Here is a 243,793-nt window from a genome sequence, read left to right on the forward strand (position 1 = left end):
TCATCTAGAACGACCCAATTTATTGAATGTATGTAAGGGAGCACTTTTGTTCCTTGTTTAACATGTCTATATTACTTCCATGTTCTCACAGGAGAATGAGAAACTGCAGAGCAATATTTTATTTCTACTAATAAAAGACAAATATAAATGTTATTAAATTCTTCAGATAATTCAAACTTACAGTTTATTTCTAAAACAAAAAAAAATAATTTCAAAATATTCAACAAAATCTCAGGATTTAGAGAAGGTGGACAAATATCCTTCCCTTCTTTAAATTGTCCCAGGACAAGACATTTAGAAATCTTACATAACCAATATGACAGAATTAATTTTACAGTGGTGAATGATGTGCAAGCAGGACATCTCATGATGCTGCACACCAAAACTCTCTGACTTACCTTATAATCAGGTGTTCTTCATCATGTCAGTGCTTTGTAGCACTTAAAGTTCTTCACCAGATTATTTAGTTTTATTGACAACATTCAGAGTTTCACCTACTCCTGAAGTTTTATGTGTCTCTTGCTTACAACTTCCTTTCAAGTTCTAAAGAAGATAGGTTTTTAGAGTTTTACAGCATGAAATTCAGAACTATCCATTGAAACTGTTTTTTGTTTGTTTTTATGTGTTTTTTTTTAAGCAAATGCTATTTTTTATTACTGAAGCATCAGTTTTCAAGGGCTCTTGTCCAGCAGGAGAAATTCATGAGTAATTAGTATTTATCATAGTATGTCATCTTGTTATTTGTTTTAAAATATAGCTCACAATAATATGAGGAACAGTAACAGATCACTGAAATAGAAAAATATGAGTAAGACCTCTATAAAAAAGGTACAGAGCACTGAGGAGCCTTTCTTTTTTAAAATGTTTTGTCATTGCTTGCTTTATAAAGAAATTGTTCTGCCAGAGGATCTCTACATTACAGATAAAAAGATCCATTGAATCATTAGATCAAATTAAATTTAATTTTATATGAAGAGAGTGGGACCGATAATCTGCTTAGACAGTCAGATGTGGAAAGAGTAAGAGACAGCCAAGGACTGAAGAATACCAGCTGCTAAATTCACCAGAGTTCTACATGTATGAGCATGTACGGCTCTGAAGGAAAATAATAATAATAATAATAAAAATAAATAAATAAACATTTCTTTTTCACATTCTCTTACTAGGTCTTTCCCATAACTACCATTCTCCTTTTCTGTCAAATCTAATCAGAGGCACTACACGCTGACTTTGCACAGTCACTTAGAATGTTACTACTTCTAGCATGTCTGAAAACCTGTGAGGACACAGAAGAGAACAGATGAGAAGATTGATGGGAACTCTCAGGCAAGTAGGAAAATATCTTCAAATATTTCAGGTAGACATATTTCAAGCCTGAAGATTCACTTGGAAGTCTTGGCACTTGATAGCAAACAATACCTGCTTCCTATGTTCTACACAGGTCTCTCTTCTTATCCCACTTCCTCATGTCCTAAATCAAGCAAATAAGCATGGCAATTATTACTGCAACAAAAAGGAAGTCTCCCTCTCAAGTAAAAACAACAAGAACAACAAAAAAACATACACTACACATATTCATCATGCTCTATTATGCAACATACATTAGCTCTCTGGGTTGTACTTAGATGTTTTCAACAGCACAGGCAACAATCAGTGCACTCAAACTGGGAAAAAAATAAAAATAAAAAATAAAATCTGTTCGTGTCTTCACTTCCCTAAGGCAAAGAAACTAATATGTAGCACAGCCAGCAGAGACCCTGAGAGACAGAGCTTGTCAAGATAACAGTCTGAAGTTGGTAGGTAAGATCTTTCTTCAGTTCAGGATCTTTCTCTGCAGAAATAGTATCAAAGAAATTACCACAAGCAAGGCTGAAACTGTCCAAAATACTCTGTCTTATCCATCATCAGTTGTCAAACCCTAAAAGGGAACCTTGTTCCTGGACTATTTCCCAAATTTTAGTCTTTTCACATGATTGTACAGATAAGTTCTCTAAGTACTCATTAACAGTTATTAGAAAAAAAATCCAGGAAGAACCCTAGAAACAGACACCTAGCTGTAGTCATGCTTACTCTCATATTGCATGAAGCATAACTCATGCACACAAGCTTTTACTCTTCAGAAGATTTCTACAGTACAGGTTTTAAGCCCTCTATTAACTACTTTTGAATAACAACACATCACCTATACTCCCATGAAGGGAACCTCTGTTCAGCTCTTTCTGTCATGATGATGATGATGAAAAAGTCATCCCTTTCTTACTATACTAGCTGTTACTGAATAAAGAAAGGCCCTTTAGGCTCTCAGCTAGCACAGAGCTTCCAACAGATTCCTTTGAAAGTTTCAGCCCAGGACCTGACAGGAAGAAAAAGAAAGCAAAGTTCAAGCTGTTGCAATGAAAGGATCTTACTTTCCTGCTGTATAGACCAGGAAACAGCTCCTTATGAAGAAACTGTTCTTCAAAGTAACTGAGGGATATTTAGGGCAACTGGAAAGACAGAAAAGCTGTCTCCTAACTACAGGCTTCTTAACCTTCTGGAAAGAAAGTACAGTTGCAACAACAGGTTAAAACCAGGAAGAGTGAGAGCAAGGGTACCTTTCATCAGGTGAAAGAACTGAAGAGGAAACAAGGCTCTGCTCTATGCAGGGTGGTGTGATCAAGTCAGGCAGCTCACAGGCTAATTAAATGAACGAAGGTGCACTCTAAGCCCATCCTTCACATTTTTTTCTTTCTTTCTTTTGGGTCGTAGTCAAAAATTAGCTTTTCTTTTGCTTGCTACGAAAAGGAGGTAAGGAATGTACAGTAGTTTGTGAAATTTCGTAGCAAGCAGTTTACTAGCTTTGTACACATGCTGAAATCACTTTAAGCTGGTTATCTGCTCATTTGCTGGTTTGCAGAATTTGCATGTGCAAAAAGAGCTACTGTTCCTATCTTGTAATAGGATCTGTACGGTGGACTCTCTTGCAAAGCATCTTATTAAAAGCTAATTTCTGTGTAAGCAGATCTTTTTGCCTGAATAGGCTTCACGGTCATAAACTGTGCAAAGGAATAAGCATCTGTAAATAAAGTACGTTGGAAGCTCCTCTGGAAAATTCAGAAGACCTGTAAACTGTCCAAGCCAATTATCACTTGTTTACTTCTTCACAAAGTAGCAGAGGATGTTAAATTCAGTACAAGCATGTACTGATCTCTGCAGTTTCTCAATGATACCAAGGGGCTCAGATTCAGCCCCACATTGTTTAACAAGAACACCTGATTTGAAGCAATTAAATTCAGGATAGCCACAGGGATTCTAAAAATCCTAATGGCTAACAGTATATTTATATTAAGTTGTATAGGTAAATATTTCTGGCTCATAAAGACAGAATGAAGGCTTATACATTCAACCTTGTAGGCAATCAAATGTATAAGTTACATTACTGTTGCTTGTGAATGTAAAAAAAAAAAAAAAAAAAAAAACTACAGAAACAAAGATCAACATGAAAAATTGTAAACATTTTCTGCTCTTGTTTTTTTCAGTCACCTTATACCATTAGTTCTTTTTGTGGCTTCCACAGAAAAAGAAATGACATAATGGCAAATACAATAATATTAATTAAGATTACAAGGGTAACTGAGAGAAAACTGCAAAGCACTAGTAAGGGAGAAAATGGGATAGGGTCTTAACCCTAAAGGGATTAAGAAATAAAACTCATAAATTGAATGAATTAGAAATGTCTGAAACTGTATCTAGAAAACCAAGCAGGGAGAAGCAGAGATATCTGGAGCTGAACAAAAAAGACATCGCAGTCAGACAAGTTGCTGGTGTTGTCAATGGAGCTAGAAGCCTATTCTATCCTAATTCTTGTATTAATTTACCTTTCACTATATTAAACTCATATCTTATTTAAATGCTCTGAATTGGGCCTCTTTAATCATCTTGGCATCTAAACGGTTTCAAAAGTAGACAAAGAAACACATGACATAATAGCAAGAAAAGGAAGCGAACATCACAAAATATTCCCAATCCACAGACACCAGTAGAGGTCATACTTCCCATAAACCTATCAGAGAAATAAAACAAATTCAGATAAAAAGATATATCTCCTTACTGAGAAAGCTGAGCTACAGGAAAGGAGGAGAAACAACAATTAGCTATTTCTTTACATTATATGTTACTGGCTTTATTTAAAAATTTACAGTTTCATAAGAGTGTCATCTCTCAGTTTTATTGAATTATTTCCTTCTAGAAAGAACTTGTGATTTTTACATGATAGAAGGTATTTCTTCAAAAAGATTCTTAGCAAAAAAAATTAACTTCAGAACCCATTACATATGTAAATATGGATAGAAATTTAAAATTTATCCAAAATAGAATTAAATTTGTCTCTTCAAAGAACTGGAAAAGAAGTAAGTTCTAAATTGTTAGTGCCAGTGTTCATGAAATAATATTATTTGATACCACTGTCAAACATTTCACATCCTTCATAAAATTCATATGACTAATGCAGCATACCAGATGAAATTGTGCTAGATTACAGATCACAGCTGACAGTTATTTACTTAAATATTTTTCAAGAGAGCAAGGCTTAACCAACCCTCAGCAAGTGCAGTGTATGTACTATTGAACGGTCTTGTGGCAAAAAGTATGAACTAATAAAAGATGCTTAGGAAAGCTGAAGAGTTGAGATCATATTTCCCATGCATTGGTAAATTATGGGGCAGCACCCTGGGAACTGGAGTTGTCACTTGATGAAATGTTGCATTGCAGAATTTTTGAAGATGACTCTAATAATGAAAGAACATATGTTAAAATGAAGGGTACTATGGATTCAGACAAACACCAGAGAGAGAAAATATAAAAACATACCAAAATAAATAATCAAGAGTTAAAAGCTTTTTCACTTAAAGGCATCATTTAAATTTATGTGAGTGCAACACAAATTGATTTTAGGGTAGCTCTGTTCTCTTCATTGAAGTTGTTACTGAAGAAAAGACAAAAGTAAAAGAAGTACGATCCACTTTCTGACAGAACAGGAAGGAAAAGAGAGATGCCTTTTTGAGATCCAAAACCAGAATGGGTACTGAAGGGAACAATGAATCAAACTGAGCAAAACCAGTGCACACTATGAAACCCTGGAGATACTTGAGGTCTGCTGGAGTCAGTCACATCAGTTGGAGTCAGTTGGTGCAAAAACTATGGCATGAGGGACACAGATCTTTTTCTGAAGGACAAGTCACTCTTTAGTTAGATGTTAAAGTCACCATTTTCATTACTGGGGATTAGTGTCATGCCTTGAATCAGAATGTGATATTCTGCATGGGTACATGGCCTTAACCATATGACTCAACATTTAGATACTGTTCCCCTGTGTTTCCTCAGTTATATGTATTTTTATAGTGAATGGACACTAAAGAATATAAACTAGTCTACATAGACTGGTCCTACAGCACCTCTAAAAAATTTATATATTTTTTTTTCATCTAATCTCCAACTGTACTTCGTAGCTAAACTGGAAAAAACCTGTAGCCCACTACAGACTTTAACATGCTGGCATGTGCTGGAATCTCTTCATGCACATCTGGAGAGGTGGATGAAACTTATACTTACTGAGTGCAAACTTACTGGGATGCCACTCGCTCCCTAATGTTATGCATTTTTCATAAGCAGAAGCATTTTTAAATGACCACCAGCACAGCAGTCAGAATAATTTATTCTACTTTTAAGAAAAGAATGGCTTTTAAAATTTAAGTTAAAAGTTAGAAATAATTTTATAGTAAAGCCCTAAAGAACAATTAGCATGTTCTTAAAGAAGAATGGGCAGATATATTTCTTAAACAGCTGACACACATTTCCTCAGAGGTATTTCTGCTGTGCAAGGGCAGTAATTTGATGCCACTTTAAAAAAGCGTTATGTTAAACACAAACTAATGAATGCATCTTTACGTCAAGTAGATAAACCTTAATATACTTCATTTTTATGCAAAAATCACAATGAGTATCTGGAGGTTCATAATTTCCTCTGATGCATAAAATTGTGAAAGTAGTGTCTCAAATCTGATTTCATAAAGAAAAAAAAAGCAGCTGCCACTGTGCAGGATCTTGGCAAATCTCATATACAGGAGGAATTTCTCTTAGTTATGTATTATCTGCATTGCTATCTGCATGTACATATGTACACATATGAAAACTTACTTTTATCCGTTACTGAGAACACTAACTGCATGAGAGTTGGGAACTGTCAAATTACAAGCCAGTTTTATCAATCCAGATTAAATTAATCTTTAAATGATAAAATTTTTAATTGTTTCAGGTAGCCTCATTTTCTGAAGCTTTCAGCTAATGCTGGAACTGTTGTGGTTTTTTTGTTGGTGGTGGTGGGTTTCGTTGTTGTTGTTTTTGTCTTTTTTTCTGGAAGCCAAATAAATAAATATATAGATTTCTTTATAGTAACTTGTGAGTCTATTTACAATTGGCTGGAAAAAAGTGGAAAATGTGGTCAGAAAAATGTAGAAATTATAAAAGAAGATTAAAAACCTGTTATAACATTTATCTGGCATTTATTCATATATTTTGAGATATCTTTCATAATACCGAAATATATTCTGTAAAAGTACATTCTGGTCTTCTCAAAATAATTTCATTCAAGTTTTTATGAAAGGGAATTCAGTGTTGCCATAAGATAAATCCCCAGAATAGAGATTCTTACATGTTTAAGTAACATTTGGTTTTATTATTAAAGCTAAATGGTAATAAATGATGTATGGAATATTTACATAAAGAGAATATTGAGAATATTAACATTGACAAAGTTCCTTATAGCACACTTTGTTTCAGTTAAAACATCTTTCTACTAAAAAAAAAAAAATAATAATAATAAAATGATAAATAAATAAATAAAAAGCTCTACATATGGGAAGTTCAAAAAGAAATATTCTGCTTGTGAACTGCTACAGATCCTAAGCTACCAGAGCAAGTTAAGCAAACAGATCTCTCTGGTTTTATACACTGTATTCTATATATTATGTAACATAGGTTCAAATTATATGCTGAATTACCAGTTCTGGAACTCCACTTAGCTCAAGTGATTTCTTTAGAAAACAAAGATAAATGCCAAGATCAGGGCAGTTATGTATATAGGAAGGTGCAAGTTTGCCGTGTACACAGGTAAGTGCAGCTCTGCCTCCTTCCCTTGTGTGGGCAGTCTTAGCCCCAGCTCTCCCACAGCAGGCAGCATGGGAGGATTCCCAGGCACAAAGGGACACTTTCTGCTTTCCACCATTGCCCTTTATGTTCAGGAATTATGCAAAGTAGAAAAAAAAATAGTTTTTCATGACAAAATGCAGAGTAATACAAAATTGGTAAGCTGTCTCTGAACCATGACTCAGGACATCAGAGGGGGTCTATGAAAAAAACTTACCAAAAGTCATTCCAAATGCTGAAGTAGCCCTTACCAAAAGTCATTCCAAATGCTGAAGTAGCCTCAAAAATGTGAAAAAAAAAAAAAAAAGCATTATTGAGGACTCCGTGGTATACAAGTGGACAAGCAGGGACAAGCACTTTTTTGCAATAATTAGTAGACACAACAAACTGCTGTATCCACTTGGTATCAGGGCTCTCATAAAAACCCAGTGACTGCCAGCAATAGCTCACTCAGTGTCAAACCATGTCAATATCTCCAAAGTGGAGTGAATTTGCTGCTCCTTTGCAACAAGAAGTTTCACTGTAAAAAAAGCATTAATATTTCTATATACCTGCTGCTGGGTTGGTGCCAAGGGGCATAGAATTATATAGTGAGAACATTCTTGAATTAAAATATACCAAAGGAAAGTAAAACATCTTCATCCACTAAAAGCATACAGCTACTTCAGGCAAAATGGAATAAAAACATATGCTTAAAAATCTTTTAAGCTACAGTCTCTTTAATCTCACTCCTGCTCAAACTGTGAATATAAAATACAGGAAATTATTCTTCCATGTTCCTCTGTATAGAATTTGTTACTCATTTGTTATCATATTCATTTTTCTTTATCCTTCTTAGTAGAATTTTGATGAGGAAAAGAAAATACATACAAAGGCATTAGAGAAGGAACACAGTTAGGAGTGTCATGGTTTTTTATCCTGCTGGGCAGCTGAACTGCACCACAACTGCTCTCTCACTCCCCCCCCTCAAAGGAAGAGGGGGAGATAAGGACAGAGAGATTGCTTGTCAATTATCGTCATGGGCAAAACCGACTCAGCATAGGGAGAGTAATATAAGTTATTGCCTCTCACTAGCAGACTGGAACAACAAGAAACTAAAAGCAAACTGAAAATACCTCCCCCCCCATTCATCCTTTTCTACATCCTTCCCCTGAGCAGCACAGGGGAACAGGGAATGGGGGCTGTGGTCAGTCCATGACTCTCTCTCCACCGCTCCTTCATCTTTGCTCTCTTCCCCTGTTCCAGCGTGGCCTCCCAGCATCACTCCCTGGCTCAGCTCTGGCCAGCAGCAGGTCCCTTTTGGAGCTGGCTGGAGCTGGCTCTGATCTGACATGGGGCAGCTGCTGGGCTCTGCTCACAGAGGCCACTCCTGCAGCCCCCAGCTACTAAGCCCTTGCCATGTAAACCCAATACAAGGAGTAACAGAGAAAAAAAGGATTTACAGATAGAGGTTCCAAACACGGTCAGGGTTCACTTGTACTCCTGAATTTTATAAACATAAAATAAGGGGTAGTCTTGAAAAACTTCTAATGCATAGAGATAATTGGATTAAAGGTGACAGAATATAAGTATTGTCATAGTTTTCCAGGTGGGAAACAAACTCAAAATCACACCAGAATTTTGCATCTGAGTTACAATATAACACCAAATCCCAGTGACTCCACATAAAATGGAACATTCAAGTAAATGCCAGGAGAAATGCCTTTTTTGTCTATAGGAAAAAATCTCTTCTTAGGATTTTGCAGTTTGTTTAAATATGTTTGCATTATACAGCTCACAGATGGGCATGTTCTATGAGGAAAACACTTTTATAAAATGTATATTTTGCCAGAGGTGATATAAAATTCTCCTCTCAATCACAGGTGATGCAAATTCTAAGCACTATAAACCACAGTGACTCTCCAGTAATATCACAATGCTGAGATCATTTAAAGAAAACAAAGCCTTGTCTTACAACAGATATATGTGGTTAGATATTGATCATGTCATCTTCATGTACAATAACACAGTCTCAGATTTTATTTTAATAACCCTGCAATAGCAGCAAATCATCATATCTTTCAATAAATGACCTTTTCCTTCAATTACAGCATTTCTTTGAGGTTATTTCCACATTTTTCAAAAGCAAACCAAGTTAAATATTACAGATGGCATAGTAAGGCTATTTTTCATTCTTTTTTAAGAACTTTGTATCTTCTTTATATTTCTATATTCCATTAGCCTGATCATTTTCTTCAGCAGTAATTGGGATGACTGGATTCTCCTATAAAACAATATGAACGATATATTTCCCTCAAAAATACTGAAATATTCCCTGTGAATAACTTAGCGGGGTAAGAAATAATTTAAACAGCTGGGCCAGAAGAATTATGCTAATAAGAATGAGATCAACAGTGTAACATTTTCATGGTTTGATTACTTATGTCAAATGGTGCATCACAGGTTATATGAACCTTCCTAGTACAACATCAAACATACATTGATTAGACAATTAGTAGGCGTAAATCACAGGCTTCAATTCAAGTTTGTACTCAGTAACTCCAATTAGCAAAGATCAAGTTTGTAGCAGCTACCTAACTTGTAGCTGAAGAAATAGAATATGCAATCTTCTCCTATGTTGGTGACAGACCAGAGCTTATTATTTACACAAGCCAGCACCAAAAATATTCCAAGTTGCTACCCTTTAGATAACAAAAGAGAAAGGGAAGAATAAAAATAAAAATATATTTTTTTAAAAAGGTGAAAAAAGATTGCAAACAATGATTGTGTGCATGCTGATATTCAATCATACATTTGAGTCATATATTTATGGTTATTTTGATGATAGTTTGGTCTTTCCTACTACATCAAAATGAGAAAGATAGTCGCACAATGTAATACAACAACACAGAGGAATATGATTTTTATGGAAGAAACTGCAGAGGTGTAAAGATAGCTATATGCTTAGATTTATCACAAGGACCTGGGAGGACTTCCATCCTCCCTGTGCAAATTCTCACTAGTGCCTTCCTGATATCTTCCTGGTATACTTTTTAGTGACATGCTTTAATGGTTGACTTGGTCAAAGATTGGACTAGATGATCTTGGAGATCTTTTCCAACCTAAATGATTCTATGGTTCTATAATTCAATCATTCCCTCTGAAATCTTCAAAACCACGGAGATGCTTCACATAACAGCAGCCAGAATTGCTGGCATCTTCCTAGCCGTTCCTGCACTAGAGACCCAAAGTTACAATGCATTCAGTGCATGGGTATGGCCCAACAGGAGAGAGATGCTTCTTTTTCTCATGGCCATCAGGGCTGCCTCTCTCCCAGTGACTTTGGGAAATGTGTGCTGGTTTTTGCTGCAAACTTTCCTAAGGTTCTTTTTTCAGCCCTTCAGTTAACAGCAATATGTCACTATAAGTCTTGTACACATCATCTCCAAAATCACATAGGAAAAAAAAAAAAAAAAAAGCTCTAAAGAAAGTAGCTTACAGTGAAATAAAGAATATTACTGAACCACAATTTCCTGTTAGAAAGAAGCAATTTTATCAACAAAAAAATTCAACTGAAAGTTAGAATATGGTGCATGAGTTACACAGAGAGAATACATCCTAATTAGCAATTGGTGGACTACATTTTGAAAATTGCAGAGCCATTACTGTAATCCTAATAAGGAGAAATAGCATAAATAGCCTTTTTTGTTTTGCACTTTACAAAATATGAGTATAAATTTTCATCTTATTAGGAAATTGTCCTGTATAGCATCACATCCTCTCAAAGTTAATTCTCAGTCTGTATCTCCCACACAAGGGCTGTGTGAGGTATGAAAAAGACCCTGGGTTTTCAGATTAGATTTTCAATGGCTAAGAATCAATATGAAAATTAGAAAGTCTATTTGCTAACCCAATCCACATTCTTTTGTCAGAAGCTTGCAAGTCAACCAATGTCCTAAATTGGATTTTGTTTAAATTAGATCTATAAAATTGGATTTTAAGGAAATCAAAAAAGATAAACCTTTATTGGTTTAAGCTGGATCATTTTCTTTTCAGATACACAAAGCTGAAACATTATTTCTTGAAAGAGGAAATGTTAGATGCATGATTATTGTATTGTGCTGTGACTTAAAGTGTAAACTAATTGCATAACGCTATACGTTTAACCATTACCACTTTTTAAGCTGACAGTAGTACAACCTAAACAATATTTCAAGATTTATAATAAAATGACATATTGTTCCTGTGTTCTAAATCAAAAAGTTTAAAATACGCCAATATAAACCATAATTCACGAATCTTACCTTATTTAGGAGTAAATCCTCTGCCTAGTTCAACACCTCGGTAGAAATCAGCACAATGTGCTCAGTAACAAATCCCTTCACAAGTAACATCCACATGCAAATATTTAAAAAGCAGATGATCTCAGCTCCCAGCTCGCTCTGTTTCCCAGATAGTCTTTTATTCTTTTCCCTCCAAAATTAAGCTGCATGAAGTTTTCTGAGATGAGATTTAAAAAATATTCCCATTCTTTATTTGGACACCTTCAAGCAAAACCTTTTCATACTTTCACATGCCCAAGACAGTAAGTAACTTTTTTCTGGTTGATATAGAATTTTTTTATATAAAGCATAGCAGATCTGACATGACATCTCCTGTCAAAAACAGGCAACAAACACTCACCAGAAGTAGCCAATAACTGATGGTTGTACCATATTCCAGAAAGCTAACTTTCAGGTCCCCTCGCTGAGCGATACTGATCAGGCATTTGATTTAGTTCTTCCTTCAAAAAGATGAACACTGTAAAATTTGATTATTTCAGGGTGTACCTTTTTTTTCCATAGCTTATTTTTGAGACAGAACTTTTTCTCATATTGGGAGATTTTTTTTTTTTTGTCAAAATTGATTACCTCTTTTTAAAAGCCTAGTTGACAATATATAAATAATCTTGAAAACTAAACACAATTATAAAATACACAATTAGTTCTAATGTCTTTCACTTTTTTCTGATGTCTCCTGGATGTCTGAGGTAGACTCATTCCCCTTCTATTCCCAGCAGAATGTCCATGAATATGCTAAGAATGGCCTGAATTATATTCCCAGGCAGTATAGTTACAAGAAGTGGTTATATACAGAATAATATAGTCACGTGATAGTATCTCTCACAATTATACTCAAAGATGGCCCCACTTCTATTCAGAAGCTTAGGCATAGAAACGGCTACATTATCATAAAATACAATGGCAGAGTTTGGTAGACTTGTTTAGTGAGACCAGAAACAGTGCTTTTTAGTATTTACACACACTGACATTATCCCAGAAAGGAATCTGAAACAGTGTATAAAAGGAAACAATCACAGCATCCATAGCTAACATTATTCAGTTTTATCAGAGTTACTATTTATACAATGCGCAGAAGGAATAACCATGAATCTAGCATAATAGAAATGTATTTAATGTTTCTCATAATGTATGTAATTTTACTAATGCACATTTAGCAGGCTGTTACAGCAGAAACTACCTTGAAGAACAAAGCATACTAATTCAGGTATGGAATAAAAATGTTAATCAAGAGACCGTAATGAGGAGGAAGGAAACAAATGACCTAATCCTCACATTGCCCTGGGGGGTCTCGGTGTGCAGTCACAGAAAAGACAAGACAGGTTAAGAGCAGGTGACCGAGCAAGAAAGCAGTTTTCCCAGTTCTGGCCATGTGGTGCTAGAGGAGCTCTTGTAGACGCTAATTATTAGCTTATAATAAAAACTACTTGAGGTGGTAGAATAGAGTTCATTTTTTCAGTGTGAGCAGCCTGCTTTTTATTTTATCTCTTTGTATAACATTGTTTTGATGTTGGAAATCCCTTTTTAAAAAAAAAGATAAATAAAATGTACTCCTTAACACTTCTCTTGTGATAAAGCTAGTTTCTGAGTGATCTGACAGCCAGCAAAGCATTGTGTCAGTAAAGAACTCATCACCACAGTATTATTCCCTAGGTACCAGAGAGCAGCAGGCTCCTGACAAGTGCCTGAGCTGACTTCAGGACTGGCAATCCGTGAGTCTTCGAGGGCAGTGCCAGCCCAGAGCACAGGGTAGTGCGGGTTGTTGGACAGAGGGTCCAGTGGGACTGCTCAGGTCAGAGGAGAAGCTGCAGAACCCAGAGGAGCTGGTGACTGCACTAGAACGTTACTCTTTCTCCTGAACTCATAAAAGCTTTAGTGCTTGTAGCTCTACCAGAATAAACCTGTAATGTCGAAGCCCAGCAAGAATTCTACTTAACAAGCAAATGCATTTTGTGAGGAGTTAATGGAGATGAACTTCAGCCTGTTATAGATTATCCTCTCCTAGTATTAAGAGATCAAAACTGAGCTGAGAAATTCCTACCTTTTCTTTCATCCTTTTTAACATACATACTGCAGCCAAGCCCTCCTGCTTTGTTCTCTCCTTGATCCTCCAGGCTCAATTTACCTGCCATTAACGTACCATTTCTACTTACGGCTGACAAATACCAATCAAGGCAAAGGTTTGACACAAAAGTCTGCAAGTGTTTTGCCATTTAAAATACTATACTGCAAAATGTTTAAAACCTATGAAGAAATACATATCTCAGTGAAACACTTGTTTCAAGTCTTCTGTTCAGCCATGTCTTCCCCATTTCCTGAAATAGATTTGCCTGGATTTATGGTAATAAAACCTAATCCAAGGCAGTATAGATTCATAGAAATCCTGGTGTGCAACTGAAGTAGTTTCCTTCCTGTGTATCAATGTTTGGTTCAAGATGCCCACAAACTGGTTGGGTATCCTTCCCAATACGACAATGAAATCATGACGTGAGATGGCTATTCACCTCAATGCTCAAAATCACTTCTGGGCAAAGGAAGTTCTTATTATGTTTTATAAACTAGACACTAGCTGTGACTATAAAAACTGTGGTTCCAGTGTTTGTGGCCCTATTTTACTTTCAGAACCATATACTGCACATAAATATAGTTTGCAAAATAGAAATACCGAGATCAAATACTGGGAAGTTTAAAAGTAGGAAATGATAATGAAAGACTGGTACAAAACTGAAAATAAGGGATTGTGCAACCAATATGACAGACAAGAGATTGTGAAAAACAATATTTTCTACAGTCTAGTGGCTGAAACACATGTGAACACAAGAATGATATCTCTCAAAATTACCAGAAGCCACCACCAAACATAATTACAAATCTTACAAACCTGGCTCAAAGCCAAGTCTTCCCCATCACCATTGTATTCACCACCTCTCTCTGGCAGGTTACAGAGATTTATCTTTTGGAGCTAGCTCACGTGTACCATGTACATAATGTGGAGGAGTAATTTAGTTTGAAATACTTCTCATTGCATTCCTTAGGCTCTGCAAACAGAGCCATAATATGTCTGTAGGCTTTTGACTATCCCTAAGGTAGAAGGAGATCATATGCAGTGTGCTATTCCCATTCCACGAGCCCTCAAATGGAGCACTTTGGAGCAAATACTTTTGTCATTGACTATTTTCCTAAACATGGTGTAAGCAAGCAAATAGATTTAACGTTCAGGATAAGAAAGATAGATGACTTCATTGCAGTTCACAATATCCTTTTCCATAGGGCAAGTTACATTTCCAGAAACTAAAACACAGATTTATTATTTATTATTTTTTATTTATTATTTATTTTTATTTTTATAAAAATAAAAATATTTATTTTATTTTATTTATTTTTATTTATTTATTTATTTACTATTTATTTATTATTTTGTTTTATTGTCTTGGCAGAAAGTGTCAAAGAACTGTTGAAGCAATTAGAAAACTAGGCAATTAGAAAATCTCTAATGACACACATATTTCTGCAGTTCTTGTATACACTTTACAAATCACATTTTGTGAATACCAAAACAAGTATACAAGCACTTTAATGATGGTTTATTAAGGATGTTTATTAAATATCATATTTAAAACATTTCTTTTTTAACAAACTCAAAAAATGTATTACATATTAATGAAATCACAGAATTATCATTTGAAGAATTACACAGAAAACACAGATGTTATGCTGCTTACAAGCTCACAAAATACAAGAAGTCTGAAAACTTAGCTTCTGAATTTGAATTCGATTTATTTCTAGAGATCACAGAATCACAGAATGATTGAGGTTGGAAGGGACCTCTGGAGGTCATCTAGTCCAATGAGTAAATAAGGTGTCTGATAACTGTATGGCGTTTAATACTACAATCTTTTATATTTTTTATTTAAGACCAATTGTAAGTAGTTCAGTACTGTCCAAAATCACCACTGTGTTTCTTTCCTTACTACATAAAGCATATTAAGTATCATAGAGACCAACAGAGGGCAGCTATTCGTATCACATAGATGCAGTTATATAAGTTATATAAGTTTACATATAAGTATATATAAGTTATATCATTAAGCTCAGTATGTTGTCAAAGAGAAAGAAGTTCTTCTAAAAGATGATTCAGAGCAGGAGTTTTACTTAGGTTCTTCAAAAGAAGGGTACTCAGGGTACTGAGCGAACTGGCGGAGGAGCTGGCCAAGCCGCTTTCCATCATTTATCGGCAGTCCTGGCTATCAGGGGAGGTCCCAGTCGACTGGCGGATAGCAAATGTGACGCCCATCTACAAGAAGGGTTGGAGGGTAAACCCGGGGAACTATAGGCCTGTTAGTTTGACGTCAGTGCCAGGGAAGCTCATGGAGCAGATTATCTTGAGTGTCATCACGCAGCACTTGCAGGGCAACCAGGCGATCAGGCCCAGTCAGCATGGGTTTATGAAAGGTAGGTCCTGCTTGACGAACCTGATCTCCTTCTATGACCAAGTGACGCACTTGGTGGATGAGGGGAAGGCTATGGATGTGATCTACCTTGACTTCAGTAAGGCTTTTGACAGCGTTTCCCACAACATTCTCCTCAAGAAACTAGCTGCTCGTGGCTTGGACTGGCGTACGCTTTGTTGGGTTAAAAACTGGCTGGATGGCTGGGCCCAAAGAGTTGTGGTGAATGGAGCCAAATCCAGTTGGAGGCCGGTTACTAGTGGAGTCCCCCAGGGCTCAGTGCTGGGGCCGGTCCTCTTTAATATCTTTATCAATGACCTGGATGAGGGGATCGAGTGCACCCTCAGTAAGTTTGCAGATGACACCAAGTTAGGTGCGTGTGTCGATCTGCTCAAGGGAAGGAAGGCTCTGCAGGAGGATCTGGATAGGCTGAGGTCAACTGCATGAAGTTCAACAAGGCCAAGTGCCGGGTCCTGCATCTGGGGTGTAACAACCCCAAGCAGCACTACAGGCTGGGAGATGAGTGGTTGGAAAGCTGCCTGGCAGAGAAGGACCTGGGAATACTGGTTGATAGGCAGCTGAATATGAGCCAGCAGTGTGCTCAGGTGGCCAAGAAGGCCAACAGTATCCTGGCCTGTATAAGAAGCAGTGTGGCCAGCAGGTCTAGGGAGGTGATTGTCCCCCTGTACTCGGCTCTGGTGAGGCCGCACCTCGAGTACTGTGTTCAGTTTTGGGCCCCTCGCTACAAGAAGGACATGGAGGTGCTTGAGAGAGTCCAGAGAAGGGCAACGAAGCTGGGGAGGGGTCTGGAGAACAAGTCTTACGAGGAGCGGCTGAGGGAGCTGGGGTTGTTCAGCCTGGAGAAGAGGAGGCTCAGGGGAGACCTCATCGCTCTCTACAGGTACCTTAAAGGAGGCTGTAGAGAGGTGGGGGTTGGTCTATTCTCCCATGTGCCTGGTGACAGGACATGGGGGAATGGGCTAAAGTTGCACCAGGGGAGGTTTAGGTTGTATGTTAGGAAGAACTTCTTTACTGAAAGGGTTGTTAGGCATTGGAATGGACTGCCCAGGGAGGTGGTTGAGTCACCATCCCTGGAGGTCTTTAAAAGACGTTTAGATGTAGCCCTTAGTGATATGGTTTAGTGTAGGACTTGTTATTGTTAGGACAGAGGTTGGAATGATCTTGGAGGTCTCTTCCAACCTAGACGATTCTGTGATTCTGTGAAAATTCATTCTCTTGTTCATAGGCAATAGAAGTGTCCTGTGGAGATGGGACTTCTAACTTAAGACCTAAACTTTCAAAGCTAACATCAGGTAAGACAAATAACTCATTCTCCTACTTCCAAAATGATATAAGACTGTCATTTTTTATCATATAATTTCATATTACTTTTGTCAATATATTTCAGTTTCAAGGAATAATGAAGACTAGAGCAGCAATAAAAGAATAATGTATTTAGTTTCCTTTGTCTCAGAATAAAATAGCCATTCCAGTGGTTCAGTAATATCCACAGACATAACTTAGAGAGATGATAACACATAACCAGATCATAGAATCAGAGAATAATTTAGGTTGAACAGGGGCTTTGGTTATCAGCTGGTCCTGCTTACTTTCAAAGACCAAGTTAGATCAAGTTGTTCAGGGCCATGTCAAGCCAAGTTTTGACTATCCAAGGCTGGAAGCTTAACAGCCTCTCTGAACAACATATTCCAATTTTTGATCATCCTTATGTCCTCATGATGAAAAAATTTTCCATGTATCTAATCAGAATTAGTATTCCAGTAGTTATTCAGTCTTGCCATCCAGTAGGAGTCTCAGTTTTTTTTCTGCCAACTTACTTTCCAGTCAGTTGGTTGTACAGGTTGTACCTGTACAGATACACAGGATCAGTCTGTCCCAGCAGTAGGATTTTTTCTTTCTCTCAGTTCTTTCTCAACAAAATTTGGCCCATTATCTACTTACTTGAACTAATAATCAGTTCTCTGAATGCTTTTCCCACTTGTCCACTCAGACAAAGAAGATTTTTCTTTTCTCCTGAACAGATGGTGAGTACTTCACTAACTGCTCATTATAATCTGAAAGTAAACATTGGCTGGGGATCAGACAAGTTCTCAGTATAACCTCTGAGGCATCTGGCTGATTGAACCATTATAAAGACAATTAAATACTTAGAATGTTAAATTAGTAAAACATACCTAGTGTAATAAGGAGTGTATTGAGCATGAATAAATACAACCTGCTTCTCTACCTATAGAGATAATTCTAGCCTAATGAAAGCTCAAGAAATCTGTAAAAACATTCTCCACGTATTTTTCCCAATTCAGGGCAGCTCTCAAGCAAGAAAACCTGAAAATAAATTATTACTCCTGTATACAATGTGCAGATTGTTTTTAGAGCTGTGTATGATCACAGAGTCAATGACAGAGAAAGAAATATTGAAGCAAAGAGCTATTTGTGATGCTTCATAAGTGCTATTGAGACTATGACTGGGAACTTACAAAAAACATTTATCACCCGTTGTTATAACTAACGTGTAAGTTTCCTTAGATGAGACATCTGTGTGCAGAGTTGCCCCATTATGTGATGTAGATCTCTTCGAGACCAGAAAAAAAAAATGTTTACAGACTTTGTATGCACTTATTTAGAATGTGTGAGCTGCCAGTTGTAGACATTGTATAAAATGTATGCACATTATTACAGAACTCAACCCCTTCTCTTGCAGGGAGTATAACATGTTATAATGGCAGGCTTGAAGAAGAGTTTTAAACAAGATCATTTCTTTCTCATGTCCTCTCTCTCTTCAAAAAGTGAAAAGTGAGTTAAAGCTTCGTTGAATTTATTAATGCAGTGTTGGTGTTCTCTCAGTTTACTTGAATGTTTAAGATGCCACTGTCTCTGCTTTTTCAGTTTGTCATGATAAGAACAGATGTTCCTTCCTAATTTTCAATTTTAAACTGAATCTGATTAGATTAAATACTTCAACAAAACAATTAAATAGTCAGCATACATTATTCTGATATTTAATCTTCAGAGTTTGTTCTGTTTTCATTGCCATGTTGCATGTCTGTATGATTAATTCACCCTGTTAGAAAATATTCAAGTATTCATGAAAATTCAGCTTAATTTTACTTCCCCTATTTTAAGAATAATTGATATACTAAAATGAAAATATTATCCCATTAACTACTTCGTTCATATTTGGTTTTATTAAATCGACTAATAAATATGACTAATATTTTCATTAAAAATATGTTGCTATATGAACCTTTATATTCACACTTCAGAAGTTCCTTAGCTTTTCCATGTATTTACTATGAAATTGGTAAGAATTAAAAGGGTGATAAATAACAAGAATGACATGAAACTTTTGCAGAGCCACCTAGATTACCTGGCTAGCAGAATATAGTAAAATATGAAAAATCAGCAGTGCCAAATACCAGACCATAAAGTCAGGAATAAAAAGTATATGGTTAAGACCAAATGTGAACCTTTTAAATTTTTTCGCCTGAAAATAATCCCTGTCTCATCAATTTTTATAGCCTTCATTCTAAAAATCAAGGCATACCATCCCCTCTTTGCTTGTCCAGCCAGAGACAACCAGTGAAGCAGCAGAGAATTCAACTTTGTTGAGAGTTAACTTCAAAGTGTAAAGATATTTCCAAAACAGAAATGCCTTATTGTCATCCAAGAAAAGTAAATATAGTACAGAGTCACGGTTAATGTTCTATGGCAGTAATTCCATCGTTAGCACTATTTTCACTACCTTTTAGCTTTGAAAAGATCCCTGTTGGGCTGAGATTTCTCATACTTAGTCCCAGCCCAAAAGGTTATTTTAAACTTTAAATTAAAATGTTAACAAAATTGAGTAACTAACTGAATTTTTGCACTATGAAAAATGTTCTCATTTCTAATCTGCTAAAACTGTTGTTACAACTCAGAATAATTTGTTTTGCTTCCTACACTGACATGAATTTGACTACTGACCAAAGCTTTTCAGCACAGACTGACTTCCATTTAGTTTGTACGTATGCTGAGAACCCTGTAAGCTGTATAATAGCTGGTCAGTACATATTAGCCTGGGACAGAATAGCTGTCAACGACACTTCTAGTAACTGCTCTCTGACCTTTTGGCCTTAGAGTCAATCCAGGTGATATATTTTGGGTGAGAGAAGGGGACAAAGTTCCCCTTCGTCAGGCTACAGAAAGTAACAGATCCAAGCTGAAAACAGGAGTGTCTGAATCATGACTTTTCTATAAAAGCAACCAGTCCTACACTTATTTTGTATGCAGTGGTGCTGTGGCAACAGCAGAAAATAGAGGACAGTGACATCATACTTCCCCCAGGTGAAAAAACACTTGCTGATGACTGGAGAGAACATGAGTGCTTTACACCTGCCCAGCCATGCTGTGTCCCAACATAATTTCACTATTAAGCATTTTATAAGACTTCCTAGACTGGTCATCTGCTTCTTTTTACAAAACTATTTGTCAGATTCATAAATATAAAGTTCACCCAGTGGATGACAGAGACCATCATTCTCCAAGCAAGAATAAGTTTTAAATAGCTCAAGGCACCTTTCAGAAAGATTTCCAAACAAAGAGATAAAGAATCTACCACAGCTTGTACCAATTATTCCAACAGTTCATAAGTCTTCCTAGAGAAAATGACATGTTAACCTGAATTTGCATAGGTTTCACTACAAGTCATTAGATAATGCTATGCCTGTATCTGATACATAGCTCTCCACTATCCGAAATCTGGTTGCTATGAAAGTACTTTCAGATGCTAATCAGACATTTTGAAACATCTCTCTTAAATGAAATAGATTGAACTTCTTTAACCAGGCATGCACAGACACATCAAAACACATAGTGTTTGACACATAGGTTGAATTCAGATAATTTCTCTGCAGCCAATGAGATTACAAATTAAATTGAAAAGAAAATACTTAAAAAAAAAAAAAAGAGAGAGAGAGAGAGTTTTCCTTAACTGAGTCACTTTTAATTGAATTATCTTTTCTATTTTTTTAAATAAAAATTGAATTTCAGGTATAAATAGCAACCAGTGGAGATGTTTTTTATTTAAAATCCATTCTAAGATGACCACTTGACTTCAGAAAAGGAGATGGTATCACTTCTAAGCCTAGCAACGGCATGAAAGGAGCTTACAATCAATTTTATTATATGAAGGAGTGGGGGGAAGAGAAAGCATTGAGTATGGAACACTATAAAGCACAGTCCTTGGGGCAGGAGTAAATGAAAACAGGATTTTAAATGTAATCAGGAGTCAAAGATAGGGTGATCATTAAGATGAGCACAAGTATTTTAAAATTTTCTATGAAATATGGAATTAACTATGCAGTGGAATAGCTTCTCTGTTGTATGAAAAGTACTCAAAGCTGAATTAAAGCAAGGACTCAGATATATAGTCAGTAACTCATATTTCTTATCCCAACCCATGTTAAATATTTATTGTAGTCAAGGGGATATTATGTTCATAACATTTACTTAGTATGAAATAACATTTTTTTTAATCTCTCATTTTATGATGCAGCATAAAAAATACTCTGCCCTGATTAAAGTAGAGTAGGGTGTATTTTTACGCGATTATTTTAAAGATTGCAGATATATTTTTGTCTCAACTGCATGACATTTTTAATGACTCATTTCCCTGCTAGACAGCTACCAGACACCCCCACCTGCATCTACTTAATTCACTGGAAATGGTTAGTGGCTAAAAGTAATAATAAAATCTTTTTTTGCATTCTTTCTCACAAGGATGTTCAAGAATGATAGAGACTGTCACAGAACAGCATCACATATTTCTGGCCTTTGGCAATGAACCTGGAAGATGAGACTGTCAAATAAAATAAACACATGGAAAAAAAAAAAAAACTTGGAAAAAAAATAAAGTGGAAGGTTTGGTGTTTGGATAGCTTCATTTACTAGCTGAAACAAAAGATTTTCATGGAACACTAAAGCGGGGAACAAACTTGAAAAACTGGTACAGGCACCTCTTCTGTACCATAATGTTTGTTCATTCCAAAGTACATCAGACAGTTGTTAAAAGCTGGAATATCCTGCTTTTATTCATATTCCACCACAGGTAAATTCACATATCTCTAATCCAAAGGTGGATGAATAAATTTATAAACTGCAGTTTTGCATTAGTGATGATCAGGACCTGTAAGCTGACAGAATGCAAGACTACATTTAGGTACAGATGTGACAGAAAGGTAAAGAAAGCTCACTTGATTCCAACGAATGTGCTGACTTTGCTATCTATGAGTCTTCAAGACTAGGAAGATGAAGGCAAGAGAAGCATATAAATACAATAAGAAATACTACAGCTATGAAATGTGAGACTCAGCAGTACTAAACATCATTATCAGAACGTAATCATAACACTCATAAAGAATGCATAACCTTTAAGAAAGCATGGAATAGTTTTTCAAGAGTTATTTGGATGTCTATAAAATAATCCAGCATTCTAAATTTAAATTAACATCCTCAAATTACATTAATAATGACACACCCATAATTTACACTTACATTTAGGGAGTGAAAGCCCTGCCCCATTTCACATAAACATAAGATTAAAGTTTTTGTTGTTTAAAGAAGCTATGAAAATACAAAGAAATCATTATAATCACATTACAGCATGGAAGGCATTAAAATTAGCTGAGCCACAAATCAGTATTTGGATGATTTGATCATTGTAGGAGAATGATAACAAGAGTGGTTGCAAATCTGAAAGAAATTGAAAGAAAATAGGGCTTAAAATTAACAACACTAAAAACGAATAAAAGGCAATAAACCATCAAGAAAATTTGGGTTATCCAGTGTATGTCTGGCAAGGAATGAAGGAGGAAAGCATTTAATATTCAACAGAGCAAGACCCTGAAAGAATTACTGATCATTATTTGTACAAAATGTTTAGGACTTCAAGATGCTAACTCCACATTAATAATAAAAAAAAGACAACCACCTCAGGAAGAATATTAGTTGATCTAAGCAGCCTTCTTTATCTCTTATCTTAGAGAGATAATAGACTGTAACAAACTTATCCCTTCTTTTCCCAAACCTGAGCTTTTCTGTTTATTTTGATATGAATTGTGTGTTTATCAGAAGGTTTTCTACTAAATGCAACTCACAGATAACAATGCAACTTGAAGATGAGGATGCAGAAGTGATTAGCACATCATGGCTTCTGGTCTTATAAATATACTGCAGAAATTTTTGGCTTTCATTCACATAAAAAAGTGCTTATAAACCATTCCTAATACACTGAGTCCCCTGATGTCAAAGATCAAAGACTCATTAAAATATATTAAATTACATCTGCAGAATGAGTTATTAGAATGCTATTTGTGCATGCACAGTGCTGGAAAATGAACGCTTCCTTAATGTATCATCATTCTGTCTCTCATTTAGCAAACTCAGCATTTACAAAGCCAAAGAACTTCACATTATCAAATAACATTATAGTTCTACCAGGTCTCTCTTAAGGTTAAATATACACTCAGGGGTCACCTACTATGTTTTAATGTAATGATTTTTTTATTTAACTTTACTACCATGAAATAGAAAGCACTGAAAATACAGACACTAATTCCCAGATCTTCTGTCTCAGAAAAGGTTCTTTTCAAACTACACTTATGCAGCCAAAAGCCTCATTTGATTATCTATTAATTTTCTCCAAATCACAACAAACCATTCATTTTTTACTTACGGTATGTTATTTTTGCAGAGTCAAAGTCCTGCTGACCAACATTTCCGTCGGGCAAATTGTCAAATTACTATAAGGTAATTACCATAACAGTATACATAATATCCATTTAAAATTAAAATAAAATGCCATTTTTCATTCTAACAAAAAGAAAATATGGACTTCAAAGTGCACATTTAAAAGGACATATACCTGTTTTATATATATATATATCTGTTGATATAACTGAAGTACATCTCTTCAGTCCTTTGACCCTCAAGATGAACATACACGTTGAATTGTAAAGTCCACTACAAAATTTCTTATAAAACTAAAAATTCACAGAAATGTTGAAGTTAACTTCAGCAGTTCTACTAAGTTTTTTTTAGGATGGCTTGATAAAATGGAATAGTTAGGACCCAAGTTTTTTGACTACTGTTCATATCAAATGCACACTGTTTCACACTGGGCTCTTTCAGTTTTACATATCATCATTACACATCATCAGGGCAAATTAGGGTCTCAGTTAAGCTTGAAAGTTTGTAATAACCCTAGCTAAGATATTCAGAGTTTAAAATAAATGGGCAACCTTGAGTAGCAGATGAAGCAAGAAATAGAAAAATTATTATGATATACCTGAATAATCCCATCTTGTGTAGTATCATTAGATGGGTTTGCTCATTTGCTGTGTGAAAGCAGCTAGCAAAAAGCAGCCACCTTCAGGACAAGCCCTTAATGGAGAAGCATCTTTGTTTTCTTCCTATGTACTCATGGTTCCTTCATATAAGAGACTACTCATTTACCCAATCTAACATTCAGCCACCAGTGCCTTCTGTCCCCCATCTATATGTTCTGGCTCTGCCTTTCCACCTAGGTTCCAGCCTTCCATCCCATCTTCTCTCTAGACTCGTTCTCACAGTATTTCTAAACCTTGTCTTACCCAATAAATTCTTACGGATATGTTTCTATGTACTTTCAGTGACTTCACCTTATTTATACTGTTTACTTATTTTGGTGAAATATAATGGTAGTAAGTTGCTTTCTTCACAAACACTACTGCTTGTAGGAGGCAGAGAAAATGGAGATGAAAAGTGAGTGTGACTATCAGTAAGTGCCAGAAGCTACTATGGTTAGCAATAGCTGTATCTTCCCTGGTAATTTATTATCAGGATCTGTAAGGCAAGTAGCAGCACAGCTCCCAGCGCTCCAGGCACTTGGCAAGCCAGCACTGGCTTCCAGTATAAACTGAATTTCCAAATAGAGAAATAAATTGCATGTTATTCAGTAATATTTAATATTTCATATCTGTTATCATAGGCTTATCATTGTACACAATGCATACATTTTTATCTCCACCATCTTTCTTTCCTTTTGAGGACTATTCCATGATAATGCTATGCTTCGAGTTAGAGCTTGTTTTTGTCATTAGTGTCAGTACGTCACCCGCCTGATGACTAGTGTGTAGATTGTCCCAGAGTGAATAACTGCAGCTTAAGCGCTTTCACCTGTGATAGACATTTTTTCACTAGGCAACTTAGGCTGTGTCTCTGTGATAGTGTAACATGCTCTCTGATTCAAAAAAACATGTTAGACATTGCCGTGACCACACAAAACCCATTCTGACTCATGCAAACCCTGAGATCAATATTAAGTTCTTGTTCCTTGGAAATATCAGGCCAAGTCCTAAGAAAAAAGTCTTAACATTTCAGATTGTTTTGTGCAGATGTAAAAACCAGCAAGGGCTCAAGCGCTAATCATGCTTTGCTCATGTAAAAATCACTAAGGAAAATAGCTGCTGTCCTGCTGTTTCTCACAGACAGATGACTAACTGTTTGCAAACAGCAGGCCCCCTGGCTCCACAGTCCCACTCTCCCCAGCCTTCTGCTGCATGGACCTGCACAAACAGTGATTTACAATTCTTATAAATTCTGTTCTCCAGATACAGGCCATTAAATGAATTTCAAACAACACAACTTCACACCAGTTTCAGTTTACTTTTAATGGGCTTGTTACTTATAAATACTTACATAACTAATACCTTTTTGAAAGACTATGGGGAAAATTTATCATCAATTTACAGCAGAAAAAACGAAGAAATTACTAGTGGTAGGATATTACTTCCCATGAGAATGAGCTCTCAAATAATAAGATAAAAAAATTAAGTGCATATCCTGCCTGAGCCTGATCACAGAATCATATGCCATAATTTAAAGGTATGTCCATACAGCCAAAGAGGTCTTTAAAAGTTTTGAACCTGCCCCAGAACTATGTGGAAGTAGTTCTTGTCAACACCTGATTAGCTATTTTTCATCTCTACTGACTACAGAAAACATTGAGTAGGCATGTGTTGGCAGGCATTAGTAGAATGGAGCACTTTAAAACTATTTGCTGTGCCCTGGTCAGGCTGACTCATTCTAGCAAGGTAGCCTCCCAGTGAAATTCAACAAGGAAATTTCGCATGGAAATAAATGTATATGAGATCTTGGTCCTGTGTCCAAAATGCAGTGAGAAAAATAAATTTTATAAATGTTGTAAAATATTTTTACATCAATATGAGTAAGGTTTTTATTTTTCATCTGCCAAAATCCGTCATTCATAGCTCATATGGAATAAATTTAAGGACCTAGTAAAGCTAGGAGATTGGCCGTGAAATATTTTTCCTCTTTAATTCATATGTTAGAGTCAAAACCATAAAGGAGGCATATAGAACTGTTATAACATGTAGCTCCCAGTAAGCTCAAGCAGCACGGCAGCTGTAAAACTGCAGAAAGCAGACTTCCCTGCGTATAGACAGAGGGAAGACAGACTTCATGTAAAACATTATGAGCAAGTGACTCCCTGAGTCAGAGTCCACAAAAGTTACAGTGATTTGAAACTTAGCCTGTTTCTGAGGCTTGGTTCAGTGTTCAAAATGAATACAAAGGCTAATAGAAAATCCTCAAAAGTTTTCAATACAAATTATTCATTTTCTGTTCCTTATGAAAGGACATTTTTATACCTCAAGTATTTTAACAAGCCTTCTAGAAATAACAGTAAGTCAGCAAACTGCAGTTCTAGTTTTATTTTTTAGGACTTCAATGGAGCTAGAGTTTTCAAACCAACACAAGCAGCTTTCTACCAGAAGGAATCGGAAAATGCAGCTTATCTTTTTGGAAAAATGAAGAGTAATCTGAAGGCACCATGTAGCTGGATTTACACCTTTGTTGTTTCCATCCATAAGAAAAACATGGTTTTTTTCCTTCCTATATGATTTATAGTCAATTCATTGTCTTCATGGATCACTAAAAACTGCAATAGTATTTGGTGTATGTTTTGTTATATCTCAAATACTCTGACAATTTTGAGGATTCATTCTTAGGATGTCAAAATAAATACAGTTTTAGGTAGATTGGTTTTTTTAGTTGTCTTTTTTAAAAAAATCAGTCAGTCCCAAATGGACATAAGTTAAAATTTTACGTTATCTCCACTGCAATGATAATCCATAAGAACCGAGCTTAATATTATCATAAAATAAATCCACTTATTTTTTAAATTTCAAAAATGATTTATCTTCAGAGCCAATTCTGCATTCCCAAATTTCCAGCAATTATTCTGTCCCTTAAGTCCTTAATCAGTTGGATTTAATATTGTAGACATTGTCTGGTAATATTTAATAAACGTGTGTAAGCATTCTATCCATATTTTATTTAATATAAAGGAAAAGAAAAGGCAAAATCATGATGAGCATTCTCTTCACAAAGACGGGGGGGGGGGGGGGGGGGGGACACGACTATTTGCAAGTCTGCAAGTAGAATACCAGATTGTTTTGGAAAGTGTGTTGAAACATATCCACATATATGAGGATAACTGTTGAAGAAATGTACTGGATGACAGGAAGAAAATCAAACACCATTCAGGAAAAATGCAAGCTCCTGAAGGAAATACAAACAAATGAACAGCATCTGAGACTCTCTGTATTTGTTAAGCTCGCTCCCCAAAAAGCATTTAAGGGAATTAGCAGCTATTAAATATAGAGCTGTGCATTATTAATATACTCCTTGGTTAACATTTGGAAGGCATGTTTAAGATAGGATATACATCATAAGTGCTAATTATTCAGTATGATATAAAAACCCTTATCTTTCTGAAAAAAAAAAAAAGAAAAAAAAAAAAAAACATGAACCAAGCAGTGGTTTTAAGAGCAGCAATGTTCCCAGATTATAAACAAAAACGATTCAAAGAAAATGAGTTCGTTCATCAGAGCCTAGCCAAGTTAGTATAAGAGATGCAACTCCAGCTCATGAATCAATCCTGTGAAAATTTGTAGTCTTATGATATTGAATTCTGCACCGGTTCTTAAAAAAAGAGTCAATAAGAATAGAGTGGAAATTAATCATAGTTTATCAATAAACATTTTAGTATTCTTAAGAGAGCTCCTTACTGTTGTGTGAAACCTGCAAACTGGGCTATGTTCCACTTAATTTGGCATCAGATGGAACATTGGAAAAATATGGAAAATTCAAGATTGGCTAAGACTCCAACAGAGACTCTGCATCAGAAGAAACTGTGTATTTCCATGTTTATTACTGTCAACCATGATAGAAAAAAACAAAATTGTCTCTGTGGTTTTAACTTAAAAAATATAAAAATTAAAAATTGAAGCTAACGGTTGGGATATTGAGGTAAAACTCTTGCAAATATAAGAAAACATGCAATAAACATTTTACGAAGGCCTGTAATGTCTACTTCACGTATTTCAAAGAACTCACACGGGCCATGGCCATATGGATGGGGAGGAAAACCTCAAGGAATATAGTAGGCACCATGGAAACTAGTGCATATGAGCATACCAACATACTTGAAAACAAGAAATTATCTGGCTTTGAACTTACAATAAAGCAGAGAAAGTAATAAATATATCTACAAAGAAATGTGCCAGGGTAAATCACTGCTAGTACAAGTTGCATTTGCAGCTCTTTAAAATCAGGAGAGTCAGACAAGTCACAGAATAAACCCATCCCTGTGCATCAGAGCTTCCTCACACACAACTCTCTTTGGTCCTAGCGAGCTAACTGGAGTAAACAGGGCTCTGGGATTTGACTGGGTGTGAATCCTCCCTGTATATTAATGAACAGAAAACCAGCTGGAGGTTTGGGAGATTCTTCTATTACTTGCAAACCAAGAGGATTGGGAAAGCAGAGATCCCTGGCACGGCTATGGCAACAGGGTAAGTGTGACTGACTGAGGAAAGAGACTGAGCAAAGATTAAATTACAGAAAGCTAGGAAAAGGGCATGGGAAAGGCAGGCTGATAATACCCTACCAGGATAACTGGACTCAGACTGCTGTTGAAAAATACAGACAGAAAAGCAAGGCTGTAGGCAAAGCACCGGGCCAACTAAACAAGACTAGCTGTGGAAGGAATTAAGGACATCTGGTGGGAGAAGGGATGAAGTTAAAGATGTGGGAGAGCAGGATCACATTCAGATTAAACTTGCTGAGCAGTTTTGTATTCAGGAGGCCCGAAGCATGAAAGCAATAGGATTTAGATTGGAAGAAAATACTAAACTACTCTGAGCTTCATGGATGGAAACAAATGCAGAGCCCATCCTTTCCAGATTTCATTCTATTCCCAGGGTTGGAAAGAACCTCAAATCCCTGAACTTCACCATTCCTTTGTGGATATAGCACATTTCTCAGAACATTTCTCAGCAACCCAGTACACAATTTTGTAGTGAATGACAACCTAAATCCGAGGACCAATCTTAAATGCTAGTAATTCAGCAGTAATTTACTATTTAGTAGGTTATACAGAAAGGTTATACTGAAAGGGACACTGCAAAAATTGGAGTACAACACCTAAATATTCTCCTCCCTCCCACACTCATGGAATAGACATAGGAATTATGGTACTTCACTTACACGATCACGTATTGTCCCACCTCACTGAATACATAAGCGAAATCAGCAGCTAGTTATTATTTTTCTTTATGCCTGTGAGCTCAACATATTGTTCTATGCATCTACTGCTCTGAAATCAGGGTAATTCATTTTCATTTTCCTTTTTTTTTTTTTTCCTAGAATTATCATCTTTATTTCTCAAAATATTTTTGAGCTTCTCAAAAATATTAATATTTTAAATACCCATGTGAACTTAACAGGTGGATTATTGCTGTTTGATTGTTTTTAACCTTGGGCTAGAAGAGTCAAAAACATCCAATCATTTTACATTTTTTAACTCACTCTTTGCACAGAATTACAGTATATATCCATCCCCCTTTGGAGGAAAAACAACACACTTCCATTTTAGAACTAAGCAGACTCAGAGAAAAATCAGTACAAAGCATTTTATCATTTCTTAGGCAGAACAGAACAAAGTTTTTCAGCCTCTCTCAGTCCTTACTTTACATTACGTTCAAGTGATAGAGTGTGAAGATTATGTCACAGAGGTAGCAACAGAAGATATGGCAAGACACGAGGTGCCACATTTGGCATGTCAAGATAGACTTAGAAAGCAGGATTTGATTGCTTTATGGGACAGGATAAGGAACAAAGGAAAGAGGGATAGGCAGCAATTCTGCTTCAGCAGTTTTTAACCTTGTCAACAGCAAATATGTTCCAGGTGAAGACTTGTACACAACACAACAATAATCCATTAATTCTCTCTCTCTCTTTCTCCTTCAGGTAGGATTTTGAGCAGAACAAGAGTCTAACTCCATATATTTTAAAAATCATCCCAGCTTTAAGGGAACTGAAGATATACCACAAAAAAAAAATCCACTTCAAGCAAAAATCAAAATAGTAGGAACCAATAATCCTGCAGAACTTTCCGTCAGAGTAAGCCTAAATTGAAAAGATACATTAGGAAAGATTAAGACAGACTCATTGATTTCAACAAGCTTTGGATAAATCCAAATAAGGACAATGTGGATAAGATGTAAAGATCTTTAAAAAACAGATAATCCAAACTGAACAAATTAAGTAAAAATTGAGGAATTCAATTCTCAATTTAGAAAGCAAACCTGTGGTAATTTTCAGTTTGAGTTTAGGCTGAATTATTTTTCATGATGGGTACTATCTGATTTTATCTGAGTATCTAGTATATTTTGTCACTGTCTAGATTAACGGTATAAATACAGATTACCTTGCCAGAAAAGTCACTTTAATGAAAATTAAAATTTAAATTCTTAATTGAACCCCAGCATCAAAATCATGTTGTACAAAAGCCAGAAACTTCCCTTGGAAGTATCATAAAACAAATATTTGTATAGTATACTTCCTGTGCTCTTTCTGAGGTGGAAGTCAAGCCAATACCAAAACCTGACAGACATCTCCTCTTGAGTTCACTTGAGTTAGGAACAAGATCTTAAAAAGTGATTCTACATCCTTTCAGGTGAAGGGGTTATTAAATAGAGAGGATGGCTCCTTTTCTTGTAGCTAGGATTAAAGAAGTGTTTCTCTGCAGGGTTCCAAATAGAGTGTCAAATTATTGTTTCTTTGTAAGATTTCTTGTTGGTAATCACCTCACTGTATAAAACTAAATTATCACAGAAAAAAAAAAAAAAAAGTCTTATTATTTTGGTATACAGGGAGCTACAGATAAACGTAAAAAGTACATCACTGTTTGCCCTCCTTACACGAGCATCACTGAATACAGCAACAGGACAGTTCTTAGACACAAACAGAAGTATAGATATCAAGATGTACAATGCAAACAGGAATCAAATATATATCTGCAGATACACTGTGACCAAAAAAAAAAAAAAGAGAGAGAGAGTAAAATGAAATAAAACACAAAACACAAAAAAAAAGCATCACAGGAAAATATTTTGAACCACAAGCAATATATTTATTTTTATAGTCAAAAAATTGAGGCAATGTGCGCCAAGAAAGCACTCTTACTCTCTTTTCTCCTCTTAATGTAGCTACTGGTTCAGGTACCAGATAACATTCAACAAAAGCTTCTCTGCCCACATTATCAATATTGCATATACACAACCCATAATTTTGCTCATTAACATGATATCCCAGCTCTCTGAATCAAAGTCACATTTATGCCTCATTGAATATAATCTTAATTACTGCTAAATACTAGGATGCTATCAACATGTACATAAGCTGCATCTGGTGCAAAATTGGAGGAATTTATTGAGTTTTCATTCAAAATTTTGTGTTTATATTTTAATATTTATATTTCATCAAGGGTTGAAAAGTAGAAACTAATATTTTCCCATATAATTTTTATTAGAATACAAATTATTTTGTATTCTGTGTGACTTATACCAGGTCTGTGGCAGGAGAGGGCTTCAGGGGAATTCAAGTGCTGATGGCTGTGCTAAGAAACTGTGCTGATAAAAGGGACAATAGTCTTTTCTTCACCATAACTCAACCTGGCAAAACAAAGCCAGAGCAAAGCAAAAAAAATAATAATAATAATACTAGAAATGCTACACAGAAGACAACAATGTCGGGAATCATCAATGTTCACAGTCTCTTAAAAGCACTGAGTCTGCATCTTTTACAGCCATGCACTTTCTGTACATCCATAGTCACCACATGAGAAAGAGGAAAATTCTTTTTCACAATTATCATTTAATCTTTGTGCAGGTATTATGACCACCTACTTTATAGTCTGAATAGCTATATATGTAAGCATTTTTGGTGACCAATTGCTTTTCAGTATCACTTTTTCATTACTTCAGTGTCACTATTTCTGTATGTGATTACAATACCTTAATTCAGAACAGTGTAGAATGAACACATAAAAATCGGATGAAATTTAGGTTTGGAAATATGGCTGATGTTTGATCATTAAGGTCTTTTAGCTGGGTGTGTTAAAGTGAAGAAAATAAAATTAAATTCACTACTCCTTTTCCTCACTATGAAAAAATTGACAATACTCGTTTACTCACAGTATTTGTGGCACACCTAATTATTTCAGTGCATTTGGCAAATAAGAAATGCTAGTCAATCTAGATTTTGCATTATAGTCCATTGTTTAATGATGGCTTGGGAAAGAGTATGAAAAATAAAATGGTATGTCAATATCTGCCACTACTTACAAGAAATATTGTTAGAATTGGGGAATTTGAACTTCCTTAAGGTATTATAAATTCTGAGATGGAGATTTTTAACTGCAATATCTGTTGTCTATATGCAAGTACATTTGATTAGACCTATAATCAATAAGTATAAACTGATAATTACCCATTAGGCTAACTGAAATATTAAAAATAAAAGTTGTAATGGAAGACTAATAAAATACATGTAAATATTTATTCACATCATTTATGACCTGCAGACACTTTGCATTCAAATATATGTAGCTAGTGTTAGATACGAACACAGCACATTTACAGGCGGATGCAGTGACCATATGAGTAACAGAATTGTTAGTATAGCTCTATGCAAGTCAAGGGCAAATATGCCACCAGGTCAGAAGGATTTGTCCCTCTGATGAATAGTACAATACTCTGATGTTAGCAACTCACTTCTAAGTAATGACACATTTAATTAAAAGCTGTAGAATAGATAGAAAAAAAATAATTTAGAAAATAACACAGGAAATCAGTATTCTGCCCATGATATGAAAATATAAACAAGTACCTTTCTCCTTATCATTAACCTTCCCATTTTCTTGGGCTCATATTTCATAAAAGAAGTACATGCATGCTGCAAAAAGCAACATCAAAACTGAAAGCATGCATTGGTTATGCCTGCATACTATCCATGAAAACATCTACTGTGTTTATGTAGAGAGTCACATAGGCACACTAATCAAGCTGTCTTCTGTTGTACAACGTTTGTGAGTTTTCCATCTCACTGCTACCAATCAATTACCCACAGCAATGGAAAGAAAGTCTTCCAATTTAAATGCAAGCAGCAGACTAAGCTTCTTCCCATATTACAAGTAAATTGATTCATTAAAAACTTCAGGAAGACCTTTCCTGGGTTTTATACTTAGGCCATCAAAAAGTACATAAGTCTCAAAGGAATTGTCTTTTCCCTCTCCTTATATATATACTCCTGATTCCAAATACTATATTTTTTTATGAGCTTTTGATTTTGAGTCACTGCATTGTCATTGACGTTTTGTTTGACTGCTGAGGGGATGGCCTATGCTGAAGTTCAGCCTTCTTTAACTCCAGAAAACACCCTGTAGTATTGCCACTGACCTAGCCCTCACTCTTCAAATGCTATTCAACAGAATTGCTATGTACCAGTTGAGGCAACAGCTGCTTATCCTGTCTGGCAGCTGCTTCCATAATGCTAAAACAATTATCCAGTTTGTCACTGGATGTAAAAAGCAAGAACATTTGTTGTTGCTTTAACTATTGGATTAAATAGTTCTAAAAATATATATAAAAGTAAAATAAAAAATAAAAATAAAAAGTTAAGTTCTCTAAGCAATGTTGCACTTTCTGCAGAGCCTTGTATACTGACAGCGGAGCTCAGACCTGATAGCCCTCTCTAGAAGATTGCCACCAGTCTGCCAGCAGGGAGTGTGCTCATGATGGCAGGTCAACCAGGTGGTAAAGAAATACTCAAAGTTTTCTGACTGTAGAATAAATCAAAGTACATATGTGCTTACATTGTGCTTTACAGCACAATGGTAAACACGATCGTAAACTCCAGTTTCTAAAAGGACATTCAGAAACTGGAAAAGAAGATGATGGGGAATGTAGCTGAAACTGGAGTCCATTAAAATGACTATTAAAGTAAATTCCAGTAATCACTTCAGTAATCACTTCAATATGTCTTCTTAAGACTTGATGAAATGCACAGGGAGAAAAAAAAAAAAAAAGTTTTATCTTAGTGCTGGCTAAACACTCTTCATCTCAATTTTAAACATAACCAGAGAAGTATAAAATGAAAATGGTACTTGATGGTCCAAAGGTCTTTAGATCCAGACTTCTTTTGAAGTTCTGGGAATTGTAAAGGCACAGAAAAATGGCAGATTTCCCTGAAGTCAGAGGGAGAATATGTTACTTCCTACATTTCAGTTTGGAATCACAACAATTTGTCAAACTGAAGCTGGACAGGAAAAAGAAAATGCTTATGCTGAATGTGGCAAACAGTTGACATCATTATTACATTTGGAAACAAATGCTATTGGAATTTGAATGAGAAGGAGAATGCAAGTTCTCAATTTTATACACCTCATCGGAGCTACACACAGTGCCAGCATCAGCACATTGCCTCTGTACACCATTAGTTTTTATTAATTACGTACTGACATGTGCCCTATGTCATTACCAGATTCAGGCACCATGCCAGCACACAGGGAGACTGATTCAATAGCGACTCAGATGGAGACATTCCCATACACCAAGTCATCACAGATGCATTTATTTGGGAAAGTCTAATAACTGATGGAAAGAACTGCTGGTACAAAGAGAAGAGAGAGGCTGTTTGTGCAGTTGGTAATTCATTCCTCAGAAATCAATAAAGAAAATAATAATAATAATAAAAATAAAAATGAATTTAAATATGTCTGACAATTTGCTATTTGATTTGACTGAAATTGGAAAAAAGTGATTTTTTTCTTCCACCAGAACTAGTGTCTTACAACCACATCCATACTATATGGTAGTGCCACTACAATGATTTGTGCAACAATTTGACACAAAGACATTCCTACAACTTGCATATTTGTCTTCTAGAAACTTTCACTCCTTGTATTATTTTCCTCTATACCATTTTAAAAAATTAATATGGACTCTGTTATAGAAGCCAAAATATTCTGTAGTCACACAGCTTATAATTGTGGTGGTTTTACTCGGGTGGGCGGCCAAGCTCCACCACAATCGCTCTCTCACTCCCCATCCTCAAAGAGGAATGGGAAGAAAATACGATGAAAAGGGCTCAAGGGTTGAGATAAGGACGAGGAGATTGCGCGGTAATTATTGTGACGGGCAAAACAGACTCAGCATAGGGAGATAGTAAGATTTATTGCTAATTACTAACAAGCTAGAGAAGTGAGAAACAAAGGAAAGAAACCAAAAGCACCTTCCCCCCATCCACCCTCTTCCACCTCCTCCCCCTGAGCAGTGCAGGGGAACGGGGGAATGGGGGTTATGGTCAGTCTATAGCGCTGCTTCTCCGCCGCTCCTTCTCGGTCACTCTCGCCCCCTGTGCTGTGGGGTCCCTCCCACGGGATGCAGTCCTTGCTGAACTGATCCGGTGTGGGCTGCCCACAGGCAGCAGCTCTTCAAGAACTGCTCCAGATATGGGTCCGTACCACGGGGTCCATCCCTCAGGAGCAAACTGCTCCAACCTGGGTCCCCCACGGGCAGCAGCTCCTGCCACGTCACCTGCTCCTGCGTGGTCTCCTCTCCACGGGCTACAGGTCTGGCCCAGAATCTGCTCCGGCAGGGGTCCTCCATAAGCCGCAGCTTCCGTCGGTGCAGGTCCACCTGCTCCACCTTGGTCTCCTCCACAGCCTGCAGCGTGGAACCCTGCTCCACCGTGGTACTCCATGGGCTGCAGGGGGACAGCCTGCTTCACCATGGTCCTCACCACAGGCCGCAGGGGACTTCTGCTCCGGTGCCTGGAGCACCTCTCCCCCTCCTTCTTCACTGACCTTGGCGCCTGCAAGGCTGTTCCTCACTCCTCTCACTCTCCCAGCTGCTGTGTGTGGCACAGCATTTTGTTGTTTTTTTTCCCTGTCTTAAATATGCTCTCACAGATGTGCAAAACAACATCACTTATTGGCTCAGCTCTGGTCAGCAGTGGGGCCCTTACCTAACATGGGGCAGCTTCTAGATCCTTCTCACAGAAGCCACCCCTATGGCCCCCTGCTACCAAAACCTTGCCACATAAACCCACTACAATAATGAAGCAAAGAATTAGCTTATAATTCTCAAAGCATCACTGTGCCACAACGTAGTCATTAAAGTTTTGTGGTTTTATTTTAAATCATACCTGTATTCAAATAATTTTGTTGTTACATTATACCTAGTGGTATTGCTGTTTTCTCAGAGGCCAAGACCTCTTGTCTGAAGACAATTCTCATAAGTCCTATAGCTGAAACTGAAAGAGCTCATGCTCTTTCCTTTAGAGCTTTTAGACTTCACAGTAGTACTGTTCTCTTTACATGTGTCTTCCTGTTTCTGTTTCCAAAGAAAAGAGTTAACCTGACTATCTGGAAAAAAATGAATAGTCTTTGGCTTTTTCTCTTGCACAGGGTACTTGGCTCTTTCCTCAGTTTCATTTTCTGCCATAACCTCTAATGAATTTTCTTGGACCAAAAGAGAGTTCAGTTGTTCTGTTAAGTACTCCTACATTTCCAGTAAACTCGTATCTGTTCACCCCTGCACTGAACTTCACTCTTTGTGATTGCCTCTTATCCGCTGCCAGACCCTCTTATCAACTTGAAGATGCTGTAGCTTCCTTCACAGCTCCTTCCTGCCTCTAGACACAGCTTCTGGTGTGATCAGACTCCTCCTGCCCCTTTTGATACTCTCCTTATTAAAAAATCATTTAAACAATGGCAGAAGTCATGCTGACAGTGAAAGATGAAAGAGAAGTATCCGATAGCTGGAAGCAGGGTCAGGCAAGAATTGTTTCTCTAATGCTTTAATTGGGTCCTTCCCCAGCAACCACAAGTCCTCAGTCCTTACCAACACAGCAACCAAAGGAACTCTATGAAAAGTTGTCTTGTATTTATCTGGGAATTATTTTAGCTTTATGAATTACATTTCTAGGTCCTTAGTCTATAGCCTGCATCCCTTACAATAAAACACTGTTTTTATTAAAAACTTAAGCTGTCAAGTCTATTTTTTGATCATTTTTTTCCACTGTTCCTTAGTTATAATAGTGTTCTGTAAACTGTTTTCAAAAAATATTCCACGCCATAGCATAGAAGTGCAAGTATTGGAATAAGTTCTTGTAAAGATGTGGATACTCATAAATTCCTGCAATTTCTTGTAAAGGTAAAATCTGACCAAATGCAGACACCTTCTCAGTACCCTGCAAGTCTTCCATGTGAGATCTGAATGTCATCCTCTCCTGATGATTTCCATGCATATTTCACATCACTTCTTTCAAGCACATTATATATCCATGAGTTATTTCCTAATCACATAATAAGCTTATATTGCTAGGCTGGTTTGAGTATAAAAATGACTTGTATCATTTAAATGACTATATAATTCCAAAAAGTATCCTGGTTGGAAATTACCCCATGAACCTTACACATAAAGGAAATATTTATTCCTCTGATTTTATACCCTGAACAATGGAAAATGTGAAATCCATTGCTATTATTTGATTTGTAATGTGTTTTCTTTACTCTGCTATTTTAAGCTACCACCACATGATGTATAAACTAAAATAAATGCAGTCATCACAACATTAGAATAAAAGCCCAAAAAGTAGTTATGTTTTTGCACTTACAGTATAGAAGGCCTGCAAACTTCACAAGCACACAGCATCTAAGGAGCTACAAAAGTGAAAGTACTACAGAATTTATTTCAAACTTTGTTGCCACACAGTGCCCAGTTTTCTACATAAGATGAAGTCAGCTTGATAAATCATTGTTTGGTACAATATTGCCATTACCTGTTGTTCTTTGAGGATAACTTGACTTCTGTAAAGGGGTCAGGTCAGTTATATTTTGTCTGAAAGTACTTGTACTCAGCAGGCAGAAGACTTTGATTTTGTTTGTCTTTTGTAGTTTCAAAAACAGATGCTTTTTTTCCTGAGCAAAAAAGCTATGGGGCCCTGAGTGTTACTGTTGCTATCTTTACACTACCTTTAATGATCAGCTTGACAGAGCTGCTCTGAGGCTCTATCTATCCATTCTTAATGCTATGTTGTTGTACTTGCTGAATTCTTCTGCTCAGTTTGAATTACTGCAAGTTTGTTCTTAATGCAATTTTAAAAATGCAGCTTTTAACTGAAGATTATTTTTTACACAACATCACTGATGCTTTGTATCCCTTTCTTATCTATTCAGAAGGTTCTGAAAGCTTCCTTGGCATCACTGGGTAACTCTCACTTTAGCCTTTCAGATTCCAGGGGCAGATTTCCTCAACAGCTCCTGCAACTATTTTAATTTCAGCTGAAATGAAACACTGCAAATGGTAATATTTTGCCCTTGAATGAGCCTGTGATGAGTATCACTTATTGTAGGTGGATGATCCCAAACTGAAAATTGCATAGCTTAGGTTAGGCCTGAAGGGAATGCTAAAGGGCAGTACCTTGGCATTTTTTTGTCACGATACTGCCAAATCCAGCATTAAGACTCCTGTTCAGTGTTTTGATTAAAGGAGATTGTACGTTTAGGAGCTTAGGAGTTATTTTGTTAATTTGTTTGGTTTTGCATTCTCTCTGGTCCTTTCAGCCCCAAGTACAGGCACTGTGACTGTGTGCAGACACTGGCAGTGGCCATTACAAAGAGGCACTGCTATTACTTTGTTGTTTGTCTGACAGTGCTGTGGTAACCATTATAGTCACCATGAATTTGTTCTGACCACATTCTGCCACCAGAACTACTATTCCATTTCCTTTCACCTGAGAAATAACTATATTTTATTTCTATTCTTATTTTCTCTCTCTCTCTCTTTCTCTCTCTTTTACTCTCTCTCTCTTAAGAGAAGCAAGGAAGTAGCTTTGTTTTGCTTGGTATTTGAGGAAGATGAAAGACTCTACTCCCAAACCATCAGCACTTCCCTGTCACAGATGTAATCATCATCTCTGCTACTGCTGTTCTCTAGTCTTTTTTGCTCACTCTCTCCTCATATCAAGTTCGCTCCCCACAAACATATTTAACTCTCAGATACCTCCCCAAACTCACCAGAAATAATACTACATGCTCTGCAAAGCTGTCTCAGTTCCCATAACACAGCACTCACAGAAGATCTTATTTACAATACAGCACGAACCAGCAAAAGGTCTTCACTACCTAGTCCCTTCTGCTGCTTGGAACAAAAATGAAAACTTTAGTTATCCAAAAGTAATGAATATGCCCCAATTCTTTTTTACAATTTCATATTTTTAGAATGTGAAAACCTTCAGTCAAGCCTAAATTTTGGTATCCTTCTTAAGACTCACCACCATCACACTGCTTTTGAATGGGCTTCTCATAGATTTTGATCTTTGTCAAACTGGCTAAGCAAATCAGCTCCATGTAAATATTGCTTTGCCTACAGAATATTTTGAGTAGCTCAAGAGACAGGATGAAATTTGGCTAAAAACGAAAACCTATGGAAGAAAGAACAGTTATGGTAGCTGCCAGTGAACTCCTCACTATATCGGCTCTCTCAAAAAGCGAAAGATTCTGAAAGGAGGCTGTTGATTTAGTCTTTAAACTGACATTTCTGTGCAAAGACTATGTTTTTTGTGCAACAGCTAATTATGTACGGAAGAGAAAAAGAGCTAGATGTTCTGCACAGATGAACAGATGTCAGTCATCCTCTTGCACACACTAACTTGTTAAACTCAAAGCACCAGTGATCTGACCACTATTTGAACAGAAGTTTCAGAAACAGAACTACAGACCTCAGCATTTCTTAAGGAGAAAAAGAACTTAAATGCTTTGGGAGAAAGGAAAACCTGCTGGAGAACATAGAGCAAGTATTCCCCCTAATGGACAAACCGCTAACTTTCCACAGACTCCTTTTTTGGCTTAAAATACAAGTCAGTATGATGACAGGGAATCTTGGTGTTCTTTTTGGTGCATAAGGAGTAGTATTAGTCTTACTGGGTAACAGCCCTAGTTAAGGGCTTCTGGAAATAGGAGTTACTAAAATCAAAGGGAATTGACTATAGAATACATGAGAAGGGGGGGGGGGGGGGAATGTGGAATGTTCTAGATGTCACACTCAGAGGAAAAAAAAAGGAGAGAAAAAAGAAAATATATGATGTCTAAATAAAGAATTGACTGTGGCAACGTATTAGGCCTTCTCTCCCAGCTCCTAGTATGTATTACTAAAGTCAGTGGAGAACTTGGTACGATTCCACTTAATATAACCTAAAATGTCCTAATCCTGCACGGAGTAAGGTAAGGGCAAGCCCACACCTGCAGCATGTTCAGTTCTGCAGCCATGTCAGATTGCTACCAGCCTTCTGTTCATCCCAAACAACAGATCTAAAAAACTAGAATCCAGATAAGATGCCCAGAGTTTAAGTTGTAAATCTTATCAAATGGAGAAAAAAAAAATAAAAATCTTTTTTTGTGCATTAGTTTCGTATTCTGTTTACATGTAGCTCTTTGTTTTTAACTCTCTTCTTAATAATATTATTGAAAAGTCATAGCCAAGCCACTGATTGCTTTGGAGAAAAAAACATTTCATACTTCATGTTCACAAGCCATTTGCTAAGGTACTTATGTAAAATGTCTTGAAGACTGTCTATTAAAGTTTTAAACTACATTTCTTGGAACCAATTATACCTACAAAATAATTCCCATTAGTAATATCAGGCTCACGTGTCACCATGTAAGGTCAATTCACATGAGAATGTTAAAAGAACTGCATCTATCAAAGTACCAAAGTAGCGTCAGAATAAAACAGGTTTCTAAACATAGTTCCCTTAAAAAACTGCAAATTTTAGGCACTGTTCATCTTGGTCTTTCACCTAGTACAGTTACAGTCCATTAAGATAGCACAAACTGTGATATGAAGCAAAAATATTGTCCCAGTGCCAAAAAATCTGCTTCATTCAGTAAGGCATCCTTTATGTTTGGGGGAAATAACATTTACTAAACATATATACCTCTTTCTCTGTCATTTCTATGTAGGGAAAAAAAAAAAGAAAAGAAAAAAAAGAAAAAAAGACTTTTTTTTTTCAATTTAAAAACAGCTATTTGAAGGGATTATTTTTTTCTTCCCAAGAATAATAAACTTAATTCCTTTGAATAAGAGAGGAAGGGCAATGGGAAACCAGCTGATATAATGACCATGAGATCATGTCTTATTCACACGTTCAAAAACATGTAAAAGCAATAAAAAACTATGCTTTACTGATCAAAATATAAAAACTATGACTTTAATAACTTACACTGCAAGTATCAAGCTTACTCCTTAAAATCTAATGATATGACTAACAGATGTGCCATTTTCTCCCTAGCCTTACTCTTTACTTTAAAATATAAAAAATATATATATAAACAAAATTTTCCAAGGTTCTCATACTTGGCAGAAACATGCTACTCAGGGTATGTCTTTTCACCAGAATATTAACAACATTTCAAAGGAGTACATATAAACCAGGGCAACTCTTTAGTCTGCATAGCTATGGAAGGACCTGTTTAGTCAGAGATATTAAGAGTCCTAGGAGACACAAATTTATTTGTCTTATTCCCCGCGTACTTGCCATTGATGCCAAGCCTGGCAGACAACAGCTGCTGTTGAATCCCCTAACAGTTCCCTATTAACTGCTTCTGAAGAAAATTATACTTTGACTTTGTTTCTTCCTAGATCAGTTACAGGGATTGATGTAAGCTGCGAAGCCAAACAGATGGAGTTGCAGTAATGGCCACGCAGACAAATCACAGCTAGTGGCACAGTGTGGTGGCCTGTGCACATTTACATTCCACATGCAAAATTTCAACAATGCCTGCAGGCAGGTATTCAGTAATATTTAGATATATCTCCAGGGAAATGATAATTTAGTATGAGATAGGTTGATTTTAAAATCTTTAACTCAAGCACACCTCTTAATCTTATTTACTTTTGGATCCTGATTCAGATTCACTGCATGGGCCCAGATATGATAGTATTTTCTTCTTGGATGTTTATACAAGGAATATTATACTCTGATGTTTCTTCTCATTGCTGAAAGGAAGAACCTGAGAAACTTAAGTAGGGAACCTATAAAATCATCAGAATCCAATTTCTGCCATTCATAGGACTTCTCAATAGTGGGGTAAGTGTAGGAAGACAAAAATAAACTGCCTTTGTCGGATTGTAATTCTTCCATGGGTACATAGTCATTAAGATTCTTCTGCAACAATACTGACAAAATAACATCAGAAACATAAAGAAGAAATCATACTAAATGTCTATGAAAAGACAAAACAACATTAAAGAAACACAGGAAAAATCAGAGGGAAATCAGAGCAATTATTATGCTATGCTGTTTTGCTCTGACATAAAAAAAAATGTTCCTAATAAATGTGATAGTTTACAAATGATCATAATATTCACATTTATATTCTAATTTAGCCTTGTTATTTTGCAGATTAAAAAGACTGAAATAGTAGAACAGCAGAAAGTCAGGTTTCTCTAGAAGCATGAATTCATCATCCGGTATTATGCTTAGAGATTATTATCTGATTGCATGATTCAAGGCAAAAGTTGCTTTATTTGCCCCATGAATTTTACCTGAAATCGACTAATTTAATTTGAGGCAAAACTAAGAGACAAGACCCCTATATTGGCCTTTGAAGTCCATACTCACAGCAGGAGGCTGTAGAGACATCCCACCTGATGTGTTGAGGTGGCCAGGAAAGTGACATTTGCCCCTGTAGTACCTGACAATTGAACTTTGAGGTCTTCAGTGTTGGTCCTATTTTGCTGATCCCACCTCTTAGTCTTTGAGGTGCCTTTTTATCCTTTCAAATCATTGTGACCTGTGGCCTTTTGTACTCTCTAATTCTATCCAGGCAGACCATTCAGTTTTCCTGGTGAGTCAGTTCCTGACCCGACTCAGAGATAACTGCTCATTTTGTCCTTGCTCTGCAGCTGTCTGAAATTCAATGTTACATTATTTACCCTATGGCCTGCTACATGTTAAATCAGCAATTCAATAAATATGCTTATGCTAAACCCATAAAACCATAAGGCAGCAACCAAAGTGCTGATTTAGCAGCTCAGCTAGTCTCTGTCTTGCCACTAGAAATGCTAAATATATCTGTGCTAAGTAGGCAGTTCAGTTAGTTAGTGGGCCATCTCAACTCAAGAGTTACTTTATCTTAGCGTTGATCCACAACCACCTGCTGCCTTTAGATTTCCCCTTACAAATGCACAACTTTGTAGATACTAAGAACCTAAACAGTAGGCTAAGCATGGCCTCAGTTGGAAGTGCTTCTTACTTATTGTGTTTTCTAAATCCTATTTCATGAAAACACAAACATAGAAGCTGCACGGATGGACTTGATGATCCTATGGGTCTTTTCCAACCTATGTTTCTATACTCTTGAAGACAGTTAATTTTGCATTGAATGGGATGAAATGTCTATAACTCTTAGATCAGGATTATAGACAAGAGCATGTAATAAATGTATATGCAGTCATTTTAATTCTTCTGAATATGAACAGAAAAGAAATGGGCATCCAGCAGGAAGAGCAAGAGCATTGGCAGCAGTAACTGCAGGAAGACTAGCTACAAGAAGTAAAAGAGCAGGAGAAGCAAAGGGGATGGGAAGGGATTGGGAATTCTGGGAGAAGAGGAGAGTAGGTATGCATGCATAAGTTTCCCAAAAGGCCACTTAGGAGTATATGTGGCAAATATTGAGGCCAACATAACCAGCAAGTCATTTTCTAAGGTCCTTTTGAAGGGGAAAAAAAAAAAAAGAAAAAAAAAAAAAGGAGAATCTTAAATTCAAATAGTAAAGAACCATTTTGTCTGGTAGATTATTTAAAACAATAAAAGAGAATACAAGGGAGTGAAGTCAGGAGGCAAGAAATGTTTTACATGATGCTGGTTAACACCATTTTTCACAACAATAATAAATAAGAATTAGTACTATTTTCACAACAATAATAATAATTAGAATTATTTTATGCTTTATCCAGAATTACATCAGAATCTTATCTTTCCAGTGAGTCTGCATTTATTTTGCTTGCAGGATATGGACTCCAAAGGTGCAAACTGTAAAAGCTCAAAGTAGTCAAAATATGCTTGAATACTGTAATTATTAATAATAACTAGGTTGTTACACCAGGCCATTTCTTAAGATGTTTTAACACACCACGTTGAGATATGAGCTACCAGATCTGAGGACAGTTACTTCACTATAAACCATATTGTATGTTTTATTAGTAGTACATTAAATCTTTTTCTTTGTTTGCCACTCTGAAAATAATGCGTCCACCCAGGAAAAACCCCTGCCAAGGAATGTGTTGGGCCTATCTGGCAGGGCTCAGACAGCAGGGGGCTGCAGGGTGCCAAGTGTGTGGGAGGAGGCCATGCCCTACCCGGTGCTGGTCCCACCATTTCCACACAGCTCTGGAACAGATGGGAAGACCTCATTGCGTGCCAGACTTCCACTATTGGGGAGCACATGGTGCCTCTGCTCAAATGGATTTAAGAAAGGGTGGCAGGAGACAGGTGAGAGGAGAAAGGGAGAATGTGTAAATTGCTATGTGAAGATAAGTGTCTGGAGAAAGGAGAAGTAGAGGAAAACAAGAAGCAAGGAGCAGCAGAAGGAAATCATTATGCACTGGCCCCAGTTTCCTGCACTGCCCAGTACCTCACCAAAGAGATCGGTACAGACTGACTGTTACCTGTTGTGAAAAGAAGGGGAGCTGAGCGACTATAAAGGCAAAGAAGAGGCAAAGAGACTGAAGTTGAGCCCTGGGAAGCTGGAGGAAAGGTGTTTCCTTAAGTGTCTTTTTAATTGTTCATGTCTACTTTTTTCTTCAGAACTTGACTCAGTAATTAGAAGTTTACCTAAATTGGCAACAACTAAATTAAATGAAATTCCCTGAGTCAAGACAGTTTTTCCTGCAACAAGGAGTCAAGCAATTTTTGTGGGAACACTCGATCTGTTGAGGAGAGGCAAAATGTCAGAAATACTGAGAAATTCTGATAGCTTAGCTGGCTCCCTCTCTCTAAAGTAGACCTTTCTGCCAGAATAGCTGCATCAGCTGATTTTCTTGAGCTATTCCATCTGTGTTTTTCCATTTGCACAGGCCTGCCGTATGTTTCCCCTCCTACTCACTTTGGCATCACATTCCCAGTGGCACTTGAACCTAATGGGCAGCTTTGGAAGGTTTAAATTGCCAATATGATCAGTTCCACCATTGCCTTTACTTACACTCCGGAGTACATTATTAGTATATAAACATCAGCAACCAGCCCATTAGGTTTTACTTAGCTAATGAACAATTATTTATTATTTACCTTCTTTTCTCTACTCTCTACATCTTTATTAAATTTGCCTAAAATTGTGTATGCATTCCAAGAACTGATTTTGTAGCTCTGAAAAGTAAAAATACCAAGGCAGCAAAAATATTATAGTTGAATATACAATTTAATATTCATTTTGGTATGAAGGCAGAATTGATTTGTCATGTTTGTTATTCCACAAGCAAGCTTACAATTTAAATTGCAACAATGATATATCTACCAACTGAAGTAATACTCATCTGAAAATAATCATCTCTTTCTACTGACTCCCACTTCTGAGCGTATCTGTCATACCTTCCAGTGTAGTAAAAGTACTTAAGCCCTGGAAATGACAGAATTTAAATGTAAAGCCAGTGAAGTAGGTTTGGGTGTCTCACTCCAGGGGCAGATTTAAAGTTCCTCTCTGGAACTCAAAGCTTCCCACACTTTCTTGAAGCAGTCTATTTTCTGGTTGTACTTTCTAAGCCATTGCACCTCTTTTATTCCTGAGTGAAATGCCTTTTAATGCTTCTTTGTCTTCAGAGAAAAATGTTCTTTTCTCTATGAAACTGATATCTCTTCCTTGCTGAGTCCATATAAATTGAACTCAGCTGGAGCTAAGCATCAGCTGGTCTAGCACTCATGAACACTAAGTAAAAAGAGTGAGTTTATTAGCAGTCTTGTTTCTAGATGTTTGGTAAGAGATGTCATTACTTCATTTGCCTAACATTTCTTCCTCCACTTTCTGCATTGCTCAAGCTTTAAATGCAGTTAAAAAAAAAAAAAAAAAGTACTTTAAAAATAAGAATATCTGACCAGACTGACAAAGCAGTAATGCTCTGTGTTGTATGCCCCCCTTATAAACAAGCATTTTGTTTCATCTGGCAGTCTGTATTTCGGGCAGTAGAGGGAGTCTTCTATTCAGTGCAGCCACATTCAGTTCCATTGATTTACTTCGAAGCTTGATGTTTGAGGGATAGCTGATTCAAAGGTCAAGGCCAGCACACCAAAAAAAGGATATCAAGCAGAATGTTTTCTCTTTCTTTTTATTCAGGGAGGATGGAGAACTAAGATCTTTTGCCATCTAATTGTCAGTAATGTTTTCTTCCAAAAAGAAAAATGTTAATCCACCCTTATCTTTCCTCATCTCAGCATTGGTTTGCGAAGGCCTTGAATGTTTTCAACAAGAGGTAGTAAAGATTTGGCTGCAGAAGACAGGATTTTTTTTTCAGGACATGAAACAGAAAGTCTTGCAAATAATGGCAATTTCCCCCCAACTCTTTGCACTGTTGCCTCTATCTATGTACCGTTGCCATTAGTATTGAGAGAGCCATTGTTCATTGTAAGAAAATATAAAAGAACATCATTATAAGTTCAGATTTCTACAGTGGCTTTCTGGAGGGGTTTTGATCAATGCAGAAGGACTGCCTGAAAAGAGAAACATTTTCCAAGAGAATGTATTACACAGAAAGAGAATGCCCTGACACTGAAAGAAAATAAAAGGGGGGCAGGGGGGAGAGAGAAAAAATAATGTACCTACCAGTAGGCTAGACAAAGGGCACAGGTCGAGGCCTTTTCTTTGAAAGCACTGATTAATGTGAGGTCCTGTTACCTGCTATAATCATCGTTTTGTTCAGAGTGAAAGGTTTCCTACATTCCTAATTTGTCTTAGGGATAGTAAAAGAGAAAAAACTGTCTACCTCGGTCTAAGGGTGAGACAGTTTCATTTTGCGTTCAGTTCAAAGTGCTGGATACAAAGGATGCAGGTTGTTGTACAAATGCTAACTGAGTGATTCCCTGGAAAAGCAGCCCCTGCTGCACACATCACTCAACTATTTATCTTGATGAGAAGGGGAATTTAGATTGTTTCTTAAATAAGACGTCACTGCAGCAAAGTTAGCAAGAACTGTTGAATCCTAATAGGGAAAAATCTGCATTTATATGCACATGTATACTCTCATATTAAGGAGAGACTAGATATTTGCATAAATTATGTCTCTGTAAATGATTTTTCACTGTGAAGTGTAAAATGCACTGGCAATTCCTGTTTTCCTAAGAGAGTTAACCTGTGTATATGAGGGTTCTAATGCTGTTTCCACTGAATCCCATAAGAGATCTCCAATTGATCAAAATTGGACTTACACAAACATTTCAGGGGGAGGGAAGGCAGTTCAGCACCTCTCTCTAATGACAGAAAATGATGAGTCACTGACTCTAGAGGTGTGTGTCTAGAATGGGAAACTTTGGAGCAAACAATATCACCATCATAATGACTTTCCCCACAAGCAGCAGACATTCTGTCCCAGACCTTAGTTTGGTTCAATAAAAGTGTGATGTCACATGTCGTACAACCTTGTTTCTGAAGACTGTGCCCAAAAATGGGAACACAGCTTTTGCTATTGTCACATTATTTTGTCAAGCAACTAAATGCTGGAATTCAGAGATGCCATGGAGTAATTGACCTCTGTGCTGTAATGAAGCACAGAAATTACATTACTCACAAAGCATGTACACCATCTACCACCTGATGCAAGCATACAGCAAAAAATATAAACTTTTCCAAAAAAAAAACACTTTTTTGGTTTAACACTACAAGAAGAGTCAAGAAGAGATATGGTTTTGGATACAGTTCACAGGATGTGGGACGGTTCATCCCTGAAATTGGTATTGCCAGGAATGGAAGGGAAATGTGAAAGTCCCTTCAAAAATCTATGTCAGATAACAGGGAAAAGGCAAGGCAAGGCAAGGCGGGAGGGAGGGAGGGAGGGAGGGAGGGAGGGAAGGAAGGAAGGAAGGAAGGAAGGAAGGAAGGAAAGAAGGAAAAGAAAGAAAGAAAGAGAAAGAAAGAAAGAAAGAAAGAAAGAAAGAAAGAAAGAAAGAAAGAAAGAAAGAAAGAAAGAAAGAGAAAGAAAGAAACTTCCACCTCCATCCCTACCTATCCTAGTAAAAGCCATGAGCACCATTATTAATTGGAGAGTTGTGTAACCTTTTGACTGCAAACTAGCAATCCAAGCAAATTGCAAAAGAGTCAGAGACCTGAAACATAAGCAAATATGGAGCAAGTATATTTTGGAACTTTGTCTCACAGTCAACATCATGATTATGCACTCCTTGAGCAAGTGTTTTCTAGCCATTCTGTACTTCTGACTGTGAGCAGTATTGATCACACAAGGAACAAGCTCAATATTTTATAGTAATGGTAAATATCAAAATTCACAGAGGCCAAGCCACCACCAAACACCACTGATACAAAGTACTATGCAAACTGGATTCTAGAGACAGTCCTTGTGCCTCACCTTACACTTTTAAGGTACCAATTAAGGTAAGGTTGCTAACTATTTATTGATTTGATAAGTCAAGTGAAGTACTGCTGATGTCTTATACAATGGTTCAACTTTTCCTTTTGCACTTTAAAACCAACCTATAAGGTGTGGGCAGCCATTCTTGAGTATGAATTGAGCTTTTAAGCTAAACTGGGATTTTAAAAAGTGTCTTTGCCTTTTACACTCAATACTTAGCCACAATTTGGTGCTTTGGATATTCTCAAAAGTATATATATATATTTATAACAGTGACATATAGTAAAGATCGAATGAAATTTGCCCTTTAAGTCCAATTTTGCTAAACTTAGAACATTTGAGGAAATGCCTCATGGCATTCCACCTATATGCCTCAGGATGGGTATTTTCATAATACTTAAGCTCCATCAGTTAAAACCATCCAACAATGTTAATATGACAATGTTTTCTTTCTCTATCACTCTCTCTCTCTCTCTACATATATGCACATATATATACATTTAAATGTATGTCTCCAAGATTAAATATATATGACATTTGTTCAGATATTCCGCCATTCTTCTACTTTGAAACAAACACTACAAACTTGTATGGAAGACCCCTTATGTCATGCAGATATTTCTGGTCATTTCATTGAAAATTTACCCATACTCTGCAAGACAAGGGAAATCATTTTAGTTGTCCACAGCACAAGCTTGTTAGCAATAAACCACTTCAGGCAGTACCAGAAAGTTATGCAAAAGAGCTAAATCAGTCAGCTTACATACACCAAAGTAGCACTAAATCAGCTAACTATCCTATTCTTGCTGTCTATGAAATGAAGAGAAATGAAAAATGAGACTGAGGAGGTGAAACAGAGGTGTCCACTGTACAAAGTAGAGATGCAGATTTTGTTGTTTTTTTTGTTGTTGTCGTGGTTGTCTTTTTCTTTGTTTTACATTTGTGATCTAATGTCAAAATATTGCAATTCAATTACTCTTTTTAAAATTAACTACAGGGCTACAGTAAGTTAGATAAAGATTGCCTATGCATTACTGATACAGATAGCAAACATGAAACATTATTTTATGCATCCTGTGAATTATATCCATCTTTTGTTGATTCTAAGTTCATGCACGAACTTTTCATTCAATCAAATAAATTATTTTCTAATAAGAGCTATATGCTACCTTTAGGTAAATCAATTTAATTTATTGATTTATATTAATTTGTAGTGTACTATATGATAGGAAAACAGACATCAATCCCTTGATTTATTAGGTGTGTCGTATCCTTTACTAGCCCTGATGTAAGATATTTCCTCAAGATGTGTAGACAGCTCCCGACTTTTAAGGGGAAGACACCATTCAACAAGGCAAGATCGAGTCACAAGAATGTGACTACAGCTATCTGCAAACCTAAATACCATTTTCTTTCCTTTCATTTTCACTGAAGCTTTGAAGTAAATACGAAAGGAGCCAGAACTGAGAAAATTACCTGAGGACTGAAACATTTTTGACATAAGTCGCAAATGCAGTTCAAGTCTTTTATATTTTTTCTTCGTTGTTCTAGTTTTGTTTCATCTCAGAATGTGAATGACAGTAGTGATGATGGAAAGATTGGACAGCTGGCCTCAGTTCCCCGTGTGGGATACAGATAGAAACACTGCGAGATGCCCTCTTTCAGGAGCCTCAGAGGCTGTGGGCAGAAACATTTAACTATTTCTTGCTGAAGGAATTGTGCAACAGGAAAGATTCCATTTCATCTCCACTTCTTCAGCAGGTCCTGTACACTAAAAGATTTCCTCTCTAAGTGGAAAGGCTGTAATTTCAAACCCATATGCAACTAACATGCTGAATTTGCTGTGCTAGCATTAAAAATTCTCAAATCTCCTTACTGCCGTAAGGCCCAGCAAGAAGTTGCTGAGCAATCCCTACTTTGATCCACCCACCAAACACAGAAGAAAGCACAAGTTCTTAAAATATTTTTAAATATAACCAATGTCCTATCTAGGACAATGTAGCATGAAATCTGACTTAGAAGTCAAAGTAGTTACCTATTCCAAGTATCGTCCTCTGGAAGACAGTTTAACTACTTCTGCCCTTCTCTATCCAACTGATGGCTGCCCCTATTAAACTACATTACTAGCCTGTGCTTTGCATTTTCAAGTTTCAATTATAATACATCATGTGTCACAAGGGGTAGGGATAAGGGATGGTACCAAGCCTGTACCCTTATATTCTCTGCCTTGGTACCTTATACGTTGTAGACTGAGGTCTACAAAGCACAAGAAGCCAATTTATATTTCCCACTACTGAAAGATCAAATCTCAGGCAGGTAACTGTAGGTACATTTTGACTTCCTCTGTGTCACTTGAAGAATAAGAACTTTCAAAAAAAAATACATCAACCATGATTTGTTATGATTCAGATACAAATGTTAGTAAATCGTTGTGACGTTGCTTTCATCTGCCTCCCTTTTTTAATGTTGCTTCTGAAGCTGAAAGGACAGGTGCATTGTACTCAGCATCATGGTGTGATAGCAAACAAGATCCAGAGCATGTGAACAGATACTGTAAGCCACCAATGACAGACAGAAACTTAAAAGGAAATGGGATAAGAAAAATCTTTACTAGCTCACGGAGGCCTCTTACACAGTTGACATCTAAGAGCCAGACTCATACACTTTGATAAAGTGAAGAAAGCAAGAAAGCAACCTGTATTTTTCATTTCTTCATGATGCCAACACCTGACATGGCAAGCATTCTGAGATTGTGATCAGGTCTATTCTCAAGGAGAGTACTAATCATACGTCAAAAGAGGTGTGACTTTTTTTTTTTTTTTTTGCAAATACGTTCAGGTAATTAAACATATACACGCTTGCCACTGATACTTCATCAATATGGTGTATGTGCAATGTGTTCTTATTTATTTCTAATTACCATTACACCTGTGATCTCCTAGAAACCTTTACCCAGCAACAATACAAATGCAGAAGTCTCTACAGAAGAGTAGGGACAATGACTGACAGCAGATCAGTAAAATTCCAGACTAGAGGACTTCATTGTCCCAGGAAGGAAGAGATCTTTATTACTTGAAGAATCAGATTAGGGTAAATAGCAAGAAGAAAAGCACATGAACACCATAAGTCAGGCCCAAAGGCTGAAAGAGAATACAGGCAAAATCTGCATGCTCTAGCATCTTAAGGCATACACCTAAGACTTTCATAAGAAGTCTAAAATTGAAGCTAAACATTGTCTTAGGAGTTGTTTACCATCTGGTCTAAAAAATAAAGCTGTTTACCTATGCTATGAATTTTAGAGGTTTTTTGATTTATTAAATTGACAACACAATAGGTTCACTGGTGCCTGTCAAGCCATATATCATTAAATTTACTTAGAAAGCAAGATACAGAAAAATATAGCCTTATACAGCCATATAGCAACTTCTACTATAACAGAGCAGAGCCAATTCCAAAGCGTTCCTCTACAGTAAGCGGTCTTAATTTTTTATGTATTAAAATAGTAAGTTTTAAGTTCAAATGTGTCTCCAGAGAGATCAGATAAGGAATAAAAAACAATTAATGAAGGACCTTCCCTGTCATTTCTGTCTTAACCTAACACCATTACAATAGATCTTATTCAATGTGGATCTATTCCAGACAGCTGTAACTGCTCTAAATCCATAAATATTTTGTGCAGAATAAAATACTTAAATTAGAGGTTATCTATCCTTGAAGATTTCTATAAATAAATGGCAATCTACTATGAAACCCTGATAATTTTCTCAAATATAAATATTCAGTCCAGCTTTTAATGCCGCATACACATTAAAAATACTTATATTAGCAGTCACCTTGAGCAGATTTACATTTCTCCAATTTTTGCATTCAGTTTTTGCAGTTAACATTTTAGTGGAGATTAAGTCACTAAGAAACCTGTTCTTTCACTTCTGTCTTTCAATTCAGTTCAAACTTATCTGGCAATAAATTCAACTTATTTTTGTTTACTTCATTACTGTGTACAGGTCTACTCCCCATTCCTCATGCCGCCAGATACTAAGTCATCTTAGCTGCCTGCTTTAGTGGACTTGATTTCACTTCATAGTTTTATTTTCTGCCTTATCATATTATTCCTATAATTCAGTGTTGATTATTATGATATAAAGTTTAGAAACAAAATATTTCACTAAAGCAGACTGAGAAATAGATAATGTTATATTCCCGATCTAATGCAATTTTTAAATTATGTGTATTATCCATTTATTGATGGTTCACAATAGAGGACCGCAGCAAATATAGGTAAGTCATTATTCACTCATGAACAGCTCAACACTTCTTACGGAAGTTGTGCTATATGAGTGACAGATATGCATTTTATCAGCTAAGGCTCATCTGCCCAATACCTTCTATACCACATATGGTCAATTTTACAAAGTTTGTGTCTGTTTGCTTTCCTTGTCTGGGTTGAACCTCACTGCTTGTTATTAACAGCATCAACATGACAAAATAAGTGAGCCATTGCCTTCCTTTAGGTGTTAACAATTCATTTGATAAGGAAGAACATGCTGAATCCCTATGTTAACATGAGCAGGTGCTGAAGAAGGCTGAAATGCCTAATCATAACTGCCAGTACAGACAAAAAGAAATTAAGCAGACTATTTGCTGTGGCCAGAGGGAATAATTTTTTCAATTCTCAGTGTATTTGCTTTTTTCCTAGTCATGCCAAAACACTGTTTGTGTAGTCAGGCAGGCCATTAAAGCTAAAATACTGAAGTTGGTAACACAATAAAGTTAAATAATTGCAGCCTGTAGTCTTTTTCTGAGTTATTTGAAAGATGACTATTGTAAGATAGATTTGCTTCTGGTAAGTGATATATTTTAATGGGTTTGCCATAGAACAGATGGGCCTGGCTGGCACAAAGTTACAATAAGTGGCAGTGGAGTGTATGGTAAATAACTTCAACAGGGGCAACTCAGGGCAGTCAGATCAATTAAACAAGGCCCTGTTAAACCTTTTCAGACTCAAATTAGCATTGCTGGCACTGCCATTAGAATTTGCAGTTAAATGTCAGATCTGCTACTACTTTCATGCCCAAAGCACTGAATGTGAATTTAAACATTCATGGACTTGCTCAATTAGTAGCTCTAATTTAAAAATAAACACCTGGCCTCCAACCTCTTGCTTCAACTGGTGTGCTCCAGCTCAAGAGTTGCTGTTAAGCTGACTCTACATTTCCGAGAATTAAAGCACCTTTATTATAATGGATATCCCTTATTTGAAACCTGAAGTTTACTGAATAAGAATTTACTTAAAACAGATTAGTGTATTTATCAAGCAAAGTCATTTTACAACTTTTGCTGTTACTTCCTTTTCAGCTTTTGCCAGTCTCCTTTCAGTCCTTCACCAGAAGTTGGAAGCTGCTTTCTGCAGTGCCCATGGATGTGTATTCCTGCTGCTGTCCTCGTGACTGTACATACCAATCAGGCAATACCTTACATCATCTCACTGATTTATCTGAAAAAAAGGTTTCAAACACCCTTTAACTGCAAGTGGGAGGTGACAGGCATGAACAGCTTAAAGCAGGGAGAAGAGCAGGACTATTCATTTCAACAGCAGCCTGAAATTTTCCAGCTGAAGATGTATCTCAAGGTGCAGATATAAATTTACAGTTTTACACCAAGTCAAACATAAGTGCTGACCTCTAAAATTATGTCTCATGTTTTTACACTCCTGAACTATTGCTTCTTGAAACACATTTAATAAACACAATGAAAATCTTATTTAGATCATAACTATCAAAAGTTAAAAAATGATTTCTCTTAAAGGTGAAATTTGAATTTTATGTTTAAAAAGAGGTTTCAAAAATGTTGTGTTTACATTTGAACTACAAACAAATCGAGAAGACAATTGGGCATGCAGAGATTCCTAAAGAAAAAATATCCAGTTGAGTTCATTAGTATACATCATCCCAGTTTTGTCTGGATGTCAGCTGTATGGCCATATAAATCAATTTTTTTATTCTAAGTGTCTTATTTCATGACAGCTGACCGCATTCTCCTGTCTTCAATGCACACTGTAAGTGCTGTTGACTTACATCTATGTGGAATGGGTAGATGACCTACTAACCTCTTCCCTTGGCTTGCATGCTTAATAGGAAGTTGAGCTACAATTGAGGAACAATATAAATTTACTCATTGATTGAATAAATATTGTCATCTCAGAAGAATTCCAAATATAACTGTTGTGGTTTAACCCGGCTGGCAGCTAAACACCACACAGCCGTTCGCTCACCCTCCCCCCTCCCTCTCTGGGATGGGGGAGAGAAACAGGAAAGTGAAGCCTGTGAGTTGAGATAAAGACAGTTTATTAAGACAGGAAAATAATAATAATAATAATAATAGTACTAATAATAATAATGTGTACGAAACAAGTGATGCACAATGCAATTGCTCACCACCCGCTGACCGATGCCCAGCCTATTCCCGAGCAGCCGGCCCCCCCACCCCGGCCAGCCACCCCTATATATTGTTTAGCATGACGTCAGATGGTATGGAATACCCCTTTGGCCAGTTTGGGTCAGCTGTCCTGGGTCTGTCCCCTCCCAGCTCTTGCTGCACCCCCAGCCTGCCTGCTGGCAGGACAGAGCGAGAAGCTGAAAAGTCCTTGGCCTGGTGTAAACACTGCTCTGCAACAATTAAAACATCAGCATGTTATCAGCGCTCTTCTCATCCTAATCCAAAATATAGCACCCTACCAGCTACTAGGAGGAAAATTAACTCTGTCCTAACTGAAACTAGGACAATAACCTGGAAGGTTGGTCTGTTTTAAAAATTCAAGCTGTGTTTCTGAAGAAAAATAAGAAGCAGATCTGGCTTTGGAAATGTGCTAAAAGGCAGTCATGCTATTAGGAGTACTGCACTATATGACAGGGTATGTTATATTGACTACTGATTTCCCTCTTTCTGAAGTGAAATTAATTTAACTCTAGCTTCAAATCTGCAAAATGAGCCTCTTACATCTTAGAACCAAAGTACAAGCATTGAAGAACAGAGGTCCTTTCAGTGACTTGTATTGCCATACCTACATTAAATTCTATTTTAAGAGTTGTCAACAGAAAAATATCACCTTTTTCTCACTCTGCTGATTTGTAGTAGTTCAGAAAAAGAGAAACATATCCATCTGTAATTTATTTATTAATTTCACTGTCATGATAGGGAAGCCTGAAAATGGATGAGTACATATCGGATTGAAGGAACAAGTTTTTATTTGGAGCTTCCTAATAATTCCTGTATATAAGTAGTAAAATCTTTTGGCCCTGATTTACTGAATACTACCCCAAGAAATCACTGCAAATAAGATCAAGTCTTTATGAAAGACATTTACTATAAAACCTGCTTATCATTCTTTTCCCCATTTATAATTTTCTTGCGTTCCCATGTTCATATGCATACAAGTATATTTGATAAGGAAAAAAGTATGACTTTTAAATATATTATATTATTGGCTAATTCTTCAGCAAGTTGTACAAGAACAAGAAATGCTATTACAGAAGTAACAGAAATGAAAATTTCATGAACTTTAAATATATGCAGAGAGAGAAATCAAAGCACAGAAAATCCACTGAACAGGGAATGTATTGAGTTTTGATGACTTCCAAAAGGATATGTGATTTTAAAGGTTTAGAAAAATCTGAAAGAAAAAAAAAAAGTGACTGCAATCAGATAAATATCTTTATAATATAGTACAGTATAATGGGGAATTCTGGCACACACACACACCAAAAAAAATTTACTTTAGAAAAGTTGAATCTGGACATAAACTAATAGAAAACATGCCAAGAAATTTGTCTAGCATCAGAAAACTAGTCATATTAGGAGTCCCATAAAGCAAACATTTTGCAATTCTGCACCTACAAAATCTGCCTTGGATAGAAGAAAACAGAATAAACATGAGCATACATGAGCATGGTGAAGACAGCTGCACATTCACTGGGGTGAAAGCAAATAGTATGAAAAAGAAATGGAAAGGTGTGAATTGCCTCATTCATCTAATATGATAACTCAGAAACCTATCAGTAATCATCTAAAGCTATCATCCTGAAACCTTATATAAAGCTCAATACCATTTACAAAACTCTCCTTGCAAAAAAAAAAAAAGCAGCCTGAATATATATATTAAAAAAAAAAAAAACTATTTTCGGTATTATTTTAACAGAATTCTAGGTTTGATTAACTCATTTTTACATCCTAAATGCTAGATAGAAATCTTCCATGTGTTTTTTTTTTCCAAGCTTTCAAAATCTTATAACTGTTATAACTAAATTCTTGTCAGATAAAACTTGACAACTTAGAATGAGGGCACAAGGTAAAACAAGCAGAAATCAAGCTAAATAGTACAAAGACTACTCTAAAGATGTTGTTTTTCATATTTCATTTTTTAATCTCCATTTTCCCCTATTTTTGTGAAATTGATGTAAAATGCCCAGATTTGTTATAGCACAGTTACATCCATGGGCTTAAGCATAGAACTAAATCTATGCAGAAAAAATATGTATACTTTTTCTTACCATTCACCAGTGTTAACTCTAGAACGTTAATATCAATACTAATCTGGGTTTTGCCCTTCAAGATATGTCTTAAAATAATGCTGTATAAATAAAAGCAAGATTTATAATGCCATTGAGCATCATAGCCAGTGAATATTGTTGTAAGAAATGCAGGATTTCTATAAAGTTCTGGCTTTAAATCTTGGAGAGAATTATTTTATCTTCAGAAGGTTGCAATAAATTGGCATTTTGTTCATTTTAGCACAGTAAATTTAACATTGCAGGGAATTATAAACAGCTAAAGAGGGACTGAGCATACCTAATAGGTTCATTAAGTCTGAAGTGCTGAAACTTGTTATTTCAAAGAATCAACAAAAGCAAGGTTCTGAGAAGGACACTTTGCCAGTAATTGGCCAAACAAAATTATCTGGCATGACAGGAAATCAGCATCTGGCAAAAAGCCAACTTCTAAAGCTTTCATCAGCTGTTTTAATCAGCAAAGATTATTATTCTAACTTTAAGAAGCTTATGTGATTTATCTTCATAGGTTTGACAAAAGAAAGTCAGCAGTCATTTTGGAGAGAGGCACTGCTATTGTCTTCTGGGATCTTTTAGACCATCGGGAAGTAGTACAATATACATGATATACTGTGTAATCCTTATGTTCCTGATTGTATGAGCTTCAACAGAAAAGCTCTATGTGATGATGCCCACATACCTAAGTGTGAAATCAGACATAATGCAGTACCAGTGCTCCTCATTCTTTTCACCATAACATAATTACATGTTACGGAAATGTATAAGAATCTAAGACTAAAAAAGATAGTCTTAGAGAGGTAACCACCTGAGAGAGGTAACAATAAAGTCATTCATGATGGTGATAACGGACTGGTTACTACTGACTCACAGGAAGCCTTCCCTTGTATTCTCAAGGCAAACAGCAGTCTCCAGAGTAAATAATAATTTCCCAGGAATACTAGATTTTCTATAATACGCATAGTACATTTTACAAAGAAAAAAGCAAGCGAAAATGAGTGAAAAGAAAGTACCCCACTTAAAGCCTGTCTCATTATCAGATTTAGAGTCCTACAATATTACATTTTGATAGCAGTGAGCTGCATGGAAAGAGCCTATATTGACTTAACAGGAGTCATGACTTCTCCCTGGGCAATCTCTTTCTGAGCCATTAAACCCAGTCCAGAAATTTCCAGCAATTTAGAGGATGAATGTGTCCAAATTCATATGCAAACAACCCTAATGATTTAGGAGTGTAGTCTGAAGGACAGATGTTTCAGAGAAATGCTGATATTGAACAGGACCATTTCAAGGCCTCTGTTTTGGTAAGACTTTGGGGATCCTTGGTAAAACAGGCTATATCGATACAAAATATTGGAAGCAGACTAATTCTGAGGTGGTTTTCATTTTGCTTGTTTGTTGGTTTTTGTTTGTTTGTTTGATTTGGTTTTTTTTTTTTTTGGTTGGTTGGTTGGTTGGTTGGTTTGGTTTGTTTTTAATGATAGAGATTTAACACCATCTGATAACCATTTTGACTTAAAATTTGTAATAATTGATTCACATAAAATATTGACCCAATATCTTAGAGCACACAGAGCATGGATAAATAAACACTTTTTATCTAGAAGATGGATGCTTTGGCCTTCCATATTAACCATCCTTCTGCCAAAAGCTTATTACCACATTAAATGCAGACAGAGACCACAAATGGTCTTCGATTTTTGTCATGAAAAGTCCACCACCTACACCATTTACCAAGTAGGCAACTAAGAAGATGTCTTTTCATGCTATTCACTTACTACTAAAAGGAGTTGTAGGTGCAGAAATTTTCTAAGCCTTTTAACACCTTGCCAAGAGATATATTTATGTTGCTAAGTACTGACAAGTTTCTTGTCCTTTTTGTCCCTGCACATGAAAGGGGCATGGTAAGCAGTGGTATAAGAGTTAAAGCTGTATTAATAAATAGCAGAATTAGGAAATTGCTGAAACTAGCTAAAAGGGACTTATTTTTTTCACTCCTTCTTCCATCAAATATTACACTTTCTTCATAGATATTTCTTAAGTAATTATTTTTCCTAAAGAGGGTACTGGTTTCACACATCAAAAAAAAAAAAAAAAAAAGTTACCATTACCAGTTACTGTTTTATAAAACATGAACTTTCATGGAACTACATTTTTCTTTCTCTCACTAGACCACAACTGTTTTTCTTGCATGGGTCTACAGGCAGAAGACTGATAATTTTATTCTCAGGACAAGATTTACAACTTCTAATGAGACAACTTGTGAATTAACAAAGAAATGCTAAACTCTGAAGAACCACTGTACTGCAGAGGAAAGTTCCTGTGGGAACACATTTATAAGAAAAAAAAAAAGTCTTATGGTATTTCTGTTAGCTTTAACTCCTTCCCCCATTGTTATATAATATGTTTTGATAAATGTATGGAACAAAAACCATAGACACAACTTTCAAGAACTTTTTAAAGGTATTAAACAAATGACCATGGCAAGCCATCTGGCCATTCCCCCATCCTTCCTACAGGCCTACCAATAAAAGGCAGACTTTAGTAGTAACCTCCCTTAAGGTCCAGATCTACCAGTACTGGGAACACCCCACCCTCCCTGAAAGCCTAGAAAGCAGACATCGTGCCCTGCCAGATCAAATAGCCAACTGAATGCCAGAGCAGAGGACCGCACAAAGAGCAGCCTGTCAACACCCCATCCCTTTTAAGCAGAAGTGTCTGCAGATAAAACCCCTCTGTCACTCATAACTGAGGAAACAGCACAGTTAAAATAAGAAATCACATCAGCCCATTGAGACTCAGGTTGTTTAAAAGAGTAACAGGAGGACCAGAAACAGCATAACTGGGGCTGCATGATACTCAGAGGATGCTCTGAAGTTTGGAGTGAACTTTTACTCCCTGCATTGACTGACTGTTTGGCATCTCCAAGTCTTCTTTTCAGCTTCACTCCACACCTTTTCATCTTCTCTTATTCTACTATGACTATTTCCCTCCACTGCATATTCAATTGTTTCCATTTATTTTACCTCATTACAACTTTATTTACTCCCCACCAAAAACAAATTTACTCCAAGCTGTTTCCTACCATCATACTTTTCCTTCTGTTCATTCATTAGCACTCTTTCTAACTGTCTCAAACTGAGTAAATCTTAATTAAGACTACAAATTCCTTGAAATTGAGATTGCCATTCCTCATTTTACTTTTGGCAGGTGCCTGCCAGAAGAAGTATAAAAATAATGCTGGAAAAGTCATAATAAGAACAAGGCATTATGGGCTTACATTTAATAACAAGCTTTATCTTCAAGTATTACAAAATTACCAGTTTAGCCCATATGTGACAAAACAGTGAGCAAGCAGAAACTCTAAAAAGCAGTCTCAAAAATGAATCATTAAACGGCCTGAAGTATTTTGAGGTGCCTCTTTCACAGCCAATACAAAGATGTGGTAGCATGTAACGTATATCCTCTCTATCTGGCAGGGCCCTGAGTGCTCATCCTCTCCAGAGAGGTTTGGCTGCTGCAGCCCAGGGGCTGTGCACCCAAGGGCTGCCCAGTCCCGCTGGTGGCCATGGGCAGAGGTATGGGCACTGGGCCGTGGGCATTGCAGTGAGACTGCAGCCAGGCCATTTCTGTGCCTTAGTAACAGCAGTCTTGGAGCTGACAGTAAGCTTTAGTTGCAAGCTCAAAGCACAAACAAAAATGTACTCAAAGAGGTACAGACTCTCTTCCATGGAAAAGCTGGAAAAAACTGATGGGTATCAAGGGCCATTCTCTCAAAAGTAGGTTCAAAAATGTCAGATAGAAAGCTTCAACAAACAGATCTCCAACCTACAAATGTGAAGGCCATTGTTATTCCATGGTCTTGCATTAAGGGAAAATTGAGGTAGGCTAAGGAGGGATTGTCCTTTCGCTGTATTGCTCTAAACGTATTTGCTCTTCAATCTCACTTTCCACGTCTCTGTTTTTCCACCTCTTTCAGAAAAGCTGAAAAATAATGACTATGACTAGATGTTCCCTGGATCTGAATCTATATGTATACCAATCTCAATGTCTGAAATACTAGGTATGAGTTACCTGTTCTTATGAAGGTTTTTAAATGCCAAGTCCAAAAAGCCAGAACAAAAGATACTCTAAATAGATCTCTAAATTGTGTTATTCTCTGGTTTGAGCTCTGTGATTTGAAGACGTAATTTTATTTATTCTCTCTCCAATTTGGTATGTAGCTAACCTATTCATTTCCGGAAGGCCCTATTGCTTTCAGGCAGCACAGACAAGTACAATCTGTAAAGAAATGTGAACAAATATCCCGGTCCTAATACTGAGATGTATTAACCTGTTCCTGCTATCTACATGCTGAAGCATACAGCCTGAGATGATCCATTTGTTGCAACCTCCTGGCACCAGTGTGGAAGCCCCATTGCAATGTCCTGCAGCAGTTCGGAAGTTGGCAGGGGGGTTCAGCAGCCATCCATGATCTTCACATCCTGCCCCAAACAGATCTTTGCCTTTTGTGTTTTTATAGACCCATTGGTCACTCAGGAGCACTCACTCCTTTGTAACTCATGGGCGGCATCTCCAATAACAGGTGGTCTCTTATTGACTGTCTGCCGTTGTTTCTGTGGCTCTTTTGATCATTTCTCGGTGATAATGTTTGGACTTTTGAAAAAAACACCATCCAGACAGAAGCTGATATTATACATATTGTTATTCAAAAACATCTCACACAGGCAGCAGAAACAAACAGCATTTGTGCTGAAAGGTAAACAAACACACATCAAATACAAATATTCAGAATTAATGTGTATTAAAATCACTGCTCTATTGAAACATTCATAATTCAACAAATGTTATTTATTACTTAGGATCCTTTGCATAGCATGCAACAGAACATTTTATGCTTATTACAATCATTGTTTGCATTCTTTGCATTCACATATGTACTAGATCTCTCACCAGAAAAAAAGGAAAAGAATTTACGACGGTCTCTATTCGGAGGAATTTACAACATAAGAGTATTGTAAATTTGAAGAAATGATGCAGCATAAAAGACTGCTGAGGTAAACTGTAAGAGAATCACACAGTTTTGCAGTAAATATCATCATCATAGTTCCATCAGATTTTATAGCACAATGAGACTAGGTGTGATTAACATGGGTTTAGATGTTTGAATTGGACCTATTTTATACTCATGAAAACAACTCTGTATGCAAGAAAAACAGTTTAAAAAGAAACAGTGCATAAAAATGTGTCCACATCAACAGGCAGGAAACGAAAAGTTAAGTATTACAGTTCATCTCAACTTGTTTGGTTTTATAAATGCTTAGTGTGGATAATGTCAATACTATATGTCTGTTATAGAATTCCTATATATACATCTCAGGAAACATGGAAAAAAAAAAAAAAAAGGAATATAAACTTGTGAATTCTATTTCTAAACCTTTTGGGTTAGCCAGTGAAACAAAAACAAACAAACAAAAACTTTTAATGAGGAGACATGCCAGTCACATTTAAATCTAGCATAAAACTGAACAGAAATTGTTAACAATTTACAGAATCTTTGTCATAATCAATTAATGTTTCATGATGAATATTTTTCTGAAAAACTCACTACAGCTTTAAACTTCAGTTTCAAATTACAGGTGAAAACTCCTGGGGAAAAAAAATAATAATAAGACAACTGAGTAGGAATAGCCCTCAGCATTTTTAACACAAGTATTATGGCTACCATAAAGTTTGGCTGATTCATAGACATGGAGAGCAAAACAATGGCAAACTTTCCTAGATCTGTGGTGGATGGCAGAGGTAAAAATCAGGAGCCCTCCCTTGAATTCTCTTATTACTTCAATTTAGTGCAGTTACTGTTATGTAGTGCGTAGTGGTCATTCACAATCACTTTATGTCACCTTCTACTACAACTGGCGGGAAGCTCAAAATAGATTTATGAACTAATAATATATTTCTGTCCCCCCAGAATACTGGGCTTCCATTTAACATGAGAGTTAAAATAACATAACCTTAATTCAATTAATATTTAACATTTTTTTAATTACATAATACCTCGAACTAAGTCATTCAAATGTGCTAATGTGCTGTTAATGTCTGCTGTTTAACAGAAAGTAATTTGCTTGAGGTAGTTGGAGATGAAAGAGTGCAAATTCACATACAAAGAAATATAATTTATATTTTTAGCATATTAAAATTTGAAAAGTTTTCTAATATACCCCAATGTATTACACCTTGTTTTCATTACACTCACATCTGATCTCTCACAACCATAATCATCTAGGATTACTATTAAACATGCACGTGTTTTGAAAGGAGGGTAATCTTACTTCAGTTTGAAGTAGATAGGGCTAGACATTAAAGTCTGCATGAATAGTCCATTTCCTATTAAGACTCATGCAAGCTACCTGTCCTCCGAGGCTCTGATTTTGCAGCTGTCATCTTTCCCAGAGTTTGGGCAATGAAGGAATCTTTTGTTCTACTGAAAAGTGGTGCATTGTTCCCTGCTCAGGTGCCCAGAACAAAAAGTATAAGGCAATATAATGAGCTTCTCTCCAGACTGGCTTAATGCTTTTTTCTTTATGGCAGATTTTTCACTGAATGAAACTTTCCTTGTTCACGCTAAGAAAAATTGCCACTTCTGTTATATTTACAATCTTGTGATACATTATAAAGACTTCAAAATATATTGAAATGGCAATTACTCTTTAATCCAAAAATAATATTTTACAGACATGGTTATAACAGTAAATTAAATGTTTTTATTTTGCTTGAGTTTTCCCCACACTTTATTTCAACAATAAACAGGTTATACCTAGACATTTCTAAAATGCTATTCATCCGCTTTTGCTTATTCTGGTTGCTAACCTGAAATCCTGACCCCATGAGATTTTTTTGGTTTATTCCCCCTGAATTGCTAGGGGAATGTTCTTCAAAGTTATTTTTGCCTATTTTACATACTTTTTAATATACCTAGTGACAGAAAGGGGTTTTCTCACCACCTCTAAGTCCCATTAAGTTCATGATACAAAAAGAATTACAAAGGTCAAGTGATTGGCTGTGGAATAAATTCCCTGTGAAATGCACTGTCTGATTTTTTTTATTCTCAGGTACGTATTCAGCTCTCTTCAAGAAGACTTTGTGCAGCAGAACCCTCTAGTGAGAGGGAGAGATTTCTCTTCCCTGAGGACTAACTTTCTTCTTTCTCAAGGGGGAGAACATTTCAAAGCACAGGTGCAGTAGGCAAATAAATGAGCTATATCAAGGCGGTGAGAACCTGTTAACTCATGCAAAAACTGACAGTGATCCTGCATTAGCATTTCTGTTTGGATCAGGAACGTACTTTCAGTGCAAATCTCCTAAACCTCCTCAGTTTACATGCTTTGGTTTGTATCAGAGTTGTCTCAGACCACACAAAATGGATCCCTCTAGATGAAACTAAAGCAGGAGATGTAAAGCAGAAGAGGGGCCAGACTAGAGCTAGTCTGAAAATAAAATCTCCAAAACATGTATAGCATGGATTATAAATCCTCTTCATGAATCGGTCTGAAAGAAATTTCCACATCTGTTCTTACTATGCATCACTACTTGTCAATACAGACATAGTGTCAGAACAAACAGGCCTTAGTAGGCCATGGGTACTTGTAGGGCAGCAGAGGGTGTTGTACAGCATTTGGTGAATCTCAAAAAGTTGTTGAACTGGCTAAAGCCAATCCTGGAAGCAAAAACCTGTCAAAGATGCACTTCACATTTATTTCTGTTCTATCTGTCTGTCACTTCCTACTGAAAGAATCAGCTATTCTTCCAATCGTAGTTAAAAGAGGCTCTTCTAAAGAAAGCTCTGGGGTAACTACAAAGCAAAAGTCTAGGCACAAACACCTCAAAGCCCCGCCTGACCTGGGGTCTGATCATAAAAGGATTGCTATGGGATGGCTGTGCTGACCTGAAACACAGCTCTCTAAAGTCTAGGGATAGATTCCATGCTGCAGGAATGAAGGCTGAAGGAATACAGTGTGCAAATGAGAGCTCCACCCATAAAGCAAGGTATGAAGTATTCAGACTGATGCTTCAGTGTTCTGAAGTACTCAGACTGATGCTGCCTACATTTTGCCAGAAACAACATAAGAAAGGAACAGCTTATGGTCCAAAAGTGGCTTAGAGCTCTTTATCTCATTTCCACACTACTGAGTTCCACTTATACAGGTGTGTATGCTCTGAATTAAAGGATAGCGTGCAAAAGCACTTATGCTGTAAATTCTGGTTAAATATAACCTACCAGTTGGGGTCCTAAATATGAAGGAGGGTTAAATAAATCATGTTTAAAAATATATATTCTGAATAAAATATTAAGCTCTTTCTTTATCAGGAGGATATGGTGAGGTGTTCTTAAAGGCTATTACATGCATTCCTTCCTTAGCTGCAGATTGACCATAAGGTCTCTTCATCACTGCTTTGCACATTTTGTACCAGAAGATGGTATAATGAATGGTGTATGTAAAGGTCATCAGATATTTAAGCCCAGAGTTTACTCCTAACAGTATTTAATATTTGATAGAAGTTCATTCTGACAAGTTAGAGTGGCTGTAAAATGTGGTTACCATGAATGCACCAGTGAAAGATGCTTTCTGAATGTATAATAATATATTTACTGCAAATATAGATAAAACTTATGAAACCTCCACAATTCTGTGAAGTGAGAAATGTTTTTCATATCTGCTATATTGATTTAAAAAGCTTAGAAACTCAGTAGTTATTCAAAACCATGCTTAGGAATCCTCTGTAGTACATTTCAATAACATACAGTATCAGTGAAGAACCTAATGTGTTATCCTACTGTTATCTTGTACTTACAGGTATAAGCTTTTTGATTGCAGAATATCTTCTCCATCCTTTTACTGTCCTTTTCTCAAAAACTGATTACCTACCCATGCAAACCACAGCACATTTTTCCTGCTTGGACACTGTGGTTTTGCCCCAGCTTGCAAAATTGTTAGATTTCCTCACTTTTGATGTCTGACATGCAGGTAGTCAAAAGGTTTGCTATACAAATTATTTGATTTATCCTTTAACATACACAGTACTAACTAACCCATGTAATTAATTTCCACATTACACAATTTAGATTGTGAATTTAGTGAGGCTTATTAAAATACTGGAAATATAGACCTAGCCACAGTCATGCATCAGATGGGTTGATGGGGAAAAAATTCTCTGCCAGCTTCACAAAATATCAGTCATCTGCTAATAGAATTTAGGAGAAAACTTCCAGTAACCGCAGGCTTTTTTGTAATCCTACCTGATAGCGTTTCTTTTGTAAACCACCATCCGAATGGATGATCAGCTGCTAATCAAAGAAATGTCTTTCCTGACTGTATTAATCTGTTACATATCTGCAAAGTGAAAAGCAGACTGGTTCTTCAGTTCAGTACAGTTTATCCACTATAAATCTAGTGAATACAACGTAGAAAAACAAATTTGTCTTTCACTGATTAGAATCAGCAGACTAACATGTATGCTCTAAGGACTGCTGAATAAATCAAGTCTGTGATGTTAGGTATGAAAGAAGTAATCTTTTTTCTTGCAGTTCTGGCTGCCACTGTGTGCAGTTTCAGGCTATGTGTAATCCAATATAATGGCCACCAGAAGGGGCATCTTTGCTCCTCATTTCTGCCTCCACTTGTGTGCTCTGGCCCGTTCCTTTGCATTAATGACTGTGTGGCCGGCTCTCAGTTCAACCAACTGATCTGACAGAAAACTACCCCACTGAAAAATAAATAAATTATTAAAAAAAAGAAAAAGAAAAAGAAAAAAGATTGTTTTGCTGTCAGATTAGCAAACTGAACAAATTCATCCTATGAACATATGACTCCAATAAAGCTTTTGGTATTAATACAGACAGCAAATTTGAAAGTTGTGAACTACTGCATTATAGAATAAATGGTAAGGTAATATAAGAAAATGTTTTTAAAACCATCTTTACTTCAACTAGTGATGAATGCAAGATTTGCTTTTGACATTTGCTATGTTGCTTGTAATATCTTTTCGTAAGTAAGGCACTGTTGACTGCAACGTTTGAAAGAAAACTGTTCATCAAATCCATTAATTTTTCCAATAAATTTAATGACTGCTCAATACACACAGAAAAGTAGTTTATGTAAAATTCACAGTTAATTGAAAAACACCACAGTTTATTGTTACAAGACTGAGAGTGGGTATCTCTGTATTTTTCCTTAAAATTTTGTATTACTCTAGTCTTTCAACAATTGAATGTTCAAAATATGGGTTCAAAATTTGCATTTGTAAAATAGAGACATGTTTCCAAACAAATTTCTTAGCTTGCTTTTTATCTCTTGACAAGTTGAAATTAATTTTCAGTGCTGTACATTATTTATTCATTATTTTCGTTAATATTTTAGGGAGAGTGTTGAGACATTGCCTTAAATTTAACTCATAGTCAAAGAAACTGCTGTTTGCATGCGTAGTTCTGTTATTGAAATTGCTTCACTGTTGTTCTGCAAAGGTTTGGATTACACATGACTAACTTTGTTCAGGTAGACACAAATGCAAGCTTTCAATATGAAATCAAGTACAACAGGAATGAGATGAGAAATATATTGCGCATACCAAATCTATACCTGGCTTAGTTCTTTTGCAAGCATCCACATATATTTGCTTCTAAATCACTGTTGAAAGACAGTTTTCCAAGGACAATTAGTACTCTTTAAGAACACTTCAGCAAAACGACCAGAACTGGGGCATGCACCACACTGAATTTCTAATTTTAGCAACTTACTTTTTAAGCTCATAGATTTCGCACAGAAATTTATTCTTGTACAGTAACTACTGCAAGTGACACCGCCCACCCCCAGTACTCAGTAACAATTAAAGGACACTAATGTCTGTGCAAACATTCAGCTATTTAACTATTTATCTGCAGCAGTCAAATACACTGAAAAAGTTACTCCTGTGACAGTCTAGGCAACTGTGAGACACAGGTGCATATTTATTTTAAAAAGCAAATAGATAACATGCACTGCAAACAGATTAAATGGATTCTCTTTATGAGGCACAATATGAAGGGAATTGGACAGCAAGTCAGCTGTAAAATTTGCTCCATTACACGCACCACCTAAACACATTTCCATTATGGCCTGTGACTTTTTTTCACCCCTCACACTAAAACTCAATTTTATGTGATGGAGATTTTAAGTACTCTGTGCTTACATTACCCGACATTGCAATATATTGTTTGTACTTTCAAATTTTTAATAACCTTACTGCTACCTCTTTGCTCCACAATTTTTAGCTCACATCTTTCGTGCTTGGTGGAGTACTTCTTCCAGTAACATCCTTTTGTGATTCATCCTTATAGTTTAATGTGTCACTCAATGAAATGTGACAAGATGGTTACAAAACAATTGATGGTCAAGATTAATTACTTAAGAATATTAATTTCCACTAGCAAATATGCATATTTTATTATGAAAATACATTTTTTCAATTATTTTTTTTCTCTACTGAGGAAAATTGTTCTAAAGATACTTATTTATACTTATTTAGAACTATAAAACCAAATACCTATAGATGTTAGAACATCTGTCATAGTAGGTATATATATATAATTTTACAAATAATATGGAGAGAAAGTGACAACTTTGGCCTGCATTATTTGTCATTTTTGCCTATAAAGTTAAAAACAGAGAAAGCAGACACATTTGAACATGACTGGGTATGCTCTGTGGGAATGCCACTTCCATTAGATTACTCCTATATCCTTAGAAGCTTTAAATTATAAAAAGATGTGGTAAGTTAAATATTAGTTTAATCTTGGTTTATAGAATAAAGTTGTCACATTTCAGCCAACAAAAGATGTAAAAATGACAGAAAGGCTGTTTTCAGGCTATCCTGACCACATTTTCCAGTGTTATCCCAGATAATTTGTGCTAAATCTGTTGTTTGAGCATATTTCTGTTTAGAACACAGGGCAAAAGCATGTTCCGCTTATCTCTGGCACAGCCACATGAACATTAGCTTGTATTTTGCAATCTGCAAATGACACTATTTGGCCTATAGGCTAAAAGGTTCAGGAACATTCAGAGTTATATGCATCAATCTCTGTTCCTTGAACTATAAGAGAAAGCCTTCATATGAAAAGCTCCCTTCCCACATTCAGTACTGCGGGGACACAAGGTGTTCTGACCACTTTGTCTCTTCTATTCCTTTCACTAAATCTCCTGGCTTAATCATTCACCTTATTTGATTCTTCAACTTGCATAAGCAATCACTTGTCTATGAGAAGCAGCTTACAAGAAAGGGAAATGCTGCTGAAAAGCTTATCATCTGGCTAAGCTTTAGTATTTCAGACCACCTTTCAGACTCTGTTACTTTGAAGAGAAATATATGTAAATCTACTGAAGATTTACAATTGTCAGTGGAAGAGTTTTGAGGTTAACAAGTTTTTCTGTAACCCTATCAGCTTGTATTTTGCCTCCATCCCAAATGTTGGCAGGTAAATTTTGTGCATCTCAACAGTTTGCATGCTAGGGCTTTAGCTTAAGCTTCTGTATTTTCTAAATGCTAACCATCCTTCTTTGATCTCTGTGAGGCCCTGTCAGGTAGAACTTCTGTTAAATCCTTGAATTTCTTTGGTCTCAGTTTGGCTTCACAATAATAACCCCAGTAACTGTGTACACCCATCCCCTGCATTTTATTGTTTTCAGAGAAATACCTGGAGAGTTAAAGGTCAAACGGGTGGAGGTAAAAGGTAGCTGAACATATAGAATACTTCTACTGTGTAATTTAACACTTGCCACAGACAAAATGTTTAGACTTTTTGCAAAATACAAAGATGTAAAAACAGCCTTCACTCACAAACACTTTAAAAGTTGTATCACTTTTATTACTCTAGTAATATAAAGAAGTAAATTTTGCTTCAGTTCTCTAAGCTCAGGAAAGTCTCTAGAGGAACCAACAGAGTAACTCATTATAACAATTTGGGAATTGTCAACAGAAATCTCCAACTCCGTTCTTTGTGCAGTAAGTTTGCAGATGCAAGACAGCATTAAAAGTTAATTTATTAATTTTTAAATTATGGTACACAATGCACTGTATTATTGCCATCAGACACTAATTTTCCCCTCAAGTTATACAGGGTCATCTCATTCTCTCTGTTTTTTCATGGTTTGTTTATATATATTATTGCCACATGGATAAGTATTTTTAGTCAGTTTTCTGCAATATATTTCTGCTTACCTGGAGATCTGGCATCATGTTCCATTTCAGTAAAAATCGATGGGAGCTTTCCCAGAAAAAGGTGAAGGTGAATGGGGATGTATGCATTTCATGTGCTGATCTTTCACTTCACTAGGAAACAACTAGGGCTTATAGAACCTAACAAAAGACAAGTGATACCTGTGTTATCCCAGATCAAAAGGAATACCATTTGCATGTTGTGATCTAAGTCAGGTTTACTTTCATTTCCTTCCTGAGTAAAATTATTCATCCAACTGTGATATTTTACTGATATTTACATGAAATTTTCAAACACTTAAATGAACGTAGTCTCTATAATAGTTACAAATCAGAAAATGTTTTGCAAACTAAGGTTTTAACTGTTGAATGTAAGCATGTGTATGTCTTTATTTGTCTCTACAGACATAAAGCACAGCAGGGCAAAAAATGCTGAGAACTGTAGCGTCTACCCATAGTGGTCTCTCCTAGGCGAGTAAAAAAACAGACCATGAACGTCCTGCTTTTCAGCTGCGATGACGCACCCCAGGAAAGCAGAGGCAATGGCATCTTAGTGCCTTTGCTTCTACCAGTCCCGAGCTGTCAAACTGCCCATTTGCTTGGAACACCTCCAGCAACTCGACACAGTGGAGATGCAGGGGTTTCCTATCTGTGCCCTTTACCATAACCGTCAGACAGAGAGCAGCTTTCATTATCAATGCTAATACTTTTCTTTCACCTTACAGTGAAGAAAATGGCCCCTGGTGGGTCTCTTGGCTGCCATAAAGCCCTGTTTGTGTTTCCCCAGCAAGCAAGCACAGCCATATAGGTTTTACAGCAGGAAAAAGACTAGAATATTGTTACATGGGTTTGCTGATGTCACTTGATCTGACTAGCCACCACAGCACCAGTCAGCTAGCTATATTACTGAAAGAAATTTCTTGTTTACTGACTCCAAAAGAGCATGGAGGCCTCAGCAGAGCACATAGAGCCCGTAATGCAGTAGAAAGGTCACCAAGCTTCATACACATGTATGTCTTCATAAATGTGTATGTGTGTGTGTGTGCACAGTTTCTCTTCTCCCAGGTACCTGAGGAGGTGGCAGAGCGGTGTTATCACAAGCCCTGCCAGGGGCACAGCACAGCCCAACTGCTGCCTCAGGGCTGGGGAGCTGGGCCCATCATGGGGCCAGGCCACCATGGCAGGGCCTCACAGCCTAGGCCCATCCCACCACCCCAACTAGGCCAGGCTGGGACAAGCCAGGCAGGGCTCTGGGTTATACACAGTGATATATGATAATATTTTTTTCTCTCTTTTCAGTTAACATGGACTTTTTATGTTGTTAATCATATGTATTTCTAAGCATCTGTCTTAGTGATCAATCTTAAACCAGACTGCCCAGACCTGACATGAAGGCAGCCTTCAAGAAATATTCATTCTGGTGAGAGAACAAACATAATGCTTCATTTATACTGATATGAATATTTATACAGACATGAATTATTTTTTTTTAATTTATCAGTGTGATATGGTGTTATTACATCTTTCTATGCCTGTTATTCAGTTGGGGAAATAAAGAGCTCAGTCTCTGCTAAGATATCATTAACTTAACAGAAGGCCTAGAAGCTGGTGACAGGAGGAGGGGGAATGGGCTAAAGTTGCACCAGGGGAGGTTTAGGTTGGATATTAGGAAGAACTTCTTTACTGAAAGGGTTGTTAGGCATTGGAATAGGCTGCCCAGGGAAGTGGTTCAGTCACCATCGCTGGAGGTCTTTAAAAGACGTTTAGATTTAGAGCTTAGTGATATGGTTTAGTGGAGGACTTGTTAGTGCTAGGTCAGAGGTTGGACTCTGTGATCTTGGAGGTCTCTTCCAACCTAGATGATTCTGTGATTCTGTGATTTTTCACGAGCCATCAGTTATCTCATCTTTTTAAAACGTGCTGCAGTTCTCTATATGTCCTCCAGGTGTAGCATTTTCACAGTTCATAAGCTGTATCTGTCGCCGCTGAAACCCTACCCACACTATAGTTAAACAACGATGCTAACTTGCATCCAAACAGTCCCAGTGACTTCAAAAGATGTGTGGAGGGTTTGTATCAATATGGTACCTGGCTCCATGTCTATAAATAAACCACTAATTTCAGAGTAAAATCCTAGAAAATTAATAATAATAATAATAATAATAATAACCTGCGTGGTATCTTTTTTTAACTTCAGAAAAATTATTTATCAAAGCAACCTCATCAGAGTACATTAATAGAACTTATACTACTCTTCTGAATGTATTGCTCATTCTAACTTTTTTAAAGTAATAATGTAGTGGCTTTCCTAATAATATATTTAAAACTAGTTTACAAATGTAAAGAATATCCTATCTGAGAACCTCAAAATTCATCCTGATTTTGACAATCATCATCTCACAATATGTTAGGGTGATCAGAATAACCTTGTTTTACAGAGAGAGGAAATGAATCATATAGGTTGAGGAACGTATTTTTCTCAGGTGTCCTCTAGTGTCATGTAACTGGGAGTTTGGATACCTAAATAAGAACCCTGCATACTGTTCTGTTTCTCTAATTTGATGCATATGCAGGGAACACTTTGCTAAATCAGACATCTTTAAACATGCATTTTTTCTAGTTAGTTCTTGTGGGGGGAGAAGTGTAAACCTCTTTTTTCTACTGAAGATGTGAATCTCTAGATAGAAAATCTAGTATGACCATATACTAACATTTGCATTTCCCAGTTACCCTCTTGAGTTTGAATCCTGTCTCCAATTAAACTAATATTCACTATTTGTACAGTCATAATGATCCTTTTATTCCAAGAATTTTCATGTGGTTCTTATACTTGTTCATGAGTATCAGAAAGGACTGATAATCATAATACAGACCTAATACCACCACTGCTACAAATGGAACAAAGCTGGATAATAACCAAATTGAAGAAAAGTCATTGGTGAAATTCTCTGTAAATAACATTCTGATTCTTGTAAAGGAGACTAATCAGAGCTCACACTGCATAGATACTCATCCGCCCACAAATACTTGGCTGATCACACCAAAGAACACTCATAATTTAATGTATGAGAAAGAACCACACATTTACAAAACTATAATGGAGCAATTTTATGACTTTTCCATTGTAATATTACATCTGTAATACTGTAGCACAAAATCAGATATTGTTCTGGGAATGTCCAGTCAGAGCTAGTAAATTACTGTGTATAAACAAATGGTAAATAAAGTTTTATGCTTTGGGCAAGTTTGTTTTGGTCTGTTTTATTTTTTTTTAAGTGGAGTGAAATCCAAGAAGCTTGAGAAACTTTTAAATTAGAATTTTTGGGGTGTGAATTTGGTGTATTAATTTTGTAGATGTTTTACCTCCTTTCCCCTTGGGTCTGTTCTGTAGTGGGATGTAAAGGAAAACAAACCGGCTAACGGGGCTAACGTTTCTATTCTTCTAGCATGAAGAATGGCCTTGTGCTGTGCAGAAACTCTTGCAAGTGGAAAGTGGAGCTGTCTGGGAAAAGAAAGGGGCTGTATTTGAAACCTGTTTATCTGATAAAGGATAGAGAGGGCAGCTAAGAGTCAGGCAGCCATTCCCCATCAAGGAACCGCAGGTTCCCTGTGGAAGATACTGGCAGCTCTGCAGCTCACCTTACAACAGCCAGGAACCAAAGGGAGTGTTTCAAGGGCCCTGATACTATTATTGATTCCTGATGGTTGCTATTTTGCATTTTTTTACAGATATTCCTACACTGTATAAACAAGCGATCAGCTTGAACCAACTGGAGCCAACAGTAGCTGTATAAAAATGAGTATTGATAACATCAAAATAGGTAAAGCAACTTGTCTATTGTCTTTGTTTGCCAAAACACAACTAGAGCATAGATCTGTCTGGGTTGGGAAAGTATTGAGCTAAAAGTGAGCTAAACTTCAGCATAAACATACAGATCCACATTCTTCATCCAGGTTGAATCTTTATGTACATGCTGGGGTGGGGCATGCTGCCATTCATCCTGGAACTATGATTCCACAAATGTCCAAGTCAGGCGCTGTTAAGACTATACTGCAGCTCCTGTCTGGGACAATACGTATGTTTTCTTTTATGAAATTCAGAAACCAGGTAGTGTATCTCATCTGAAGTTAGTGTGACCGCTTAAAACAATGATAAACACATAAAACAATGTACTCAGAACTTACAACAGATGAGTTTCTAGTAGAAGAGAATTCACAGCTGTTGCTCTGACGTATAATGGATAATTGTATTGCCTGTTGCTCACAGCTAAGCCTGAAAACAAAAAAAAAAATTCCCAGTTTTCTCCAATTTTCAATTCCTTTTATATAACTATATGCATGTATTTTCTACTGAAGGAGGACATGCCAAAAATATTTGTTCAATGAATACACTTTCAGTTGGTTTTAGAAAAACATTGAAAGAAAAAGTTAACTTTATTTTTCAAGAGAATTTACATTAGACTCTGTAACATGTATAGAAGTCATATAAATTGATTTTAATGACCTTTTATTCTCATTATAGTGTAAATATTCATGCTTTTAATGAATGAATTTCATACCAGAAAAGCATGAATATAGTATACTAATGATGATACCAAGTGAAAAATGATAGACATACAAAATAGATAGATAGATAGATAGATACAAAACTCTTGTCTTGCTTGACTGAGTCAAGAAAGCAGTTAAATACTATCTCTGAGTGGCACTGATGTCTAAACAGGTGTATTCCACTCTAGGTAGAAAGGCATCAAAACCGATTTTACTTAAGTTGATACAACCTCTGTTTAGAGACAGGGTCAAGTGTTTTTCTTCAATGATTTCAGGCTTAATAAGCTGTCTTTTTCTTAATGACCTCTGGAAACTCTACCAAGAACCAGCAGTTCCACATTATAACATCTCTGGTTTACTTAAAGCCTGAACACTGTGCAGATAGCTGCAGTAATGGCTATCTCAGCTGACCTGCCAGTAACCCCTGTTTTGACCTGTAGGAATCACCCTCTCTGTAGAGGGCAAGAAGTTATTTCAATCCATCTGCTCCAATGGAAAAGTTTTAGGTAGAAAACATTTCTAAGCCTCGCCTGTGTTTTTACAAGCTGTGTTTCCCTGAAGATTTAATTCTGCAACTAGAAGCAATCTAGGTTACCCTTCCCTTAGGAAAAAAAAAAGTGTAATAATTCAAGCCGTCTAACTTGAAAATTTATTTTTTCAATTGCCAGAAGTAGGGATTACTTCAACTGAGATGTTTGCTATTCTTTCCCACAGAGGCCAACTAATTCAGCAGCTCTGGAAATCTTGTATGCTACCATTTGCACTGCTGTTTGCAGCATTGCAGCATTCATTGTCACTATATTATTAAAAGCTGTATAAACATCTTTTTACAAAAGACAGAGTATTCCTTACTGCTGTCAAGAACATTCCCATTTTCAACAGTGTCTTTTTAATCAAAACAAATTCATAGCAGTCAAGACCAATAACGATATTAAGGGCTAAACAGGTACAAAGCTACTATAAAGTTTTCATAGCGTTTACAGCCTATTTCCAAAAGCGGTTATATTCCTAAGTACTTTTGTGGATCTGGCATCATTCCTTCTTCAGCAAGATGGCAAAGTCTGCCCTAAAACAAATACACTTACATGCTCTTGCTGAGACTGGATTGATTGTAGTGGGGCAAGAACTGCAAAGGGACTGTTTTCAAAGTCAAATTTGAAGCACAGTGCACCTGGCCCATAAGAGTTTGGCTTCTGAGGCTCAAAGGTGCCTCACTCAAAAGACAAACACATTTAAGATAGTAGTACCTTTTCAGAGCATACCATACAATATGCTATTTCTATGTTGCTGAATAGTCTCTTTTCAAAACTAGATTGTCTGCGAAACTGTAATAAGAAAATTTGTTCCATTGTTAGACAGTTATCAATTTTTATATTGGAATACATTGGACAGCAGAGCACAGTATAACCCGAGATGAAACTGAGTTCTACTGCAGTATAATAAACATATTATTATCATGTTTTCTCAGCGCAAAATATATCTTCAGTAAATCATTTCTTTCTCATTTAAGTAGCATCTTGTAAAATACATATTTAAAAAAAAAGATCATAAGAAACAATACCAGTAAATATGTTATTACATCTCATGACAGCTAACAATACGATATTTTTAGAAAATAATGTGATATGCAAGCAATAAATTAATATATTAATCCCATATTTTGCTGGGTAAATATGCTTGCTCTTGGAATTATTGAAAAATAATTAGTTATTTAAAAATAAATTAAAGCTCATTAATATTTACTTAATAAGTGTTATGATAGTATCTTGGCAAAACATGATTGCTCTGTGGTTTTTGTTTCTTGGCATTATTCGTTTGGGCAATGGGAAGGAAGGAGCAGTTGAATGTAAGGCACCTCCACAGTTAGTACGCATACATACTTATAAAGGAAGTGGATCTCTTCTGCACTAAAAACATGATAGTTGACAAAGTGTAGGACAACTAATTGACCTCTTTTTTACCCCAGGAATAAAGAACTAGCACATTCATTAACTAACATAACATAAATCAAGTCTGAGATTCTGTTTTTCTCCTTTTCTCAAGATTCAGAGGGACTTAGGAGACCTTTTCTATTACTTCAAAAGTAGGCCATCACTGAAGTGACCATGGCTTATGTCTTTCTTGCCCTTATCCTGACTTATTATTAATATGATTAATATTTCCCCATATTTCCCACTTTGTGGCTTTGACTTTTTTTCAGTGCTTTTAGTAATAATTTTAATTGACAATCTTTGTAAAGCATTTAATAGAAAAAAAAATTAGGATAATAAAATCTTTAAATCTGTCTGGTTTTCCCCTAATCTCTGTAGTCACTAGGAAGTGCGAGGGCCTAGGCATTTTCAGATACTTTGAGAGATCTAGATTCATTTATCTTTATTATCAAGTCAGCAACTACAGCTTGCTATTTTTCTCTCTCCAGAGACTTTTTGGAAAATTTTATTCCTTTGTTATATATACTTCTGGTCCTTTTTGCAGTTCGGACCTGAGCGTAGTCCATGCTTTAACCTGTTCTGTTTTATAAGTGGTTCTCTACAACTATCACATTGCTCTGTCAAGCTAACGAGAAATTAGTTCTGCCTTGTTACCACACTACAAAATCTCTGAATTGCACTGCCCAAATCACATCAGTCTTCATTAAAATCTTACATATAAATTTAAGTAATGAATTGAAGACAGGAATTTTCATCTAACCAACCTGGTGCATCACAAAGCATGTGAAATTATGTAGGTGCATTGGTACATATGTTATTTAGTGAAACAAAATTTACAAAGCAGCTTGCCCAATAAAACAAGTTATTACTTTGTTGGGTTTTTCTTCAATCTTTTGGACAAAATATACCATAGTATATATAGTTTAATTTTTTTAATATAAAATTATTGGTTTTGATTTCTCCTAACGGTTACGTAGCAGCAGGCTATGTGCTCTTACTTGGATAAGAATTCTTCAGATAACACAACATGCCATGCCATTGCTGATTTGAATAGAACATCAATACAAGTGGTATTTCATCCAGTGAATGTGACATTCCAGAATGCGAATGTGAATAATATGAGTAAATTCCTGCTTTGAAGTCAGCGGTAATTTCCAATAGACCTAAGCAAAGGCCACATTTCATCTTCAATGAGTTCTACAATCTGTCTCTAAATCATAGAATTATAGAATGGTTTGTGTTGGAAGGGACCTCAACATCATCTAATTCCCTGTCCCCTGCCATGGGCAGGGACATCCCTTCCTAAATATCATTGTAAAATCTAAAAGTAAATAATTGACAAGTCAGGTTAAGACAGAATGACTTGACAACTGTGAAAATCATCAGAAATTCATATATCTGAGTGGATTTCTGTTTGATATTGGTTAATATTTAAACTGAAATAAAATAAATGTGATCTCAACCATTATGAGAAAACAGACTAGACATGGGGAGAGAGCTTATATCACAAAAAAAATATGCATACCTTTTAAACTAGATAATCCTGTCCTCAGTCAAGGTTATCCCCTCCCATGCAGATTTTCTAATGTTTAATAAGTGATTACACCATAACTTATAAATGTTCAAAAAAATCAGTATGTATGGTAGCATCTCTCTCACTTCCTATCCACTTCTTTCTTATCTCTCTCTCCCTCTCCCCAACTCTGTCCCTCCTTTCTCCTTTCAGTATGACTTGTCTTATATCTATGAAAAATATAGATTATTTTTTTCTGTAGGAGAAGAATTAATGTAGCCTCTCTCTCTTCTGTCTGGTAACCTATTTTCATGAAATTTCATAGATCTTTTACACCTCTATCCTAGTGTTAAATTTACTCTGCAAATTGTTTTTTTCTGTTTGAAAGATACTAAGGTCTTCCAATGCTCTCAATCATATTTACCCACAAAATGCATACCTGTGTTGTGTTTGCTGTCATTCCTTAACAAAGCAGGCTGAAGAACAAATTGGATGATATTTTTTGATGTTATCATTTTATGTGGATATGTAAATCTCATTGAAATGCCACAAAGAAATCCCAAGGTTTTATTGGGTGGGGTGTTTTTCATGTATAATAAAACAACTGCCAAGAATAATCTGAAGTGGTCAACCACAAAAACCACTAGTCAGATATTAACAAAGTAAAGTTAAATAACTTACGCCTCTGTCTTTGGAACTGACAATACAAGAATACAGATGCTTATTCTATGAGGTCTGAAAAATTAACACTGTAAACTTATTGTATTGGGTCCTCCATGAAACACACAGATTCTTAATCCCAATGACTGTTCCCCCATTCTCGTTTTTTTTTTTCCTGCACTTCCTTCAGATGTTTGAGTGATTGTACTCTACCAGCAGAGATTCTTCAGAAAATTCACTAAATTCACCACCGAGCTTCATAACAGCGGGGACATAACTTTAGGTGATAATGGTACTATAAGGTGATATTTAGGCACTTAGCATCATATGAATTCAGAACAACTCAAGAGTTCATCCTTGGAAAAAAAGTCTGAAAGTATGATTATGAGCTTTGAAATTCACAACTGATTCTGTGTCCATGGTAATTTATGAGTTTTCAGTGTTCTTTGATCAGATGCTTTTAGCTGTGCATACACAGCAAATGTTAAAATTAAAAGTTAAATACACAATTTCAGTTTTTTTCAAGGATGAAATACACTACAGATAGATGGTTTCCACTCTTGAAACCTGCCATGCCTCTCTGAGGAAGCAAACGTATGTTACTGAATAGTAGAACTGGGGCTGACATTAGAAGCATAAATTACAGTTACACATATAAGTTTTCATGCATACATATCAAATAGCTAACAGATACAGTATGTGCGAGTGAGCATGTGTGTGTGTTACAGTGAGAAGAAAATATTGACTGGGAAAATTAAATGTTATATAATTTCACAGTATTTGATAAAGAGGTCATCATGTGTTTTATAATTGCAAGCACATTGAATATATTTATTATCTAGCTGTAGGAAATTTATAAACAGAAACTGAGTATTGATTGAAAGTTATTTGCTTTGCATTGGATATTACTATAAAAACATAAAACTGGAAGCAGAGTCCTGTACAACAGAAGTAAATGGAAAAATATCCGTTTTATTTGGGTCAAAATTTCATCCTACTTGAGATAAATGTCCATATTTAAGGACATAAACAGTGTCTACTGGACTGAAATATATGAAAAGATTTAAAAGATATAAGAACCAGAAACTGTTATTACACCACATCACTCAGGTGTGCATAAACAAAATATTGCTTTTCAAACTACACTTCAAAGTTCCCTGTTTTCTGCCATATTGATTATTTTGGAAGTTTATTTAAAAGTCTAGGATAAAGGCAGAAGCAAATTCTGTAGCTCTAGGGTCTTTTTAGCTGCTTGCTGGAGTCTTATTGTAGGGCAAATACGCTCCAGGTGCTTCTGTTCTGCTCTCCGTCTACTCTCTGTTCCCAGAATGTGACTGAAGTGAGTAGCAGCATTTAAAGTCTTTAACCTTTAGATAGTCCTAAAAGCATTCCACATCCTCCTGAATATCACATAAGCCAATGTGGTGTTATACACACTAGACCCATAGCCACATCTGATTTCCAGCATGCAGAGCCTTACTTGGAGGCTTTGATAGACTGTTAGAAATGACAAGGAAAACAATATAAGTGCTGCACATAGATTAGCAGATCATTATTAGCCCTTTGCACACTAAAAGCTGAAACCTCCTTGATCCTGGACTATAAAAAGCCTTCTGAAGCATTTTGAGCTTCTCTTTGATTCTTGGCCCAAGCTTTAATTTTCTCACAGTGCTGAAGCTCTGGGTTTCATTAGGGATATCATCTCAAATTCCTTTGTGCCTCTACTTGTTTGGAAGTGTTACTTCCACCCTCTTCTATGAATTCTTCTCCAACCATGTCAAAAGTTAAATGATGATATCAAAAGGCTTCAATGTCTGTTAATGATCGTTGTTTATTTTTTTGCATCTAATACAACTTGGTCTTATTTTTCCTTTGTAATATAACAAAACCTATCATAAAATAAGGGATTTGTTATCACATTGTTGTCAATTTTTTTCCCAGATTCTATATTTTGCTGCATTTTCAGCTGATAAGTTTGGATTTAAAGCTACTTTATACATTTTACAGACTTCCATTTGTCTTTCCAAGTATGAACTGCTTGTGGAAGATTTCAGCCAAAACAGCACAGCCTCTTCTGCGACTGAGATTCTGGGACTTACCAGTCTTAAAAATTCTTCCACTGGGAAGCTTCATATTTGCATTTTCAAGAGCAGAAATTGAAAACTAGTTTAGGCAGTAGCCCTGATGTGAGGTGCACCATACTCTGTGTCTGAAAAATTCACCTTATTGCAGGAGATTTTCAAAGAATTCTGTCTGCATGTGCTCAGTCAAGATTTCCATGATTCCACCTGTTGTGAGCATACTGGTGCCCAAAGACGCAAGGACAGAATAGGACTTCTTTATGATTGCTCTAGCTAATTGCTTAATTATGTGATACAAGACCCTGGAGCTGAAAGAAAAAATATTGATTTCTCCTATCCTCAAGTGTCTTCCAGCTGGCTCCCATACAGTGAAAAAAAAAAAAAGAGGAAATCACCTATCTTGAGTGCAGAAGAGCGACAAGCATGGAAAGACAGGTTGCAAGTTTGAGAGCATTTGCAGAAAGAGAAAATTGAGGAATGAGTTCCAGAGATAGGGATATACAGGGGCCATAGAAGTAAGGAAAACAGTAAGGTCTGGAGTTCAGAGAAGATTCAGAGGAGCCGGTGGGCTGGGAATGACACATGTGGAGGAGGAACATGGGGGAAAACTCATGGAGTAGATAGGGGACCTAGGTGGTTAATTAAAGACAATCATGGGGAAAAAGCAAGAAAACAAAAAAAAAAATAGGTATTTTATTATAAACATATATTTTTGTTATAAAAACAGGGAAAGGGACAAAAAAGAGAAAAAAAAGAAAAAAAAGTAAGCAGTACAGGGCCAGAAGATGACAGGGAAAGGCTCAGGAACAGCAGTGTAGGAAAAGAACATAGTGAACAGGATGAAAAGAACATAGTGAACATGATAAAAAGAAATGTTGGATAACTATTATTCACCCTGTAAACCAGAGGTCTCATGGAAGAAAAACTGTATGTTTTCTTCCAAATAACACAGTTATTTGACTGATGTCAAGAAAAAATGCATGTTGCACCTGAGTGTGCAAAAAATTAAACAGTACTTCATTACATTCTTCATAATTAACCAAAAGTATATTCTTTCAGAATATATACAAGCAAAGTTAAGCTTTATTTATGTTGAAAATAAGAAAAAGGAGAATTTGTATTCTCTAACCAAATCCAGAACTGGCTGTAATTCTCATCACCTTTACTAGCTTTCTTGTTTCCATCACCTTTACTAGCTTTCTTGTTTCAGTAGCATGAGGCATACAACTTCTGTGCATAGGAGACAAACTCCCCATCCTAGAAACAAGCCAGGTAGCTTTCTTTCTTGTGAGGCACCTACTGGTTCAGACAACCCAACTGCTGTTGTAACTCAATGAGAATATGAGTGCCGTTTTAGGACTCCACCAACTGAAACAGAAATGTTGCTTCCTTTGTGACACAGAAGGCTGGAGCATTCAAGTTCATTCTCTCAGGTTTATTCCTTTGAAAGTGTGAATGGATATACTTCTCCTGAGAGACTTTATGAACCAGGTGTCACATGTCTCTGTCCTTCTAACTGTAAGCCAAACTGGACATTTGCTATGTTCCTGCAAGTAATGTTAATTACATACAGCCAGCTGTATGCTGTAGCTAATTTGACAGAATTGAATGATGTTTCTACATCTGAACCAAGTAAAACTGGCTTTAATAAGATAGTTTTGTAGGGTATGGATTTGATATTGATGACCATGAAGCCAGTACTTTGTCAGGAAGGCAGAAAATTCATTGACTGTCGTAGTAGCTCATCTGAGGCTTTGGATTCTTACAGTTGCATTCTTCTTGTAAGCTGGTTCAAAATAATTTCGGGGGGGGGGGGGCGGAATTTGAAACAAATCCTTTCTGCTGCTTTCACATCATTAATCCTTTAGGTATCATGTAGTTTTTTCCTATTTATCCACCTCTTTCATTCTTTTAATTAATTCCTTCTGTATGACTTATAGCCATAAATTGTAATATCTAAGATGTATAACATCATGGCTATACATGAAGAACAGTGGCTGTCTTTTGCAAAGCCAGAAAACTGAGATTTCTCATTTAGAGAAATGTAGTCTGAAGCAAAGCTACATACATATGAAGAAGCACACTTCTTATAGTATGTTCTTATTATCAGCCCTGTTTAACAGAAATTGCTCTTGCTTGAATTTCACATTCTTTACTGATCTTGCTTCTAGGCAATCTATACCATGGAAAAACACTTGACCACATTGAGTGTCCCCTTATTAACTTAGGTTCAAAATGACCAAAAATAGATTAATCCAACTCAGATTTCATATAAAAAAAAAAAAAAAACTCTTTCCAGATTACTATCTACCAGATCACAGAAGACATCAAAAATATGGGGATGTACAAAATTTATATTCAAAGATTTTTAGAGCAGGATGGATGGGTAAAGGGTGAGGGGGTCTCATGTGGAAATATTCACAGGTAGTTTATGCTTTGTATTGAGTACTTGTACAAAAAGAATTACATTCACTGTGTTTGAAAGATGTATGCTTTACTGATCCCGAGAACAAACTGTAGCAACCATCTTCATTTTTTAAGCACAGTAACTGAAAGCCTTTATCTGTTTTGGTTTTTGGTGTGATTTTTTTTTTCTCATCACTAATGGCATCACTAATGGCATAAAATTTGCATGCAGGGTGAATAAAGTTCTTGTAGAGTTTATGACTGATTTCAGAATGTCACCGAGGTAAGTGGTAGGAAAAAAAGTAGTCTGAGAGTTAGGGGATGATAAACATACATTTTAGTACCTCTAAGAGTCTTCATAAGTGTGAACATCCACCATTATTTGAAATTTGCTTTTTATTAAATCAATGCATTTGCCAATATTTTCTTGAATAAATTATATTTAAAAATACATTATTATTATTATTATTATATTTTAATACATTTACTTATTGTTTTCCTACATGGATAAGCTGTGTGTTGCATTGGTACCTCTTAGATCACTTTAGGATCTGCAAAAGTTATGCCTTTATTTCCTTTTATTTTCCAATACTGAATTTCCTATTATTTTCAAATGCAGAATTTTCTCCAGTCTTTAAACTTGGAACGTGCTTCATCTTACTTGTTTCTCAGCTTCAGCAATTCAGAAAATAATCCTAAATACATTCAATCAGATAAGTTTAACAAAATATTTTTAGACCTTTTTCGAACAAAAGAATCTTTTTAAAAGTTAGATTGGTAGTATAATAGAAATTAAAATAGTGATTGCTATCAACACCCAGATCGGGGCTACTCTAGCAATAAGGTAAAACAGTACTCCCCTTTTGGCACCTGAGTTCAAGCTCAAAATTTTTCTAATGCACTTTACTGAAAGTTAATGAAGTCGTTCCGTGTCAGTCATGTTGAGACATGAAAGTGATTCAAAGCACAACATTTGCAACTTTCAGTTTAGGTTTCACAGGGCAATAAAACAGTCTGCTAATAGAGAACAATTGTTAAACTTGTCTGATTATCTGAGGAGAGGGAGGATTCCCAAATGGACTCCAAGAGCAGACATTATATTGGCAGCTGGTTAGCATTACCAAAATGAATAATGAACTACCAGTGACATCTGGGCGGGTTCTAGGCAGGCTCTGATGTATCGAGATAATTTCTCTGTTTTAAAGTGAGATCCTTTCAATGTCATTGACCTGATGATAAAATGCATCTTCGCTTAAAGTGCGAAGTATTGTTATGAAAACACAGATTATAGTAATGACTAAAAAGATTTAAACAGGGAAATGAATCATAAATAAAACTTATTCTCTTCCCATGTCCAAGCCTAGTATTTGGATGATGAGATAATGCAGTAAACATCAGAAGAAAATGACAGAAACTCAAATTGAACCCCTCTCAGTTATTTGAGCTTATGACACAGCTAATAAAACCTTCCATATATACAGTAACTTTTGGTGTGATGATTTGTCAAGACTATAGAATTGGTTTCAAGTAACAAATTAATTGCTTTATAGATTTCCAGTAAGGTACGTGACATGGTTTTCTGTTCAGCTTAGTGGCACAGTGAGGGAAATAGAGAATTTGACCTTGCATAAGCATATGTTACTGTGCTTTGCAATACCAGCTTAAAAAAATGCTTATGCCACAAATTTTTGGCCTATTATTGCCAAACATGGCAGTATTTTTGGAATGTTGTCTTTGTATACGTTTAAAACAGCATTTGACAAGTTAAAAAGAAGGCAAAACCAGTTTGTGTGGAAGAGCTTCAAAACCACGTGTTGTTATATTATTACAAGCATGACATGAATATTCAAGCAGGGGAATGTACCGGGGTGCTTAAGAACAGAATACCTGGTAGCAAAATATCTTCTTGCTGATAAAATATAGGAAACTGTAGTTATTGCTTAACACTTTGCAAAGCTGTTGGTGTATGTCTAATGTCAAAGCGAACCAGCTATCTGGAATTCACTAAGAAAAAGGAGGATTTCCTAGTCATCACAGAGGTAGAATGACAACTTAACTCCAAATGTCTGGGACAGAAAGTGAACCAGTTGTTAGCTTTTCTTATTGCTATGTTACCCAGGCACACCAGATTGCTCTCCTGAAAACCCTTTTCCACCAACAAGCTGATAATTGCAATGCAAGTAAGAAGAAGAAAAAAAAAAAAAAAAACATGGAAATCGGTTTGGCTGCAAATGGAAGAGTTTGGGTTTTGATTTGTTTGTTTGCTTTGACAATTCTCATTATCAGAGTAGTTCAATCTTGGACAAGTCCCTGAAGGAAGGTAAACATGTCTTAAACTTACTCTTAGTTTCTGCGCTGCATGGTCTCCACGCAAAATAAAGTCATGAGTAGCAGTTCAAAATTAGTTTCACAAAAAAGTGAAATATGCTGTTAGTAGGAAGGGACTAAATCAGCAGCTGCCTAAGTCCCACAACTATTCAAAAGTCCTTCAGTTGTACTTTCTTCTTCACAACAGATAGAGCAGAAGGAGGCAGTGGTAGGCTTCTGTATGTCTTAAAAGTTGCTCAGGTGGGAAAAAGAAATTACTGTGCAGGTTCTGTTGGCGCTGAAGGCATACAACCTCTGCAGGTCTAAGGGAACAAGATTTGCATATATTTATAAAATGTTTTTTTGCGTATGGGAAGGATTTTAAAGTTAGATGAGCTGTTTGTATCTTTTAATGTTTGTTCCTTAATAACATATTTAATTGAATTAAAATTATTTCTCAAAGCAGAAGTATTCTCTATTTTGCCAGCACTTCTATTAGATTTTCAGCCAATTTTAGATATTTTTTTTATCAATTCAGAAATTTACTGTATGCATTAAACATTTATACTTTGGTTGTTACATATTTTTTCTCATTATTTATCAGTAATTGCACATTTATTTAAATGTCAGCTTGCTGTTCTTTACCTCTTAGTGTAAGGGAAGAACTACAATAATATAAACTATCAAGTTAAAAAAACCCTCCACCTCTTAGATTGACAGGCATAGCTGTGCTAGCCTTTTTAAACTTAAGACTTACTAAGAAATAAATTCTGTTTTATCCTATTCAGCCAAAACAACAAAGCAAGGGGGGTTTTCCTGCAGATTTAATGTAAAAGTCCCCAGATGACAAACACAAAGCCTAGATATCAAACAGGATGAAAATGCTGATGTTCAACACCTGCACTGTGTGAGGGCCAAGAAGTAAGCTGAAGGGTTTGCTAACCAACACACCTGCTTGAGAGTGTAGTTTTTAACCCTTTCTTCTTCCTTCTTAAATGCCTCACTTAAAATAGGGGAGGATTCTAACAGAATGATGCAATCGAACAAGATGTTAAAGCCCAGTTTTGAAGTAGAAACTACATCCTGCCTTCTCGTCCAGATCTACCACGTGAATATTTTATTATATTAAAAGGCTATTTAACCTGATAGACTTTTAGTGATACTAGAAAGGATTAATCACAGCTACAAAATTATGGAAATAAATCATATGAGTTGTGTGGAACTATTTTCTATGCCTGTCAAAATGCTTGTGTTAACATGTTATTGTATCTGACCAGACATTTGCTGCTAAAAAAATGAGCGGTCTAATCTTTCTCCCTGCTTTTCAGAGGGCAGCTGTGACATGGTTAAAGGACATCTAGCCACAGCTGATCCAAGGTATGTGCTAGGAATGTTTTTGCAGTCCATGATCACTGAGTCTTCACTCTGAAGTGCATGGGGTCTATGTGTCACAAAAGCGTGAACAGGGGCCCATACTGTAGCAGTTCTTCCATACCATTATTCTTCAGTCCTTCAAAAAGAAGAATATTTGAAATTTTTCTTCCTGACATAATCAATACTAGAAATTAAAGTGACTTTATTAGGTCTTCAATCACTTTTAACATAATCCACACAAGTTAATTGCCATTGTAGTTAAAAGCAGCTTGGCTGTCTGGCTGAAAACCAATGTAACTGAGTTTACATGTAATTTTAAGTAAATGTTCCCTTCTGCTTCTTTCACTTTTCCATGTAGAAACCATATTCTAGTGTCTTCCATTATTGCTTGAAAAGTTCTAAATAAATTCAAAACCAATAAATTTATGTACTAGAGTAAAATGAGATAATGCATACATGGAAGACTTCTGCTTCATACAGCAGAAAGTGCAGTTGAGGTGGAGATTGTGGACTCAACTCAGTACAGCTATGGCTGTGTAAACCATGCGTTTTACCCACATCTCAGCTATACCAGGGTAGGATCACATCAATAAAGCAGCAGCAGGAGCTGTGACTTTGTCAGCAAGATGATTAACAGAAATTGTTCAGTTTTAAAAATAGGTGATCCCATTTAATACCTAATACCAGCAACTTGATTTGAATGTGAGGCTTATTTGCATTTTTTTCATCTTCGCCTCCATATTAGAAAAAAAATCCACAGAACTACTCAGCGGGAGTTCTTAAACTTCATTCTTATGACACTTCAGTTAGCTGAAGAGCTGGCTATAATTTAAGGTAATCTATTTTTAAAGCCTGGACCCCAGAAAGGAATAAATTAAGCAATAAATAGCCCAATGATCAGTTGTCATCACTTGATATGGCACAGGAAGCAACTCAGAGAAAGCCCTAAATACAGAGGGTTTCTTAAGAGCAATTTGAGAAAGGCTGACTGTTCAGAAAAGAAGTGATATGGATGAAGAGGATCATGGGTTTCATTAGGATCTCTTTAAGAATGTTCAAAAGTGATAGGAAACGGAGGCTGGACTCCCATGTGGTTGTTATTACATGACTTAGATTTGTATATTCTTGTACTAGTTACAATAACTAGGAGAATTTTAAGATGTTCTGCAAAACCATTATTAGCCAACTTCAAATTCATATTTCTCCTCCATAAAATCAGTGTGCACAATGCTGGGGTCTGGAAAGGGTCTCCTGAGGCTACATTAGCTGATGGAGCTATGATGCAAGAACCTAATTCCTTTGAAAGGGTAGCAGACAGAAACCATGTACTTACAAGACAAGCCAGTGCAGTCAAGGAACTAAATGTTCATAGTTAAATCTCCCTCAAGGATAACTCTAGAGCAGACAGGCAATCTAGCACATCAGGACTCAAACCAGGAATGCTGCTTGGAGTCCCCTCAAAAAGAAGGAGTTTATGAGGGCTTTAGCAGCCAACCTATTTTCAAGCAAAACATAGGCAAAGGTGTGAATTTAAGAAATCTGGAGAGATGCTTGTAAGATGGTGACTTCACCCCTCCTTTCTTCCAGAGTGTATTTGGGTTACTTGGTAGAAATTCCTGAAATGTTTTCAAGGTGGACAAATCAAAGAATGTTTTTCATGCTTAGTGTTTGCAGAGGCAAGGACATGCACAATTTTAATGTTTGTTACCTGCCCAAATTTATATAATTGTATCCCCAAACATTCAGCAACATCTGTGTGGAAACAAAGAAATGGCAAACAATATTTCTTTTGGCTTGCCACCTCCTATAGCCCATCCTTCTAACCTCCATTTGAACTTTTGCAGTAGTTAAAATGGAGATTGACTCTTTAAACAGAGCTAAAAAGGGCTGACAGCGTTGGAATAAAGGTTTGACCACACTAATAGGTTTTAGTGTCTGATACTTTTGATAATCTGGCCCTGAGTGTCATGGGTCTCTCTGAGTGGATTCCATCTGTCCCATAAAGTTATGCATTGAAACATAACGCAGCCCTTTGATCTTCCCTCTGCAGAGATCCTCATGTTCCATAAAATCAACAAGATGCTCTCATTCACTGAAAAGCCAGATCTCGGACTTGTTGATTGGTGAGACTCTAATACTTGTTAGCATATGTGCCTTTTCCCCCTTTGTTTATGTCAAGTTTCACTGACCCCAACAACAGTGGTGAATATCAAAGTGTTTATTATTACAACACAAGCAACTAACATTTTGGCCATGTTAGCTTAATACCAACTTAGACTGTAAAATAAATATTGATGGCTACACTCTGAAGTAAAAATACACTGTAGTGAATTAGAAGAAATATCAGTAATGTTATTTGTTTGCCTTTAGTCAGGTGTTTTAACATCTGTAGGCATTCTTCATGATGGAGTTTGTTCAACAAACAAGATGACTAATAGGGTTACTTCAGATTAGTATTGCTGTAGTAGGAAGCAGGCTAAGAGTAGGGTGTTTTTTTAATGCAAGTAGATATTTAGAAATAATAGCAGGTTTTTGGCTTTGCTGTCAAGACTGAAAGCCCACTTGCCGGTTGTTTGGCTACACAAGATATCAGCGCTCAGACCTTCAGCTACTCGTGATACACCTGAAAAGGAGCACAGGCTCTCTCCTCACCAAGTGCACATCCACAGAAACAGTCCCCAGTGCAGTGGGGATCTTTCATGGCTGGGACTCTCAGTCCTGCACCCGGCACTGCCACCGAGCTACTTTGGAGCTCTGTAAGACCCCCAGAGTCACCAGTATGGGGGAAATCCAAACAGGGCTGAATCCCAGCTGGCCAACAACAATTCCCAGAAAACGAAGTACTGTGAGCCCTGGGGGGATCCCCTAATCTTGTCTCAGCATCCACGCAGCAGAGCTGCAGTGTCTGAGTACTTTCGTGCAGACAGATGTAGGGTAGGATTTTCCCTTAGTGACTTATCAAGTTTGTTCAAGAACTACATTGCATAGCTACAAATAGACTCCAGGTGCCTCTACTCCCTATGCCTTCATCCCCAAAACTCATTTAGGTCCTTAGGTGCACTACGTTATGAAAACAGCATTTGGCATTGTAAACACTGTCTAGGACTATCTGACATCCAGGAAAAAATAAATCTGTTATAACATGTGAAATGAAATTTAATTTATTTTATTCGTCTTGCCTTTGGAGGAAACTTTATTAACTACATTTTTTTTAGCTCAGTGTTTTATTTAAATAGCACCTGTAAGAGATGAGCTTTTTTTCCAGTCACTTACCATATCATCTGTTAATTATTAGTATAATTCTATTCATTCTATAATGCTATATTCCTATTATTATAAATGTCATTAATATTGAAGTTGTATCCTGTATTGTACCATCTGCTTCCAAAAACATGACAAAACAGTGAAAGGTTTTCATGTAATTTACAGTTACCTCATTAGATGGCAGTGTAACATTCAAAACAGAAGTTAAACGATTTTTATGGTTTTTTGATCCTTAGGCCAGCTGTGAATCAATACAGCTCCAGATAAAAGTTTGGAACTAGTTTAATATGTTGTCCCCAGCAGCAAGAACATTTGCAATGCTGGAGATTATTAGAGGATCATGTTTCATATATCATAGATTTGAGAGTTAAACAGAGGTGTTTATGCCTGCTTTACAGTACTGTTTCCTACACTAAAATCTGGTTTGTGCTGCTCCATAGTGCAGACTTGCTGTCCTACTTTTCAGATGATGTTCTTTTTCTAGAACTGATAGCATATCTGCAGAATTTTTTTCTTAACTAATTCCTTTACATGTCTTTTTTCCAATAACTATCTATTAAAGAGGAAGATGGAGCATTAAAATAGAAAAACATGTCTGCATTAAGGGACACTAAAACTAAGAAAGGTAACGGTAAACAGTTGTTATGACCAGTAGTGAAGTAAATCAAATATATTAATAAATTTCTATTTAAGCCTCATAGTCTGCTCAATTGACAATTTTGAGTTTATCAATGCAGCCATTCCTGTAATGGATTTTTAAGACTGTCCAATGGTAAGCTGCTGGTTCTGAAGAATAATCTTGTCTTGTAATTCAGTGGTTGTTCTCACATTAATAATATACTATTTAATGAATCAGTAGGGTTTCAGTATTGCTAGAGGAAACTGATAATAAAGGACCACACTAGTTCCCCTTTGCCATTTCTTTGGGGTCAGCTGTTCTGATAACATCAGAACTTGTATTGGGAAAAAAATCATTCCCAATTAAAAAATATTCTACATCTCTCACTGTCTTCACTGTTACTGAAGTATTGTTTTGTTTTTATTATACTTTTCAAGGTTACAGAACTAATACTGCAGGTGCCTGATAAGAGCCAGCATCCTCTTTAATATTGTACTGTCCTTCAGTGTACAGAAGTCTCAGACAATGTGTTAAAGTGGACTGCTTTCATCTCCCAATATTCCTTGAGGGATTTCTATCTTTCAAATGGTGCCTGATGTGACAAGCATTTTAAGAAGATTGGGTTCTTTAAAATTCCATCTATTCTTCTGGAAAGGCATGTTATCAAAATGCCATGTCTGTTACTGGCATTTACCCTGAAGGCTTGGAAAGCATCTCTATGAAAGGTGGCTTTCTAAGGCTACAGTGGATGTTTTGCAAAACCCTACTTCAGGCTAGTGGTTATTTATGCATAATATCAGAGCTGACTGGACTTTCCCATCAGTGTCAAATTAGCATGTTTTCCTTTTTTTAATCCCCAGTGTTATACACTGGTATAAGCATATCACAGATTTTGCCACAAGTTTGTGTCTTGGATAGAAATGTCTTATTGGTTCCCTGTCTTGGTTTTTGCTGTATTGAAAATAACATCATTATTCGCCTCCCTATTTTTTCCTTTCAAACTTCATTAAGAATATAGGATTCTCTTAATTTAATTTTCTGCTTCACCTGATCTGAAAATTACTCAGTTCCAGGAAATTGGAAACCTGCAAACCAACATTATCATTGGGCTCTTGGGAGCAGGAAGTCTACACATAATGTGGTGGGGTGACATAAGTCTGCAATAAATAAAAGGAAAGAACACAGGCAAAACAAGAAAACAGTTACCTTGGCAATGATAATACATGTAAAAAAAAATACCATTTTCCAACCTTTTCCTGTGTTTTTCCATCTACATAGCACAAAATTGTTCTGGTTTGTTTTGTTTTTCTCATGATAGCTTTAATATAGCAAGCAGAAATGTAACCTTTTAGTGAGGTCTTTAAAAATGAAATTTGGGATTATTATTATCATACTAACAATAAGATATTACAGATCGTGTTTTATGAGTTTTTAAGATGCATCATAGGTGGCTGGAGTTCCCAGTGCACCTGAAGCACTAATGGCTCTGCGGTATGTGTCCGATCATGCCTTTATGTCAAAGTACCTTCAGGCAAAATTTGTCTTCTCGTTGGGCACAATCAGATATTAACTCAGATTTGAAACATAATATTATCATAACCACATTTACTAATACATCAATGTTTCAAATTATAAAGAAAAAAAAGAATCTTTTCTGAAAGTACTAGAAAAACATTCATGTGCTAGAGACAACAAAGAGATTTAGGAAATTTTAGAAGTGTAAAGTGTAAACATTAAAAACTACAGAGGTAAATCTGAGATCTAAGTACATAGATAATATTACATTTTTTCTATGAGTAAATATCTCAGAACAGGACAGAAGAGATAGTACAAAGTATTTAGATTTTTGTATCATCAGTCATTGGTGAACAAAAAAAATGTTACTATCAAACTATAGTTTGATCAGTATTTCCCATGAAATAAATTCATGCTCCCCATATAGTTTGTAGAGGATGAGAAAAACACCAGTATGTTTGCCAGTAACCACCCTCATTTGACTATTTAGCTGGGAAGTAAAATAGAGAACGCTCAGGGGTATGAAAACCTGTACCACAAAAGGCCTTGGGTGCTGTAGTTCAGAGAAAATGGAAAGTGGTGTGTAATTTTACTGAATGTTTTTGAAAGAAAAAAGCTCATCTGCCTTTTAAGGACAGACAGCCAATGAGATTTGCTTCAAAGCAGACAGTTTCTGATCCTGCTTCCCAGCAATATAACCAAGGGCTAAATGCTAGTCAAGCAGTTTGATCTCAGGCTGCTGCTGCCGCCCCCAGCTGCACGCACACACACACCTTTGCTCCGTGCAGAGCAGTGCACTGTCTGCATTGCATGCCCTCTCTCCTGCACCAGCCTCAGCTGCATCTCTTTGCACAGGATTGCCCCAGTGGTAGTGCTGCAGGCTAAGAGAGCCACTTCGGGCAAGGGGGCTGGCACGTCCCATGGAGGCAAGGCAGTGGTTTCCTTGGGAGCAGCAAGAGATGCCTCTGCAAAAGCAGGGACAGCAATTCAAAATCCAGAGGTGCCTCTGACACGAAGCACTACAGAATATAAGCATCTGTAGCAAAACCGTCAGCAGAAAAAAGCATAGTTTGTGCAAAGGAAAAAAGGGAGATGGAGCCAAATTGTCAGGGGACTTGGGACTGGGAATTGGTCAGAATATGTTAAAGCCGTCCTGTTATTCTCAGTGCTCTGGATCGCTGCTTAACTCTGTCTCAGGAAGAGAGAAGCAGAAATGTTAGCCAATTACGTAACTGATTAGCTAAGTATTCCTATATATTTCCAACAAATGTGAAAGAAATGAGTTTCCCTGTAAGCTGCATATATCTACTTCTGCATGGTAGCATGAAAAATAAATCTTATCCCTTGTAAGTCTGTAACAAAATACACTAATTTTTAATAATATTACACAGTTATGGATTTTATATAGAAAAGAACACCAGCCAATTTCCCTCTCTTTTTAATGTATGTGCAGGAAAACTTGGTGGGGGGAAAAAAAAAAAGTTCAAATAAACCCAAAGATCAAAAATATCTATCTTTTGATTACTTTTTCTTTACAATCAGATCTCTTCTGCTGATTTGTATAGGTTACCTAGGAGAAACAATGTACAAAAGCCTGTCTTCAGATCTCTGATAGGAAATCCCCACTGCAGCAATAAATATTATATCTGCGGCAGGCAATTGGCAAGCTACCTTGATCATGATAGTCCCTGGCTGACAATCACACAAAAGTGAGACCAGAAAGTATATCTTAAATGTTTCAGCACTTGGATTTTCCTAACTACTCCTTTCAAGTTCTTTATGAACAACTTGTATATAGATCAAAACATGCTAATTTCATCATTGCTGGCCAGCATCATAAAAGAATCATGTGAAAACACATGGGCACACCAACTTTTTAAGCAACCAAATTTTTCATAGACTATTGAAGTTTCTTCATGAGATAAAAGAGCTTTGCTGTTTTGAAACAATAGTACCTCTTTTTTAGTATGAAAACATGTGAGAGTGCTATATGTCATTCATCATCTGTCACCTTTTCATTTAAAATACTGTCAAGGAGCTGCCTAAAAATATAAAGATAGCAAGGGCTAGTATACCGCAAGGCCAACATTGGTTTCATTTTTGACCCTGAATGCAGTGCTTAATTTCCCAAAGTAACAAAGACAAAATAAATAAATAAATAAATAATCAGCAATACCTGGTTATGAGATATAACTTACTTTGCTCTCTTGCAACAGGCTTTTAAGGAGCATTGATGAGCTGCAAAGGATCACCTCTCAGAGATGCTCAAGGATAGGAAATGCATCATTAAGAGTGGCCAAAAGAAGGTGAGAGGAGGTAAGAGCTTTAAGAAAAGATAGACTCACCATATGAAATATTGCCAGTAAAGTAGATAGAATGGCTAAGGTGAACTCTGCTAATAACCTATAATTAGAAGAATTGAACTTGTCAAGGTCTATAAGTCATGAATAAACCATAGAGAAATATGTATATATTCTATGTTATTCTTGTTTGCTTAGCACCATCGTCAGAACAGCTGAGAACACTCTACATAGTTAAGATTAGCAGACACATTCCTAGATAAAATAATTTACCTCCTCATTGCGGTAAACTTCAGGAGTTAAATGAGGTTATAAGCCACAAAACCACAACCATTACACAAAGTCAGGTATCTTGGACTCAGTTTCTAGTAACAAATCAAATGCTGTGTGGTGCTTGCAGTGGTATTTGAATACAGCCACGAGACGTATTTAGAGACAGACACTTTCATAGTGCACCTTACAGTGTTCAGCATTCACAAAGTACAAAACTCACTTCAGGAAACTTTATTATTTTGAAATATATACACATGGCACTGTGACCTAAAAGAGAAAGTGTGAGAAACTACTATACCACACAGGGTTTATGGTTTAGTGTTTGGCAATTTCTAGTTTAAGTATGAAGGTAATTGCAAAGAATTAAGAGCATTTGTTGACCATTTTGTGACTGCTAAGTACTGGATTCTAGCTCACCATGAAGTTTGGACAAAGCAGCCTTACTAACTCCTTAATCAAAGAAGCATTAGACTGTAGCAAAAATAGGAAATCTTCCATGATATGGAATTCTTCCATAATAGAAATTCTTGAAAAAACAGGTATCCCTACACTAAATCATATAGGGCAGCTCAAGCAGTTTTCATACAAAAGAAGAAGCTTCAGATCTGTCTGTTAAGAACTGCAGTTCTGAACTTTTGACAAGAGGGCCAGCAACACAGCATAACTCTGTAGAACCACATCAGTGAGTTTCTTGGATAGGAGGAGCTATCATCTGACATTTCAAAAATGAAAACCAGCTCTAAATTGTATCTGGAATATAGTAGGCCACAAGCACACACCCATATTTAGTGTTGTGAAATTCACAAATTGTGAAAATCATCTCAGAGTGTGCAAAAGTCCTACAAATAATAGTCCCTTTCTATCAATTTCACCTCCATTTTGTTCATGCCAAGCTCCAGCCAACTGTCTTGCATCCATATTTCTTCCAGAAAAGAAATTATATTTTCCTGCTCCAGCAAAATAGAAGACAGAATTAACATTATTGGGATATTGATAACTCAATAGCTAATATTATTTCATGATCCTACCCAGAAGCTTCAGCGCAATCAGGGGTCAACTGTTAAAATCTTAGAAGTAAGCAGTTTCCTATCACTTCTGATATCTCAGCCATGTATAGATGAAACTACTTTATGGCAAGTCCACCCACCTGGAGACCCTTGGTCATGTCAATGGTACCATATAGCAACTTGAATTAGAGATGGCTGGAAGATCTTGTGTGAATAATAAAAACATGAACCTGCTACTTGAAGGACTCAGCTGATGAAATTGTTATTTCCAGGAACAGAAGAAACACCCGTAAGTAATTTGAAAAGCATGTTTTGCAAACATATCCTAATGTAGACCTCTGTATATAGAGATGCCATTTGGGAGGCAAATGCAAGTTAACTTGGTGTCTATTCATACATTAAGTAAAATTCATGACTTGAAAGTAATTCATGAAAGCAATATTATGTGGCCTGTGATATTTTAAGTGTGAAGAAATCGTGATTCATTTTTCCTATAATTACACAAAATATGTAAGCAAAGACTTTACAACAGGAAGCTTTTCATTAACCTCATTTTCAAAAGACTGACCTTCTAACACTCTTACTCCTTTCCCTATGAATTGTATTCACTAAAGATTTACTATAAAAAGAGAGCAGTACCAATTGCATTTTGGATATGGTCAAAATACAGACAGCAACTGTCTCTACTGTTTTAATTCTCTATTTTGTCTTTCCCCTGAACTTCCAGAATGATTCTAGTATCTGATCACGTTAGAGATGAAATAGGTATTTTGGCAAGCTGCCAACCAATTTCTGTTTGAAACTTAATCTCTCTCCAAATGGCAATAGACGTAACTGTTTGACCTCTTCTTTTTTTTTCTTCTTTTTTTATTTTTCTTTTTACTATTATTTCTTATTTTTTATTATTATTTTATTTTATTTATTATTATTATTTCTTTTTTTTTCTTATTTGTGCACAACTTACCAAAACAATGCCATGGTTAAATACATTCCACCCAAGAAGTTTTTACACCTTTCTGTTCTCTGTCTGTGAATCTCTGACTGATAAGAATCCATACAGCGTAACAAAAAAGTGCTGGGGGAAAAAAAAAAAAAGAAAAAAAAAGTGCTGTCAAAACTTAATTAAAACTAATGTCATAATCCAAATTTTCCTAATTAACAACTTGATGGCATATAACAACTTCAGAATGTGTTCTCTCTAGCAATATATTGCCTTGTACTGAGAGAAGTACATATACATCCAGATGTACCCCAACAACTACAGCTTCACCTCAACAGTTGAATATACTACTGCAAAGGAAATTGTTTTAAGAGAAATGTCTGATAAAATGCAGGTCAATACAGACATCCAGGAAGGCTGCAATTCCACCACCCTCAATTTCATGGAATGTTCCCTTCACTTTTCTACCTCATCCAAGTTAAGGACCCAGGGGAGAAATGACTTCAGGTCCTAATCCTAGCTGGGGTTCTGCAATGAATGCTGAGAATAAACACTTCTCTAATTCTTACTCTCTTCCCCATGCAGTGGAGACACGGTACTATCTGATCTTGTACAGCCATTGTTACATTCATATAACCTGAGTCTTCAAATGGTTGCACTACAAAATAAATAAATAAATAAATAAAAACATCCAATTAATTACATCAGTGAAGTTAATGGTTTTCCTCACATGAAAAGCAAAAAAAAAAGCAACTGAAAAGAAGATTTCTAAAAGGCCTTCTTACTGCTAGCATCTCTCTGCAGTATGGAGCAAGATGAGCAAAACTTAAGCATATTCTCAGTATTTATGACACAGGCTTGGTCCAGTATATTAAGGCAATACTGAAGATGCATTTACAGTGCCTAAAACTGCCTTGCCTCAGTTTAGTTCATCACTGTACAGAAAAAGGAGTAAGGAAAATGTAATGGCTTGTAGTTGTGTAACTAAAGCCACAGTAGGTATGATTGCATAAACTCAAAAAAAGAATAAATAAAAAAAAATAAAACTCACAACCATAGCCGCTGTTAAAGATCTATGTTTAGGTAAAACTTTACAAAGTCACTCAAGGAAGATTGGATAGCTATGAAAAATGAGTTGACAAAGCACATTAAGAAACAGAAATAGCTAGCAATAAAAGCTATATTGAAAATACAGTTGTTAAATGACTCCCTCATATTGGAAAGTAAATTCTGCAAAAACCGGGAGTGCTATCAGGGTGCATGGCCATAGCAATGATTTGAACTTTCAGACAGAGTCAGTGAAGCTGGCTGTCACACCCGAGCATGAAAGGTAGCACCAATAAGCTTATGGCAGAAAACATGACGATACAGACTTGTCCAAACTTCTCCATGCAAAGACAAATGGTTCAGACCCATGACAGCACTATGTGCCTTTTAGACAAGCTGTCCACTTTTTCTAATTATAGCAGCTCATCTGATAAAAAACACCCATTTCCAGAGGCACTTGGGTTCTCCTATATCCTAGCTAGAAGACTACCACAAAAGCTTTAATGACTGTTAAAAATTCTCAATTCAAAAACAAAATTCAAAACAAAAAACAAATAAATACTATGAGCAAAATGAAGTGGAAAATGCAATACTTTTCTTCAGTGGAAATACACCAGAACAGCAAAGGGAAGTTGTGACAGCTTTCCAGTGCTCTAAAGGTTTTGTACTGTCATTTGTCACCACAGTGCCTGCTGCATTATGCTTTGTTCAAAGATTATTGACGTATATCTCACACTGGAGTGGGGCAAGCAAATGACAAGCATATTTCACCGTTCTTCTTCTTCATCCATGTACTGTCTAGGTGGTTGGATCCAGTAGATGGTTTGATTAACAGTAAACTGCTAATCCAAAGAAAAATAATTATTTTACTGGTTTGAGTTAAACACTGAGTATGTTTGCCAGAAATGCATGGGACTATGTCCTGTGCAGCAGCTGCTGGTTTCTTACAATTTACATGGAATAAATTATTTTTTAACATACAGGGGAAAAAAATTTAGCTATTTAAAGCATATACTTATGTCTTTACTTATTGGTCTATTATTGCTGTTATGGGACTCATTGTCACCCATGAAATCGTTATTTTATGGTAAATTGAAATGCATTACAACATTACTCTAGTAAATTGTACAGCAGATCTTCCATTGCCTGTTTTTCTGAAAATTTTAACAAATCCTTTCACTTTAATAAGCTACATATTGCTAGTCACAAAGCACTGAAACATCTTTTTGTGTGTGTGTGTGCCTGCAATCAAATTCTATTTGGCAGAAAGTAAAATGATTTTGTCCAGAGTCTCTCAGTAATCTATGCTCATCCACTTCTCGTTATAGACTGGAAGTCCTGGTATAGCGATGGCATTAGCATGTGTGTTATGTTCTGGAAAATGCTTTTCATTAATACCTTGATTTGATATAAATGATGCAGGTGCAGTACTTAACCATATATGCTTCCACAAAACTGAACACAAATGAGTTATCTTGACCTGGAGCCCACTGGGAGAGCTGGCAGCAGAAAGGTGAGAGCACCTCCAGCAGCACATGCAAATTGCTGCCCTCTCCTGGTCCACCTTTCCTCCCACCAGTCCTTTCCCCAGACCTTTTTCCTGAGGTGGTGGCAATTATCCAACAACAAGCTTCAGCAGGGCTAGGGCTAAACCATACAGGGCCTGTTGTTAACCCTTGGTATTTTTATGGAGAATGGAGTCAGTCAATATTCAGAGGAGTCTGTGCTTTGTAACTGACAGTCCTGAATTAAATCAGTGTAAACCAAATTGGTGTGATCTACCTGTCATATAGCTATAACTAGCATAGAGCCCTAGCTCATCTTTATGCTGACAGTATTCACACAAAAACTGCTGCACAAATTATTCCCTAAAGGAGAAATTAAGATTAAAAAGTCATTTCCTTAGGCTCCTATGTAGTCAGTGGAGAAACAGCCTTTACTCACTTGAAGTTTTCCATTCAGCAATATCAGAAACTCCTTATTCCAATACTGTTTCCCTTAAACATACCGATACATAGTTAAAACATCTTATACAGTGATGATAATCCTACATGAAAATTTGATGTAATGCAGAGAATTCTAGTCATTTAGGTATTTGTGTTTTAGTAAAGACAGTACGAGTCACTTAAAAAAAAATCAAGCATGATGAGATCTCAATCAAGACTGCAAGAGCTAATATTGCTTGTCCTTTCAAGGTAACTGTAATACATTCTTCATAATTGTTTCATGTTTGCAATGTTACATATAATGTGCAAAGAGACACTTTAAAAATGACAGTAAACCCAATAAAGTAAAATCATTTTTAATTCCCTTTTTAAATGTGCATTTGAATTCAATACAGTTCTGTAAGGCACTCTCATAGGTCAAGAAACCAAAACATTCTTTCCAAAATAAGGATAGTCATGAGGCAATGGTATGTGCACACAATATAACCTTTTCTGTGACTGATAGACAATGAAATCTGAATATCCAGGCTTTGGATGCACTGCAATGTAATGTCATTGCTGTATCATGATACTACTCGAAGTAAATATTGGCACTGTAAATGATCTCTCATTGGGTTTAGGGGCTTGTATTCTCTTCATATCCCAGTAAAAAATAAACTCTTTAATAAATAAATATATAAAATAAATATATGCTATCTGGAGATGTATAAATAGGTCCATCCTGAATAAAAGTTCCAGCTCCAACCATGATGCGTTGACATCTAAGGTCCATCACTGAAGTGAAGCCACTAAAACTTCATACACAGTTCTCAGGATTTTTTTCTTTTTTAAAAAAACTATTTTACAGTTTATTTCTTTCTATTTCTCCCAGCTGTTGTTGGATCCATATGATGTAGGTACTTTTTTGGTAATTTATGGACCCTAAGTAATCCAGATGAAATTGCCAAGAGTTTGTTATTTTTAAGAAAGTCACACTCCAACTTCTCTCTTGTCACTGGCTACCACACAGTTCGGCAGGTTTGAAGGAGGCTGGTCCACCCTCAGCTTTAAGGCTTTGTCTCCTAAATCCAAACTTTGGAAATTAGAGGTTTGGCCATCACAAAGTAGCTTCTTCAAATCCGGTACCCATGTTCCTCACGCTGGTATTGCCATGAATAAAGGGGCAAGATCAAACAGATCTGGTGTGGTTTTCTTTCCAAACTTCCCTCCTTCCTCAGCTGTATCCTAACACATCTTTGTACAGTTCTGGAACTCTTTCGGGATCCACAGGGCGGGGCAGGAAATGTGTGAATTTCTGGTGTCTCTTGGACCTTGCCCCATCTCTGGGAGTACCGTCTTTGTTAAGTGCTACAAAGTACCGCCGCCCCGAATCTCCATGTTTGTACACATTGGACGAGTAAGTGTTGTACCAGTTTTCCTCAAACTGTTCCCTGAAGATGCACTCAGGAGTTAGTTTCTCCTACAGAAAGAAACAGCAAAGAAAAATAAGTCAAGTTGTTGCTAGATATCTGAACACACTGTTGAAAAAATGATAAAAATAAACAAAATGCCATAGGCTTTGTGCTGCCTTACTGTTCATATAATTTTTAACAAAACAAACCCAAGAAGAGTATGTAGACCCAACCTGGAGTTTGGCAGGCTAATTTATCCCTTTTTCTTCTAAAACCTGGACATGTATATACAAAATTTCAGATTTAAACACGCATTAGATAACTCCGTCTCTAAGAAGTCATTACTAGTCTAGTTCAAGTGCCAGCAGTATGCCAGCAGGTCACCATTTCATATTTGTTCAAAACACTGACTGTCACCCCATTTAAAGCCTTTACAATATTTCTAGGCCAAAACCCATTATGGATTCAGATGATTAATGAAGAAAGTCACAAATTATAACATACACTTTTCTGCTTTTTTAGAGAAGGTATTAATCGCTTACAGGTAAGCAATAAATCAGTCAGTACTAGAAGCAATAGAAACAGAAGTGATGAAGAGGCATTAACTGGAGAGACACAGTAACTTCTCTCTAAATGTTTTAAGACTTTGAAGGAGAAGAGTCTGAGACCCTTAATGGTACTGGAAAACTCAAAGCTTATATTTTGCAGTCATATGTTGAAGTTATTCAACATATACAAATCAACTGTAATGAGTACAAGCTTAATTTCATTCTTAAGCACAAGCATTCCAGTGCTGGGGTCGCCAGGTACTGACAATACTTTTGCATCATTCCGATTTTTCATATAAGAATGGTACCTAACTGTGACACATGGTGCTATCCTCTTTTTCCCAGCTTTTGTAAGTTTGCTTTTACATTAAAAACTGGTACCTGGAAGCACCCTCTGCTGATCTGTAAAGGAGCATTATCTACATAAAATAAGTCAGGGTACTATATTAATAGTTGTTTACCTGTTCCATAGCTATCCTTTCAAGTTTTTTCCACTTGCATTACATGTTTTTGATGATAGAGTATACACTATGATACAGTTGCAGTATTCATGAAAAGCAAATTAGATTCTAGGCAACCTAAATGCTTTCTGAATGGCTAGTTTAATTAGCTATTTTTGTCTTAATTTAAGAGGAATGTTTCTCTTCAGTTCTCTGCATCTAGGATAGAGAAACTTTTGCCATCAAATCTTTAGTATCCAAGGCTACATTGTACACTTTAAGAATTCATTGTTTATTTCAACAGGAAAAGATGTCAGCGTTTTAAAAGTTAAGACTGCCTCAGCTATACGCTAGAGGTGTTTGCACAGTGCTAATAAGTGAATCAAAACATCAACATGTACAAGCTGACATGAAAGTAGTACTTACAGAGCCATAGAGTTCTCCCTTCTCATTCATTCCAAGGTAAAGGCCACTGTCCACACCTCTTATACTGACAAGTCCCACTGCCACACTGATGAATTCAAGGATACCTGATATACAAAGGAAAAAAAAGAAGACAATAAGAGGTTGTTTTAATTCAACTAGTGTGATAAAAATCAATAAAAACATTCAAAATGTAGTTGAAAGCAAGTGGAAAATGTATATATAAAAATATGGCCTACTTTTTCTGAAATTTCAAATACTGTATGGAAACATATATAACATTTTCACAGGAAAGCAGCCTGAGATGCTCACCTAGGTATAAGAATCCTACTTTATTTAAAGAAAGCCTTTTATATATATATATATATACAATTGCTTTGATGATGAAAGGTTTTTATTCATCACTCAGGCTAAAACCTTCAGTACTATGCAGTTGCAATCTGTAATGATTAGACGCTATTTGCCAAGCTGCCTGCTCAAACATTGGAAGATAGGTTTGGATTACCTGAAAATATACTTTACTTTTGCTATAGTATTATCTTAAAAAAACACTTCCATTATTAGGTAGTTTGAATAGAAATCAAAGTACTGATGGGAATTTTATATAACAGAATCTACCCACAGGAAAAAAAAAGTATTTGCCAGACATCTTATCTAGCCCATTGGCCCACACATCTTGACACAACTTGCTATCTTCAGTGCAGGCTTTTTATGTGCACGAAATATGCCGGTTATTTGCTAATGCTTGGATTATAGAATTATTTATCTTACATTTGCCCGAAATGGGATATATGTTAATAATTTAAAATATTTAGCAGACGATGCTCTGTTTGAAGCCTGCAGTTTGGCAAGCATATGCCAGCCTATTTAACCAATTGATATGCACAGGTTATAGTACATATAAAACATGAAAGAAAGGGAATGTGTGAAGCGGCTTTTTGGAAGTTGTTAACAATGTAAACAGAGCCTCAAAAGAAGCTGGTCTAGAATCATACCCAGGATTTTGCTGTGCAACAGCAAAACCACAAAACAGTAAAAGAAACTCAATCTAAGGAAAGTGGTTTTAAATAGCGTATTTGGTTTTTACTGTGTCCTTTTGTCTATTTGCTGTATTTATGACTACTCTTTTTCATTCGGGACCAATTTTCACTGCAAGGCAGACAGATTGTCTGGACTATCCAGTAATTTCAAGTGTTTTGATTTTTAATTGAGCTTTGGCAGGTTTCTTAGTTATCTCACCAAGCAGCAAAGAGTATAAATCCTTTACAAAGAGCGGTCATTAAAAACTCTATTGCATGTAAATCAAGCTAGCGTTCCAGTTCCTAAAGCACAAAGCCCCAGAAAAAGAGGTGGAGGCATTTTGTCTTTCTGGTATCATTTTCAAAGCCGCTCTTTTCAAGCCTATAATAAGCAGGTGATTCAACCCACAAAGCAACCACATCAGACAGACCTGCAGAGAGCGGTGGTAGAATAAAGGAAGAACATTTCTAAAAAGCCCAGAGAATGTTTGATCTGGGGCTAACTTTTTTTTTCTTCTTTTTAAGCAAAGATTTATTTCGTGTTTACACGCTGTCGGAAATCTCCCTTCTGAGAAGAACTCTGTTGACTACCGCTCTCCTACTTCTGAAAACATCCCCGTGCTATAAAGGCAATTACGAGCCCTTCCAGCGGGCTGTTTTGGCTGCGGGGAGGGCGATAGGAAGCACTTTAATCACCTTTTTACGACTGCTAAATCAATACCCACCGCAACTCGCACGGAGCTGACAGCGGCAGGTTTGTTCGGAGGCGCAGCTCCTACAGCTGCAGTTTAGGATTCACTCTGCTGTCGGGTGAAGCATGCACGCTTCGGGGCTGCCTTCCCCTCGTTTCGGGTTATTGATGGGTCCCCTCAGCTCCAACTTTTTGTCCCGTTTAAAAACAAAGCACCCGAAGGCGGCCGAGCCCCCGAGCGCTCAGCTCAGCCCGCTTTCCACCCGCCCCTCCGAGGGTATGCTCAGCGCTCCCTGCCCCCGGTGCCCGTCTCAGGCACCTGGCCCGACCCCCGCTCCCTCTCCCCGGCTCCTACCGAAGAGGCTGTGGTCCTGGCGGGTGCCGCGCACGCTGCCGTCGGGCAGGATCTGCAGGTGGAAGCCGGTGCGGCAGTAGAGCTGCCGCCGCCTCAGGATGCCCTGCAAGTGCGCCAGGTCCGCGGCCGCCGCCGCCGCCGCCGCCGCCGCTGCCGCCCCTCCGCCGCCCGCCCGCTCCGCCGCCGCCGCCCGCCGCTCTCCCAGCAGCGCCGGGCGCTCCCCGGCGGGCGGCAGCAAGAAGTGGGCGCCCACCGGCTGCCCCAGGCCGTCCAGGCCGCCCAGGAAGGGCCCCACGTCGGCCAGCGGAGCCATGGGGCAGCGGGGCCAGAGGGTCGCGGGCCGGCGGAGGAACGGGCGGCGGCTGCCGGGCATGTGGGGGGGCGCGGCGGGGCCGGGCTGGGCCGAGCCGCTGCGAGCCAGGCGGCGGGGTGGCGGCGGCGCGGCCCCGCGCCGGTATATATAGCCCGCGGGCCCCCTGACATATGCTAATGGCGGCTGCGGCGGGGAGGCCGCGTTTGAAATTGTAAACCCCGAGCCCCGCGCATCGCACCTCCAGCCCGGCCCGGCCCGGCCCGCCCGGCGGGGAGCGGGGAGCGGGGAGCGGCGGCACGGGCACGGGCACGGCAACGGGCACGGGCAGGGCAAGGGCGGCCCCCGGGCGGGCACGCACAGATGCAGCCGCACACACACACGTACATGCATATGTACATATACACACATATATATACATGTGTACACACACACACATACACATGTACACACATATATACATATGTATGCACATACATACAGACACATCAAACATGCACACATACAGATATACACACACATATACACACATATACACACACATTTACATACACACATACACACACGTATATGTACACACACACACATACATGCACACACATATAAACATGCACACACATATAAACATGCACAGGTGCCTTTGCTGCTGGTCGACAGTGCCCAACCCAGGGCCAGGACCTGGGCAAGGACCAGGAATCAGGACTAGGACTCGGAATCAGGACCTGGACCAGGACCGGGACCACAGCCAGGACCAGGACCGGGACCACAACTGGGACTGGAATCAGGATCAGGAACAGGACCAGGACCAGGATTATCAGGACCAGGAACAGGACTGGGACCAGAACTGGGACCAGGATCAGGACCAGGACCAGGACCACAACCAGAATCAGGACCAGGACCTAAACCAGGACCACAACCAGGACCCAGACCGGGATCAGGACCAGGACCAGGACTAGGACCAGGACCAGGACCAGGACCAGGACCAGGACCAGGATCAGGATCGGGACCAGGACCAGGACCAGGACCAGGACCACAACTGGAATCAGGACCAGGACCAGGACCACAATCGGAATCAGGACTGGGATCAGGACCAGAATCAGGATCAGGACTAGGATCAGGATCAGGACCAGGACCGGGACCAGAACCAGGATCAGGACCGGGATCAGGACCAGAACCAGGTCTGGGTCCACAGCGGGGCCCGTGTGGGAGCTGCTGGAGCATTACGTGGACAGGTGCAAGGAGAGGCAGGAGGGAAGAAGGAGAAAGGGCGTTACCTGAGGGTTAGACCTGCCCAGACACACATGAAAGAAAAAAAACACAAAGATCTGACAGCTTTGCTCCCTGTTTCTGAAACGCTAATAAAATGTACATGCATTACCCTTTCCTTTTATCACTTCAGTTACAAGGAGGGGAATTTTTAAAGAAATTGGCATAGTCAGGGAGGTGTTTTCCCCTCTGCAAATTCTCCCTCAGATTTAATTTATCATTAACATGACATGAAACTGATCTATGGCGTTTGTATATCGGTCTTAAAAACATAAATGGGCAGGCGTGTGGTTTGTGATAAATATTTTCAAAGCTTGCACCCATGAAGAAACAGAGAGCAAGAGATGGCCCATCTAGTCCACCTTCCGTGGGGTTTTGCAACAGGACCGTTATCAAAGTCTGCGAGTGCCACAAATTAACGATAATGTCATATCCCAAAAGCTCCCTGTTATCTTTTCTATGATGTGTTAAAAAATGTGGGACCTTGTTGTCCTGTTTCAGCTGAGCATATGCATTTTTCAACACAAAAGCAGAATGGTTCACACAGGCAAATTTATTTGCAGAACACATTAATTACTAGCAGTGATAAAGCAATGGTGTATTAAAACTAAGAACTCAACTTCTGCCTTTTGTGCTGCTTTTTCTATCATATCTAAAGAATTTTAGGGCTCAAACTGCACGGTTCATCTTAGCGTTCAAGATGCGCAATGCAGTTCCTTGCCAATATTAAAACAAGGTTTTAAAGTACGAAACGCAAAGATCTTTTGCAGTTAACTCTCTCAGAAGTTTGAGAGAATTGCTTGGCGGTCTAAGGTTTCATTTAAACAAAAAAGTTGTAGAGAATCATGAAAGATTAGTTCTCCAGTCTTGCTCCATGGTCTTTTCAGTCACCGTCTAAATCTGGGAGATCAAATGGATTTGACTGCTTAGCTTTATTTGCTGTGGAGAGTATAGGGCTAATTAATTGGCAGGTGCTTTAAAGCAGGTAATGCTACACCTTTTCATCATTGCAGTCCTAAGTACTGCCCCTGCGTGCACCTGAATTATAAAAAGGCTGCTTTAAAGCAAGTGATTTACTGTGGAAGGATTTAAAACTGAAAAAACTAACGCTAAATACAATGATCAGATAAATCACCTCAGAAGAGAGCACGGGCAGACCTGCTCTGAAGGCAGTTACAGATAGATGTTATATTATTTTACCTTTCAGATAACAGGAGCCTGTCATGTGGTGGGACCCAAAAATGCACCATAATCGAGATTTCAAAGCACATCTGTGTAAACATTATCACATCAGTGTAAAACATCAACCAATGAGCTTTCTCTTTGAACCAAATCTACTTAATTGCAGTGCTAAATCAAAGAAATAGATCAAAGTTGAATAATCTATATGGCACCTATTTCTCAAGTAGCCTGTACGCTGATTACTCAAATATACCTGAAACGTTTGAAACACGCATCAAGCACTTTTATTGACGTGACGTGTAGGTCAAGATCAAACTGTAATTAGTTCATCACAGCTGCTAAGTTGCAGGACAAGCACTCGGATGGTACAACTGAAAAACAGTAACAACAGTAAAAACAGTAAACAACTAAAAAAAAGATGCCCTGTTACGGAAAACGTTCCCGGGTCCCAGCAGTACTCCCCAAGCCCTACCAAGCAGAGGGCTCTTCTGGTTAGATGGCACCCAATGGAGGAGGGTTTTTCTGAAAACAATATCCTCTGCCGTCATCCACTGGAAGACCCTTATGGCTAAATCTTTCCTGTTATATAGTGGAAACATTTTCTGTAGAGTGGAATATATAACGCCGATCTGTTCCGAGTGGAGTCTTTAATGTCTGGGCACTGAACCGGTTACGCTGTTTTATAAAGTACGAGAAAAGAAGCAAAAAGATAAGAAATTTTTTTGTTGTTTGCACTAGTCATGTGACAGGAAAAGATAACACTGGAGATTTTTTTATGCACCTTCTGAGACTATACCATGGGAAGTTAAATAATTTTGAAGAGTGTTTTTACAAGAGTGCATTATTGAACTGAAAGTATACAGTGCAATCTAATCAACGTTATGTATACTTCCTAGAGACTGCACTTTCAGCGTCGTTGAACAAATACATATGTGGTCAAGTTTTTATTTCCATAGCGAGTAGCTGGGGCTTCCATAGACAATATAATTACTGTACGTTGCCTAAGAATAGCATATTGTCACAGGAAAAAACTAGTGGCTATCAAGGAGAAAGCAACGCACCAAAATCTTTGATATGCATATATATGCATAGAGAGAGAGAGTTCTATGTATCTATCAGGTTGGTCAGAAAACCTTGTAAAACTTTATGTCCTGCAATGTATTGTGCCATTATTAATTTCAGAACACCTTTACAGAAGTGCCGTGCCAGCCATAAAATTGTTTTTGTATTATAAAATAACATTTAACAGAACAAAGGGGCAGGTGGGTCATGAATACACAAGAAAGCAAACACTGGGTGGAACAAAAACCACTGAGTAGAACATGAAGAAATTTGTCCAGCTGGAGACATCTGTGTATCATGGTCATTTCCAAATTATTCCTAGTCTGGGACCAGAAAACATGGTTGGCTGATTTCAACAAGAAGAGCAGAACAGGATGAAGCTACAGTGAGAGCATTATGGAGTACTGCAAGTCTGAGTGAAGTAAGGTGTACTCTTATACAGGATTTACTAGGAAAAAAAAAAAAAGAATAAGATAACTTTCAAGGCTGCATGTGCAAATAGGGTCATAATTTGATGATGTAAAACCTTTAAAATGCAATATGCATGGACTTAAAATACATCCAGAACCTTCTCTTCTGAACTGCTGTAGTTACAGGTATGTATGCATGTATACATATATATATGTGTGTAAGTATATCTATGTTTAATGAAAAAACCCAGAGGAGGTAAAAGTAATGCTGAAAAAAAGTCATTTTCCTACAGAAATTAAGTTCTACCTTTCTGGCACCTTCATTTTTTTGTTTGTTTGTTTCTTGAGTGAAAACAGAAATTCTTGGAGCTCTTTAAGATTCATGATTTTATTGCCCGTGTTTTTGTGGGTAAACTCTCGTATAAGTGGAATGAGATAGAGAAGTTATGCAGTGAGCTACCTAGGTAGCGAGGAACCTTTACATCCAGTTACATTCATATAGAATGGACCTTTTCCATATATATCAGTATCCAAATGTCTTGTTTGACAACTTTCATATTAGTTCTCTAAGCAGATATCTAAATAAAAAGCACATAGATTTACTTAAATTAGATGGTTTCTGAACCTGTGCACATAGGATTATGTGCACAGACAGCTTACAGTTTTTGACTTACTGCACAAATAAATTGTGCTCTTGTTCTTAAGCAAACACTTCACCAGGGAAGTTCTAACATACCCAGACATAAGTAGTTACAGATGTGTATTAGTTTTTCTGAAGTAAAAAAAAAAAAAAAAAAAAAAAAGATTAGCCTAAAGGTGTTATTGAAAAGTCATTAAATTGTGGCTAATCAATTTCAGGGAAACAATGTGATCAGGGAGATAACTCATGGTTCTTGTCTACAGTTTTAAGTGACTGATCAGGCATTCAGCAAACAGATTTACTTAGGGATGCTACGCAGACCAAAAGATTTCTTTTCCAGTAAAATGGAAAAAACAAGACTATTTTTAAAAGGTAATTCCATTGCTGAATGATGTCTCCTAATAAGGCAGCTAGAACTGAAGAGATCCAAGAGCCACGTTCTACAAAACTTTCCAAATTGAATGCTTAGTCATGCAACTGCCGAAAAAATACTTGAGTAGACAACTTGCTAGACATCTAGGTGTCAATATTGTCTTGACACCTAAATACTGTCCTTTTATCATTTAGTACAGAGATGTAGTTCAGATCTGGAGACGAGCCTTTCACTGTGTAAACACACATACACTTATAAACAAAGCCGTAATCATTTTAAAAAAATACTTTTTAATATATGGGAATAATGAAGTCAACACAATTACTGTAGTGGCTAATGAATTGGCTTACAGTATTCTAAAATATCAAAAGAAATGCAGTGACTATCATTCACCCCAAATACTGGCCTTTCCAGACCTATTTTGGAGGTAAATCAACTTTGGACATACATACAGTTGTACGAACTGTCAGATTGCCTGTTGTCAAATATAGCCGCAATTCTCCCTTGACAGAATATGGTAACTACTGAACATTTTCTTAGAAATTGAAAATGTATAAATGCCTTAAATGTATTTAAATGTTTAGTTTATGTATTTCCTGAAACGTGCAAATACAATTACGTAACACATTCACATCTTGTTCATAGTAACGTACAAAGCCAGCAAAGATTTAGGGGAAAAAAAAAAAAAAGCTGAAACTCTGGAAGAACATACTTATAACAATTAAAGGACAAAGAAAATGAGGCTGCCTGACCATTGCAAAAAATGCCATAGGGCGTGCAGTGAATTGAAATGTCTGTATGCAGCTTACAAAATTTCAATGCAGCGTAGGAGGCAATGCAGGTTGCACTGTGGAGAATGATGCATCATGAAATGCTTGACAAGGTCATGCGCCATCAGCACCAGCTAGGGACAAAAGTACATGCTTATTATTAAGAACTGTTCTTTAATACTTGGTTATGCTTGGGGGCTGATTGTGGCCAAGAAAATTTGTCAGAGGTGAGGCTGCAGACATGGCAAGTGTATGTGGTTTCCTTCGGGGGCTGATGAGAAGGCCTCAAAACACGAAGTTATAAAAGGGTAGGAGAAACTGAAGTCTGAGGTCACTTTGAAAGGATCAGTACAAATGCTTGAAAAGGTTGTGGGAGAATCCCACTTTTCTGAGGAGAACCTGAGGTATAGAGAGAGTTATTGGAGGGAGAGGTCAGATAGTTTCTAGCCTACTGGTATTTAGGGAATTAAGTAATTAAATTGGGTCCCAACTAAAAAATGTAGTAAACACTCGAAGGAAAGGAACATTACATGGCTCAGTCAATGTTAAATGACAGCACTACTCTTTGATGGTTAGTCGCTTAGCTCCCTGCTTCACATTTCACTTGCAGAAACTGTTCCTCTTGTAATCAAGTGTCTCCTATGGACACTTAACAGCACAGTTCCAAAAATTATGGAATGTCAGCTTCCAATAAATTTAAAAAACAATGACTTGATACACTAAATGTGTCAGAGGCAACACTGTTTAATTCAAGTTCATCTGAAACAAGCCTCACATTTTTAGTTTCGGCAGGCTGCAGACCTTTGTTTAGCTGGTATGCCCCAAGAGTGTCCAACGTTTTAAATGGATCAGGACATTAGTAGGTTTTAAGGGACTGATGGACTCACAGCAATCTTTATTTTAGTAAGGATAACTAAGGTCAGTGGATGTTCTTGACTCAGCAGTAAAAGTGAACAATTTTGATGCTGTTGTCAAGTCTAGGCTTCATACTTATGACGCAAATGAGGTATAATTGGAAGCTCTTTCTTCTCTGAAGCTAGTGCTTCCAGGTTTCTGCAAAGACATATTGCTGGGTCATGAAGGAAGGCCTCAGAAGCATAATGACAAAAACGAAAAGGTAGGCTCTGGAGCATTGCTAGCCAGTCAAGAGAAGGGATTGTCCTGCTCTCCTCTGGTGCAGTCTTACCTTGAGTACTGTGTGGTTTTGGGCACCACAATGTAAGGACATTCAACTATTAGAGAGTGTCCAAAGGAGGGCTACAAAGATGGTGAAGGGTCTAGAGGACAAGACGTATGATGAGTGGCTGAGGTCCCTCGGTTTGTTCAGCCCAGAGCAGAGCAGGCTGAGGGGAGGCCTCTTGGCGGCCTGCAGCTCCCTCACGAGGGGAGCGGAGGGGCAGGCGCTGAGCTCTGCTCTCTGGGGACAGCGACAGGACCCGAGGGAACGGCATGGAGCTGGGACAGGGGAGGGTCAGGCTGGGGGTTAGGGAAAGGTTCTGCACCCAGAGGGTGGTCGGGCACTGGGACAGGCTCCCCAAAGCAGTGGTCACAGTACTGAGCCTGTGAGAGTTCAAGAAGCATTTGGACACCGCTGTCAGACTCATGGTCTGATTTTGGGTCCTTGTGGGTCCCTTCCAGCTGGGGATATTCTGTGATTCCATGACTCTACACCACAATGCTCACGAATAAGCTCAGTCCCCACTCAGGGCGGTTTCTACACACCACCCTGCCGCTTCGCCCTGAGCAGCCCGGCTCTGGGCTCCCGCCCGCTCACAGCCCACCACGGGCACAAAACCCTGCGGCTGACCAGGGCCGCCCCTCGTGCCCCCCTCGCTACGCCCACAGCGGTCGGACTGCCAGGGGCAGTCAGTACCGACGGGGGGACGGCGGGGCGTAGTCGTGCCGCTTCCCCACCCCTTCCCCGCTTCTCGCGAGCTTTCCCCTTCTCCCCCTCGGGGGCTCCGTGCGCCCGTCAGCGGGGCGGAGCCGCGGCCATGGCCGCCCTGCGCACCCTCCTGCGGTGGCGCCGTCGCTTGTGCCCCGCGCCCGGCGCCCAGCCCGGCCGGCGGCTGTGGGCCGGCGGCGGGGCCGGGACGAGGCGGGGGCGGCGGGAGCTGGGCTGGGCGGCGGCGGCGGCGGCGGCTGGAGCGGCTGTCGCCGGCTACGCGGGGCACCGGCTGTCCGAGCGGCGGCGGGAGCCCCCCCGGGAGCCGGCAGCCGCCGAGGCGGGCGGAGCCCGGGCGCTGCTCCCCATCCCGGTGGCGGCCGCCGCCAAGGAGACGGTAGGTTGGGAGCCGGGCCGCTGCCCGCCGCGGCAGGAGCCCGTCCCGGAGCGAAGGGGATGGAGAAGAGGGGGATGTATAGGGAGGGGGGCTGCCCTGCCCTGCCCTGCCTCCCCCGGGGGTGTCCCATTCCTGAGCACAGCCAGCGCCCGGAGGCTCCTGCTGCGAACGACCTGCGTCTTCGGAGCTCTTAAACACCTTCTTTTTTTCCTTTTATAAAATATTGTTCTGTAAGGTGAACCGCTGCCGGTAGCACGAAACCTGCAAGGTTTGCGCAGAACTTTGGTGCTTGCCGCCGATAAGAAACGCGGCGGTGGGACTGATGCGGCAGGTGCGGTGGCTGGCCGGCCACGGGTGGCTAGGAAGAGTTGGCATCCCCTTGGAAACTGAAGTTTCCCCCCACAGGGAGAAAATCCTGCGCGTTGCTGTGCTTAGCATATGGTGGTGATGTCTGTCTGTTTTTTCATTAAAAAACTATGGGTTTGTTAAAATGTCAAGAGCCGTGGTTAGGTGGTTTGGCAGGCTGATGGCTTCTAAGGCTGAAAATCAGTGGTGCAATTGGCCCGCTTCCTTTACATCGAGTTTAACTTATGTGTGGGCACGGGCTCTGCATTTTTGCAGTGGAGGCCTTAGGCTCAGTTATGAACGCTGGTAGCACTTTTGCCTTCGTTATTAGCCAAAAGGCAGTCTCTGTAGGCAACATCATGTACGAAGGGAAAGGGAGCCAGGTACTGTTGATTCCTCATCTACTCATTATCTTGAGTATGGTACCAGGGCACAGATAACCTAAGAAACTCTTTCAGCCTTTCATGCCATTTTGATTGGACAGAACTTTACATCATTTGACTTACCCAGTCTTAATTCTGGGACTTCTTTTGAAGGAAACATGGCTGCTGCAACCTTGAAAAGTCAATAAATTTAGTGTGACTTGGAATGATGAATTTTTACATGCATAACTTCCAAAGTGTTGAGGTTGCAGAGTGTAGAGCTTAGATGTCAGAACTAAGGTTAGATTTGAACCAATATAAAATAACATGTAAAATAAAATGTGTCTACTTTCTATACACAGAATATTTTTGAATGCTGTAGAGTCGAACACCAGGGAGGGAAAAAAAAAAGAAAGAAAAAATAAACATGCTTATTTTTGTGCACCTGTGAGAAAAGAGGTTGTAATTATTTCGGGTTTCAATTGGGTTAACGATAAAATCTGAAGGAGTAAGTTGAAATGTGTCCACTCAGCTTGTGCAGCCAGACTAAATGCACAGACTGATATATTGACTTTGTGTTCCATCTTTTATTTTGAATGAGAGTTCTCACTGATTTCAAGTTGCAGATGTTAGTGGTCAGCGTTCGGGGGACAAAACATCCTTTCAATTCTGTCCCGCCTACCCATCCTCCCAAAATGAGGATCAAATAGGTGTGAAAGTTTTGGTTTGAATGAATGTATTATTGTGCTTTTTCTGTCATTGGCTGTTGCCCTGCAGAAGGGTTCGTGTGGCAACAGAGGAATGCCATCGTTTGATACTGGGTCTAGCTGTTCAGCTACCAAGAGTAGTTTGACCGTGAGCTTGGTCAGTGATCTGTGCACCACTTATGATTGCCCTCGAGTTGTGCCTGCTCTTTCATTACAGGCTTCTAAAATACCTCCGTGAATAAAATACCATGAATGTTATTCATCGTATTGTGCAATGGTAGTGTGTTGCTGATAATCTTCCTTCCAGCAGGATGCCCTTCCCAGATGCTTTTTACTTGGATTTTGGAAGATTTTTTTGGAAGATGCTTTACTTGGATTTTACTTGGTTTGAAGTAAGAGGCAGCTGGTGTCTCTGCTCTTGCTTCCTGGTGCTATAGTGAACTACAGTAGCTGCTAGAAGGAATTGCACTGCATGATTTTTGTCTTATCTCTGGGGCTTCATGTAGCAGATGGAAATGAGTATTCCATCCAAAAAAATGAGTATTTTTGGATGAAGGTTTTCATAGGCTCACAACTTACTTATTAGAACAACCCCTCAAAAGAGAACAGTCCTGACATCGAAGTGCTTACCCCTTGCAAAACCTGAAATCCTGTCCTCAAAACATGGAACTGATGGAGATTCTTAACAAATTTAAACATTCTAGTGTGTGCAACACAAAATCCATCTCTTCCCATGTATTGGTTCCATTCAAAAAAATTGATTCTGAAATATTAATTGGCAATGGAAAAAATAGTTTTTAACGGTTAGTGCACTGTCAACTTGTAAGTGAAGACAGTATCACAATGTATTCAAATATTAAAGTACTTAAATATTAAAAATGGTCAAGAGAATTCAAGATAGATATGGATGAGGCAGTCGTAGCTAGTCCTTAATTCCCACATTTTCTTTACTTCTTGAGGTGGCTTTTTGTGGAAGTGTAATAGGCAGAACAGCCTTGTTTCATCTAGGCAGCTCCAGTAGGTGGCAGAATAGGTTTCTGGTCCCCGTAGATACTGAAAAAGATGTCTCTGTGGTTTTTTTTAAACCTACTTTATTGTGACTTTCCAAGAACGACTTGCAGGCCAACTGTTTCCAGGTAACATTCACATGGCCTGTGAGAGTTGTGCTTGGCCCAGGTAGTATCACTGCAGGTTGTTTTTCTTCAGGTTCTACCACTGAGTGCAAACAATGCTTGGGAGTAGTAGAGGAATATTTAGGAATATGATGGTATCATGCCCACATTGGTAATTAGTTGCTTTGTCCTACTCCTGGTGTCTAGTATTTACTGGTATGGAACCAATCTTAAGAGAGTTTTGGGATTGCAGGCCTAACACTGAAGATTATGTGGATATTGATGGGGGTACTTCCCCATTCCTGGCCAGTTCAGAAATGAGGTGCATCATTTGAGGGTAACTGGAAAAAAAAAAGTCTCCTGGAGAAAGAGAGTGTCAGAATGGGCTGCAGATCTTTCTGTTCTATGGAATGCTTACAGAATGAAACCTGGTGAGACACAGATTTGTGAATTTATGTACAGCCACATAAGAAGTTGCTCTTTGCTAGAAGTCAGATAAATTCTGATACATGTCACCAACGTGGGGCGAATTATGTGGCAAACAGTTTTGCTGTTGAATTTGTTAGCAAAGTCTGCAAAGCCTTCCACTTAATTTCCAGGTCACTTCCACGTAATGTTTCAGAATCAAGTAAAATTCTGCACCCAGACTTGCTGGTATCATGCCTGACGGTTTTGGTAAGGACTGGGAGTAGCTCCTTTGTGGGTCTAGGAGATGCTTATGCAGAATACAAAACTCCTTGAAACAACAGTTATTTTGATATAGATTCTCTGTACTGAAAAACTGAGAATGGTATTGACCCCAAAAGAGCCCTTATCCTGGAGATTTCAAACAACGTTCTGTTCATGAAGTATTTACCTTGTCAGGACAGCTGTGTATCGTGCTTTTTCAGCACAGTATAGCAGTGCTAGAAGAAAATAATGCGGTATCAGAAGATCTGACTTCCAGTTCCTTGCTTCCATATTCCTTACTTCCGGTGTCATTTCTGCAGCTTATTAAATTTTTCTTGGAAATACCGATGATGACATATTTAGCACTCCAAAGAGATCTCTTCTGTAATCGTATTGTCATTGTGTAGAGGTAGTGAACTCCAGGTCCTTATGTTCAGACGTTTTTATGAATAGCTGCTGAGAATCGCTTCCTTCAGAGGTGACTTAGGAATTAAAAGGGAAGTTGAGGAGACACAGACACAGAATATTTACTTATCATGTTTCTTGAAGGCACGTTCCTTTCCAGGAGAAGGAAGCTGCATGCTTTGGATGTTTCTAGAGGGTTTTTTCCTACAACCTCAGCAGTACCATGAAACTCTCTCTTTCTCCTTGTGAAAATACTCAAAAGGTCAAGTTTATTTGTAGCAGCACATTTCTGAGAGGATTACATCATATATTTCCAACTCCGTGAAATGAAGAGTTTAACTCCAAAAAGTAAGGCAAATGCCCCTAGAGAGTAGGCTCTTCTGCCTGCTCAAAGAGGATGCTGCTTGAAGAGATGCATAAAGGATCATTTTCACAAGGATCACTTGTAGTTAACCGTTTTCCATATGCCTTGTGCATTTCATGTAGCAGGTCAATTGCCAAATGTAGGAAAGTGGTTTGTGTGTTGGCTGATAACATCTGATGCTCTTCACTGTGTAACCACCCTGCGAGGGATAGTGCTTGCCAGCCAGCTGTAGCAGAGCCTTGTTGAAGGAATAGGAACATTTTCCTCTCAGCATTACTTCTGTGTTCCTCAGGGTGATAAAAAGGGATACATGCTTGGGATAGACAGATCCAGCATGTTTCAGTCTCGCACACAGCGAACCATATGGACATGTATAGCAGGGTATACATGCAGACTGAGTCTTCTGGAAGAACTGCTAAAGTTCAAGTAATCTGCGTGTCAAACTTATGTAAGACGGACTGTTGGAGAATATGTCAGTGTAATATTTATTTTGGAGGATTTCTGGAATAGCTGTGCTTATAGATAAACATTGTTACCCCAAGAATTTCCTGTAACGGAATTGTATTTGAACAGGGCCCTTTTTACAGCATTTTAAACACATTCCAGCTTCCTATGCTTGTAAATATTTTAATATAATATTGTCCTTACCTCAGAGAAAAGAGATCAACTAACAAAATTGTTGGCTGTGCTACATCTAAGTAGTTGCTAGAAATATAACTTCACTAAGCATCAAAACAATTTTGTCTGTTTTGGGATTTTCCCCACACTGGGTATTTGACGTTTAACCTTTTGGCCACCCAGCATGAAAACAAAATTGTGCTACTTTTATCTACATGGGAGCATATTAAATAAGCCTGAAGTCAAATATAAGTGAAGGAAGTAAGGAGCAGCATTGCTTTGAAAACCTTTTTATTTTAATAATTTGCACAGATTCTCATTGATGGAAGACAGATTACTTTGCAAGCAAAAATTCAAAGAAACTCACTCACTTGAAATAAATTAAAGATTAAACTACTGTAACATAACATATTTTTGACTGCAAGCAAAAGGTACTTTTAGTAGCAAATGTTGGCTTCTTTAACTAAAATAGTCTCACCTTTATGTCAGTTGGGAAAAGCAAAAGAACACTGATTTGACTTGGAACACAACAAACGCGTGTTTTTTATGATACTGTTGGAGCCATTCACTTCATATACGTGTACACACAGTGTGTATGTTTTTTCATGTTTTGTAAAATATTTTGCATTAGTTTAGATATTCGTAGGATCTGAAAGTTGAAGCATCGTTATGGGTTTTGATAATAGATTCTTTTGGATTACTTCTGCTTGTAGGCACCAGTTTTTCTAATTTTCAAATAAAAATCCTGTCTTTGGCATTTAAGCTTGTCTCTATGGGAAAAATAGATCCTTGGCCACAGAATAAAACTTCAGAATTACTGACTTAACGTTCTATGACTAACAACTTGGCAAAGGACGTTTCTTCTCTGTTTTATAAGAGGACGAGTAGCGATTTCATGTTTTATCTTTTGCACCTTACTTCTACTGACCCTGAGCAGTATCATTACCATTTATTGATATTTTCAAATAATTTGAGGTCATAACTACTGCAGTTTTAATTACCTTGATGTCACTGTGTGAGCTTGTGTCCTGTGTTAGGCCATCTTAAGGCAGTGTAGAGTTACTGCATGGATTTCACTATAACCATCCAGGTTAATTCACATTATACCAAATTCAGACATCATATCAGTGAGGTAAGAGAGCCAGTAAGACAAATATGGGACTAGAAATGGAGATGAAACCATGCCTTAAGGCAGTTGGAGTAATACATAGAAATCTTTGGTGAGAGCACTGGACCTTTGGGGCTGTTTGACTTGGCTGTGCTGGCAGACACAGCATGTGAGCTATGAATACAAAATGGGAGTGAGTTTGGGACAGTAATTTTGCTTGATAGACAGCCTAAATTTCCTTCAGTTAAGTTTTTGCTGTGATTTAAGGGAGATAATACAGGGGGGTATCACTCTGAAAGAGATGCTGCATGGAATGCGTTCAGAGCTGACTGACTTAAAAATGCTGAGCGACCTTAACAAAGATGCACTGGAGTTAGAAAGGGGAAGGGCAGAAGGATGAGAGGCACAAACTGTTTACAACTCTTAGTGCTTAGGCTTTTGTGGGAACAGGGAGAAGGTAAGACATGGTTTGTGAGAGCTGCTGAGCCTCAGTCTCCCCCCTTGGCGTCTACTTGATCAGTTGTGAGGTGGCAGGATGGGAATTATGGCCATCACCTGGATTCTTGGTGTCAGCCACTTTTTTCCAGCGAGTTCAGTGAAGTAGATTGCTATACGCGTACAGATAAACAGGAACTAACCTGCTACGCCTAAAATTAAGATAATACTGCTACCGGGAGGTTCGTGACATTCTGCTCGAAGGGAATTACCATGTCCAGTTTTCAAAAGAACCATAACATGATGCGAGATCATTGTAGTTTGTAGGTAGGATTGCCCAGAGGATTAGTAAACAGAAGCATTAAAAAAAATCTCCCCTCTTTTGTTTGTCAAAGAGATGTACTTTCATGAAAGTTTTTTTTTGAAGATTGTTGGTAATTACAGAGAGATTTAGTCTGGATAAGCTCATGAAACTTCAAATAGAAATTGGAACCGTACCGAATGCTATTCACTCCCTCACTAACAGTACCTTTCCTGAGGTATTCAGTATCTACTCTCTGTGTCTCGTTCCTGCGTCCATCGGATTTGATACTAGTGCTGTTACAACAAGATTGCCTAACCTGGGCGAAAATATCAAATAAATCAATTGAGAGCAAATCACGGTGTCACAGAAAATTCTCATACTTGCCTCACTGCATTATAATCTGCTAAAGTTGGGGAGAATATATTGAGGAGACATTGTAATTACAGGTTGAGAATTCCTTAAGTGAATGCCTGTAAAGATATGGGGTTGAGGTAACATTTTAGGATGTCTTGACTTTTTAATTAGCATATTAAGTAGTTCCTAACAATTACAGATTCAATGCAAGTAAGTTTCATGAATTAATAAGCAGTAATAGAAGAAGAAAAGCTTTCAACAGGAAATCAGGAAAAAAATAATATTATTCCCATAGATGGTTTTACTTGGCAGTTTACTAATGCTTGTGCCTAGAATCTTCTGCAGCCAAACCCTGCCTAGACACTTGGACGCTTGATAGGTGAGTCCAGTGATCTGACACTCGTAAGTTAAGCCCTGTATACATTTGTTTGAGTTCATGTTAAATCAGTAGCATAAACAGCTTGTTCTGATTCTTTCAGGTGAAACCACAAAGTTCATAATAAAGTGGTATTTTTATTCCTTAGACTAAAATTATGCTTAAACCTGTAATTTCCCCACCGTGCTAACCTGAAGTAGGTACAGGTTTCTGCTGGAAGAGGTGAAACTTTCTTTTCCGTAAGCTGCAAATTCCTGCGGCCTAGGTTTTGGAACAAATACTGTGCTTTGGGGATAGATCCAGGATTTTATCTGGCTAAGAAATAACACCACAAAAACAAAAAATTTTCAGATCAGTGCTCTTATCCAGTTTGACACTTAGCAAATAGAGCATTTAAGTGCCAGACTAAGGGCGTGCAGGGTATTGAGAGGTATGGCTCTTAGTGGTGGCCAGCAGTATTTATATTGGATTACACTGACTTTTAGCCAGAGTGTAAAATACTGGCACTGATATTTAGCCAAAGGGGAAATGTGGACTGGTGAAAGTGAAGTGGAAACTAAGATTTTGGAGACCGGAGTACTGGCATGAATTAAGTCTAAGCATGTCTTAAAAATTCCATGTTTACAATATGTTGTTTTATATTAGTGTAGGGTACTTAAGGTAATGTTAAGATATGCCTGAGAATTTTGCAAATGCTTTTTTAAGTGTCTTGAGGGAAATCCTAAGCAGCAGTACCTGAGATGGTATGAGTTTCTTGAGAACAAAGAAACTCAACATGCTCTCCAAATCTTAACAGTCAAGGTGAGATGATATTTCTTGAATGATATATTACCTACAGATTCTTCTGATTATGCATGATTGATTACAATTGATTACACATACTGTGCATGTAATATGGCCTTGAAGCAGTTTCTTTCCTGAAAGTTGACTTTGCAGAGGTACTGCTATATTACTCATGCTTACAACCTGTGTTTATTCGAAAGCATGCTTGTAACGGTGATAAAATAACATATGTATCAAAAAAAAAAAGATAGATTATTAAACTTCAAATACAAAGATAATCAGTTATGTCACTACAAGCTCTACCAAAACAATTGTGTTGTGTAAATCCCACATGAAGGCATAGCTTGAATGCCACTGGACTGTAGAAGGATCACTAAGACTATATTCTAACAGCAGTAACACATAAATATTTTGGCTTGAATATGGATATGTCAGAAGAGAATTCATCTTTTTTTTTTTTTTTTCCCCTCCAGGGAGACCTTAGAGGCTTTGCAGTACCTAAAGGGCAGCCTTCAAGAAAGCTGGGGAGGGACTCCTTGTCAGGGGGTGTAGTGATAGGGCAGGGGGTAACAGCTTTAAACTAGAAGGGATTTGGATTCAATATAAGGAAGAAATTCTTTACTCAGAGGGTGGTGAGGCACTGACACAGGTTGCCCAGAGAAGCTGTGGATTCCCCATCCCTGGAAGTACTCAAGCCCAGGTTGGATGGGGGTTTGGGCAACGTGATGTAGTGGGAGGTGTCCCTGCTCATGACAGGGGGTTGGAACTGGATGGTCTTTAAGGTCCCTTCCAAACCAATCCTGTGATTATATGAGTGTGTCATTCTAAAAAGAGTTTGTAGGTCTGGTTGTTAGAATATTTTTTATTGGTCACATTTAACTGAGTAATCATTTGAAAAAGATAAAACATGGAAGACTGATTCTCAGTCAGAAGTATAGAATATTTGTATATAGAGCAGTCTACTAAAAATTAAATGAATGTATAAGCAATTCTATTACAATTAATTTCTGTGACAGTTTTTTGCCATTGAAACTAAATTTGATTCCCTTTTCCTTCTCCCCCTGTAGACACAATAATTTCAGAGGGACTAGAGACAGTCCAGGAAGAGAACTATGTGCTCAGTAGTCTTTTTTTTCCTTCTAGAAGGCAGGTTAAAATGTCCTAGGTAAAATATCCAAGTACTAAGACTCCTATATATGAAATGGATTTAGGTATATCCTTTCTTTTCCTTTTATGAAGCAGTCTGGATTTTATCTTTTTCATCTCTGAAAACACGTTCAAGAAACATGCAGTTTCTTCAAGTTATTGATTCCACGGAGGAGTTTGCCTGGCTTTGAGGTTAAAAAAAAAAAAAAAAGTTTTCAGTTAGTAGTAGTATATCTTCTGTTTTAAGCTTTGACAGTATAAAATAAAGATATAACAATTTAGAATATTTACAGCTTTGTATTACTAAGTTTAAAAATAGTGGGATGATGAACATAACAGAATTGGCCAATATCTATAAACCTCTCATGGGTTGTATGAACTCCATGCCATATAATACTTCTGTAGCTCTGGAGGAGTAATTCTGTTCTTATTCTGTTCCCTGAGTATGATAGCTTTGATTGCAGTAGATACTTGAAATAGCAATAATCATAGAAGGTTTGTGTTGTGTAAATGGTGTTATAGAGGTGTTTTGCCTATTACTATCAACAGCTGCATACTACATGAAAAAGCAATTAAAAAAAAAGTTTTCAATTTTCTTCTGGAAATGTCAGACAACTGAAATAATTTTAACAGAGTCATTTAAAGTCTGACTGCTCCAGTTACACTGACTTCTTTGAGTTAAAATTGTCCTCCTTTCTCTGACTCATGAGCCTAACTTCTCCTCCCCCCCCTCGAGCTTGAGTAGTGTCAACAATTTCAGTGCACGAAGATTTATTGTTAAAATTGTAGAAGACTGAAAATGATAGCAGTGAAATCCTGATTTCAACTCTTACTGTACAAAAATATTTGGTTGGATTTGACTTTATGAATTATCACCTTTACATTTCCAGTTTCTATATAGTGAATGGCAGTGGCAATTGTAAAACAATACTTTTTGTACGTTAAAATTATTTCCTTCTGTCTTCCAAGGTTACAGAAAGCAGATCAGACCTTGAAGATTTGCACCCTTATGCGACACCTCGGGAGCAACGGTTTCGTAGGTTTGCCAGTTTAGAATTTGAAGGACAGCTGTATATGACTCCATATGACTTCATTCAGGCTGTCACAAATGATGAACCCAAATGTAAGCAGGATTTTTATATTGCTAAAATTACTTGGGAAATGATGGTGGTTTATGTTATTTTTCCTTTTAGTTTTGATTGCTACTGTTGTTTCTGATTGTGGTGAAAAGATGCTGAACTTTCCAGAATTTTATTTTTAATGGTATCCAAATGCATGCAGACGGCATCCTGATTTCTACTAGATTGTAAACATCTGTATACTTTTTTTTTTTGATTCCCTCAGAAAACGTTAGATAAACATTCTTACCTTAGACGTCACACACAGCTTAATGGGCATGAAACACAAATTCATGTTTACCTTTTGCATTGACACAGTTACAGTTCTGATTTCTTTCCAAGCAGACCAGTATTGCTATAAAACTCTTACCTCCTTCTCTGTGTACTTTCTGTGTAAATAGGCAGGCAAGAATCCAGTATTCTAAATAATTTAGGATAGCATTGGTTTGCAATTTTTGCAATCTTAAATTGTCATCTGGTATCATTTTTGTTGGGGAGGGGGGTTGTTTTTTGTTGTTTGGTTGGTTTTGCTCTACAGAGATTCTATAACCATGTCATGGTTTTCTAAAGAACATACTTTGAGCAGGAGTTTCAGTCCTTCCAGGAATCTACTTTCTAGCACTGCGTGTTAATTAAGTTGATGAAAAATAAACTAACAACTTCATTTCACTTTTTCTAAAATTTTTGCTTTAAATATCAAAGAGTGACCAAACAGTAAGTGAATTGCTGCTCCAATATGACTTCGTGGCCCTCATGTTTGCAGGGCATTGGTAGCAGCACACAACTGAGAAATGAAAGCATCTCTGCTCAGATGTGACATGTATAATACCTTACCGTAGACTTCAGGAAGAAAGATCTATACCACAAAGCTAATATAGCGAGCAGTCAAAAGCAGGTAAAACAGTCAAGGAGAGTTTAAAGGTCTCTGCAGTTTTTTCCCCATTGTTAGGTTAACTGTAGTGAAACAAAGAGGAAAGAAACCAGCCATGGCACATCCATGATCAAAACTTCCATAGCATTTGAATAAAGATGTAATCTCGTAACAGTGAAGACAGAAGATAGAGCTTAGGTAGTGAAAACTTGCAAAACTTTGAAGCACTTAGCAGGAAGCAAATCTTCATTCCCTTTTTTGCTCTCCATTTGAAACAGAGAAAGCAGATTCCTTATCACAAAAAAATTAATATAATTACGCATGAGCACGTTGGATCTACTTTCTTTACCCGGATCTCCAGGTCATCCTTTTTTTTTTTTTTGTCACTGTGAAAGTGGGTTTCAGCAGCTTTTCCATTGGCAGTGCATCCCATAGCATAGTCATGTATATCTATGGAGTATTTGTGTCATTTACTGGCCATCAGTTAAATAATCCACGTTGTTTTAAATTCATTTTACGATGTTTTGACTAGTCTGTCTACATTACATATGTGGTACACCTGTAAGACTTTTCCATGTTAATTAAATTTAGGTTTCTTCCTCCTTCACTGCAAGTATTCAGATGTTTAAAAAATAAAAGTATTAAGCTTACAAGGATATTCTGTTCATCTCATGTCAAAAGAGAAGAGATCAGGAACTCAAACAATGCAGAACCCTTCTGAGTTGAGTGTAAAAAACCTTGCTTGTATCAAAATCCTTCCCATGTATCCAGTTGATACTCAGTTGATCTCAGAGACTGAAGGCAAAACTAACCTGCATGCCTTTAAGTTTTATACGCTAGTTTTATAGATTACATGACTAAGATAATTATTTGAAGGGATGGTGTAGGAGGCTGCAACTAAGTAGAAGTGGATGACTTCATTATGGTGGAAGTCATCTATGATATTTAGGCAGAACTGGGCTGACTTCTTGGACAGAAGGCTGACAAATAGGAAGTAATAAATGAAGTAAATGACATGTACTTATTACCATTTCCAGCTTCTGATCTTTGAATGTTTAGTTGTTATCTTTATACTGCTTTGTCAGTTTGCACATCTTAATTATCTGTCTTCTTATGCTCTCCTAAAGGAAGTAAGTTTAAATAAAGTATTTTTCTGAATAAAATAATACCTGCTAGAAATATTTTGTAATTTTGGATCATTTTAGTTTTGTTTGAAACTATAAATAGCAGGGTCCGTGCAGGCCAACATACCACAGTGTCTATATTTTGCATAAAAGAACATATGCTTAATTTTTTTTTATGGATGAAGACTATAAAGGCCTTGAATATTGTCAGAAAGCAAAACCACCCTTTGAAGAGTAATAATAGTAGCTCTTTGTGTCTGCTTTATAGAAAAGCTAATGATACTAGACCTGAATGAGATTTTTGATGGAGTGAATGCGTCTATTGTGATTGATTTACTTTGGAAATCTTGTAAACCCTACAAAAGTCAAGAGGGTGTTCACTTCCTTTTTTTGATTAAACACTAACTAATATGGTAAGAGTATATTTTTCTTTTATAAAATGTAACTTTTGACTCCAGGCAGCTGGAGTCAAATATGAAATAAATGGTATAATTAACTTTCTCCTGCTGCCTTTAAGGTGAAGGCTTTCATTTGGGAAAATATATCTTAATAGTTATGCTTGATACGTTTTTACCATCTGAATATGTGTTTATATGTTCAGAAAGTCAATTAAAAGAAGAGGAAATACTTTGTTTTGCTAAAAAGCTCTTAAAAACTTCAGCTTAATACTGAGCTGTAAGAAGTATGTATATAGACAGAAAACTTCACTTGCTTGTCTAGAAGGATAAATCTATATCTAACATGAGAAATTATCTGACTGGAAAGCTAGATATAATTATTCCCCATTTTTTGTGGTAGGCATAAACATACAGCAATTTATGTGGTAAAGGAGGTTGTTTTAGCATTTTGAGACAAAGCTTTAATTGACATTAAATAATTAAACTGAAAAGTATATGAAAAAGTTGACTCACATAACGATGTTGCGTGATGTAACCCCACCATATTTGCAGTGGGATTTGCAGACACTCTTAGTGCTATTGCTGAGGCGTAGAACTAAAATATCAGTCAGTGTCATAGCACGAACCAGTGAGAGACCACAGTGAGTAGCTTTTGTGTCCTGGTTGTTACTTAATGAAGCATGGACACCACCATGAGAAAGGGTTTTCTAGTACCAGAGGGTGTTTTGCTCTATAAAAATTAGCCTTTACTAACCAAGAAGATAAGTATTTGACCACATAATCAATTTCTTGTACCCTTGCAAATTCTGATATTTGCAGTACTTTATCTTAATACTGAATGTGTGCAAAGGTTTGTCTTGAGAGGGTGGTGATGAACATCAAGTTCTGAATTCTTAGGTGGTTGTAGACAACTGTTGTCAAATGCCAGTATCATCTGCTCCTGAATTCTTTCATTTTAAGGCTTCAGGAAGAAAGCATCTGTTCAGTCTTATTCATTATGAGTTTTCAGGTTTAATGAGCAATTTCAGTTCTGAACTCTTCAGCTTTTGTTAAAATTGCTTACAAAAAATTAGCTCAACAGAGGCTCTAAAAGGGGGCATGAATCTAATCACAGAATCATCTAGGTTGGAAGAGACCTCCAAGATCACCTAGTCCAACCTCTGACCTAACACTAACAAGTCCTCCACTAAACCGTATCACTAAGCTGTACATCTAAATGTCTTTTAAAGACCTCCAGGGATGCTGACTCAACCACCTCCCTGGGCAGTCCATTCCAATGCCTAATGACCCTTTCAGTAAAGAAGTTCTTCCTAAGTAAAGAAGTTCTTAGGAATGGCTGAAAGGAGTCCTAGCTTCTGATGTTGTTTCAAGGATTTTCTATGTATTTGCTTTCAAATATATGGCTAGTGAACTGAAGCAGGGGCCAGAATCTAGGTTTCCTTTACAGTCGAAATTCTAATACTGCTGCTGCTAAATGATGGTTCAGACTATTCATTGATACTGTAAGTTAACACAAATGCTCACTATTTCCAGTTTAATACTTTAATGATGTGTTTAGGAGATAGAATATATTTTCTCATGCTAAAGTGGAGTTTGATTAAAAATTGTAAGTCTGAATTGAAAGTTAGGAGTCTAGGTATGTGTTTATCTTATTATTAGAAAAAATAGTTTAAGAGAATTTTTTTGAACCAGGCTGAGGACTTATCTCATTAATAAAGTAGGGAAAATACTTTTTGTTTGGCTAGAAAATAGGGATTGTGGATGTAGTATAATTTTAATGACACCATATTGACATAACTAAATTTGGTATATTCATAACTTTGTTTTCTGTTGCAGGTGCTAAAAAGTGGCGATCCCTTTCAAAGCAGGTGGGTAATAGTTCCTGGGCTGGAATAATTCCTATAACCATATGTTTTGCTACAACTGCCTTTTTTCATGATGTAAACTTGTAGTTGCAGAAGAAAGCTTTTCATCCTTATAAAAAAAAATGCATAAATTTTAATTTCTTCTTTTTTGTCACTTCAGACTGATTTGAATACAGAATCTCAAACATACTTGAGCAGCTGTGCCTGTTACGTTGCATTTACTGACTTTCTCGAACCTCTGTCAGTTCCTTCCTCAGCCTGTATCTGAGTTTCTTTAGTGGCTAAGTGTAACAGCTGCCTGAAATACTCATGCCACTCTACCTTTTGTGATGTTGAAGTACCTCTCACATTTTAGTTTTTTTATATTTGTACAACTGCAAGAAGGCTGTTTCAGTGTCCGTGTATTGAGAGCAAAGTACATTTGTATTCATGGGTGAAGTTTGCTTTAGTTTAGGTTGAGTATTTTAAAAGAACAATTTCCTAGAGCTTGTATCAAAACCTCACTGAAATCCAGGGGGGACTCATCCTTGGCTTCAGTGAACATGTGCAATGGTGAGTAATTTCAGCAACAATATGTTATATGTAACTCTCCAATTCTGCAAGCACTTAGTATTCATGCAGATTATTTCTTGGATGAGCAATTCTTGTATTAATCATGTATGCAAAATTTATGTATTTGTTTGAGTAATTACAAAGTCATTGTGATAAACTGAAGTTAAATTAAGTGGTAGATTTGCATGGAGTTCCTTTCTTGTCTTTCATGTTGATTTCCTAGCATTTACTCATAATCAGAGAACATCTTCATTTAAATATCTAAATATATTCTTCAGTATTTTTCAAATCTTATTTTTTAGGAATTGAATCAGATCCTTATGGAGACGCCACCAGTTTGGAAAGGATCATCCAAACTTTTCCGTAATCTTAATGAGAAAGGTGAGGGATAAGAACTCATTTTCCTGAACCAAATTGTCATATGTATTAATTTATTGTGGCTGAAGTAATGTCGTACTTAAATCTTTCAGAAAATGTAATCAAGTTTAAAAAAAAAAAAAATTTGTTGCTTTCTACATTTTAAAGAATACAGAAGTTCCCTTTAGTCTCTGCAGTGTTTTAATTGTGACATCTTCCAGCTAATATTCTTAAGTGAACTGGTAATTTAGTATATGTTAAACTGATGTTTCACTGTTTCACGTTCAGTTTCTTCCAATGAAAACTCATTTGTAGAACTGTTGTCAGTTCGGACAACAGAACTTATATGGAATGTTCTAAAAAAGATGCAAAATGTCTTTACTTTTTTTTAATTGGTACAGTGATGTGATTATGTAGACAGTGATGGTCCCTGATATAATTGAATAAATGTTTTCTTCACAACAGAAAGAGTTTCAGAAATTCTGTTTTATCCCTTTAAAGCGAGCAGACCAAGCTATTTTTGAGCCTTTACAACTTTATTGGTAAAGGAAGAGCCACGGTCCAGGTCTTTTTTTTTTTTTTTTTCCCTCTTTAATATTCTGTATCACTTAAAAAAAAAAAATGAAAAAAAGAATCTGCTAGCTTGTGTACCAAAATGCAAAAGCTACTTATGGTAAATAACCCCCATATTCTTTTGCTTATTTTCAGAATAGTAAAGGACTGATGGAACTTTAAAAATATTTCTAAAAGCAGCCACAAGTAGTTGCTATAAAATAAAGACACTTTTTGGATCTTTAAAATAATCATGCTAACAAAAAAACTCAAATCAAATGTGTGCACTTATTTGATGAGTCTAATTCAACTACAGCTTAAATTTATTAAACAAGTAAGTAAACCACTATTTTTAGAGGAGGGTCCCAAGCTCAAATCTCTAGCGTGTTCTAGAGATTTGAATCTCTTGAATCTTGAATTGTAAACTGCACTTAGATTTTTTTGCCCTGAGTCTGCAGTCAGTACTTCAGGGAGAAGCAGAAACTGGCACATTTTTGCATTGTATTTCCTTGCTCTTGGCTGACAGTTGTATAGTCAGAACATCTGACTATTCACCTTCAGAATCTGTTAAATCAGTACGTTATCAGTTTATAAAAATGTATTTAGATATTGCTTACTAAGTCTGTAATAAGATGTCTCCAAAACAGACAGTCTTGATTCAACAATATTTTACTCCAGTCTTCTGTTAGTGAAATTCTACAGAATCTAATAGAAGTTAAGAGGACTCAAAACTGGTGTAATAAACTGGTAACACTGGTAATAAACTTCAGCACTTTCATAGCTTTTCGGTACACTTTACAAAACAAGTGAGTTCTGCTATCACGTTTTGTAGATAATATAAGAATAGATGATGGGAAAGGGAATAGAAATGAATGGGAATAGAATTCAAGTCTCCTTCATTCTCATTTAGTATATGATATGAACACTTCAAGATTATTTTACTCATATTCTTTAAAACATGCACATTTTAGTATGAAGCAAGTACCAAAGTCAGTATATTTTGCCATAGATAAACTACACAGGTTTATGCCAGCCAGCTTTAGGTCTTAGTTTTTTGTGTTTTACCCTCAAGTGACCTCCACCTCTTCTTTCTGATCTTGGTATAAGCTTTTCTTTCAATTCAGTTGAAAGTACAGAGCCTCTCTCCCATAACACTCAGAGCAATCAACCAGAACTATCTGTCTACAGCTACAATATACCAGCACAAACAAAAGGAGAGAATGCTTTCAAGGCCTTTTATATTGCTGTCTTCATACCTGTGGTGGACTGTTTGACAATTGCACTTCCTTCCTCCGTTCTACAACAAAGAAGGTGTCATCAAACAAACAAAAATTCATTTTTTACATTTATTGACGGGCTATTAAAGAATGTTTTACATCACCGAATGAGAACCTTTGAGGTATCTGATTTCTTGATAGCTGCTTGTCCAAACAGACTCAAGTAGGCATTTGTCAAAGAACTTCTGCAAGGTGCTGTGTAAATTCAAGCCACACATTGATTCACATCTTTGTGTTACTGGAGAATGCAGCTGAAGAAGTACCTAAGTTGATTTTTACAACTGTTCTTAAAAGCAGGGAATCTTCACCTCAAAGCTGGAAAAATGACAAAGTCTTCATGAATATTATTTCAGGACAGAACTAATATGGAACTTTTTGTGCTATAAGTATTAATTGAAAATGTTGAAGTTTCTTAGTTTGGCAGCACTGGAAGTGCTGATGTTAAATCTGTTCAATAATTGTGAAATCTATATGGATAATATAGTGTTTAAGTTTGAATTATATAGGTGTTTCAGTGAAAAAAGTTCAGATGACTATTTACATAGTTCATTATATCTTCTAAAGTCTAACTCAACTGAATATATTTAAGCATCTGAAGGTGTGACTGGGTTTTTTAAAATTGCTTACGAACTTCACTTGGACTGAAATAAAGGAGACAGTAACTTTTGAAAGTCGCAGCAGTTAGACATCTCTGCTATCAGGCATCTAATACTTTTTTGTTCTTGTTTTGTTAAGCTTTTGAAATAGTCTAATATTGTGGACTGACTTAAGATTTTGGGTTTTATAAAACAGAATCAATTGGTTAGAAATCAGGAACGAGTTTTGGTAGCTCAGCCTTGAAGACTGTTAGAGCTAAAGGCTTTTGGTAGAGTTGCAGGTTACTGTTGCCAGTTCTTAGTGCACTGCAGGATGTTCTTTTTCACTTGCACTATATGCATTCTGCAAGGTTATCTTTTTACCCAAGAGATGAAGAAGTAGAAGTACAGCTTAGGGTACCAGACATACCGTTTGGATATTGACTTCAGCACTAACTTTAATTTTGCCTTTTTTATTTCTGAAGAGGAAAGGAAATGCCGTTTCATACTGTGATTGCCTTTTGATATCTAACAAAAGATGAAAAGCTTGGATGTATTCCTTACGGGTATTTTGGATGTGGAAGATGACAGTACAGGTTCCATTAATAGGCTTTGAAAATATTTAACAAACTCTACACGTTCATTTAATAAGAGTTTTAATATAAAATTCAGGTGATTATTATGAAAGTGTGCATATAAAGACAACTCGAAAGCCCAAACTACTTTCATAAGTAATGCAAGGCCAAGTTTTCAGTTAATATAGGACATGCACTTAGAAAGCATATATTAAAGTCAAGAACTGTTTTCAAACAGTATGCATCAGGAGGAAGCACTAATAAAGTTCTCAGAGTAAATGTTCTCCTGTTAAAAGAGTGTTGTCATGTATTATTGGTGAGATTTTCAGAGAGCTAAATAGCTTCTAAAAATCTAACCAGCTTCTGTTTAATGAGCTATTCTCCACTGTCTAGTTTGCCTTATTTAATGTATCTATCTCCTAAAATACTCTACAGAAAAAAAATAAAAATAAAAATAAAAATAAACAAAAACAAACCACCATAGATCCATATTTTAGTCAAATGAATCAATGACTAGCTTGAATATGGTCACATGCAAACAAATGGGAATACACATGCATATGTATGAAAATGTTCTGTCTTGTACATAGATTTAATATGTTCAAGTTTAAGATTTGAATCCAAAGTAAAACTAATTTTTCATATTTTTTTCTGTTTTTGTTTTCAGGTGTGATATCTTACACAGAATATTTATTTCTCTTATGTATTTTAACAAGTAAGTATTTGGGGGAAAGAAAAAAAATGCTTCCTTTCAAATTCTTAAGTTTCAAATGTATTGCTACACATTGGGATGTTTTTTGTCCTCTCCTGCATATCCCAATATCGAAAAAAAAATGTATCAAGCATCTTTATATTCATTTGAACCTGTCTTGTCCTACAGAATCCTGTGTTATGTTTTAAGTGATTTATTCTCTAGAAACATCTTTTACTGGGTATTAAGAAAGCTGAGGCACTTCAGCTAAAACCCAGTAAAGATCTTAAACTTGCTTTGTTCTTTGAAATTTGTATACAGTTTCTAATTGAATGTACTGAATTCAGTAGTCATAAAGGACATTGAATATAGGGAGAAGAATATATGTCATATACATTATTACTGTTTTGTTTTACCTCTTAGTGCGTAAAAGACAGCATCAGTGGAATAGTGATATCAGTAACATGTTTCATTTTCTGTCAAACTGAAGTAAATATTTATGTAAGAAAACACTAACAAAATTGAATACTTATTCTTCTACCACCTGTGAAAACAAAGTAGAAGAACTTATAGCTAGAGTAAACTAAGCCTGATGCTGACTGATATTTTAAGATCTGCTTTTTGGGAAGGATCAAAGTGTTTTGTCTTTCCTTTGTATACAATTAAAACATTTATATTGGATTCATTAGATTTTTATTCAGATATGATTTGGATACTTTCTGTGAAACAGACAGAGCGGGAACTTTAGCCCAAACCTGTACAATCCTTAAGTGCTATATCAGTGGATATCCTTCCATCATCTCTTTATCTGGACTGACCTCTGGCCATAATTCATCCATATTGCAAGGCAGTGAATTATCACCGTAATGTTGCCCAAAGACTTCACTTACAGTTGCCTTCAAAGTCAACGTGTTTCTGAACTAATGTAAAACTCTAACCTGATCTCAAATTTCAATGACTGTAAGCACGTAAACAAGAAAATTCTGCCTCTTTCAACATGTCATTCATTTTGACCAGGAGTTGCATCCTGTACTTTTTTTTTCAAAGCTTTTTAAAGTGTTTTCATAAACTTATTTTCTACAATTTTATTAAATAAAATGGACTCTAATTATGAACTAACACTCTTTTAACTGCTGAACCAACCTCTAACGAAATGTATTTTTCTTGAATATTTCATGTTCTGTTTCTACTGTATATTTCCCTAATCTATGCATTTGTGAGCATACCTTATGTTTTCATAATACAGACAATACTGTTATATTGATGTTCTGATTTGCATTTACTATGTTCACAAATATACTAATCTAAATTAGCTAAGGATATGGCTTTTATAAAAGACATAATTTCTTAATAATAAGAAAATAATTTCTTAGAATTTTGTTTTTTTTCTGAGCAAATGAAGAAATGATTGGGTTTTTTTTGGCAGAGCCGCATGCAGGTTTTAGAATTGCTTTCAACATGTTTGATACTGATGGCAATGAGATGGTGGACAAAAAGGAATTCTTAGTGGTACGTATATTTTCAGTCCTTCAATGTTCTTATGTAATCTTGAAATTCACTTTCTGTCCAGATTGAGACTTAAGATGATGTCAGCAATCATGAGAACATGAGGCATTCTCCACTGACTGGAGTGGTTTATTTACCTTATTTAATGTAAACAGTAAATGTAATGTAAATAGTAGTTTCTTATTACAGTGCATATGTATATTGTATGTAATGGTTTTTGAAGCTTAATTCCAGTTTTTATTCTGGATCTTTATAATTGCTACTACATTCACAGATAATTAAGACTGTTGAAGTAATATTGCTATATCAGTGATCAGTAGAATTATTTAATTAAAAACACAATTAAAAACAAAGGCACCCTAACTTCCCGTGTTCTGTTTCTGAATTATTTCCAACTCAAGCTATAAGGCTCAATCCAAATAACCTATGCTAACCTAAAGAAAATGGAAACTTCACAGAAACTATCCTCAACACACTGCACTTCCTTCAGTTCTCTTTTTCAAGGAGGTGATGCACAGCCAGTGAGTGAGATCTGAAGAGGACTTGTTTTCTGTTGGCCTAGCTCCATCAGAACAGGTCTCTTTTGTTTTGGAAGCTGCTGCCACATGCATATTTTGGCATGCTAAACATTTTTTCTATTATAATATTAAATGTACATTTCCTTCCATTTGCTGATTCCAAAAACCATCTCCTCCAGGAAAAAAAAAGCTCCAAACATTGAAGTAATTTGCTGGGAGATGGGAAGGTTGTCTTTCATGACTATCCAGACCAGCTAGTGGAATAGACTGTTAAAATAATGAAAGAAGGTCATGCATTACAAGAGCTAGGATGGGAGAGAAAATTGTAGCAGGAAGCATTGCCTTTCAGAAACTTATGGTAAAAATAGGATCACATACATACATAAAGGAGGGAAAAAAGTGCAACACTTAGGGATGGATATTACATCTTTCTTTATAAGCGTGCTTTTATAGTCCTCTTCACATCTTGCTTTTTATTTCTTCTCTGTCATGGTCACCGATAGCCGTTAAAAATTCCTCTTTACTCTTTTCCTATTACCGGACTTAGTGGATAGAAGAAATTAGACTTTTCAAACATTAGATACACTATATACACATATAGATACACATATAGATGATCCTAACTCTGCTGGATTAGTATCAGTAACCCTTCAAAAAAATTAGGTCAAAACCCATACATCAGAATGTTAGATCTGAAGTAAGAAAAACTAAAATACGTAGGAAGGTAGATAAATGGTGTCTGTGTAAATAAAAGTAAATATGAGAATAAAAGTTTATTCAGTGATACCAGAGTTATTCTCTGATAGACACAGCTGCAGACTATGTATCTGACATCCGTACTCACTTTGCATGGGTGTGGATCATCTCCTCTGTGCTTGGAAGCAGGAAACTAAACGTAGACGTTTGAACTACATCCAACGTTTGCAAAATACTTCTTCATTGATTATGGAGAGCTAATTGGAAGTAAAGTTAATACTTTTCAGATTTACAAAAAACCCTCTTTCTAGAGAATGGTGTAGGGATCGCGTGTTACGATTCTCAAAGAAAAAGAGTACATGTAGTAAAGAGTTGCAAAATACTTAGTTTTTCTGATAACAGCTTTGGTGGTTTTGTAAACTAATTCATCATGTGTTTGTGCTTTTCCCTCTGGTTATATCATAAGGGTGAGGTCAGAGAACAGAAGGATTGTGTTCCCTTGTTACAGGAGATCTCGGTTTTGCTCCTTTCAGCAATCTCATTATCCTGTTCCGAACAATGTTCCTATGAAAGTACTCCCAGATCCTCTCACATTCACTTTTCTACTCACTGGTATCCTATAGCACTCTTTCTGAACAAAAGATCCATTTCCAGAAGTTTAGCAAGCGCTTTAATGGTGAATGCAACAGAATCCTACCCTCTTTGCTTCAGTGGAAGGGGAAATACATCCAAAGATGCACTGCCTTTTTTCCCCTAGATTTTTTTCTTTTTTAGGGGGAGGTATGTGTGTGTTCAATTACTGCCACTCTTCTCTCTTACTTGATGGCTTGTCACTTCGGTTTTCACAAAGCATTTTCTTTCTACTTCTATCTCTTCATTTACCTTTCTCCTTTCCACAGTTGTGGGTTGCAAGCTGTTTAATACTCTAGGCCATCAAGCTAAATGTCCTCTCATCACTCTTTCCTTGTCAGCATAGGTTACAGTAGTTTGTGCCTGTGAATTTACAAAAATATTTGAAAAGATATAACTAGATCTGTAAATTAATCCTGTACTTAAAAGTAGGTACAGTGACACACAATACTCTGGTCTGTATTTGCTCTATAGACAGTTCCAGAAGACAGTAGTTCATTTTGGAAATTCATAAAATGTTATTTACAAAGGCATTTGCTGTTTGATCTCTAACACTGCATTCATTTATTTTATTGCTATCATACCACAGCAGCAGAGTTTGCTGATCCCATTGTCTTTCATTCTCTGAAATATGTTATTCTGATTAAATTTGGAAGATTTTCTTGCGAAGTATATCACACACACTTTATCAGTATCGGGTTTTTACCAGGCTTCTGGTAGGTAAAATCCAGTCTTTGAAACCACTGTTTGTATACCATGATGTTTGGTTCTAAAAATACCATATTCTGGATAGGACAAATTTGTCAGCTACAGTGTGTTTTTTTTTTTTTTGGCCCATTTTGAATTAACACATACTACAAGGGGCAGTATAATATTTTCAGATGCGATTTTTGAAAAGCTGAAGTTCACTGGTAGATGGCATCACAGTAACAGCATCGTAATACTGCTCTGTCTGCTGTGAAGAATAATGTCATTTTTCTTTTTCTAATGGTTTGGGAATATTGTAAGTATTGCAATAATAAAATTATTTAAAGTATATTGATACTTACAAAGAAATAGAACTGCAGACCATTTCATAATATGAAGACATTGCAATTTCTAAAAATAAATGTGTAAGAATCTCTGTATGTTTTAAATGTGGTTTTTGAAGTTGTCTCAGAAGTCATGTCTAAAGCTCTTAACATAAAGAAATTTGGGAAGGAGGTGTTTTACAAGACTCAAAAGTATTCTTTGAACATACTTGAAAAAACAAAGGTACTTCATAAATTAGTCTTGAGTAGTAGTTTGTTGCTGCTTAAAGGGAATGTTTCGCCCCCACCAGGTGTTTCCACCCCATGCTTGTGCCAGCAGGAATAAGAACTGATCTAGCTAACTAACATGAAAAAAAACTGATCCAGCTGACTGCATAGCTATACAACTAAACTAAATAGTACCTGACAACAAAGGATGTGCTTAGAGGAGTTGGAAAAGACTGGAAACTCCCACTTGTTGTAAGCCAGTACAGACCTAGGCTGGCTAAAACATAAAGCTAAATAGGATGTTCTGAGTATTGTGCACCCAAACAGAGTTATTAGCTTTATTTTGTGGGAAAACTAATAAAGAAATTTTTCCTTTCTGTGTTATGCTTAAGGTGACAGAAGATTCACGAAGGCATGAATATAAACAAACAAACAAAAAAACACTGTCATTGGAACATTGATATTTTACTGAAGAACTAATGAACTAATATAAACAAAAAACATAATTGGAACTGAAGAACTATGTTTTAATAGTGCATGCACTGTTACGGTGAATTATTGTTATGCATGTGAAATGGCCCAAAAGCAAAATAAGAACAAAATGATTTGTTTTGTAGCTACAAGAGATTTTCAGGAAAAAAAATGAGAAGAGAGAAAGAAAGGGAGATGAAGAAAAACGTGCAATGCTGGTAAGTAAAATTGGAATAGTTGCAGCTGGTAGTCCGTTTATTTTCTTTAATGCAGGTCAAAATTGTACAAGATTGTGTGTGTATGTGTATCGCATTCGCTAATGACTTTCAATTTGTTTTGAAGCAATAAATTTTTATCGTTAAAAGAATATGTATAATTTTAAGTATATACAAAGAAAAACAGTTACTGCAGTTATTGGAAAAAATACTTAAGTGGTTTATAGAAAAGAAAAATTAGTATTTAAATGTTGTATTATATGCCACAACAGTAGCATTGATTCCACTTGGAATCTTTAAGAAAACTGAATAGTAATGAGGCAGTGCCATTCAGTCACTTAAAAGTGAGGCATCTCAGTAGCAAAACCAAACTATACTCCTGCTCTTATAGCTTACAAAAAACGTTAAATGTAGACATACTTGTTATTAATGTAGCAGTTTTAATATAGCTGAAATTTGATAAGCGAACAGATTTTATATATATATATATATTTATTAAATACTGCTTATGACTAGCACAAAACATCTTCAGTTGTTTATATTATATGAATAGATTTTTTTGGAACATTAAATTCTTAATTTAATGTCAAATTTGCATTTATTACATGCATGAGAAAGGTAAGTCAGAAATAGACTAGCGTGGTTTGTCTGGAGGATGGCAGCAGTGCCAGGAATTATTTTACTGGTGGACAGGTAAAAATCAGGTACAAGTGTCTGTCAAGCCCATGGCAGAATAAATGTGTTCTTTTGTGATTTGCACATATTTATGGAAAGAATTCTTCATTATAAGAAACATTTTGACATATCTGTGAAGTTTGTCATGGTGCCCAGTATCCTTTTCAGACCGTTGATTCAGGATCTCAGGTTCTTGTCCCTGAAACTGTATAAAGTTTGAATTCCAAGAATTAATACTTTATATGCTCAGATAAGGTTTAAAAAGGGATCTTCCCACCCAGAGAAGAACTAGCGTTATTAGTTTTTCAAAACTGTAGGTCGATTGTTGAATCTCTCACACACTGTTTATTCTGAACAAGGCAACTTGCACCCAGAAGAAGAGGTTTTCAGAAAAGATTACAAAATGGAACTTTCCTCCTGACATTAATCTCTTCAACTTCGTATTTCTCTAAAGAAAATTTAATGAATGAAAATAAAGCAAACCATTTTCTATTCACTGTCACCTTAAAATAAAACTAAATCTAATGTTATATAAAATAAATCTTAACCTATTCTGTTGTCTTTATTTTTTTTTCCTTCTTTTGTCTTCATTCTGACGTGATACTTGACTTGGCCCGTTTTTGCTGTCTGTCAGCGTCTTCAACTTTATGGATATCATACCTCTACTAACAGTGTATGTACTCTAAATATTTTTCATTTATGCAGTCTTCACCAGCAAGGTGAAATAGTATGCGATAAAAATATTTACTATATTTATATTTTTCATCAAATCAATTACTTCTGCTAATCAGTAAAAATGTGATGGTTGCTTACTTCCATGAAAAGTTGCATGCGCTCATTGCAAGCATTCAGAAACAGACCAGACTACCAGAATGAAAGGTTGTTCTCACTGTTTATATAAAATGAAGGAATTAGTATTTTTTTAGAAGAAGGACAAAATAGATCTTAAAAAATTGTAGAGCCATCTTGTTAATTAACCTAGGTACATTAAGCCTGAGTCTGTCTTGCCTCCTTGTGTATAATGTGATGTAATAGCAAAAGTTATATGAAACCTTCACCTTCGTCATCTGCCCCCTACTATGCTGTCAAAAAAAAAAAAAAAGAGGAAAAAAAAGGAAAAAAAAAGGAGAGCCTTTGTGCTTCACATACAGAACAAACAAGAACTTTTAGTGATGAACTAGAAAAGGATCTTACAGAAAAAAAAAACTTCATTATGTAGGTGACTGTAAACTTACTTTTGATCATTTTAGAAGAGTAAGAGATGAAACTGGCAAGAGAGAAAAAGAATGTTCAGGTTTTTTGAATGTATTCACCAGAATTGTAGTGGCCTTTTCAGTTTTTCCCTTAATGTCCTGGGGAGTAGAAGATACTTGAGACCAAGGAAGTACAGCCCTAAAATGTCTGAGATAGTGCAAAAGTACTGTGTTGGGCCCTTTTCTTCACCTTATCCTTAACAACACTTGTAATTTTCTGAGAAGTGTCAAGGTCTATAAGCCATAAGGTGCATGCCATGCAGCTTTAAGTGGTTTAAATATTTTTGTATTTTCATTTCTGTAGGTTAATTCTTTTAAGTCACGATCTGGTGCATACTGCAATTGTGTGTTAAGACTAGCTCAGCATGTATTGCATGAGTGCTTTTACTAGCCAAATGCAAACTGAAATGTAGTAATTGTCATAAGATGCATGTAAGGAAAATAAAATCTGCGTGCCCTAAAGTACTAATTCTGTTAGCTAAAGTAAGAGAATAAATTCAGTGAGTACTTAAGATAGATATATTACAGAATTGTATGCATAAAAGAATGAGGTGTTCTAACACATGGCCTAGTAAATATCAAAGGGATATAAATAAATGTTAGAGGGAAACTGATGCCATAAGGACCAAATCCTGTACGCGCTGAAGTAAAACAATTTCTTTAAATTTAGAAATTTAGGACTAAACGGAGTTTTGAGAATGTATGAGAATAATGTGAATATGAACAGCATATGGACTGTTACTCTACCATAAGAGAAAGATAAAACCAGATTTTTTCAAAAAGGAAATAAAAGTGTAGTATATATTAAATAAGGCTATAATTCCTAGTAACTTGTCACGTTTCTTTGATGACAATTCACAGAAGGAGCTGAATTGAATTGGATAGAGGAGAAAGTACATAACAGAAGCTCTAGAAGCAGTAGACAAGTTAAAATATTTTAGATTATTTAGTACCTTCCAGCAAGTATTTTGCAATGTTCTGCAGCCAACACCGTATATTAAATATCTTTATGTATTTTTATTGGTTCTCTTTTTATCAAATTACATATTGACTTAGTGCTGAAATATTGCTTTGGTAGTATTAAGAGCATTATTCATAAAAAATGCGAATTACAGATATCATAGATTCATTTATTTATATATGTGAAATACAGCTGAGGCAAATTAATACATGACAGTCCCATGTGCGCTGAGCCTCACTGCACTGATAAGAGCTCTTAGATAATACCTTCACTCATGTAATGGCATCACTGGTGGAAATATTACAAGTGTATTGAAGACCTGTTACCTGAGAAGCTATTGTACTGACGAACATTAAGGGAAAAGAGAAGGTTGGAAATCATATTATATTTCAGCTATCTAAAGAGTTTTGTATATTAGTATTTCTGGTTTTTGTCATAATGTGAAATACACAGACACAGTAACCCTTCAACTTGTTGAAGGTGAACTATTAATACAAACAGTATTCTTCGTGATAATGGTGTGTGTTACACATTGCACAGCATTCCGATCAGTGTAAATTGTCTAATAGAACAATACGTGCTGATACAAAGAAAAAAAAAATCATATTTAGAAGATTAAACTCATTCTGTGTTTTTGACTTGCATGCCCATATGGACATGAGTAGGGAGTCCTGAAAATGGGAGACCTACTTAAGATTAATTGGAGGAAGGAGGAAAATTCATGTAGTTACAATAACCCTAACCAAATTCAGATTAGCCTTCTGCTGTCTTCATCAGGATTGTGTCCCCTAGATTCTTTGGGGGAGGGAAAAAAAACAAAAACGTATTACATAGATCTTTCAAGACTAATTGCAAGATAAAGGAATGCTTATAAAAAGGGAGGATTTTTCAGGCGACCAAAAATAATGCAGATTATTTCAGAGCAAAAAGGTAAGCATATTTTCCTTGGAGAAATTAAACACCCTATTTTTCATTTAAGTAAGGTAAGTTTGTTCATCATTTGCCTAGTGTTTTCTTGATATGTATGTCGGTTAAAGTTAGGTTTGTTAGGCTTGATTTTTACCTTTCCTTATTCCTACAAGAATGTCATCCAGGTGATTGGATGAAATTTATATAACAATTTGAATGATGCCTTTTATATTCGGATCAATAAGGAAATAAATTTCTTATTGTAAGATGGAAAATTAATATATTAGGCAAAACAAAATTGTGAGGAAAAACCTACAGCAAAATACAAAGTTTAGATGGCCATTTTCACGTGTACTTATAGAAAAAAAATCACTCTCTGCTTTCCCTAGCTTGCTTACTTTGGGTAGGTGGAGTCTGGTGATACTTTCAGCACAGCCACATCATAATTAAAATCAAATAGCCATAATGGACCAGTATTGCTTTGATTTACAAAGTGTCATATAACTGGGTAGAGATTTCTCTGTGTAGAAGCAAAAGAATCAAGCCTTGTTTCTGAGGATCAATTAGGAAAGATTTAAAAGTCTGTAACCTGTTGTTTTATTGTGCTTCTTGAAACTTCTGCAGGTTCTTAAAACAGAAGGAGAGGACCTTGTCCCCAGAAGCTACTGGGATACTTTGAGACGTAGCACAAGTCAAGCACTCTTTTCAGACCTTGCGGAGGTATAAGGCAACCTCTGTCTCTGGTCCATAAACACATTGCTATTTTATCTATTTCTGTTCTGATTGTTCTCTTATTTCATGCATTTTGTTCCTTTTCCTCCTTTTACTTTCTTTAAATCTGAAAGTTCTCAGATGAAACGGATTTGATTCCATGAAGTGCAACAACTCAAAGTTTTCATTTCCAAGTAAAAGCAAAGTTACTTTTTGAAAAAGTTGGAAAATCAAGTCGTCCTGAGTCCTTATTGTAGGAAGCATTTTCTAACATTAACAGTGACACTATTTCACAGTTAGAGAAGGTTCAGGAAACCTTTGTCATTTAGATTTGATCCACTGATGTGACAATTTAAATGAGAGTTAAGCCCCTTAAGGATTTAATCTCTAGGTCCTTAATGTGCTTTTTGTGCATGTTATTAAAGCTTATCTTCACAAAAACAGTATCGCACAGTTGTTGGATCAAAAAGGGAATATTTTAAGGTAACGAAAACACTTCTCAATCTTATTGAATATTACAAAATCATTATGGAGGACTAGCAATATCCCTGAGCTGTCAAATTTCTGTAGTTCTTTAAATTCTAGTAAGATTCTTGCTTCATGATCTACTTTCAAATACTTGAATAAGACATTTGTACTGATCACTTAAGAGGGTCAGAAAACTAGATTATTTAGGCTTTTCTGTGCCCCATGCAGTGAAGTTGATTGCTTTTCTAGTTGTGGCATTAAAGGATGTACAGCAACTCCTCGCTGATTCTCTCGTGATATGCTTCATAAGCAGGATCGTAATGAGAAAGAACATAGAACTAAAACAGACCTACGGAGTAAAATAGTCTTTTTCTTTGCTTTATAAACAACGTATACTCCATATTAAAAGTAATTTGTATTTTGTCCATGCTGTTCCTCTTCAGAAACTATTCTATAACCTGAGGAGTTGGATGGACTTCTTCCAATTTCCAAGCTAAATTTACACATAGTCCCTTTAGTCTGTTGCCCTTTAATTCTAGGAGGGCCTTTTCACCTTTAGTTATTCTTTTACTCATGGTTGTGTCTATAAAAATAGTCATAGCCCTCAGTTTTCATTATTGTAGGCTAAACAAAACATGGTCATTGATTATTCTCTTAAGGTAGAATCTACATTTCCCAGGTATCAAATACAGTTTCTTTGTACCTCTAACAACTTGAATTGATTTGCTTTTGCAAAAATCTCAATGTAGTGTTACAGAATTGAGTTTTAGACCACTATTTATAGTAATAATACAGTAATAGTAGTCTTCCAATGTAGTACGGCTGGATCAAAATAGTTTCATCTTTTTATATATGGAAGTGGGTTTGGTCATTTAATTTTCTCTGATGTAAAATAGAACATTAACTTTATAGCGAATAATAAACTAATTTTAAGTGACTAAAGCTTATGTTTTTACCCTTAAGAGAGAGAATTTATATATAGTCCTATCAATGTAGAAGGAGTTTTTCATTGCCTGTAATTCTGTGGAGAAGCATACAGGGTTGAGTTTCTGGGGTGAGGTTTTTAGGGAGGTTTTTAGATTTTTTTTTTGGTTGTTTGTTCATTTGGTGAGGCTAGCCAGATGGGAATTGTGAAAAGACTTACAGATTGTATTTTTTAAATGGTTCTTTAGGTATGGGTGAATGCAACCTAAGTCTAAGGTTTTGAATTTTTTTGTAAGATGAAAGGCTGTAATTTAACATTTGATATCTTTTCAGTGTACTTGAGGGAAATTGTTAGAATGTACTTGGGGATTTAATTGCTTACAAGACATAAGAAATCAGAGTATCTGTGTTTCAGTATATTGTGTCCTGTAGTGGAGGATAACAATATTAAAAGACAAATAGTGATTACTTTTCTGAATTAATTTGCTCACTGACTTAACTGAAAGGCATGAAATACCTCTCTCTATATATACACTACGTCATCTTATTTCTTCCTGGAGAAGAATATGAGAATAAAGAGGAAGCTAGAGCACATGAAATATAATCTTGAGAATCCTACACTGATTATACTGAAGTATAGAAATGTTTCCTTCTTACTTCTTAGCTCTTGGATGTTAAAAGGAAAGATTTTGTGTTTTTACCGCCTCATGTTTTTCCTAGTTGTTGATTCATAAATACTATTAATGAATATTGCATTTTACCTTTCTTACAAATTAGTATATAAATGTGAAGTTAACAAACTGTATTTCAGAGAATGTAGATCTGAAATGTTTTTTTCAAGAACACTCGAGACTTTTTCCTAGTTTCCTCATTTAGAGTTTCTCCATTATTATAAATACATGATCTCTTCAGTTAGGAAATAAAGTCAGACTTAAAGGATTCTGAGTGCTGCTTGCAGGTTTGTATAAGCTGATCTTTACGGATTTCTGTACTTAAAAGAAATCCTGTATGTTTATAATCTGTCATGGTGATAAATAATACTTATAATACTTATAATAATACTTATAATAAAAGTCACCTTCTAAATACTTGCTAGGTTTCTGTACTGTATATTCTATTTTGTACTCCAAGAGTGGAGTCGGTAGGCATACTTTCATAAAAATATGGTGTTGCTGATTGTCCGTCCAGGGCAAGCTATTAGCAGGGACTACTGCCTCCCACCCTTTGCTTTTAAATAAGATCTTGTCTTTGTAAGAAAATGGGAGCTTGGACAGAAGTTTCTCCCTAGGCAGGTGCACAAGAAAACTACATATATTTTTGAATTTCAAATGTTGGCAGATGTGCATAAGAACAGAAGGACATTCCCATGGTGGAATACTATGGCTTATTTAAGACCCTTACTTTACTGAACCATTTTTCTAGCTCCTCAGTATAAAATATTTTACCTCTTGTAAAAGAGGTAAAATCAGTGCACATACAGTAACAGTTATGGGTAATGAATATTTATATAGTTAAAAAAAATGTTGCACATATTTAAAAGTCTTCCTATAACAAATGGTCAAAATTAGTTGCTTCTACTCTTCTCATTCTATGCCTTAGAAGTTGATATTTTATTTATTAAGGAAAAAGTCTCTGCAGGGACCACATACTCTGGAGATGATGAATATTCTTAAGAGAATAAATGAAAATAATATCCCTCCATGGAATTTTTTTTTATTTTTATTTTTTTACAATTCTGTTGTTTTCAATCTCTTTTGACAAGAACATGTGATCTGTAGTCATCTGCTACTTATAATACAGAATCAAATAACGTACACCTTATTGATTTTTTCTGGAATACAGTTCCATACTTAATAATTTTGAAATATAAAATAAGATTATATGAAGTAACTACTTTTAATATCTTTGTAGTTGCTTAGTAGAAAGGAGAGGAGATTGTATGCAGAGGGTGTTATTCTTATGATTTACCTCAACTGACTAGATCATTTTTTTCTCAAGAGCTTGTTTTTTTATTCTTTTTTTCCACCTTCATCGTATTACATTAGACTGTTCATTATATTCAACCGTTATATTAGATTGTTGTTCAAAGTGTTTTCTACTAAATGCAATTAACAGCCTAAAGTTCTTCTGCCTGGAAATTGTGTGACTAAATTAACTTTAATTTTAATACTAAAAATCTTTTTTAATGCTGTGAACGTAAAACATACAAACTCTTTTGATAGAAAGGCCTATTGTGTTGATAGGCATTCCCAGATTATCCTTCTGTAACTGATCCAATAATGGCCTTTAATTTTTTTTATTCTAATATTTAAGCGTGCTGATGATACTACAAGTTCACTGTCAGACACGACACTGCTTGTACACTTTTTTGGCAAGAAAGGAAAAGCTGAACTGAACTTTGAAGATTTTTATAGGTGAGTCTTAATTTTATGAATTGTTTGTAAAGAAATATTTATATGCTCTAATTAATGTTTATTACATTACTATACATATAGTTTATGCATTTGTGTATATAATGTATATAGGATATAAATGTTATTTTTCCTCTGTACTACACATACGAAGAGCAAAATAAAGCAATTAACAAAATCAAACAGATATATGGTTTGATTTTGGGGCTGATCCTATGTGGAGCCAGAAGTTGGACTCAGTGCGGGTCCCTTCCAATTCAGGATATGTTATGATTCTGTAATAAAAAGCCATGTGCTATTTATATATTGCTTCATATTTATGCTTCAGATTTATGGACAACCTACAAACTGAAGTTCTAGAGATAGAATTCCTTTCCTATTCTAATGGGATGAACACCATCAGTGAGGAAGACTTTGCCCATATTCTTTTGAGATATACAAATGTGGAAAATACATCAAGTTACCTGGAAAACATGCGCTGCAGGATTCCTGAAGAAAAGGTAACTGTTTAGCTAGGACAGCAGTGGGCCACAGCACCAAGTCCCAGTGTCATCAAGGTGAAAACATAGCCTTGCTGGACTGAAGTTCTGAGATTCTGTCACAGATCTCATTTGCACCAGGAATTAATTCTGATAATAATCTGTGCATCTTCCATTTTTCAGATTTCTTCCTGAATACAAAGTAGAAGAGTAAATAACATCAAATTATTTGTGTTCATTATGTGATTTAGTTAATAGTATTTTTGAAGCTTTATATTACATTCAAGTTCACTTTAAACAACAAAAAACATAAGTCTTGAAAAAACAATTTTCTAACAATGAGATTTTAAAAAACCTTTTCTTCTGACTTCTCTTTTTCATTGGATTCATATCTAGATGTATTATAGTTTTAATAATGGGTCACATACATAATTATCGATGGGTGTGTGGTTCTTTTTAATGGCTGGGGAATGGAAAGGGAAGGCAGGGCTGCCTCTGTTGTACCAGATTAGGTGTAAGAGGAAGCGGTATGGGTGGGATCAGAGTTTACACTCACTGACCCTTCCTGAGTTGCCAGTCTAGCTGTTGAGGAGTTCAGTTCTAAGTACTCTGTAAAAGGTCTGCATAGCTTTTAATATATAAAGCCAAGGCAGTGCAACAGAAATTGTATGAAGCTCGTTTTTTCATGGTTCCTAGATGTTTTTTGTTTAACTGAAACTACTACAAATATCAGCTTCCAAGGAAAGTCTACGAATTTTAACAGAATTTGTGCACTAATATAACAGTTTTATTTGCTGTATTAAAATATAATCTGTCCAAAGGAAACTGAACTTTTTTATTTTACATAGAAAGGTATTCCCATTCTAGCAAATGAGAGGCAGGTATTAATTCAGTCCTCAAATCAAAGTGTCTGTTTAAGATTTCTTTCACAAATGATTTAGAGGTAAATTATCAGCACTTTGAATGTGTAGAGGGAAGTAGAATACCACAAGAAAAGAAAAAAAAAATGTTCTTTTAACAGCTTAGCACCTTCACAGAAGAAATCTGAATTCTGATCAAAATTAAAAAGGTTGTTTGTGGGTTTGGGGTTTTTTTTTTTCATTTTTATTAAAGTTGAACAAGCCCTGTGATGTAAAATGTAGAGTATCAACTGAAGAGATTTATGCGGCTAAATCTGGATATGTAAAACCCTCAACTTAAAGTATAGAGCTTACATTAGATCATAACGTGTCTATGAATTCAGTGTATTTTTGCACACACACATAGAATTAGTAGTAGTTTGCAGGTTTTGAGTAGTAGACATTCTGATATTTATACAAACCTGAACTCTTATTCTCAGTATCTACTGCCATATCATAAAAATCCTCATGGAATTTTTAAGATTGCCTTAAGTAGTGGAACAGCATTTTTGACTGTATTTTGAGTTTGAATTACTGTCCATTGCATTGGCAAACAGGAAAAACATCTTACATTCTTCAGGTGGCTACAGTTCTTTACTTCACTAACTGCAGTAGAAACTTTTATTTCGGTGAATGTAATATCTATTATTAAATGAAGTAGACATATGTAATGGCAAGGTTTTTTTATTCACTTGTCACCACTACTGATAATTCTAATGGTACTAATACACATATTCTTTTATTCATTAGGGTATCACATTTGATGAGTTTAGATCATTTTTCCAGTTCTTGAACAATCTAGAGGACTTTACAATTGCAATGCAAATGTATAATTTTGCAAGTCGTTCCATAGGTCAGGGTAAGTATTATTAAAAAGTCAGATAATTATTGCATTTGTTGACAAAGATACTGAACTGTTGACAAAAACAGAGAGGAAATAGTTCTATGAGTCCTAGTTTTTAGTTTTAGCATCTAAGGTAAAATGCTAAAAAGGCTAGAAATCTAGCTTTGAAAGGGAAAGTCTCAATTATCGTAAGAGATATGATAAAGCTTTACAAAATCATGTAAGTGGTGGATAAGCAGAATGCAGAAAAGTTTATCACCAAATCCTGCAATACAAGAGTTAAGAGGTACTTGATGACTCTAGTAAGAGATCAGTTTCAAGCAAACAAAAGCATTTATTTACACAGTGGGTCTGTGGAACTCACTGCTGTGAAATTCATAGAAGGAAACAGTATCAGGAGGTTCAAAGAGGGATTAGACATATTTTTGAACAAATCAGTAAGTGGGCACTGAAAGGCATGTACCAGCTGAAATGCTTAACACGACAGTTGAGATGCTTGGGGAGTGCAAGATGAACAACCATGTGAAGATGTCAAACTTGTGTGCTCACTCCAAGTAGCATCTCAGTGTGTCTAACAAGTTAGCACCAGTGTAGTCCTACCTTATGTGGCCTTACTAAAGGAGTATATGGTTTTCTCTGTGCTCTATTTCCCAAGTTCTGTTTCTTGTTAATTAAGTAGATATCATCAGTATAAATGTAATGTAAGGTGAATTACAATAAAATTTTCTGATTTTGATACATATAGTATACTACATGTGTGCTATTGTATTTCATGCAAAATAAAGGATATCGTACGTATTATTTTATACCATTTGAGAACTACTTATTTTAGACCTGTGAAATTCAATTCTACTTTTCATGTTTTATTATTCTTGAGTACTTAAGTGTGAAAGCTTAATTTAAAATTTTACATGATTTTCCTAATCCCAAGTTTCTCAAGTTTAAATTTCTGTGTTTATTTTTTCTTCTGCTATTTTCTTTATGTAGATGAATTCAAGCGTGCTGTGTATGTAGCCACAGGTGTGAAGCTTTCACCACATTTGGTGAACACAGTGTTCAAGATTTTTGATGTCGACAGAGATGACCAATTGAGTTACAAAGAATTTATCGGCATTATGAAAGATAGACTTAATCGAGGGTTTAGGGTAAGGTTTTTAATTTTTGTAATTACCTTAATTGACTTCACTACTTACTGTTACTTACTTTGTGATCTGAAGCATCAATATGTTGCAAACTAAATGTTTATATGTTTAAGCATATGTTAGAGAAATCCTGAAGCAGTCAAACAAATCAGATTGGAGATGAGCAATCCACTGCATACTGTATTTTTTTCTGTATCATTCAACTGATTGATTAACATTAGGAGTTTTAACAAGGATATTAATTATGCCTGGGTTGTTTTCAGGAAAGAGAGTTTGTCTCTCTAACTCAGGCAGTTCAGTTAAAGGTCCATCAGCTGTTTTAAAACATTTAAAATACCAAATGTGGACAATGAGTGTTGGAAAGAATTGCAGCATATGATAGTTTAAATTTTCAAATAAAGAATTAGTGAAGTTACACTGAACAACACTATATTCTGCTTCAAAGTTGCTTTTGATAATTTAAACCTGTATCTAACACATAAAATTACAAGAAGCTAGAGGGCAGGAAATTACTTGCAGAAAATTTTCCTAGGGAACAAGCTTGTAAATCACACACAGAACTTTGTCCTTTAGTTGAATGTATAGGCCTTACTGCCCTCTTCAGGTTCATTGTAGTATAGTACACTGTAGCAATTGTAAAGTAGCAGAAAAAAATTAAATTAGTGTATGATCAATAACAGTTGCATTTTTTTCTTCATATAACAGGTGTTAACATTTTTAACCAAATGCAAAATTCTGTTTTTACCTACAACCTAATCCCTTAGGCATAAATTTTGAACTTTAACCTCTCTGTAAGGAGTATATAATGGTTTCTAAATTCACATTTCAGTATATTATTTCTGTAATGTAATTTTAGTCATTTTTAATTAGGTTTCTAAATGCAATTTTAGAACTTTCTGTGAAGTGATGTTGAGTCTAATAGGTTACTTGTTATTTTTGTAATACGACCTAATGTAAAAGTGTGGATAACAACCACTACATTTGTGATGAGCTTATTTTCTTGTTGGTCCTCAAATCCTTTATGATGTGGGAATGATGATTGTTTCATAACCGTTTCAAGACGTTCAGCTATATGTTTTAATTGCTTACTAAATGTAAATGTGCAGCGTACGTTAATTTAACCAGAGCACAGTCTGCTTACTAAGCAATTCTTGTAAGTGTTTTACATGTTTCTGTTTCACAAAATGCATGACAGAAATCACATATAATTCTTGAGTGTCATCCAGCACTATTTAAATTTATGCATGTGCCTTTCTTTTGCCTAGGCCACTTGAAAATATTCTAGTGGACAGTATAAAAACTATGAAGGATAGGCAATGATGTTTAGACAAGTAGCACCTTCATGCGTAAATGTTAAGTCTAGTTTTAATTAGATATTGGATATCTCCTGGATTGTGTAGAAAGAGATCATGATTTGGTCCTATAGCTCAGTGACCAAAAATACCATATTCTTTTTTTTTTCTTTTAACATACCTACATGCAGATTTGATAGATTATTCAGGAAAAAAAAATAGCTTTCTTTTCACTGCTCAGTAGTACTCCAAGACAGGTAAAGTACCAAACTTGTCGGTTAACCACTTCAAGAAAGGTTTTGTAAGTATCACACAAACCTGATTTTTCTGGGTGTGTGGGTAGTGGCCTATGATGTGAAAACTCTGCACAAATCCTCCTTTTAAGTTTAATAACAGCTCCTTCCCCCATATTGTTTTAGAAGGGGAACAAGAAGAAACATAAGAACTTATAGTCCAGAACCGATTGGTGGAAAGTGTTATTAAGTGCTTCCTGTTGTTTGTACATTTAAAGTTGTACAGTATTTAGTGTGATCAGACCAAGTAAAAAATTATTCTTTAGCTCCTACATTGTGGTAGGCTCAAACATTGTCTTGTGCTAAATCAAAACTAACAAATCACTAATCTTTCTTTGTTAATAACTATGTTTTGAAACTATATGAAGATTTGGTCAGTTCATTGTACAAATCAAAAAACATTATAGCTTCCGCTTATGCAGTAGTTTGTAGCTCCGTGGAAATCCTTGCCTTGTCAAATTTTAACCTGTGTTATCAAGTGTAAATGCCTGATTTTAATATTAAGTATCTTACAATTAATGCCTACCCAAGTCAGTGTAGTTCCTGATTATCATTCTAAAAACATCTCAAAATAACAGATTAAAACAGACCTATGATGTGAATTGTGATTTCACAGTTAACATTTTCTACTCAGTAATTCAACTTTTTTTAAAGTAGCTTTATGAAAATGTTTGCCCAGAAGAATCTTGAGCTTATTACAAATCTCGTTACTAGAACCATGTATTATAAAAAAAAGGGCATTTGTAATTATATAATCCAACTAAAGCAAAGGCACTTAAAGCAAGAGCAAAGAGTTACTTAAGTGTGATGAAACTGGAATTCTGAAAGGTCTGTGTCCTATTTGTCCTATTTAAAAACTGAGCCATAAATTTATGAACTTGAAGTCAGGTACTACCCCTTATAGAAACATTATAAATGTTCATTTTAACATGTATTTGAAGTATGGTTTTGAGAAAACAAAAGTCTTAAAGAGTTTATCAAATGAAATTTCTGTCTTTTTGGAACACAATATCATAATCTGAAACTTTTTATGGTTTTACTATTTTGAAGCACACTAGTATATAATCTGCCATCAAGTGGTCAGTTAGAGTATTGCCATAAACTTAAAATGAAAAGCTTTTTTTCTGCTTGCTGTTTGGTTTAAAAGTTATTTCCTTTTTTTTTTTTTTTTTCAGTTTAAAAATATCCAAGTAGATTCCCCTTCTTCTATAAATTAAATTTTTAAACTGAAAGATTCACTCCTTGATGACTAAATGATAAAGGTTTTACCTAGCAAATGCTATACTGTATCTTCTAGTTATTCGTCACTTAAAGCCATTTTTTGTATTTTCGTGATATTGTTGTCTTATGCTTAACTGGCTGCTTTCACATGTTGTCTGCATCTGCGCACTTCTCCATCTTCTGCTCCACAGGGCTACAAACCTATACAGAGGTATACTACTTTCAAATCCTGCGTGAGGAAGGAACTCTATAGCAGATAAATTACGGTATGTGTTAGCTGTCCAGTCTGAGTGTGCTGGCATGCTTGCAGGAATGGCTGAATGTTAAACTGTCACTGCTTCGTTTCCCATTTCAGAATTCAGGAGTTAAGTTACCTGATTGTAAGCAATGTAGTAGCTGAAAATGTCACGTTGTGTTTTTGACTGAAGTGGTAGGATTTTATTCTGGAGTTGGCAATAACTAACTCATGCTGTCAATGTTTTGTAAGCCAATTGCAACTTTGTGCTATGTCTGGAATAGGGAAAACTATTCCTTTCTAGTTCCTGTTATTGTTTTCTGTCTGTCCTGTGATCATCTTTTCAATAATTTCTCAGGTACCTAGAGCTAATAAATATTTACCAATGAAGATTGTAAAAGCAAATTTTTCTCTCTGAGGGCCAATAAGTAACTTGATTCTGCTTTGATTTATACAGTTGCTTTTGAAAACAAAAATGTGTTTTTGGCACAATTTATTCTACATCAGCAGTGTTCAAAAATAAGCACTGCGACCGCACATGACCACCATGGCTGTTTCTGTGTATCCACCACATGAATATTCATTCTTACAATTAAATTGTATTGTGAAGTGTAAAAACCGCAGTGTAGATATTCTGGAGACATATTGCAAAACCACTAGTCACCCTCTGGACACAGCAGAAATGTTTGCTTGAATCTTAAACTCCTTTGCATAAGGCAAGAGTTTGTTCCTTCGCAGTTCACTGTTTTGGTGCCAGCACCTTTTTCCCGTTTATGTTTATAGTCTTTGCAGAAGTTGCTAATGAAGCAGCTAATGTAACAGCAGCTAATATAGGTTTCGGATTTATTATATTGCAATGTGGAGTAACAAAGAGATGTACCAAACAAAACCTCATAGCCAGTGGTTTGTGACTGGACCAGTGGGGCAGTCAGTGCATCTCAAGTGCACTTGACTCAGATGTTTTGACTATGGCTCCCCTAATGCTTTTAATTTGGAGGCACTATATTAAGCTGAGGTTTCTTGTCTAATAACCATCTTTGGATGCCTTGGGTTTAAACATCTCTTAAACAGTGTGGCAGCAATATAGCATCACTCAGCAGGATTTCCTTGGATCCTGTTTATCAGAGGTGGTGTCTGGCTTCCAGCACAGTGGAAAATCAAGTCTTTAAGGATGAGAGGTGTGGTCCATTTACTTGTACTGGTAGCCCACCAGCTCACCAGTCCCTCTGATGTTTTTCTTTTGTAGATGCCTGTGCAAGATAGGTAAGGAAGAGAGAATAATATTTAAACTGCTGACACATCCCCATGGCATGTGTCCCAAGCTGTCATCTTTGGTACTTTTTGTACCTTTTTTTTTTTCCAATGAAGTGTCACATCTTTTGAGCAGGGTGCTTTTTTGAAATGCAGTATTACTATTACTAGATAGCTTGGGGCATATCCAGGTTTATGCAGCTGATTTGTCTTCACAGAACAACGTGAGTTCTATTTCATCTGCATACACTATACTGTTACATTAAAATAATAATAACCATAGGATTCTTTCTTTATTATTTTGATTAACTGTTAACATATAGTTAGTATAACCTAAATATTGAAACATTTTACTAGTACATAAGGAACAAAAAAGGAGAATTGATCTTAACAAAGTGTCTAGTTTCTCCACCCAATTAATGGAAATATAAATAGCTAATGAAATACTTGGATTACTAAAATGTTGGTTTAGCTCAACAATCACATAAGAGGAAATTTGTGGCTTCAGGTAAAATGTGTGTAACTTCATCTCTTTAAAACTTTGACTCTTTCAGAATTTCCTTTCTTATTTTCCCGTATCTTTAAATATCATGCTGTGTCTCTTTGTCCCCACTAATTCTGCCATTGATTAGGTTGTTTTGTTTTTGTTTTTTTCTTTTAGATTTTACATTGCCAGGTACAATCTGCATTGTAATTGCACAAGTGTTGTTTAAACTCTGAACTTTTCAAGATAGCGAACAGCTGTTATAGGGCATAGGCAAAACATTATACAGTCATGATGCTTTCCTGATACCTTCAGTGAAGGTTATGTGACTGACTGGAGCAAAATAAAGTGACACAAAAGAATCCAATGTCTAATCATCATGTCTAATAAAATTAGTTTGGTGGCAAAAACAGAGACTGTGATAAATGCATCAAGTTTACATACCTGGACATCTTGACAGAGTCTGAATTCAGGCAATAAATTGTGTGTTAAGATAGAGTAAACTCTAAGAAGAAAACATATATTTACATATACAGATATTTACACACATACATGGTGGAGATTTATAGAGGGAGATTTTATCTGTATTTTGTCTGTATAAAGTCATTCTCAAGGGAAATTTTTGAAGTTGAATAACAGTATGTCTACAGTACACACTGGGAGACAGCACAGAGAAAACAAAGTAATTCCGAGTGCAATTCCATGATCACAGGCAACCTCATGATAGTAGTGTAGAGATTGCTGGTTAATTTAGCCTACTCTTGCCACCTGGAACTCCTGGGTGCTATAACAAGAATGCTTCTGGTACCAAAAGCTTGCTTGTGTAGGACTATATCAGATATCCATTCCTTGAGCAGTGAAGACTGTGGTATAAGCCTCGTATGTGTAAAATTCCTTCTTCCCTACAGACATGTTAGTCAGCCACTGCTCATCTCTTGAGTAACTGCTCCTTGTCTCTTGTGATGGATTACGTTAACATATCTAGAACTCTTCTGAGTTCCTTTTGTGTAAAATGTTACATAGCTTATAATTTCACGTTACAAGTATTTCTTAAAGATAGTTACAAACTTTTGTTAATGGAAATGGAAACTTTAGTCAAAAATTTAAGAAGTGGTTTAGAGTTAGCTACTGAGGAGAAACTAAATTTGTCTTTGCTATGCAGTGTGAGGCGAAAGTGAACTAAAAAGAATTATTTTCTATTTAGTTTTTAAATGGAAAAGAGAACGAAGACTGATTCGCTGGGGATTTGAAATTGAGAAGTTTCAATTGTTAATTAAATTTCAGTCTGATGTACAGTTTCTGATGTACAGAATGGAACAAAATGCAGAACACAAATTATGTGAAATACAAAAATCTGCTGCAAACGCATCCCAAGGTTAGGTACAATGTGGTTTTACTGAATTTTACTTTGTTCCAAATGTAAATGTAAAGATCATTGTGCTTCGATATACTTTCTGTGGTAAACTTAGAACTCTGATGAAAGAAATGCAGATTTTTGGCATACTTACCACTGACTATACCATAGTTTGAATTGGCACTCTGAAATGGGATAAACAGTTCATTGTGCTGAACAGTGCATCTCTCTAAATTGCATAAATGCCATTTGCTTCACAGCATAAAGAATGTTATACCCTTATAATAAATAATTAAAATCTGTCCTTGGGGATCAATTATACAAGCTCCCTGTGGTCTAAAGAGCTGACAATGTTGTTGGAGAGCTTGTCTTTCTACATTGCTCTTGCTGCAGGGCACAGAACCTGGCTTGGCATCAGCAGGTGTACTGCTTTGTATGTACTGTAGGGAGAACAGGAAAAAAAAACTTCAGGAGAGAATTGATGAGTAAAGTTGAGAGGACGACTGTACTTTGAACATTTTAAGAAAAGGCTATCCATTAAATATTTAACAAAGCCCTTCCAGAGCTAATTCAGAATCACAGCATCACAGAATGGTTTGGGTTGGAAGGGACGTTAAAGCCCACCCAGTTCCAACCCCCTGCCATGGGCAGGGACACCTCCTGCCAGCCCAGGCTGCCCACAGCCCCATCCAGCCTGGCCTTGAGCACCTCCAGGGATGGGGCATCCACAGCTCCTCTGGGCAACCTGTGCCAGTGCCTCACTGCCATATAGTGAAGAATTTCCTCTTTACATCTAATCTAAACCTATCTTCTTTTAGTTTAAAATCATTATTCCTTCTCCTATCACTGCAGTCCCTGGCAAAGAGTCCCTCTCCAGCTTTCTTTTCATTTCTGAAGCAGGATGCTAAAGGCCAACTTCATTAGGAATTCTAATCCATTTAAACATACTGTTTGATAAACTATGTATTCAGTAACTGTAATAGGTATTTAAGCTGTAATTCTGATTGTATTGAATTTTACAGTATTGGCATAAATACTCTGTCACAATAGTAAAACTAGAAATTGAGATGTATATCCCAATGATTTATTCAATACCTTAAGATTTTTGAATTACAAAAACTGTTTGCTAGATGATCTGAATTTTGTGGGGTTTTAAAATTTCTAATTAAGTTTTTTAGGAAGTAATACTAGGTAAAACAAAAACGTTTTGAATTGGGGAAGGAAATTTCATTTTGAGAAAGATGTGAAAGACTTAAGCATGAATTTAGAACTTTAATTTTATTCATACTTCAACAATAAATTACTATCTTCTGTCTGATCTCCTTCTATGACCAAGTGACGCGCTTGGTGGATGAGGGGAAGGCTGTGGATGTGATCTACCTTGACTTCAGTAAGGCTTTTGACAGCGTTTCCCACAGCATTCTCCTCAAGAAACTGGCTGCTCGTGGCTTGGACTGGCGTACGCTTTGTTGGGTTAAAAACTGGCTGGATGGCCGGGCCCAAAGAGTTGTGGTGAATGGAGCCAAATACAGTTGGAGGCCGGTTACTAGTGGAGTCCCCCAGGGCTCAGTGCTGGGGCCAGTCCTCTTTAATATCTTTATCGATGACCTGGATGAGGGGATGGAGTGCACCCTCAGTAAGTTTGCAGATGACACCAAATTAGGTGCGTGTGTCGATCTACTCGAGGGTAGGAAGGCTCTGCAGGAGGATCTGGATAGGCTGGACCGATGGGCTGAGGTCAACTGTATGAAGTTCAACAAGGCCAAGTGCCGGGTCCTGCATCTGGGGCGTAACAACCCCAAGCAGCGCTACAGGCTGGGAGATGAGTGGTTGGAAAGCTACCTGGCCGAGAAGGACCTGGGAATACAGGTAGGCAGCTGAATATGAGCCAGCAATGTGCTCAGGTGGCCAAGAAGGCCAACAGCATCCTGGCCTTTATAAGAAGCAGCCTGGCCAGCAGGTCTAGGGAGGTGATTGTCCCCCTGTACTCGGCTCTGGTGAGGCCGCACCTCGAGTACTGTGTTCAGTTTTGGGCCCCTCGCTACAAGAAGGACATGGACGTGCTCGAGAGAGTCCAGAGAAGGGCAACTAAGCTGGTGAGGGGTCTGGAGAACAAGGCTTACGAGGAGCGGCTGAGGGAGCTGGGGTTGTTTAGCCTGGAGAAGAGGAGGCTCAGGGGTGACCTTATTGTTCTCTATAGGTACCTTAAAGGAGGCTGTAGCGAGGTGGGGGTTGGTCTATTCTCCCACATGCCTGGTGACAGGACGAGGGGGAATGGGCTAAAGTTGCACCAGGGGAGGTTTAGGTTGGATATTAGGCAGAACTTCTTTACTGAAAGGGTTGTTAGGCATTGGAATGGACTGCCCAGGGAGGTGGTTGAGTCGCCATCCCTGGAGGTCTTTAAAAGACGTTTAGATGTAGCCCTTAGTGATATGGTTTAGTGGAGGACTTGTTAGTGTCAGGACAGAGGTTGGACTAGATGATCTTGGAGGTCTCTTCCAACCTAGACAATTCTGTGATTCTGTGATTCTGTCTTCTGGTTTGTCATGTAGTTAATACTTCGAAAGCTGTTAGTTTCCATACTTTACTAATATACAGTAGTTGAATACGTCTATCAGAAGAGAGAGCTTTAAAAAAAATAAAAATAAAAACTGAAGTGGCCGGTGCTTAACTCATCTCCAAAGCAGAAGAAGTGAGAAGTGTGGGATAGCCACACCTTAGTCATTTTACAAATGTAACTGGCAGTTACAGAAGTCAGACTTGGTGCTAAAATTGAGTAGACCCTTAAAAACATCTCTGGATACAGTGGGAGGAAAATATTCCACTGGAATGGGAAGATATCAGAGAGCAATGTGACACGATGTTTCTTCTGTAAGTTTAGTACACTGAGAGTAGATACAACAGAAATGTATACATTTAGAAGTAGGTGAACAGTTCATGTAGTTCAGCATTTCTTTTACAGATTTTCATGAACATTTCTCTGAATCTGTTTAATAAAATAAAAAGTAAATGCATATCTTAAAGCACCAGTTAATCAACTGAATGTGCTTTTGTTAAATAATGCAATGCATTGTACAAGTAATGCATTTTTAAATAAAATTGACCATAAATCTCAACTAAATTACTTATTACTGTAAGTATTGTTTCTAATATTTAAAGTCTGTGATATATACTGCTGTGGATTAGATTGTTTTCTGAGTATTTACAACTTCTGCATAATACTTTATGCTTTTAATTATACAAGATGAGTAATAAGGATAGTAATAAGGATATTTGGGAATATAGGTTTCATTCTGTAATGGTTGGTATTGTGCGATGGCACGATATTTTTCACAGCTTCACTCAGTTTAACCAAAACAAGCTATTGGGCAGTCTCTCACCTTAACACTGTAACCATTTTCCTGTAGATGCTGATGGATTACAATTGAAAATTACTTGTAAATGCTTGTGACTCATCGACAATTGTTGTTCCTCCCTTAGCTTCTTTCCCTAGTTGCTATCCTGCTCCATCTTTGTGTACACACTATCAAAACAGGCTTGTGAAATTAGGTATAGTGGAAGAAATAAGGAGGTCCAGTGATGCCTGCAGACAGCATACAGGCTATTGAGTCTCCCAGGACAGCCTTTGGCCATTATTCCTCTCCATTCAATGGGTGCTTAATAATGTTACTGAGCTACAATGCAGTTTAGGTTTATGGTAACCTAGTATAAAGAAGCTTTCATATCATCTACCTTTGTTATATTTGGCCTTTGTTAATGCCTCAGTTTCATGAACATCAGTAGGTGTCTATGTGCATGCTAGAGGTGAACTTTTTAGTGCAGTGTCAACATGAAGAAGGAAGAAACAAAACTATATAGAGAATAGGAGACACATCTGAATGAATAGGAATAGTCCTTTCCTATAGCTTTTAATGCAAATAGGCTTTGGTTGAATGCTGTGTGCTGTGAGGTGAGGATGTTTTTTGAAATCTTACCCTACTTAAAGGTTTATAACCCTCATTTTAAGTACTTTTGAGCCATAGAAGTATTTGATCTTTCATTATTTTAACATTAAAGCATATATCTGGTTTGTATGAGTCTGAGTAAAATTTAATGTAGTATCAGAGTGAAAAATATCTTTTTCCAACTCTATGTTTTCACTTTTCACAGGAGAGTCCAAAGTCTGGTTGGAAGGAATATTATTCTTGTGTGATGACTGTAACCAGTGAACATCTCAGAGATCTATGGAAGCAATTTCGGAGACGAGATATGCTAAGATAAAGAAAGAAATAAGGATTACGTGCACTGGTTAGAACTATATTTATTCCTATAAATTCTGGATGAAGAACAAGCTAACCCAGGTGAATTGTGAATCTTCCAGCTGTGTTAGAAAACAGAGGACAACTTTTCCACTAAAAGTACTGGTTATGAACCCTTATAACCAGTTTTCAGTATGTATTTATTTAAATGACAAACTATCCTCTGATTGGCAGAAGTCTTTTTTTTTTTTTTTTAAGATCACATTTTGAATATTTGTCATTATTTTGAGAGATGTTTGTCATGTAAAGGAAAACAAAGAAGAAGTATTACACCTGGGTAAGAAAACATTTTGGCAATGAACAGAAACTGCCCATATCAACTTAGACTGTGAATTTGCTTTCAGAAGAACACTACTAAATGTTTGTGCTGAATTGGAAATGAGAATGCGTTATGTAGCATAACAATTACATACGAGTTGTATGTACAAATTAAACTCTTAGAAGCTATAACAAAGCAGTTATTTTGAAAATGGTAATAATATTATGGTCATAATGTGAAAGATAGGTATTTACCTGAGAGAGGTACTGTATGGACTATAATGTTCAGATTCTCTAAGTCTTACTATTATTTTTATTAATTTATCTTTAAAAAAATTATATTGATTTTAAGATATTATATGAGCAATATGCTGAAGGAAGGTCAAAATATTCAAATTCATGTTAAGTAACACACACTTCATAATATTTATTCTAAACTATTTCCATATGTATAAATTCACTTAGAGTAAAATTTCATGTGTTCTTGTGAATAGTGCACTTTTATATGAAGTAAGACATGGTATTGAGTAGAAATTGTTGTCATCTAATTTGCTACTCTGGAATGCAGCATCTGAAAAATGGTTAAATAACTTGTGTTTGTGTCAAACTAAAAAGCAAAAGAAAACAAATGCATGCAGCAGCTCATAGTAATTCTCAGTTATATTATTTTATTATTATGCATCAAATATTAGACGTAAATTGGGTTTTAATAAGGTGATGGAGACTACAGGCAGTCAGTAGCCATCATGACCTTTTATGTCCTGTACGTTTAGGTGTTACTGAAACAGTCATAGGGACATTGTTATATTTGTTTTTTCTCTTCTCTAATTTTTTTCTTTGCAATTCAGGAGCAGTGTTTTTTTCTTACACCCTTTCAAAATGATTATTATGTGGTGTGAATTAGGTCTAAAGAAACATGAACACAATTTTTATATCATTCTTGAAAAGGTTCACTGGACCTTAAATAAATCTGTTTAGGAACAATCTGTGCCTTGAAAGATTTCTATCTGGATAGACACACATTAAAACCAATGTAAATAAATTAATGTTACCAGAAAGGCAAGTATTTTGTTTGGTTGACAAAATAAAACCAAAATAATGGTGTTAAATCTTATAGTACTCCAAGTACTTGTAAGCAAACATTTCAAAATTGTGTTTAGTGCACATTGTTTGAATACCATCTTAACACTGCATGCAAGTAGAAAAGATATATAGCATCTGTGGAAGTACACCGAAGTTCATAAATACCTAATTTATCATAAGAATTATCTCTATTTAAAAATTAAAACAAAATGAAAAGCAGGCTGTTTTTTAAGAAATTCCACTTTGAAAATTAAAAAAAGAAAAGCTAATTAGAATGTCTTTTTAGGTGTGGCTTTAATCTAAGAAACAGCCAGTTCAGAAAGCTTTTGGAAGATGCTATTTTAATTTATATTTCTTGATGAATACTTACCAAATTTCCACCTTGACCTGCTTAAACCACTGACAACAAAAATCAAGAAAAATTTGTATAGAGGTTCTTGAACTGACACAACAGAACATGGATAAGCTGCAGTCCCCATGTGATCATTTAGGGAATCATTGGTATTCAATGTATCATCTTGGTACGCAGAACTGTCTCACTGCTTCTTGTCAGTGTATGCAAAGCCCAATTTGCTACTTCAGTGATGAAGGACAAAAAATGGGAAGAAAGGATAGGGAGTGAATGAAGGGGTTCCCCTCCTTCGTCTTCAGTCCCTGCTGCCCTTTCATAGTGGTCCTCACCACAGAGAAGGCAGCAGCACCGTCATCATTTCGCTCCTCCACTACCCTAGGCAATAGTGCACTTTGCTTTCAAGGCTGGCTAGAGACAATTTTATCATTTTTCTATATATAGTTCCTAACTGTAGGCACTTAATATAAAATAGAATGTGAAAATGTCAGATTAGTTTTTAAGAGTATTTTTCTTGTGTTTAATAATAATTTATGTAATGTAGAATATGAAGATACGCATATAATATTCTTGTTTATTTCAAAATAAATGCACTTGAAACTAATTTTCTTTGCAGTATATATCATTCAAGTTCTTCTGTCATTGATCCTTTTTTTGTGTGACACGGACATGCAAGTACTTTACATTAGAGCATCTCTTCATCACAAGAGTGCTCTTTTTTGATCTTTTTAGATGTCTGTGCTTTTCTGCCACAGAATTCTGTATCAAAAAGCTGGACATACAAGGAAAGACAGGTGAAAACAAAGTATAATGGGACATGCCATCTGCTGTGGGGGCACCCCTTGGATAGGCAGCAGTGTGCTCAAAAAAAGCTTATTCAAAATCCTCCAAATTCCTGTCAGCAGAGAAAATATATATGCTGCAACTAAGTAAAAGTTGAGGAACTGAAGGCTTTGACATTTTTAATCCAGCTCTTGGTCTCTTCCGTGAATTAAGAAGACTGTAATAATGCAAAAAGTTATTTAGTGGATGCTAGGAACTGCTCGCTGAGACCCAGTGCAGCTGTAAATTCTGATAAAATGGTAACTGCTAAACCCCGCAGCTTTGTGATACTAGCTTCTGTCTGAGCTCTGATGAATTCCTCTTTCCCAGCAGAATATCCTGTACAGTATTAGCTGCTCCCTGCTAATATTCTGATGGTTAAAATCACACTGGCAGATTCTCTCTATGCACATTTTGACAGTAAGTTGGTTCCAACTACTTTCACAGCAAATTTATGCACTTTCTTCTAAAGTTATCCGGCTGAAGAAGAAGAAATACGAGCTAATGGTGACTAACAGCATATTGTTGGTCATACTGCCTGCTTTTCTATAGTTACTTGGTCGCTTCTTTTCCTAAACATCAGGATAAGAATGCATTCAAACAAAATGAGAATAAAACAATAGAGGAATGTTTCGCTTTGCTTTGATTCAACATTGCATTATACTCTCAAAGTAATGATTCATCGTGCTCTCTTGTCCCTCTGGGGACACATTCGAAACAGTTTCTGGTAAAAGAACTCCAGGCTAATACTTGCAGAATTAGAAAAATCAGACCAAAATCTGACTATTCCAAAAATCAGTCTGAAAAAAGACTATAGCAGTATCAAGTCTGAACGCCCCTTAAAATCAAGCCAAAGTTAATATATTTTCTAATATATGTGAGGTCTGAATGCATAGTATTTTTTCCCAATATCTGAAAATCCATGAAAGCATTTGTTCGGCACCCTGAACCTGTCAGCAGATGGTGCCCTTGGATATATTAAGTTCTTACACACAAAAAGGCAATTAAATACATGGAGCATGCCTTAATCTTGAATGGGTAATGTTATTTTTTACCACTACCTCGACTTATAAATTCCTCCTACAGAACATCACTGTTAACTAGAAAAGTTCCATAAGAATATTAGTAACCAGTTGAAAAATTGTAATATAAAATACCTAATCTGTATATATAAACATGTATATAAACAGGAACTTATTCAACATTTAAGTTTTAGTAATAAGTTGCTATTTATTCAATATAAGGAAACAAGTTATTACTCCTGTTTTTTTGTTGTTTTTTTGAGAGAGAAAGTACACAGAGCTGAGGTACCTACTTATACATTCACCCTAATTTAAAAAATAAATGAAATGAACATCATAACATCATTACAGAAGAACTTTTCCAGCTCCTGTTTCATAGCATCCATTGCAAACTTTTTATTTACAGTTTCCTTCTGAAAAATAGATTTATAATCCTTCTCCTTTTTAAACAGCTATAGCTATTAGCCATGTTTTTTTAATAACTGATTTTACCATTAAGCAGTTTAGGTGATATGCCTGAGGTTGTATTTTCTGGTTGGAAAGAATGAAGTCATTTCATTGTAACCCTGAATTAGAAGCTACAACCTCAATTCAAGAGAGGTGGTGCTGTAAGGAAAAAAAATATCACATTTCAGGTATTCAAATCTCTGCAGAGCCACATATGCTCTTTAACAAATGCACACAGAGAATTGCACAATGTCCAGAAATACTGCAAACCATTTAAAATCAGCAAACGAACTACACTGCGTAACAGGTCAGCCCTGAGTGATTAATATGTTTGGGGGATAAACAACACATTGAAAAAATTACTGCTGAAAGTGACAGAAGAGTGGGTGGATAATAAGCCTAAATACAGCTTTGAACAACATCCCTGAGGGCAGACTCTGCAAATACAGTATTATATCTGCAGCAATCAGGAAATCACCAGGAAAGATTTCATTACTTGAAAACTAGCTAAATGAGCCTCTCCCGTGGAGAACCGGGCAAATTTCCACACGCTGGAAAGTGAAAAAGAATATAAATAAAGCTTACAGCAACAGTTAGGTTTAGTATGCAAACAGTTGTAATTTATTAAGTACCTAAATAGGGTGAAGGAGGAGGAAGAGGGTGAATACCTGTGGGCCAGTGGTTCAATTAAAACACGTCCTATGGCTAGAATAGTTAAGACAGGAGTGGCTACCAAGTGGTTTTTCTTATGCAGCTGAGAACCACGAACTGTAGGCAGATGGTACTTGAGTCCAGCTGGGATGCAACATGCATTTTCTAATTGGTTTCTTAGGAAGGAGACATTGCAGAGAGATTTCTTTCTATGTGCAGCAAGAGCGCTCCATCTCCCAAACACTGGAGAGAAGCAAACAGCACATTGCCTGTTGTGAAGGTTGAAGAACATCCCTGCAGAGCCACTGGTTTGTCTAATTAGCAATGTCTGTCAGCTTGTCTGGGTGTCTGTGTTGATGCAGATTCCTGCTTCTACCTTTTTGTCCGTGTATTGCACTGGTGTGAAGGCAAATAGTTATCCTCCTGTCCTGTTGTCCCTCCTCCTCTTCCTGTTCTACTTCATGTGTGGGACAACTGGTGATGGAGAAACAATTCATAGTGGATTGTTTACACAGAGGAGAAGATGTTCATAGTCTATAAGCCATAAATTCCTGGTCAGATTCTATGAAAAAAAAATATAAGAGTATTTTTCATGTATGTTTATTTAGCACTCACTGTATTCTGTATATACCTAGTTCAGGAGTTTTTAATTGACCAAATAAACATTATTTTTCTAAAATACCTCACTTAAAATCAAATTAAAGTTATTATGAGACTGTATGAAGAACAATGCTTTATCACTTTCAAATGATTTTAGCATTCAGTAAATCTGTGACGTTAAAAGGAGCTCATAATATGAAGTCTTGTTATTTCACACTCAGTTGTTGTAATGGTAGTCTTAAGAGTTCAGGGGAATTTTATAGCTGAAATGTAATGAGCTGGATACACATGTTGTATTTCCAGCTACTTATTGTAACTCGTGAGTGGGCTGTAAATGTGAACGCCTATGGTCAGCCTTGGGTATTAAATCCTCAGGAAACTAAATGAATGCTGAAGTAATTCCCAATCTAAGCCTGATAAATGGTCTCTCACTGCAGTACTCCGGTATTTAAATCACATATACATTAAGGAGAACACTATCAACTTACATAATTGCTGTTCTTCAAGTTATTTTCTTTTGTGGTTCATCTTGGGTTTTTTTTATTCTTATTGTTTCAAAATTTTATGACCATTCAAACTGGTACAAAACTGAGCTTTGAGGAGGCTTTTTATGCCAAATTATCAATAACAGATTGTTTCTCTCCGCCATATATTAAACATTCTCCTTTGCTTGACATTTCCTTCTATTTTGCTACTTTTACTTTACAAGGTTGATTATTGACATTAATTATTTAATTATTAATTATTATTTGACATTAAGTAGTTCACGAGATTGATATGCTTAACATTTCCTTCTATTTTGCTGCTTTTACTTTACAAGGTTGATTATCAGAAACTGCTTATCACATCTTAAAATACATTCAAGATGCCTGTGTAATTCCATTAGATGTCCGCATACCTTCTACTACGGTTTGCTCTAGCTGGATGACTTGCTAAGATCAGAAGTCCTAGTACATTTTGTCACTTCCTAAATGCACCCCAATGCTCTGAATAGCTATCCATACGCAATGGACATTGTAGAAATGCAGCATGATCTGACAATAATTTGCATATTAAGGAACTTTCATATCAGCAACAACAACTGCGATGTAATTCTTCATCTAAAAGTGGTGCTCTCAATGAAATGGAGCCCCCCAGACTTGCACAGGAGTATCTTTTAGTTTTTTTACTGCGTGCTAGGACATAAAGATGACTAGCGTTGAACCAGAATGACCATGATTTTGCATCTCTAGTAAACACTATATTACAATAATAGCTATGTTAATAATTATACTAAACAGTGAAATCCCAATTTTTTTAGAATCTGAGCAGCAAGAGGAGAATGGTACTGGCCATTAAAAAAGTTAGAAAGCCAAACTACAGAAGTCCATTTCCGTGAAGGGGCAATAACATTCCTCTAACCAGAAATTGTATGATGTAATTTGAGGTCTTTGTAACACTTCGTCTTTTTGTTCCCGCATCTCTGGCAACCTGCCACCTCTCTATATACTTAGTTTTGTATAACTACTATTATCGTAAAGAATGAATTACTATGTTACATAGTGTTCTCTATTTAGCATCTTTCCCTGGCATGTGTTGTTGTCTGTCCTGTATCCTATACGGCATTTTAAAATGGTTTACGGAAGAATTCTAATGTCATGAGAACTGCTTTACTGGCATACATACAGCAGCATGGCAGGTGCCATCTGAACACTTAGAGAGCTGTTCCTTTTTTCCTGTACCCTTCATAAACATGAGGGGACAAAGAGACAGATATTGGAACATTAGAGAATTAGGTCAAACATACAATGTATGTATGGTGATTGGTAAAATAACACATAATATATACAAAATAGTGATAGTATTAAGAAGCTTTCCATAGCCCCTGGGTACAATACAAAAACTTATTCCAACTTATGCATACAGTTTCCAGCAGCTATTCCCTAGAAAAACACAACACACAGCTGCCTTTTCCAAGAGAGATCCCTGTCACTTACTTCCAAGTATGTGTGTGAAAAGCCATCAACGGGATTAAATTGCCTTCATTTCTTTTAGCTTTTGCCAGTAAAGCATGAGGTATGTCTTCAAGCAGTGGTAACTTTGCTCCTTATTCTTTTAAGATCTGTTTTGAATAACCATGGATATTTTCATTAAGCATACTAAAGTCAAATCCCTTAAATGTTCTACTAAAATTTTGGCCTCAGCAATGACTTGCATATTTAATTACAGTAAAATTAGTTAAGTGAAATAAAATGGTTTTATTGTCTATATCATGTTGATTTTGGTCCCTTTCCTCTTGTTTTATGAAATACAGTATGTAAGAATATCAAATCTAGTTTTTCTGTACCTTTCGCTATCTCTACATTTTCAATGTAATTTGTTCTCTCCCTTTCATGTTTTAGATTGCCCCACTGCAATGTATATCAAACTCTAGAAGTTATTTTAAGCAAATTCCATACCATAATTTCATGACACAGAGCACTTTCATGAATTATTATATTCCAGTCTTTCCATGGCATAATATTTTGTTCATTTCTTTTATAATATCTGTACAGGGACAAGATGGTTTCACTGAGCCATTCACAGTGATACACAAGTCTTTCTCTTGAATAGGTAAAGATAACTTCCTGCCTTGGCATATTTTATAGTTGTATGCTTCCCTCTCAGTATGTAATTCTGCATTGCTCAGTCACCCAGTTTACCAAGGGTAACTCAAATTCCTCAGCCTCATCTTGTAACAATGAGGAGCATGCAGTTTTGCATTGCATAAAAATACCACAGCTATATGGCCAACTACCTTTTCAGTACCTTTAATAAATATGCTAACTACTCATATTCATATTTTGGAGCCTGGCAGCTCACCTATGCTGTTTTTGTCATATTTCATCTATTTTTTTCTGTCTTGCAGCCTGTTCCTAATCTAATCAATGGCAGCTGTACTGTGATCACTTTGCTACAGGCATGGGCTCCTATGTGGGATATTATATGAACCTTTTTTCCAAATCTGAATACATTTTATTCAGCCACCTCTTTTACACCTACTGCATTGCCAGTGCTCTGGGAGATTCCAGCAGATTGCAGAAACACGTCGCACTGTTCTCAGCATTTCTAATTCTGGCACGATAATTCAGCCACGACTTGGGCGCGCATACCGTAAGGCAATGTGGATTTACTAGGACGTTTCACAAGTGTTTGATTACTATGCCCGTAACGTAAAGCATCTTTGGGAAGGAGTGAGTCAGCAGGCCGCAGGCCATCATCCCCTGCCAACCAGGATGCCCAGGTCTCTGACAGCCTCCTGCTCGCTGTGACACAGCAACCTGCCATGCTTGCTGCTCGTTGTTTAATTGTGTGTCATGTTTTAAGGGTCGCTACAAAACATTGCACACGAGGCAGCACTTTTTTATTTTTTGTGCGAGTGTTTTTAAACCATTTTCAAGGGAGGTTAAATATCACCATCCTTGGGTGGAAAATAAAATAAAAGTGGAGGGACTGGGAGAAAACCAGAAGACCCACCCTAGCCTCACACGACCAACACACTTGTGTCCCATCCCACCGCCTGAGGCAGCAGGGGCCCAGCCAGCCTCGGCCCGGTAGAGGGGGGCGGGCAGAGCCGCCCCTTGTGCCGGCCCGCTGTGGGAGGAGCTCGGAGGAAAGGAGGGAAGGGAGGAGAAGGAGAGAAGGGAGGAGAAGGAGGGACCCCGGCGGGGCGGGGATGCGCGGCCGGGATGAGGTGCGGGAAGATGGCGGCGGCGCCGCCACCAGCGGCAGCAGCGGGGACAGCGGCGGCGGCCGGGTCGGCGGGCGGCTGGGGCGGCGTGCGGCGGCGCTGCCAGCGGCTGCTCTACTGGGTGCCCGTGCTCTTCATCTCCAGCATCCTGTGCTGGTCCTACTACGCCTATGTCACCCAGCTCTGCCTGCGTGAGTGCCGCCGGGGGGGGGGGCAGGGGGCGGCCGCCGGTTGTAGCCAGCCCGCGGCTTGCGCCGCGAAGGGGGTCGGGGAAGCGTCGTGTGCCTAAATTTGGCTTCTGGCGACCGAGGCGGAAGCGTGAAGGGGTTAAGTGGTGCCCCCCGAGTTGGGAGCAGGAGGACCACGGGGCAGGGCAGCTCTCCGGGGTGGGGTTTGGGGCACCCAAAGGATGCCCGCTGCCCCTGCTTCTGGCCCTGGGCAGCAGGCGGGTGGCCATGCACCTGGGGAGAGCTGGGTGTTTGGTTCAGCTGGGGGGGGTCAAGCCAGAAGGGTTAATTAAATGGCAAGCCAGCTGGGCTCTCTTGAATCGATTCCAGTTTCTGTGGGTGTTTATCCTGCAGGAAACAATCTTTAAATTTTAGATGCGTCATGATGTTTAGATGTTTCATAGTGTTCGTTTAAATCCAGGTGTTTCGTGAGCGGTGTTATGATGCTGGGAACACAAACTGTCCGCTGCATCTCCTTTACCCCTTTGCTCTAGGTGGGGATCACAGTGAGCACTGAGTAGCTGCCAAGCATCTGTTCAGGGATCGTGGTGGTGGTGGTGGTGGGGAAATAGCCTCATCAAGCTCATTCAGTGCATTTATACGCCCGTATAACTTTGCCAGACTTCGGCTGTTCATGTGGAAAATCTCAGCAGTCTGGTAACTAATTCTGGATATTTTTTTCTAACAGAAGAATGTGATGGGAAGGTTTTTGTTGTACAGATGCCTGGCTGAACTGTTGAGGCATTAAGCCAGACATGATTCCCTGGCTTAGCACCTCTGTTTTGGAGGGAGGTATCAAGACTTGGTATGGTGTAGTTGATATATATATATATTTCACTAACAGCATTCAGATCTGTTAAGTGCTGCTCTTCAGCTAGAAAGTGGGATTTGAGTGCTGTGTCCTGGTGAGAGGAGGAGCGAAGTGTCTCCCTGCAGAGCATTGTGTGGGAAGCTGTGGGCTGATGCAAGGAGGGCAAGGATGCTGCAGGAGTGAGTGACCATATAGTTAATGTCTGTCCTAATGTACACAGCCCCTTGATATGTACACAACAAAGGAGGCTTGATGTGGGCACTGCTATTTGAGTGATCTGCTGTATGCTTTTTTCTATGTAAGTCTACCAAACAGAGGAAGAAAGAGTTGTAGTGTACCTGAAAGCATTTCATAAGGCCTCTTAGGGTAATAGCAGGCTTGAAACTTCCTGTAAACTATGGCACTGTAAGTCCTTGAGAACCCCTCAGAGCAAAAGGCCTGTGATAGGAAGAAAGGGAGAGGGACTCTTGGGACTCTGCTAAAACTGCCGGTGCTGAAGCCCTGTCTGTGAACAAAGGTGGCTTTTAAAATTTTCTTGTCATTTCCCTCTACCCACATTCCTCCCGGCTTACCAGCTTATGAATTCAGCATAACAGTTGCCCACGACTTGCCTTAATTCCATCTTTTATCTATATCTGGATGTTTTTCCTCATTTTTGGCATATTAAGATAAAGCAAACTTATGTCTTGTCTTACTAATGAATATTTAGTGTAAACAACAGAAGGAATAGCTAACAACTCTGAGAACGAAAGTCAGCAGCAGGAAAAGGCTGTAAGCGTTTCAGTGCTTTGAAGCCAGCCTGTCTGCTCTGCTCATCTTTTATTCCTGCGGCGCTGCCTGCTCAGGGGATGTGTGTAATTGCTGATTTTGTTGCGACTGGCTGTCAGGGATGCTGATGACAAGACAATGTACAGCAAACAATGTTAACCGTTGTGCAGTAGGATTTAGCAAGCAGCGTTGCACAGTTCTGATGTAAATGGTTTCTTTGAGCTTTTAGTAATGAGAGTTTCAGTTGTAGTGTTCTGGGTGTTTTTGCAGTTTTGACCAACTGTTGTAGGAGGGAGCTTACATTGAAAAAAAGAAGGAAGTTCCCTGAGGTGTTCTCTTTCATCCTTAAAACTTAGCAGTTATGGTATTGAGCAACGTTTTAGAAATCAGGAAAAATGATTCAAGCTTTAGAAACAATAACAAAAAAAGGCAGGGGGGAGAGAAAAGGAACCACAACTTTTACCTGTGGTATTACCACGCTTAGAGTTCTGCCTCTTTAGTTAGTGGATTCAGCTAAGTGCTTGCACATCTTTAACCTTTAAGATAAAGGAGAAGGCATTCAAGGCTTTTCAGTCAATGGTTGTCCTCTTCCTGCTGCTTATAGAATACTAGATTTAAATGAGACGAGTCAATTTTTAAAAACTGCGAAGCTGGAAATGTTGTAAAATACATTTGTTTTCAAAGAATCTCTAATATGGGAACAGCACCTTTACAGTATATGAGAAATGTTATTTTTTACAAACCTAAAGGACAACACTGCTGCTTGCTGTGTCTTTGGATGTTGCTTTGGGAGCAGGATGTAAAGTCATCTCTGAAGGGCTGGACTAAACACTAACGCATGTAGAAGGGAACATGCATTGGACTGGAAACTTTTTTTTTTTAACAGCAATGTCTAATTTTTCCTAGATAGTGTGGATAGACTTGTTTCTAGGATCTGCAGTGTGCTTAAGTAAAACAGAACTTTTTTTTCTAAATTCTCTGGTATAAAAATATTTTGCGGCATTTCACAGTGCTTCTGGGCTTGCAAGCATCCTGCTCTTTGAAATTGTAATTGTTCCTTGTTGCTAGAAGTGGAGTGATTCATAGGACTGATTGAAAACTCTCCCAGAAAGGAAAGGGCTGCATGCTGTAGAGGGTAGATTTTAATTCAGGATTTCTCAAACATATAATCTCTGATTAATTGTAGCCTTTGGTTAAATCAGATGAAGTTTTGTATGAGATCCCACAACTCTTGTCAAATTGCTTTGTATCTCTAAGGTCAATAATATTTGAAAATAAGATATATTCTTCCATAAAAATAATTTAGAGGCTTTGGCGTGACCCCAAATCCTCACATCTGGAGATAAAGTGAAATCAAAATGATGTTCAGTTAAAATATATCTACTAGGTGGAAGAGTGTGTTGGGATCTCATGCTTTTCTAATTCCTGCCAATTGTTCTCACAGTAGCTGTGGATGCATAAATATAAAACTAGAGAGGTTTTTAAACATACTTTTTTTTTTCCATTGTTTTTATATTCTGCATTTGTAAGCCTTCCAAAATTTCATAAAGAGTGATACATTCTAAAAAGAGTAGAAAACACTAACAATGCACAATGATTATGTTGCACTTTAGTAGTGAAGCTACTGAAATTTCAACATAAGGTATTTGGAACAACAACATGAACTGCAAATGCAGTGTTCTCCCATCCTCTTCATCCATGTGTCCGTACTCAGAAAATGCATTTTGGATCCAGTAAACTCTGCATATGCAAAGAAAATAATTTTTCTTATGTTTTCCTCTTTAGGTGCATCTCTAATTTGGGTTAGTAGAACTATAAGGGGCTTCAAATAATTATCCACTCCATTATCCGCTGCTTTGGGTAAGGCAGAACCAGTAGATATTTGTGTTGTTTCTGACAGCTGTTTGTCAGAAATGTTCTTGACAATCTTGGATATTGAGATTTATTTATTTTTCCTACCAATTCATGATTTGAAGTTATTTATGAGAAGGAAAACCTGAACATTTGACAGTGCTGGGACAGATGGTGACAATTTTAACCGTGCTGATGAAATGGTTGTCCAATAAAGTACAAATTGGTTTCATATGTACAGTTTTAATTCATTTTTACTTGTCACCAATTTTAATTTGAAGGATAATACTCTTGCTCAGGGAATCGTGTCCTAAAATACAACTTGAATTTGTAACTTTAAAGAAGGAGGATAGACCTGCTGTGGAACCTGGAAATGAGCAATGAGCATTTTTCTGACTGCTTCAGTGAAGAGAGAGGAAGGAAATGTTCCCACCTGAGGAGTGGTCTGGCTGATCTGAGAAAGTGTGAGTGACTTCAGCACAGTTGAAGGGGGAGGCAACAAGACATTCACCATCCAGTCAGGAGAGCTCATAAACCACATCCTTGTATTTTGTATGAATGTGCAACTGTGAGCTGCCCACCACTACCTTCAGTGCAGAACAGAGAAATGCGATGTGACACCCAGTTGCTAAAGATGTTAATGGGCGTAAAAGAGTTTTGGTGGAGGATCAGATTGGTTAGCGCTGAACGGAGGGTTTTGATTCAATGCAGTGACAGTGGAATGGAGTTATAGCGGGATAAAAAGCTGCTTAATTCATCACAATTTAGAGGCAGAATTAATGTGTGCCCTGGAGGCATGGCACAGTGTGATCAGGGATCAGAACACGTTGAGATAGAAGCTGATAGACCGTGTGCATAGCAAAGGAAAAAGTGGGGGCCCAAGATTTGGTCATCTGGGTTTGAGCTCTTTGCTCCATATGTTTTCCAAATGGATCAAAGGATTCCTGGTACTCATCGCTCACATCTTGTAATCAACTACAGCTTACATTTCACTACAGAAATACACATATGTTGTAACACTGCTGTCTGTACGTTGGCTGCTAAGATAGCAATGGATTTTGGTCAAAACATAATTGTATATGTATTTATGCCAGGTTTTGCAGATGCCACATTTTTTCTCTTCTGATCTCTGGTTGCTTTTAGGAAAGCTTAAAACCTCACAGCTGAAGTAAAATTGGCTTCTGAATTTTAGCCAGCAGGAATTCCTGTGCATTTCCCAAATTTCATTTGATTTCTTTCTCAGAATTTCAAAGAAAGCTCCGCTTCTGAAATTGAGTTAGCATTGCTTGATATATAGCAGCTTGTATAGATGTGTTCGTCGGGGTGTGCTCTTTCTTTGCTAAAAAGGGTCTGATCATACAAATTTAGGAGTAGTTTAAAGATAGTCCCTCTGACATGGGAAGTGAATAAGAAGTTTGTAAAGATGAAAGATTAGATCAGTTTTGGGGCACACTCAGTTTGCAAGCAATGGTTTTGTTGTGACCCTACCTGAAAGGATGTCAGATGGTAGCTTGCTGTTGGTAGGGGAGCACTGATGTAGTTCAATGGGCACAGTACTAGGGGTTCAAATGAATTTACTGACACATTCGCAAATACTGTCAAATCCAAATGTGTGCATTATTGAGGACTACGCTAACCTTATGTCTCCCAGGAATAGTTTGTTGCTTTTGTTCTTAAATGAAGCAGTGTCCCAAGTCTCCTCCTTGTCATTCTGAATCAATGCAATTCACTGCTCTGCCTAGCAAAGTGGCAGTTTGTATTATAGCACTGATTTTTTTATTATTATTATTATTTGTAAAGGACTATTGCATATAAGGATAGAATACTTGTCACAACAGTAAAACACTTTTATGTGTGCAGAGAGTTAAACTGCATCTATATATCAGTGTTTTACAGCTTCAAATGCGTTATAAAGATGAAATACATACTTAGTTTTGTGAATCGGATCCAGGATGTTAAATTATATACAAGTGTGAGAGAAACAACTATTTATAGATGTGGCTGCAGAGTCTTAAAATTAGATCTATCTGATATTCCCATTCCAAAGTTTTAAATATTTTAAAGATGTACATCAAATGTGGAAGCAAGATTTTGTATATTCGCTTCCATTAAAGCTTTTAAAGATTCATTGCTTTCTCCAGTCTTTTATTATTATTATTATTCATCCATTACATTCACTGCTCAGGAACTTTGATTTTGGGTTTAGAAATCAAGGAAGATTTAACGCTGGAAAACTGGTGCAATTTTTTTATTTTTTATTTTTTTTTACATTAATTTTATCCTCTGAGATCACTTTGGAGTTCTGTGCTAGTAATGTGTCTTGCTATGTCTCAGGCTATCTGGAGACAGATGCCTACTTAATTTTTCCATGGGTAAGTGAGAATAAAGATTTCTAGAGAAAATGAGCCCTAGTTCAAGAAATGGGAAGTCCACTTCTAAGCTGAAGTAAGGTCTGATCCAGCACGAATTGACTTTGCAGAGTCAAAGGAGCACTTGTGGGTTAACCTTTTACAAATGAGTTATTTTGCAACAATGAGTTGTTGCTGCACAGGCTGCCCAGAGGGGCTGTGGACTCTCCCTCCTTGGAGATCTTTAGAAGCCCCCTGGACGTGGTCCTGGCAGCCAGCTCTGGGTGGCCCTGCCGGAGCAGGGGTTGGAGCATATAGGCTCCAGAGGGCCCTGCCAGCCTCAGTTGTGCTCTGGTTTTATGATAAAGGAGTCGTAGCAGGCAGTCTTGAGATACTTTGGCGCCTCTTTGGCTATCAAGGTGCATTCCTAATGCTTGAATGCCTTTCTCCCAGTAATGAGGACTACCAGCTGGCACAGGGTGAATTCCCCAGGCTTTTACGGTGTCCTCTCCATCATGAATTTTTACTCTGCTGGTAAATTTTTATTTTTTTTTTCACCCTGTGTTGTGTAACGTAACTCTCTGTCCTCAGTCTAATGTGGTTTTTTTTGCAAGCACAGACAATATATTCAGCGGCATAGACTAATGAGTGTGCTGTACTGTGTCTGATGGCCCAGGAAACCGGCATCTATGTTGGCCAAAGTCTCATGTATGTCCCAGCCTGTTCCCTGATGCTGATGAGCACTGTCTGTAAGCCATGTAATGAAACAGAGAGGCTCTAATTACGTGAGAGTCGTCTGGTGCTGAACCATAAATGGCATCCTGGCAGTGCAGCAGCGGAAGGCTAATTCTTAACGAAGCGTGCCCCCACGGCGTCTCAGATGAGCAGAGCTCTGACTTGGTGCTGTCTACTTGGAGGCAGGTCATGCTTTGACAATTATCTCTGGCTCTGAAAATATAGAAGCTGCCATGCCATTGCTATTGCAAAGGCTCTTTGCCTGTTTCCTCCAAACCTGTAAAAATTGCTTCACGGTTGGTCCTGGTGTGTCCTTGGTGCTTATTTTTAGTTACTGTAGATGTAAGTACTTTCTATGCTTATTATTTCTATGCTATTTGACTACCAGTACGTGAATGTGCAGCATTTAAGCTGATATTTATTAATGACAATGCGCGGTCTGACCTACTTTTTTGTGCATTACCAGCAGTTAACACAACCCCTAGGAAAAGAAATGAGAAAACCGCCAGAAAGTGGTATAAATGATTCACAAAAGACTATATAATCAAGTACTATTGAATAATAATGCAAAGGCAGATCGGTGTATCTTCTGAAAAATAGGGAATTAATTTTTAATAAATATATTGAGGGTGCTGTTCGGAAAGTGGGAAAAATAGCAAACATTTTTGTTCAAATTACAAATTAGTCAGACTTTTCTTGTTAAAAAATGATTTTCCATGCACTTAAACAGTATGATTTTTAGAACTGTAAGCATTTTGTAGTTACCCGGGAAAGACTTCGTATCGTGGTCATTCAACAAATAAATTAAGTTTACTTTTCACAGGAAATTTAAGGGAAAGCTTGATTTCTAAGGACTATTTTTTGCTGTTGTTTAATTCTGTCTCATTTAGGGGGAAGGAAAAACGTATTTCCTCCCTGGTCACGTTGTCCCGCAGTCACCTTTCAGTTACTCTCCCCCATCTTTATACTTCCTTCTGGGAGCCTTTGTCAAAGGCGATTTACAAAAGGCCTGAGCAGGAGGAGTAATACTTCACCCTGTGAGAAGCTGCGGGTTATTGGATAGCTGGCATATTCCTCCGTGGCGCAGTCAGAGGGGATGTTTGCTAAGCAGTGCAGTCAGGCTCTGTGTAAACATCCATTGCCGTATGTGTGGAGGAAAAGAGCGGTGAGGTTGGAGATGGTGGCCGCTCTCAGACGCGGTGCTTCTACTTCAGTCTTGCGTGGCGGTGGCGACTCAGGAGTGCATGAAATAACTCTCTTGCCCATTGGTAAGAGATTAAAATGACACGAATGTCCATAAAATTGTTTCTCAGTCATCTTTGGGCACCTAATGTTTTAGCCTTCAGGACCTGCAGCTGCTGCCTGTCAGGAATACTTGGCTTCCAAGCTAGATACTGCAAAGCTGGAAAGCTTGTCTCCTGAACAGATGCAGGCTCTGAAGAGCGTGTCTGCTCCAGGAGGTGCACAGAAATTTTGGAAAGCTGTAGGCCTGCAGTGAAAAACAGATTATTAAATTTGAATTTATCGGTTGTGTCGGTCCTTTACTTGCAGACATAGAAATGTTTCTGTTGCGAGCAGACAGACCATCAGCATTCGAAGTCTCTTCTGTCCTTAATCAATAACTGCAGTTGGTCCCCATCAGAAGTGCTACTTAAGAGAAGATGATGTATGGAGGAAGAGAACGTGCTTGTCTGATGTTGATTCAGTGACTGGAAAACAAGTCTCAAAAACATTAACGTTTTATCCAAAGTTAATGGGGAGAAAGGTGGTGACAAGCGCTTTCACAACAATGGTCTAAGCCCTTGTTAGGAGGAGAAGTGCCACCAATCATTGTGCAAGGTCAGATAAGTGAACTCATTTGAAATTAGTGCTTCTGCACTGTATGCATTGCTAAGGCTTTTTAATTAGCAGAGTAGTTATTTGGAGAAGACTAGCAGAATTTTTCCTCTAGAGGGATTCTGCATACCTTCCTGGTCATACCGAGTGGAGGAATAAATTTGGAATTTGTGAACTGGCTGTTCTGCCCTAACTTGAGAGCTCCAGCACTCTTAAATTAATGCATCAACTCTAAAGATGTCTTTGGGTTATTCCTGGCGGGTGACTGCTTACAATTTCACAGTTTTTGTGCGTGCTGATACTGCAGCATCTCTGCTCCTCAGAGTCACGTGTGTGTATATATTTCCTCAGCTTCTTTCTAGCTCTTGTCTAGGTTGATATCTAGTTTGTCAAACTGTGCTGGCAATTAGCTAAACCTGAAAATTGAGGGTGGAATAGAGTTTTCATTATAATATGAAACTTCTGTGGTGTCTTTCCGACTTTTCTAAAAACTCGTTAAACGTGGTTATTTACTATTTTCCCTCGGGTTATGTAGATGCTCATTTTAGTCAATCTAGAGTCAAATACCCATTTTAATAGACCTGTTTTATAATTATAGAATTACAGAATAATTTATGTTTGAGGGGACCTTAGCCCATCTATTCCAACCCAAAGCAGGGTAGGTGTGAGATCAGGCCAGGCTGTTTGAAGTGTTACCCAGTCTCCAAAGCTGGAGACCGTACAGCCTTTCTAGGCAACTTGCTCCACTGGTGGACTCTTCTCATGGTGGAAAAGCCTTTCCTTGTATCAAATCCAATCCTCCTTTTAATTTATGGCCAATATTTCTTGTCCTCCCACCAAGCACCATTATGAAGAGCCCAGCTCCACCTCCTTGATGCCTCCCTGTAGGTCCTGGTAGGCTGCTGTTGGGTCCCCCCACAACTTTGCATTCCCCAGGCTAAACAAGACCTGATCGTGCCGCCTCTGCCCAGAGGATGGGTGGTCCAGTCCCTACCAGTTTGGTGGCTCTCCCCTGGACTTGCAGCTTTCTTGTATTGGGAGGTCCCAAGACAGGGGAGCAGCGTTCTGGTTGCGGTCTACTTTTGTCTATTTTTATGCCTTGGAGATCTAAGGTATCACTGGGTATAGCTGGCAAAACCAGTTCTGGGGTCTGACACCTCCACCTCAAGAGCAGAACATGTATAAACAATAAAACTTGAAGCTCCACAGTTAAATAAGTGTTCTTCAGAGGTGGTTTCCTTGGGCTAAACTTTGGCAACTTCAGATGAAAGAAAGTTCTATGGATCTGAGCCTGGGAATGGGGGCTGGAAACATTTATAAGCAATTGGCATTGATTTTAATTCTTTACCTATTCCAGTGATGAATGTACGCAGCCGCACTATAAAAGCTTGATAGTGTATAGTCTTAAACTCGTATCATTTGATAATTACTCTTCCCTATTTGGTTGAAAAACAAAAGCTTAAAATACTCAGTTACGTCATTTGCTATTTAAAAATAATTTTTCCTTTTTTTCTCGTTTTTCAGTAACAATGACAAACATTGGAGAAAAAGGTAAGATTTTTATTTGCTGTTTATAAGTGGAATTCATATGCCAGGGTAGTACAGTAGTTTATGAATAGAATTGAGATTCAGATCTGTTGCATTTTAAATGAATGCATTTGGTGTGCTCCTCAGCTCCTTCTATTATTGTCTTGATCCTGAACATTGCTTTTACCATTTAAAGTAGAGATGAGAAAAATGAGGACTTTCTCTCCTTTACTGACTTTCTGAAGTATCAACTAAAACAATCCTTATATTCTGTTTTTATTTTTTATTTTTATTCAAATTTTTATTTATTTATAACAAGGACAGCTCTTGTAAAACCAAGGCTTTTGAAAATGATCAGGGTGGTTGTGCAGGGTGCAGCATACTTAAATGAGAGATGATTTTTTTTTCTCCAGCTTCATTTTAGCCGATGTCTTTGAAGACACAGAATCCTTTAGATAAATAACCTTTCCAGAAGGTAATAAAACTGCCTGATTAGCTATCACTACCCAAAGGCACTAACATATTGAGATTGCTTTTCCAGATGCTATTTTAAAGCTACAGCACAATTTGGAACTGTAGAGTGAGGCTGTGAAGCTTATGGAGAAGGGGGATAAGGGTTAGGAGGCACACGGTGTGCTACTTAAACTTGTGTCATCCCAGCAGTTTTTAAGTCACTTGAGACTCCCTCACTTAGTAAAAGATTTTGATAATTAAGAAATATTTGCTTGAAAAACACATTTCCGTTCAGTGATCTTGCCCACACGGCCAGCACAGGAGTGCGTATGCATACCCACATGCTTCAACACCTGCAGGCTGTGAAACAGCTCCAGCTTCTTCCTGCTCTGTCATGGAAGAACAAAGTTCAGTGTGTCGGTAGGCATTGTTCACAAAGCAAATCAGAAAAAGGCATTGATGACTATTAATTTCCATTTTTTTTTTTTTTTTAGCTGGTCAAAACCTCGGTGAGCCAGTCAGGAGAAAAGAAATTTACTATGTATTTCTATACCCTGTACTTGCTGTACTTCTACCCAAAGTGTTGTCAGGGATGACAACTGGGCAGATGTGTCTCACCCCCCTGTTGCCCCCTATTAGTGGGTGTTGTAACCTTCCAGGTGACTCTAGCTATTTTTAAGTGGGTTGCCTTCATACGAGGGGTACACTATTATTTTTTTTATTTATTTTTTTTAAAGGAAATGTGTAAAATAGAAGGATTTCTGTGGCAGCACCTGGGTGAGATGGGGCTCCATCACAGTGTAAGGAAACTGGTGGCTGGGTGACCTGGGAGATGTGACAGGTCAGGGCCTTGGCCATGCTGGAGGACTGAGGTGCAAGAACAAATGAAGGGAGCTTGGGTCTTGTGCAGACCTTAAAAGGGATAATCTCTTTAGGCTGTTTTTTTCTTTCTATATATGGAAAATTATTTGTCTTACTGACCACAGTTACTCATCTTCTCTCAGTAATAAAATACAGATACAGATTGGTAAATACATGGTGTACCAAAATGATATAATGCCCTGCCTTGCCCTCATTTTATGCCATGAATATGCTGGTTAAAAAAAAAAAACAAACTGATTTTCTATGAGTAGATCAGTTTTTCTTGGAATTGATTAAAAGATAGATTAAAAAATGCTTCACTAAAAATGCGGACTGTACCTGCCAGAAGCTTTTGCAATAGCAAGATAGTGTAATCCAGGATATTGTGGTTGATGTGGGGTCCAGGTCTATCATTTACTTACACTGATAAGATATTTTTTTTCAGTTTATAGATGTGACACATGGCATCATGAGATTTTGCTAGCTTTTCTTTCATATCCTTTTTAACTGTCGAGTGAACAAGAATAAATACTTACTGTGTTATGCTTTTTTTTTTTTGAATAAACAAACTTCAGTACCAGAAACATCTATTCAGAGTTGTTCTGGAGGCAAAATTACAAAAGCCAAGAACATTCTGGGCTACTGTTCCTGCAGTTCTGCACACCATCCCAAGTGTTATGGCGAATTCTCTAGCACTGAATAGCTTTATATATACATGTATAAAAACCACAGGCTAACCATATGGGGAGAGTATTTCAGACTGTGCAGTGAAAGTGCATGTTTCCCTTTGTGATGTTTTCTTTTTTTTGACAATCTTATAAGTTTACAGCAGCTGCATAAAGAATATTTGACAGGTGTAGCATCTCTGACCAACTCTGAGGTCTCTATAGTCTGAATTCATCTGCACAACAGGGAAATAATATTTTGTGCTGCTGTGGTCCTAGGTGGCCTTTATTTGGCAATTCTGTGCCCAAGGAGGAATAACCTAAGGAAATACTCCTCCTTGTGAACTAGGGCAATTAAATCAGGGGACACAGATTTTGGATTTAGTATTCACTGTAGTGAATTGTTAGCATCACTGATGGCTTCCTGCAGTAATGTACATATTAACTGGTATGTACAGTGAGAGCTTTTAAACAGAAATACCTAGCAATACATGGCAGGTCTTTGAAAAAGTTCATGTTACATTCTGTGTTCTCTAAAAAAAAAAAAAAAAAAAAAAAAAAAAAAAAAAACTTAAATGTTGAAAAAGGCATCTATTAAAATCCATGAATATATTGCTGGCTGTGAAGAATATAAAGCAGTGAACACTTGAGTTTAAAGAACCTGGAGGGATGCAAGGCTGTTTCTAAAAACCTGCATCTTAAAAATCTAGCAAAACAAATTAACTGGTTATGGTTATTATTCAGGTATCATATGCACACAAAGTCTCTCTCACTCTGGTTGTTTAGGTATTGTAACACCTTATTGTTAGGTAACTATAATTCCTTTTTTTTTCTCTCTCCATGGCTAACAGTCTCTCTGCGTGGTTTATGAAACTGAAATGCAGAGAAAGTTCTGTTAAATAGGTTTTAACAAATGCAAAAAGGGAGACTGCTTGCTTGAAAATAAGCAAATAACAGTTCCCCTCAAACTTTCATAGTATTTGTAGCCTGCAGTCTGTATTGTCTCATGTAAAGTTGCAGTGCAGTATTTCTGTTGCAGAGCTTTTGCAGAACCTCTGTATTTACATCTGTTAGAGTAAATACCTGTGGCATGTACTGTATCTGTCTGTAAGCACTATAGTATCGCTGGTCTGTTGGTATTAATTCTGTTCCTTTTTGATTTTAGTTGTGTGCCTGGTTGCTTACCACATATTTTTCATGCTGTTCGTCTGGTCATATTGGAAAACAATCTTTACGCTACCAATGAATCCTTCAAAAGAAGTAAGATAAACTTAACTTTCATTTCTGAAATAGCCTAGTCAAATGCCTGCTTTTGTAGTGTTTGAGTAGCTTAGGCTCTGATCTCATGTAGTTTTACACTGTGTAGAAAGATACAGCTAGTAGTTGCCACTTCTTATTAGGAAGAAGTCAGATTGCAAACAGCATAACTGACAAATCAAAAAAAAAAAAAAGCTACACCTTTTCTAAATTTTAAAGATACTTAAATTTTAAAAATTAAATAATATTTATGATTAAAAAGAAATTTATGGCTAAAAATTTATGGTTAAAAAGAAAAAAAACTTCAGTTGAAAAAATTGGTGTTGTTTGAACTAGCAGATTAAATCTTTGCATGGAAGTATATTTTTATATGGGGAAAAATATTTCCACGTGTTTTACACGTATGTTGAGTTGCCTGTCAGCATCTGTCAGTTGTCCCCTAAATTCAAGCTTCTTCCACATCTGTTTTGGTATGAAGGAACTTGGTTGTGGTATGAGTGTGCAGTCAGGTAAGCTGATACTGGGGAGAGTGTAGAAAAGCTGCATGGAATAGATGTCAAAGGTAGATATATACCCTAGATCCAAGTCCAGCTAGTACAGAAGTGTTAAATGAGAAGGATCCAGTTGTCTTGGAGAACATTATGATACAAACTGTATTCAACATCACATAGCCTCAAGGTGATTGTTTTTAGTTCTTTGTGGTTGATTTTATTTGTACTTCTTGTTTTAATTTTATATTCTTTTCTAATGTGTAAAAAATAAAAGATAATAAAACTTCCTAGTCTTAACATTCTTCCCCATGCAACTCGGTACAACCAAAACAAGCTTTTGGTACCTTATCCTGTTTGTGTACAGACACCCCAGCTTCCTCAGGAGGTGCTGTGTAACAAAACCTCTCAGGCCAGGAGGAAGCATCCTACTGCTTTGGAGTTTTGAAATACCCACAAAGCCAATACTTATTTTGGCATGGAGTCCTAGCTTCATCTCTTATAATTACCATGCCAACACGATATGAATAGCTTGTGGTTTCTACTGTCTGTTTTGCGGAGGTTCTTCTCTGGGTAATTTTCATTCACTAAAAAGATATGTAATTGTGAAGACAAGTCGATAATTCAAAGTAATTGGCATCTTCCTTGAATTTCATCCTGCAGTCTTTCCTCTTTGCCCCAAGCTGTAGCAGGGAAATAAATTAAGAACTTACTTCATTTAGTAATTACATAGCAAAATATGTGCATATATATATGGTGACTGTAGTGATAATTAGAAGACTAAAAGATTAAAAAAGACTACCAAAACATTTTGACAAGTCTTCAGTAATTATGCTGATATTCTAAAACTACCATACGATGCTAGCAAAGCACTTCAAATATCATATTAAAAGTAGTGAAGCTAGCTAATAGAAAGCGATGTGTGATGTTTCCATGTTCTTTGAATTTACACAATGTTGCTGGCAGTAAGTGACATCTTTTGTTGTCCCATGTCTTTTTGCTAATCTGCTAGAGCATAATTTTTTAAATTAATTAGGATGTTTTGTGATGTTAAGTTACTGTTTGGCTTCCAGCTTATGGGATAAAGCTTGTGAATGTAAATGGATGTACTTTCAACTTACCTGTCAACTATAGCAAATATTAATTAGAAGACTAAAAAGCAGATAAAGCTTTTGCATTTTGTTCTCATGAATACTGCAGCTTGTGCAAACCACACAGCATGTATGATGCTACTTAAGCTTATTTCAATTTTTTACACATATTAAAAGCATTAAAGTACTTTCTGGCTTGACATTTAAAATATTTTTAGCTTAACATTTTTATTCTGAAATTCAATGTGTTGTAGCCATCCCTCCCATACTAGAAATAGTTGTCCTGAGAAACACTTCAAACACAGATGATACCATACTACCTTAACTACTTCAGGTCAGACCATGCCATTCTGTGCCTGTGTGTACCAGCTATGTGCGGGTATTGCATGAAGGTGGGAGAGAAGATGGTTTCCCAGGCAGGAGGGTTTTGCAGACTTCAGACTACTCTGAGAACTGGTCCAAAATGATGGAGGAATAGCTTTACGTGCTTTCAAAAAGGAAGCGTTAAAAAAGTGTTATTCTGAACCAAGTTTCTACAGTAAGAAATCCTATGTCACCCAATATAGGTGTTAGCAACAGGAGTGTGTTCTTGCTGGGAAAAAATAAAAGAAGCTTGTTAATTTCTGAGAAGCTCAGGTTAGACTGTGAACCTCTAGCTTATACTGCAAGATTGTGAAACCATCAGGAAAGAGGAGTGATGCCTCTCACCTCTCTATGGAGGTGAGAATGGGTTCCTACCTATGTGTTTCTGACTGCTTTCTTAGCTTTACATGCATCACCTTCATTTAGGAAAAAAGTTCATGTTATAATGACTAGCTCTTAAGCCTTTCTGTAGACATAAACACTAGTGATACCAAGGACAGTAGTGATACCAAGGACTTCCATGCCTTCCCATTTCTAGAAGCAACAGTGACAGTGTTGGTTATGTTGCTGTGCTGCCGAGGATCTTAAAGTGTAAGAAATTTGGACAACTTAATGCATAGCATGTATCTCTTTCAGTAATTTCTTACCCTCTGAGTTGTTACAGGAGCGATGGTTGCCGTTGTCACTTCAGGCAGGGATGAAAGTTGCTCAGTGCAGGAGGCGATGAGAGGTGGTTTTTCTGTCATGTAGGCTATGCAGCTCTTCCCTGCTCCCAGCTGGCCTGGTGTAAAACCACGTCCAAACACATCCATGAAGAGAACAGTGACCCTCCAGTGGCAAAGGATAAAAGGGAAAATGCCAGACATTAGAACAGAAATTTGGCTATCTTTTCTGCTATTGCTAGTAGCATATTTTCTTTCAGTTAAAGACAGGCATCCCTAGTTTATAGTCACTAGCTAATATTTGATATTACAGTAGATTAACTATTTTTCAAGGGATTGGTAATTAAATTTGATCATGACAACTCTTGATCCTCCCTTTGAAGAGTGTCTCTTAATACTTCTGGAAACATTCAGCATTATATCTACACCGAATCAGAAGGAATTTTAATATTGTGTTGCTTCAATAGTAGTCAAAAATGCTATAAACTGAACTAACGCTCTTAGGAACAGTGAGTTATTTGCTGTAATACCTCATATATGCTGCTAATCCATCTTTATGTAATGAATGTTTCTCTTTACATCTCTACAGGTACTTATTTAACTTGCAATTTGCTAACTTATCTTTGGTTTTAAAAATTATTCCAGTTTCATCTATCATACTCAGACAAGGAATCTCTAGAGAGGGAGCCTAGAGGTGAATCCCAGCAAGAAGTCTTACGACGGGCAGCCAAGGATCTTCCTATCTATACGAGGACAATGTCTGGAGGTAAATAGGTGTTCAGGAGACCACTGAAGGCAGGTGTCTTGATGTACTTGGCTGCCTAAACTAATTCAAAGTCTTTCAAGGATTTTAGGGAAGAATCTCTTTTCATAGTTCATAAATCAGCAGTGCAACCCAAGAACTTAACTTATTGAATACGTGTAACTTTATGCAGTTACACATATTCAATGAAAACACTGTTGGAGAGTAAATTGCTGTGTACAATTTCTGATTTTTACAGTGGATGGACAGTGCCTTGCTAAATGTTTGCAAACTGAAGGTAAACAATAGCATATAATACTAACAAACTGCAGGAGAAAATGTAGTTTTATTTGCACAGATTTAATTTCTTAGTGCATAATTGAAAAATAGTATTAATAAATTATTATCTGAATGTGGTGTATAGCTAGAGAGATCACAGAAAGAAACGATTACTATTTTACTTGCTGGTTGTTCCGTAGCAAGGACAAAAGTTCTTCCAGACTGAGAATTAGTCTTAACCTAATAATACTGTAAGTTTGCGAATGCTTGTTAGCTAAGCAAATGTGAAAGTTAATCTCATACAGTAAATTAGAGCTGTTAGAATAATAGCTTAAAAAGGCTTTTTTGTTGCCTAATCTTGAAAGGATTTCTGGCCCAGTTCTAGGAAGAGTTTTGTGGGGTGGTGTGGTTGGTGTGTAGCACTGACTTGGCTTTGGAGGAGAAAGCCCTAACCATGAGCACGATTAGAAGACTGGAAAAATGGAGCATTCTGGGTTTGTTCTGCTAGATTCAGCATTGCAGTGCATAAAGAATGCTTCAGGGTTTGCAAGTGCTTCCGATCTCACTGCAACGCTTTCCTGGGAGCTCTGCTGACCTGAGCTTCTAGTGCACAGTTCTGGTCAGATTTCAGGAATCAAAATGTGTATCTGTATGTTGAGATCTAATCCTGCAACTTTTTTCTTTAGCAATCAGATACTGTGACAGATGCCATCTTGTAAAACCAGATCGTTGCCATCACTGTTCTGTGTGTGACAAGTAAGAAAATATTTTCAATGAGTAGTTTTCTTGATGCAGAAGCTTTCTTTTTTTTTTTATTCTCTTATTTTTCAGGTTTAATGTTTTGGCAGAGAAGCTTTTTTTTTTGTTAGATTTTTTTCAGATTTAGTTTTTATTTCTTATTGAGGAAGTCTGTAACATACTCTAATTCATTTAATGAATTTCTTGATGCCAAATTGGATTACATGGTCTTATACACTATTTAATTATGAAAATTATAAATATTAATAAAGAACTTTCCTGAAGAATGTAACCAAAAGTAGCTGATAAACAAAAATTTGCTTCTTTTGTTAGAATCTGAATAAAGATCCCTACCCATCTCAATCTAATCATGATGTCACTTACATCTTATCCGAGGTAATAAACTTAATATCCTATTTTTCATTGGATAACTTGCAGGGTATTTCTGTTTAAAGAAGGAAACAACCAAGCAGCCGCCATTTCTAACTGAAGCACTAACATAAAGTTTTTGTTTGTGTAACGTGAAAGGAAGCTCACCTCCATATTCCCCCAAAGTCCAATTACCTTATTTTGTCAGCTTTCCTCCCTCTGACCTTTCTCCAATTAGTTTGTATGTCTGTGTGCTTCTCTGCTCTTGATTTAGATATTTAAATTGAAGAGAAGGGGCTTCCTCAGACTGATTTATCCTTAGCTTGTTCCAAATACTCTTCAGCTGCTTACATATCAGATCTTGCTACACTACTGTGAGGCAGAGCAGACTTAGCATTTTGTGCAGCGAAAACAGGAGAGGCACTGAAAGAGTAATAGTTGCAATGTAACATAGGAACGGTCTTACGTTTAAGCATAGCAGAGAAAAAGGGTGACCTGTGTTATCCTATGAAATGTAAGTAAAAATTGCAGAATGACATTAGTTAATGCTTTCCAGAATACCTTAACTTTGTTCTTACATTTTCAAAATTCAGTTCCTTCAATTACGTCTATTTTCTTGTACGTTTTATTAATGGAGAATGATTAATTGCAAAAATATTTTGGATTTTTCATACCAGGTAAGTTCTTAAAATGTTTGTGCTTAAAGCTGACACTGTAGATAGCATTTTCTTACATCATTAAGCCCTTGGGCACTTATACGTAAACTCTATTATGTTAATTTTTATAGTCTTTGCTTAATAGACTAGGTAACCAATAGTATGTATGGGTAATTCTTAATTTCTAGTTAAGTAGATTAAATCTGACACAGCTGTGTTTCTGGCTTTTTTTTCTTTTTGCCTTTTGTGATGCTTGGAAATTTGTTGTTTTTTTTTTAAAGATGCATTCTGAAAATGGATCATCATTGCCCTTGGTGAGTCAACTATTTGTTTTCTTGTACTGCTTTGATTTGGTAAAACAAACTCTTTAGGGATCATAGGTGATACCTCACTGTTCCTAAAGTTACTGGTCTTCCAGAACAATTGGAATTGTTTACTTTATATCCTCTTACCTTAGGTGTGAGATCTGAAAGGAAGTTTAGATGCTGTTTTTCGTAGAACTTTGAGTTAGCTATTTCTATAATTAGGGTGAGGTAGATTTCTGATCAGAACAATTCCATTAAGAATTGCATTTTTTCTTGATGGACCTTGAATATTGTGGCTTCTTTGGATTGAATGATGAAGTATGACCCTAGGTTGAAAACCAAGGGAAGGGCTGTGCCTTGTTCCCCTTACTGCCCTGGGAGGTAGAGCTCCTAGGACAGCTTGCGTGGATTTGCTGGAAACATCTTGTTAGCTCGTCAGTTTGACAGGTTGTTTTCTTGCTTTTTCTCCTCTTTCCCTTCCACTCTTCCTCCTTTTGCTGCATATTGGCCTATGCAGTGTTTTTGTCTTCCTGCCTTTCTCGGCAGCCCTTGGAAGCAGTATGTAGGCAGGATATGGAATTGATTTTATTTTGGTTTGGCAGATGTCTCACAGAAATCATTAAAGACAAATGTTTAGTAAGGTGCAAGTTAAGAGAACTGGATAGTAGATGGCTCTTCACCATGTGAAAGCAGACAGAAAAGAAGCATCTCCTGTGTTGGACAAACTGAATGGAAGATAATTCTAAGCTGTTCTGACCACCTTAAATCCAATTCCTGGGCAAAAGGGACTTCCCCCTGTCCAAGAAGGGATGGATGCTTCCTTCTGTCTGTCTTAGACTTGACTAGATACTCTGGCATAATTCAGAATGATTTAATAATCCCTTTTTATTTTGCAGATGTATGTTAGATAAAACAGAAAGAAATATTTACCAATATAATATTCAGTTACTTCTTACGTGGGTTTTTTTTTTCTGTAGGGCTATTTGGTGATGCTTGGTGATAGTATTTCTAAAAATGCAAAACAAACAGATAAAACCCTTGAATGGTGAACGTTTTTTTTATTATTATTTTTTAACTGTAAGAAAAAGGCTGTTTTCTGTACCCTGACAAAAATCAATGAAAAGTCTTGGTATTGTTATTAGGTATTATACATGCTTCTCATAAGCTTTATGGCCTGTTTGGCATTTTTTGAGATTTTCATGTATTATCCTAAGGCAGAATATGTACTTCAGATAAATTTCTATTTCAGAATAAAAATCCATTGCAGCAAATACCAAATCATAAGCTGAGCAAATCATAATCGTGTAAAGGGGCAGTGATGTGGTATTTCCCTAGAGCACAGACTTTCAGAAAAACAAACTCCATTTTCCTTTCCACACTATTGGCTTACTTTACCTGCTGGCAGACTATTTGTATCCAAACACAGTAGATATACACAGTTTGAGGGAGAATTTACACTGCTTATTAGTTTTAACCTAAGAAGCAATGGGTACAGAAAGAAAAAGCAGAACTGAAGTAGGTAGATATGTTGTAATACTTCTTGATGGAGGATTATCCCTTTATATTCCAAGTAACAGAAACACGCTAGGAGAAGAGGTATTGTCTTGTTTGACTTTTCCTAAGTTGATCAGATAAATGCACTGTTCCTTACTCACCCTGAAAACATTAACTTTGTGGAAATGGCAGGAGATGTTTGGCGTACTGTATAGATGAAATTGCAAAGTGAGGATAACAACACACTCAGACCAATTAATTTTTTCTTTCTCTGTGAAGCCTCTTAAGGAGGAGAAAAAAAAAAAGAGTTCATGTGTGTCCAGACTTGCAGTTAGATGCACATAAACATTTGTTATTTCTTCTTTGCTGATTCTGTGTCTTTCTAGCGTCTCTGATGAGAGAGACACAGAGCAATGACTTCCAACTTCTCTCCTGCTAGTGTGGGTTTGAATCTGAGCAAACATTATCGTTTCCTTTAAAGACCTGTCTTTAAAGGTTCTTTGGGAGATCTTGCAAGAACTCTATTTTTAATGTTTTTCATCAAAAGAGTGCAAATCATTGTAATGAGTGGGTTGTGGCCTTCCTGAAAACATAAATCCTGCTTTGTTTTTTTTCTGTTGAGATTTTTTGGTGCGAGCAGGTTTGCTGAGCAGAAGGGGAAAAGAACCTAAGTGACGCTTAGGGAGAGCGGCAAGACAGTAATGGGAATTCCTCTTTGAATAGTCTTCTTGGAGGAGGATTTCTGGAGAGGGGATGGGTCAAAATAACCTAGGGAAAGTAGGGTGAAGCATTTGGAAGGAGAGGTAGTAAGATGGAAGTCAAGTTCTTGCCCCAGGTCAGCTGTTACCTACTTTTAGGGAGGCTGTATTTTGGCTTGCACTTCCACGGTAATGGAAATGCCGTGATAAGTGGACATATGTAATGCTAATTGCCCTCTAGCTACTCTAAAAGGTCTAAGTGAAGCGGAAATAAAAGCATTAGTGATTTCTGTAAGTGCTCCTGCTACTCATACTATAGATGGAACTTCAGGCAGGAATGGAATGGCTTGAGACATCACCAAAAATATGACCTATATATAACAACTCTAATACTAACAAGGTGCGTTATGAACACCTTAGCAATCATTTGAAATGTACCTCCTCCTCTGTCTTTTGAGTCATCCAAGAAGAGTTTAGCATCTCCTTCATTTTGTGATTCTTTTTCTTACCTGAGTTGCCTTGTATCTTATATTTTTTGCCTGGTAATTTTAGTAAACTAACTTTTGAGAGAGAAGGATCTCTCTTCTTTTTGTACTTTAAAAGTAAGCATTCTAAATGTTATCTATAATCCAAGTGGAACCTAAAATGGTCTCTTGAACAAATGTTTCACTGCAATAGGATGGTTATTTAGCAAGCTGTATTTTATCAATTTTACTCTTTCTCAAGATGTTACGCTTCATATTTAACCACTCTCCTTGTTTTTTGTAATTTGATACTATATGTTCAAATAGCACAATTACAAACCCTTGGTGTTTACTTTCTTGTTAGTCTTTTAATGAAATATCCTTTTCCAGTGTGAACTCCTCAGTCTGGGGCTTTGTCAAAACTGAGAGGAGCAGGATGGTTTGCGAAAACTTATTTTAACTTGTGTACCATATGTAGTAGTGCAAAAGAACAATGAGAATGAAATCTTTGATTTGAGAAATTTCATCTTGGCTGAAGAACATTTCATGTGATAGTTTTTTTCTCACACTAAACTAAGTCATAAAGACTGTCATAAAGCAAATGTCATGAGAGTAAACAGGGTTATCATAGAAACCGTGAATCTGAATTGCTTGCAGTTTATCATGGAGTTGCTAATTTTGACATCTGTAATGAAAAAAACACTTCACTGGGGAGAACTGTAAAATTACTTTTCAATAAGAATCATGATGAGCTTAGAAAGGTCTTCTGGTTTTTCTAATTAGAACAATCTCATGTGAATCCTACTTAATTGTAGTTGATACAGATGCTTACCTACTTCTTTCTATTTAAGTGGTGATGCCAAATTTAATATTTATCCAAGATGGCATGTTTTGTAACACGAAAAACAAATTAAAAAACAAACAACAAAAAAACAACCTCCCTCTACCTTGTGGATAGATAATGGTGTACAGGGAGAGCTGTTTTAAGATTTTACCCTATTCTGATTACTGTGTATCCTGCTATTAGCATCACTATCTCCTTATATAAGAGAATAGTTGCAATAACTTGTCCTGTACTTCTAGAAGCAGATGAAGTTGATATTCTCCAAGCTTTCTTTTTTATTTTTATTTTTTCAGAATTTTTTCAACATAGCTGCTTTCATGGCTGTAGCCTTTTCTTAATTATCTAATCTTTCTGATAGGAAAATCAATTAGTTAAAGAAAGAAGGAATGTGGATTTCTTCTATTATTTATTCATTCATTTTAACTCTGGAGAATTCTGTCAAAGTTCACAGTGCAATGATAAGCTTTGGTTAGTTTTTTAATGTATTTAGAAACTAACAGAAATAACAAAAAATTGAAGCTGTTTACCAATAAATTCTCCATGGGCACCCCTCCAATATTTTTCATCTGGTGGATGTAGCATCATTACGTCCTTAATAGAACTGCAAAATTCATTGCCTTTAATGAGAAGCTGCCGTGGTACTAAATGAACCCTCAACATGTCTCTTAGGTGGTAGTGTATACCAGTAGCTCATTATCATGTGTAAATCCTTTAAAAATAGGAAGCAGGTGAACGTGAAGCCTGGAGAAGGATAAATGAGATTTATTTTAATTTTTTGATATTTATTTAAATGTTCTTAATCACTTTGGTTTGCTATCATGTTGTCACTGGTATGGAATGATTTCTGTTTATTTAACAGTAGTATTTCCCTACTATGACTACTCATCAGCTTCAGAATCTTACCACATACTACTGTAAACTTTATTTGTATGGCTAACAAAAGATTAACAGATTTCATACAATAATACAAATTTGAATTTCTGTAAACTGTTGAAAGCGGCATTGCCTTGTGACGTTATTTTTGTTTGTTTAGTTGGTTGATTTGGTTAGAATTACTATGCTAATTTGGAACGTGAAGCCAAAATGCATTTCAGTAGCTTGAAGCATCACAGATAGGGGGCAAAACTGGGTTTTCATATTGATATTAACTTCTATGGAGTAAATGAGTTTAATCTTAAATTGGGTGAAAGCAAAGCAAATAACTTTCTTTACATTCCATTTTCATCTTTACATTTTTTTTGTTACCAGGGTGAACAACTGTGTAGGATTCTCCAACTACAAATTTTTTCTTCTCTTCTTGGCTTACTCTCTACTGTATTGCCTTTTCATTGCTGCAACAGATTTACAGTATTTTATCAAGTTTTGGACAGTAAGTACTCCAATTTATGTACAGTCAGTGCATGTAGTTACTACTCTGCAAGAAATACAAGATTTGAGGTTTTACATTGTAACCTAGTATCTCCTAAGACAAAATTTAGATAATAGTTGTAACACAATTTTTTTTCTGTTTGTCCTACATTATTTTGAAGCTGCGTAAACTAACAATCGTTTAGAAAATATTTTACAAGAGAATTGATATTATAGATGGTTTTGTTAATATGTTCTAATGATATGCTATGAAAAAAGCTTCAGGGAAATTTTCTAGTGTATCTGTTATGACTATCTGGTTCACAATTTAGGATGTTACCTTCTCAGGTTTGCAGTATTTATGCTACAGTATTCTGAAAAAGCTAAGTAAATGAGATATTTTTTGGAAGATAAATTATTCTCCTCTAAAAGACACTTGAAAGTTCAAATCCAAATGTCAGTCAGGTTCTTGTGGTTGGTATTTGTACTTTCTCAAGAAAGGGCCAGTTACTTTCCATGCTGTCAACAACCTAATTGCATGGCCATCTGTGCATAAAAGGTGCATAATTCATTTATTCAGGCTCTTGTTGCGTGATACGTTTCTGTCTGCATTGAATTTGATTTGGCTGAATAAAGGATTATTAATAATCAAGTTAAACAGCTATTTCCCCAGTTCTAACAGCCTGTTTCTTTTATTTTTAGAATGGCCTTCCTGATACTCAAGCCAAGTTCCACATCATGTTTTTATTTTTTGCTGCCGCTATGTTTTCTGTCAGTCTGTCTTCTCTCTTTGGGTACCACTGTTGGCTTGTCAGTAAGAACAAGTCAACATTAGGTAAGTTTAATGCTCCTGCGTTTGACAGGAAAAAATAAATATTAGGTGTCTATTATATCAGAACAGATTTTAAGGCAGTGTTTCTACATTTATTTGTAAATGAACTTGGAGAGGTGAATGGCAGTTTGACAGTTACAAGTCCTGTCTACCATGCAATTGTAGATGTGTGGGGAGGACTCTGTGTTATGGGTTAATTTTAAAAACCTCAGAGAAGTTGGCCTGTGCCTCTAATATGGGAGTATGTTTAACTGAATTTAATATCAATATTAAACCATGATTTCCCACCGCCCTGATGCATGTTTGTCAGGTTACAATTGAAACGATTTTTTTTCAAAGAAGTGCAGAAGATCTTTGAGAGCCTGTCCTTTACTGTAGCATGAACTGTAATAATACCAATGTTCATGAAAGTTTCTAGATCTATAAATGTTTTCCTGTTGATACAAGTTGAATTAGAACAAGCAAATTATTTGATTATTTTTTTTCACAGTTTTCTTGGGATTTACTAATATGCAAATGATTAATGGGAAAGTTTTGAATACATTTCATTTGGAGGAAAGCTTGTTTACTTCAAGATTTCTCTAGGGTTTGTGGCTTTCCTCTGTACTGTGAACAATGTAAAGCCCTTGGTACCTCATGCATACCTACACGCGGGAGGTTGCTACCAGTGCTCCCTGGCCTGCTGCAGAAGCGCGATCCCCATGTGGATCCAGAGTGGTTTCTGTGAGCTGTGCTGTCAGCACATCAGGACATGGTTTGTCTACGGGTGTAGAGCCCATTAGGGGAATTAAACGGTTATCAGTCACTGGGTGGAAAGAGGAGGAGTTCTCTGCCTTGGGCGCTTTGTGACACTTCAGGCTATATTTAGCTCTCTTCCCCACGAAATTCAGATTGGGCATCTGTGGGGAATGGTCTGGGTCCACAGGTAAAATGCTTTCTTTATGCAGCTGTAAAAACATACGAGATTTTCATACTCCAGGGTGTAAAAAGCTACCTACTAATGTAGGTTAAGCTTTATTTCTTTTCCATTGTTCTTACTGTAGGATACCCTTTGTTTGTTGTTTTTTTGTTTCTCAAATACTGTCTGTTGTACAGTCATGTGCCAAAACCTTCGTATAACATATCATACCTTAAGAACCAGGTTCCTTCTCCTTGATCAGGGAGGAGGGTGGCAGGACATTTCCCCCTGTCCCCTGCACATACGATGGTGCCTAACAGTGACTTTAGCTTTCCTGAGTGAACCAGGTCATTGGAGCAGTACAGCCTTTCCTCTTGGCTGGAGATGTCATCAGTGCAATCGCCTGAATACTGGTGTGAAACTTAAATGTGCTATATTGTGAAGAAATCTAATGATTTTTTTATTTTATTTTTAAGAGGTATTTAGAGCGCCCATATTTCGTCACAGAACGGACAAGAATGGTTTTAGCTTGGGCTTCAGCAAGAACCTAAGGCAGGTGTTTGGTGATGAGAAGAAATATTGGCTGCTGCCTGTGTTTTCAAGGTATGCTCAGCTTTTAATGCCTTATTTGCTGAAATCGTTCAATTGTCAGGACACACAGGGTTTGGGGGGTGTTTTTTCTTTGTTTTCTGAAATTAGATATGGTAATATTTGTTTTAGGGGAAAAACAAACAGTTCTTCAAAGCATTTTTTGTAAGTGTGACACTAATTCTGATTTTTTTTCAGCCTAGGGGATGGTTGCTCCTTCCCAACTTGCCTTGTTAATCAGGATCCTGAGCAAGTCTCCACACCTGGTGGTCTTAATTCAACCTCTAAAAAGTAATCTGCTTTTTGTTACTTATTTCAGGTAGCTGATATTCTGTTCTGTGCCAGTGCACATAGAAATCGAACTAAGTTTTACATATTTAAAAGTGGTAAGCAAACGAAGAGTCTCCTGTTAAGAAGTACAAGTCAAATTTTAAACAGCCAAGTTGTAATTCAGCTAAGCCTCAGACTTGCATTTAAATTCATGGAAGTAACACCCCATCTCCCCATCTACTTTCTCAATTCATTAGCATCCCTGGACCTGAATTTTCTGTGCCTGCCTAGTTAGTGCCAGTAACATTCCCTTCTGCATGCAAGATGCTTAGTTGGTCTGCCTGTGATACAGGTGCGTTGCCTTGGAAGGCTTTTTGGGGAGGCCTGCTGCTTCCTATCTGGTGAAAAATGGTTTGTATAAGCAAATCTCAGGCCTCAAGGTATGGCAGGGAGAGCTACGGTAGAGGGTGGGAAGGAAAGTGTATATTCAATTCAAATATTTTTTTTCTGCTGATAATCAGAGACGTTTTCTTAATCCTTATCCTTTGCAGTCATGATGTCTTTAGAGTACAAAAAGCATGCAGATGTTCTTCAAACTAAATGAAAATATCGCAATGGCTTAGTAAATTATATTGTAACTTTATAGCAACATTTAAGTAATGAAGCATGATACAGATAATAGACATGGATATGTGATTAAGAAATGATAATGGATTCATACTGACAATCTTTTATTCATAAACAAATACTTTCCATGTTAGCAAGGTGTTCATTGACAGACAAAAAACACCACCGAGCTGGAGAACTTCTTACGTCTTGCCCCAATGATCTGAGCAGGGAGAAGGGAACCATAAGCTGTATCAGGAGAGAGATTTTGGAGATGTTCTCTCCACTGTTTTTCATGGGAGAGCGTATGGCTAGAGAGCCTTTGGAATGAACATATGTGTGTAAAGATAGAATATCTGTCAAAGAAAAAACTAGGAAGTTTCCCCGTTCTGTGCTAGAGTTGCCTTTTAGATTACACTTGTATTTGTGGCAACTACACTGTGTGTAATGACAGAAGTGTAGTGACTCATCAGAAAATACGCAAGCTAAGGTAGAGAAGATACTGCAGATGACAAAACTGTTTGAAGTGTGTGGTAAGGTAATGGAAAAATTACTGAGGTTTACTACAATATTCACTTTTTGGCATTACAGTGAGAGTCACCTGTTCCCTGCCAAGCCGCTGCGCGATTCCCAGAGCCACCTCCTCACCGACACGCAGTCTTGGTCAGACATCGGTGCAAAGGCTGAAAAGGGCAAAATTGGTAAGGAACTGATTTATACTGCAACAATTTGTTCTGTAATTTGCCTGGTAAACTAGTTCTGGAGGATGTAGTGTAAAAATGAGCACGCTCACTTGGTTAGTATTTCTTAGAGCTGTGCTACTAAGCTTATTTAAAATGCATCTTTGTAGAAAGTTGGGTATTTCAAGCTGTTGTCGCCTTCCACATTAAACCCAACCAAGAGGTACTGAGAGCACCAGCACTAGTAGGTACCAGTTAACTTTTAGGCTTAGGCTGGTAATTCTTTTGGGGTCAAATTGCTTATACCAGAATATGATGACACCTTGTTACAAAAGCCATGTAATGGACACAGGATGGGAATAGACTTAGTAGTGGAGCAACATTAGGGTGATGATTGATAATTAAAGGCTGTATTATTTGCTGAAAAACACGAGAGCTTTCCTGTTGAAATATCTTTTTTTTTTGTATTACAGGTATGAGCAATCCTGCATTAACCATGGAAAATGAAACCTAACTTCCCTTAAAAGAAGCTCCTGAATACTTTAGGAAAGGTATGTTACTGTTCTGTGTATTCAATTTGCTATTCCATGATTCCTTACCACTTCAAAAATGCACAAAAGAAAGTTTTTTTTTTTTAAATAATTCATGTCTGTTTTTTTTTCTATTCTTAATTTGTTTTACCATGAAGTAGCAGCCCGTGAATTCAGTTTTAAACTAAGCCTCTGATTTCTTGATGGCTCATGCTTGCAAAATATTGCTTAACCTTTATACTCGTTGCTTTTAGGTAATATTCCCAAAATATTATTATTCCCTTTCTCTAGAAAGATAATGAAATTTTGACTATTCAAGCTGTACAGCAAATCTTTGTAAAGCTAGGTTTAAAACTGAAGTTAGTTATTAACAGTGACACAACAGATCATAGCTTGGTCTACTAAAGGGGGCAAAGGTCTATCAGATGATGAAGGGAAAAATAGATTTGTTCTAATATGTAAAACTATTAGCAGCTTTTTCTATGCCAGCTACTGAGCTGCATCCTAATCATTTAAAAAGTGCTGCCAACTGAAGATAAAAGGTATCCGTATAACTTCCTGTGCATTTACTGAGATTTATTTTTTTGATTTCTTGCATTGATATCTTGCAACATAAAAGACAGGTTTGAGAAGCAGCTAGGAAAGCCTGTCCTGTACACAAGAGGAGGACAGTCTTTAGTATTAGAAGACTTCTAAGTCCTAAGTTCTAAAGCTTAATAAAAGATTCCTATTTAAGACTCCAGCCCTAAAAATTTCATCATACTGGTTAATGTACAGTTTTGCAACAACATTGGAGGAGTTGTTCAGGCAAGGTTGTTTCAACCTCTGCTGTTGGAAGCCTTCTTTCAGTCATCCTCAAGAAGTGTGTCAAAAGGATGTCCTCCACTTGTGTGTGGTGTGACTCGTGGACATGCTGTCATGGTTGTCAGGCTGCACTCAGGCACTCCTGGAAGAAGTGTGGGGCACAGAAAGCAGTCAGGGGACTGCAGTGATCGTTACTAGGGTGGCCAGACATGGTTTTACACTCAAGGCAGATGATAAAAGCTGTAGTTGTGCACATACCAACAGATGGCCTGTAGCTTGTAGCAAAAAGTTCCCAAAAGTTCAGTGTATCAAGTTGGACTCATCAGAGAAACTAGAAAATTGTTGACCCTCATGCTCCTTTTTTAAGTGATGAATGAAGGCACAGATGGTTCCAGATATAGGTCCTCCTGGAGCATCTACCAACGCGATGATACTGTGAAATGCTGAAGTGTTGAACATGTGGGTGTCAAACGAGCTCAGTTAGAGATGAGAGAAATGAAACTCAGCCAGTGTCAGCAATTTTGCCTGCTCTGTGTATGTCTTTTATGGGATCTAAACTCCTATTTCTAACCCTTCATTCAAAACCTAAAATGACATGCCTGTGCCCTCTTTAATCCATCAGTTGCTTCAACAAAAGAGCAGCTTTTGTGAAAAAATGAGCAATTACACAACTTCAGTTAGTTTCACATCTTTTATGGGCCATCACCACTCAAGAATAAAGCACTGGAGACAGGCTTTAAAAAGGCAAGCAAAGTGATTTTTGAATTATCGCACAAATATTAATTATAACTAGTTTCCTTAGGTCAGAGTTCTACTTGGAACTTTGTGATTCAGATCATTGTGACTGTCAAACATTGTGTGGGTTGTTCCCAAGACAATCACAGTGTGTAAGAAAATTGTTATTTGAGCTGTATTGCTTGGTAAACGTCTCCGGCTATTTATTTATTTATTTCTTTAATCCAGTCTGGGAAAGTAACAACTAGACCTGTGCTTGTGGTCTGATTACCCTCAGCTCTTGTTTTTTGTCTGTTTTTGTTTAGTGTTTTTTTTTTGAGTGTGAGCGCATCCATTTAGAAGTACAGCTTTTTTAAAGAGAGAACTTGTCTTCAGAGGAGGTGGTGTTCCCAAGAGCAGGTGTAAAATCTGAAGGGGTTCCTGGATTTCAGTTTTGCCTCAGAGCAAAGCATGCACATCTCAAAAGGGCAGTAGCTGAGGACTGATAATTTCTCTGCACAAGCGTAACTTCCAGTTTGGTGGTATCCTTAACCATGCCTGAGATTTTTCTATGTGGCACTTGGAAAGACTTTCTGGAGAGGCCACAAGAATAGATATACCCACACACAATAATCTATATATAGCTGACATACAGTTGCTGGAATAAGAACCCTTATCTAAAAAAGTTTTTTACTGTATCTTGAAGGCACTACCTTGCGTGGAACTTCATTCCTTTATTGTCAGTATTTTGAGTTATATTTGTTCCTAGGGAGTGATTAAAATACTTTATTAATAATGCTGAAATCACAATAACCAAGCCAACTAATTTAATCTTTGATATGAAAAACGCAGCCCACAGCCGCTGCTGGTGTGTTAGTAATGTACATTTCTGTCCCAACTAAGGATATGCTCAATATCCTGTATTTATAGTTAATCAGAGGACTAATTACTGAGCATCCTGGATGTGGTTCACATTGACGTAATATAGAATTGTTTTTTTAATGATGTAGGTACCTGGAAGTACTGTAAAAATAGTTCATTTTATAAACTGGTGGCCTGCTTACAATGTAGTCAGTTTTTATTCACTGTCATCCTGAAGTGGCTTGATAACATATCTGTGAGCAGTCTGACTGTGTTCCTTTTCTTTGTGGGATTTTTATTCAGCTGTTGCTCGCCCTCCCCTTCGAGTTGATGAGACTTGTTGCAATAATTTAAGTGTTCTTTAATACTAACAACATGTTTTGTGATTTATGTTCTGTTCCAGTTCAAGAAAAAGCTGTTGGTGGAAGGAAGATGGATTCTTCCAAAAATCAGCCCTATCAGCCAGCTGCTCCTGTCTGCTCCTGTGTGGATGTGCTCAGAAAACAAACTGACAGATGATAGCTGTCTCCATGTCACTGCTTGAAACATAAAACAAAACATACAACTTTTGAACCACATAAAGAACGTTTCAACTTAGGATTACTGGTTTTGAATGGTGAAGGGTGATTCTGAGTATTTTGGAAAAAAAAAGTCTGAGTTTACTATTGTAAAAATTCTGTGGCTGGTTTTACTTTGATATTCAGCACAAAAAATATGTGACCTCCCTACGTATCAGCCCAGGTTCTCGCCTTGGTTTTGAAAGTTCACCTGTTAATTCAAATTGCTGTAAGTATTTGACTTACTTCAAAAATCAAATGTTTGCACTGCTGGGTATATGAAGTGGGAAAACAATCAGTGTTGATTATGGACAATTTAGTGGCTTGGTGGACTGTGTTTTCTTTTGAGCGCTTGATAAGCAACTTTTTTTTGAAGATAAGGAAACCCTAGTGAAGTGTCAGACTATTTTTGGATCACTTTTGGAAAACATTATTGTGAAGGCTCCCTTTTCAATAGTTGTGGAGGGTAGGGGGGAAACCTCCTTTGTTAATTAAATACTACAGTGAGTCCCTGGTAAATGAGTGAATAGAAAGTCCACATTCAGATGGATAATACGTAAGTAAAGCTGGTAGCTGGGGATTTTGATGAAAGCTGCACAGGACCATCTTATGAAATTGGGGATTTTATTCTCCCACTTGGAGCCTTTATCCCCTAAAGGAAAGGAAGGCTGGCACTTCACTTTGGTGAAGTGAAAAAAGGTGCTTTTTTTTTTTTTAAATCAACCTATGTTCTTGATGGCCACTGTCTTTTAAAATCCTAGTTTTTTATTAATCTCAATAGTTGTCTCAACTTTTTTCACTTCAAGACACTGAATTTCTCACTGTGTAAATTAACGAATATCACATCCAAACAAGGAGACATTGTTATAACTTGTGATATTTGCAGTTACAGGACAAAGGACATTTGATTGCAATACCAAAAAGCCAAACTGCTGCATATAGGAAGCTCCCTTCCGTTAAGTTAGGAGACAGCAGGTTTTTTAAGACTGAAGTTTACCAGCCTGATGATAAAAAGATGTGTTATAAACTGCACAGTCAAGGGAAGTTTCAGCAACACCAATCTAATTGTCTTGTGCCTTTTGTATGCACTAAACTTACAGTATCAGTGTTTACATTTAAATGCAAAGTAATTGTTTTTCTGAAAATAACAAGAAGGATCTTAGTTATGCTTTCTAGGTGGCTAGGTAAAACAACTAGTCAAAAGAAACCCCAACAACCTGGAAACCTGTCAGAAGTTCTCAAAACTGAACTACTTAGCTGGTGTGTTCACAGTGGAAGGATTCCAGTTTTTAAAGAACAACAAACCCAGCTAGAAAGCCGGCAGCAGGACTAAGTGACTGATTTCTGAAAGCAAAAATTTTATCATTAACTCTTCTACAGGCAGGTAACGTAAAATTTTGAGGTTTTGTTTCCTGGATTTACAACTTAAGTGGTAACTATGGGAGCACAAATGTGGCTTTTTTTTTTCCAATGAGGAAGAATGTAGTGGGTTTAACTTGTTTAAAATCTCAAAATTTTACCAGCCTGAGAACATCCGAATTTTGCCAGAAGTGCCAGAGTATGGATCCGTTGATATAGAAGGCTTTTTTTAAACGAGCATGAAGGTAGCACACAGTTTACACGATGCCTGCAGACATCCTAGCAACCAAAAGTTTTCCACAGCTATTTATTCAGTGTTGTCCTGTCAGTTTACTTTGCCTTAGTGTCTGTTTAAAGGCTAACTTGTCAAGGGATAAGGGGGAGAGGGAAAATATATATATTTTTAACACTTCAAGTTCTGTAGCTGTATAGTCTTGTTTTTTTACACGGTCAGGGTGGTTTGTCACAGAGCGTGCATTGGAAAACAGTGACTAAAAAGTTGAAATTCAGCTTTAATGTAACTTTACCTAAAAGTATGGAGCAAGACTAAGTACCATTTTCTTCCCCAGCAAAATCCGTAATGGAAATTGCTCTAATGCAGGTGGCAGACCTGCCCTTAGGCAGGAAGGAGGCCAGCCTCCCCTCCCTGGCTGTGCCTGGGGCTCTGCCAGGTCTCAGTAAGGCTGGGAATTGATATAGAGAAAGGGCAGGGATAGGACATCAAGAAAAGCCCGGTGTGTCTCAGCAGTCACATTTAGAAAGCACAATAGCCCTAAATCTGCAGTTTTGATGTAGCTAAAGGCTGTCCCTCTAGTAGAAAACTGATGGAGGCCACAGAGCCAAGAAACAAATTCATGAGGGGAGGGGAAGGGGGAAAAAGAAAATGAGGGTAATTCTGGTGTATCTGTTCAGCAGACCAGAGGCAGCAGGCCATAGCTATACCTGATCTCAGGTTGGGTATGAGCTGTGCCTCCAGGAGGAGCGATGGCAGGAAGCTTTGAGGGGTCCTGGCTGTTCTCTCCAGGGGTGACAGTAAGCTAAGCGTGCTCCAAGGTGTAGTTTCTGATTCAACTATATTTTCGGCTTGAAGTGCCCTAATACCTTACATAATTAAGTGAAAATGGTATTGTCATTGAGCACCGGAGCTGTTACAATGCATGCGGGAGAACTTGTGAACAGGTAACAGGCGCAAGAATGCAATGTTGTTTGTCTGCTTACACTGATTCTCCTGTTCTTTGTAATATTCTTGCTAGGCACTTTACTACAATCTTTTGGGTAATTTCTGTATTTTTTTTAAAGACTGCTTTATACCTACTGTACAGTTACTAATCTACTTTTTTGCTAAAAAAAAAAAAGCCCTGGTATTTGTCTAGAAATAGCCCTGCATTTCAGGCTTCATTGGAAGTTGGATGAGTTTGACAGACTCCTCAGCCAGGCCTGAGTCCCTCAAGACAGCAGAGTTTAGTTTATTTTGTATACATGAAAGCTGTCATGTGAATCACTAGCCACCCACCTGTTTAATAAGCTTCCTTAATTTGTAGGTTAGAACAAATCCACTACATCTCTGCACCAGAAGTGGTCCACACACATTCTATATCAGTTGATGCAATGCTCAGAGTTCTCACAGAGATCTATTTTTAATAAGAAAATTGAGCACCTAGATGTTGGTGAGCTCCTCCCATAGCACAATTAGACACAACTGCTAATATGCACCAAATTACAGACTGAGAGCTTGTCAATAGCCCACGGGCAGGGAACTAAAGAAGCCTTGGTAATTATTATATATTTTTTTTCAACTGTGTGTACTTAAAATCATGGTCTTCAAGCAAGACTTCAGCATGGTTGGATGCAGCAAGTTTGTTTTAGTGCATGGTATTCTAGAGCTGTTGTTAGTCCCACACGTGGACTGAAAGAATTCTTGCCCTGATTCAGCTGACTGCTGTGTTGGATGGGGGGGTGGGTGGGGGAATAAGTTTCCACACGTCTTTTGTGTAGAATTTTGCCACTTATTAAAGTATTGCTCACATAAATAAATGCTTCATGTTCAGCAAGTCACAGCTGGAGTAGTCATTGGTACACCACCCGCAGTTTCACGGACAGCACACCTGCACAGCAGAATAGCCTTCATCTCTACTACAGCTCCAGTAACAATGTAAGTACTGTAAGTGCCCCTCCTCACACCTCTTCACCAAGAATCACTCTCCTTACTTTATAGAACCGAGGATCTTAAGGAGAAGTATGTTACTCACCTGGCCCATCACCAACGGCAGGACTGTGTCTTTCTACAGCTTTCCTTCATGTCGGGCTCTTTCCAGTCCTTCCACGTTCTTCTAGCCACCTGCGTTTCCCCTCTTTGCATTCTGCTAACAGTCTGCTCTGGCGCAGAGAGGAATCTGTCTGCTCAGGGGCAGAACAAGCTGCAGAAACATTCATGGAAAGTAGAGGCTGCAACTAGCCCCTTCCAGTTCAGCCATGCCCTGCAGCACGCACGCGGAGCTTTACCCCTCTTTCTATAGACACGGTGGAGTTTTGGCTTAAAACACTTTTATAAATAGTGGTATTGAACCCTATACAAAAGTTCTCATCCAAAACAAGGTTAAAAGAACATACTTTAATCTGTAATGTCATATGGGTGATGAGGTGTTTTTGTTGCCACTTGCAGCTAACATTTTTTCAGCGGTGGTCAGGTAAGAGGACAGGAAAAGCAGCAGCCTTCTGAGGTGAAAGTTTGAGCAAGCAGCACCTGACCTAACCCAAGGCAAGCCTTGATGTTTGCCCATTGTAGCTTTTGAATTTTTCCCTTTTCTCTTCTCTGCCCACCCCATCCTCCTTTCCATACTAAGGCAATGAAAACAGTCCGAATAGAAAAGTCTTCCCTTTGAGAGGCACTACAGAGCTCTACATACCTTTCATCCCTCTCCTTCCCTAGTTCCATTCCAGATAGACAAACCCTTCCTTTCTTACAGTTTTCCTAATGGCAGTGGTCGCTGACATACAGTAACTCAGTCATCCTGAGGTCTGCCCGTGTAGCTCCCAGTATCTGGGGCAACCATTACAGGCTTCAGCCTAGATCACTGCAGTGCAATCTTCTCGAGCAGATGGGCTCAACAGTTTGCAGCAGGTGGGAGAGCACCCTGTGAAGCCACGTCCCCTTTCCCACCCTCCTCCATGTTCACACCATTCACACCATAACCGATCAGTGTATCTGGAACTGACCCAACGCTTCCCAACAGTCACTGTTTTGGGAAACCTTTTTTTTTTTCCCTTCCGAACAGAAAAATATTCTCAGATCATTTAAGGAGTACCACCTATAAAGACAAAACCCCACAAAAACCCATACAAATTGCATGTTACAGCTGAACAGTAGGAACATATGCCCACTTATTTTCCTATATTAGCAATTAAGTTGGCCACTAGTTCAAGCAGACAAGCACAAAACAGGAATTCAGCAGCTCAATGATGGAATAAGCACTTGAGCAACTAACCTTCATATAAAACACTATCACAGACACCACCGCCACACTCCAGAGCATGCAGAGGAACAAGAATGAAGGAAAACAAGGAGCTTGCAGAACGCATCTATAGTATGTTGAAAGCTAAATAAAAGATGCAGTCAATGTAATGCATTTAAAAACCAAGCAAAAAACACTTTTTCAGATAAGGTGATGAACGCAACCATGGCTCTGAACTGCTGCCCGGTCACAGATGAAGCACGTTCTGTGGGATGCAGTTTCATCCTCACAGTCAGCTGTTGCTTTCTGTGACTCACGTGGAAGGGGAGGCTTCCCCTCGCTTCCTCTCCCTCCACCTCCTGCCCTCACACTATCCAGCCCAGTTAGCTGAGGCAAGTATCTCATGGGAGCAAGAAAAAGCACGCTCAGGGAAGAGAATTCTCTCCCTTCAGCAGACAAAAATCTCATCTGTGCTGGCAGAAAAAGGATGAGAGAAGGCTCTGCAGAGATGAGATCTTCACATTTGGCATCAACAAGCACATCTCATTCGCAATCTGAGACAGCAGCCTCAGATATTCCTACAAATAATGCAGAACAATCTTCCTCATTTCTCTACAATCCCTAATCAGGCAAGAGGGAAGAAAACAGCAAAACAATCTCTTATAAACCAACCAAGATACACTCAGGTTTAGGAATACCAGAAAAAGAATTTCATGTTGAGATTGGGAAAGTATCCTGAGACAATCTGTGCTTTACTCTATGTAAAATTAGGTTTTATTATTTCTGAGATTTTGTTCAAATTCTACAGATTTGTAGTATTCAAACATATCCCACAAGTTGTATTGGAGGCTTTTGGATTCCTTTGCTGTCACTGACTTGGTACAGTTAGATTATTAAAAAAACACCTTGAGGTCTATTGATTTTAAAGTTAATTTCTTAATTATTTTACACGCTAATGCACTGAACCCACACTAGCCTGAATCCATTAGCATCATGTGAATATTATACAGTTGGTGCTCACTGAGAAGTTCTAAAAACTGATTCTCTATGGAAGATATTTCTTCATTTCAGTGGATTCAACTAGTTTAGGTGAGCTATTAATTAATTCAACGTTAAGAAACCAATCAGGAGTTTAAAGACAGAAGACCTGGATATGCACGTTCTCAAGTAAAAAGAGCACTTGGCAAAATGGAAAAAGAATGATCAAAAAGCATGTCAACAACACAAAAACAGATACCATTGGGAAGCTTAAGTGAAGATACAGGGGGCTTGCAAGTCATGCCCCCCTCTCTGAATGGTATATTAACTAATATTTAGCATATTTAAAATAAATAAACGTGGCAGGAAGAGCGAGTGTGGCTCAGCCCAGCACAGAGTAAAATCCCTGAACATCCAGCTTCATGACAGTAAGCATATGGAAACCAGTAATGAGGACCATGTTTGCACTGTAATCCAACTGTACATTACAGTTGCTACACTGTTCTTCTGTTGAGATTTCAGTACATTTCTGTACCATTTTTCTAAATCAAAATCCCAGGTGACATCAGATATCTCCAAACAAGTAAGCTCAGAATCAAAACATGAAGCCCTCCTCAGTGGAATACCTAAAAGAGCCCTGCCAGAGAGTATTGGACTGACATACTCATTTTACTAGCTTCTAAGTGACCACAAAAGGAGGATTATACAAAAGAATTTTACAGAGCTGAACAAGCACTACCACTCAACATTCAGCCAGCACGATAGATTTCTTAAGCACTAATGCTTATAAAGCTAGGAAATTCTACTTGGAACCGTTAAATAAAATAAAATATGCTACTTGGCTGTCTCCAACAAGAACCTCTCAAAAGCTAGGCTTGATTCTGTCACGTTCATCCTGAAGTACACTCACCAGATTCAACTCCAGATAGACGGTGGCTTTCTTAACCCACCCCTGCACACTTGGACAGTGTCTTTGCATCACTCCTGGCTCATCTGTCCCTGCTTCCACCTTTTGTACACTCCCTTTCCATGTTTGAGTTCAACCAGAAGTTCCTCATTCATCAATGCAGACTTTGTACAACTTTTGCTCCACTTCCTGCATGAGGGAATGAATCATTCTCAAGCTTGGAGAAAGCAGGCAGATAAGATTAGGGAAAGTTCTTGGATGTCAGAGGTCACCCCCAGATTCACAACAGAAAATGCCCCAAATGCTCTCAATCTGTTCCAGACTGATTTTCTTCTGTCTCAAAGATTCCTCTTGCCTAGTTTTAATGAGGAAAGGGATTAAATGCTTAAAAAAAAAGTGACAGAACATAATGTTCCTGGAACATCTGACTCCAGAAGCCAAAAATACAAGTGGGAAAAAAAGTCAAATATAAGTTTCTGATACTGCATTTCTTCTGACAAACCTCCAACAACAGATTTTAAATGGATTGGGAAGAGCAGAAGCCTGGAAAGAGAATTCCTGTCTCTGAACAAAAAGGTACATGTCTAGACAGCTGGAACTATGCCTGCACATTTATTTCCACAAAAGCAATTAATCCTCTCCACTTTGGAAACAGATTCAGATTTCAGGCTCTGCAGTTTACAAGTAACAGTACTATATATAAGAAAAGACTTTTTTCACAATCTCGGCAACTCACCATTTGAATCACTCCTTAATGGAAACTAAACCTAATTTTGCCACAGAAACTGAACACTGCACAGATGTCTCCCAGCTGTAATCAACTCTCATCACAGACATCACATTTGATCAGACCAAGAGCTCTCACACAGAATAAAGCATAATCTTAGTTTCACGCCAATTAGTGGCTTTTGAGAATTTTTTTTCTTAAATGGGAGGAAAGCTGAAGAACACGATTGCTTGAAGTCCAATATCCCACGAGAATTTCAGGCTAGATCTTATGCAAACTCAGCCTGGTCCTGCAGACCGCGTGCTCACTAACAGCTGGAACACCAGAAACATACCTATTGCATGTCTTTGGTTTAGGTTCTTCCACTTACAGGAGTCCAAGCTCTGACAGTTCGTAACTACAAGCAAAGCAAGGCGCAGAACAGCACACAGAATGCACAGTCACTTCGAAAGCACATCCCAATGTGAACTAAAACTTCTACCACACACAAAACTTTATAAGCCTCTAAAAACTTCCCTTGATTCACAACTTAAGTTATTTTAAAACAAAACCCCAAAGTTCTCAGAAGAGTCATTCCCTTCAAAAGTTAACCACGTATAGCTGTATCAGCTACTACAATTTAAAACAAATATTTCAGGGGTTCTTCATTCCACGTGTATGTGAAATTTCCATACCTTGAGTTCAAAGGTTAAAAGACAGAATTTCATGCCCCAGCAAGAACGCATCCGCTTGCCTAACGGACAGCGCCTATCTTGTTAAAGCCAAAGACAGCCAAGGTTAAAAATAAAATAACTCACCCTCAACTAATGCATGATGATCCTAAAAGGAATCAGTAACGGGGTTTGGACACCTCAGCAGTGAAGTGTATTTACTACCCTTGCAACTCAGGTCAGTTGGAATGAAGTTTTCAATAATGTACAGAAAGAATTCTGCTCTGAAAGTGGAACCAGTCAGCAAGCAGTGAATGACATCATTTTACTAACAGTGGAAGAGAACTATCTTACCTAAAGAAAACAACATACAGAATTGAATTGATTATAATGCACACATTCCAGGAAGAAATTGGCAACAAAACCACCAGTCTCTTGTTATGTAAGAAAACATTTTTTAGGCCTTTATTTACAAAAGCTTTAAAAAGAAATACCCTCTGTTATGCAAATTATTCGTTGTTTAAAAAGGACCACCCGGTTACATCATCGTAACTCAATGAAAAAAAGGTGTTTGGTGTTGTGTTTTTTTTTCTGAAGTACAAGGTAAAACAGAGTAATTTGGCGAACATTTGGAGATTTTTCTACTATTGATTTCTGTGTTGAACACACACATACGCGCGCACGCACACACAGACACACAATGTCGCACATTCCATCATTTCAGGCTAGTATTTAGCTATTCAATACCAAAAATCCTTCCTGCACAACTGCTCTGTACACATGGTATGCAGAGTTAAGAACATCCTTTAGGGTCCTTTAAAACAATATATCTAAAATATATTGCTAAGATATACTCAAAAATAAACTAGCATTACACTCCTCAGGTAACTTTATTAGCTATAAGTTATTTATATTTCGTTGTTTCACAACAAATATCTGCAACAGCTGTCTTTGTATCGACTACAAAAGAGCATGATTTAATTGTCCTAATTTAATAATTCAATTAAATAGTATTTTTTTCAGATCTTTGGGCTTTATCTTTACCTAAACTGACTTTCAAAAATTATCAAATCATGTATTTAATAAATATGAATTCATAAAAAATATTCAGGGTATAACATTACTAGAATAAAAGCTAGAAGTTAATCAAGGGAAGTGCGCCATTACAAAATTCCTACTATTCCAATATCCTTCAAATCTTGGCTTAATGGCAAAATGCTAAAGCCAAAGCTGTTTTTTTCCTGAAGGGTGTAAAGCTGTTTTTTCAAGCTTCTTTCCCTCATCACAGAGCGGTTTTAAAGCAGCAGGCCAACCAGCAGTTGACATGTGCAGGATGTGTTTGACGACTGAACGCTAGTAAAATAACAGCAGTTACTATGATTTCAGTAGTTTCTTTTGCTCGAATAAATGCAGATTATGCAGCAAATAAGTCATGTTCTATGGGTTAAGATACCATGGAAATACAGTGTGAAGCTGCTGAGCTTGGAAGATGATTGTTTTCTATCTGAGGGCAAGAGAAAAAAAAACTTGAAATAAAGCAGAGGATTTGAGTCAGTCGCCCTCTAAAGTGCAAATCTGATGGTCCACAATCTTGAATAGCTAAAACGCCTGCATACTGGAAGGAACAGACATGAATAGGGAAGTTAGTTACAATCAGTGCGAGTTAATTTGGATAAGGGAGGGGAAAGAGGAAAAAAAACTAAGACCAAAGACCGATATAAGTAAGTTTACCATACTATTCATTTTGATTTAGCTTTCCCCTTCTCTCTGCCACACTGATCCTACACGTGCTTCTTTACAAATGGGCTAGTTATGACTCCAAAAGTAACCCATAAAATTATACATATCAATCAATATTAAGATCAAAATCTGTGATAGCAACAGTCAGGTTTAGTACATAGAAAGGCAGAAAAGAAAGTGTGCTGAGAAAGGGGGAAAAAAAAGCCTTATTGTCCAAGGGGTTCAACCAGAGATAAAACCTATATACAAGCATTTGGAGCTCAAAAAGATGGCCTTTCCTTTCATGTCATGACTGTTTGTTGGCTTCTTCTTCATAAGCATTTCCCGTGCCATTTTGTACATAAGATGACCCCGAACCAAGGCCGTATAAGTGGCCACAATATTTGGCATCGTCAATGTGATCTTCAAAGAACATCTAGAGTGTGAAAAGAAAGACATGAATTATTGCCAAAGAAAAGGCCAAGTTCAAACAGAACTATAGAAAGGCTTAAAGACTTTTTAAAACTAAGTTTTTAACTTACACATACATTGCTAAACAATTAACTCAACTGAAAAGGCTTTAAAAAAGCACACTAAGCATAGTCATCTGTGCTGACTACTGCATCCTTACTTAGGAATGCTATATTTAGAAAGAATCTCTGAAAGTACTGAAAAAAATCATCATAATCCATTTTTGTTTATTTAAACAAATGATTTTCACTAAAACCCCAGAATTCTACTTCTATGAATAAGAGGCTTTGGGTAGACAAATTCAAGCAGGTAATTTACCATGTTACAACCTGCGTTTTAAAGAAATGATGATGGGTTTGAACCTTTTATCTAAGAAACTAACTAGAAAGTCAGTATTTTAGGTATGATTATCAGACACTTTCCCTTTATTTGCTTTGGATGTTGTTTCAAATTCAAGAGTAAAATACTAACGATACCATGCAGTTAGCAGCACCACGCTATGATGCTTGGATCATACCAGAAACAGAATCTCCTGCAGCCCATGACCTGCTCAACAATGCTAACAGTTTCAGGGGAGGCAGAACAGAGTGTTACGATGAGCAAAGCAGATTAAGCCACAGCACTTATTATTCACTGGTTATCTCATTAGCAGCTGTCAGAAACTTGTGGTCAGTTTCTCCTTTATACGAAAGGCCAGATCACAGGAGGTAGAAGCCTCAGCATCCAGTACTAAACCTCACTAAAAGAAGAAGTTTGCCGTTCGTCACCTGTTTTGATACGGTAAATGACACCAATCCCCTGTTAAGAATGCCACATTCGGATGTCCGAGCATTTGTCCAGTACAACTGCTTTCAAGACAAAGCCCCTTCATGAAAAATATCCTAGTATCTTCCTATTGTATGCAGACAAGTAGCAACGATATGCAAAGCTTGTAAGACTTAATTTCCACTTCTGTAAGACTTTAAATAACTGATATATAATTGTTTAGAATCTCAGTTAGTTTATCTGTGCTTATGTATGGTAAACTCAAGATGAACAATGCATGGGCATTCTCCACAGCAGGCTGTGAGTCAGTATTTAGTATAACCATACCAAAAGTGGCTAGCGCAGACAGACCTGCTCTTTCCCTGGCACTAGGCCTGTCACAAGCAGCAGCACACGCTGGCTGGGTATTACAACTGAGAAGCAGGTCTGCAAAAAGCAGCCTGAGTACAGCCACTCAGAAAGCAGGCTGGCTCTAGCAGCTCCACTGCAACAACCACCTAAGAAAGAAATTTTGCAGAACAGGAAAGGGGAAAAAAATAAATAAATCCTTTTTCCATCATATGCCTGGCTTTGGGAAGCAATGCTCACAGCAACTAAGCAGGGAATCTGTAGGGCTAGTTCACACTTACTCTGGCAAAAACACAGTCTTGTATCTGTCAAGAAAGCAGAGATCCCTGAAGCCCCTTTAGGGACTTCTTCAAAATACATCAGACTTATCAGCCATCAGCAAAGTTACAGCAAGTTACTACTACGGAGATAAAACCAATACATCCACCTACTTCTCGCATTTTGAAAAAGGCCATTCCTGTGAGTAAAGAATCAGATCCTGCCTGATGCTGTGGTCCTATCCTTTCCAGCTCTAACTGCTCAGCCACTTCCTGTAATCCACCCTGAAAGAGAAGACATTCGTTAACTACCGCAGAACTGAAATTTGAAAACTGATTATCAGTATTTGGGAAAACCCGTTACACCAGACATACAACTTCAGGTATATTTTAACATTTGCACAGAAGCAGGCACTATGCTAGACAGATACACAACTGGTGAATCCACATTTCAGTATCAAGAGCTGCATTAAAGTTCTGTGTCGGTGTTGCTTAAATAAAGCAACAAAACTACTACTGCTTCTTGTTCCAACCTGTCCAGTAAACAGATCATGCTACTTAACAAAAAATCCTTTAAGGCATCAAAAGGACTGGCAATGCTGAAGAACAATACAAGGTGTTCCTGTAACCCTTCTATTTGAATGAAAGTTTAAAAGGTAAAAATAATGTTCTACAATCTCAAGTATTCAAGTACTTACAAATGAGGCGCTCAGTTAAAGTATTTAGGCTTCCTCTGAAATTGACTTTTCTCCCCACTTACCTTTCAACAATTAAGTTGAGGGTTTTTCACTTCCCTTTACAAAAAAAATGAGAGCATCCTTAAGTATCTAGAAAGCTACAGGGAATCCAGGAAAATGTTACACAGCAGGCATTTAGAAACAAGGAGGTAAAGTTTAAAAAAAGGAAAAGGAGGAAAAGAGCACCCACTCCATCTCTACAAGACGTTCCACGCCTCTTTAAAGTTTGTTTCATTAACTGCTGTAAGAGGGTATGGGGAAAAAAAAACATGCAAAAAAGAAAACTATCATCTTGTAGCTTGTTTTCTAATATAATAAAAGCCAAAGACAGTCACTTTTCTCTTAGAAATGTATATTTAATGGCCATATCACCTGCAGAATGAAGCCTACCTCTTACAAAAAGGATATAGGCATCTCACATGCAAAGAGGGAACCATTTACAACAGAAATTGTCTGGTTTGAATGTTGGCACATGGTTTAAAAGAACACACTATGAAGGTGCAGACATCACTACAAACCCAGCTGTTCTTAAAGGTAAAGCTTCTGCAGTTTTGAAACATTTCATTTTCCATTAATCTCAACTTCTGTGAAAAACTACCCCCGAACTGCATAGTGACTAAACAAGTCTTTCATTTTAGTGCCCCAAAAATGGTAATAACCACTTGCAGAAGCAAACCTGTCAGAGAAGAGTTTGCTTTCACAGATATGTCTATCCTTCAACTGTGTTAAATTGTAAATGGGATCTTTGTAAGATGTGGGAATGCAATTTTCTACAACAGCTTTTTTATTTTTTTTAAATCTTTACATCATAAAGCCACTGGAAACAGACTAAAGCACATTGCACATGTTTTAAGGTCTACAGAGATCGAAACCAAAGATGAACCCCAGTGCTACTATAAGCTCTGCAAGCTAAAAGTGTCACAGAGTGGAAATGATTTTAAATAAAGACTACCTAGTATCTGAGACAACCTGTCCTCATACCCTTAACTTGTTTCAAGTGCAGGAAAGGAAGCAATAAGAGGCAAAAGTGTAACACTAAAAGTTAGAACTGACACAGTAATAAAAGTCAAGTCTGACCAGAAAGTCAAACTTAGCATTATGAAGATTTCCATGAATCTTAGGACAATAGCTTTGGGTTTGGGTGTTTGTTTCCTTTTAAAAATGGCAACTTCAGTAAAAACATTCCAAAGTAACATCAAGTAACCAACACTAGAAGCTGGTACAGGGACGTTTAGCTTTATTCTAGCTTGAACAGTACGAATATAGTTTGCGTAAGTTTGAGAATTAGTCTATACAGACAGTCTAGATAAAAAAAAAATGCTTTCTATCTCCCAGTAATTAGCTCCCGATGTCCTCTGCTTTCTAACTCCCAGTAATTAGGTATTGGAGTTAGCAACAGCAGTTAAGCCTGCACCCTTTTCAAGGCACCATTTGCTGCTTCTAAACTCTCTCCTTTCTCAAGCTGCAACTTATCATCACGTTCTGCTAGCTGCACGACTACACCAGCTTCAAACAGCTTGGAAGAAAAAACACCCAATATTAGAAATCAACAGTATTTACACAGTGGCTGCATGCTCTGCAACGTAGACATGGTAATTCAAAATTCACAGGAACAGCAGCCTGCAGAAGATTGCTTTGAAAATAGCACCTTTAATGACGTGTATCTATATGTAAATATAGCATACATCACTTGTAGGAGAGACCGCTTCTTGGTCTGTAACTGCAGGAATTACAGAATAAAACTCAGTTGTGTCCACAGATTATTAGGCTACTGAAATTCTCTTTCAGGACTTCTGCACTCCAGATAGGAACATTTTACTCTTGGGGGAGAAGGACGGTAGAAAGGGATTCAAAAAAAAAATGAAACTAAAATGATTCACAAGCTATGGATGAGATCCCATCTTCCAGTTGATGAATTAAATATATATATTTGTTCTTATAATGCAGTTTTATAACATTCCAGCTTTTCAGAGCATCAGCTTTCAAGAAAAGGGCCAACAAAAATGTACATAACCACATGACCACAGTCAACTGCATTTCAAACTCAGTTTTCATGGCAATGCTACGAGAGTTCATTGCTCTGTACAAACCCACATGTTAAAAGCAAGTTTCCGAAAAGGTCTACCCACCTTTATTAGGGTTGCCGTTACTGTAAAAACATATGGAATTGACTACATAAAAAGACTTTTAGAGACCAAGCAAGAATTTAACCTGTACTACGCTAACGTCTCAAGTTAAGTCCCAACTGCATGGCACTGAAAGACACTCGTGTCCATCTGAGTAACATACCGTAAATTCATAACTACCTTAATCCCACAAGAACAGCTTCTAAATCCTCAAGCATATTTCTCTTCTCAAGGCCAAAATTCATTTTTGGATGTGTGGGGCATGGTGGAGGAGGCACAGGGGACAAATTACTGCAAGTCAGTGACTTCTGTATGAAAATAACTTAGACAAGTCAATAAAGGACAACTGCACAGCAGTTCAATTCTCTGCCATTTAATAGAGATTGAATGTGACATACTTTTGGAGAAAGAGCATGCATTTTTAGAGTCACAACGCGGAACATTTAGCAATGTGTTTCAGAAAGCTGCACTCAGTACAGTAGAAGTCCAACAATCATTTCATTGCTGGTGCTTAGAGGGGTAGGGTAGTCCACAGCCCTTCCCCTCCTCTCGTGACTAGTCTGCAGGTTAGAAGAAAGGATTAAGATTTACTGCAGGAAAGCTGACTATATATTTAACTCCGAAAAACCACCCTTGTTCTTAAGGTGTGCTGAAATAAGGCTCATGAAGGTTTTTCTTATCTTGCAAAATACATCCAGATCTCTAAACAATGCAAGTTGCATACAACTATGTTTATCTTAATTAAATGACAGGAAATACAGTCCCTTCTCCCCAAACCCACTTGGAACATCACCTCTGCAATGGTGGTATGGAATGTCACTCTGTCACCTTTCCCAGGTCACTAGAGTTAGACCATACATACTGTTCTTGACCACCAAACATATCAGGTACTTTACTTTCCTTTACTAGGAGTGAGAAAATGAGAAGGTTTTGTTGTTGTTGGGTTCATTGCCCCTACCCCTTTAAGGCACCTAAATGGTAACATTCATTTTTTTTTCCTCCAGTCTCTGTGGAGAAAAATCACTTCTAAAATGTTCTGTAATAACCAACCATTTGCCCAGCTGATTATACCAGTAACTGGACGAACACAGGTAAATAAACTTTTCTTACTAACTAGAAGGGAGATCTCCATTTCCAGCATCAATCTGGTTAACAAAAGGAATTGAACATCTTACTTTGCACACAACTAGGGTACTATTTAAAAGTGACATGCTATTTATCTCAAAGACACAGAGGACTGCAAACCCATGCAGATCACTAGGTTAGCATGATGAAGTGGAAAGCCGTTCCTCAGGATCTAGTTGTACTACAGTCAGTGCTCTCTTTTTTCTTCGGATTCTTATTAAGAAAGCCTAAAAGATCGGGTTACTTTCCAAAAAAGCAGTAAGTCATGTATTGCCATAGATGAGCGACGCGCCTCATTCCAGCAGCAGTCCAGACTCTTACAGTTCTTTGGCAAGTAAAGTTGTTAACATCTGTAGCATCTTTCACTTTGCTGTCTTCCCCTTCAACATAGTTTGTTTCCATTAATTCTCCAGTCCACTTAAGTCTCCAAATTTTATGATAGAGTAAGCCAATTAGCAGCCCCAATGGCCTGACACAAGAGATTAATTTCTAGTACTGCATGTTTTCCAGAAGTCACATGTTGCTCCTGAACATACGCTGTTCTTTATTTTTCCTTATTGGACCATTTTAAACATTCTTCGCTCGACTTCTCTTCCCAAGAGGCTTGCACAGCATCATGGTTGCAATGACCTTTGTGAAGACGACCACAGCCCTTTAATGGACTGCACAATGAGGAAATAACAGCGTGTAAAACCCATCAGTTCTTATGGCTCAGGGAGTGAAGGATTAATTCCAAACGTGGGTTTATCATCTGGCAACAAAGACTGGACATAGCTATAAACATAGTAGCATCGTGCTATTGTTTAGTAAGCAGTTATAAAAGTTATTGTGTGCTCCTGCCTGCCTCTACCCATAGCCTTTAATACTAAACACACAAAGTTCGAGAGAACAGCGCTGATTATTAACGGTATTATCAAAGAAAAAAAAAACAACAAAAAAAACCAAACAAACAGAAGATAAGAATACAGAACATAAGTTTATATCAGTAAGTATCTCCCCCCAAAAAAGTTGGTTCTGAGCCGTTAAACAGATTACTTACCTTCAGATTCTTGCAACTCTTCATGAGATACTTTACATCATAGATGACAGGGAAAAACAATCGCAGTATCTCAAAGAAGTCCAGCTCTTCTTCAGGTAAATTAGAGTTGGTCAGGATTTTGATTAGATAGCCAAAGTCATATCCACTGCAAATTGACAAGAAAAACAATACAGTCAAATTACTTAAAAGCACCCTTTTCACTTCCAATATCAAGAGTTAAAAGGAAGGCATTTTGCCTATTTGCAATGCAATTTAGACCGACTCTTAAAAAAGACTAAGCCATAACGTAAATGGCCTCGTTACAGCTTCCAGAGAAAACATTTTTACTTAGTCTCAAGGAGGCCAAGTGAAGAAGAAAAAAAAATAAAAAAAAATAAAAAAAATCTGCCTGTAGGAGCTTCTCCAAACCCTGAAGCAAGGTAGTGCTGATGGAGCTTCATCTGGTAACAAGACCTTAAACCGAAAGCCTCCTAGCTGGTTCCCTGCACTGGAGTTCCTCTCTACAAGCGGAAAGAGAGGAAAAGACTTTTAGAGTTCTTCGAAATCCGAAGGAAGGATTAGCTTCCACAAGAGCCAACACATTTTTATGCCTGGAGGTAAGGTTCATCCTCAGCAGTGCAGAAGAGGGGGCTGTCTTTCAACTTTCCCAATTAAATCAGCATAGTTAGACAGCTGACAACTTTCAATACAAGTGAATGGGTGGCCACCATAGGCTCCAAATTCCCAGTTTACATTGTCATGTTTGTTCTTGGTTGAATGAGAATCATACTCAAAACCAGTAATTTTGCAACAGGGACAAATCTTGACTGGGGCCTTTCAGCTTTGACTCTGAGGTGAGCAATACCAAAGACGCAAATCAGCAGAGAGCACTGTACTACTGACCCTGCAGATATTTAGCACCCACTTAGACCCGTGACTTCTGAGGGAGGCTTAAGGCCTTAGCTTACACGCTCATGGTAAAGAGGATTGGTTTTTGTATCTTTTGTATATGACAAAGATCTCTACATCTCCTTGATTTTACAAGTTTCTAGACCAAAAGTAGAAAGTCTTGAACACACAAGGAGTGACTGGACTGTTTCCTATGAGTCCATTAATACAAGATACAAACTACTGCAGCTCTCCCAAGGGGCTTTCCAATACGCTAAATAGGAATTTCAAGCTGAATGAATCCTGCACTGCATCTGGTGCTTTGAAGCTGGGCTGGCAGCATTCCACGCTCTGCATCAGCAGCCACTGGCCAGGGAGCAAAGGAGCCAAAGACTTTCAGCCAAGTCTTACAATGTAAAAACTTGTAGCATACTTAGCAAAACAGCAGTTGGGAAGCTTGATTTTATTAGATCACCTATGGCAGCAGGGTTGGGAGGGGAAGAGAGGGAGGTCTGTATCAGCATAAAGCCTTTTCCTTGTTCTACAGAACAAGGAAACAGACATTAGCAAAACAGAGGCTGTTTAGAAGGATGCAGAAAAACAAAAAAAGAACACACCAACAACACACTCTTCAAGATTAAGGAGACTCTCAGTCCTCAAGAGACTAAGCTCTCTTCTCTAGTGAGCTTACTTATTAATGCACTGAATTCCTGACATCTGTCATCCTTGTGACTCTCAAACAAAACATCTGTATCAAAACTTTTTATGCGAAGAAAACAATACTTATGTCCCTCCTGTTCCAAAAAGTATTTGCCCTTCCAGAAAAAATATGACTGGATTACTGGAAAATGGATATTCTCAAACACTTCTGAATTCTATGAGGAAGGAAATACTGTAAGAAAAGCTAAAGGATTCATTTAGCGCTTGTATTGAGAGGGAGCAGGCTATCATAAGTTAGCAATTATGATGAATTATATATAAAGATATTTTTTTTCTGCTGGAGATTGTAGCAGACACATTCATCTTGGAATCTTCACACAGAAAGAGGGCACGGGATACATGAACAGTGGATTTATTTAACAGACAGGATTACGCTTCTGTTATATAGCAGCATTCAATCGGATATCCATTCTTGGATCCTAAACATGGGCTAAGATTTAGCCAGCTCAACCAAATTCTCTTTCACATTCCTTAAGTTCCAGCTGTTTGCACTTAGTCCCATTGTGCTCATAAAAAGCAAACACAAAACTGTGCTTTACTGCTCACGATGCAGTATCAAGGCATTTACATAATCTTTTAGTACACTTTTAGGGCTTAACACGCTCCTATCACCCAAACTTACACAGACATATGAATGGTCACTGCAATTCAAGACTATGGTAATATTCAGTTCAAAACATTTTGAGTGGCCACTGCTAAATTGTTAACAGAAGTGTAGGAAAGTCCACAGTGAGCAATTATGTAATTACCTGCTCATTAGTGAAGTTTTCTTCTAATCGTCTAACAGACAATTAGCGGTTGGCTTATACCCTGGAGCACAGAAGCTTCCTTTCCTTAAAGAGCTTTCACCATTTCTAATATAATCACTTGAAGTTAGCAACTGCAGCTAGCCACAGTCCCTGGAGCTACACAGCACCATAAGCATGCTTACAACCACTGTTACTCAATCAATCTGGATGGCTCTAGGCAACAAGACCATCAAGAAAAGATCAAATGTGAATATTCCTTTCCCTTATTATCCAGAAAAACATAATCAGATAGCCAATTAGCAATGAACTTTACTCGAGCACAAACAGCCTCTGAAATAAACCAAAACCTGACAGGGCTGAAAAAGACTTCATTTTATAACTAGCTATAAATTCACTCAGAAACAAGCCAACAAATTAAGTTTTACTAGAAGCAGTTGGACACAAATGATTAATGAAATGCAATGGCTAGGAACTTTCCAACTTCCCCAAAACATTTGGGTTAACAGACACATATGCACTGTCTCCTGAGGTAGAACGAGAAGGCTGCACACAGGTGGACACTCAACACTTCGGCCTATCAGTAAGCCAAGCACCCAAAAACCAGCATTTGAGCCCTTGTGTTTTATAACTGGTTAGACCATGAGGCATCTACAGTTCTCTTAGCTGTGATAAGAATTAGGAACTCAGTGCTTGGCCTCCCTCTGATCAACCCAAGTACATTTTAACACACACACACACACACACACACACACACACAAAATAACAGTCTCTTATGAAGTTGCAGTATATAAGAACTGGTGAGAGTGCAAAAAGTTTCTTCACTCATGCCTGACAGAACCACAGATCCACACAGATTTGCCAATAGGTCAGGGTGCCAAAGCAGCTACATGAAACGCAGATGGAAAATATAAAGGGAAAGCTATTTCAGAAGCTAAGAGATGAGACAAAAAAATGCATGACTTCCAGGAAACTGAAGACTAGGAAGTGAAACACCACCAAAACACTACCTCTCACTCTGAGAACCCCAGAAATTCGGCGGGCTGGTAGTAATTAAAACATTTTGAGAATCCAGAAGCAAGAGCATAGCCAGCAACTATCATGTGCAATCTTTACACTATTCAATAGACTACTGTATGGAAAATTACACGAAACAGATTTTCATCTAAGCTGTCATGACGTTAAAGCTTCCACTGATAAAAACACAAGCAATCTAAGGTATATTTATAAACGGCTGCTTGCTATTCTTTTGTGGCATATTTGGTGACCTATGGTCATTTCATAGCTACTTGAAGTCTTTGCATCCCCAGAATTTCACCCATTACTCCACGGTTTTGTGCTTAAGATACCATCAGCGTGCTTTGACAAGTAAGTGCAAAAGCCTCAAACACACTGACTTCAAACAGAGTTGCAGACAATCAGTGTTTGTCAAACATTTGCTGGAATTAGAACGTCTTAAGAGGATTTCTGAAGACATTTTCAGTGAAATCCACAAGAGAAACTCCTTTTAGCAGATGCAAATGAACTTCAACAAAGCTATCCCCAAAACATGATGCAAATTGCACTAATAAAAATGCCATTAGTGCAGTTTGCACTACACTTCCACATCTATAGTATTAGCCAGGAATCACACACAATCAATATAATTACATTTAAAAAAGAATACCTGGTGTAAAAATGTCGTGTTCTTTTGCTAGTATTAGCATAGCTTACACTGGTTCCTTGAGGTTAATAACCTACACTGGAGAAACAACGTTTTGCAGGTGTAGCTGCTTCTACATGGCAGCTTCTGTTCAAACACTTGTTACAGGCTTAATGTGAACCCCTGCTCTTCTCCTGAACCATCTCTTTCTTTTTTTTAAACTGCAGTCAAGTGTAAATCACAAATACACACATAATAATGGCTTTTAGAAGCTGAAAGAAATTTAATTCAACACTGATTCAGCATTTGTAGTTATTTTGACACGGTTCATAGCACTCTTGTTCCACTATTTTCCCCAAGGTGCTGCCATAGTAGCAAGATAGCAAAAGTAAGATTATTTTGGAGTCACACTGTGAGTCAAGACATCTATGACTGGAAGATGTAAGCAGATTAGGCAACAAGATCCTCTTTCAGTATGCTTAAAGTCAGTCTAGCTGAAATAATGTTTCTACTAAGCAAGCCAAAGCTATGAATTCTTCAGCATTCGGCAACAGTTTGAATGAAAAACCAGCATGTTTCTTTACAACGGCTGGCAGCAGTTGTTCAGCATGCACAGAAGGCTTACAACCTCTTTGGAAATTGTTACTGTTTAGCAATTCCAGAAAAACGAATCTCAGGTACTAGCAGCACCATACAAAATTCCTTTTCTTCTGTTATTTTCCGCAATCCTTTGAACCTTTCTACTTCTTAGCATAAAGCCACAAAGTTACATACAGAGCACCATGGCTTTGCTAGGTGTCAAAATGTATATCACCTGCCTTTCTAGGCATCCAGGAAGCAAAAGCCTCTTGTTCTTTTAAGTCTGTATTCACGTGGAGTTGGGGAGGGGGCTGTTACTGTTTTTTGGGTGTTTGTTTTTGTTTTTTTCTCCCCTTTCCACCAGGGAAAGTGGAGAATCACTTTCCTTGTAATGTGCAGCTTTCTACCATTACCTTACATTCCTTGCTAAAGCAATCAGTATTTTTCGGTTGCTTAATGACTTACATACTTCTGATTTCACATGCATTTCTCCTGCCCAAGGCTTAATTATTTAGGATGAAGAATTTGGTGGGTTGGTTCTTCTGCCCTTAATTTTGTCATCTACGGATTACCACCCACCAATGTGGCACGCGCGATAAACAAGAATATGACTCTAAAGAAACTACCAGTTTAAGCTGTAACATTTGTTCTACCTTTGTTGACGTGTTTAGCAGCCAGCATTTAAGATGTCAACTTACACACATTACACAGCAATGAGCCTCTAAAGCCACTGCTGCCTGCAAAAAGTGCAAATTATCTCTGGCATGTACAATGACTATTGCGTGAGTTTTTTTAAGTCTTAAATCTTACCAACACCAGAAAACCTTTTATATCTTAAAAGATCCACAGCTATTTAGCATTGTCATTTGTATTTCTATTTGGAAAACAGGTTCCCGCAATGGAAGGAATGGTAAAACATATCCATTGCTGCAGACAGAATTAAGACTTACAAGGGTTCTTCTAAATCGAAGGATTTTCATCTACCAAGACTCCCAGGAGATCTATAACAAATTTAAAAGTGCTTTATAAAACTCTTCACTAATAATTCTGAGGTCTCTCCCATGAGACAAACCATATTTGCTAAAGAACTGCTTACAAGTAGTTTGCTTTTATCACTGTTACCATTATTACTTACACCTGCCATAGGAAAAGATACAATGCCACCTGCTGGCTTAGGAGTTTAATGTATTTTGAGTTTAGTTTTCTGGTTAGAATGTAATCAGCTATGAAAACAAAATATCACTACCACCCTGTATGCTCTGTTCTTTTAATACACGACAGCGCCATAGCAGAAATACATTTCTCAGACTTACCCAACAAGATAGACACGATATAAACTAGCAGATGTATACCACGTAAGACACCAGATCCAAAATCCAACCTCTAGAATTCATCAATCAACACAGATGACTCAAATACTTAACACGCAAAATTTACCTGTGAAATGAAAGCCACTTGACTCCTTCGCAAAGTACAACTCCTGATGTCATAAGCAGTTCTGCGAAGTATTGTGTCTCAATTCCTTCTTCCTCATGCTTTTTAAACTGGATTCCAGATGTTGTTAACAGCTCAATAGAGTCTTGCGCATACATATCTTCTCTAAAAACAGAAGAGAAGTAAATTTTCAAAACGTACAGACCTCAGTGACTATAAACGCGGCAACATTTTTTCGTATTCACTCCACAGACTTTAATAGGGGAAGCAACTTGGCTTTATTCCATGTTTATTACAAAAACAACCATTTTCACAGCTTTTGTTAATCTTCAGTAGCAGTTCGTCATTCCTAGCACCTCTGTTCTTGTCTCCTTCACAACAGCCTACTTCCTGCTCCGCTTCCTATCACCTGAACTCCCCTTTTGCGAACTCCACACAGAAAAGCATGTGTATGAATACCGGTATTTTACCCAACAACATCTGTTACTTAAACTGTAACAAAATACATATAATAGTTGAGGCACTAACATCTGTTAAGTTCTAGAACTACGAGCAGTACACTCCAGATCCCAGGTGCTGTATTTTCCACCCCTGCCTTGTCATCCATGACTTAAGCTTACAAAAATATTGAGACACATGGTCATCAAAACTTTTCTCACTACAACTAGAAATTAAGTACTTGCCCTATCAAGCCAGCCCTTAAAGTTCAGGTAGCCTACCATTTTCGCTCTAAACCATCAACTTCAACTTTTCTTTAATAGCCAGGTCTGGGACCTATAGCTTTACAGGAGAGGGAAAAAAAATCCTTTATGCCGCCTTGCTTAATCCCTTTTATCACTGTATTTGTTCCATTTGTCACTAGCATTTTTGCGAACTCTTACGTATTTTGTGACAAAACGGATAGAGCTTTTTTTCTCTCTGAAGTATAAACTAAAACATGAGAAATACACAGAATGCTTAACTGAAAAAAAAAATAAAAATCAAAGGTGGCTCTTCTTAGACAATATTCATATTGCTGTCCACAACAGCCTATTCTGCAAAGTCTCTTCAGTGTACAGATTTTAATGAAAAAAATACTCAAAAATAAAACAGACAAGGCAACCCAATATATCAAACTTGACTATTACATTCAGTTGTAGGCTTCATACTTCCTAATAGCAAGTCATCATTCATCAGAACACAGAGACACATTCTCGAGAGGTGTTGTATCTTTTTTCCTCCCTCTCACACAGCTGCTCATTAGCTCTCCAGCTTTAAGGCATCAGCTTCCTAACACCTGTCCATTTCCATAACACATTAAAGAACCCATCCAAAACAAACATGCCTATATGCCTATTTTTTTTAAAAAAAAAAAAGTTTATTCTTGTTTGTTGCTCTGCATTAATCAGATGGATAGTTATTTTACAGAAATGTTTATGCTCTTTAAAAATACATAGTGACAAGGCTTAGCTGGAATGACAAAAAAAAATAAATCTGCCTTCTTCTAGGAAGAGTCAACAGCTGTTTTGCTTTGGGAGCAGAACACTTGGCACGGTGCCACTTCCCAAAGGGAAGTTTAGCAACAGACAAAAGTCATTTCTCCATTCCTGTTCTAAATATCCATATTTCACGCAGCTCTTATCTAGCTTACCACTGTATTAAATTCGCCCCTTCAATGAACGAACAACAAGTCAGTTAGATGACTACCTAGATCCGCCCACACTAAACTTTCTTATCTATGCGGCATCTGGAACAAATGGATAGAAAACTACATTTGTTTTCAATTGCTTGACATTACTAGACCTTTGAAACACGGAAAATTAATAAAACATAACCCAGGCTCTTCTTCCCAGATCACAGTTTGGAAGCTATTAATCCATTCCTCCTCCTCTTTCTCCTGTACTCAGCAGGATTAGCATATTCTTCCAAGAGGTAACTTCCATCCAGCAAGTTATATGGCCAAGCAAGTTGAGATAACAAAATATCAAATCTGTTTCCTTTCCTGCTTCAAACAAAACTAAAAACAGCATGTTATTCCTCAGACCAAACATATCTGTGACAAGACACAGCACTGCTTGTTTAGAAAAGCAAGAAGATCAAGAGGGGCAGCAGCAGACTTTCTTCATAAGAATCACGATTACTTTGAAAAGAATCTTTTTATCTGCCGGTTCTCTAAACTTCCTTTGTAGGCTGCAATTTTAACTCATGTATATCAAGCTTTCCAGTGATCGGCCTGTAATGCTGCCAAAAATCCCCAAGCCTTCAACACATTTAAATTTGAGAAGCATTTGCTCTGATACTTATATCAGGCCATATGAGAACCCGTCAGACCAATTATGTTTACTTAGGAAAAGAGTCAAGATACTGTTTTAGCTGCTTTAGTAACCTTGTCAACTGCTGCTAGATATAATTAGACTCCACATATGTGTCTCATCCCACTGGGAAAGTCACATTCATACTTATACGTTTATCACTGATAAAAAGCATGTTCTGAAATGAAGTCACAATACTACTCCGACCGACAGGAAAACTAAGCTTGTTTTTTAAACACCACGTCACACACACAAAAAAAAGAATCTGGAGCAGAAATCTCTGCAAGCATTATGCTGTGAAATCAAGAATCCCCTTTCAACCCACTATAGAATTAAACAGAGTAAGGAATAGCAATGTTTGTTTACAAAACACAAGAAAAGCTGCTACATTATTAAAAACAACATGCCACTTCTATAACAACTGGTAGGAGTCAAACTATGTTTAGGAAGAAGTACTTTGAAATGCTAAATATGAAAATGCAGAGCTAACTTTTGCACTGAACATAAATGCATCATTTAAAAACATTTGTTGAAACGGCTTAGCGTTTCTGAATAAGCTACTAACGGCAAGATAGAGAGCACACGAATGAGGCAAGAAAGCATACGTTTGGCTGACAAAAGATCTCCTTGCACAAAGCTTCCCAATCGGTAGATAACAATAGTTGAAACTTTTACAGCCTGTAGTGCATTTTCAGTATCAGTAAGTCAGAAACATGCATCTAATTATGTAATTAGAGATTTAACACTTACGTTAAATTAAATTTAAAATTAAATTGCCAAGTTGAAGTTCCTGGAGGGTATTCCCCTTGCTCATTCATAAATGTCAGTCCTAGTTGAATTATTTTTAGCAAGTCAACATTACAGCGTAATAATTGGTACTGATAGTCTGCATTGCTTCTGAATTCTCCAATAGGCCTTGCAACTACTCCTGGAAATTCTGTGTCCTGTAAGAACAGAAGGCAAACTTTAACAAGAGACACCCATAAAAACTCACAGTGCTCAGTTTTAGTAAAGCATATCTCAAGCCTCAAACAATTTCACGGCTAAAGAACACTGTGAGTAAGCATAGCTTTCGGAGGTAATAGATCAGAATCTTAACGTTTAAGCATTAATTCATCATTAAAATTCCATTGTTTTTTTCTAAGACAGATTGATAAATGACTTCAGTAAGGTACAATTTACTAACATCAAATGAAATCGTTGTGGTTTTTACATCAACTTCCTAGACAAACAGCACGTGCCCGCTTACCATAGCTACATAGTTATACTTCCGTATAACTTGGCGGATCTTCTTCATTTCTTCGTCCAAGTTACAAGCCCAAACTTCGCAGATTCTTTGGCTATGGTCTACGGTAGCTGCTGGCATAGTGGGGGGCTTTAGAGACCATACATCAAAAGGTACACTTGACTGAGGATCAGTGTCATAAAGAGGACCTTATTTCCCCTTTTTTTTTTTTTTTTTACCTAAGAGACAAATAAAGCGTTAGGTTTTTATTTCTTAGTTACGGGAAGAAGAAAAGCTCAGAGATACGGACGAGGTTTGCTCGCCGATGGTTCGTAAAAGCGGCATGGCTCGGCCCCCAACCCCCCGCAGCTTTCCGATGCACGCGGTGAGGCGCAGCAGCAGACCCCCGGAGCAGCAAGGGGCACAAACGAAGCCTCCCGGCCGCGGCCCAACGCCCCGAAGGGGCGCCCCGGGGATCGGAGGGGCGCCCGACACCCCCCTCACGCGACCAGCCGCGGGGCCGCCGTTAGGGCCGGAGCAGGCCGCGCACCGGGCCCGGCTCCTCCCCACCACCCCCGGGCCCTACCGAGGGCCCCGAACTCCCCCTCCGGGGCAGCGCAGCGAGGCCGGCGGCCGGCCCGGGGCCTCCCTCCCGCTCCCGGGGGCGGCCTCGGAGAGGCCTCCCCACCTCCACGGCTTCCCCCCGCGGGGGGGCCCGCACTCACCCTCACCCTCGGGGCCGTCTTCCGGGAGGGGGCCGGGCCGGGCCAGGCCAGGCCAGGCCGGGCCGGGTGCTGCGAGGCCCCGCGGCGGCCCCGCCGGCCCGGAGCCGCGAGTGGGCGCGCAGCAGGCACAGAGCGCCGCCCCCGCCGCACAAAGCCATGACGTCACCGCCGCGCCCCAGCTCTCCTCCTCCTCTTCCTCCTCCTCCTCCTCCTTCCCGCGCCGGGTGATGACGCGCGGGCTGTGACGTCACGGGAGGCCGCGGCGGCGGTGGCGGCGGCCGCCATGAACTGGCTGTTCCCCCTCGCCAAGGGCGGCGGCGGCGCCGCCTCCGGGGGCCCCGCGGCGCTGCCCGCCCGCACCGGCCTCCAGCAGCAGAAGCAGCGGCAGATCGAGGCCCTGCGCGCTGCGCACGCCGCGTGAGTGGGGCCCGGCGGGCCTGGGCTTCGGGGGGGTGGGGAAGGGGCGGTGAGGCGCCGGCACGGGCTGCCCGGAGGAGCTGTGGGTGCCCCGTCCCTGGAGGTGCCCGGGGCCAGGCTGGGGGGGGCTGGGGGCCGCCTGGGCTGGGGGAGGGGTGACCCTGCCCAGGGCAGGGGGCTGGGACCAGGTGGTCTTTAAGGTCCCTCCCAACCCAAGCCATGCTGTGGCAGCCCCACTGGCTCTATAAGCTGCGTTGTTGGTGTACAGCGTTAATTGTTGGTTATTTTTTAGGAACTTGTTTTGTTTACCTGCTCCCCACAGGTACCAGATGTTGTTTTTTTCCCCCCAGTCAACAGCCACACTTCTTACAACGAAACCCTCCTTTCTCTTGAGGAACCTCAGCTAGCTCTATGCTGATCAATTTTGCCTAACTTTTTAATCTTTTATCAGTATTCATTTTCTTTTAAAACAAGATCCACGCTTCATCTCTTCCCAGTTATGTTTTGAGCAAGCCTGTAAGCACTCACCAAGCTTCCGAGGACTTAATTCCATTGGAGTGGAATGATGGATGCCTCCAAAAACCATCCGTAAAGAGAAAAGACATAAAGAAGCTCTTTATTCACTAGAAAGAAATGCTTTCACCTGCAGGTTTGATAGTTGCAGACAGCTCACTGTCCTGATATTTTGCATCATCGTACAGGAAGCATAGCTATGTCAATATTGCTTATTATTATTGCTTGCCTAAACTTAAATCCGTTCAGAGCCGGTTTCACAAATATTTTTGAAAAATAGATCGCTTCTCTAAGAAGCTCTTTCTGAAGCCACGCAGCAGCTTACCTAACTAGACATTTATGTTGGGCCAGCCTTACTTAGCCCTTTATTCCTACCTGTTTCACTGTACCAGGGCGATGAGCTCATCCAGAGTTAAATCCTCCAAAAAGGTGATTGTTTTTTGTCAAGGTCAGCTTGCTGGGCTGGTTTGTTACCTGTTGATCAGGCCCCTGTTGAAGTGTGTACAGGGATGGCTGCTCAGCTGTGGCTTTGGAGCAATGTAAACTTGCTTGTCTAATCCCTCTTCAGGAGAGGTGTAAAAAGCAAAACAAAGACAAGTGAAGGAGCATGTTTTGGCAAAGCATACAGTTTTTAAAGTGAGACATTTTACCTAATAAATCTGGAGAACGGTGCCTCAAGGTGTATTTTTTTGAAAAGGTCTGTGTATTTGTGCGAGATTTCAAAAGTGCAGAGGGTTTTTTGGGGGTGGCACTGCTGTGCTTGCTTAAGCAGTCCACAGCAGCAGAGGTCTGTAGGCATATTCATTCGTTAAGCCTTACAAAGCGTTTGTTTCCTAAGGAATGATGGAGAAAATGTCGCTCTAGTGTTTTTGTCTCACATGTATATTTTGTTATTCATTTTAGTGTAACCCAACTGAAATGCTGGAAATAAAATTCTTAGCATGGTATAGTTTCCCTAAGTTAGGTAACTTTTTTTTTGTTTGTCTCAGGTAGTAAAAGCCCTGGTACGTGTGATCTTAATTTCGTTAAAGTAGCTTTAATTTCATTAAAGATCCCTCATACGTTAGGAGCTCGAAATCAAGTTGTTTTGGTGGTGGTGGCTGTTTTTGCATTTAAAAAATACTTTTCTTGTATTTGCTTTTGTCTTAGCCGAAGTTAAGAACGTGCCGTTTTTCCATTGTACCCATTCCCACCTGGGGGAGGGACAACTAACTTTGTTGTTCCAAGGGTTTGCTCAAAGGAGGTTGCAAGAGTTTGGATGGCTCAGTGAGATCCTGGGTTTCTTGTATTCTCTCTCCCGCTTCTCTTCTCCCTCCCCAGTTCCTATGGGTCGCCCAGGTGAGGAGAAAGTGATTATACACCCTGCTCAGAATGATTTTGTAGCTGGCTTTTAAGAGCGTGACAGATCCTTGTAGTGCAGGAACACGCATGAGCGATTCCAGGGAGAATTCTTCGGTTAAGAACGAATTGATGATGGTTGCTGTGCGCGGGTGTTGTAGTAGAGCCCTAAACTCTGATGGAGGGCTGTTTCGGAAGGTGGGTGCAAAGAGGCTTTCTGGAAACACCCAGGTGCCAGAATTACCAATTCTAGCTCTTTTCTCCCCTCACAAGGGAGCTGTAGAGGGGTGAGGGAGAAGAGTATAGTAACCAGGTGCAGGCAGGAAAAATATGTGGAAGAGGAACCAGTCTGCTTTTCAAGTGTATTTTGATTGGGACATTACAAGATGAAGCTGATTTTCTGCCCTTTCTTTCCTGATCTCAGCCTAAGTGTGTTTACGTTGTCTGGAAATTATTCTTCTGAGCTTCTACTCCTCCTCCTCCTCCACATTCTTTGGGATGCCATCTTTCAAAACATTCCTGCTATGCATGCAAATCAGAGTGTGCCCTGAATGTTGAAATCAACTTCCTATTAACGCAGCTGCTTTTAGCGATTTTTCTCAGTAACTAGTCCCTTATGAGGAGTATGTTTGAATCGAGTCTCGTAAGATTTCATAAGGCGTGTGTTGCTTCATTTGGTGGTTTCAGGGGGTCTGGTCTGGCTCTTGGTTGTCCCTGGATTAGGGCCTTCCAGTTTTTGGCAAGTAGCTCTTCTGCAGATAAAACTTCCTTAAAATATCCGCATAAGTGCATAGAACTTGGTGTATGCAGACAGAAATACTATTAAAGAGTAAATTCATCTATTAAGAAAGTGAGCCCAGTGTTGTGTATGCTTTAAACACTGACTAGTAAGCAGCGTAGTGGAGCAATATCTGGTTGTGAACCAGTTACAAAAGCATTGGCAAAGTAAATGTTTCATGGGAAAAGATGTAATTGTTAAGAAAGCACTGATGTGATTGATATATTAAGCCAGTACGAAGAGGAAGATAAGTTGGGAGTGCTGACAGATCAGTAGGTAGCACAATGTCTCTGCCTGTACTTGCATTGCTTGTGATAATGTTGAGGTTTAAAGGTTGCACCTGCTATTTTTTTGCTTTAATCTTCATATTCCAATATTGCATTCTGAAGCATATTAACTTATTCCAGTGTTTTTAATTTTATTGTTAGAAGGCTTTTCAAAACTAAGCTAAATAAAAAGGTCTGAGGTCCTGCCTTTTTTTCGGCTGTAGGTACTAAGGCAGTTATATTGACCACGGATTGGATGCTAACAATTTCTTCTTTGACAGCATTGCAGAAATTCAGAAAGATGTGGAATATCGGCTGCCCTTCACTGTAAACAACTTGACAATTAATATTAACATGTAAGTAGAGCGAGATGCCTCTGTGCACGTCTTGAAAATTAAAGTTGTTCTCACAAACTATAGTATAGAACATAAGTGGGTTGCATCTCGTAACTGATTTCAGGAACCATAACCCCGATTTGCACTAGTAGTTTTAGTAATCCAAGTGAAACTAGCTCTGTACAAGAGGCAGGTGCTAAGCTCAAAGCATAATTATATTTTGCTGTGCTCAATTCCCAAGATATCTGCATGTTTTTAGTTGAAGGTGAGTAACAGAAAACTGAGAATTTCAGATGTCTTTGTGTCCCCAGCAGGTGAAAACAAACAGTAGCTGATGAATCTGCTGTTAACTCCTGGTATTAACTCTTATCCCAGTGAAACTTCTGGACTGTAACTTGAAAGTGCTTTGCTGTAACATTTCCTATGAATTTACTTGAGGGGGTGCTTTTAATGTAGTAATGGTTACTTTTCTATTTGCAGCTTGCTTCCACCTCAGTTTCCTCAGGAAAAACCCGTCATCAGTGTTTTCCCACCTGTGAGACATCATTTAATGGACAAGCAGGGAGTTTATGTGACTGGTCCGTTAATAAATAACGTATGTATAATCTGTAGCTCCACATATATCTACTGCTAATAGCAATTTTACTATGTCATGCTAGATTATTGACAGTATCTCTGAATAAAAAAAAGGCTAGGGCTGATTCTAATCCTTCTTAAGTGTCCTAAGTCTGAAAACATAAATTCAGTACTGTTCAGTATACTACTATTCATTCTGTTACTACTATTACTGAGTTCAGTGTTACATATAGCTAAAACTAAGTTATTATAGCTTAGAAAGTTCCTATCGCTTTTCTCATTAATGCCAATAGCACAGTTCTTGTTTCTCTACGGTGTATTCCAAATAAAGGAGAAAGATGGTTTTGGACTGTTTTGTAACCTTGTGCTTTCTACCCTAATCCTGTTAGAAAAATGCCAAGGTTTTGCTCTAATATGCAGGATTTTCGTATGCTGTTCTTTTTTTTTCCTCCCCTCTGCCAACAAGGATGGGGGCTGGGGAGCAGGTTGTTGGTTTTTGTTTTTTTTTTGAGTGACTTTTTATGAATGATACAATTAATGATGCTTTTGGTCTCAAATTTAAATCTTAATTTATAGATTTGATTTTTTTCAAATGTAACTGGGTACTTAAGTTTTTGTTTTTCATTAGAAATGTTGAACTTAATCGTTTCTCCATTGATAATGGAATATGCATAAAAAAAACCTTTTAGTTTCTGTTCAATTCTATGTGGCTTTGTCACTTAAAGAATTTGGAGATCTTACATAAGTAGTTTACATTAGGCAATATATCCCTGAAATCACCTAGCACGCTGCCACATGTAATAAATGACCGTGTTCAGTGTATGTTGGAACTGCAGAATTCCAGGCATGATTTTTCTTCTGCATGTAGCTTAAAATTCGTTTTTGTTTGTTTTTAATACCAGTTTACAATGCACTCAGATCTTGGAAAAATTGTTCAAAGCGTACTGGATGAGTTTTGGAAGAGTCCTCCAGTTCTGGCTCCTAGCCCATCATCATTTCCTTAGTAAGTATCTGTAACATGGTGATCGGTGTACATGTAACCATGTATGTTAACTTTTTCTTAAAAAAAAAAAAAAAAAAGGATCCAACCAAGTATTAGGAGGACAGGAGCAGGAATAACGTAGTGGATTTGTTGGGTGACATATATGCCTTGCATACACACAATTGCATGTTTGATGGCGTTATGTTTTTTAAAAGCACTAGATTTCATTGGATTTATATATGACACTTTAAATGCTTCTATGTTCCTGAAAATGGCCGAGTATTTACAAATAAATGAAATTTTGAATTTGCTGTAGATCGTGATCTGAGCAGGTGTGTTTCTTTGTATTCTGTTCATAATTTCCCAGGCTTGGAAGTAGTTTTCTGTTGCACATCGGTAACTATAGCTTTAAATAATCATACTAAATATGCAAAAGCAGCCTGAGACACTACAGTCTTGTCTGTACAGCCGTGCTTCTTTTGGCTGACAGTGATCCTCAGTTTAGATGCAGCTGCAATTGTGAGTTTAACAAACAATTCATGTTATTTAAAAGTAATTATGGATATGTTGCTGAAGCTGTTAAATACTATATCATAAACAAGAATTAATGAATGATACGGATGCATTTTGCAGGACTTTAAGATATAAAGAACTTAAATTTACATTCTCCTAAGTTTTTGAGAAGTATGCGCGTGCGCATGTGTGTATTTGGGTGCTCTTTAAGGATATAGCTTAATAAAGTTGTGTATCTGTCTTGCACTATAATACATAAAATAGGCTTTCTAATGTTAGAAGTAAATGAGAACAGAAAATGCAAAGTTTATGGTCTTTTAAAAATTCAGTGTTGTGTCTGTATGCGGTCTAGCAATTATAATTGAAATGATAAGAAAAATGCTGTAAGAGGTTGCTTGCTGATGGTCACGTTTTCTGTTGTTTTTAGCCTTTACAGCAAACCAGCTGGAATGCCTCCATATGCTGCTCCTCAGGGGTTTCCATTTCTTCCTCCATACCCGCCTCAAGAAACAAACAGAACAATGGCAGCTGTGCCTATTTCTGAATCAGTTTCTTCGAGCTACACAACAGATAAGCCTGCTGCTCCCTCTTACGGCTTGATTACTGACCTGCCATTACCTGTTCCAACAGCAGAAGTGGTGCTTCAGGTCTGTGTATTGAGGTTTGCTGCTTAAGTTACTCTGGGTGCAAGTTCCCTAGAAGGCACACGTGGCAGTGCCACAAAAATCAAAGGACTGTGCAGAACTGCTTTGCAGGTGCTAGGAGAATGAAACTATTATTCTGGCTGTGACAAAAAGGTTGTTTAGAACAAACCTGAAGCCAGACAAGTTTGTCTGAGTTTTGGTGAAAATACAGTTATCATAAATATCTTTGAATATACTTTTGAGCTGCACTCTTCCCCTGCAGCTGTGGCTGTTTATCCAGCCACAAAAAGTGAGGTGCTTTTCTATACAGAATTTCGTGCCCAAAAGCTATCTGGTGAGAACAATGTGCAGTGTCAGGCAGTTATTTCTCATTGTCCTGCTTCAGATAGCTTCTCTTCATGGATCTTGTGTGTCTGTATTTGCACACTGCTCTAAACCACGGGAGGAATATTTTTTGAGTGTCTTGGAAAAGCTTCACATGTAAATGTTTAGTCTTTCTCTCATCATGTGGATAAAACCTTGTCTTTAGAAACAAGCTTTTCTTGGCGGATACTTTTCTGGTTTTGTAAATTAAAATTTCTACTTGCTATGAAGACTTTTTTTTTCTTTTCTAGCAACTTTTTTATGAGGGGTGGGCTGGAAAGACGTGCAAAAGATCAGAATGTCAATTTCTTTTCTTTGTTCTCTGAGTTCTACACCTCCTCCGTGTTTCCTGGGTCATTTGTCTATTGGGAAATGGAGGACTTAGCAAGACAAAAGAGCCAAATTTGGAGGAAGATAATTCTATGATATGCCACGTCAAACATCCCTGAGTATTTTTGTTGTCATGGTTGAGCTGAGACTTTTTCTGTTGGGAGACAGTGCTTACAGCTGCTTATTGCTTTTCCTACTTGTTACTGGCAAATATTTATCTCCAGTTTTGGATTAATCAGTTTACCTACTAAGAAATTGTTCTTTTTTTTTTAAAACTACTAAACATTTCTAAACTTCCATTTAGGTTGGCCAAAATGGATTTACTTACAAGATGCCTGATATTCCTGATACATTTCCAGAACTTTCAGAACTAAGGTAAATTTTCAGAAGGTAATAAACTTTCCCTAGTCCACAGTTACTGCTGTGTGTGATTTTGGTCATAATTCTGTATATATCACTGAAAGGTTTTTGTAGAAATGATTAATAGAATAACTACCAGTTATCAAAACTGTACAGTGAGAAAGTAAGCTAGCTTTGTATTCAGATTTGCTTCTTGTTTAGGGTTTTTCTCAGTGGGAACAATACTTCAGGATTCGACACCAGGAAAAAGTCTTTGCTTACACTTTTTCTAGCTACTAGTATGCTGCTGTCTTCTGGGGCCTCAACAGCAACTTAACTGCCGTTAATACAGTAGAAGGGAATTTCAAGAGCTTACTCCTGAAAGGAAGAAAAAGGACAGGGAACTGGATTTGAGACTGGTTCTCAAGTTACATTCTTTTAAATTGCTGGACTGTAGCAGAAGGTAAACAGTGGACTACTTTGTGAGCAGCTCAGCACATGTTGCAGGATTGGGTTAGATAAATCCAGGTGGTAGATTGCCAGCTGTCCCAGGGTGAGTCATCTCCTTATCTGAATACTTCATACACATCTAATGCAAATGTTTTCATCAAAATATATCTTGTCATGATCCAGAAATTGTATCATTGTTCCCATCAACTTGCTAAGATCTAGTGAAACAGCCTTCTTGATCAGTTATGTGGGTTTGAATAGATTACTAACTAGTTATTAATTCTGAAAGAGCTTTAGGAAATCAGTTCATTCCCTTTCTGGTCTCACATCTTTTTGCTGTTATCGTAGTTTATTGGTTGAAAAAGCTGTCCTTTCAAAATGGAAAAGACCTCTCTCAAGAAGGACTTGTGTGTTTTTTGTTTGTTTATTTCCCTGGATGCTTTCCTACGGGTCTGTGTTGAATTTAGCTAAGTCAGCTATAAGTTCTAGTGGCATCCCTAATATGTGGCAGAAAGTTTGTGCGTTGGAACGTGTTCGGGGGGGTGTTTGTTTACAGAAATAAAATGCTGTTATCCAGTCTTTTTCCTTCCAGGAAGACCAGACTAAAAGTCTGACCCTTCAAAAGGTAGTTGGGGTGTTAGAATTTGTTGGCAATATGAGTGTATTTAAGTCATAGATGATAATGCAGCTGTGCTGAGTAGCTGTACTGAGTACAGGTGGCAAGGCTTTGGTAGATGGGGGCTGCACAGATGGTCCCTGTGAGAATGAGCCAAGGTGTGCCTCTGTGCCTGGCACAGTTACAGACCCACTGCAGGACAGCTGACCTGATCAGCAAAGCTTGGGGCACCTCTTTGAAAACTTATCTAAGAAAACAAAAAGCATCGGGGGAAAGAAAATGTGCCATTCCCATGAACACCAAAGTCAGTAAAGAAGGGAGAGGAGGTGTTCCAGGCACCAAAGCAGATATTCCGCTGCAGCCCATGGATGTTTTGGAAGAAATCACAGTGGAGCAGGTAATTCCCTGCAGTCCCTGCAGAGGACCACATCAGAACAGATATCCACACTGCAGCCCATGAAGGACCCCATGCTGGAGCTGATGGGTACTGCCTGGACACTGCAGCTGTGGAGAGCCCACAGTAGAGCAGGCTCTCATGCCAGGAACTGCAGCCCACAGAGCGTACGCACACTGGAGCAGAGGAAAAGTTTGAGGAGGAAGGAGCTGCTGAGACAGTGTTGTAGACTGACTTTTTGTCTGTCTACATTTCCCAGTAGACCCCCATTTCTCCCTTGCTGCTTGGGGAAAGGGGAGGTGGGAGAGTTGGGAATGAAGTAGTGAAATTGAGTCTGGGGGAAAAAGGGGCAAGATGGAGAGAAAGGTGTTTGTTTGTTTCTCACAACCCAACTCAGCATTAAAGTAAAATATTTTTTTCTATGTTGAGTGTGTTTTGACAGTAACTTGTAGGTGATCTCCCTGCCTCTATCTCAATCCATGTGCTTTTCCTTCTTATTTTCTCCCCATGTCCTGTTGAAGAGGGACGTGAAGGGAGCACTTGGGTTTTTGTCTGGCAACCAGCCAAGGTCAACCCTCCACAGTAGCATTAAAAACCACTTTGAAGCAAGGCTTGAAATGAGAGATACTTTTGGCTCTTTAAGTGCGCTACTGTAGATACACAATCCAGGAGAAAGGGTAAAAAGCTGTGACCAAGCGTCCTGCATCTGTAAAGTTAGTTCCATGTGAATGTCTTAAACGTTCGTATTATTGTTAATTTTAAATGTGCTTTCTTTTTGTTTGAATACAGTATATCACAGCTGACCAATATGAATGAGCAAGAGGAAGTGTTACTGGAACAGTTTGTGAATCTGCCACAACTGAAGCAAGTCATTACTGATAAAGATGAGCTAGTGAAAAGCATTGAAGAGCTGGCAAGTAAGATGTCAAGATAACTAGCGTCTGTGGCTGTGTTCTGAGAACCGAATCCTTTAAAATAATAATAATTAATAATAGTGACTTTATTTTACAGAAAAAAACTTGTTGCTGGAGCCTAGTCTAGAAGCAAAAAGACAGATAGTGCTGGATAAAGTAAGTGAATAGTATAGTCTTTTTCAGAAATTAGTTGTAATGTTTTGTTTTTTCGGGGAGAAAACATTCTTTTTCTTCCTTTCAGTATGAGCAACTCACACAGATGAAAGCAGCCTTTGAAAAAAAGATGCAAAGACAGCATGAACTTAGTGAGGTATAATCTCTATATCGTATTATCCTTTAAGAATACTTTAGTAAAGTCAAGTTTTATTTGTATCTTTACTCATAAAGAATATTCTGGTTAAATTCCAATTTTACATGAAATAGTAAGATTCACGTTCAGGATGAAATAGCAACCATTTTGAGAGCAAAATAGTGCAACTGCACTGCTATTTTTCTTACAGTATAGTAGAAGCAAAGTTGGAAGAAGGCATATGATGAACTTGTAGTGCTGTTCTGAAGTACAATCCTGGGGCAAGGAGTTCTAAGAATAAAGTCATTTTTAAAGAAGGCTTGTTTAATTAATAGTACCCATTTAACGTCATGATCTTGTAAACCTGTACCTGGTAAAAATGACTAAAACTGTTGCTGTGGAACTTTAAATTCTGTGTTTCACTTGGTATGCTTACTTTGGGCAACATGTTACATATGCTGTCAAACTCACTTCTTGCACTGAATCCCTTCTAGATTAATAAGGCTTTTATGTAATAGTAATGCTCTGTTCACATATCCCATATTTATATAGTCATTTTTCTTGTTCTTGGAAATGTGGATTTTGATGGACAATTTAATATTAAGAGTTTTTGTTTTTTTAGAGTTGCAGTCCAAGTGCTCTGCAAGCCAAACTTAAAGTAGCCGCTCATGAAGCTGAAGAGGAATCTGACACTATTGCAGAGGACTTCTTGGAAGGCAAAACAGAAATAGATGACTTTCTTAGTAGTTTCATGGAAAAGAGAACGGTATATAAAATACAAGTAATTGTAATCTGAGAGATACACAGCGCATAGTGATTAAATTTAAGGCAGAGGTTTGAGCAGTCCTTTGATTTAGAACAGTGCTTTAGCAAGCTCCAACAAAACAAAAATGTCACTGTGTCTTCAGTCTATTTAAAATGCAGTCTGCATTCTGAATGCACATATATTTGAGGCAGGAATGAAAAGATTTCTTCCATTAGACCCTTACCGTGCTGTTGCAGGTATTTTTGTGCCACTTTCTCTGTATCCTTTACAGATCCAGGAAACACAGCCACATAGGCTATTTTAAATTCGGGAAGTCAATATAGCATGATGTGTTATATTAAACATCCCTAACGCTCAATTTATTAAACTTCTTATACTAATTAATCTGTCGATGGTTATCAGCAAATAAGCAGCAGGTTCAAAACCAACTGTTCTTGCTCATGCTGTGACAAGCACAACTTACCGTGTAGCGTACCTTTCTTTAAAGTTACCTGCTAAAGGCATTTCATAAAAGAGGAAACCTTTCACATTGTGGATGGAGTGATGTTATCAATACACAGTTGTTCAGCCTGAAGTTTGGAGGGAATGTTCATGGGTCTTTCCTTTCTTAAAGAGCCTGAGAAGTAGCTAAATCATTGAAGAGAAACTACAGTATGTGTTGTACAAATTTCTTTCAGAATTCACTCTTCCTATGTCTTATTTTCTAGCTCTGCCACTGTAGACGAGCCAAAGAAGAAAAACTTCAACAGGCAATAGCAATGCACAGCCAATTTCATGCTCCGCTATAGGTAAACTGCTGTTTTAATATTTGTGGTGAACTTCTTTTAATCTACCACGTTGTTACCCACACTTCTGAATTGCTAACAGCAAATGGATTTGTTGCAATGTTTAGTGTTCTAATAATGCTTTGTTTGGGAATCAAGTATGTGCTCCACCTATTGTTCATCAACTCCTCCAGAAATGGTTTTAAATGCAAAATATCTAATTATGGAAATTTGTCTTTACAGGCTTCCTGCAGACTACACCTGCCAACAGAAGAGTGAAAAACCCAATAAAGCACACTTTTTAATAACTATTATTTGCGAATAAGCATTTCATCTTATGTGGTTGTATTTATAGAAGAGATTGTATACGGAGTTGGGACTGTTTTTGTACAAATTAGAATGTCTCTTTATATTCTCATGGTACTCAAGAATCCTTCTATTGCAATCTTTGCACTAATTTCTTGTATTTATTGTTGATAGTTCTTATTATATTTAAGTTCCTGCTGCTATACCCCATTCTTCAAAGATTAAATATCTGAACATGTAATTTTGACTAGCTTTTTACATTTTTATAAAAACATAATTCATATCTTTTGTATTTTGAAATTTAAACAGGTTTGGCTGTGGAAGTTTGAGATAAATGGTGATAGGGCTTTGGAAACTGAAGAAGCTCATATTTGAGACTGTCAGTAAATTCACAAGCTGTCTTTTCTTGAAGCCAAAATGTTTAAGAATATTTTTTTTTACTTTTAGGTAATAACACAAAACTAATTATAGCCTGTACTGTGTTTTGGATAAGTAGATTCAGATGAAGCAAAGGATGTGTTGGAACAAAATATGTTGGAATCAAAATGGAATAAATGAGCTCTGTGTAGATTTATGTTGCTCAGTAGCAGCAATGCACTTGATGTCAGGAGTGGCTTGGTACCTGGCACTGTAATTAAACGCAACTTTCATCTAAATATTTCATTTTGATATTTGTTTTTACTTACAGGAAGATAAAAATCAGGTTATCTTCTAGCTTGTGTGTTAGGCACGAATGTGTTCATTGTGTGAGGAACTCAAAAGCTCTTTACAAAAAACTAATGCTGAAGTTCTTTGTGAAGTAACAGTTACTCTCTATGTTAAAGGAACAATGATTTGGCTAGGGTTGTATTGTGTTTTATGTTAAGGCCAGTGATAAAACCTGGAACTGAGCCTTAATTCTGCCCTTTCACCACTCAATCTTGACTCAGGTGAGGATCTTTTGTAGGATGGGGTGTATTCTGTGAGAGTGGGTAGGACCAAATGCAGTATTGTAATAGGAGAAAAATACAACCCCTAAGTACATACATGTATGTTCTCTCTTGGTCTTGCAAAAAGACAAATTCTTTTTCTTAATTTTGTCAGTGAATTAGGTTTTCATGGGGACAGTCAAGTTCCAGAAGAACAGAAGTAACTACAGTTCTGGAAGAGGAATAAGGTAAAGAACTGATTAAGTAATCTGTCAGAAAGCCTGCTCCTTTCTTGTCAGAAAACAGTTTGGAGATAACCTTCTTAGCCAAGACAGGCTAAGGTCTGTACCGCAGCCTAGTGAATCTTCAAATGGGGCTTTAATCTCAGCCCTCTTGTACTTCACAGTTTTGTTGCTTGTCTTAAGCTGCTGCCATTCAGGGCAAGTATAATAATTGCTAGTGTTTGAGTTTTTTTCTTTTGAAAAGCTGGGCCAAATGCTGAGATTGGATGTCCCTAGGTAAATACAACTATTGTCCAAATCAAAAAAGATACTTAGGTGCCTGAAAAAATAAGTAGTTTATAAGTGCCACCAGTTAAGCAATAATGTACAGAATATTTTCCAAAAAAAAAAATACACACCAAAAACATTTCCACTGAGTGTGCATAATACTTTTTTTATTGATAGAGCACTTCTGCTAGTTTGCTAACTAAAGCCCTACTTTAAAATGATATTGAAATGGTTTCTAAGAGGTTTTGGAAACAGGTCTCTGAGTAGTGTGATTTCTGCATCTCTAGAGAAGTTAGACTTAAGTCATCAGTGTTACCTTCTTGGCAAACCCCATCTACTTCTGTGTTGAGTGACCAAGTTGCTTTGAATCTTTGAGTATCTAGCTAAGGAAGCTTAAAGACTGGTCATGCAATTCTATCCAGGGCTGTTGGTTTTTTGTTTTATTTTTCCCCAGTCCTTGTAAGAAGAGAAAGGGACAGATGAGCCAACGTCTAGTGCTCTTCCTCAGTTGGACTATTTTCCTTACACATTTTATGTTGCTATGAAATGACAGGCTTCTGTCTTCATTTTCCACCTCCTGTCCAACGTTACGTGGTATATTACGGTGCTCTTCTGCTGTGACTGAACTCTCCAGCCAGGTCACTTTCAGATAATTTGCTTCCAAAACTAGAACAAGTTCACAGCATTTCAGCTTTTCCTCTTTGGTTAGTCCTGTTTTCCAAGAGATCAAACTTACAAATGTAGGTCTTCGTAGCATCCTGATGGTAGCAAAGGTTCTGATGGTATGTCAGTCTTCCGTGCAAGTTCTTAGTACAGTGTTTCTTTTTCAGGGGTATCAACGTTGAAAGACCTCTCTCATCTCCCTTTTTATTTTCTCTCTCATATCTGTTCCTATTTCTAAGGAGATTTTTCCCCTGTTGTTTTTTTTAGTGGGCACAAACCCATCCAAAGGAGCACAGAACTCCCTGAATCCAGTAACAGTGTACTTGGCGAATTACAGGTGTCCTGTGAAATATGCAGGAATGGCATCCTTATGACCCTGAAAAGATAAACCAACCTGCTGTTGTTTTTTCTGTTGTTGTTGCTTTGTTTTTTTAAGTCCAACATTATTTGTGCCAATGCAAACATTTTTCTTATATGTAACCTTCATACTGTCACCAGAAGACAGGGTAGAACAGTGTTAAATATTGTCAGAGTTAGCTGGCTTCTAGCTTGCTAGTTATTCACCGTTAAGCATATTCTTTATTATATTTTACAGAAATGTGAAGTGTAGTTGTAAATCCAGCTTCTACACTTCATAGGGAATTGTTTAGAGGATGGAAGCTGCTGTTAGATGCATATCCTAAAAGTCTTTTGAAATGTGTCAAGTGAGCTTTTAAGCAGCCTGAAGTAGTAGGCTACTTATAGTGACTGGTTTCTGAAGGACCTTGCATTGTGTAAAGCTCGTACTGAGGTGTTATGCCAAATGGAAAAGTGAAACGAGTAAGAAATACAAAAGTAAGGAGGCAATTTGTCGTTGGTATTGCAGTAGTTTGGGGTGGGTTCAAGGGCACATTCTGTATTGTAACTGCTAATTGAGTCTGATTTTGCATCTTTAAATACCTCATCTCATTGCAAAACGGTGGTTATTAAGCTGAATTTAGGCCTCTTGTTCTTCCCTGAGTCAAGAGACTACTTAAATCCAGAAGTGAATTCTTTATATAGCAATTATAACTGATGATATTGCAGACCAGAGAAACTTTAAAATATGTCTGAAATCAAGTAGGTTTCATTTTAACTGCTGTTAATGGTACGTTCTGCTGGGGATTATAGAAGTTTTTCTTAGATTTCACGGTATATTTGACATGCTAACTTTTCTGAAAGACAGATTGTCAGATACATACAGCTATGCTAACCACCAGTACAAGCAAAAGACTAGAAAGTTAGATCTGAGTAGTACCTAATCTACTGTAATTGCTGTATTTACTTTATACATACTCTTGCAGTTTTGCCACTTTGGACTTTGACCAAATACAGAAATCTTTTAGTCTTGTTTCTATCTAAGTTCTTACTACTCCCTCTGAAGACTAGGAATAATCTCTCTTAGAGACATTCAGGTAAAGCTGAATTAAAACACTGGCAAGAGAGTTAAAGTCAGTTATTATAGCCTTATTGTGTACATTATTCTGAATAATAAATACTGTAGTGTGTTAAACATACAAATAAAGGCTTTGGGATTTTTAACAAAACTGGTAATTGTCTTAAATTATGGGTAGAGCTGTGTATTTCAGGAGTTGGGTGGATACAGAATTGTGTTGGAAACTGGTGCAGTAAGCTACTCAAAGACAAACTTTCATTCTTTGTATGTAGTGATTTGAGTTTTTACAGCTTAACCCTTTCAACAGCAGTAATTACTAGAGCCATCTTCACTGAAATAGGTTTTGAAAACCCACATTGCAGCTCTGGCTACTGCTTTTGTAAATGCTGTAGTTTGGTCAGACAGCTATAGATATCAACTTTAACATTGTTCTTTGTAGCTTATTGCTACGTACAACACCAGTAATAAGGGAATACTTTAACAAAGTAAGAAAATGACTACATTATTTAATCATCGGAAACAATAAATTAATCTGAATAAGCTTGACAACCAGTAGACGTAAAAACAGGTCCTTGACTGAATTCACTTACTGATTCTAGTGAACCAGTAAAGTTTCATTAGCTTCTTTTACAGAACGATCTATATTAGGAGACCACTGAATTTTAAGATGTAAAATAATTTGATTTTCTGTCTCCTTGTGTTTTACTGGCAATTTAAATCATGTAAATAAAGTTGAATGCTTATTTTAATATTCCTTCCCATCTCCCCATTCTCTGGCAATGTTTCTGGTGTCTCTGAATTCCAGCTTTGCTGTGCTCCTGGCCCTAGAACTTTGGCAGATATTTCATTAGTCTTAATACTGTATAAATTGACCTACTTGCAACTTACTTTCTGTACCACATGTTCCTCCCTTCACAGAGAAATTGTCAAACTTACCTGTCACTGTTTTTCAGTCACTGTAGTGTTTACCTATCTCTGTACTATAGCATGGAACAGTGACCAGCCAATGTGAAAGCTGTGCTCGAGCTTCAGCTGGAAAATTGTCCCATTGCCTTGGCTAAGATAGTGATAAACTTGAGGATTCTGTGTGCAGATCAGGGCAATGTCCTTGGTTAAGCATCAAGTTAGCTTGTGATAAAATCCTTATCTTCATTGCAAAGATTACCTCTTTGTTATTGCTGGATTTTAATTGTGACTGATTTCTGTCATCAAACACTTTTTATGCTATGTAAGCTTGTGTT

The 243,793-nt window shown here is 37.5% G+C and overlaps 5 protein-coding genes and 3 long non-coding RNA genes across 19 annotated transcripts in view; 5 read left to right on the forward strand and 3 right to left on the reverse strand.

Moving 5' to 3' along the window:
* LOC310899498 overlaps positions 1-2,567 on the reverse strand; it is a 7,159-nt gene extending 4,592 nt beyond the window's left edge. The window contains exons 1-3 of the long non-coding RNA XR_014584349.1: positions 2,409-2,567; positions 1,420-1,471; positions 399-543 (exon numbers count right to left, since the gene is read on the reverse strand). This is a non-coding gene — a long non-coding RNA (uncharacterized lncRNA). The remainder of the gene's footprint in view (positions 1-398; positions 544-1,419; positions 1,472-2,408) is intronic.
* Positions 2,568-17,646: 15,079 nt separating this feature from the next.
* On the forward strand, positions 17,647-61,031 carry LOC310898579. Of its 2 annotated transcripts, none has more exons than XR_014583445.1 (4): positions 17,647-17,994; positions 18,672-18,763; positions 23,700-23,755; positions 54,346-61,031. It is a non-coding gene; the product is annotated as an uncharacterized lncRNA (long non-coding RNA). The 2 variants fall into 2 exon arrangements; XR_014583446.1 differs by lacking the exon at positions 54,346-61,031 and adding an exon at positions 26,728-27,377.
* Positions 61,032-87,555: 26,524 nt separating this feature from the next.
* On the forward strand, positions 87,556-93,502 carry LOC310898160. The gene is made up of 3 exons (XR_014583023.1): positions 87,556-87,625; positions 89,673-89,745; positions 91,943-93,502. It is a non-coding gene; the product is annotated as an uncharacterized lncRNA (long non-coding RNA).
* A 6,749-nt stretch (positions 93,503-100,251) lies between these two features.
* On the reverse strand, positions 100,252-105,770 carry FGF20 (fibroblast growth factor 20). The gene is made up of 3 exons (XM_083836386.1): positions 105,401-105,770; positions 103,339-103,442; positions 100,252-101,992 (listed from the first exon to the last, which is right to left on the reverse strand). Exons 1-3 carry the CDS (start codon positions 105,711-105,713, stop codon positions 101,747-101,749), a joined length of 663 nt encoding a protein of 220 aa, XP_083692512.1. The 5' UTR covers positions 105,714-105,770; the 3' UTR covers positions 100,252-101,746.
* Positions 105,771-112,737: 6,967 nt separating this feature from the next.
* On the forward strand, positions 112,738-162,410 carry MICU3 (mitochondrial calcium uptake family member 3). Of its 6 annotated transcripts, XM_083835028.1 has the most exons (15): positions 113,361-113,695; positions 123,753-123,906; positions 128,131-128,162; positions 129,014-129,092; positions 132,715-132,762; positions 134,165-134,247; positions 137,944-138,015; positions 139,322-139,360; positions 142,435-142,530; positions 146,227-146,327; positions 146,653-146,824; positions 148,453-148,561; positions 149,534-149,691; positions 152,686-152,760; positions 159,968-162,410. In XM_083835028.1, exons 1-14 carry the CDS (start codon positions 113,408-113,410, stop codon positions 152,752-152,754), a joined length of 1,500 nt encoding a protein of 499 aa, XP_083691154.1. In that variant the 5' UTR covers positions 113,361-113,407; the 3' UTR covers positions 152,755-152,760; positions 159,968-162,410. The 6 variants fall into 6 exon arrangements, with proteins under 6 accessions (XP_083691156.1, XP_083691153.1, XP_083691152.1 ...); XM_083835026.1 differs by lacking the exon at positions 152,686-152,760 and having other exon boundaries at positions 112,757-113,695; XM_083835029.1 differs by lacking the exon at positions 139,322-139,360 and having other exon boundaries at positions 113,353-113,695.
* Positions 162,411-164,232: 1,822 nt separating this feature from the next.
* ZDHHC2 (zDHHC palmitoyltransferase 2) lies at positions 164,233-200,995 on the forward strand. 4 transcript variants are annotated; one of them, XM_083835034.1, is made up of 13 exons: positions 164,233-165,056; positions 179,158-179,184; positions 182,305-182,399; positions 185,646-185,766; positions 186,708-186,777; positions 188,066-188,098; positions 192,838-192,958; positions 193,639-193,771; positions 195,143-195,269; positions 195,453-195,545; positions 196,722-196,831; positions 197,284-197,361; positions 200,123-200,995. In XM_083835034.1, the coding sequence occupies exons 1-12, from the start codon at positions 164,960-164,962 to the stop codon at positions 197,322-197,324; spliced, it is 1,068 nt and encodes a 355-aa protein (XP_083691160.1). In that variant the 5' UTR covers positions 164,233-164,959; the 3' UTR covers positions 197,325-197,361; positions 200,123-200,995. The 4 variants fall into 4 exon arrangements, with proteins under 4 accessions (XP_083691160.1, XP_083691159.1, XP_083691162.1 ...); XM_083835033.1 differs by lacking the exon at positions 164,233-165,056 and adding an exon at positions 168,989-169,248; XM_083835036.1 differs by lacking the exon at positions 164,233-165,056 and adding an exon at positions 169,044-169,060.
* A 7,792-nt stretch (positions 200,996-208,787) lies between these two features.
* On the reverse strand, positions 208,788-227,311 carry CNOT7 (CCR4-NOT transcription complex subunit 7). 3 transcript variants are annotated; one of them, XM_083835038.1, is made up of 7 exons: positions 227,172-227,311; positions 226,465-226,679; positions 225,966-226,159; positions 222,928-223,089; positions 216,937-217,081; positions 212,084-212,194; positions 208,788-210,504 (listed from the first exon to the last, which is right to left on the reverse strand). In XM_083835038.1, the coding sequence occupies exons 2-7, from the start codon at positions 226,579-226,581 to the stop codon at positions 210,376-210,378; spliced, it is 858 nt and encodes a 285-aa protein (XP_083691164.1). In that variant the 5' UTR covers positions 226,582-226,679; positions 227,172-227,311; the 3' UTR covers positions 208,788-210,375. The 3 variants fall into 3 exon arrangements, with proteins under 3 accessions (XP_083691164.1, XP_083691163.1, XP_083691165.1); XM_083835037.1 differs by having other exon boundaries at positions 227,166-227,299; XM_083835039.1 differs by lacking the exon at positions 227,172-227,311 and adding an exon at positions 227,027-227,095.
* A 137-nt stretch (positions 227,312-227,448) lies between these two features.
* On the forward strand, positions 227,449-239,714 carry VPS37A (VPS37A subunit of ESCRT-I; the record flags this gene model as incomplete). The annotated part of the gene is made up of 12 exons (XM_083835032.1): positions 227,449-227,582; positions 230,759-230,833; positions 231,293-231,407; positions 232,291-232,391; positions 233,311-233,530; positions 234,525-234,595; positions 236,809-236,936; positions 237,031-237,089; positions 237,175-237,243; positions 237,845-237,988; positions 238,696-238,776; positions 238,996-239,714. 11 exons carry the CDS (start codon positions 227,449-227,451, stop codon positions 238,774-238,776), a joined length of 1,197 nt encoding a protein of 398 aa, XP_083691158.1. The 3' UTR covers positions 238,996-239,714.
* Between the last annotated feature and the right edge of the window lie 4,079 nt (positions 239,715-243,793).

Source organism: Anser anser (genome assembly GCF_964211835.1).
Source record: "Anser anser genome assembly, chromosome: 4".
Classification (NCBI taxonomy): domain Eukaryota; kingdom Metazoa; phylum Chordata; class Aves; order Anseriformes; family Anatidae; genus Anser; species Anser anser.

Bases quoted from the DNA above. Each gene is read 5' to 3' on its own strand.
- FGF20 (XM_083836386.1), bottom strand. From the start codon at position 105,713: ATGGCTCCGCTGGCCGACGTGGGGCCCTTCCTGGGCGGCCTGGACGGC. The intron at 103,443-105,400 runs GTAGGAGCCGGG...TTTGTATATCAG, and splicing joins CCAGGACCACAGCCTCTTCG to GTATCCTTGAATTCATCAGT. The intron at 101,993-103,338 runs GTAAGTACTACT...TTCTTTCTGTAG, and splicing joins AGGGAGAACTCTATGGCTCT to GAGAAACTAACTCCTGAGTG.
- MICU3 (XM_083835026.1), top strand. From the start codon at position 113,408: ATGGCCGCCCTGCGCACCCTCCTGCGGTGGCGCCGTCGCTTGTGCCCC. The intron at 138,016-139,321 runs GTAAGTAAAATT...GCTGTCTGTCAG, and splicing joins AAGAAAAACGTGCAATGCTG to CGTCTTCAACTTTATGGATA. The intron at 146,328-146,652 runs GTGAGTCTTAAT...TTTATGCTTCAG, and splicing joins AACTTTGAAGATTTTTATAG to ATTTATGGACAACCTACAAA.
- ZDHHC2 (XM_083835033.1), top strand. From the start codon at position 169,056: ATGAGGTGCGGGAAGATGGCGGCGGCGCCGCCACCAGCGGCAGCAGCG. The intron at 188,099-192,837 runs GTGAGTCAACTA...TTTTGTTACCAG, and splicing joins ATGGATCATCATTGCCCTTG to GGTGAACAACTGTGTAGGAT. The intron at 192,959-193,638 runs GTAAGTACTCCA...TTTTATTTTTAG, and splicing joins ATTTTATCAAGTTTTGGACA to AATGGCCTTCCTGATACTCA.
- CNOT7 (XM_083835038.1), bottom strand. From the start codon at position 226,581: ATGCCAGCAGCTACCGTAGACCATAGCCAAAGAATCTGCGAAGTTTGG. The intron at 226,160-226,464 runs GTAAGCGGGCAC...CTGTTCTTACAG, and splicing joins AGTATAACTATGTAGCTATG to GACACAGAATTTCCAGGAGT. The intron at 210,505-212,083 runs GTAGGTGGATGT...TTCACACTCTAG, and splicing joins CCTTTTTCAAAATGCGAGAA to ATGTTCTTTGAAGATCACAT.